General features: G+C 42.3%; 1 protein-coding gene across 3 annotated transcripts; it reads left to right on the forward strand.

Annotated features, from left to right (window-relative positions):
* Positions 1–28,679: 28,679 nt before the first annotated feature.
* On the forward strand, positions 28,680–235,827 carry LOC107976997 (reticulon-1). 3 transcript variants are annotated; one of them, XM_027418226.2, is made up of 9 exons: positions 28,680–28,926; positions 131,395–132,168; positions 139,668–140,426; positions 223,658–223,865; positions 226,943–227,081; positions 228,786–228,855; positions 229,488–229,534; positions 229,619–229,677; positions 235,785–235,827. In XM_027418226.2, exons 1-9 carry the CDS (start codon positions 28,680–28,682, stop codon positions 235,825–235,827), a joined length of 2,346 nt encoding a protein of 781 aa, XP_027274027.1. The 3 variants fall into 3 exon arrangements, with proteins under 3 accessions (XP_027274027.1, XP_035301663.1, XP_027274028.1); XM_035445772.1 differs by lacking the exons at positions 131,395–132,168; positions 139,668–140,426; XM_027418227.2 differs by lacking the exons at positions 28,680–28,926; positions 131,395–132,168; positions 139,668–140,426 and adding an exon at positions 207,312–207,372.
* The last annotated feature ends 12,886 nt before the right edge of the window (positions 235,828–248,713 follow it).

Below are 248,713 nucleotides of genomic sequence, written 5' to 3' on the forward strand. Positions count from 1 at the left end.
TGTTCGATAATGACTAGCCTTGGGGTTTAAGCTGGGAAGGTGCACAACTTCACAGGGAAGGTAAGGGGATTGATCCATGGATTGCAATCCTGTGGGTGTACAGAGAACAAATTCCCTATTTCAGCATTTCATGAAGACTAAAGGCCAAGGTATGTCTTTTGTTTATTCTCTACACACCATTATGCAGGAAATTTTCAAGTCGCACAAAATTTATAATTTCCAGAATATTCTGAGGCTTTATAAACACTGTCTTTTCGTAGCCACTTGTCTCTAGGTCCAATGTTCTTTTCCTTCTCTGGCTGTCTACCCCAGAAACTCCTCTCCCATGACCCCTTCCTTTTTAAGTTCTCCAGTATTCCAGCAGAGCAAGTCCTTCTCCTTTCTTGACTTGCCCATCAAAACAGAAGTTGATGCTTCCTCAGAGTTCACAGGGTCAGACGTCTACGGTGAGTCAGAACTATTTGTGTCCTTCATGGTTACACAACAGGGAACTAAAACTATCCCCTGGTGAATAAATAGTGACCAGATGCCACCACAGAGAATGACAACCCCAGTCTGGACCAATATTTTATAACTATTAAAATCAATTGCAAGTGGCAGGTTATCCTTTTTAAATCTAACATATTTTATAGAATACCATTTAGTAAATTAAAGTGAACTGATAAATCTGTGTCTCTAAAAGGCCCCTCCAGTTTCTTTAATAACCAATGCTGTCAGAAGCATCCTGATGAAGTACCAAGCTATATACAGAAGCTGATTCAATCTTTACGTTTCCCTTAGAGATATACAAATATTCTTGTTAAAATGTCCACTTCCCCACTGTCCTTTCCCTCAAAGGCTAATAAGTTAGCAGTAATATTTTCTAATGGACAATATGGTACTTCTAGGGGAAAATTCCTCCAATGGTATAATTGTAGGCTATGTGGCAAATGTTTGATATTTGGGGTTTTTTTGTTTTTGCTTTTGCTTTTTTGGTATGTGTGTCAGAGAGGTGATAGTTAAGGAATCACTTTGATATTAAAGAAATAAAGTTATTCAAAAGACTTTAAAGAAAAATTTAAAAGGATCTATTGATTTCATAAGCTCCAGGTAGATGCCCAGGCCTGTGGCTGACACTAAGCCAAGCTGTACACACAGCATTAATTCAAGCAAAGCACAAAGCATGCAGAATGTCTCCATGACACTGATCTGTTTTTGTGGCTTTTACGTCTGAAGAACCATCTCCAGGGAGTTGAGCCTGGCATTTTGTCAGCTGACAGACCCCAAGAGCAGAAAATCTTTTTCTCCAGTACTTTTTGTTGTTGTTGTTTGTTTGTACTGGCTTCTATTTTCTTCTTCTTCTTCTTCTTCTTCTTCTTCTTCTTCTTCTTCTTCTTCTTCTTCTTCTTCTTCTTCTTCTTCTTCTTCTTCTTCTTATTTTTTATATTAGTTCAAATTAGGAACAACTTTCCGCTGACTGATCACGAGAGCCCTCATCCAGTGGCTGATGGAAGCAGAGACAGACATCCACAGATATACACTGAGCTGAAATCGGGAATTTAGTTGAAGAGAGGGAGGAATGAAGAGTGAAGGGGTCTGTACCAGATTGGAAAAACCCACAGGAACAATTGTCCTGAACAAGGGAGAGCACATCAACCCTAGATGCTGTCCGGGAGGCCAGTGCAGACCCCTGAACATGGACGTCAATGGGGAGGCCTCTGCATTCCAGGGAGCCTCTGGTGGTGGATTGGTGTTTTTCCCTGGTGCAGGGGGGGACTTTGAGAGCCCATCCCACGGGTGGGATGAACGGTTACGCTCTGGCCCTGGACACATGGGGAAGGGCCCAGGACCAGCACAGGAGGATTTGGTGGACTTTGCACAGCCCCCGTTGGGGGCCCTGTCCTGCCTGGGGAGTGGTGGGTGGATGGGGTGGTGGGTGAGCTGGGGGTGGGGGAGGAGGGATGGGGTGGGGGAGGGATAGGGAAATGGGCTTACATGTGAAACAAGCTTGTTCCCTAACTAGAACTAATAATAAAATAAGATAAAATAAAAACAAAAAAAGAAAACCAAATTAGGAACAAGCTTGCTTCACATGTCAATCCCTTCTCCCTCTCCCTCCCTTCCCCCCAACCCCCATTAGCCCTCTCCCCCCTCTGCTCCCCATGGAGGATAGGGCCCTCCATGGGGGCTCCCCAAATTCCACAATATCATCCTGGGCAGGGCCGAGGCCCTCCCCCATGTGTCCAGGCCCAGAGAGCATCCCTTCACGTGGGATGGGCTCTCAAAGTCCCTTTGTACACCAGGGAAAAATACTACCAGAGGCCCCATAGAGTGCTGAGGCCTGCTCATTGGCATCCAGGTTCAGGGGTCTGGCACAGTTCCTTGATGGCCTCCCAGACAGCAATCTGGGGTCCATGTGCTCCTCCTTGTTCAGATTAGCTATTTTTGTGGGATTCACCAGCCTGGTCCTAACGCTTTGATATTCATTCCTCCCTCTCGGCAGCTGGGTTCCCGAGTTCAGTTAAGTGTTTATCTGTGAGTGTTTGCCTCTGCTTCTATCAGCCACTGGATGAGGGCTCTAGGATGGCATATAAAGTAGTCATCAGTCTCATTATAGTGGAAGAGCATTTAGGGTATCCTCTCCATCATTGCCTAGATTGTCAGTTGGTGTTATCCTTGTAGATCTCTGGAAATCTCCCTAGTGACAGATCTCTCCTTGGACCTATAATGGTTCGCTCTGTTATGATATCTCTTATCCTACTCTCCTCTATTCTTCCCCCAACTCAACCTTTCTGCTCCTCCATTTCCTCTTCTCCCCTCCTCTTCTCCTCTCATTCTGTCAGCTCCCTCTCCCCTACCCTCATGCTCCCAATTAGCTCAGGGGATCCTGTTGCTTCCCATTCTCTGGGGTCCATGCATTTTTCTCTTAGAGCCCTTCTTGTTTCCTAGTTCCTTTGGTGAAGAGGATTGTAGGCTGGCAATCCTTTGTTCTATGTCTGAAATTCATATATGAGTGAGTACATACCATGTTTGTCTTTTTGTGACTGGGTTACCTCACTCAGGATGTTCTAGTCCCATCCATTTGCCTGCGAATTTCAAGATTCCATTGCTTTTTTTCCCACTGAGTAGTACTCCATTGTATAAATGTACCACATTTTCTCTATCCATTCTTCAGTTGAGGGGCATCTAGGTTGCTTCCAGGTTCTGCTATTACAATACTTCTATGAACATGGTTGAACATATGTCCTTGTTGTATGAACATGCATTATTTGGGTATATGCCCAAGAGAGGAATTGCTGGATCTTGAGGTAGACTGATTCCCATTTTCCTGAGCAACCGCCATACTGATTTCCAAAGTGGTCTTAAAGTTTGCACTCCCACCAGCAATGGAGGAGTGTTCCTTTTTCTCCACATCCTCTCCAGCATAGATTGTCATTGGTGTTTTGATTTTAGCCATTCTGGCCGGTGTAAGATGGTATCTCAGAGTTGTTTTGAGTTGAATTTCTCTAATGGCTAAGGATTTTGAGCACTTTCTTAAGTGTCTTTCAGCCATTTTAGATTCCTCTGTTGAGAATTCTCTATTTAGATCTGCACCCCACTTTTTAATTTCATTGATTGGTGTTTGGATGGCTAGCTTCTTGAGTTCATTGTATATTTTGCAAATCAACCCTTTGTCGGATGTGGGGTTGGTGAAGATCTTTTCCCATTCTGTGGGCTGTCGTTTTGTCTTGGTGACTGTGTCCTTTGCCTTACAGAAGCTTCTCAGTTTCAAGAGGTCCCATTTATTAATTGTCTGTGCTACTGGTGTTACATTCAGGAAGTGAGTCTCCTGTGCCAATATATTCAAGGGTATCTCCCACTTTCTAGAAGATTCAGTGTGGCTGGATTTATGGTGAGATCTTTGATCCATTTGGACTTAAGTTTTGTGCATGGTGACAGGTATGGATCTATCTGCAATCCTCTGCATGTCTGAATCCAGTTGTGCCAGCACCATTTGTTGAAGATGCTATCTTTTTTCCATTGTATAGATTTAGCATCTATGTCAAAAATCAGGTGTTCATAGATGTGTGGGTTAATATCAGGGTTTTCAAAAATTCCATTGGTCTGTCTATTTTTGTGCCAATACCAAGCTGTTTTCAGGACTATGGCTCTATAATAGAGCTTGAAGTCAGGGATGGTGATGCCTCCAGAGGTTCCTATGTACAGAGTTGTTTTGGCTATCCTGTTTTTTGTTTGTTTGTTTGTTTTTCCATATAAAGTTGAATATTGTTCTTTCAAGAGCTGTGAAGAACTGTGTTGGGATTTTGATGGGGATTGTGTTGAATCTATAGATTGCTTTTGGCAAGATTGTCATTTTTACTGTGTTGATCCTGCATATCCAAGAACATGGGAGATCTTTCCATTTTCTGGTATCTTCTTTAGTTTCTTTCTTTAAAGACTCAAAGTTTTTTATGGTTAATTTTTAAAAAAAATTTATTTATTTATTATGTATACAACATTCTGCTTCCATGTATATCTGCACACCAGAAGAGGGCACCAGGTTTCATAACGGATGGTTGTGAGCCACATGTAGGAATTGAACTCAGGACCTCTGGAAGAGCAGTCAGTGCTCTTAACCTCTGATCCATCTCTCCAGCCCAAGACTCAAAGTTTTTACTGTACAGGTCTTTCACTTTTTTGGTTAGTGTTATCCAAAGATATTTTATGTTGTTTGTGGATATTGAGAAGGGTGATGTTTCTCTGATTTCTTTCTCATTGTGTTTATCATCTGTATATTATAGGGCTACTGATTTTTTTTTTTAGTTAATTTTGCATCCTGCCACTTTGCTGAAGGTGTTGATCAGCTGTAGGAGTTCCCTGGCAGAATTTTTTTGGGTCACTTATGTAGACTATTATATCATCTGCAAATAGTGAAAGTTTGACTTCTTCCTTTCCAATTTGTATCTCCTTGATCTCCTTTTGTTGTCTTATTGCTCTAGCTAGAACTTCAAGTACAATGTTGAAGAGATATGGAGAGAGTGGACAGCCTTGTCTTGTTCCTGATTTTAGAGGAATCACTTTGAATTTCTCTCATTTTGTTTGATGTTGGCTGTTGGTTTGCTGTGTATTGCTTTTATCATATTTAGATATGTTGCTGTTATTCCTGTTCTCTCCAAGATCTTTATCATGAAGTGATGCTGGATTTTGTCAAAGGCCTTTTCAGCATCTAGTGAGATGATCATGTGGTTTTTCTTTTTCAGTTTGTTTATATGGTGGATTACATTGATATATTTTCATATGTTGAACCATCCTTGCATCCCTGGGATGAAGCCTACTTGATCATGGTGGATGATTTTTCTGATGTGTTCTTGGATTCTATTAGCCAATATTTTGTTGAGTATTTTTGCATCGATGTTCATGAGGGATATTGGTCTGTAGTTCTCTTTTTTAATTGCGTCTTTTTGTGACTTGTGCATCAAAGTAATTGTAGCCTTGTAAAAAAGAGTTTGGCGATGTTCCTTCGGCTTCTATTGTGTAGAACAATTTGAGGAGTACTGGTGTTAGCTCTTGTTTGAATTTCTGGTAGAATTCTGCAGTGAAGCCTTTCTGACTTTCAAAGTTTCCATGAGAAATCAGGTGTGACTCTGCCTTTATATGTTACTTGACCCTTTTACTTTGCTTCTCTTAATATTTTCTCTTTCTTCTGTAAGTTTGGTGTTTTGATTATTATGTGGTGAGGGGAGTTCATTTTGTGGTCCAGTCTATTTTGGTGTTCTGTAAGCTTCTTGTACTTTCATAGGCATATCCTTCTGTAAGTAAGTTTTCTTCTATGATTTTGTTTAGTATGTTTTTTGTATCTTTGAGCTGTATTTCTTCACTTTCTTCTAAACCTATTATTCTTAGGTTCAGCCTATTTTGTGTTAGGGATTTGTTGGACTTGAGATTTTCTTTGGTCGAGTCAACAACAACATTCTCTCTTCCATGTCTTGTGTTCTATTGGTTAAACTCACATCCTTTGATCCTGATCATTTCTCCAGTCTTTCTGTTTCCAGCATTCCCTCATTCTGTGTGTTCTTTATTGTTTCTATTTCAGCTTTTATGCCTTGAACTGTTTCAAGTGCTTCCTTCACTTGTTTGGTTGTTTTTTCTTTAGATTCTTTAGGAGAATTACTTATTTCTTGAATTTTTTTTTGTTTTTTCTTCTATTTCTTTAAGACATCTTGTTTCCTTTTTAAGGGTCTCAAACATCTTCACAAAGTAGATATTTAGGTCTGTCTCTTCTTCCTCTGTGTTGTGCTTTTCAGATCGTGCTGGTGTGGAGTCCCTAGATTCTGGTGGTGTCATATTGGTCTTTCTGTTGTTGAGTGTGCTCTCATTCTGCATTCTTCCCTTCTCTTCTTCCAGTGGGTGCAGTTGGGGTCTCTCTATCTCAGCTTCTCACCCGGTGGTGTGTGTGGACAAGACTTCAATATCCGCAGCTCTGGATGGTCTTGCCTCTCCTGGTAGTCTCTTCACTCAGGAGAAGTCGGGCCGGCCAAGGGGGAAGGAAGAGTGAGGTATTTCCAGACTCGGGGAGGTCCTCCCTCAGGAGAGGTCGGGCCAGTGGGGTGGGGGGAGGAAGAGTGAGCTCTCCAGTACTTTTAATGTAAGTTCCAGAACTTGGGCCTGGTGGTGTAATGTGAGTCCAGGCTCAGCAGGCTAGTGATGTACTGTGGATACAGGCTCAGCAGGCTGGTCATGTAATGTGGTTGCAGGCTCAGCAGGCTAGTGATGTACTGTGGATACAGGCTCAGCAGGCTGGTCATGTAATGTGGATACAGGCTCAGCAGGCTGGTGATGCAATGTGGATACAGGCTCAGCAGAATTCTCTGACTGGCCTGAGTGGGGCTCAGATCCCAGGATCCCACGTACCATATGAGGAGGTTCCTAAGGGAAAATTGAGGTGTTCTTAATGGAAACATTGAATACTGGGAAAGCAAACAGGCAGGTACCCCTACATTGACATTTGTATCACACGTGTGTCATACTAGCCCTAAGACCCTCTAAGACCTTCTGCTCTATGTTGCCAGATCCATTGTCATTTATTCCTCATCCTAGCACCACACAATAAATAACTGAAACACCAAAATACTAAACTGGAGCCCATTTCTTCAGTTGGAATGTGATTTAATACAGGACTCCACACACTATGGATTTGCTTTTGTCAGTGTACCAGCCCTGTGGGAGGCAGTGATTCTGGGTAAATGTCTGATGTGGACACAGATGTTACCTCTTGTGTGATGCTGCCACAAGACCCAGCAGAAATGATGTATATTGGAATCCCTTTCTTCACAGATTTACTCTCATCTTTTCCCAATGGGGCTTTTACATTAGCACTGATAGCTAATATTCTTTATAAAAATTTCTGTGCCTTAGCTCCGGTTGGCTCCAAAAGTGGACGTCAAGAAAAGGTGTATTGTTTGCTTTTGAAAACCTGATGCTATAGTTTGGGTTAAGTGTAATTTTATATAATTCAGATGTTGAAATGTAAAAATCATATTGGCAATCAAAAGTCCACAATATTCAATTAAGCAGCATGAAGAACTCTCTGTTTTGGGGAAAGTAAAAATTTCTGGACTGCTAATGCATTCCTACCTCTTAGGCACACAAATATAATTTAGAGCCAGCCTACATAGAATCGCATGATTTACACACCATGGCTAATGGGAATATCTGTGCACTTGACAAGACGTCTTGGGAAACATATTTAGAATTGATACGAAATACAGAAATCTCTGAGACAAGTGTCCAGATCACCAACATGTGTTAGCTAATGCAGCAAGAGAGAAGCAGCAGAGATAAACTGTGCAAATAAAAGACAAAATCCACTAAGGCCAGCACTAAACTGTAACTTTAGACTAAAATAAAAAAGCCACTTATGTCTCTGAAAACATTAGCAATGTGCAATAAATATGTACTATGAGTATGCAATGTAAAGGGAAAGCTTCATGTATGTTTGCATTTGTGCATGTGCTTACAGAGGTCTTTATTTAAAATAGTGTGTTTTGTTTCAGAGGGATGCTTTGAAATTAGCATGTTTAGTAAGGAAAGCACAACATTCTGGGTTCTATCCAAATTTAGAATTGACTGGTTTTGTAAATATGGGGAAATTACTTCACTCCTCTGAGCTCTTCCCCACCCCCACCTCTGGTGTGTGTGTGTGTGTGTCTGTGTGTGTGTGTGTGTGTGTGTGTGTGTGTGTGTGTGTGTGCTCATTCATGTACTAATAGCTATGATTAGGTATTGAACCCTCTCACATCCAGCTCCAATATTGAAGGCTAGTAAATTCCACCTGGGAACAGGTGGGGGCAGTGGTGAACTGCATGAGCAGGGAAGCTGGGCCAAATGTCTGCTGCAGGTGTCTGCACTGAAGGAAACTGCAGGCCAGATCCAAGCATGATGGGGCCTGGAAGACTGGAGCAAACAAAGGATTAAGAGACAAAAAACGCAGAGCCCAATGTGAACATGGGAATAAAAGCCAAACAGCCAGTGGCAGATCACAGATAGGAGTCAGACTAAGGCCTGGATGGTATACAGAAGGTCCTTCAGAGAAACCCAGGCTCTCTGGTTGAACTCAGTGAGGATGAAACACTCAGAAGTGATGCCATGGGCTGGTGACATCGGCTTAGCCTTAAAACACAATCTGCACAGCAGGATGAGGACTTCATTAATATTGTGTGCATCCAGCCAGGTTAAGAGTTCCCCCTCCGAAAAATAGAGGAGAGCAAGAAAAGGGATACCATCATAGATGGATCCATTACAGGTTTAAAGAAAATTCTGGCACTAGGGAAATGTCCAGAGATCCACAAGGTTGACCCCAACTAACATTCTAAGCAACAGCAGAGAGGCTACCTTAAATGCCCTTCTCCAGGGCTATCTTATATGCTATCCTAGAGCCTTCATCCAGTAGCTGATGGAAGCAGACACAGACACCCACAGCTAAACACTGAGCTGAACTGGAATCCAGTTGCAGAGAGGAGGAGTGATGAGCAAAGGGGTCAAGACCAGGTTGGAGAAACCCACAGAAACAGCTGACCTGAACAAAGGGTTGCTCATGGACCCCAGACTGATAGCTGGGAAACCAGCATAGGACTGTTCCAGACCCCCTGAAGGAGGAAGTCAGTTTGGAGGTCTGGACAATCTATGGGGCCACTGATAGTGGCTCAGTATTTACCTCTAGTACACAAATGAACTTTGGGAGCCCTCTCTACATAGAGGGATACCCTCTCAGCCTAGACACACTGGGGAGGGCCTAGGTCCTGCTCCAAGTGATGTGACAGACTTTGAAGGGCCTCACCCTTCCTGGGGAACAGAAAGGGGTTGGGATAGGGGTTTGGTGGGAGGCAGGGGAGGAGGAGAGGGACAGAGAACTGAGATTGACATGTAAAAGAACTTGTTTCTAATTTAAATAAAAAATCAAAAAGTATTTATGCTGAAAACTAAAAAAGATAAAAAAATAAAAATAAAAGCCACCAATACTAAAGACCATAGATGACTGGAGAACAATGACAACTGGATGCAGTTTCTATTTTAGGTCCCTTTCTGCAGGGAAGGATAGGACAAATGAACACTGGTGGTGTGTCCTGGTAAAATTTTAATATGCATTTATGAATTTGATAAATGTACTTTTACGGGTGAGCCTTCCAGAGACCTCCACAAGACGCTCTTAAAGCCAAAAAGACTTTGTTGCCAGCCAGCTGCTGCACTGGGATCTTGCCCAAGTCATATAGCCCTGAGCCTTACAGCACTTTGTCTTTTATGTACAAAACCCCCATTCTCTTTGTTACACTTCAGTTAGCAAAAGAGGAACTATAAAGCTGCATCTGAGACACTTTATAGGAAAAAATATGATTCTAACCAGGACCAAGGTTATCACAAAACTCAGAGGTTTCTGGAGAACCCCTGATGTGGTGTTTCAGAGCATTCTTTGGAGAAGGTAGGCTGAAAATTGCAATTGACTGCTTAGTCTAAAGTATCTTCTTCTGGGGGGAGGCGCCTCATCATACTTCATTCATTAATTCAGTTTTCATATGTTAAGTATCTGCTATATACCGGTCACATCTGTAAAATATATATGCAAATTAATGAGACAAAAATGTGATTTGAACTTCAGTTTGAATCCCCAGAACGCACTCGTTGTGTCCCCTATAAGCTCTTGTGTTTGAACACACAGTTCCAGCTATGGTCCTGTTCTGGAAGGTTGTGAGACCTTTAGGAGGTTGAACCTTGATGGGAGAAGTGGGTCACTGGGTGTGAGATTTTATGTCTTTCCCAGCCTCTCCTGTTTCCTTTATTTCCAGACTTCAGTTACAATGTGACCAGCCAGCTCCATGCCTTCCAAGCCATAATGGAATGCATCCCTCTTCAGTAAGCCAGAGCAAATCCTTTCTTCCTGGAATTGTTTCATGACTGGTGTTTTGTCAGGGTAGTGAAAGAAGCAGCCAACACAAAAGACAGGTCAACAGCTAACGTGTATCAGTCCTCATGATATTCTTTGCATAGCGGCGCTGTTAACATCAGGTCCTGCTCATCTCCCTAGTGCTGCATTCTTAGCGTGTAGTTGACAACTTAGGGTATTCACTCTCTGTGGACACATGTGCATTGATTAGTTTGGTGTTTTCCAACTGGCAATTAATTTGCATTTTTGTTCATGTCAGAGTTCCTCTTGAAATCTCACAGCTATTCATTTCTGCGTGTCCTGCTCAGCTGCACTCACTTCGAAGTGATTTAGCTCAAGGTGGCTCAGCTTTCTACAACTGAATGAAAATGCCTTCCATGAATAGTAATTGGAATTGCCAGTTCAGCTTTAGGTAAACCAATAATTAAATTTTGTGCGTGTAGGCATGCCTGCGTACACCTGCACACATTTGTTTATCGTGTGCACATGTTTGTGTGTGGGAGCTCATGATGTGTGCGTATGATGTGTATATGTGTTCATGTGTGTCCATGTGTGTGAGTATGGCTGTCCATATGCCACAGTAGAGAAATGGAGGTCAAGGGTCATTTAGGTGAAGTCCTCACCTTCCACCCTTTTGGAGGCAGGATCTCTTTGTCATTTGCCAGTGTGAGCAATGACTACCCAGTCTCCCTTCCAATTTTGCCCTAGGATTCCTGGGACTGCAGATTCATGCTGCACATATGGCTTCACATGGGTTCTGGGGATCCAAACTCAGATCCTCATGCTTGTGTGGCAAGAGGTTTATCCATGTGACATCGTCCCAACTCCAAACCAATATTTAATGCTGGATTGAAGTAATTGTGAAGAGATACTGATAATTTTACCCTTAGACTGATTTAGAGTCATCAATCAAGAATGTAGACTGTGCATCAGGCATTGGGTTGATAATTCACATAATGTTAGTAATATTGACTAAACATTAATGTCAGGCACTGTGCCAGAGCCTTTGCCTTTTTACTTCGTTAACTTCTTGCAAAAGCCCAGTGAAGAGCATATTATTCTGATTTTTAAATGAGACATTGAGGCACAAGCATAGCTAGTGTCCAAATTCAGAGCTAGTATCTAAATCCAAGCATCCCCATGACTCATCTTGTGTGACCATCATATTAGTCCTAAGAGGTCTACATTATAAATCGTTTTAACAGGATATTATTGTGAATAGCATTAGAATCTAAGGCTTTGAAAGAGTTGTCACTGACTTTTATCTGTAACCAAATATCACCACTCCAAGATAGATGTTTATCCTAGTTTGCTTTCTATCATTATAATAAACAGAATGATGAAAAGCAACTTGGGGAATGAAAGGTTTATCTCATTTTATAGCTACCGTCCATGAAGGGAAGTCAGTGTAGGGACTCAGAGCAGAAATTTGGAGGCAGGAACTGAAGTAGAGGTCATGGAGGAAAACAAGATTCTGGCTTGCTTCTCATGGGTCACTTATGAAGATTGTAGAAGCTTGTTTTTTTTCTACAATCCAGGTTTACCTGCCAAGGTGTGACACCATGTACAGTGGGCAGGGTCCTACCATATCAATCAGCAACAAAGAAAATGCCCCACAAATTTGCCTATGGGCCAATCTGATGGAGGCATTTTCTCAACTAAGGTTCCCTCTTCCCAGTAACTTTAGCCTATGTCAAGATAGTAAAACCAACAACAAAATAAAAACTAACTAGCTGACTAACTAACTAACCAACCAGCACAACAGATAACCTCTTATTGAAGCCTGTGATGCTTACAGTTCACAGATTTTTGTGTAGTCCTATGTGGTCTCTTATACCAGTCATCAAATTTGATACATTCCAGTTTTATTAAGAAGCATATGGGATTATAAATACAACCTAGCTCTGAGCCTTTTATTAATATGCTCACCAACTCCCATTGGTGTTGTGCTCTTAGGCTTCTGCTCCCTTCCACTTAAGTATCTTTCAGTCCCTGGCTTACAGTCAGGTTGTGCCTACTGGCTGAATTTGGATGGAAAGAAGAGAAAGGAAGAAATTCCTCTTTGGATTAGCCTACTTCCAAAAAGCTCCAGGGACACAGGATTTCCTAATGTACTTGTCGGGTCTGACAATTAAGCCCTATAACTTAAAAAATAATACGGGCTCTGGGAAGGTGATATGATGTTTTCCCAGTGAAAGTTGGGTCCACATGAAAAACAAACAAACAAACAAAAACCACGTCAGTCCTCTTGATGGAGATTAATCCTATAAAGTCCAAGCTTTCAACCAGTCATCTGGGGCTTCAGTAATCGCTGTTTGAAGTTAGAGGGAAAGGAGTCCTGGGGCTCTGTGAGCTGTCCAGGGTTCTGATCTCTACACAACACGGCGGCATCTTTCCACTCCTTGGTCTTCAGGGTAACATATCACACTAGATGCTGAATTCTTTGGATATAGTTTATGATCACTGATACTGGAAGACATTTGTAGTTAACTGTCATGTTTATTGAGCTAGTTCCTGTCAATGGAATATGGTATTTTACCAGAAAATTAATTCTACAGAGTCAAGACTTGCATTGGGGATCACAAAGCATAGAATCAGGTAGATGACTTATTTAGAACTTAGTAACATCTGCCTTAGGCAAAAAAAAAATAAAAAATAAAAAAAATCTGTCTTAGGCAAGTGACTTTGAGAAAGTCTTTGAATTTTTCAGAACTTTGGTTCCATGCTTGGGTAATCAGATGTGAAAAATGATGAAAACAAAACACAAAGAAAAATTTTAAATATAAGAAGGAAAATACCCAGTTTAAGAAGTAAGCACAAAACTCAAAGGCAACCATAAAACATGAAAGAAAAATTAAACACATCACATAGACTAAAATTTGGTAAAATACCTAAATGTGAGATCTTAAACTATAAAAAAACCTTATAAAGAAACATAAGTGGCCTAGAATTATGTGAAAATTGGTTAGATGCAGCCCCAAACAATTTAAGCAAAAAGAAAAGGAAATCAAACATTTATCTCAAAAACACTAAACACTTCTATGCTGTAATGAACACTGTTAAGAAAGTTTTTAAAAAAATCCAGAAAATGGGAGACAAAATGGCAAATCATGGGCTTTACAAGGGACTTATCTCAAAAATACATAAAATCTCTTATAATTCATTAACAAAAAAGACAACCCAGCATAAGAACGGGCAGAGAATCTTCACAGATATTTTGCCAAAGAAAATATGCAAATGGCTAATGAACACATGAAAAGACGCTCAACATCAGCTACCAGGGAAAGGCAAGTCAGCATCATAACATGATAATTCTGTATTCATTATTTGTCTCCTCACTGTGTCAGGACACCCAATGCAAGCAACATAAGACAGGAGGTTTTGTTTTGACTTATGGTTTTAGGGGTTACTGTCCATCATGGCAGGGAAGGCATGGCAGCACAGGCAGGGGGTGACTGGTCATATTGTGACCATAATCAGGAGGCAGAGAGAGGTGCATGCATGCCTGGCTTTCTTCCTCCTCTTCACACAGTCCAAGATCTCAGCCCATGGAATGCACCACCCACAGATGTGCCCAGAGATTTGTTTCCATGATAATTCTAAATACCACGATGTTGACAATCAAGATGAACTGTAATGACTTCATACCCATTGAAATGGTTGCAATTTTAAAATGAAATTTTTCTATAGTGGCTGTGACAATTTTGCACTCTCTCCAGAGTGTTTTCCTTACTCCACATCCTCCACAGCATGAGATGTCACTTGTATTATTGATCTTAGCCATTCTAATGGGCATATGATGAAATCTAAAAGTAGTTTTGATTTGCATTTCCCTGATGGCTAAAGATATCAAACATTTCTTTAGTGTTTCTCAGTCATTTGAGTTTCCTCTTCAGAGAATTCTCTGCTTAGGTTTGAACTCCATTTTTCAGCTAGTTTTTTTGTTTGTTTGTTTGTTTTCTTGATGTCTATTTTCTTGAGTTCTTTACATAATTTGGATATTAGCCCCCTGTCAGATGTATAATTGGTGAAAATCTTTTCCCTTTCTGTAGGCTACTATGCTGTCTGAGGGATGATATCCTTTGCCTTATAGAAGTTTTTCAGTTTCATTATGTGCCATATATTAAAGGTCATTCATTCATTAAATGTCAATCTTAGTGCCTGTGATAATACTGTTCTCTTCAGAAAGTCTTTTCCTGTGCCAAAAAGTTCAGAGTATTCCCCTATTTCTCTTGTATCAGGCTCAATGTATCTGGCTTTATGTTGAAGTCTTTGATCAATTTAGAGTTGAATTTTGTGCAGGGTGATAAGTATGAATATATTTGGATTCTTCTACATGTAGCCATCCAATTTGGCCAATGCCATTTGTTGAAGATGCTGTCTTTGTTCAGTGTGTATTTCTGGCTTCTTTATAAAAAAATCATGGGTCTTCAGTTTGATTCCATTGATCTGATCAATGTGTCTGTTTTTGTGCTAATACCATGCTGTTTTTCTTTCTATAGCTCTATAGTATAATTTGAAGTTAGGGATGATGATACCTCCAGAAGTTGTTTTATTATTCAGAGTGTTTTAAATATCCTGTTTGTGTGTGTATGTGTGTTTCTATATGAAACCAAAAATCGCCCTTTCAGGATCTGTCAAGAATTGTGTTGGAATTTTGATGGGGATTGTATTGAATCTATAGATTGCTTTTAGTAGAATGACTTTTTTACTATATTAATCCTACCAATCCATGAGCATGAGAGATCTTTCCATCTTCTGATATCTTCTTCAATTTCTTTCTACAATGACTTTGGAGGTTTTTTTTTTTATCATAAAAGTCTTTCACTTGCTTGGTTAGAATTATCCAAGGTATTTTATATTATTTGAGGCTATTGTGAAAGGTGTTGATTCCATGATTTTTTTCTTAGTCCATTTGACATTTGTATATAAGTGGGCTACTCATTTTTATGAGTCAATTTTTTCCCAGCCATTTTGCTGGAAGTATTTATCAGCTGTAGGAGTTTCTTGGTGGGATTTTTAGGGCCACTTACGTATATTATTTATTATATCATCTGCAAATAAATACTTTGACTTCTTCCTTTCTAATTTGTATCCTCTTGATCTCCTTCAGTTTTCTTATTGCTTTAGCTAAGACTTCAAATACTATATTGAATAGGTATGTAGAGAGTGGACAGCTTTATCTTGTTCCTGATTTTAGTGGAATTGCTTTTGGTTTCTCTCCATTTAAGTTGTTGTTGGCTATGGGCTTGTTTTACACTGCTTTTATTATGTTGTGGTACGTCCCTTTATCTTTAGTCTTTTCAGGACTTTTTTAAAATCATAAATGATGCTGGATTACATGTATCAATTTACATATGTTGTTGAACCATCCTTGCATCTCTGGGATGCAGCCTGCTTAATCCTGGTGGATGATCTTTTTGATGTGTTCTTAGATTTGGTATACAAGTATTTTATTATAGGGAATTGTTGCATCTATGTTCATAAGGGAAATTGGTCTGTAATTCTCTTCCTTTGTTGGGTCTTTGGTTGTTTATCAGGATAACTGTTGCCTTATGAGAAGGAACTGATCAATATTCCTTCTGTTTCTATTTTGTGGAATAATTTGACAAGTATTGATGTTAATTCTTCTTTGAAAGTTTGGTAAAATTCTGTGCACTTAAACGATATGGCCCTGCAGGGTTTTTTTTTTTTTGTTTGTTTGTTTGTTTTTGTTTGTTTGTTGGTTTTTTTTGTTTTTTTTGTGTGTGTTTGTTTGTTTTTGGTTGTGAGACTTTTTAATAACTGTTTCTATTTCACTAAGGGTTACAGGTCTGTTTATATTTATTATCTGATTATGGGCTAACTTTGTATTGAGAAAATCGTCCATTTCTTTTAGATTTTCCAGTTGATGGAGTACAGGTTTTCAAAGTATGTCCTTATTTTCTCTGTGTCTTTTATTTTTCCCCTTTGGTTTCTAATTTGTTAATCCGGATATTCTTTCTGACTTTTAGTTAATTTGAATAAGGGCTTATCAATCTTACTGATTTTTATCAAAGAATCAAATCCTTATTTCATTGATTCTTTGTATTGTTCTCTTTGTTTATGTTTTATTGATTTCAGCCCAGAGTTTGATTATTTCTTACTGTATACTCATTTTGGGTATGATTTCTTTGTTAAGTTATTAGTATGAGCTCTTTCTACTTTTCTTCTCCTTCTTCCTCTTTCTCCTCCTCTTATTTTTAAATGTAGAAACTTAGTGCTATGGTGTTGTCTCTTAGGACCACCTTCATTGTGTCCCATAAGTTTGGGTATGTTGTGTCTTCATTTTCATTCAATGCTAAAAAGTTTTTAATTTCCTTCTTGTCTTGACCCATTTTTCATTCAGTAGTGAGCTGTTCAGTTTACATGAATTTGAAAGATGTCTGTTGTTGTTGATATCCAGTTTTAATCTGTGGTGGCCAGATAGGATGCAGGGTGTTATTTAAATTTTCTTGGCATCCTTTGAGATTTACTTTGCTTCCAAGTAAGTAAGTGGTCAGTTTGGGAGAGCATTTTGTGAAGTGCTGAGAAGAAGGTACATTCTTTTGTATTTGAGAGAAACGTTTTGTAAATATCTGTTAGGTCCATTGAGTTATAATGTTTGTTAGCTCCAGCATTTTTCTGTTTAGTTTTTGTCTGGATGACCTGTCTATTGGTAAGAGTGGGATATTGAAGTCTCCCACTATCAGCATGTGAGGGTTAATATGTGATTTAAGTGGTATATGAACTTGGGTGACCTTATGTTTGATGTATAGATGGTGGATTTTTTCTTTGATGAGTAAGCAGTTTCCTTCTCTATCTCTTCTGATTAGTTTTGATTTGAAGTCTATTTTATCAGATATTAAAATTCGTTTCTAGGTATTGAGAGCTGACTTAGGAACGGGGATGGACTAGGAGGGGACTCTGAGGGGGTCCACAGGAAGGAGGAAAGCAGGGTGCTCTACTAGGATCTGTTTAATACCCTGGGAATGGGGGCAGAGAGTGAGGAGACACCATGGCAGGCAGTCTGCTCTAGAGCTGAGGATGGGGGTGGTGGTGGGTGGGGGATGGGAGGATGGGGGTGGGTGGGTGGAGATTAGATTTGGAGGAGAGGAGGGAAAGTGAAGAGAATGAGGATCTCAAGCTTGATTACCTGTTTGCTGGCTAACTTGCTTCTCTGGCAGGCTTGGCTGGTGGGTTCCCAGAGAAAGCCCGCTGGTGCTGGGGGCTGGGCTGACAGGATGAATTGGGAGGATAAGATCTGTGTGAATTGCTGGAGGTGGGGGCAGAAGGGACAGGTGGCCTAAGCAGGTGGTCTGCTACAGAGGTGAAGATGAGACTGGGAGATTAGGTTTGGAGGAGTGGAGAAGTAAAGATAAGCATTAGCCCACCTGCTTCCCTGGCTGGAGTGGCCTCCAGCAAGGACATTTTAAAATGGTGCTGTTGGCTAAGAAAATAGTTGCAGTTTTCCCATGAGATTAAACACAGAGTCACTTTCTGTCTCAACTATTCTAATCATTGTTCTGCACCCATATGAAATTAAAACATAAAGACAAACCTTTGCATAGAAACTTTTTTTTAAAGAAATGTTATTTGTAATAACTCCAAAGTGAAATTAATGTAAGTTCTCTGACCAATGGGTAAGAAAATGGAGGTATATCCACACCTCAGTATTTCACTCGTCAATAAAAAGGTAATGAAATATAGACATGCTACAACATGAGTGAATGCTGGAAATTTTATGAAAAGCAGATAAAAAATCAGATACAAAAGTCCGTATGTTGTTTGATTCTATTTATGTGAAATGCTCAGAATGAATGAACCTATGAAACAAAGAACATAACTGACAATTTCCTGGGATGGTTCTTGGTGTCAGGTGGAGTGGGGAATGACTTCTAATGCATATGGAGTTTCTATATGGCCTGATGAAATGTTTTCAATTGCTTGTCGTGATGACTGTAATTCTATGAAGATTCTAAAAAATCACCGAATTATAAAGTGTTTGTTTTAGTGAGTTAAATCTCCATAAAACTAAAACATGAAAAATAGTTATCAAGAGGTTCATAAAAACCTAATACACATCAAATAAGGTAAAAAGTAATCAAATAGGTAAAAAGTAAAATCAGTATGAGGAACTATATATATATTCACTAAATTGGAAAAGAGATGTATGTGTAAGTATTGAATGAGATCTATATGAGTATATACATTATAAAGAGCAAAGAATCAGTCAAAGGCAACTTACCTCTGCCAGGAGTACTCTGACTGCTTCTCAAGCACAGCATGTCTTAAAAATCCTTTTATTCTCTTCAGAGCATAGAAAATTTAGGTTATAGAGATCTCATTTCACATTCTTGCTCAGGAGACTGTTTTACAACTAAGATAGATTTAAAAAAAAAAAAAAGACCAAAAATGTGTACATAAACTTTCTTAGAAGCATTATTTGTAATAACTCAAAACTGGTAATTCCCTGGATCTAGCATCTGATGAGTGGCTGGGTAAGTTAAGGCATGTCCACGCGATGGACTAATAGTAACCAATGAAAAAGAAATGGAATATGGATGCAGTACTTTGAAAATGGCCCCCAAAACAGTTATAAGTGAAAGAGACTTTATGTTTTGCTTAAGTGAAAATTAGGAGAGAAGCTAGATTTGATGGAAAGTGATAATATTTGCTCCTTCCAATTCTTCTGAGGCCACTAGAAGCATCCATGTTGCATCCCTTTGGGTGTCAGATGAAATCCTAGCAGTCACACTCCACTGACAGAAGAGCCTGCTGTTTTTGTTCCAAAAGTGCTATTAGCTAGGGTATCTCTTGGGCACCTTTAGAGTGTCAACCTGAATATTGTTTCACTGAGGTAACAAGTGGAGGATATTTTCCATATCAAATCCAGTAGCTTCCACACATTATTCAAAAGTCAAAAGCATGCTGAAAAACAATCTGGGAGTTACTTAGACAAATTAAGTCCAAATCGACACAATACATAATGATTTTGGAGATCTGAGGCGCTAGACTGTCTTATTGTGAGACCTATACGTCCTTAAGCCAGTATCTTTCTCTAAGAAGGTTTTAAAGAAGGTCTGTGGTTTGGGTGATTGATTGGGGATGTCTTTCTGTATATATGTTTCTCTTATTGGTTGATGAATAAAACATTGTTTGACCAATAGAGGCAGGAAGATGGGCAGGACAAGGAGGCGAGGAGAATTCTGGGAAAAGTAAGCATATATATATATATATATATATATATATATATATATATATATAGAGAGAGAGAGAGAGAGAGAGAGAGAGAGACCACTAGGAGACACCATGTAGAAACCAGGAAGACAGGATGTGCCAGGCATTCTCCGGTAAGATAAGACCATGTAGAAATATATAGATTAGTAGTTATGGGTTAAAAATTAAGACAGAACTAGCCAATAAGAAGCCCTAGCCACCATCCAACAGTTTAATGATTAATACAGTGTCTGTGTAATTATTTCTCTGGGGCTAAACAGCTGCATAAACATGCTGGAAAGAGAAACCTTGGTAACAGGTAATGCTGAGCTTAAGCAGAGAAGGAATTACATGGCTCACATTGCCTTCCCTCTTGCCCTTGCCTATTGGCTGCTATGGTACATTCTTGTATAACCTCTCTCCTATGGAATACGATTATGGCCCATAATACTTTCTCTATACAGAATTCCAAACATTCATCACATATCACCAGTGGATCCTGTTGTTCACATCTGAAACAATCTGTTCCATGTTGAAGTGCACAAGGTGTGTGTGTGTGTGTGTGTGTGTGTGTGTGTGTGTGTGTGTGTGGTGTGTTTAACCTAGTTCTTAAAACTTTTATTTCTTTTTTCTTATAGAATTAATTTCCCCTCAACAAAATATTTATATTAATTATTTAGGAATTCCATGCAGTGAACCCCAATCGAGTCTGCCTCCCATTCTTTCCAGGTCCACCTTCCCACCCTTACCCCCCAAAAAGAAAAATACACTAAGTCCAATTTGTAGTGCTCATATACTCATTGGAGCATGTTGACCTAACTCCTTAAAGAAACTTTGAGACTTATTTTTGAATTAAACTTATTTTTTAGAATACAAGAATTCTTGCTAGGATGACGTCTCAATGGAATGCTGGTGTAGCATGTGGAAAGTTGTAGATTCAATCCCATGAAACAAATCAGAACAAAAAACCACCAGCCAAACAAGCTAGAAGTTCAAAAACAAAGCAAAAACAGAATACGTGTGGTCCTTCATTATCTTGGGTCCAACAATCACTGAACAGGCTTTACCTGATTTGCTGAAAATACCTGAAATTATGACCAGCTTTAGTCTTGGAGTAAGTTCTCAGAAATAATTTAGTATGTGCTATTATCACCATGAAAATATACAGTTGTTACCTTGACCCTAAACTCTACACAGAGGCATTATGGGATATTTGATCACATTGTGAATCCTGAGATTGAGTTATTTACTAGAAAGACGAGTTTCTAGCTGTGGTGTGGCTCAGTCCTAGCACACACCTTTAATCCAATTGTAAACAGGATTAAATAAATTCAACCATAGGTTCAGAGGCAGAACAAGCAACCAGTTGACAGGAAAAAAACCATGGAGAGTAAAAGAGAGTCAGGAGAATGGGAAGACAGATGAACAGAAAGTTGAAGAGAGCGACATTCAGTTTGAAGAATTTTGTTTGAGATGGCACAGGAGAAAGCTCTCTTTCTTGGATGTTGGCAGAGAAGGAAGGTCAGCTGGGTGCTTTCTCTGCCTCTTTGAGCTAGTAGGCTTTCACCCCAGCATCTGGCTCCCAAGTCTTTACTGGTAAAATAGAATGGCTGAGACTTAATCAAAAACAACACAGAGATTCTTCTAAAATCTCTAGTCTATGGTCAAGGAAACTGGAATTCAGGGATACTAGGTGTAGAAAAGGTTTATATTGGTTGAGGTTGTAACATTTTCTCCATATGCCATCATATCCTCCACAGTATAAGGTTTGGCTGAAGTTCAGAAGTAAAGCTAAATGTTCCTCACCTGATTCCCTTTTTGGGGGATCCAAACAAACTACACAACAACAACAAGAACGAAAGACGCCACTCTTCCAAGTTGTCCTAAATGCTAAGAATGTCTTAAAAGTTCCAGCCCTATTTTCTTTGTCTCCAAAGCATTTTAGAGCAATTCATAACTTGTGGTGCCTATGTGAGTCCCGGAACTCTATCACTCACTCCGTATTACGTCCACAAATCTTCAAATCAGTGAAGTTTCATCAACTCAAAGGGATGCACAGGTGACATGATAGCAATATAAATCTTCTTAAATCAACGTAAACCTGAAATTTTTTTCCATAGATAACTTGTATCAATTCATGTTGAGCCTAGTAAGACATTCTCAGCATTTCAAGACAACTTATACAGTTTCAGAGGTTTATTCTAGTATCTTCATGGTGGGACATGGTGGTGTGTAGGCAGACATGGTACTGGTGAAGGAGATGAGAGCTCTAAATCTTGCAGGCAACAGAAAGGAAACTGTCATACTAGGCGTGGCTTAAGCATGAGACCTCAAAGCCCACTTACACAGTGACATACTTCCTCCCATAAGGCCACATCTACTTCACCAAAGCCATACCTCTTAATAGTGCCATTCCCTTTGGTGTCCCCTGTCCTTTAAACCACCGCATTCCATTCTCTGGTCCCCAAACACATGTAGCCATAAAATAATGAAAAAAATGCATTCAGTACAACTTTGAAAGTCCCATAGTCTGTAACAGTCTTAACAATGTTTAAAAGTCCAATGTTCAAAGTCTCTTCCAAGTTTTGTGCAATCTCTTAACAGTTATCTCCTATAAAATCAAAATTTAAAAAACACATCATGTAGTTCCAACAGGATATACATCACCATTCCAAAACGTAGGGAAGGGAGTATAGTGAGGAACTACTGGACCAAAACAGGACTGAAAATCAGCTGGGCAAACTCCAAACTTTGCATCTCCATGTCTGATGTTAAGACAACTTTTAAATACTCTGTTTCTCTTTGTCTGTGTCTCCCCACCACCACCTTGCTGGGGACCAGTCTCAGAGTCTCACACATCCTAGACAAGTACCATGGTACTGAAATACACCATCAATACACCAGGTTTTTTTTTTTCAGAATAATCTATGGAAATGAAATTATCTGTTTTCTATAATGAGTAAAACATAAATAGACTTAACTGTCTATTTTTCTTCATATATCCTGCTTGGTGGCTGATGAAATGTGGAAAATAATTAGAATCATATACTTGTATCTATTTAATTATAAGGATACAAAGAAGTTTTTGAGTGATACCTTTCTTCAGTGTTTCTCAGAGAAACAAAGCATCTGTCTCCCTCACCATATTCAGTTCAATATTCCTTAATAGCCATGTAAACATACCATTTGAGCTTTCCATATTCTTGGCATAGCAATAATGAATCTGTGAGGAAATTCCCACCTGACATTTTTGATACTTTAAGACAATCTAAACAAGAGATTGGAATGATACAGTCAAGAGCCTCCCCAGATGCATGACTACATTAAATTCCCTGGAAAAATAGTGATGAAATAAGCCTTGTCAACTTAAAATCTCAAGTAGGTGCTTATTTCATCTTAGATTTAAAAAAAACTATGATTCAGGATAACCAAGAATTTGTTATAGTAGGAGGAGATAAATTTCATGGCTTTATTAGGATAACTGACTGATATACACTGAGTCACACATACACACATGACAACTGGATTTTTTAAATTATTTTTTATTTTAGAAATAATCTTATTTTACATATCAATCTCACCATTCCCTCTCCCTCCCATCCTTCCATGCCCCCCACCGACCCCAATCCACCTCCACCCACTCCCCAAGGATAGTGAGGCCTTCTATAGGGGATCATCAAAGTCTGTCACATCATTTTGGGGAGGTCCTAGGCCCTCTTTCATGTATATGGGCTGCAATGGTATCCCTCCATAGGGAATGGGCCCCCAAAATCCATTTGTGCTCTAGGGATAAACACTGGCTCCACTGTTAGAGGTCCCATAAACTGCCCAGGCCTCCTAGCTGCCACCCACATTCAGAGGGCTTCATTTGCTCCAATGCTGGTTCCCCAACTTTATGACTGGGATCTCTGTGCTCTCACTAGGTCAGGTCAACTGTTTCTGTAGGTTTTTCCAGAATGGTCTTGTCTCTTTTGCTCATATCTCCTCCCTCTCTACAACTGGATTCCAGGAGTATGGTTCAGAGCTTAGCTGTGGGTGCCTGTTTCTGCTTCGAACAGCTACTGGATGAAGGTTCTAGGATGGCAACCAAGGTAGTCATTAGTCTCATTATAGGATAAGGGCATCAAAGGCAGCTCCTCCAATACTGCCTAGATTCTTAGTGGGGGTCATCCCTGTGGATCCTTGGACATTTCTCTAGTGCCAGACCTCTCTCCAAACCTATAGTGGCTCTCGCTACCAAGGCATCTCCTTTCTTGCCCTCCTCTATTCCTCCCCTGTCTCAGTGTTCCTGATCCCTCTTGTACTTATCCCCTCTACTCTTCTCCCCTTTTCTTTTTCCTACCACCCCCCTGCTCCCAATTTGAGCAGAGGTTCTTGTCTCTTTCCCCTTCTTTGGGGGACCATATGTTTTTTCTCCTGGGGTCCTCTTTGTTTCCTAGTTTCTCTGGTGGTGTGGATTGTAGGCTGGTAGTCCTTTGCTCTATATCTAGTATCAAATATATGAGTGAGTTCATACCATGCTTGTCTTTCTGTAATTGGCTTACCTCACTCAGGATGTTTTCTTCCACTTCTATCCATTTGCCTGCAAATTTCAAGATTTCATTGGTTTTTTTTTTCTGCTGAATAATACTCCATTGTGTAAATGTACCACTTTTTTCTCCATCCATTCTTTGGTTGAGGGGCATCTAGGTTGCTTCCAGGTTCTGGCTATTACAAACAATGCTTCTATGAACATAGTTGGACATATGTCCTTGTTGTATGAATGTGCATTCTTTGGGTATATGCCTAAGAGTGGAATTGCTGGATCTTGAGGTAGATTGATTCCCATTTTCCTGAGAAACCACCATACTGACTTCCAAAGTAGCCATACAAGTTTCACTCCCACCGGCAATGGAGGAGTGTTCCTCTTTCTCCACATCCTCTCCAGCATAGACTGTCATTGGTATTTTTGATTTTAGCCATTCTGGCCTGTGTAAGATGGTATCTCAGAGTTGTTTGGAGTAAGGATGTTGAGCACTTTCTTAAGTGTCTTTCAGCCATTTTAGATTTCTATATTGAGAGTTCTCTATTTAGTTCTGTACCCCACTTTTTAATTGGATTGTTTGGTGTTTTGGTGACTAGCTTCTTGAGTTCATTGTATATTTTGGAAATCAGCCTTTGTCAAATGTGGGGTTGATGAAGATCTTTTCCCATTTTGTCTTGTTGGTTGTGTCCTTTGCCTTACAGAAGCTTCTCAGTTTCAGGAGGTCCCATTTATTATTTGTCAATCTCAGTGTCTATGCTACTGGTGTAATGTTCAGGAAGCAGTCCCCTATACCAATTTGTTAAAGGGTACCTCCCACTTTCTCTTCTAAGAGGTTCAGTGTGGCTGAATATTTGTTGAGGTCTTTGATCCACTTGGACTTAAGTTTTGTGCATGGTGATTGATATGGCTCTATCTGCAATCTTCTATATGTCAGCACCCAGTTATTCCAGCACCATTTGTTGAAGATGTTTTCTTTTTTCCATTGTATAACTTTAGCTTCTTTGACAAAAATCAGGTGTTCATAGATGTGTGGGTTAATATCAGGGTTTTCAATTAGATTCCATTGGTCTACCTGTCTCTTTTTGTACCAATACCAATATCAGAACTATAGCTCTATAATAGATCTTGAAGTCAGGGATGGTGATGCCTCCGGAAGTTCCTTTATTGTACAGGGTTGTTTTAGCTATCCTGGGTTTTTATTTTTTCATATAAAATTGAGTATTGTTCTTTCAAGATCTGTGAAGAATTGTGTTGGGATTTTGATGGGGATTGCATTGAATCTGTAGATTGCTTTCGGCAAGATTGCCATTTTTACTATGTTGATCCTACCTATCCAAGAGCATGGGAGATCTTTCCATTTTCTGGTATCTTCTTTAATTTCTATCTTTAAAGACTCAAAATTCTTGCTATACAGGTCTTTCACTTGTTTGGTTAGTGTTACCCCAAGGTATTTTATGTTGTTTGTGGCAATTGTAAAGGGTGATGTTTCTCTGATTTCTTTCTCAGCCCATTTAAGGTCTATATATAGTAGGGCTACTAATTTGAGTTAGTCTTGCATCCTGACACTTTGTAGAAGGTGTTGACCAGCTGTAGGAGTTCCCTGGTAGAGAGTTTACTTATGTAAACTATCATAGCATCTGCAAATAGTGAAACTTCCATCTCTTCCTTTCCAATTTGTAACCCCTAGATCTCCTTTTGTTGTCTTATTGCTCTAGCTAGAACTTCAAGGACAATATTGAAGATGTATGGAGAGAGTGGACAGCCTTGTATTGTTCCTGATTTTAGAGGAATTGCGTTGAGTTTCTCTCCATTTGATTTGATGTTGGTTGTTGGCTTGCTGTATACTGCTTTTATTATGTTTAGGTATGTTCTTGTTATTCCTGGAAGGGGTGTTGAATTTTGTCAAAGGCTTTTTCAGCATTTAGTGAGATGATCATGTGGTTTTTCTTTTGCAGTTTGTTTATATGGTAGATTACATTGATGGATTTTCATATGATGAACCATCCTTGCATCCCTGGGATGAAGCCTACTTGATCATGGTGGATGATTTTTCTGATGTGTTCTTAGATTAGATTCGCCAGTATTTTATTGAATATTTTTGCACCAGTGTTCATGAGGGATATTGGTCTGTAGTTCTTTTTACTTAGTTGTGTCTTTATGTGGCTTGGGTACAAAGGCAATTGTAGCCTTGTAAAAAGAGTTTGGCAATATCCCTTCTGCTTCTATTGTGTGTAACAGTTTAAGGAGGACTGGTATTAGCTCTTCTTTGAATTTCTGATAGAATTCTGTACTGAAACCATTTGGCCCTGGGCTTTGTTTTGGTTGGAAGACTTTTGATGATAAATTGCTTCTATTTCATTAGGGGTTATAGGTCTATTTAAATTGCTTATCTGTTCTGGATTTAATTTTGGTAAGTGATATCTATCCAGAAAATTGTCCATTTCCTTTAATTTTTTTATTTTTTTAGAGTACAGGTTTTCAAATTATGACCTGATGATTCTCTGAATTTCCTCAGTGTCCATTTTTTGTTATGTCCCCCTTCTCATTTCTGATTTTGTTAATTAGCATGCTCTGTCTCTGTTTTGGTTAGTTTGGATAAAGGTTTGTCTACGTTATTGATTTTCTCAAAGAACTAACTCTTTGATTCATCGATTCTTTGCATTGTTTTCTTTGTTTCTACTTTATTTATTTCATCCCTCAATTTGATTATTTCCTGGCATCTGCTTCTCTGGGGTGAGTTTGCTGTTTTTTGTTCTAGAGCTTTCAGTTGTGCTGTTAATTCTCTAGTGTGACTATTCTCCAGTTTCTTCATGTGGGGACAACTGGATTTTTGGCAGATGCATACACTGTGAAACCATTATCACAGTGAAGATAATGGACATATTCCATAGAAACTGTTGTTTCAAATGTGTGTGTGTGTGTGTGTGTGTGTGTGTGTGAGAGAGAGAGAGAGAGAGAGAGAGAGAGAGAGAGAGAGAGAGAGAGAGAGAGAGAACTGGAGTCATAGGTGATTGTGAGCTGTCAGATGTGAGTGCTGGAAACCAAACTCAGGTCCTTTGGAAAAGCAGCAAGAACCCTTAACCACGGAGCCATCTCTCTAGCCTCAGGAATTAATCTTCAATATAGCAATAATGTAAAATTTTGGTGACTTTCAGATTCCCCACCACATTTTCTCTAACTTGTTGCTACCTAGTACAACGAAAGATTAGTATGAATTGGGAATTTTTATTATCATCATTTTTGGAGCACCCAAATGGTGCCGACACTGTCCTTTAAACCGACAGACAGATGGGAAGCTAATGGTAGCTGAGAACTCTCCACACCCTCTCTGCACCCTGCCCACCTTTTAAAAGAGTCGGGCCAACAGATAACTGTGATTTACTGTACTCTTCTACTCTGATGTTGAACATAACCTAAGACTTCAAAGGACCCATCATGTTACAGTTTAGGAACCAGTGAAACATGGCTTGTTTGAAAAGATAGGTCTGAAAATGGGAACAACACATGCAGACGAGTCCCCTCCTCTTTCATTAAGTGTCTTCCATTGTATCAGAGAGTACAGTAAAGGGGGAAGAGCAGCGGCGGCGGAAGTTTCTAGGGAAGCCCACTTCTCCAGTAAAGCCGACTGCCAAGACAGCCCGTCGTGTGGATACCTTTCGCTAGGGCCGAATGCTTCCAAAAGGAGATACAGCTGCTTCTGTATGCCTAGAAGGGTCCCTGTTTGCTTTCGATGCTCCTTGGCACAGGTCTGGGAAGCTTTTTATTCATTTATTTTTAGTGGAGTTTCTCCTGATGATCCATTTCTGTACTCTTATTTTGTTATTGTTTTCTTGTTTGAACCTGTTCTGGAAACTGTTAAGGATGAAGGCTTTAATCTCCAGGTTGCAGATGTCTGTCTTCATTTGCCACCAACACCTGTCTCCACCAGGTAACCGTTCAGACTAGTGTCCTTTCTGCATCAGACTCTGGTCACTCTCAGAACGGTGGTTCTGAGATTTCCTAGCCTCCCTTGCTCTCCTAGAGTCCCAAGACTCCAGTCTGGCTTTAACTTCTTGCCTAATCAGTGAAGCTGCAGTCAATACCTGCTGCTCCTCTCCTTGTATTTTTCCCCAGATGAAGGGCAGAGATATGGGTTTGGCAGATCTCTTAATCAGAGCCTGCCATTAGCAGGCCCGGGGCTGACGTGCACTGGGGAGGACTCGGACCAAGCAGGCCATTTTCACCTGCGTAATAACAGGCTTGGGAGTAGCGAAGCGGCGCTGGCACAGCAAGCAGCCTCTGGAGCAGGGGAGGAGCGCAGGCGGCGGCCGCCCAGGGGCCACAGAGGAAGAGGAGGGGGAAAAGGAGGAGCCGAAGCGCCCAGAGCAGCAGCCGCCGCTCGGCCTGAGTTGCAGCAGAGGCAGCGACGGCGGCGCAGAGACTCTGCAGCCTCCTGGATCCCGAAGTCCCTGTGGGGCCAGCAGCAGAGAGCGCCCGCGCACCTAGCCACCGCACCCGGGCCTTGCCAAGCCGCCATCGCCCAACCGGGGGGCACCGCCAGCCATGGCTGCACCGCCGGATCTGCAAGATGAGCCTAGCCCCGGGTCCCAGTGGTTCGCGGGCCAGGGGGAGGGGGAGGACGAAGCAGCACCGCCGAAAGGGGCCAGGCCAGCGCGGCAGGATGGGGAGCCCGCCTGGGGGTCGGGAGCCGGAGCCGGAGCCGGAGCCGGAGCCGGGGTAGTGTCGCCGCGGGAACTGTACTCCGGCCCCGCCCGGTCGCCTCCCGTCGCCATGGAAACTGCATCCACAGGTAAACCCCGCGGGCACCACGACCCCGCAAATAGAGGCCGTGACCCTGGTTTCTTGTAGCTCCTCTAGTCCACTGATCTTCTCTGCATAATCCTGGTTTCTCGGCTGGGGCATTAACCCCAGCAGGGTTTCGTCTCGTGCGACTGTAAATGTTAGCGGACTGGTGGAAAACAGCAGTGTGCTGCTAGCGGGTAGGAGGAAGGAGGCTGTTAGTCCTGTTATTTCATTATTACTCTTGTTATGGCCTTAGACGTTGTTCCTGTTTGCAAGCCTGGCTACTGCTGCTACAAGTTTCTCCCTCTTGTCAAAGGCCTCGGGGCAGCAGGGCGGGCGTGACAGGTTGTGATGGTTTTCTGGGGCGTGTTTGCGCTCAGCGTGCTCAGCCGGCGGCGACCACAGTGGTTGACAACCAAGCAGCAGGCGGGCCCACTGCCTCAGGACCCTCCCGCTGGGTTTGGTGCTACGGAGTACAACAGGGGTTTTAATTTTCCCGTTTCTTCCCTCAAGGAATCACCACACCCTACCTACTCCTTTCCTTTCCAGCTCCCCTTCTCTCGCGCTGAAAACAAACCCCAAAGAGTCCTGCGCTTAATTCCAGAGGGACATTGTGTGAGGGTTGGGAGTTGTAGCCTTCTCTCTTTATTTCCTGGCTGCTCTGCTCTATCAGGGAGCACCAAAACTTGGAACCCACAGATGTGAAGGTCCTGGCTGCGAATTAGAGTGTTGGGGTTGTGGTCAGAGGGCCAGACACAGTTTACCAATCAGTCTGAACTCTGTACCTCCGCGTTTGCAAAAACTGCCAGGGCTTTGACCTCTCTCCCCCTGACTCGCCCTTCACAACCAAAACAAATCCTTGCCTGGTGGGACCAACCCGAAGGCCAGGGACGTGTGGCTTGTCCTTGGAGGCTAGAGAAGCGTGCTGAGGGAGGGGTAGCTGCCTGGTTAGCGCTGTTTCCAGGAGAAATACTGTAGGGGGGTGGTGTGTTGTGCTGTTGTCTGCAAGGCTCTGCTGAGCTGGAGTGGGAGTTGTGTAGTTTTGGTGATGTAGTGTGAGGCCTGGGTAGTGGGTGTTCCTGGAGGAGGGACGTGGGTAGGACTGGCATATGTGCTCCTGGCAGCTGATTTAGGGAAACCCCTTTCTTAAGCCACCCCCTCTTGAGGGTTATGTGGAGTGCCTCAGGTTGTCTTAACTCTAGAACTAGCAAGATCTGAGCCAGGAACGGAGATTTGGAGACTGTGTTGAATAATGGAAAGAAAAAAGTAGGGCCAAGCAAGAAAAAGAGAAGTGAAAGGAGGTGAGGGAAAGCAGAACGAGAAGGGGAGACGGGGAGGGAGTGGGAATGATGGCGGGGGTGGGGAGGAACAAAGCGTGAAAAACCCCAACAGCTGACAACCTCATTTGTCATATATTAATTACTGTAGGGTGGGATTTAAATCTAAGAACAGTTTCCTGGTCTCTTGCAACTCCTTGTGTCCAAATGAAGAGAAATGAAAACGTATAACTAACTGCCAGAACAAAAGGCAAATAATAGCAACCTTTGTGCCAGTAGACTTCTTTAGGGTGGCTTACAGTTCAGAAACTGTATCTGCTATACCCCAGGTAAATTCTTTGTTTCTAAGCTTTCCCTACCTCCCATCAGTGTCACTAAGGGCAAGTAAGAAAGAAAAGCAAATCTTGTTAGGTTACATGCAACAAAGTGCTCCGAATGGACGTAGGTATATAGATACACGTGTATATAATACAGTATAATGTTTTGATATAGTGTAGATCATGGAATGTTTAAAACAAGCTGATTAACACAACTGTGATCAGTTTTAATGGTGAAAACATTTAAAATCTACTCTGTGAATAACACATATGCAATATACTGTTACAGAGCAGTGACTGGATGGAGCAGTCACCGTTGTCTACACTTTAATCTTTATTATGAAGGTATTTTGTTTTGTCAGGTGAATTAGAGGTTTCCTTTTCTGAGCATCAAATTAACTAATAAAATCAAGCAAGGGTCTAAGTTTGGTAGGAGGAAGTTGAAAGGATCTAGATGGACATGTTTATACAGAAATGCTATATATTGAAAACTCCAAATAAAATCAGGGCTTGCCTCCGTATGTGTGATTTCTGCAGGTTTTTTTTCAGTGTAAGCAAAATCAGCATATCAGTGACAAGACCATGGCACACGTTGCTTGACTTTGCAGTTTTATAGCTTGCTTTATAAATAGCACCCCCCTTTCCTGAGGTTCCGAAGGCAGGAAGCCCAAGCTCGAGGTGTCCAGGAGTCTGTGTCTACTGTGGCTCTGCCTTCTGGCCCCCAGCTGTTTTGTTACTGTGTCCTCCAAAGGGAAGAAGGCAACTTTATTCTTTATTTTCTTTTTTTCTTTTGAAAGAATGCTTTAGGCTTCAGTGTTGATGGAGATGGAACTTAGACTTTAAGTGCGAAGCACTGTAAACAGACAGCTCCAATTTCACACGTACTATTCCCATGCAAGACAGATACGGGTGTTTTAAAAACTGTTTTTATGTAAAAGAACCACCAATCATGCCATCTGGCCAGAAATTCTGTTATTTATTTTTATACTTTGATGGTAATTAAAGCCCCCCAAGAAATAGTTAAAAAAATACTTCTCCGTAAAACTTCCAGAATAAGTATACATAGCTGAACATCATTAAAGCAAGCTATAAAGGCCCATTACACTGAATGAATTTTCAGATATTCTCAGTGCTTCTGTCACTGTTGTAGCATGGAAAAATTCCCAACAATAACAAGAAATAACACATTCTTCTTGAGCTATAATCTTTCACATCTAAAATTGCTAGTGGGACTGTGCAATGATGTCTTTGGCCAAGGAACATTCAAAGTGCCATGTGGAAGCTACAGTGTCAGGCTCACTAACTGTGGAACATTGCCAGCCTCTTAGAGTTTTATACAAAGGATGCTAAGAGCAACTGTTCTGTATTTTTTCATATGATCAGTTATTTTATTCCTGGGAACTAGTCAAAAGGAGCACACAAAAACAAAATGAGGGATGAATGGCCTTTTGTTTAAACAAGGAGAATTTGAACAAATTGGAATGGTAAGACGTTAACGTATCGACTGCTTTGGGAATTAATTCATTGACCACATGAAAAGCAATGGATGGGGAGAACAGGGATAGAGAACACCCAGAAGAAGCCAGTTCAATGTGGCTGTCTCAGCTGTCCCATCCTATGGATAAATTCGACATAATTTTGTGGATAATTTCAAAAAAAGAGAAGCAAGAGTTCTTTTTTTCAATGCATATTACGGAGGCCATGAAGTCTGTAGGTATATTTTTAAAAAACCATTTTCCATCTATAATGATTTAAGTTATGTTGAGCATATTTTATACATCCCATCTAGAAAACTACAATGTTTTACAGTCATTCATTCTGGAAACCGGGTAGACTGTATTCACCATCATGTGTGTTTTATAGACATGTGGATTATTTTAAAGTTTGAAATACTGTCTGGCAATCCCCTTTAGAAGTTATAAATTCTCATCTTCTCTCTTTCATGTTTTAAGAAAGCCACAGTGATGTTGAAGCTAGAAGCAACACTCCATCTTGCTTTTACAGTCTCTAGAAGGAGTAAAATAGTCTGTAAACCTAATGCAATTTCTCTCTCCAGATGCAGCCTTTGGACACAGTCTAACTTTTCTGGCAGTCAAGTACGGTACACATCCCAGAATGCAGAGATGCTAGGATTAACATTTTGAAGTACTTCTGCTCTTTCAAAATACATTGAAATGGGTATCATCAGGACTTGAAGCCTAATTTGACATTTTTGAAGTCAATATTCTGTAAAGTCACTCTGCTCACCCCTCCACGAAGGCCTGTTTCTGTTCTTTTTCTAGGTTGCTATGAACCTCTAACACTGAGGTTTGGGGGCGGGGCGAGTTCTGGACTATTGCCCATTTGCTGTCAATCCTAGGAAGCGCGGATTACAGAAAGTTTTATCTGTACAGTGAGAAGCTGCTGTAACCAGAGAGTTATGAATGTCTCTGCTGAACACAGGTCAAGGGCTCCTAGACCGTGTGCCACTTTCTGTTTCACGTCCATGTTTGGTTTAGCCAAGCACTTCCTTTGTGTCAGTTTTCATTTTCTTCATTCTCAAATCTTTGCTGGAAGCTTGACTGGAAGGCCATCGCCATTATCCCACGTCACAGGAACACGAGCATGAGCTAGTTTTCTGAGGTCAACACAAGATACACAAATGTGAGTACAGCTTGCTCTGACAATATAGACGTGGAAAATAAATCCACTTCTCTTTCCTCCTCTTTGTCTCATCTTGCCCTTCTTCAAAGAAATCACTATGTTAAGTATCACTCCAAGGTCTTCAACTTTGTTCATTATGATTTAGCCATTATATATATATATATATATATATATATATATATATATATATTTTTGATATTATAATTTAATTGCAACATTTATCCCTTCCCTTTCCTCCTCCCAAACCCTCTCATTTGTCCCTCCTCAGTCACCTTTACATTCAAGGCCTCTCTTTTCACTAGTTTTTATTTCAGGCATATGTACACACGTGTGTGTGTGTGTGTGTGTGTGTGTGTGTGTGTGTGTGTATGTTGTATGTGTGTGTGTGTGTGTGTGTGTGTGTGTATTATGTCTATATATTCCAAATATAACCTGTTCAGTCCATATAGTTCTACTTGCGTGCATGTTTTCAAAGCTGACCATTTGGCACTGGGCAACCAATTGATGTGCTCTTCCCTGGAGAAGGGTTCTTCGGTTCCCAGCTTTCCTTAGCTACCTGTAGTTCTTTGTTTACAGATGAAGCCATGCAGGCTTTTCTCGATCCAGTTTGGTGTGTTCATTGGGGTCATCATTGTTCAGCTCACCCTTGGGTGATCATATTGATGAGAATTTATGGGTGTAACTCCTGATGTTCCTCACGGAGGAAATTCTCTTATCCTCCAGCTCTTACAGTCTTTCCACTCCCTCTCCATGTTCCCTGAGCCTTGGGTATGGGAATGTTTTATGGATGTATGCATTGGGTCTGAGCTCCACAACTCTGCATTTTGACTGGCTGTGGTCTTCTGTAGTGGTCTCTGTCTGTTACAAAGGGAAGTGTCCTGGATGAAATGTGAAGACTACACTTATCTGTGGGTATAAGGACAATGTTTTTATAGATTCTTGTTATGCTGGTTTAATAAATTAGCGGTTGTCCATTCTCCAGTAACCATGATTTCACTAGCACTAGAAGCTAGGTGGGCTTCCAGTATGGGCTGTGGTCTCCTTCTTGTTGAGTAGGTTTTGAGTTCAGTTCAAGAGCCGTTGGTTACTGCTAAGTACGTGTGCCACTACTACACCCTTAATGTTAACACACCATGCTGCTTGATAGGTGTTAGAGCTGGGCGGGATGTTTGCTGCATCCCTTCTTTGTTAGGCTTGCACAGTGCCTTATGGTTTTATAATGAAATTATTCCCATAGCGAACTTTTAAAATGTACTGGAGAACTTAGAGGGGAAAGAAAATAAAGGGCATGTTTTCAAGAGACTAATATATCAACACACGAATGCTCTCCACTGAAGTAAACATAAAGACCTGGTTAAAAAAAGAAAAGAAACAAGCTGGGGTTTTTTGTTTGTTCCTTTAAATACTACTTGAGATCGAAGAGAGCACTGAGAAGATCATGAGCTAGAGAGCCTACTGTTTGTGGAGGATGCTGTGGTAATAGTGTGTGAAAAGAGAGGGAAGAGCTTCCCACTTCATGTTTGCCGTGTGTGATACAAATGGACAGACTGGAAAAGACCAAACATTCAGGATGCCTGGGAACTCAAAATGAGTAAAATTCCTTGTAGTTGCTATGATGAGACCAGTTCATTAGATGCACGCACTTTACATCTCATGGCACTGAATGGGCAGTTTCAATATCATTCCCAGGGTCTTTTGGGAAGACAGCTAAGGCCTGAAAGTTAAAATGGATACTTTCTCAAAGACAGAAAAACAATTGATTCTTCAAACCTGTAAGGCAAAATCTTTAATTCTGGTCACCCAGTAGAAGCTAATAATGTGCTTTATAGAAAAATATAAATCTTTTGAAAGAAGGAGTATGTTAATCTCCAGAAATTTGTGGCTCACTAAAATACAGCTCATGCAACATAGCCATTGTCTTTCTAGATTCGGAATTACCATCATATACACAGCACTGATTATGGCCAAGAACTCAACTTGTAAATGGTGTAGAAAGTATGTTCTTTAACTGCACACATATTATTAAGTTTCAAAGGATGGCTGATATGCACAGGGTAGCATTAATAGGAAAACATATTTTACTGTTTACTCAAAAGAAGCAAGATGAACTCTTCTTAAAAATATCATCTATCTTAATTTAATATTGTGTTTTGGGGGAAGGGAGTATGTGTTAGATGATCTTATAATTTAAAAGGAGGAAAGGAGTATACAAAGAAAAATTGTATTCGTAATTTATTTTTAATAAGACAGTATTTGTTTCACTCACAATTCTACCATTGTTTAGCGAGCCCCTGGTATATACCAGATGTTGTTGTAAGCACTGAGATATAGCAGAGAAAACAAAATCCATTTCCACAAAAGGTTTTTTTTTTTGGGGTTGTCACTAGGGAGAAGACAGAGAAGACAGAAAGGACATTTGAAGGGATATAAAGTTCTGTGGACAAATTCCAAGCAGAGTAATGGGAGGTAGAGGGCTAGTCAGAAAGACTTCTTTGATGAGGTGACCCTGAATCAGGGCCTTGGGAGGTGAGACGCCAGGGACACTGGCATAAGTGTACCGTGAGTGTTCCTGGAACATTCAAGAAGGAAAGAAAGGGCAATGAAATGAGCTTGGGAAGAATGGTAGATGAGCAAAGGTGGAAAGGTAAGACAGTCCTTTAGGCCCTTGCTGTCATCTTGGCTATTACACCCAATGAAAAGGTAAGAGGTCTTTATCCCTAGCACGGAGCCTATTGTAAGCGGCTCACTTAGCTCATCATGTCAAGAATCTAACACGGGAATGATGGTGGTAGATTTGGAGGAGGAATGAGCAGTTAGTAGATCATGGTGGCTTGAACCAGAATAATAACATAAGAGGAGATGGAAAGTGGCCATATTCTACATATATGTTAAATATATATTCTGAAGCTAACCCTGTATCTTAATAGACTGTGGATGGGACATGAGAGGAAAAATCTCATTCAGATTGTGTAATGGAACTTGACTTGAGTAAATATAAGAATAGGATGGCTATTAACTTGGATTAGGAAGGTTTTAAGGAGAGCAGGATTTAAAAGGCAAACAAGGTATTGGGTTTCAGAACTGCTGATTTTGAAGTATCAGATGCCTGGGTGGAGAGGTCAAGTTTTCATCGTTCAGTGGGGTTGGAACATGGTGTGGACTAGCAATCCAGATTTTGTTATTATTGATAGAAAGATGAGGTCACAAAGCAAGTCAGTTTTCACAGTGAACATGTCAAGGATTTCCGAGACCCTTGAGTATCCAGATGCCCTAGCTGAAAGTTAAGTGGCCAATTCAACAGTTGCTGGAATATTGAGAGAGGAGTGAAGATATTATGGTCTAGGGAAATGGGAGAGTAAAAGGGAATTTTTAAATATTGTATATATTTGATTGTTGTTTTGTTTATTCATTAAAGATCATCTCTTAAACAATAGGATATTGTATTTGATTATTGCAGACCTAGTTAACAGAAATAAGAAACAAAAGCCAAGGTCTGTGACCTGGACTTTTCAACTTTGAAAAGTTAATACTTCTCCAAAAGAGGTCTGCAGACTTCTTGCTCACATGTAGCAATCTATGGACCTTCGAACAGGGGAGCAAGCTCACCAAATGCAAGTTCAAGCTATAAGAAGCACCTTAGTGTTCTATCGCTGTGATGGAACATCATGACCAAGGCAGCTTACAAAAGGAAGCATTTAAATGAGGACTTGTTTGCAGTTTCCGAGAGTTAGTCAATAATCATCATAATTGGGAACACAGCAGCAGGCAGGCAGGCGTGGCTCTAGAGCAGTAGCTAAGAACTTACATCCTGATCTACAGGCCACAGGCCAAGAGTGAGTGAGTCTGGGCTTGGCATGGGTGTTTGAAGTCTCCAAGTCCTTTCCCAGTGACACATCTCCTCTAACAAGGCCACAAGTCCTCCAACAATGCCATACTCCCTAATCCTTCCTAAACAGTTCCACTAACTGGAGGCCAAGTGTTCAAACATAAGAACCATTGTCATTCGAGCCACCACACCAGTTTACAGAGTTGATTCATCATTCTTGGTATTGTGATGGAAGCAAGGAGAAGAGAGAGGCATGAGTTATGCTTTATACATAACACATAGGGTGTTAAACTCTAGTTTGGAGGAATGACTGACACATACAAAAGGAAAAGCTCAGGGCAGGGCCGAGCAGGCACTTAAATGAATGGTACAAACTCTGTGTCTGTAAAGGATTGCTTGGCTGTACAGGTTTAAAAGCACTTGGCCCATTAAAGCATGGAGTGTCACAACCAAAGGACAGACAGGACAGGAACAGACAGAGGCAGTCTCAGGGATGTGTAGGGGTTGGCTTGGAAGAGGCAGCCTGTGCAATAGGGGATGTGCAGCGAAGCCCACACTTGCTCAACCTGTGGCCTGGTGGAATCTGCAAGCTAGTCTTGGGTCTCATCAGGATAGAGTCTTATAGAGCAAACTAAGACTCTGGAGAGAGAGAGAGAGAGAGAGAGAGAGAGAGAGAGAGAGAGAGAGAGAGAGAGAGAGCACAGACTTCCCTCATCCTTACTGCTTAAAGGAAAGCTGAGAAGCCTGTGTGTTATATATAAAATAAACATAAAAAGACTGCAATATGGAGAGAAGTCAGGCTTTCTAGGAACCTTGTGATATGACGTTGGACATAGAAACAAACTCCAAAGCCAGGTTTTCCTTTCCTTAATATATCTCAGACTAGATCCTGGGGAAGCTAGCCGCAAGAAGACACCAAAGGCAGTGAACAAAAACATGCACCCAAAGTCAGCACTTCCTGTCAGGAAAGAAGTACCCTTTTAGACACTAACTGTTCTGCCTGGAGATCAGCATGAAATAAATGGAGGTCTAGTTCCAACAGAGAAGCTCAGCCTTTTGCCCCGTTAGCTGTTGAGAGCCTCCTAAGGAAACAAGCTTAGTCTGATAGCTACCAGTGCCGTATTATAGGGAGCCAAGTGCAGACTGAGGGCTTTCATCACTGCTCAGGAGCAAGAATACTAAGTAGAGAAGCTCATTCCATCTCTGTCCTTCAATCTGTAGGCGGCACCCTTCTTCATCCAGGTGTCAGAGCATTTCAATCAGACCTGTAGTCTCATTGGTCCAGATTACAACTGGAAAGCAGTTGTTACAGAGCTCGAGAGACAGCTTAGTGGTTAAGCACTGCTGCTCTTTCAGAGAACCCAGGTTTGGTTCCCAACACCCACGTGGCAGCTCACAACTCTCTATAGCTCCAGTTCCAGGGGATATAATGTCATCAACTGGCCTCCTTAAACACAAGGCACATATGTGGTGCATATATACACATACATAATGCACATAAAAATAGCCATATCTCTGAAAAACAACCCAATTGTTTGTTATTCCAAGAACCAACATGAACCTGAATGACAAATGGCATCCCAACATTAAAATTAGAAATTACCTGGCAGTGATTTTAAAGGAACTGCCACAAAAATAACTTAATAACTAGTCACAAATACACATAGAGCATTAAGAATAGAAATAGAAAAACCCAAAGAAATAAAAGTTATAAAGACCCAGACAGGAAGGCCTGTTACTGTAGCCCTGGGGATGTTAAGACAGTGGGATTAGGAGCTGGAGGCCAGCCTGGAGTACCCGAGATGACCCTGTTTCAATCAAAAATCAAATCAAATAAAATGAACACAACAATAAACAAAGCTGTAAGGAAGAACTCAGTTGGAAAAGTTTCATTTGACAAGTGCTGTATCTGAAAGAACCGAATGCTGCATCTCAGTGGGTGGGCTCATCGAGAGAGTTGAGAGACTGGGGTAAAGGTCAGTGCACATGAAGATGAATGGCCCAGCCTGGGCCAGGGAGAGAAAAGAGGCTGAAAATGAAAATGGATAAATGGAGGCATAGAAGATGGTGTTAATGCATTTCCCTGGGAAAAGATTACAAAGCTTCATCAGATTGTCAACAAGCATCTATAATCCTGAAAAAAAAAAAAAACTTTTTTTTTTTTAAGCCTTTGCTCTGCAGCACAGGACTTGCCTTCTTTCCAATGCTTGGTTCCGTCGTGTTCTTCAGGGGGAAGTAACCGGATATACCTAGGCTTGAGATGTTTCTCACAGTAGCATACTCCCATTCTGATTCTATCCTGGTATGGACACTAAATATGAGCACATGTAAACCAAGTTCATAATATAGAATTTGCACTGGAAACAGAATTTACCATGCTCTGCCAGACTCTCTGCAATTAATCCTTATCATCAAAATGCAGAAGGTATGGTTATTTGCTGTATCCAAGGAAACTGCTATAGTATGTTCAGACTAACTGCTTGAGTTAAGTCAGAGGATTCTGGGTACGGAACTGTGTCACTTATACAGAAAAGTAAAAGCAAGGATTTTTGTTAACTGCTGATTCTAAGTCAGTGGAAGAAAACGGCCATCTCTAAAAGGATGAACTGTTAGATTCAGCACACCTCAAACAGAGGAGATTTGCAGGGTCCAGCAGAGCCCTGGGTGCATTGCCAGGGCAGGAAAGGAGGAGAAGTCTTGACTGCAGTAGGAGGAGCTGAATATAAGAAGATAGACTAAGTCATAACAGCTGTCAGCACAAGCATGGCCAGATGGCTTAGGGACTTGGCAGGAAATTTGGATGACTCCAGATGATAGCCCCTCGGCCACTCAGGGGCTTCCGGTAAAGGGCTGGGGTTCTGGGTTATCAGAACTATAAAAATGTGGGAGTAGTCCACACTGTTGTACGTGGGGAGATGATATCAGTCACTGGAGGTATGGAATCGGAGTAGTGTTGGTTGGTTCTATGACAAAGGGCTTAGAAGACAAGGGAGACATTAGATTAGTAATTTTAAAAAATTTTTTTCAGCATTATAGATGCTTGTTGACAATCTGATGAAGCTTTGTAATCTTTTCCCAGGGAAATACACTAACACCATCTTCTATGCCTCCTCCCATCCCCAGGCCTTCTGTGATTATAAATGACTTTCTAACTCTTTAGAATTCAGTGAGCCCTCCCCCCCCCACTTTCAAATAGATCAATGTTTACTTAGCAGCTGTAGTTCCATAGTTCAATAAAACTTTACTGAACCATACATTTGTTTGCCCAACAAATATTTGGTTAAGCACTTACTACACACACACACACACACACACACACACACACACACACACACACACACACACAGGGTAGGTATGAAGTTGAATGGGTGATGTAAAGATAAATTCAGCAAAGCAGAAACATGGTCAGGCAATGAGGGAGAGCTGTGGGAGGGATGAGGTCTCGGCTGCGTAAATGATGTCAGATTCCTTTGAAAGCTATACTTTCACTGTAACACGAGATGCCTCCTGTGCCAATTCTGCTTGAGAATAAGTCAACTAACTTTGCCTCCAACCAGACAGTTGCTCCTAAGTACCGTATTTACAGAAATTTTAGAATTGCCACCACTTATCACACCATTCATTTGTTTAACAAAGCTTTTTTATTCTACATAATTGAAGAGTAAATGGCAACTCAGCATGTTTGAATTACCAGGATTGAACTCACATGAATTTATTATTTTTTGAATTGAATTCATGGTGCAAGAGAAGTGTTTCTATTTCATTTCACCAGAAGTGAGAGAAAGAACAAACCCCCATTATTGTACTATGTTTTGTACATGCCTGTGGCTGTTTCCATTTTGCTTTCTCTGCCCTGCTCTAATGTATCTAGGGGGTGCTCACCTGAGGATCACCTTCATCTAGGGAGTGCTCATCCAAAGAGCACCATCATCTACGGGGTGCTCACCTGAGGAGCAACATGCTGTTTGTTTGGGCTTTCCATTCACTAGGCTTGTGAGCCAAATGAGATCTTTCTTCTTTATGTCTTTCCCATCCTCAACTGTCTTACTAGAATAACATAAAACCAGAGGTTCAAAATTAAGGGTTGATTTATGTATTTCTGTAAATAATAAGAAGGAATTAAATGTGTTTTAAGGGGGGCAGATACTGTACTTTCATCCTCTCAGAAATTAGACTTCACACATTTACAACTGCTTCAGCCCTTAAGCCACCCAAGACTTTTTAAATGGGGTGATCCTAGCAGCCTCAAAGGCACCTAGGAAGAAGAATTTGGGGGTTCCAGAGAGAGCTGCCCTGAGCTTCCTCAGCTTCAGCCTCAATGAAACGAGCAGGGAGCTGAGTCAGGTCTGTGGGCTGAAGCGTTCTCTCTTCACCCTGGGGATTTTCCAAAGAATGCACATTAACTTTATCTAAATGAAGAAGAATTTAGCTCAGGGTTTTCCCTCAGATATGTGGGACTATTTATACACTTCCCCCTTCTGCACAACCAGCCCCGAGATTCAAAATGCAGTAAGAGCAAGGGCTTAATTGGATTTTCTTTTATCATATCTCATATATATATTCCTCTTTACTTTGGGGAAACAAAGAGTGGCCAGAGGAAAAAGAGGAAAAAAGAAGGAAGGGAAAGGAATGAGAATTGGTTTGGTACCTGGTAGTAGGCGGGAAGCAGTGAGGAACGCTTCATAAACCTTCATACATTAGTGTTTTGGGTTGATGGTCAATAGAGATTCTCAGAGACTTGGACTACCATCTGCTTAATCTAAGAATTACAAGTGGTTTGTATAATTCCCCTTGCTTCCAGCCAGGATCATAGACTACACTCAAAAGTGGAATCTTCTAGCAAGGTCTCTTTAGGCCTTTAGGGGGGTCTCCTAAACCAGACAGTGGGGTTCAAGTTCCAGCTGGTGAAGAGCATGCATTCTCAGGAATGTTTGTTTACACCATGATGTTCCTGGGCTAACCTGTGGTCAGGTTTGGGGTCTTACCCCTCCTTTCTTCAGGGATGGTTCGGGTTCATAGGCTTGCTCATGTCACAGCAAATGAAGCGATGCTTTCTTCTCCTCCCCTCGGCTGACAGTCTCTTGAAGCAGAGGTTCTGTCTCCACAAGTCCCAGTAATCTTCAGCAGGGGTCAAATGTGTGTGCATGCTCCCTGTGCATCAGACTTTCATAATTTGATGACTTCTTTTTTCTTTTATCTTTGGCTACATAAAATGGCTCTATTACCATATTTGGATCATAGTGCATTTTAGAAAGCTTTCAATGTCTGTAGAGTCTATGGCTCTTCATGGAGCTTGGAAGCTAAATTTCCTTCCTTTTTATAGAATTCATGTGACCAGTCTTAAGTCAAGAACAGTATAAGTTCATGCTACCATTTATACATATAGTAATAATCAGCAGGCTATTTCCACGTATCATACTGCTGTGCATTTCTTTGAAAATGACAGACTGCCAAGCAACACAGTCTTGACAGAAACAATGAAAGCCATTTGATAATAAATGAGTTTTTGTTAATTTTTAAAACTAACTGGACAGATACCCTTGATAGTGGCATTTAAAAAAAAAATACTAAGATTATCTTGTCCTAATAGTTGCCTTTAATAGTCCCTTCTCCACAGCACCTGCCGCTCACTTGACCCCTCTGCCCTCAGAACAGGGGTGCTGCAATGGGGTGGGGCCCATACAAGTTAGGCTGCATTTTGTATAAATTCTAAAAATGATAATGGGAATTAACTGTTTAAGTAAGAAGGATGTGGTGGGGAGTAGGGGGAGGGTGGACGAGCAACGGGAGAGGAAAAATGTATACTCAATAAAAACGGCAAAAAAAGAAGGAGGTAAATAGAGCTTCCCCCATCACTCAGAGAATACAGCGTTGCCTAGCAGGAATGTTCCAAAGGAGGCTTACTTTTAAAGTGGGATGTTGAACTTCTTATCGCTTCAAATTGGCTTTGTCTTGAGACTGCAGTTTCATGTAGCCCAGACTGGCCTTGAACTTGTTATGTGGCTGAGGGTGACTTTGAACTCTTTGTCCTCCAGCTTCTACCTCCCATCTCATGTGCTGACATTATAGGCATGAGCTACCACGCTCAGCTCCTATTCTTTGTGTTCCCCTGTTGGGTTTCATGGTTTTAAATCTTGGGATTTCTGCTCACTCTGTCACTGACTTTGAAATCCTTTTCAGTACAGGTCAAGTGTCTCTTATCCAAAACACTTGGGAACAGAAGTACTCTAGATTTGGGATTTTTTTTTTTTTTAAGACTTGGAAAATTTGCATACACATGGGATATTTTGGGGATGGCACCCCAGTGTAAATGAAAAATTGACTTGCGTTTCACAGACATCCTAGGCACAAAGCCTGAGATAATTTTGTTCAATACTGTAAAGATTTAATGTGTGAAATGAGGCCTCATGGGGTAGGACTTTCCACTTGGAGTATGTCCTGTTGGTAGCCAATGTTTCAGATTTGGGATTTTCCAGACGCTGAGCCTACACTCAGGTTTTATATCTCCAGCTGTAAAACCATAGGACCCATACAGCGCAAATAGAAACAGTCTAAATTAACACGCAATTCCAACATTTGGAAGCATTTTTTTGTTTGTTATGTTTGTGGGCATGCTACCATAAAATATGTTTGATTAATAACATGGACATGTAATCAATAATTATACATTTAAAATTAATATTTATAAACAAAATAGTTCATGAAGTAGGCTAATAGGAGGCAGTAAAGATGGGGCAAATTATTATTAACATGAAGAAAGCTAATAGATATTTACACAGGATGCTGTTCTATGTATCTAACAGAAGGAGAAGTGAGAACAGCTTTGACAGGAAGTGGCTGTTGAGCTGAGTTTCAGGGATGAGAATCAGCATGACAAGGCCTGGAGTCCATTTGAGAGAAAGCCACAGTGCAGAGAACCATGCTTCACCCCTCTTAACATCTCTTCCTGGTTTGTTTGCTTGTTGGTTTGGATTTTGTTTGATTCTCAAGCTCCCTAGGTTTCTAGACTGGTGGTGAAGGAACTCAGAGCTCTCTTTGTTCTGTTTGTCTTTAGGCCTCTAAACCGTTCCTGTGTGGGAAACAAAACCAGTCTTCTCAAAGCCGCTGCTTCTCAGAGTGCATATGGCTCTCAGAGCTGGGCAGATTGTACACCTCAGACAGGTTTGCCGACACCTGGCCAAGAGCCAAGGGCACTCAGAACCAGACTAGAAAAAGGCAATTTTCTCCAGCAGTGAGCTGTTCAAAACTCTATTTTTAGGACAAGTAGATGAATTAAGGAATGAAATCATGTGCAGTAAGATGTTAATAAACTCCCTGCTTCCTGGGCCCAGGCTACATCCCCAAAGCTCTTGAAATGCCTCTCTCTTTGTCCTTTATGCTAATTCAGTGACAAACTGCTAAGAAACCCTGGACAGAAGAGTGTCTGGGTGCTCTGGGCTAAGTTGGCAGGAACAAAGTGACTGATGAATGCATTTGTGTGGAGCACATACGTGCGTATGTACATACACCAACTCTGATCTGAGGGTATAACCACATTGACGGGAATTCTGGGATTACAAGAATGCTTAGAAAAGAGTTCTGGGGCCCATGAAGTCAAAAAAAATAACCCCAAAAGCAAAAAGCTTATAGCAGTGAGCTTGTAGCAAGGAATCAACAAGGAAAATACCTACACTGTGAGCAGTGTTCTCTTCTGATCTCATCCTTGCTTTGCAATATCTCTGACCTCATCTATCCTAATCTGGTTCAATGCCCCGCTCTTGGGTGGTTGCTTATAGACGTCAGGGGCCTTAACTCTCGAAAATTCTGTTTTTTATAGTCATTCCAAGTTTGTATATTAAATTATGGGACCTTGGCCAATTGTGTGTTCATAGTTCCTGCCACCACTAGTCACCTACTACTCTAGTGCAAGTAAGTGTGATGCTGGGATTGGAGGTGTGTCCTTTTGTCATCTAGCATGTTCTCTGTGGAACTGTTTGTAGCAGTGACCTGAAATAGTTTCCCCCTCTCCTGTGCCTTGAGTCCTCTCCCTCTCCACAATGCGCTGTTACATTGTGGTAGTAGTGAGGACTTACTTTATTTTTGTGAGAGGATCTCATGCAGCCTGGTGAGTCCTCTAACTCTGAAGATGACCTTGAACTTTCCATCTTCATGCCAGTATCTCCCCAGTGCTGGGATTATAGTGTGTCACCAGCCACTAGTTTTATGTGTTCTGGGCTTCATGCTTGCTTGACAGTCCCTCTGCCATCTGAACTATGTTCTTAGCCCCAGTGGTGGGATCTTACCGGGAGAAGTGCCTATGATTATACATGAGTAGAGCTATAAATCTGGTGTGATCTGATGTTGAGAAGGATGTCTGTCTGTGTCCAGATACTCCTAGAGAAGGGGGAATGGGATGATGGGCAACCTGTCTCAAGAACCCTGGAGTTTTTGTTTGTTTACAGTAAAGAGTCATTTGAGATGTTCTCCACTCAGGAGCCCTCTTGGAAGCCTGCTAGGAAAGCTCCCTGAAGTGTGGAGGCTGGGTGGAGCATGGTGTCATCTGGGGGTTAGTTAAGTACCTTCCCTGGCAGTCTGAATGAGAGAGTGAGGCCAAACAAGAGGGATTGAGACTGTTATGAAATACAGTAGCTAGAACATGGAGACGAAGAAGAGAAGAATTATTTAAGTTTCTGGCTCAGCCTTGTGGGCAGATGCTGCTGCTGTTAAGTGAGATGCAGATACAGGAAGAGAAAATCAATGGAAAAACACTCTCAAAGATGCTAGCACGCCACTGCAAATGCAATCTATTAATATTGAGCCTATGTCTATGTCTCACTGTACCTTAAGATAATGGCCATCAATAGTGTTGGCTTATATAGATGTAAGAGAAACTATTAGAAGCTCAAAGCCATACTTTATATAATGCCTTTGTACTAAAGATGCTGACTGCGAATCCCCTTAACTTTAAATTTTTAAATGATGCAGAGAATGAATGATGTCAAATTCACTTGCTAGATGGTGGATGCTATAACTTTAATCTTAGATTTTTTTTTAACTTTATTATCGCTTTCTGATATAGGGAAACCTTAATGAATTCTGCCAATTTATTTTAAGTAGGCTCCATCTTTAGAATCCTTTAAAGATCACAAATATTAAGTGAATTTTTTTTTTAGTAGGGCAGAAGATAAGGCTTGCCAGGGCCTGGAGGGTACATCAGAAAGATTCCTGAGTGTGTATTTACTCATCTGATAGCTTATTGAATAAAGCGACAGGGGAACTAATTACCTTTCCCAGCCAGTTATCTTCTTAAATACATTTTATATTTATGGTAAAATACACTCAATGTTTCCCATCTCGACTTTTTAGGAGGTAGTTCAGTATATTAAGTCCATTCGCAGTGTTGTGCAGATATCACCCTCACTGATCCTTAGAAACCCACCCTGCACTCTTTAACATCCACTCCCTTTTGCCTTCTCCCTGGCAAGCTAACAACATTCTATTCCTTGTCTCTCTGAACTTGACTATTTCCAGAAGAGCCCATTATTTTTCAAGCGAAAAAGAGAGCATTATAGAAAACAATGAGGAAGCCTTTATGGCTCTCCATGTTGGCCAGTGTGTAGCCCATCACATTGTCAGGACAACTGTCCAATGGTTTTAACACATTGGATCTGAGGAGAAGGCAGTACACTGGTGCCTTTGGGTTATGCATTCTGATGCTGCCCCTCCAGTTCAGAGCTAAGGATGACAGTGAGCAAGGGCGGGTTTGATACTGTAGCTCTGTCCAAATTGGAATTCTAGCCCTGCTTCCTTCCTAGTTGTGTAAACTTGGACAGGCAGTGGAGTCTGAGTTTCCACCTCTGTAAATCAGTAGAAACCAGCTGATGGTAGAGTAATAAAGGTTCCTTGGGTCCCTAAATGGAAAAGCACTTAGAACAGAGGAGCCTGGTCTGCCATTTCCGCCTGGCTGGCATTAGCCATCAGGTGTGCTGTGGGCCCTGATGTCTCATCCTGCCAGTTTGAAGTAACCAGGTGCATACCCAGATCTTGATTACAGAGGCTTTAAGACTTTTCCATGGTGCTGTTGAAAATTAGGTGGAACCAGTTGTAAAACATGCTCATGATTCTTCTCTGGGCCTAATGTGCCTTTTTAGTTTGATGGTGAAAATATGAAATGTGAGAATTTCTATGGCTTCAGCATGGTGCATCACAACCCTGAACATGCCACGCATGGTGTCAAAGAGTATGAGTCAAGCCTCATACTCATTGCTCAGTTTCTTCCTTAGAACCAGATAACTGGGGAGTGGGATAGACTGGGATTCCCTAAGTGGATCCCCTATTTTCATTAGGAAGACTTCTGTATCCCTTAACCTTTCAGAAACTGACAACACTTATTAAAAGTTCCTCCCGGTCCTGCCTGTCACACTCTGTTATAATCTCTTCTTGTTTTATGTTCACAGACTAAATTCAGAGAGTTTCTCTGTCTCTGGGGACAGGATTTTTACCTTCATTGCTTCTGGTCTTTTCTGATTGATAGAGTAAGGCAAGGAAGAATGATATAGGCAACTCTAGATTCAGAAATCTGAAGTTACCAACTCATCTATGAAGACCTGCGCCTCCGGCCCCCTTTTTATGGTTAGAGATTTCATCTGTTTCTCACTCTTGGGATTGTTAGTGCCCAGAACAACACCTGGCATAAAAGGGTGTTCAAAACACACTCTCAAGTGGGTGGGTACATGAATAATTGCCTGGTTTTCTTTGATGGGATACTGGGGAGACATCAGGAAAACAGTTAACAGAGGAAAGCTGGGGGTAGGGAGTTAGACAAGCCTGATTACCTGTGTTCAATCCCCAGAGCCCACTTAAAGAGAAGGGTGTGGTGTTCTATACCTGTGATCCCAGAATTCCTACAGAGAGATGGGGGATGGAGACGAGAGAATCACTTGGAAGCTGCCGGGATGCCTAGCAAGAGTGCACAGCATAATCAAGAGAGATGCTGCCTCAAAAAGGTGGATGGTGAGAGTGGATCCCCAAAGTTGTCACCTGACCTCCAGAGCATGTTGTACACACACACACACACACACACACACACACACACACACACACACACACACATTTTTTCAAATCTTAAAAATGCGCTTCTTCTCATTTCTTGTCCTCTTCACTTTTGTCATTTTTCATTTAAAAAATGTTCTTGCTTAATTACCGCGTGTATAGTCACTTTCTTCATGAGTCCTAAGGCAGCTGTGACAATCTTGTTTTGTTGCCTTGCACCCCAAAGTTTGTTTATAAAAGCTGTATAACTGCCTGCACCAACCCCCACCAGTTCCCCTTCTTCTGCCCAGGACTGGCTCTACTGCTCACCCGGCCTGTGTTCTCGTGTAGAGCCAGTAAGGCCCCAAGAGGGTGCTGAGATTCTCAAAGCAGCCTTCTTCTTGAAGAAAATTAAGGACAAACAAATCATTTTGGGATTTTGACCTAAATCTTAACCCATTTATTTTCTTAAAATAAGTCTTTTTTTTCCCTCCAATGCTTTTCTAAGTGTTTATACAAAAGCACCGTGGTGTAATCATTGCTTTCTAAGTGAAGTGTTGCGCTCAGAGGATCCTAGTGAGGAAGCTCCAACTCTGTGTGATCTGTGGTCAGTTGTGCGTCTGTCACGTGTGGCTCACAGACTCAGTCTGTTTCTCTAGGTCTCACATTTCCCCTTTGCTCACTTCCCAGTCAGCTGGCTTTTCCAATTACACGAAGCTCCCCTGGATCGCCATGTTTATAACAGGCATTTGATAAGCATAGCTGTGGCAGTTTTAATCTCTCAAAATTCATCTATCTATCAGGCAAATTCTGTGACTTAACTCACAGATATACAGCTTCATCCTTTTGTTGTTGTTGTTGTTGTTTATTTTTGCAATTATAATTTAATTCCAACATTTACCCCGTCTCTTTCCTCCCTCCAAACTGTCCCACATGCTTCTCTCACTCTCCTTCAAATTATCCGCCTCTTTCCTCATTAATTGTTATCGAATATATAATTGAATTTGGATATCCACATGTATTTCTAAATATCACATGCCTGGTCCATATAGTGCTACCTGTATGAGTGTTTTCAGAGCTGCCAGTTGATACTGGACAAGCAGATGTGCTCTCCCTGAGGAGGACCAAACAGCTTTCCATAGTTGCCTGCAGTTCTTTGTGTAGAGTTGAGGCCTCCTGGGCTTGCCCATGTTTGCTGTAGACACCCTTGTTCAGATCATGTTTGGGAAGTTATGTTGGTGAAATTTTACGGGCGTAGCTTCTGATATTATTGGGAGACACAGCGTTACAACAAACTCTCTGATCCTTTGGCTTACAATCTTTCCACCTTCCCTTCTTCAATTCCTTGAGCTTTAGGTAAAGGTAAGTTCTGTAGCTTTACAATGAGGACTGGATCCACAGCTCTGCATTTTGATTGGCTGTGGTTTTCTGTAGCTGCCTCTGTCTGTTGCAAAGAGAAGTTTCCTTGATGAAGGTAAAGACTACACTTCTCTGTGGGTAGAAGGGCAAGTGTTATAGATTACTGTCATATGCTGGTTTAGTAAATTAATGATTGTTCATTTTCCTCCAACAACCATGATCTCACTAGCACTCTTGTTGAGTGGGTTTAAAGTACTGTCAAGACGTGTGTGTCCCTACTCCACACTTAGGGTTATCATACCACACTGGTCATCGATGTGATTCATAGGCATCATAGCTGGGTAGGACTGTTGATTGCTTCCCTTCTTTGGCACCTTCTGGTACCATGAAAGCTAGTCTTCAGGAAGGAGGCATTCTGGTAAGCTCAGAAATCCCTGTTTCTGAAGTATGTGCTGTCTTCAGCAATAGGGACTTACGTTATACCTCTGTGGCGTAACCAAGGGAAACAACAATAGGCTGTACGTTTTGCAGCCTCTTAGGCAGCCCTGACCATCAACTCAAAAGAGGGCTTCTCATATCTGGCGTTGGGGTTTTTGTTAGTTGGTCTTTGGCTATTGGAGAGAGTTTTATATTTCAGTGTTTTTCTTTTTTCCTTTTAGACTTGTGTATACACCATTGTGATCATTCACTTCTGTAAACTTTTCGTTTCCCCTTCCCATTCCTGCTGATCCCTCTTTCTCAACTACTCCCTCCTCTTTTCATGGCTCACTCTGTGTGGTGGTCTTGTGCAGCTGCTGGGCATTCATGATGGCAGTGGCCTCTGCATACCTGGAAACCACCTTCCACAGCCTCTTCCCCATGCTCCAGTTCTCGCAGCCTCTGCTCATTGTTCTGCAGTGCTCTCTGGGCCTTGCAGGAGATGATATAGATGTCTCATTCGTGGCTGGCTACTCAACAATCACTTATTATTGGTTGTTAATAACTGTCGCCCACTGTCAAAAGAAGCTTTTCTGGCCAAGTTAACAGTGGTAGTCTATGGGTCTAAACTTAATACTTAGAAGGCAGTTTGACTACCTGTCTGTTTAACCAAACACCAGTTATAAAATTAAGAAAGTTAACAATTATGATCACACAACGGGTAACAAATGCATTTTAAATATTCCTCCATTTGATCCAAAATAACTATATGTGGGTAGGTACTTCTGTCTCCAATTTACAAATGAGGAGGCCAAGGCACGTAGAAGGTAATATTGTGCCCAAGAGCACACGACTGGAAGAAAGTGTAGTTGACGGGGCCGCCCTGAGAGCCTGTGGTCCTCACTGCTGTGAGAGTGGGAAGGAGACAGAGCATTTGGTTTTCAGTTTTCTGCTCCTCTGGGCTAAATTAGATGGAGTTGTACAACTTTTCGAGGATAACTGGGATTCTCGTTTCTACTGACGGGAGAGTGGAGGCAGGGGTTAGGTAAGTTCACTCACTTCCAGAGTTGCTGTCAGTAAATGCCTGCAGAGCTGCTGTCCCCTCCAGCGAATGGAAGAAGCCCGTCCAGGAGTGGAACAGGACCACACTAGGTGCTACAAGAAATGAGTGGGGATGGGGTGCAAAGGCTGCGCACAGTAGAGTTCCGAATGTTTCTGGAAACCTACTATTAGACATTTAGAACTAGAAAGAAAATGGGCAAAATCAGAAAACAAATTATTGTAGCACATCAAGAATGTCAATAATTTTAAAACTAAGAGGAAAGGTAAAGTCTACAAGGCAGAACAGAGACAATACAAATATCCTTAATTCTACAGGTTTATTGCCAAAACAGATTGTTAATTATTCATTATAAGAATGATAATTACACAAAGGATTTCATTGCCAAGAGTGAATTAAATATGAGCATTTCAGCTTGCTTATTTTTTATCTTAACTTTTAGAAAGATTTTCTATTTCTGATTGGAACTGGGGAGACTTTTAATCCCTTTTCGGTTACTTCTACTGAGTTTCAAAAAACGTACAGATCGATACTTTGCAAAACCATAATAAATTTTGCTAATGGACTTACCTTTTGATATTTTGTATTTATATAACCAACATTGAGTAAGTGGGCTTAGTGGGTGCCGAAGGATAACAGCCAGTTGACCTCAGCTGCTCGGGAGAGTGAGATTTGGGGCAGTAAAAGATTAGCAATCCTTTCTTTACCTGGAGCTATTTGGCAGGTGATCTAATGGGTTTTACTTTGAAATAACTGATTCACAAAGGAAACACAATCATAGTTGATTCTGAAGGTTGGATGATGTATGGCTTGGACAGGGGTGGAATAGGTTTGTGAGTGCACAAGGTATTGTTGAGGCAGTGGAAGCACAAAGCTTTGAGTTTGAAAGTGAAGTTATATTTGTGTGTCTCTGTTAGTAAACAGAAAAGGAGGACTGGGGAGAGCGATGGTTCACTCAATAAATGCTTGTCACACAAGCAGGTGGACCTGAGTTCAGATCTTGAGTACTCACACGAAAAGCCAGGTCGGGCAGCACTGTGTAATCCCAGCACTGGGGAAGTTCAGACCAGGGAATCACTGGAATGGACTGGTCACCTACCCTGGGCCAATGAGTTCCAGATTCGGGGCTGTCTCAAGAAATAGGTAGAGAACAATTAAGAAAGACTCCAAAGTGGACCTCTGACACATAGACAGACATGAGCGCATGCGTGTGCGCACACACACATAAAGCACACACAAAAACATGAAAAAGTAGAGAAAGCAAACCAACAAAAAGATTCTATATTCAAGTGAATTCACTTGATAATCCAATTCTATTGATCATTTTCAGTCTTTCTGTTTGATTCACAATGAAGAATTTCCATTTGGGAGACCTGGAAGACATTGCTAGTAACATTATCAGGGAAAAGAATTTTTCCTTTGGTTTAATACTGTTTTCTAAAATACAACTCAAAAAACAAACCAGCACTGATCTCATTATTAGAATAGCGGGTTCTTGTCTAGGCCATGCCACCTTGACTAGCCTTGGCTAGCCTGGTTATAATGAAGTCACGTTTTTTTGTGATACTTGTTGAGTTTGCATCTGCTTGTGGATTCTTCCACCCTGTTGTTGATTTGGATTTCTGTTGGATCATATTTCTCAGTGAAAGTTCTTTATATGTGTTTCGTTTGTGTTTTAAAATTTTATTTCTTTATACTTTAAACACATTAATCTTTTCCCACTACAAAAATGTATCACTATTTTTTCAATTTGCTATTTGATGTTTGGAATTGTGTTGACATATAGTGTGTGCTCAGATCCATTAACAGTTCCTGTTTCCTCTTTTGTTTCAAAAGGGTCCCCTCGCTTTGAGGTTAAAACAGCTTGTGTGTTTTTTTTTGCAATTTCTTTTGACATTTTCTCTTCTTTTTGTATCTGATCATTCACTAGTTGTACTTGTTTTGGTTAATAGTTGTAAAAGGCCACATTTGTTTCCAAGTTGATTAATCACCTCGGTTTCATTTTCTAGAAGTTTACCATTTCATTTGATTGCTGAGCCATCTCTCCAGCCCACCATTTCATTTGAATTGCTGCCTTTATATGAAACTTTCTGTTGTTGTATCAATGTATTTGTTAGTTTGTTCATTCTGTTCTAATTATTGTAGTTTGATGACACAATTCAGTATCATTTCTCCTGTATTTAACATAACTTGGGCATCCTTACCTGCTCATTCTGTTTAACTTTACATTTTAGTATGTTTGCGTGCATGCACGGTTGGGTGCATGTGTGCTACAGAGTGCATGTGTCAGAAGGCAGGTTGCAGGAGTTGGTCCTCTGATGTGTGTCCTGGGGATCAAATTTAGGTAGTCCAGCTTGGTCTACATAATGAGTGAGTTGCAGGGTAGCCAGGGCTACATAGTAAGACCCTGTTTCAAAACAACCAATCAACCTTTTCTCCCCTCCAACCCCCAACCTCCAACCAATAAAAATTAAACAAAACCAATTAACCAACCAAACAACAAATAAGGTGGAAAGGGATTTAGGAAGATAACCCAATGTAGACCTCTGGTCTGCACATACAAGCACATGTATGTGTACACACCACCTCAACATTAAAACAAACAACAAAAATCCCATAGAGCAACAGTTCTCAACCTGTGAGGGTTGAATGGTCCTTTCACAGGGGTCCCTAAGACCACACATCAAAAAACACTGATATTTCTGATATTTAGATTATGGTTCATTACAGCAGAAAAATTACAGTTATGAAGTAGCAATGAAAATAATTTTATGCTTTGGGGTCACCACAACATGCAGGACAGTATTAAAGGGTTGCAGCAGTAGAAAGGTTGAGAACCACTGCCATAGAGGATGGAAAAAAGGTCGGCTCTGTCCCTGGCACCAGAGGGAGCCTGGGATATAGGATCTCAGATGGGTGTGTTCCTGTACTCTGCTCTGCTCAGGCAATATAGTTTCTGGGGTAACTGGAAGCTCTAACTCTGAGACTACCAACTTCTGTTTCTCCTCAGTGTTTCCACGTATCTCTTTAGTGAAATCATGGTGGGCTGGCCTTGGAAATCCAGCTTCTTAGCCCCGTATGGGGGGCCTGGCAGGAAGTGTGGGCCTTGGTCTGAGGTTGGTCCCTTTCATATGTCAGGTGTTCCCTATGGGATTTCATTTCTCCTCTTGCCTTATGAGCCCTTCAATACACACAGACCTGTTTTTGACATTATCACTTCTAATTGTTTTGTTCTGTATTTAAGCAAGTGGCTTTATCTGTTAAAATGGACACGTATTTTTATTTGGAGAAAACTACTGAGCTTTGTCTGACTTGTTTGCTATTGGATCCTAGAGCCAAAATGGTGCTTGGATGGAGTACATGCTCAATAAAGTTTTGTTGAATAAATTAGTGAAATTATTTACTTATTTATTTATTTTGGTTTTTCTTTTTTATTAGAAAGAAAATTATTTTACATGTCAATCCCAGGTCCCTCTCCCTTCTCTCCTCCTCTGCCCCCCCAACTAATGCCCTACCCATCCCATACCCTTTTGGCTCCCCAGGGAGGGTGAGGCCTTCCATAGGGGGGGTCTTCAAAGTCTGTCATATTCTTTGGGATAGGGCCTAGGCCAACCCCCTTGTGTCTAGGCTCAGGGAGTATCCCCCATGTGGGATGGGCTCCTAAAGTCCATTCCTATGGTAGATAAGTACTGATCCACTACAAGATACCCCATAGATTTCCAAGGTCTCCTCCATGACACCCATATTTAGGGGGGTCAGGATCAGTCCCATGCTGGTTTCCCAGCTTTCAGTCTAGGGACCAAGAGTTTTCCCTTGTTCAGGTCAGCTGTTTCTGTGGGTTTCACCAGCCTGGTATGGACCCCTTTGCTCATCAGCCCCCCTTCTCTGCATCTGAATTTCAGTTCAAGGTTTAGCTGTGGGTGTCTGCTTCTACTTCCACCAGCTGCTGGATGAAGGCTATATGATGGCATATGAATTAGTCATCAATCCCATTATCAGGAGAGGGCATTTAAGGTAGTCTCTCCTCTGTTGCTTAGATTGTTAGTTGGAGTCATCTTTGTAGCTCTCCAGACATTTCCCTAGTGCCTGATTTCTCTGTAAACCTACAATGTCTCCCTCTATTATATTATGTCTTATCTTGCTCTCTTCTGTTCTCCTCACAACTCAACCTCCCTGTCCCATCATGTCTTCCTCACCCCTCCTCTTTTCCCCTTCTCATTCTCCTAGTTCCCTCCCCCTCCCCCCATGCTCCCAATTTGCTCAGGAGATCTTGTCCCTTTCCCCTTCTCCAGGGGACCATGTATGTCTCTCTTAGGGTCCTACTTGTTTACCAGCCTCTCCCGCAGCCTGGGCTGCAGGCTGGCAATCCTTTACTCTATGTCTAAAATCCACAAATGAGTGAGTACATACAATACCTATCTTTTTGTGACTGAGTTACCTCACTCGGAATGGTTTCTTCTAGTTCCATCCATTTGCCTGTGAATTTCAAGATTCCATTGCCTTTTTTTTCCCACTGAGAAATTGTGTAAAATGTACCATATTTTCTCTATCCATTTTTCAGTTGAGGGGCATCTAGGATGCTTCCAGGTTCTGGCTATTACAAATAATGCTGCTATGAACATCGTTGAACAGATGTCCATGTTGTAGGAATGTGCTTCTTTTGGGTATATGCCTAAGAGTGGAATTGCTGGATCTTGTGGTAGACTGATTCCCATTTTCCTGAGAAATCACCATACTGATTTCCAAAGTGGCTGTACAAGTTGGCACTCCCACCAGCAGTGGAGGAGTGTTCCCCTTTCTCCACATCCTCTCCAGCATAAACTGTCATTGGTGTTTTTGATTTTAGCCATTCTGACAGGAGTAAGATGGTATCTCAAAGTTGTTTTGATTTGCATTTCCCTGATGGCTAAGGATGTTGAACACTTTCTTATGTGGCTTTCAGCCATCTAAGATTCCTCTATTGAGAATTATCTATTTAGTTCTGTACCCCACTTTTTAATTGGATTAGTTGGTATTTTGGAGACTAGCTTCTTGAGTTCTTTGTAAAATTTGGAGATCAGCCCTCTGTCGGATGTGGGGTTAGTGAATATCTTTTCCCAATCCATGGGCTGTCGTTTTTCTTGTTGACTGTGTCCTTTGCCTTACAGAAGCTTCTCAGTTTCAGGAGGTCCCATTTATTAATTGTGGATCTCAGTGTCTGTGCTACTGGTGTTATGTTCAGGAAGTTGTCTCCTGTACCAATTCTATTTTGGTTTTTCCGAGACGGGGTTTCTCTGTGGCTTTGGAGGCTGTCCTGGAGCTAGCTCTTATAGATCAGGCTGGTCTTGAACTCACAGAGATCCACCTGCCTCTGCCTCCCAAGTGCTGGGATTAAAGGCTTGTGCCACCATCGCCCGGCTGTGAAATGATTATTTTAACAAATATTTTTGTTAAGACATATACATATTTGCAGTGCAATAACTTTTGACTTGTGTGTAGAATTGTGAGATCACTGCTGTAATTAAAGAATAAACATGCCCTTCTGTAGGCAGAGATTTTCTTCAGGACCATCATCAGCTACCAGCAGATTCCCAAATAACCACTCAGATACTTAATGTTAGTTATAAATGCTTGGCTGATAGCTCAGGCTTATTACCATATAGCTCTTATAACTTAAGTTAATCCATTTATATTAATCTCCATTCTGCCATGTGTCGACGTTACATCTCTTTCATTTTGCTCCTCCAGTTTCCTTTCCATGTCTGGCTGGGGATTTCTCTGACTCTGCCCTTCTTTTTCCCAGTGTCCTTTGTCTGGTTCTGCCACTAACCTTTTCCTGTCTGGCTACTGGACAGTCAGCTTCTTTATTAAACCAATCATAGTGGCATGTATTTACACAGTAGAAAGGAATAATATTCCACACCCATCACTCCCACAGCTTCCTTGGCCCTTCCTGGTCCTGCTCCTGTCTGTCCTGTCACTATTCATTAGTTCTTAACTTCCTCAACTTTTAAATAAATGGAGTCATAGGAAGTTGTGCTCTTTTTTTTGTTTTGTTTGTTTGTCTAGCTCCTTTTACTCAACTTATTTTCTGAGCCATTTGTGTTATTATTGTATACCAACCTATCCCTCCTGTTTATTAGTCTAGAGTACCCCATTGTGTGGCTATATCATCCCACATCTATGCCTTCATGCCACAGCTGCTATGCACATACACTTTATGGACACATGATTTCTTTTTGTTGAATTTGAACTTGAGAATTGAATGGCTGGATCATGACCTTATATTACATTTAGCTTTTAAGAAACTGCCTGTTTTCTGAAGTGATGGTGCTATTTTACATCCCCACCTGTACACTAGAGTGTAATTTCTCCACACCCTAAGAGTGGCTGCCGTCAGTCTTTGTAGCTTTGGCCTCTCTAACAGGCAGATATTGACATCTCATTGGAGAGCTTTGTTTTGTTTTGCTGCTTATTTTTCAGTGCTGGGATCAAACCCAGAGCCATTTGCTTGCTAGGCAAGTACTCTGTACCAGGGAACTATATTCTCAGCCCCACTGTGGATGTAGCTTGGATATCCTGAAGGACTCACGCTGGTGGGTTGTTTCTGTGCTTGTGCATTGGTCAGACACTTCTCTTTGTGAAGTATGTGCCCATCTGCTGCCTCTGTCATGGTCAGGTTTTCTGTGTTCTTATCATGGAGTTTTGAGAGTTCTTTATGTAATTCCCCATCAGTCGTTTGTCAGACTCATCTTTTCTAGTCTATGGCTTCTGCTTTCATTCTGCTCTAAAGAGCAATAGATTTACTTTTGATCGAGTATGATTCATCAGTCTGTTCCTTTGGTGATGCTGCTTTGGATGTCATATCTAAGGAATCTTCACCCAACCCAAGTCGACAAAAGAGTTTCTCCTTTTTCTTCTAGTGTAGGGACCAGACCGTCACACAGCTCCCTGCTTTGGCTGTCATGACAGGCTGCAGAAAAGACCCAGCAAGATGTAGGCCTCTGACTCAGCACATGTTACTGAGTTTCCAGCCTTCTGACCTTGCTGGACCTGCCCCAGTCACTAGGAGATCAGATAGCCTCCATGTGGCAAGGAACCAATCAGAAGTTAGCTGGTAGGCTCTAGATGTGCTTTAGGGTAATAGTGGCATATAGAGCATAGCAACTGCCCTGGTCAACAACCCGTTGACCAATCAGCACAGGACAGGTTGCCCAAGCCCAGAAGTGCACCAGTTCTGAGACTGTTGCAGAACCCTAGACACTTCCCTTGCTCTACCCAATAAATTCCCCAACCCTCCTCGGTCTCTCCAGGTCCTTCTAGAGCCACCCAGCATGTCAGACATACGGAGGAACAGAATTAATGCAGTTAACTCGTTAATTTATTAAAGACCCTTTGCTTTTGCATCAGAATGGGTCTCTTGGTGATCTGGGGGTTCAGAATTTGGGCACAACACTAGAACTGTATGGTTTCAGACCTTACACATGTATCTACAGTCCCATTTTCAGTTAATTTTGGTTTGTGATGTAAAATATTGGATAGAAGTTGATCTCTCATTTGCTAGCCGATCACTAGCTAAAAAATGAGAGGACATTTTTTCTCACCTGAATTATTGTGGTTGAAAATCAGTCATCCACCTGTGTGTGAGGTTAATCATGGCCTCTGCTCTGACCCATTGATCTGCCTGGATGTCTCTAGGCTGATGCTGCACTCTCCATAGCTGTAGCTTTGTACACTTTGAAATCTGATAGTGTGATTCCCCAACAGTGGTCTTCACAATGAGTGGAGTTTCACATCAAGGGGAAATTCTGAATTGCTAGTTATTTTTAAGACTCTCAAGTGTGTCAGAGAGATCACCAGTAACGCATCTGGCTCTGAGACCTTCTGTATTTGTGAGCTGAATAAATAAGAGTTTCATATTATGTACTAAAAGATGCATATTCTCCAAAATTTGCATTTAAGTCATTAACCTCTTAAGTGTCGCTTAATATTTTTCTATAATTGATTTTTTTTTACTGTAGTACTTTGGCTATTTGCCAGTTACCAGGAGACAATTGTTTATTATATTGTTTTTATTCTTTCTATCCATAGACTTATGTCGCCCACATGATTCTATATAAATGTAGCTGCCTCATTCTCAGGTAAATCTGAGCTATGCTAAATTTAGTGCTCATCTTCTTTAGGTCTTGGGAAATATTTGTTCAAGATTTTGTTGGACAGTTATTTATATGTGTTTTTTCCTGAGGCCCTTTATCACATCTCTTACACAAATATGCTGAAGACCAAAATTATAAAAATATTTCTTGGTTCATTTTGCATCATGTTTTCTCTAACTTCCTGCAGTCTAAGGGAATGAGATGTGAGGATGTGGAATTAATAACCATTTATAGGCTGGGAATTTATAAATAACATGCACAGTTACACACACACACACACACACACACACACACACACACACAAACACACACACACACACACAAGTTCCTATGCATATGGAGGGGCCAGGGATAATTGGGTATTTGTCTCATAGCTGGAGATCCAGGACAGCCAATGGTTTAGCTCCAGTAAAAAGCCTGGTAGGCTAGAGACCCAAGAGGAACTTCTGTTTCACCTGAAGTCTACAGGAAAGAAAAACCTCTAATATCTCAGACCAAAAGAAGTTGGGCAAGAGGAATTCTTTCCTCTCAGAGAGAACAGTTGGCTTTTTTGTTTTATTCAAGCCATCAATCAGAGGAGCTGTCTACGTTAAAGATGATAATCTGTTTAAATTTTGGTCTACGGGACCCCAAAACAGCTGTACAGAAATACCTAGAACAATGTTTGAGCAAACACCTGGGCACCCTGAAGTCCAGTCTAGTTACATATTATAGGCCTCTTTCAAATGTAGACAAAGGGAGTGGTTTTTGATGCCCAGAGGCTAGCAGAGAAGTAGTTCAATAATTCTGCTTTTGATTTGTAATGGATACCTTTAACATCTATCTTTAAATGTATACTTGGGAAATTGGTCTAAAACATGCCTATATCTTTTAGTGAACTGCCATAGGATTTAGGACTAAGATTCCTGACCTTGTTTCTGTGTTTCCTAATGTAATTGATAGCAGTAATAACAAGATTAATTGCCAATAGTTATTTAGGCATCAATCACCATGTGCCAGCAATGCCCTAAGGGGCTTACGTATGTTATATATGTTACCTTGTTTATTGATCATATTTACCTACATTAACTAGGCTACACTGTTCTCATCTTATAGATTAGGAATCGAGGCATGGTCATGTTGAGTGCTTCTTGCTGAAGGTCATGTTTCTGGGTATAGACCTGCTGTTCCACAGGTAATCCTAATACGACTTTTAATCAGGAAGGGGTACAGAGATAATCAAGTGGCATTCTCTGCTTCTGAAAACAGAACAACAGAGAGTTGGGAGGGGCACTGCCTGTAGAAGGCAGAGCTAGGATTTGCTCTCACGTACCTGTCACCTATCATGGCTTCTTCCCTATGCTGCTGTCCTGACTTACTGGGATCCTCAGTCCTCCTTCATTTATCATTTTCTTTTATTGCAACCTGGGATGAAAACTCCCTAAGCTTCCTACATCCCATGAAAGGATGCTAATGTTGCAGACGTGGTGAGTGATGGTGCAGATCGGCTCCACTGTGGCTCACTCAGACAATTCTCTTGTAGTGTGTGCTTGAAGAGTCAGCACAGAGTGTCTTCGGGGTTGGCACTGAAGGAATTTGGCCACTTTAAAAATTCAGACTCACAGCTGATGTAGCTGGGGTTGCCTTTCACCCAGCATTATCCACAGTGATCCCGTGTGTGGCATCCTGTGAATTACTCTCCTGAAAGCATCATAACAGCACTGCAATGTGGGTGGGCAGAGGGCTGAGTGATGACGAGAGGCCATGCAGTTACAGCTCGTTAGTCCATGTGACTGTGTTCTCGGTAAAATCTTTTCAGAGTCTGTACCGACATCACAAGAAAAATCCAACAAGACCAAAGCTATGCCAAGAGTACCTGGAACTATCTTTTTCATGGCAAAATTTTCAAAAATCACTAGTTAAGAATGTGTTTTGTGTCCTAGGGCAAAGTAGCCATTAGGGCTCTCTGAGACTTATTTTGGATTTCTTCTGGGAACATGCCCAGCCCCTGAAAGTGAGTTGTGGTGTATGATTTGGATTGGCTAGTAAAATATGAAGGAGAATTTCACAGTGGAAGATGGGCCTTCAGCAAGAGTCCCTCTTGCTTTGTTGAAGCCCAGAGGTGGGGGCTTCCTGTGTGAGGTAGGACAGAGCTCCTCAGCCGTCTGCACTGAACAAGGAGCACGTGCAAGAAATGCAGCATAGGGGGTCCCTCCTCTCCCATCTATCAACTTATTAGCTAGGCTTTTCACACTGCAGTAGCTATCAGTCACCTGCCATCGGACCATCTCCTACACTTTTTAATGTTATTGTAACTGCCGATTTATAAGAAATAGCAAATGTAACAGCAATCTTGTGTAACCCTTTTCAATATTTTCCCCATGGGTAGAACTTACAAAAAGGTAATGTTTCCTGAAGTCAGTGATATTTTGAGTTACCTTCACATTAACTATTTGATTTTGGCTAATAAGGGGAGGTTTTCTTTTTTAAATTTGCCTTAATTACAGAGACATAGAATGCATCATATTTGAATTGCCACCGCCCTTTTGGCGAACAGAATACCCTGTCCTGTATTGTGCTTGTTCATATGTGTATTTATTTTCCTTCTGCCAGGTGCCAAGCTCACTGAGAAGTTAATAATGATCTCTAACTCTCCCCCAGCACATTGTCATAGAAGACAGTCTGTAATATTCACTGAAGGAGTGAACGCTAGATAGCTGTGTTACCTGCTAGTCTCTTAGGTGGGAAAACTATGAAATGAAGCATTCACCTAGGGGTCTTGTATCTTGCAATTCATTCTTATCCAGCTGCTTCAGTGCTGAGCTCTGAAATCACTGGGGAAACAGGGAAAGCTTAGGAGACTGAAGAGTAGAATAACTGGCAGAGACAAAGCAATCAGACATCAGACACTTGTCATAGAGTTTTACTCCAAAGGGGAACGGGCATAGAATCCTGCATTGTGCCTTGTACCATAGGCTACCTTGCTTCCCTATTTTGCCACTTGGAACTATAGATGGTCAGTGTCTTAAGAAAAGTTACTGGAGAGTGAATGTCTCCAGCATCAATGTATTCATTCTGAAACCAACCATAACACACACCAGTCCCTATTAGAATCCTATAAACAGATACCTTTATGTTCTAGGGGAGAAAAAGCACACTGTAAGCTGTACTCTGCAGGGCATTTCCCCCTGTGACCTAGCACTGAGATGCAGGCTAGATGTTCTACAATGGAGACCTTTGTGTAGCTGCATCAATAGTGAGCTATTGCCCAAGAAAGAACTGGAAAGTCACTGGACCCCAGCATCTGGTTTTAAAGGCTACTTGCTTCTCCTATGGGGATGATATGCAACATTTTATACTATTCCTTCCAGCCAAAAGAACACCAGCTCCAGTCCACAGGTTTTCCAGGCCTCTGCCATTGTCCTTTGTTTATTCTCTTTCCAGTGTCTGCCACAATCCTTTTAAGGTGGTAGGTTTTGTCAGCCTAGAAGCAAGCATAGCACTCTGGGGAGAGACAGAGGAGTCGAAACACATCTCTCGGCTTCTGCCCAGGTACGATGGTCAGTCTCCTTCTCTCTCCTCCATCCATTCTAATGACATATACTTAACACAGCACTTGAACAATGAAAGGATAATTAGATTATGGGGCAAGCATGGCCATATTTATTTAATTCTCCAGCTCTCCTTTGAGACTAGAGACTAAAGACAAATATTTGAAGGCATTCAGGAAGCTATTCTAAAGATAGATAGACTCTCCATGGAGAGAGAGAGTAATGATTCTGAATCTCTGTTTAAGATGTGAGGTGGTATTTGATAAACTAAGTGAGCAAAAGTAAGCGAGCCCCCCGAACTCATTTCCTAGGAGGTAAATAGAGTGGCAACTTATTTGGGGCCCACATGGCTCACAGCACTCAAACATATCCAGTTTCTCTTGCATAGAAGAACTTAAATTAGATACAGCTTGAGCAGACACAAAACCTAGAGAGGCTGCAGCTTCTGCCAGGGCATCTTAGAGAAGTATTCTAAATCAAAGGATGTGCCTCAAGGGTAGATATGTTCATCTTGCAAACAGGACAGCTTGACTAGAGGGGTAGAGGGCACCATGAGGTCTCAGGCAGGCCTGTGATGGGTCACTCCAGTTAGTAGCCCAGTGCCTTTGGTCGAAAGCAAAGTGGGAAGGGGCTTGAGAAGGCTGTGAAGGATGGGAGGTGGGGAACCTGATGATCTCTCCTGGAGCAGGGCTGCCTAATTGATTTTCATTTATAGCTCAACGGTCCTTGGATGCTGCAGACTCCTGCAGCCTATTGTTTTCTAATGAGGTTCCCATGACTGGTTGCTAGGATTGAGTGCATGCTGAGTGTGGGCTGAGTGACTGGGTGAGCAAAATAAAATGGTCTACCCAGGTTGCTATGGCAGCCAATGGGAGGGCAAGTCCAATGAGCAGATGAAGCAGAGTATATTAGTCATGGTTCTCTGAAGGAACAGAACTTATAGGAATTATATATATATATATATATATATATATATATATATAATACATAAATAATATATTCTGTTAAGTAGTATTTATTAAGGTTGTGTGTGTGTGTGTGTGTGTGTGTGTGTGTGTGTGTGTGTGTGTGTGCCTGTGTGTGTGCCTGTGTGTGTGCCTGTGTGTGTGCTCAAGTGCGCTCGAGTGCACACATATGTATGTATGTATGTATGTATGTATGTATGTATGTATGTATGCATATAAATAAAGTGGATTTTTTAGAATGACTTACAGGCTGTGTCTAGCTAGTTCAACAAAGACTGTCTACCAAAGGCAGGTCCAGGAATCCCATAGGTTGGGTGTTTCAGCTGGTCCCAGTAAATGCCAGAATCCCTAAGAAGTAAGCTCTAATGCCAGTGAAGAAATGCACTTGCCAGCGAGAGAGGGCAAGCAGGCAAAGAGAGAAAGCTTCCTTCTTCCATACTCTTTAGATAGGCTGCCAGCAGGAGGTGTGGCCCAGATTAAAGGTGGATCTTCCCACCTCAAAAGATTGGGATTAAAAGTGGGTCTTCCCACGTCAAATGATTTAATTTAAAAAAAAAAAGAAAAGCCCTCGCAGATGTGCCCAGATATAGTCAAGATGACAAACAAGAAGAGCACATGCAGTGAACAGGGCATCCAGACAGCTGTTAGTTATAGACTCAGCTGGAGTCAGGGCACCTTCATCTGCTGGGCACGTCTTCTCATCCTCATACAAGGCTGAATGCCACCTCTTCAGAACGGCCCTCCTCAACTACCCACTCCAGATGCCACACCTCTGTTCCCTTCTCTCCCTCTCTGTCAGCCATGCCCTTTTGTCTGGTGTAGAGCTAGCATAGAATGGGTGCGCACTAAACCCTGCCTGCATGAAACCTGGGGACTGCTGGATGTGAACACCATTATGTATTCATCTTGGAATTTTGAAGTTTTGGCTCAAAAATATTTATTGAATACAAGTGTGGGGGTGGAGTGGGGCAGCAATAAAGCAGGGAGGCTGTCCCTCCCTGCAAATCGTCTTTTTTCCCAAACTATCCTTCTTTCTCACAGACTGTTCACGGAAGCACGGAATTACGGTAGGGAAGTCTGGGACAGATGCCCAAAAGGATGGTTGTAGCCAGGCTGGGATTGGAAATATGGTGGCCTGGGCAGGGAGGGGAAACAGCTGCGGGTGACCAGATATAAGGGCTGTGAAAGCTGCGAAGAGCCTTAATGACTTAATGTCTTAATGACTCTTGAGTTGAGGACTTTGGTGTCATTAACGCCCAGCAAGTTCTGTTGTAGTTCTCATTTTTCACATGATGAAAGGGAGACACGTAGCAAGGAAGACTCTCACTGGAGTTTGCTTTAGGGGTAGGGACACAGTGCCAGTGCTCTTCACAGGGGGTGTTGAGCATTGCACCAACTAACAGTGTTTGCTATGTGCCCAGTAACTCCTCTCTCTTATTTTGTCTACTATCTCCTCTCAATCTCATCTCCCAACCGGCTCCCCCCATGTTCTGGTTGATGTTTTTCTGGGGTCCTGGCATTCTTTTTCCTGTTTCCTCATGGAGTGTCCCTTTTTCAAAAAAAAAAAAAAAAGGTTATCTGTTGAGGATATATAAATATTCTATGGCATATTTAGTGATACCAAACTCAGTAGTACAAACAAACAAGAGCCAATGCTAAGGCAAGAAGCGTGCGAACTTGTGAACTAGGATCCTGCAGGTGGTAACCATAGACTGATAGGCTTAGGCTTTTCATCTTGCCTGGAACGTGTGGCCTGTGATGAGGTTGCAGGCATCTGGTCTGAGTTCAGTGTGTAAAGAGCACAGTGACTTTAGCTCTGCTGCTAGTCCTAAGTCTCTTTGCCATCTTCTCTGGAACAGAGACCAGGATGGAGTAAGGTGGCAAGTAAACACTCAACTTTCTGTTGCAATATGAGCGCTGGTAACACAGTCTGCTGGGATTGTGTGGGCTCAGTTGTCTGCAGCTACTTTGGAGAAGGGTGTTTCTGGAGAGCAGGGGTGTGGGCATGGCACTGTTGCATCTTTTCCTGATATTAGCCACATAGCAGGTGGCTTGCTTTATAGACTGACAAAATGCTAGAATCCCAGAAGATGGACCTGGAGAGAGGGCTCAGTGGTTAAGAGCACTTGCTGCTTTTGAAGAGGAGCCAGGATTAGTTCCCAGCTCTTTACAACTGTTAACACCAGTTTTGGGGGATCCAGTGACTTCTCCTGGTGCACAGGCATATATTCAGGCCGATATTCCTGCACATTAAAAATACATCTTAAAAATTCAGGCGACATATTCAACTATTTGTTATTTTTCAGCAACTTTCTCTGAGTGAGAGTGCTGTCTGTGCACTCCAGCTTTGAACAGTCACATGACATCAGGACTCCAAGCAAGGTCCATAGTCCCAGATAGCTCAGAAGTCAGATTTAAGAGTTAGCAAAGGTTCTTAACTGGGGATGTAGGGACACTTTGTCTCCTAGGGAACATTTGATAATGTCTATAGACCATTTTGGGCTTGTTTTTGTTTTTATTTTGTTTTTCGAGACAGTTTCTCTGTGTAGCTTTGGAGCCTATCCTGACACTCGCTCTGGAGACCAGGCTGGCCTCGAACTCACAGAGATCCGCCTGCCTCTGCCTCCTGAGTGCTGGGATTAAAGGCATGCGCCACCAAAGCCCAGCCCTTTGTTTTTGTTTTTTTTTTTTTTTTGACCATTTTTTGATTGATAGATGCAGATGCTAAAGCATTCGGAAGGTTGAGTCCACACACACTATAATACACTCAATGCCACTCAACAATGAAGAACTGCCTGTGCCAAGCTCCGATGATGCTAAGACTGAGACACTCTGTGGCAGAGGAAAGAAGGAGACAAAACAAGCTGGAGAGCAGATATGAGGAGCTAGGGGTGTGACTGTGCTCAGCAAGTCAAGGAGTCCCCCGGAGGAAGGGCAGACACTACCGGCCTTCAGGAAGCCAAAGCTTAGGATTTAGCTCACCCATTTGGACAAACGTCTAATGTGCCACTTGCTTTCTGAAATAGGAGTCTCTGCGTCTCTCGAGAAGCATCCTTATGTTGACTCTTTGGTTGGGTTCAACCTGGAATCAAGAAATGGGATGAGTGTTTGAGATGGCAGGCAAAAGTGCTTGCCTTGTAAGCTTTATAACCAGAGTCTGATACCCAGAACGCACGGCTGGAAGGGAGATTGACTCCTGAAAGTTGTTCTCTAACTTCCATATGTATACTGTGGAGATTTTATGTTTGCAGTCTCTCTCTCTCTCTCTCTCTCTCTCTCTCTCTCTTTCACACACACACATGCAGAGAGAGAGAGAGAGAGAGAGAGAGAGAGAGAGAGAGAGAGAGAGAGAGTCCACAACATGGTAGTTTAAAATGGTAAAATAGTTTAACAAAAATTGGCATATTTCCAGCAACTGATTCTGACTACAGATAGTTAAATTGAGCATGGCCAATATTATTATTTCCATCTTATCACTGGTACCTCTACAGGATGCTAAGTGTCTTACTTAAGGTTACTATTGCTTTGACAAAACACCATGACCAAAGCAACTTGGGGGAGGAAAGGGTTTATTTGGCTTATACGTCCACATCACTGTTCATCATCAAAAGAAGTCAGGAGAGGAACTCAAACAGGGCAGGAACCTGGAGGCAGGGAGCTGATGCAGAGGCTATGAAGGGGTGCTGCTCCCCATGCCTTGCTCAACCTGCTTTCTTATAGAACTCAGGACCACCTGCCCAGGGGTGATCCCAGCCACAATGGGCTGGGCCCTCCCACATCAATCACTAATTAAGAAAATGCCCTACAAACCTGCTTATGGCCTGATCTTATTAAGGCATTTTTTTTTCAGTTGAGAATTCCTCTTCTCTACTGACTCTAGCTTGTGTCAAGTTGACATAAAGCTACCCAGCACACCAAGGTTTAAAAAATTGCCACATATACAGAAAATAAGTATGATCTTCAGGCTCTAGGACCAGTGCTTTTGACTAAGGGAGTCAAAGTCTAACCATGTGGCCTGAGTATTATATAGGTGTAGTCGCCGGTCCCCCCCTCCCACCACTCCCCAGCAAGGTCAGAAGAATTTGTCAGACATATGGTACTGTTGATGCTTAGAGTTCCTCATGTAGGAATTTGGAAGAATTTTGACAACTTTTATTGAACAAGCCTCATCAAAAAAAAATCAGAAATTTCATGAATTTTGAGAATAACAACTCATTTTTAGTGGCACATTTTATTTCCCCACATTTATTATAGTGTAATTGGAAGATAAAATTGCATACATTTGCTGGGTAGGGTGGCATATGCCTTTAATCCCAGCACTCAGGAATCAGAGGCAGGGGGATCTCTGAGTTCAATGCCAGCCTGGTCTACAAAGTGAGTTCCAGGACAGCCAGGGATACACAGAGACCCTGTCTCAAAAAAATTCTATGTATTTAAAATGCATGCTACAATGGCATATGGCTAAATGGTCACCCAGTCAGGTTGGCGAACATATCTGCCATTTACATAGCTACCACTTGCATTTATTTGATTTTAGTGTGGTGAGAATACCTAAGATTTAGTTGTTCAGAAATTTTAAGTGTTTAATATATTATTATTAACCACAGTCACTATAAGGTATCATTATAGTATAGTCTATGTGGCATCAAATAAGTTCTATATAATATAAAGTATATACCATAATATATATTATAGTATATTAATTCTTCAGAACTTATTTATTACTGCTGAAGGTTTGTATTCTTCCATCAATATCTCCCCTACCCTCCCATCCTGGTAACCAGGTTCAGAACCCAGCTTCCAAGTCCAGCTTTTCTAGATTCTACATCTAAGTGAAATCATGCCAATGAGAGGACTCACACATGTAAAGGAACACTAACAAGAATGGATTAATGCACATGGTAGTTCCAGTCTTTAGGATGTTTGCTATATCCATGTTTAGCATTCCAAGAACATTCATTTTGTTCTTAACCAGCACTGCAGAAATGGGGTCCGCAACTATCCCCCACCATGACATATGAGGAGCCTTCAGCTTAGAGAAGGTGACTAACAGGCTCAAGGTGACATAAAGAAAGAAAACTCCATAAATCAGCTTTCCAGAAATGTCAGATTTTTTCCCAACTTTTTTTATTTGAATTAGAAACATGATTGTTTTACATGACAATCCCAGTTCCCTTCATCCACCCGTCCTCCCCTACCTGCCCCCGAGAAATGTCAGATTTTACAACAAATAAGAATTGGGAAACACTGTGTGTCTGTTCAACTAGCAAAATTACAGGAGACAATGAAGCCGGTAATGCCATGGGCAATAGGCATACTGCTGACACTGCAGTCAGGGCACTGGGCTGCCAAGAGGTTCAAGCATCACTAGGATGCCATGCTCACTCTTCGGAATTGCTCTTCAAGACAAATAAGTCAGTGGGAGAATAAGCAATTAGGTAAATTTTAGTATATTTACTGTTTTCCATTTTAAAAGGTGTGTTGGAAGGCATTGTGGCGCATTTATTAAACTGGCCTCTTGATAGTTTTCACCAACACAGAGGTTATCTTCTTTCTGATCCACTTCGTTGCATTTGTGGAATGCAGGTCTGTTTTGGCAGACATTGGAATTGAACCTAGAGTCACTTGGTGACATTTTAAAAAGCCAGTCCAATTGTGTAGACAGACATTTTTCCCCACCTGCCAGTTCCCAAGTAACCAACATGAAGACTTAATGTGAATTATAAATGCTCAGCCAATAGCTCAGACTTGTTGCTAACTAGCTTTTACAACTTAAATTAACCCCATATTTCTAATCTATGCTTTACCCAGGTGGCTTGGTACCTTTTCTTAGTATAGCATGCCCATCTTGCTTCTCTCTGTATATGCTGGCAACTCCCCAGACTCCACCCTTCTTCCTCCCAGCATTCTCAGTTAGGCTCTCCAATCTAACCTCATCCTGCTCAGCTATTGGTCAGTCAGCTTCTTTATTAAACCAATCACAGCAACATATATTCACACAGTGTAAAGGAATATTGCACACAGTTGGGTGCAATCACAAATGTGTGTAATCCCAGCATTCAGGAGGCTGAGGTAAGGGGATCGCATTCAAGGCCAGCCTGGGCTACACAGCAAGACCCTGTCTCAAAACAAACAAACCAAAATGAAACAAAAGTCAATCTAGGAGGCCAACTGTATTTTGCTATCCAGCATCATGTTGGTTATTTCCTCCTGCAGACAGCCTCCTGGTGCCACTCTTGACTCTTCTTCACAGTGATAACTGCAGTTCTAACAGCTCTCCACTCTCCTCACTAATAATTAATATCTTTTCTTCATCACTAAATGACAAAAGGTCCTGTGAGGACAGGGACCACCACTCTTCAACTTCTGCACTTAGCCTGCTGCCCTTGCATGTGGGCACTTAGTGGCAATTTCCTGAGGAAGTTGGTGTATTTATGTTAGTACTTGAGGTTTATACTTGATTGCTGCTCTCAAAGCAGACATGTCTCATTGAAGATGCCTGGTCCTGTTCTCTTAAATTCACGAGGACTCTTCCTCAGGCCAAGGGTTGCATTCAGACACATACAAAGCAGCTCATTTGGATACTGGGTGTTTTATACTTTGATCCTTTCCCCACTTTCTTAGGTCTATGTTGATATTAATTACAGTCCAGTTTATTGGATTGGATCTCCTACCTCAAAAGAAGTTTCCATGGGAAATAAATATTGATTAGGGTCTCTATGCCTGGTACCACGTGAGTTGCTGGAGACAGTGTGATTCCTTTCTTGTTTCCCAGGAGCTCCCTGGAGACTGGAGAGGCAGACAATTAAGCTGTACTGCCATGAGTCTATTGGACAAGGTGCTAGTGGCATGGATGAGAGCAGACCGTGGCTGCCCAAGAAATGGTTATTTTGTTTATTATAAAGAAAGGTCTATATTAACAGTGATTAATCCCCTGAGTGTGTGTGTGTGTGTGTGTGTGTGTGTGTGTGTGTGTGTGTGTGTGTGTGTTGGTTGGTTGTGGTGGTGGGGGGTGTCTCCATACTTGGGCATTAAGACTGAAAAGAAATCATAAAAGAAAGGAGAGACAAGAACCCTGACACTGGGATGTCAGGGAGAAATTGCATCTGTGTTCTACAGGCTGCTGAGTACCTTAAATGGAGTGTGAATTAATCAGGAAGGCTGTACGGAGGTACATCTGAGTGAGTGGACACGGTGCTAGGGACAGGAGGTGCCTCTAATGGGAGTGGTGTCCTGAGCAATGGAAGGATGGAGACAGTAAAGCACATGTGAAATAACAGGTTCCCAGAGACATTTGTGGACCCAGGTTTTCTTAAAGGACTGGGAATTGGCATTGTGGGAATGATGAAGAAAGGGGGACTCTAGGAATCGAGGAAGGCTTTTCAAAAGGCTGAGCACAGGGCTAGGTTGGAGAATGGAGCAGTGTGGACTCTGTAACGGATGAGAGAGAGGCAAAAGACAGAGAACTGCAATGAGGAAGGGTCCTTCTGTGGGCCAGCTTTGTGCATCTAGTAGGCCACAGAGAAAGCAGGTTTCCATGGAGACCATCTGCAGAGGTGCCTGCCATTGGTTGATGGGCAGGGAGCAGTTGAGGAGGTGAAGACAGTGTAAACAAACTCCCATCTAAGAATCTGGGCAAGGAGAAAGTGATGCTGAGATTGCAGCGTCCAAATGGAGAAGATGAGTGACAGGGGGCTGTCTCCAAGAAAGTGACTGAGGCAGGGCCTCTTGCGACTGGCAGGGGATTCAAATTCTGAACCGTGGGCTTCAAATACTAGATCTTCCAGGACTACCACCTCCAAAGTGTCAAATCAAAAACAGGATTTTTGTGTGTGTGTTTGAAGTTGCAGAACCAAGCTGTCCTCAGTGCCATGTGCAGGAGGGTAGAGAATAAACATGAGGGTCGCCAGTGCCCATGACAGTGGCCGTAAAGAGAAAGCTCTTAGAACAAATGGCTTTTTAGCGTAAACAAGAGCTGTCTCCTTCCAAGAGATTGCATCTTAGCAGTGATTTATTACAGGCCCTGCTCGGAGTCCATGAATAATGCACAAGGCAGAATCTTGAGCAATATAAAATAGCTTGAATGCACACACTGCTGTGAGCAGCAGTACATAATCTTAGACTCTAGTTTTGCTATTTTCACCAAGTAGCTGATTCTTATAATCACTGAGCAAAAGTCCTGAAATACCATGTCTGAGAAAATCAGACTGAGCATAAACAGGGCTATCTTTTCCTTATCAGAGTAAAATTCCCCGAGAGAGAATGTGGCAGTCTTCTGAGCAGTAATAGCATCCTCCTTCTTTGTTTGGGTTGCCCGTAGTAGCCTATAATCATTTGGGTTGCTTTATTCTCTCGGATGAATGACATCATTTGGAGATTAATTTTCAGCTTTCCTAATCAGGGTTTACCCAATGGATAGTGTGGAGTCGGCACCACAGTGAATTGTCAAAACCACAGATGGTCAGACACAGTGGCGTTTGCAAGAATGAGTAAATAGGTTGAAACACGTGAGAGCCAGTGGGGTTCATAAGAGCATTATTTAGCTTTTCCTCTTCCTTAGCTTCCCTCTGGGGAGGGTTCCCACTTCTTTAGAGCCTGTGTTCCCAGTTGTAGGGCAGTATTCAGCCACGAAATGGGATCTCAGGACTTGTCCTGGAAGCTGTGTGAGCCCTTCCTTCACTGGCAACATGTAGCTGCCTAGATCCAGGTTTCTGGGTGTTTCTCAACAGAAAACAAAAAAGACTTATTTTCATTTTATGTCTATGAGTGCTCTGTCTTCATGCACACCAGAGAGGCAGTCGTGATCCCATTATAGAGGGCTATGAGTCACCATGTGGGTGCTGGGAATTGAACTCAGGCCCTTTGGAAGAGTAGCGATGCTCTTAACTGCTGAGCCATCTCTCCAGCCCCATCACAGTAACTCTTAATGCCCACTTTGGGGCTCTGCCTTTGTTTTATGCCTTGAGATAGGCACATAAGGATCTTATTTATCTCCCTGGATTTGATTGACTGGAGGCCTAGCACTAGGGTACCTTTGCAACCCTTTAAGTAATGTGTGTGCTGGAGACGATCTCTCAGCTGCAGCAGGCATCCTGTGGGCACAAAGGTGATTTAAGGAGGAAACACGAACAGAACTGGACCATACACAAGTCCCAGCACAGCTAGGACTTTTCTTTTTGTTTGTGGATGTTCTGGCTTGCTTTTTAAAAAATTTCTTCTCTTATATAATACATCCTGACCACAACCTCTTCTCCTTCCACTCTTCCCAGGTCCTCTCAACCTTCCCTCCTGCACAGATTTGCTGTCCCTCCGTTTCCCTTCAGAAAAGAGCAGGCCTCCCAGGAATATCAACTGAACACTGCATATAACAAGATACAGTAAGACTAGGTAAAACCTTCATTGTAAGGCTGGATGAGGCAACCCAGTGAGAGGAAAAGGTTCCCAAGGGCAGGCAAAAGAGTCATAGGCATGTCCACTCCTGCTATTAGGAGTCCTACAATAACCTCAAGCTAAACAATCACAACATATATTCAGGGAACCTAGTGCAGAGCCAGGCAGGCTCCCTGACAACCGCTTCAGTCTCTGTGAGTTGAGACTGGGACACCAACCCAGCCACAAAACCTTCAGCCTACAACTGCAAGATGTGCTGGGACAGTGGTAGCTCAGAGCTTATGGGTGTGGCCAATCAATGAGTGATCTTGTTTGCTATTTATTTATTTATTTATTTATTTACTTGCTGCAATAAACACCATGACCAAAAGCAACTTGGGGTGGGAAATATTTATTTAGCTAACACCTCCAGGTCATGGTTCATCATGGAGGGACCACAGAGCAGGAACTCCAGGCAGGACCCCAGAGATAGGAACTGAAGCAGAAACTGTGGAGGAATGTGGCCTGTGGATTTCTCTCCAGGCCTTGCTCAGTTGCTTTCACATACAACCCATGGCCACCTGCCCAGGGGTGGCACTACCGCATCCATCATTAACCAAGGAAATGTCCCATAGATTTGCTACACGTCAATTTGATGGAGCTATTTTCTCAACTGGGGAACCCTCTTCCCAGATGACTCCAGCTTGTGTCAGGTTGACCAAAACAAGGAACGACCATCACCAACAAAACCCAGCCCACTTGCTTTGTTTATTGGTAACAGAGTCCCACTCTGCAGTCCATGCTGGCCTCAACTTTGGCATTCTCCTGCCTCAGTCTACTGAATGTTGGGATTGCAAGTGTATGCTACCATGTCAGGCCAGGTTTATTTTGAATGAGAAAATGAAACCCTTCGTAAGATTTTACATATAAGAAACACTAAATGAGCTTGAGTATGGAAAAACTGAGCCAGATTTAACACACACACACACACACACACACACACACACCACACAACCTTCAAACGTCTCCAGCCACTCCAGTTCATCATATTTGTGTGTCACACTTGTTCACACCTGCAGAATTTTCCATTGAATTTCAGGCAACCTCTCCTTACATTCACCCACAAACCACAACCCTCTCAGAACCCATTTCTTTAAGCCTTCAGGGTTTCTCCTTGGTACATTGCTACACCATTATATATTTGTATATGATAAATCATCTGACACATGAAGAATTGTGTTCGGTTTCATTTGGTCTATCTTAACAAAATCTGTCACTTTTTTTGAATGTTGTGCCCTTTGCCCAATTTTATTCTTTTAAGCCCCATCGTTTTACCATACTTTCAACCTAGCTCAGTGTGGAGATGTTTAGGAATGTGTATGTCACACTGTGACAGCCCAGACTGCACATGGCTGTGCTGGGATAACTGTTTGCTCTCGGGCTCTAATTTCCTTGCAGCGGGGAGTTCCCTGTGAATAATACACATGGTGCTGCTGTTGTCAAGTTCTTTCCATTTCTCCTGTCTACTGAAAGGAACTAGTCTGGGAAGGGACCTGTACAACCTTTTGCTGAATCTATTCAGTTGATCATAATGTGCAGTCAGGGTTCAGGATCACGGCTTCCATCGCTCACCAATAGCAGCTTTTTGTGTATTTATTACTGAAACAGTTGCTGGCAAATAGCACCACCTGAGACATGTTAAACTGCACCCCCCTAATGTAACTGGTTACCAAGGTCAGCCTTTGCAAAGGGTGCAGGGATGTTCCTAACTGCCAACAGTGTTGGCTGTTGCCATGTGCATGCTACTTTAAACAACACTAAAAAGCTATAATCACTGACTCGTTTCTGATGTTTGACTTTTTTTTTTAAAGAAAAGATTTTATTTTGAATTATGTGTATATGTCTATGTCTTTGTGTGGGTGTGTGCATGTGAGTACAGTACCCACAGAGGCCAGAAGAGGGCGCTGGGTCTCACTGGAACCAGAGTCACAGTCTGATGGGGGTGCTCGGAACTCCACCAACAGTAACACATGATGCTAACCACTGAGAGATGCTAACATCTCTCCAATCCTGATGGTCAGCTTTTAACTGTTTTGGCAATCATGACTACTCCACACCCAAATCAGCTAACCATTCATCTTTATCAATGGTAGATATGGATTCATGTTTTAACAGACAAAAGAAACCACCCGAATTCTTGTGCTCATATCTGATTAAGTTACTTGGCTTAAGCTTGTGTGTAGCTCATGAAGAGATCAGATGAGAAGCATCAACACATTTCCCCATAATTTGCTTGTATTTGCCCATCTGTTTATTGTCTACCTGTGGTTTCTTTCCTGTGAACTTTTAAACCACATGCCTACTGTATGAATGTTAGGTGAATAAATCTGGATAATGTGTCTACATATACCTTGCTCCCCTCTACACACACACAGCTGTGGGGGAGAGGTAGGGGAGAGGGGAGAGAGACTATCATATCATAATATATTGAAAGTTCATAGTAACTGAGGTGCTCCATTCTGCTTACTCAGATCCCCCCCGTAATCATGTGACATATAACCACCAAAGATATTGACCAAATGGAAGTTCAGGCCAACCCACATATGAGCTCTTGTGGCAGAATACTGTCCTCTGAGAATTACAGCCATCACCATCTTTATTAAGCAGCTGTGACTGAGCCTGTTAAGGCTCCCTCATAGAAGAAGGGCATGGGGAGGTTCACTAGAGTCTCACTGGAGAGTCCGGCCACTCCTTACCCATGCTCCCTAAGTAAACTCAATAAACTCACTGATGAGCCAGGTTAGACTTGGGTGGAGTCATGCTTTTTAGTCTGCCATTGCTGCCCTTCTTGGGCGAGTAGGCATTTGTTGGCATCTCCCCACAAATTAACATAACAGATGTTAATAAAGTTAATTTATATTCCAAGAAAGCCTCGCCATGCAATTCTAATGTGCTTCCTCGAGAGCTAGAGTGGATTGCCCTGTGTGTTCTTTCTGGAGGTGGCTGGGCTACAGCTAAAATCCAGGCTCCTGTTGTGAGAGAAGGGGCTTGCATCTGGGCTCCACGTGCTGTTTCAGCCATGCTTGGGGGTCAGCCTGAGTGCCTGTCACCGGCGACTTATCCACTTCCCTGCACTAGCACGGTTCTTCGCTATCATAGCTGTGCCCTTGCTTGCTTTGTTCTTCCCCTGATGGACTCCTTCAAAGACTAGAAGATTCTTCTTTTTATGTAGCACCCTCATTTGGGAGCCTTTCTCAAGTGCTCCCAGGTTATATCACTGTGTTCCCGAAAACCCTAACCCAATATTTTTACTGTTTTGGATACCACATCGTTTTGTATTTCTGTTTGTTTTGACTCTCCTAAAGGACTATGAAAACGAATGCCAGGAACTGTGCAATCTGAGATTTTCCCCGCTTGCCAACTAGCATGTTAACCTGCAGGCTGGCTGGAGACCGGAGGCCGAGATTTACAGAACTGGCAATTCCCTGTGACTGTTGTAGTCTAGCTAAGTGGAGTAAGCGCCCTGAAGCTCAGGTGGATGCTGTACTCAGGGGTAGTTTTGCATCACAGCTAGGGAACCTCATCTTCTAAAAGGATGCTAGCAGGCCTGACCAGACTTTGCTCCCGAGAGAGACATCATCATATCGAATTCAGAAAGCAACCTGCCTTTTGTCTGTTTGCTATATGAATATTCTTGCAAACAAAGGCACCACGCCTCAGAAGATGTGGGGAAATGCAGGAGGCACATGGAAAAATCTTTTCCTGATTTGGCAACCAACACAAGGAATGCAGTGGGTCTTCTGTAAATATTTGTTGAAAAGTGATTGAAAGCTGCTGGGAATCATTTTAAACTACTCTTTGAGAGGAAATTTAAAAGTGCTTATTTCACAACTTTTCAGAGTAATCAAGCTGAGACTACTTTCTTTTAATATATATATATATATATATATATATATATATATATATATATGAAACCAACCAAACAAAAAACGAAACCAAAAGAACACATCTCCCTTATGTGTGTTTACTACCTTATTGGCCCACAATTGAAGGCATCCACCCTTTCCCCAGAATCCACCCATTATCAACAGTCTGACAAAATCAGTCTGGCCCCCTGAGCCCTTTCTCCCATACATGGCTGTGATTGGCTATTGACAAGCTCAGTCTTATGCAGGCCCAGTGTAAGCAATCACAGTCACTGTGAAGTCCTGTCTGCAGTGACTGTCAGGCTCTGGAGATAGCATTCTTTCTCGCCCCTCCTACCTTACAGCTTTCACACTACCCACAGAAAGCAGATTCCTACAAGGAAGGACAATTAGCAGATTGACTAATTAGGCTTCTGTTTATCCCTACACCCCTCCAAACCCTTCATTTGTATAATTATGGCCTGTGCTTTAGTGCAGCATACAACTTTAAGACTTTTTGGGTTTTCCCCAGACCTGACTCCTTGGTATAAAATGATTAGAAATTCCAGCATACATCTAGTGATGAAAACACTTTATGCATTACAAGTAAATCTAACTAATGCCCCTTAAAATATATACCCCAACCCAGGGTTCAAGCAGAAACAGTTCATTCTCCCCTCTCCCCAAATCTGCCTCATGGGACTGGCTCTTCTTTCTCTATGGATAAATATTAGAGTGGGTGCTACAACTTGTCTTGGGAAATAACACATCCTCTTGTAACTGTAGTGATAAATGATTACAACTCACAGGTCAAATGTCTGGTGCCTTCTAAACTCTATGCAGTCTCCTCTAAAGTCAAAGCTGCCCCACAACTTAGGGCTCCTCCACATGATAGTGACGTAGAGAAAAGAGACCAGGTGGCTTTCCTGTCAGATCTTCCTAGGATGGCTTGTATCTTTCTGGAATTAAGGAGGGGATGCTAAAAGGAAGAGTCCCCAGTGGTTTTCTTAAATGAGGCACTGCTGTAAAAGGCTGTGGCTTCCCTGCATGGCAGAGGTTTAAAGCTTCGAGGGAAGTGTTAGGATGACTTGTCTGTCCTTTGCTCCAGACCTCCAGACCTGCTTCTCTAGAAGACCACACCCCACAGCATCAACTATGCCTCAATGTTTCTGAAATCCCAGGGCTGTTTCTTCAGACCTTCAGAGGTGGATCCAAGATGACCTTGGATTCACTCCTCCTTGGCTATAAGAGAAGGTACTTCCACCAAAACTTAGCTCTCCATTCTGTAGCTACAACCCACCTCACTGGCCTCCTGCCTAAGGTGCTGCCATGCACTGAAATTTATACCTAGCTTGCCCAAGCTCTCCCAGAAGGCCCTCTGGTTGCTGTAGTCATGCTGGCACCTTCTGATAATGTTCAAGCCTCTTCAGGTTGAGTGCTTCTGTCACAATGAAAGAGTTAGGGACAGAATGACAAACTTTTTTTTTTTTAGTTTAGTTTTGTTTTTACCATTTCCTTTGGAATTTGGAACTGTTCAGCATTCTTTTGTTTTCAGCCTTTTGGAACCTCAGCCAAAGCAGAAATAAAGGATCTCATTAAAAAATTAGCACCAAAAGGTAAAATGCAAAAATATATTGCACTTTGTGATTCATTCATTCATGGTTTTCCTGCAAGATTATGATCATCAAACAATGATATCTCCTCAGATCAAGGCTAAGAATAATGAAAAGAGAAAGAAATACAATTTAATGGCCCATGTTTTACAACATTATTAAATTAAATATGTAATTATCTATGTGTATAATCCATATCACCCATTGTGTACATTTCTGGCCCTGTCTTTATGAAAATCCCACAAGTAGCACTGAATTCAATAGACTAAATGAAAGCCATTGTTCACCATTCTCTTTCCTTTCTGAGTCTTCTTTGATTTAATTTGGGAAAGTACCCAATTTTGTGGAAGCCACAGTATCTCCCTCAACTGTAAAAACCGGGAGCTTTTTGTCTAGGAAATGTAGTCAGCGATGAGTAAAGACTTTTGTGGAAGAAAATTTTCTGGTGTAACCTCTGTGAAGCAACGGAGGTTCTGAGACTATGTAAGCCTCTCCGGAAAAGATGAGCTTAGGCTCACGGTTAGTGAGCTCACTGGTGATTTTAGTTCCCGAACGTTACAGTCCCTAATGTTTCTCTCTTAGGGCCTTGAGGGAGACAAGTGCCCTGCCGTGTGTCTGTGTTGAGACCCATTGGGGTGTCCATAGGAAGGACCTAGCCAGACCAAGCCAGGATCTCACATGCCCTCTGGCTGGAAAGGCTTTCACTTCCCCATTGTGCTTATTCTAACGAACCCAAATTCTCTGCTAAAATCCACTAGGGGATGGGTGTAAAGAAGAGCAGAGAAGGAAAAGGTGCCATGGTTCTGGAGGTTTCACCACAGAGATGAGGAGCGTCTTAGACAAAGAAAGCCAGTCTGAGTATCCCAAGGAAAAGTGACCCGAAGGAGGCGACAGCAGAGATGGTTTAGAAAGATCGCCCTGTAGAAGGGTCCTTGAATAGAGCCCTGAAGGAAGATACTTAACCATATCAACAGGTTGTCAAAGAACATTCCAGACACTGGAGAAAATCACGCCATGGAGCTACTTCCTGTGGCCTCCCTGTGGGAAGCTGTTGCTTAGGAACTGTGACCTGCTTGGGGCTGGTATGTCCACAGTCACCTGCAGTAGTCTGTGGAGTCCACGCGGAAAACCCAGGATTCATGTCTTCACTGCAGAAAGGAATTCCAGGATGAGGCAGTATGAGCCACTGAAGAGCACAGGCTCGGGCTCCTCTGAGAGAGGGACACTCCATTTTCGTCATAGCAGGAGATCTAGGTAAAGCACCCAGCTCCGTCTTCAAAGGATCACTGAGAAACCTAAATGAGATGACAGGGTGGTTCTGAGGGGCACCTGGAAGGATTGTAATTAATAGAAATCAATAAATCAGGGATACAGGAAGGGTTAATCCCATCGATTGATCGAGAATAAGACCACTACCAGATTAAAGCCAAATTTGAAGCAAGCTTTAATTAAATACCGCCCAGGTGAATTGGCTCTGGCCATGTCCACCCAGGTTCCCAGGAAATGGCCCAGAATCAAGTATGGCAAGGGCTTAAGAAGGATAACACATAATTCATTGCATTTCCCATCAGGTCCAATCAGGATCAAGCATACATCCTGACATATTTCCTGTCTACGACCTTTGCCCACATGTCATCAAACATTCAGGGTGGATGGGTCAAACAAACTTGTTTAGGGGAGTGAAAACATGTGGCTTGCCATCTCCCATAAACAATAGTCTCCAGCATTTCAGGACCCATCTGTCCTTGGGCAAGGGGCTTGCAGATCAGAGACATTTTTGTTTCATGGATCTCATAGGCATGGTAATTAAAACTTAAATACTTTGGCTCTCATAGAAGGAGACCTCCACTGTGAACCAGCTAACAGCTGTGTTGGAGATTCCCATTCTAGGAAATGTCCAGAAGAGGAATAGAGGCCAATTGCTACATTAGCATACTATAATACAAGAGGAATATTATCTGTGTTGGTAACCTTCATACCAAATTGTGCATAAATTCTTGCTTCTCAGCTTCTGAGAGACTTGAGCCAGACTCTATATTTATTAACTGAACTCTTGCTCTTCATGGCCTCAGGCTTTGGATCTGAATTGTAGGCAGTGCATCCCTGGGATCAGGTCTGTCTAGTAAATCTCTCACTTTACTGTTCTTGGTGAAATTAGGAGGGCACAGGGGATTCCTGTTTCCATGGTGGCAGGGACTTTTCCCCAAAGAATTATTTTATTTAAAGAGGCTACCACTGTACACATTTTTATACTTTACCAAAGCCCACACACAATTTTCCAAAGGGAGAGGTGTTAATATGGAGAATCGTTAAAAATGAAAGTAAAGACGTACTGGAGAAGTGTGGTTCTGCAATGCTGAAATGCTGGAACTCTGTTAAGCAGCAACGGCCACCATGCAATCCATACTAATTAGACTTTACATAGACTATATTGGTGGCTAGGCATATGAGTGGACCTCCATCAGCATGGTCTTCAGGTCTTTTTTGTTTGCCAGCGTTTTTGTGTTGGAAGAACCTGGCAAACCTTCCTCCAGTGATAACACATGCTAGTACCATGGCTCTGGTAAGAACGATGAGCATGGCATTGGATCCATGGTCTCCAGCCTACAACTGTAACCACAGGCCAATCAAGAGAAAGACATAAGACAGACAGTAAATGGGGGACACTGTACATTGACTGTGGCATCTCAAAGCTGTGCAACTTTTAAGCATAAAGTCTGAAAAAACTGCAATAGCCGATAATTTGGATGTCCAGCACTCCCACGAAAATGCCAAGCATGGTTTTCGTGAATCTGTACAGGAGGGGCAGGCTGAGAGGCAGGACCCCTGGAGCCCACTGGTCAAGTAGTCTAGCCATTTGGTGAGACCAGATTCAGTGGAAGACTCTTGCTCATAGAACGAGATGGGGAGTGACTAAGGAAGACACTGAACACCAACCTCTGGCCCCTACATATACAGACATACATGTGCATGCACATATCACATAAGTGCACTATGTAAACATGGAAGCTTACAGATTTTAGTTCATAAAATTGTGTCAGTACTGAGCCATTAATTGTAGAAAGTGTGGCATAATAATGCAAGCTGTTACCATTAGACAAAAACAGATATGGAGCTGTTTGATTGTAACTGTTCTGAAGAGTTTGGGTAACAAAATATAAATAAGATCCTAGATGTAAAAGAGGAGCCTTAATCACAGACAGTTAAGCATGGGACACTGGGGCCTCCGATTTCTGAATCTACAAGTACTGGGTGCAAACCCCCACTCCTCCCTGCCTCACTCTCTCAGATGATGACAAGTAGTGCACTAAGGAAGGACAGAGCTAGTCAGAATCGGAAGCAACGGGTAAGGAATCCAAGCAGAAAGGATGTAAGTAGGTCATGTTGATTCTTTTACTGCTTGGTTTGTCTGAGGTTGTCTATGATGCTGAGTTCTAAAGTTAAGAAGTGCTGGGACCTCTGCCCCACTGAAGCATACAGGGACCAGCCCCTGCAAAGAATGCTGCTTCTTAACTCCAACAATTCAGGCCTCCATGGAGTTGGGTGGCCTGAATTATCTGTATCATTGCCCTAATTCTCCTTCACTTTGTGAAGACCTGGCTTTTGAGGGAAGTAGGCCATTCATTCCCTGAGATACTAGCTCCCTTCCTAGGGGATGAAAATTTCCTTAACACTTTAGAAACCTTTTTGCACGTTGATTGGATTACTATGTAGAAAAGGCATCTTCACTGAGCACCCCCCCCCATGCATGTAGCCCACTGTCTTGTACAGGAGAGACTCCCACTGTCTCTTTAAGAGACAGCTCAGAGAGCTGGCCACAACAGCAGCTCCAGGGACTCTGGTTACAGGTGTCCTGGCTTCCAGCTGTGTTTAGTCACAGGGGAGGAAGTGACATCCTGTCTTCCTGATTTCATTTAGATAGCTGGCTATTTTCTGTTGGGCTTGTACCTTTCTCTGAGAACAAATGACATGTTTTGTTCATTGCTCTCACTAGGAGCATGGTGGATTGTTGCCTGGGCTTTTTGTTGAGCATTGAAAGCTGAGAAGAAGTAAATGTCACCTGTAAGTTACCTATCCATTTATCTGTGTGTGAACTCATTCTTTATTAAAGAGCTATTATTTATTACTTTTAGACAGGCAAAAAGTGGTACCCGACCTGCCTCTGGCTTAGTAACATTGTCACCTAATTTTGGTTAGGGAGAAACAAAAACTCACTAATGTCATCAGATCTGCTGCTGCAGCAAAACTCACATGTACATCCCCATTGCTCTGATACGTCTGTTGTGTCTTTGAAGGGTAAGAGGCCCATTCATGTTCCTGTTTTAGACAATTATCCTTTAAAACAACCTTCAAGGTCTTTCATAATTAGCCTCATTTTGGCCATTTCTAGTGATCTTAGTGATCTTTCTTGTGTATATATGAATTTGTATTCTGAATTTCCAAACTTTATGTGCCTCCTGGAAAACTCTGCATAACTCGAATTACTTATCTGCTATGACCAAGTTCTCATAGGTGTAGGTTGCCAGGGGCCAGGACTGGGAGAGGGGAGGCTTGTTTCACCTCTATTTATGCTGGATGTAGAAGTTGAGGTTTTTTTTTCCTTCTCAGACTGAAAGATGCTGTTCCCTTATCCACGATGGAGGCCACCATGCTTCTCAGTTTTGCTCTCATAATACAGTGACTCATTATCTGTTCTAAAGATGTTGACCTTAACTCTAGTTCTCAACAATTTAATTGTCATATGATTTAGACATATGATTTTGTTTGCTTGTCTTTGTTAATTTTGGACAATTTCCAGCTACTATCTTTTAAAACACCCTTCTTTATTCTTGCTCTCTATTCTGCTTCTGAGATTCTAATCACTTGTATATCAACTTTGTCACATTGTCCCATAGATTTTTGGATGTCCTATTTGTCTGTTCCGCCACTGTTTGTAAAGATGTCTTAACTTGGATAACTTCTGCTCCCCTGTTTTGCAGTTCACTGCTCCATTCTTCAATTGTGTCTAGTAAGCTGATGAACTTGTTGACGGTTTTATATTTTTAATTACATGTATATGTGTATGTATGTGTTAGGTATGTGGGTTCCCAAAGAGGGTGTATATGATGCTTGGGATCTGGAGCTACAGCTGGTTGTAAGCCACCCACTCCAGGGTGTTAGGAACCAAACTCAGGTCCTCTGTGGGGACAACACCTACTCTTAGCTGCTGAACTACCTCTTCAGCCTTTTAAGCATCTCTGATTTCTATCATTTGCATTTAAATATCTTTAACATTTTCAACACTTCTGCTTAAATTTCCCGTCCAGCCTTTTCCACTGGATTGTTTGTTACTTTAATCACAGTAAAGTTCTCTTATTCTGACATTTGTGTCCCTATTGAGTCTGTCTCTAATGTGTGCTTTATCTCGTATGCTTTATATTCAACTACTTAAAATTGTGTTTTTCTTTTCTTTAAGTTTTGAATAGAGGCCAAACATCATATGGAGAAGAAATACAGAGAAAGAAGTAAATAGGAGTTATGCTCAGAAATGAGTGTGTTTCTTCTTCCAGTGTGAAGGGTTGAGTCAATCTTGGTGTTTGGACTAAGCTTGTTTCTATGGTTACCACCACTGACTCACAGGCTTCATATTCTCAGAGTGGGTTGCTGTTGTCCTCTTGTCCTGTGGCTATCTATGAGACAAAAGGTTTTTCTATCTTAGTTTTACTTCACTGTCAGGTTCCAGCAGGCTCTACATGTCTGTCCCACACCCTCAGCCCTCTCTGCCAGCAGAATTATTTTCCTTTTACTTGGTATTAATTTGTGGGGGTGGACATGTAAGATTCTTCTGTTCCAACTTAGCTTTAGTCAAGCTCTCTGCACTTAGAAATTTTTATGAAGAAAGTTATGATTTATTAAAGGGTATGTGCAAAATGTTTACTCATAATTCAAAAGCAAAACCAAAACATAGTTAGGAAAACAATTGTAGTCACTAATTTGATATGAAGCATGCAAAGTAATTACATGATACATGTTAACTGCTTAAGATTTTAATAACTCAAGCACGTATAAACTCGATAATGATTGTTTTTACTTCATCAGAATTCTAACATATACATGTATGTATATACCATATATATCTTATAGTATCACATACTTATATATGTTCATATAAATGCAGATGTTTATACCCACACAGATAAAATATGTGCATATATTAAACACAGACGTGCATAAATCAGTAACAAATAAGCATATTTTCAAAAAATCCATAATCTGTGTTTAAGAAAGATTTCTGAAACAAAACATAATGAAAAGCAAAATTGATAAAATTAGCAACTTATATTTCTTTTTTTCATATCATTAATTTTATTGCTCTAAGAATTTGAAGGGAACTCTTTCTTGATGTCCCTGCTTTCTACCAAACTCTGCCTAGTATTTCTGGCAGCCTAGGAGAGGTTAAGGACCCTCTTCTTGGAGCTCTCAGCACTGCGCTAGAGAGCAGACCTATGTTTGGATGCATATATGGTCCCGAGTGCACCTCCTCTCCATCTAGGAGTACAAGAACCTAATTTCTGTATTCCCCACAGACACAATAGTTTTTCTCCCTTGAATCCTGACAATGGAGAAGTTGTCTTGTGCTGTCCCTTGGCACATTAAGAGATCATCTGTCCCCCAGGGGAGACAAAGTAGGAAAGTGGGCTTTATTTCACACAGGTTTCCCCTCCCCCCCACCAGGAGTTCATTACTGGGCCACCAAAAGGTTTCCTCCACTCTTCTGTCCTCTTCCGGATCTTCCATGTGAGCATCCAGTAGGAGTTCATGGGGGAAGAATGGGCTCCAGTTCTGAAATGATGTACCAGCTTGTGTTCACATTTGTTAAATCTCCAGATTTCTCCTTTTGTGGTGGCTATCTCTTCCCCCATGCTCTGTCACAGATGAGTGGCTCATGTATATCACTCCCTTTGTGGGCTTTGACATTGAAATTCAATTTCCTTGGTTGCTTTATAATCTGGACTATCTGATGATCTTGAGAAAATGTATGATTTTGTAGATGACCCAGATCTGTCTTAATGCTTAACTAGGAACCACATTCCCTTGATGCTCTCCACACCTTAAGAATTCTTCCCAGCAGGGTTATTATGTATGAGTGAAATTTGATGAGTGTGTCTCATTTCAGAAAACATGTTTTAATTCAGAATAACTATACCATTCTTGGCTTCCTTTCTAAATTCAATTTGAAAGAGTTTCATATTTTTTTCATCTGAAACCATGAAAAGATACTCTACCATCTATTAAAATTACTCATATGGTTAGGGTTGCATATGTATGCAGTCAAGATATAGTTCACTTGCTTACAGTAGAGAGAAATTAATTCATACATTTTTAGAAAATCAAATGTCCAATTGCTTGACAAATTTGAGAATTGTGAATGAGCCCAGCAGATATCTATCACTGGGGAGAGAGGAATAGTTAGTTCATCACTGGCATTTTAATAGCTTACCTTGCTTTTTCAAATCCTCGGGTTTTGAAATGTTTTATCTGTGAATTTATTAACTTCAGCATTGTGGTAGACTGGACAGTGCCATCCCCCAAAGAAATTTAAATCTTAATCCATGAAACCTACTGTATGTGACAAAAAAGACGTTGTAGTTAGCATTAAATTAAAGGCACTAAAATATGGAGATCACCTGGGAAGGTCCACCATAAACACAAGAATTCTTGAGATAGACAGGTAGGAAGATCAATAGGGAAAAGAGATGTGGGGATGGAAACAGAAACCTTAATTAGAGAGATTAGAAAAGTCTGTAGTGTTAGCTTTGAAGACAGTGTATGGGGCCATGAGAAAAGGAGTAGGCGGCCAGCTTCAGAAGGCAGAAAAGAGGGAAACCGAGTCTGTCTCCCCACTGCTAGGAAGAGCCCATTCTTGCCCACACCTTGATTTTAGGACTTCTGAGCTCCATAATTAAGCGTATATCCTTTAAGCTACTGGATTTTTGCTTTTTTTTGTAACAATGGCCATATAAAATTCATATAAACCCCAAGGAGCTAAAACCCCAGTGTGCCTGCACAGCATAAAAAAGGGGGGTTCCCAGTGAATGTGGCCATTGAAAAGACTTTCATCCATATGAGCTTTAGTTGGTGGTCCTAACATTGGTTCTTTATGGTTTGAGCTGCCTAGTGCATTTCCTGCTGTTTTTTCCCCAGCATCATATACTTTTTAATAGGAAAAACAGTCATGATTCCTGGTCTCATGCTAGGCAAATAGATACAGCAGCCTTTATTCCAGAGATATGTTACATTGCATTGTTTTATCATAAATAATAAGATAACATTCTATCCTTATGTGAGGAACATATTTCCTGTTTTTATGGCTTAGTGTTTAGTATCTTTATTATAGACTTCATGGCAAAGACATGAGTGCCTCTCTCAAACCTAAGCCTTTAGTCATAATAATAACATGAAGAGCTAGTCATTTTCCATTTACTATGAGCCATGTAAGTTAAAGGCTTATGTTTATCTTATATAAACCTCATAATTTTAGAAGCATTCTTCTTATTCCTGTTTCATAGGGAACGGAAGCTCAGAAAGCCAGCTGCCCAAATCCATGCAGCTAGTGAGTGAACAGTTCCTTTGAACTCAAGGACACATACCTCCAAGTCTTTGTTCCTTGTTGTTCTAGAACACTGCTCCTTATATCAAAGGATGGCATTGGCAAAAATATGTAAACTGGAAGAGTTTTCTTTTTAATACAGTTTTATACTTCTACTTCTCTGCAAAGAACAAATAAACACAGTGTCTCCAGCCAAATAAATAACCCGAGTCAGGAACTGGGTCAGGGCAGGTAATTAGTGGCTTTCAGACATTCTGGTATATCACCAGTGTCCCGCCACGTGGGTATCTACCTCTTGACCCATGCTGAGGCGCATCCCAGGACTGAACAGTAGGTTCTGGCTACTGGACTTTTGTATGCCTGCAGAAAAAGGACTCTCCCTAGCTTCCCAAGACAGAAGCTTCTCAGATTCAAACTGCCTTTTCTCAGTCACAATCCACAGGTTCCCCATTTGGGACTCAATGTTGATTTTCAAATGGCACAGAAGGTCATGTTGCCAATGCAATTGGGAGCCCAAGATGGTTGCTAGGGGGATTTTCTTTCTCTGTGTGCTTATAGAAGCTGCTCACAAAACAGTGGAGAGTGGCAGTGATGAAGATTTGTTTTGTGTTCTGAAGGCATTTGTTGCATGGAATAAGAAGTTCAGACAGGTTCATGGACAGTAAATCCTAAAGCTTTCAAGACACTCCTCAGCGGAAGCTAAAACTTCACATTAATTCAAACATGAGGGAAGTGGTTCACAGAATTCGACAAGTTACTCGTTGGTGATAGAATCTACACTGAGTCCATGTGTGAACTTAGGGCATCTGATCATTCATTAGTTCCACAAGCCTTTAATGAACTAATTTGTGCAAAGCACTATGGTAGATACTGTGGATAGACAGTCAGGTGGACAAAATAAAATCTTACCCTTCAGAGCTCCAAAGCTCAGTGGGCTCTAAGGGTAGAGATCAGGCAATACATGCAACCAGACAGAAACTGCTGTGGTGAAAGCCATAGGAGATATTTAATAATGTTCACAGAGATGGGGAAACCTGTCTTATAATGGAGATGAAAACTGAGCTGAATGTCGAAGCATGAATATGAGTTCATTAGACCAGGAGACAATTTCAGGCCAAGACAGGATTTTATGGACTGACATGAAGGTGTAAGACAACGTAGAAGGCTCAGGTAACAATAGTAGCATGACAGGGTATAGTGTGTTATAGGAAAATGCTGACTACCTAAGAGCTTGTATATAATTGAAGTGAACACTATATATCCTGCTAAGAGGTATGGGTATTTTCCTGTTCATAATGGGGTCACTGAATGTTTTAAGTAAACCAAGATGCTATGAACAAGGCTAGAGAGATGTCTTGGTTAAGAGTTCTTTGTATTTTTCCCGAGGTTAAGAGTTTGGTTTATAGCCCTCGTGTTAGGTGGCCACACTACCTGTAGTGCCTGCTTTAGGGGAATCTCATGCCCTCTTCTAGCCTTGTGAGAACCTGTACTAATGTCACACACACACACACACACACACACACACACACACACACACACACACGCACGCACGCACGCACGCACGCACGCACGCACGCACGCACACACACGCACAAACACACAAATAAAAATAAATCACTATAAAAGTTGCTACACAGCTTATGATGTTAGATTGACTGTCATATGGGTAGGGACCTTGTCTCATTGCTGCCCCCATACTGTTCATAGCACTTAGAATATATTTAGTGGTTAATACAACATTTGGATGCCTATAGATTATTTTAATTATATAGTGGTAACCCAATTCTCATATCTTTCTCATCCTTAAAATACATTGTATTCATGAGCAGATCTCATATTGGAAATGGGGAACTAGAACAGCTTGGTTCTTTGTTATTCATCAGCCATAGTTACTACTGTGCGATTTTAAATCTATCAACCCAGATTCCTGTATGCCACATCCACAACAAGTACCAGTGTCAAAGCTTACCCATTATTTTTTACTGAACATCATTGTTGGTTGTTCATACAGTTAATATTAGCATAGTTCTCCAAAATGGCCAAACACCAAAGCATCTTCTCTGGCCTTGGGAGAGAGGGTGCCCCATTGGTTAGAGTACTGTCTTTTTCAGCTTTGGTGTCATCAAGTGAAAGCAGCTTGGCCTAATTGCAGCCTGTCCATCAAAGCTTAAAATTAGCCAGTGTTTGAACTTAAACTGTGATACATACAAGTGTATACACAATTTAGAATTAGATGTCTGTAGAACTCAGCAGGTGAGATTGAGATTCTGCTAAGTTGAGGCAGATACTAAGTATTTTAAAAAACACACAAATGGTATGGTAGGTCATAGGAGGTGGGTTATTTATTGCCCCAGGATGGAGCATGATGAATAAAGGTTTCCCAGCATCCATTCTTCTTTTACATAGGAGGAATTTTTAAGCTGGACACATATGACCAGACAAAGACAACATGTCATAGTGAAGCAGAATAAGGTAGAAAAGACCATTCGATTAGACACTAGATTCTGATTTATTGACTTACTTAGTGATTTACAGCATGGCTTGTACTTCCTGTTTGCCAAGGATGACTTCACTTGCTACCTGGAACAGACTGACCTGGAGAGATAAATAGCTGAAACAATGGGCTGTGGCCCTTAACAACCTGCTGACTGCCACTTACTCTTCAGTAGCATCTCATTTGCTTTTCTGACTCACCTTGTGGTTTTAGAGAATAAAATGAGAATATAAACTGGGCCTGGCATTGAAGCCTTTCAGAAGTGTCCTTGCTTTGGTCCACGGGTAGCAAGCATCTCTTCTCTTCTGCTCTGATGGGTGTCAGAGTGCCTATTCCAGAAAGAACTGCAACAGTAGCCTCTGGCAGCTCAGTGTGGCCAAACAATAATCCATGGGTCAACAGAACATGACTCTACTTGACCTCTGAAAGGTGCCTTTTAAAAGGGAAATGGAATGTCCTCTTTTTTCCTTTCTTTATCCTCCAGCCAAGAACAAAGTCTTAGTCATTAGCTACCTCACACATGCTACATTAGGTGTGAGGAGATACTAGAAGAACCTGGGTCCTATCACCATGAGACTGACATTAACCCTGAAAGAAGTCATTGTTTTTTTGGGTCTTTGTTACAGGAACTAAAACATTATCCTAGTACAACTGGAAGGCAGAAGGGAGATGTGTCCATCAAATGGCTCTGTGTTGCACACAACAGAAACTCAATCCAGAATGGTCAAACCAGTAAGGAAACTTGGGGCTGTTGAAACTAGGAAGTCTAGAGTGGGCAGGCTTCAGAGGTGACTTGATCTATGGCACAGGCTACCTTTAGAATTCTGTGACTCTTGTCATACTTTTTTATTTGCCTAACCAGCAAATAAAAGAACAGAAAGAATAGTTTTTTTTTTTATTTGCCTACTCAGCAGGACACTGTTAGTAGCTCCTGAAACTACGTTTTTCTTAGCCTCAGTGGAGACAGAGAATGTGTCTGTTGATTATTGAGTAAAGAAATTGAGTTCCACTTTGACTGGAATAATTTTAGATCAGGTTAACTCATATTTGAATTAATTATCAGTTTCCAATCCACTAACTGTACTCACTGCCTTGCTATTTTAAGGAGATTGGTGCCACCCTGAGTAGCTTAAGCTAATCAACATCTGTGGGACTAGTGGGAATAACCGGGCTAGCTTAAGGTTCCTGGCTGCTCCTCAGCCGGGAAGAAGTTCTAGGAAGCATCAAAATTGTGTCTTCTACTAAAAATGAGCCATGGGAGCTTCCCAGGCACAGGGGTGTGGCACATGCTCTGAACTTTGGCGACTGTGTGCACAGACTTGAGAGGATCTATTACTTGGGTAATATTGGAAAGTCATGATTAGGACTCTGCACTTACAATTTAGGGATTTGGGCTGAGACAGCAGGGCTCTGCAAAGTGGAATTGTTGACTGGAGTAAAACAATGGGAATGTTAGCATCATGGTCTCAGAAGAATCCAAATGAACGTGTGTCTGGGTCTCTTTTTTCTTCTCATTACTCCATACCTGTGTCCTAAGACACTAATAGAATTCTACTAAGTACCCTGATAAAGAAGCTTTGGGCACAGGGGCTGAAAAACATATAAAACCATCTGCTTCCCTGAAATGCCTACCGTGGTTAGTCATTGCTAGTAGGTTTCTGTACTGGGTGCTTTGTTGCCTTTATTGCTGTTGCTTGGATTTTGCCTTGGGTTGAACCAGAGCATCAGAAAAATGCTTTGCAATGAGTCTAGTGCCACCTTTCATTGCAAGGACAGTTGAGAGCACTGTTGGAAATGGTATTTACTTATACCATGCCTGGCACAGAACAGAAAGATAATGCTGTGTAAGCAGTTTCTGATAGAAGAAATAAATACCAAGCTTCCAATGCTTGCAATCTGGGTTAGTCAGTCAAGGCTGCTGTGTTACCGCCATGGCCATTTCTCAGTGTTCCTGCAGGGTCTGTTCTTTATATCTCTCCAGTTTCAGTAATTTGTTCATTGTGTTGTTATGGTTTGACCTCAATGCCAGGATAGATCGATTGCTTAAAGTGGTATTTTCATAGCCTTAAAAAAAAGTCAGGCTAAGTTTGTTATGTAATTTCAGGAAGTTTTCATCATCTTGTTACTTTACTGTTGGCACATCCTTCAACCCAGCAACATGCAGAATGAAATAATCTGTGTTCATTCTAGAGACTTCAGAAGTGAGCCCCCTTTAACTCTTTCTTCCAGTGATAGAATAATTCTTGGAACTCCCAGGAAGTCTGGAAAGGAAGCATTTCCTGCTTCCTACTGGTATTTCTTACGAAGCTTCTGAAGAAGCATTCTGCCTCTAAAGTTTGTTTTGAAGTTTTGAGAATATGACAGTTGCAACTACTTGTGATTGTGTTAAAAATATATTGACAGCTGAGCATGGTGGCGTTCAACTCTAATGCCAGCACTCAGGAGACAGAGGCAGGGGGATCCCTGTGTTCAAGGCCGAGCTTGGTATATAGAGTGAGTTCCAGGAGAGCCAAGCCTGGTACACAGAGAAACCCTGTCTCAAAAAGTGTGTGTGTGTGTGTGTGTGTGTGTGTGTGTGTGTGTGTGTGTGTGTGTGTTGACTACACCTTGACTTTTCTGATGGAACTATTGATAGGAAATACAAAGGAAGTTCAACATGGAGGATTTTGAAGCCAGTTTTAGGACTGAACTGGATGGAGACAGGAGATACAACAAATGGACTGGGTCTGTGGGTGGTCCATATGTTAGACCTCAGTAGGGTGTTAATGAGGTCAGGCACACATCTTATTGTACCAGATTACATTGGGCCTCCTGGCAAGGAAGAGAGTGGGGCAGATCCTAGTAGACAGGAAGGTAAAATAAAAAGAAGCAACACTATGGACCTTCTTAAAGATGCTTCCTTGTCTCTGCCCAGAATTGGCATAATGAAGCTAAAGTCTCTTGGAACAGGGTGACTTAGATAGTGTATACCCCAATGCACAACCTTTGTTTTTCAGGAACCCACACGGGAATATAGGGGACAGTTCCAATGCCTGTGACTGCCCACACTGTAAACTGAGCTGTCCTGGAATAGGTCCTGAAAATCTCAACCCTCAGACTGAAAATACAAGATGAAGAAGTGCCAGGCATAGTGGTACATGCCTGTAATCCTGGCATCTAAAGACTGATGCAGGAAGAGCCCTAAGAATTGGAAGCCAGACTATGCCACATAGTGCCAGATTAATCAAAGCTATAGTGAGACTCTGCTTCAAATAAGCCAACATAACAGAGAACAAAGCAAAATAAACAAAAGATGAGAGGAACCAAAGACAATCCCTAGTCTTAGAAGATATGTTCAGGCAGAAGAAAACACATGACAACTAGGAGGGTTTTTAAAATGTAATCAAAAGAGATGCAGAAGGATGCCAAGGAGAGATGGAGACTGCATGCTTCCAAGGCAGAGAAATAGTTCTTTGGGTCTCCTTCACACACAGATCACAAAGCAGAAAGTCAAGCCAACCACAGCATATTCCAAGGCATTGATTAAGAGCAAAAGATTAGTCATGACATGGAAGGATACTACCTCAATGGTTGCTTTTAGCTAGACACAGCTTTGAAAGAACATGGGAAATGGGAAGCATATATAAAGCTATGTAGTGGGGAGAAAAGAAATTTCAGTGTGATGACTCAGGGTCTCTGATTAAGTTCTGAAGGCAAAGAAAGGGGCCTCAGGCATCTTTTACACACAGGACAATTTACCTGCACATGAGGAAAAACTCCAGCTCACCACATCAGAACTATTCGAGTCATCAGTTAAAGCCAGAGAAAAATAGGACAGAGTATAGGAAAAAACCATTTTAAAAGACTCAAAAGAAAGAAAGAAAGAAAGAAAGAAAGAAAGAAAGAAAGAAAGAAAGAAAAGAAAAAGCCAAAAAGAGCACAAATCTTCCTTGGTCTTACTGTTGGGGCTGGAGGGAATGAATGGTTGGCTTAAAATGTAAGGGAACTAGCTGTTCTTCTGGAGGACCTGAATTTGATTCCCAATACTCACATGTTGGTTCACAGCCATCTATAAATGCACTTCCAAGGGATCTGATATCCTCTTCTAGCCTCCTGGACACCAGGCAAGCAACTTGTGCACAGAAATGCAGGCAGTCAAAGAATCCAGAATCATAAAACAGCAACAACAAAAAGTACTACTAATGTCTCACCACATTTTCCATGACCCCTTTCCTAGGTATGTGCTTTGGTTTAATTCCGAAGTGTCTCACACAGATTTGTGTTTTGAATGCATGCACCCTAGCTGGTGACACTGTTTTGTAGGACCATAGAGAATTTAGAGGGCAGGCCCTGACTGGAGGAAGTAGGGCCTAAGTTTGGGCCTTTGAGGGCTATAGCCTGACTCTAGTTCCTGTCCCCTTCTGAGCTTTCTGGTTCACCACAATGTGAACAGCCACCACCTTAAACTTCTGTCCCCACATACTGACCCACTCTTCCATGGCTTCCCCAGTATGATCAGCAGCAACCTGTCAGTACCAAATTAATAAAAAAAACGAATATTTGCCAGTATAACTTGTTTCTGTTGAGTCACAATGAAACAGTAACCGATGTAGAAAATGGGTATCAGAAGCCTGGTGTTGGTGGCACACGCCTTTAATCCCAGCACTCGGGAGGCAGAGGCAGGCTGATCTCTGTGAGTTCAAGGCCAGCCAGTCTCCAGAGAGTGCCAGGATAGGCTCCAAACTACACAGAGAACCCCTTTTTTTTTGGAAAACCAAAAAAAAAAAGAAAGAAAGAAAGAAAGAAAGAAAGAAAGAAAGAAAGAAAATGGGTATCAGAGTAGAAATGTGGCCAGTGAAGATGAAGCATAACGAGGTCTCAAGAACAAGGGGTCTATTGAGAACCAGACCAGGGCTATCTACATTGTATTTTGGCAAAGAGTTTGTCTACACTGTGCCTGTTCTGGAAATCCCAGTGAGACTGAATTCAAAGTAATGGACTGATTATTCTGCACAGGAAATGAAAGTCATGACAGCGCAGTACTCACAATGTACCATGGTCATAGCTGATTGTTCTTAGGTCTACAGTGAGAATTAGGAGCAAAAATAAATTTGAAAATCATGCAGCTTGGTGAGGAAAAAGCACAAGAGACCAGTGCTATGAAGAGAAGCCACACACTTTGTACTAGAACCATGGAAAAGTTGAGCATAGGGCAAGATCCCCTTTCACTGAAAGACTCCAATATGTAAAACAAAGCTCATTTGAGTTTTATTTGAAGAAAGAAGGCCCGAGAGAGCTTCTCAGGAACGTTATCAAAACAAGTCTGCCTGGAAGAGGTTTTTTTCCCCAGGTTTCCCTATGTGGGCACTCGGAGGCTACTGCAGGCTTGGTCTAAGGGGGCCTGGCTACATCCTAAGTAGGCAACAGAAGTCAGCATCATCATTTGGTACTGGTTTTGCTGTCATACAGAATAGGGGAGTTACATGGAGGCTGAACCAAAGCTCCAGACAAAAGCCCAGGGCTGTGTAGCAGTGTCAGGTTCCTTACAAAGAGTCTCTGAGTGGGATGTGAATGAAGTTTTGAGGGTGAAGCCCAAATCTCGATGGAGACCCTAGGATGTAGGAGAGTCTAGAAACACAAGGTGTCTGCTGAGGAAAGCTGCGGACATGAAGTGAAGTCAACCCCAGGGAAAGACAGAATGTATTCAGAGGCCATAGAGCCAGGGCAGTCCAAGCCCTTTGGAGTTTGCATCACATCATCACAGTCACCAGGTGCCCAACACTGAGGTATAGGGTTTAATGTTTACTTTGGTCGGGTTTGGTCTTGCTTTGGTCCAGTGTTTCCTCCCTGTCCTCCTCTTCCTCCCTTTTGGATTGGGGGTGTTCACTCCATGTAATGCCTTTCCCTTTTATTAAGTAGCAACTTACAGTTAAGAGATTGCCTTGAATCTAAGTTCAGTGACTTTTGAGTATTGTTGGGACTGTTAAGCCTATGAGGACTCTTGATGTTATATTGAGTACATTCTGTATAATTAAATGACCAAGGGCCTTTGGGGGCCAGGAGTGAAATGATATGGTTTGAATCTGAAATGTCTCCCTCAGGCTTATGTACTTGACACTTGTTCTCTAATAGGTGGAAATATTTTTTGCAAGGCTGTAGAATATTTAAGAGGTCTGTCCAAGTGGGTGGAATCAGGTCATTAGGATAAGCGAAGTTATTAACATGGATTTTGGTTCTGGACACACTCTGCTTCTTGGTCTGCTATTACATAAGTGAGCCCCTGTTCACAAGCTCCCACCCCATGGTAGAATACTACCATGCTTTCCATCCCAATGGAAAAACAAAACTTTCTTCTTTAATTTGTTCCATCTTGTATTATGCCCACAGTGATATGACAGTATGTGTGTAGAGACCAACTGAGACTCATACATACATAAGAACAGGGGGTGAGAGGAAGAAGAAACACTTTTGTTTTATGTTGGTCTTACTGTCATCTTAAATTTGTACATGTGCAGGGATTAACAAATCATTCAGTCTACATGGAGCCCCAAGCTATACCCAGAGTGGTTATAGGCGGGACTTCTGGGCAGGGAGAGTAAGTAGGAGGAGGGATTTAGGGTTGGAGAAAGAAGAAAGAAAAGGAGACACCAGGGGCCAGACAGACAGACACAGAGGAAGCGGAAAGTAGTACATACAGAATGAAAGAAAGGTAAAAAGCCCTGAGGCAAAGCATAGATGAATAAAAACAGGTTAAATTAAGTTATAAGAGCTGGTGGGACAAGCCTAAGGCTGAGCATTCATAATTAATAATAAGTGTCCATGTCTTCATTTGGGAGATGATTGGAGGCCCAAAGAAAATTCCAACTACAGTAGTAGCTAGTGTATCTGACAAGTGCTGACTACTCCATGCCCACAGTCTTAGTTATTCCTCATGTGGACCCCTGAGACTGGTGGTGCATATATAATCATTGGAGAAAAGAGCAGACTGGGGACTATAGAGACATGGTTTCTTGGCCAGAACATTCTAGTAGGAAGAAGGGCAAAAGCTCAGACTCCCAATGCCAACAGCAAAGCCTCTGTAGTTCTGTCCCAACTTTGTAACATTCTCACAGGAAAGCTCAGCTCCCTTTGTGCTAATTCCTTTATATTACTGGGATCAAATATCCACTTATGGGAAGATGGATTTGCTATGGCTCGTGCTTTCAGAGGATATCAGTCCACCAGGCAGGCAACGCACAGTGATGGGAGTGGGTCGGTCCATGCTGGCAGGAGCTTAGGGCTGGGATGGCTTCCAACTTACTGAGATCTGTCTGCCTCTGCCTTCCAAGTGCTGGGATTAAAGGCATGTAAGGATTCAGGCATTATGTTGGCCCGCCCCTGTCACTTGGCAGAATGCACTCAGGCAGTACCTTTGTCAGCCCAGGGTTACATGACTACTGGCCTTCACACAGGTGCAAAGGACCCCTTTAAAAGAAAGACCCGGCCCACTTACGCTTTCTTTTCCCCTCTTTCCCGCTGTTCCCCTGGGACAGGATTTTTCCGGTCTCCATCTTCTCTTCTGTCCTCTCTGTGTGTCTCTTTACCTCTTCTCTCTTTCCTTCCCCTTCTCTCCCCTTTCTAATAAAATTCTCACTTAAGCTCTATCTGCCTGGCATGTTTGTCCCCTGCCTCGGTCACCCTCGCCTGCCATGGAAACCGTCAAGGTCCTCCACACAAGGCTCACCTCAAACTTTATCATAACAACTGCCCTGCCTAACTGCTTTTTCTTAATGGTTTATATATTTTGGGTTCCCAGACACTGACTTCAAATTTTTTGGGTGTGTGTGGGTGGGACATAGCTATCTTGTCAGCAGAGACAGTCACCTGTAGTTACTGTCCCCATCTTCTCAGTGATCCATGGACAGCCAAGGATTCCTTAAGTGCCACTCTGTCCCTTCCTTACCTTCCCCAAAGAATTTTTAATTGCTCACTTTTGTAGTCATTATTAGGACTATTTTTGGTACTTCAAAGGTGTGTTTTCTGTATTACTCATCTTGTTGCCATTTTTACTAAGCTCTGACATGGCAACTCTTACAGCTAAATACAGTTCCAGGCAAGCCTCTCCCCTCCTCCCCCCTTATGATGGCTGTTGTTCAGACAGCAAAGGAGAATCACGAGCCAGAACTTATGGTGATATGAATATTATACATTCAGACTCTGGGAAGAAATTAAAGGTGAATTTTCCATACATTGTTAAGTTTTTGACTATTGGTTTTTTCCCCCTCCACCCTCCCCTCCCTCTTTGGCACACTCACCTTTTCTCAGAACTATTCCTGACCCTCCAGCCCCATCCTAATCCTACAGAATACCATCCCAAAGCCAGTTGTTCTGGTCCTAAGGTGTCACAGAAGAAAGCTTTTCAAAAGATGCTCCCAAAGTTGCAGAACAGCAAGTAAAGTTTTGAGATTTAAAGCTCTGTCTTCTAGGATGCAAAACTGCTGCTCTTTCTACAGGTTTGTAGAGAGTCATTGCCTCACCTAGATCTGAAGTCCCCCAATACCTATCATTCTTATGAATGGGAGCTAGCAATATGTAATGGGAATAACAACAGCTATGGCATGAGGATGGTAAGGTCACGGGCCCTCTCTACTTTCCATGGACTTCTGCTTGGTACAGGATTCCAACTGGATCAACTTAGACAGATGGAGAGGATAATGCCTCGAAGTGCTGACTGTTTCTACCTTGTGCTGCCTGTGGTCCTCAATGAGATGGTAGATGATGACAGGCTCCTCTTTTGACCTTTTAAACCTTTTAAAAGAGACAGGATCTCATAGCTCAGGCTGACCTTGAACTTAAACATTTTCTGAAGTCTCAAAGTGCTAGAAACCTACCTTCTAAGTGGTGAGGTAGGGAGCTATGTCTATACCATCTTGCTTGTTGATTGGAGGGCGTTGGCCATCCTGACCAAAAAGATGAAGTGTTTTGTAGAAGGAAATAAGTTGTGTCTATGAATGGCCTATTGTCTCCCATGCTGAGGGAGTATTGGGACTCTCAAATTACCCTGAGATATATACCTAGTAAAGAAGAACACCGAGGGCCTTGATCCTGGGGTCACAGGGAAATGGCAGTACCATTTTGATCTTTATGGGTGAATGGAAGGTGGAAGTGGGGTGTTTTGGGAAGAGTAGGTGTAGGCAGCTAGACAGACAGCATGCCTGCCTTATCACTAGGGAATGAATATAACTCCAGCCACATCATGGAGGAGCTAATTGCATGGCTTTAAGCAAGTTACCTCCACCTTCTGTCAGTTTCTTCTTTTCTTTTTAAAACAATCCTTATTATAAAAATCCTGCAAATAAACTGTATGATACTTTATTGGCATGTGGGGAATAACAATGGTTTTGTCATAGAGGTGTGAGGAAGAGTAAGTGACAAAGAAGGCAGAGTTTCTTCAAATAAAAATATTTGCCATTTGATATGCAAGCCAGATTAATTCTGAGAGAAATGTTAATTTGCTTAAATAAGTTTCCAAACAGATGGGAAAGAAACAAATGTATTTAGGTAGAGACAGAATACCAGATGACAACATTTATCTTGGCATCCAGATCTGAAGAGTTTTGCTTTTGTTATAATTTTTCTTATGGGCGTTAGCAATGAGCTTCTATGATTAGGCACTAAAATTAACTCACATAATGCAAAAATGAAACCTAAGAATAAAGAACTGAAAGTCAGTGTTGTTGGAAGAATCCAAATGAAGCAATTTGAGTATCGATGAGCTTTATGGACTAGGTTAAGATAAAAGGATAGAAAATACATCATTTTGTAAATGACAAAACACAGACGGTGTGAGCTGCAGCACTGGGGTTACTGAACACTTGGAACATAAATCACAGACCCTGAAGTCTTGGCTGTAGGCTTCATCCAGTGGGGGAACCTCTGCAACAATGTATCCTCTGAACACTGCAACAGTGTATCCTCTGCGACAATGTAGCTGTTCTGTAAGAGCTAGGAGAACTCATCACATTGGAGATGTAAAGCTGATGACAGAAATAGATCTAAAGCAGCAGAGATTCAGGAAGCCTTCCCATCATCAAAATCTATCAATCCTAATGGAATTCTGTGGCTTGACTAGTATGCCTAAGAAATCCGCCAGTTCGTACTCTTATTCTTCCTGTGATTATCTTTGTTGTAGATGTCCTGGTGAATTCGGAAACAGAATTGTCATTAATTGCTCCTTGATCTCTAGGAATCATAGAAACAAATATAAATTCATATGAGGCATATAGTTTTCTTCCACTCAAATCTTCAAATGAAGAGAGAATAACATGTTTGTTTATAGAGTTAATCTTTAACCCAAGAAAGAAATGCTATTAAATTGCTCTCCCAAAAGGCTCTCTCCCACAGCAAAACCCTAAGCATGTTCTCACAGTATTAAGTAATACTTTCCCCACAGTGCCCCAGCTCCCCCCCCAAAAAAAACCATCAGAGATCTACTGATTTGGTCACATCAGTAAAACTTCTCAAAAAACCAAAAAACCAAAAAAAAAAAAAAAAAAAACCCACAAAAAACTAAAACTTCTGTACAGCTAAAGATACTACAATTACATTGAAAAGTTGTAATGAAGAAGACTTAAAAATACAAAAAGATAAAACTAAAAGTCTTAATGTGAAATAAGTTCCAACAGAATAGTATGAAAACAAAACTGACCTACAGAAAATGGTTAGCTGATATCATGAGTCAATGAAGAGTAAGAGTGGCAGATAGCCAGTGAGATTTGTGAGGATTTGTGATCCTGTCTTGAAAGTAGGAAAATGCACACTCAAACCATGACTCCCCTCTCCCAGCTGGGATATGATTCCATTACCCCTTTTACTTGTCTATCTCCTATGTTCTGTCTTTAGAGCATTTTGTGGGGTTGGTGAGGACTATCAACCTCCATATTTCTGTTATGTGTGCATGTGGTTTTCAAAAGTAGGAACAGTGTTCTTGATGTCCCATATCCACTGTTGTTCAGACCTTCTTGTACCCCCCACTCCTGCCCCATCCCTTTTTCTGTAGGGAAGGGGAAATGGTTTCATCTCACTGGTTCCATTCACCGCTGATGTCTGAGTCCAGAGGACATCCAAATCTCAGGTAAACCCTAGCACTTTCAACAAGAATCCCACACACAGCATGGTAAAATCAATCTCAATTGAGTCAGAGGGACCATAGGGAAGCAGTCACATCCCATATCACGGCTTTGACCACATGTTTCCTCCTTCCCACATTCCCAACCACTCCATCCTCTAACCCTTCCAAAACTTCGGTGATGGTATCCCTCATGCATTCGTCTTCCTGGGTAATATAATCCAGATCCTATTTCAACCATGTCTACGAAGTGTGGCCCCAGCAGGTAGCTTTCTTTTCCAATTTCTCCTCTGTTGCTCTCCTTAAGTCAAATTTTGCTGTGTACACACACAGTGGAAATCTATACATACATAGTGGAAATTTAGAGATGTTTATGATTGACAGAAAATCCATAGCCATAATCTTGGAGGGAGGGGGCACAGCAAGGGGTTAAGAACTATAGCTGAGCTGGAAACAATTCAGCTACTATGTATCCTTGGCCACATTCTCACCTTTTTTTTTCCTTTAGCTGTAAAATCAGATTGATGGAGCTTTCTTGAGACAGTTGTGAGGAGTGAGTAGGTGGAATGCATAATTTGTGCCCAGTGCAGCAAGGGCCTCTGAAGTCCTCCAAGGAGCAGTCACTTCACATAGGTGACATGAAGACCGTGTCCTCTCTACCCCCGAGGCTCCTGTGATACATCACTTAAAACAGTCATTGTTCTCGTGACAGAATGGACACAGCCCGGGACAGGAAAGGAAAACTTAGACCAGCATGGAACTGGTGCTGCAGTAGTCACCTGAAGGGGTGGGGCAGGTGTGCCCATTCCTTCAGGAAGTAGCAGCTGGAATTCAGAACTGAGAAAATCCAAGTATATAATGTCATAGAAAATCATCCTTGAGTATTCTACTTTGGCCTTTTGGCTATGTTCGGGATCTTTATTGGCTCTTAATAATTTAAGTAAGAGATAAAGGATAAAAAGCTGGCTTTTTCCCATCCTTGCAACTGTGTGCACTGAAGTTTTGGGGGTGGCTTTAAAATGTTTCTAGTTTTGTCAACTCAGAGAGAAAGAATACTGCCTAGATTGATAAGAATTCATTTATGGTTTTTCAAATTCTTCAAATTCTTATTTCCAGCTAACTGCTTTTTATTGTAAAGTTAAAATCCACAAAACCAAAAGATTAAAATACAGTCTATTTTCATCGTTGACAAAACTTTTGTTGGACAGTGTCACCAAGTGGTTATCTTTCACTAACAGTGCCTCCATGGCCCACTTTTACTGAGTTGATGTACTCTTTTGTCATATATCTTAGTCTTTGGAGATTTTTTAAAATGAGGAAATAGAATAAGTGGCTTATAAACAACAGGAAGTTATTCTTCCCACTCCTGAAAGTTAGGAAGTACAAGAAAGAGGCAGAGCCAGTGTCTGGCAAGATCCCACCAGGCTGTGGCTGCCTTTGCATACCTTTAAATGATGGGAATGAGTAGCTGCTTTCTGGTTTCCTTTTGTAACAGAATGGAACCAATTTGTGAAATCTTCATCCTCATAATCCCGTGGCTCACTGACATGCTCCCCACATAACTCTTAATACCACTTTCTTTGGACTTAAGATTGCATCATGAATATTTTTGAGGAACTCAAATACTCAGGCCACTGCATCATAACTTGACAAAATCTTTTGTTCCTCCAGTGCTTCAAAAATCCTTTAACTTATTTTTTTTAAATAATTCTGATCTAACCTAACAATTTCAACATCATTTCTTATGTGTTTGTGTTTAGAAGTGCGCTCATATATGGGTGGGTGTGCATGTAGGTGAATGTGCGTTCTGAGGCCGATTCTTCCTCAGTCACTCTCCACTTGACTTTCTGAGACAGGTCTCTCACTGAACCTGAAGCCCACCATTTGGGTTAGACTGGCTGGCCAGAAAGTCCCGAGGTCTTCCTGTCTCTGCTTCCACAGTACTGGGATTACAGGCATGTGCCTCCATGCCTGGCTTTTTACATGAGTGCAAGGGAATCTAAACTCAGGTGCCCTTGTTTGTGGAGCCTGCACTTTACTGACTGAGCCCTCTTCCCAGATCCTTCAAAACTATTTGTAGTTTAAACTACGTAGCTGGGGTGCTCAATTTTCAAAGTAGTAAATCTTAAATTATTGTTACTTTGTAAATTCTTAGGATTTGTAAAATCCTAAATGTCAAATGGCAATAATAATAGGGATATGGTAAAAGGGGCATAGAAAATTATCCATGATCATTTTAAAGGAAACAAAATAATAGCCATACCCAAATATTTTCTAGGCACTGAAATGACAAATGTGAATCATGCCAGAACATGAGGCTGTGTCGTGAAATGACATTGAATAGAAAAATCTGGGGCTGGAAAACAATATCCTGACTGGAATTAAGTAATACATCAGCAGGTGCAGCATCAAAACTGGAAACAATATACCAGGGTCCTGAGCAACTGGTGACAGAGCAGACATTTTAGATGTTTACTTTCATATGACAATATTGAGGTCTATGATAAAGTTATCTTTCTCTTTATTGAAAACAGATTTTTTCCTCACATAATATATATCCTGATTATGGTTTCCCTTCTACCACTCCTCCCAGTTTCTCCCATCCCATCCAGATCCAATCCCTTTTGGTCTCTCATTAGAAAACAAACAGGCTTCTAAGGGATAATAATAAAATACAAAAAATATCCCAAAACTAACACTTTGGAATTGGACAAAACAAACAGAAGAAAAAGAGCCCAAGAGAAAGCATAGGAAACAGAGACCTACTCTTTCCCATGCTCAAGAATCATATAAAAACACTAAACTGGAAGCCATAATACATATGCAAAGGTCCTGGTACACACCTGTGCAGGCTGTGTGCATGTTGCAACAGTATGAGTTCATACTAGTTTGGGTCTTGTTGATTTAGAGGACCTAGTTTCTCCTCTGCCTCTTACACTCTTTCTGCCTCCTCTTCCCCAGAATTACCTGAACCCTGAGGGATGGGATTTGAGGGAGACATCCCATTTAGAACTGAGTGTTCCATGGTCTCTCACTCTCTGTATAATGTCTGGCCAAGGGTCTCTGTATTTGTTCCCATCTGCTGGAGAAGGAAGCTTTACTCAGGACGGCTGAACAAGGCACTGATCTATGAGTATAGCAGAATGTCATTAGGAGTCTTTTTATTGCTTTTTTTTTTCTTAAAACAGTAGCATGGTGGTTTGAATAGGAATGACCTCCATAGACTTATGTGTTTGAATGCTTGACCCATAGGGAGTGGTACTGTTAGGAAGTGCGGCCTTGTTGGAGGAAGTATATGTGCTACCAAAGTGAGCACTTTGTTGGAGGAAGTTTGTCACTGTGGAGATGGGCTCTGAGATTTTATATGCTCAAGCTAGACCTAGTGACACATTCTCCTGCTGCTGCCTGCCAATCAAGATGTAGATCTCTCAGCTCCTTCTCCAGCACCATGTCTGCCTGCATGCCACCATGCTTCCTGCCATGACAATAATGGATTAAACCTCTGAAACTGTAAGCCAGCACCAGTTAAATGTTTTCCTTTTAAGAGCGGCATCGTCATGGTGTCTCTTCAGAGCAATAGAAGCTCTAACTAAAAAAGGGCTTAAACATTTGGGGGATGTAATTGGTATCCATTATTATATGCTGATAAACATACCTTCCATGAAGGTACCATGTACTCGAGGAGCAGTATCCAGTAATGGTGCCATGTGGGGAAGGAAAAGGGCATAAGAGGCTCCGTGTCCCCACCCTCTGCATCATTTCCATTATTGTTACAAAGATGCAGTAAAGAGGAAGTGCTGCTATTTCAGCACCTGTCCCCATGATAAAATTGCACTCACTGCCACTGGAGTGAATTTGTACACCAAGGCAACCTGCAGACCTTTCAGCCCTTTATTTGTGAAAAGCAACGAGAAGAACTGAAATGGAGTTGCCTTTAAGTAGAAAAGAATGAAAGAAAAGAAGAAAACCAATGACAAATTGGTAGTGGGGGCTGGCATCTGCCATCATCTGAGTCAGTTTCTATGGCTTCTTCATTCCCTTCAGCACCCCACATTTCCAGGTGTGATAATCCTCGCTTTCCAGGATGCTTGGTGCTGTTACCTAATGCTTCCCTCTGTTAGATGTGGTCTTCCCTCCTGTTTCCGCTCTAATACTTGTGCATGTAACTCCAAGATATTGTTTTGTGAATATTAGCCACATATTCTTTTGTTAATCCAAATTCCTTTGCCTTAAGGCATGTAAACTCTAAGATAAAATTAGTGTTTGGCACAAACCTTATTTCTCCTAAGCATCTTTTCTGGACTTCAGGGTAGAATTTGGCATCCCTCTACCATTTGTGGTACCCATAAGATTTCATTCTCGGCACTAATCATACATAGTGTCTCCTAGCTGACTGCCAGTCCAGCCTCCCAGCAGCTCAAGAACTAGGACCATGTCTTCCATCTTTCATCCTTAGGGCCCACACAGTGACTGTCATGGAGTAGCGACTGAAAGATCAAGGCCAGATGGACGGAAAATACCAATTAATGCAGAGTTAAAGCTGGATGTTTCTTTTAAGTCCTGAAGGAGCTTAAGAATAGGAAGGGCAACTTGATGAGTCTGCTGTGCTATTGACTCATGATATAATCCTTGCTAAGTCATTTAGTGTCTGTGCCTTAATGTTCTCCCATGGTACTGCAGAATGGAGGTAAATGGAGGAAAGAAGGCAATGGGAAGTCGTGAGCAATCGAAGACCATAGCAACCGACAGCCAATTTAAACACTTATGCATCGAGCCAAAGTCAGTTCTCTTAAGAGGTCAGGAGGATTCTCATAATCACTGGGATGCCTTCTTATGTTGTGCAAAATGCCATGACCACAAATGAAATTTACCGGGAGTGGGATGACTTTCCTTTCATGGTAGCCATTGTTTGCCGTGCCTTATTGCTTATAAGAATAATATTGGAAATCTTGTCTCCTTGACTGGATCAAGCATGTGCTTTACCTAAAATGTAGTTTGGCTCCTCGGGGACTCCTCCATCCTCTGCAGTGTTTCCTCTTGACTGGTTCATAACTGGATCCCCACCCACAAACACTTGGCTAGCTCAATGGGCAACTTCACTGGTAGGATTCTCAAGCACTCCAAACTCCATGGCTCCTCAAAGCAGCCTATCTTCTGTCTTCCCCAAACTCTTCCTGCCCTTCATGAGAATAGGCTGCATCTCCATCTTCCTAGTTGGCCACACTGGAAATCTGGAGGTCTCCCAGAGTCTTCTCTCACTGTCTAATGGCTGCGGATGCCATCTGTGTCCACTCCTCCCCAGCCCCACCACCGATGCCCTGCTTCTAGTTCTCATCATTGATCTTCTGGGGCCACTGCTGTACCTGCTGCCCTTTCTGTTGGTCTACTTTGTAGACTGTCCCTAATCTGTCTACTGCTTTCTGGTTCCAGAGTAACTGTTCTGAGATCTGGAAGACCTTTCTTGCGCAAGTCTTTTTGGTGAATCCTATAATACCTGTGTTCCTTATGTGGCACACAAGGTCCTCGGCTCTCTGACCCAGCTCACTTCCTCCTGACCTCTTTACCTCTGTGGTCATACTTCTGAGCTGTCTGTTCTATCACAGGGCCTAATCCCCCGGTCTTTGTGTCTTTCCATTGCAGGCTCCTTTAATGCCTTCATCATTGTTTGATGAATTCATGCTTATTACCAGGATCCACTGCCCTTCAGTAGAAATGGCAGCCCTCTTCCCCAAATGTCTAATGAATGCTAGACAGACATCTGAACCTGTGCAATAGCTGGCATAAGGTGTTTGTTTACACTTCTGTCCACTCGGAGGTTCCTGAAGGAACTGTGCTTTATTTGCGGTTTTATTCCCATATCTTACATAGAGCCAAGTGTGTTCTATGCTCAATAGATACAGGAGGAATGCATGATAAATATGCTCTCAGGCTCTATCACTTACTGTGTTTTAATCACTTTTCTCCTTGCTATGGGACAAATACGTGACAGAAGACACTTCAGGGTAGAAAGGCTTATTTTGGGTCTTGGTTGGAAGGTCCAGCTCATCATGACTAGGAGTAGGTAGGTACAAGACAATGGGAGTAGCTGTCAGTCGTGGGGGCAGGAACTTAGGGCTGCTGACTCACATCTGGGTACATCAAGAAGGAATGTTGGCACTTGGCTTGTATTTGCCTTCTCCACAGCTGTGCTTCATCAATGGCCTCCATGTTAATCAGTCCACTTGAATAGCTTAGACAAATCGTTTATCACACCACAACATGTACTGCCACATCTTTAAGAGACTGAGCTTTAAAAAAGACCTCTAACATGGGACTTTCTGAGAACTAAAGCATGTTATTTGTGAGTTCGGCACATGGCTTATAAATACCATGATGAGCATAACCATACATATTCCCAGATGTCAGGTAGTACGTAGTCTACTTAAAGAAAGCGTAAATACCCACAAAACAATGAAATGGCACTGTGGTTACCCTAAAGCAGAGCTTCAGGGGGCAGGGGAGTCTTTTAGAAACACTGACCTGCTCCTAGAAGTCAGAAGGGCCACTTTGGAGGAAGTGGAGGATGGGAGGTGCCCTCAGGAGGATGGGGAGGTGCCCTCAGGAGGATGGGGAGGTGCCTTTAGGAGGATGGGAGGTGTCCTTAGGAGGGTGGGGAGGTGCCTTTAGGAGGATGGGAGGTGCCTTTAGGAGGAGGGGAGGTGCCCTTAGGTGAAAGGGCTGAAGTAATATTTTTATCATAGAAAAAGGGCATACAAAAGTATATCAGAAGCTAGCTAAAGAACCTGAAAGAAAGCTACTTCCTGGGGTCAGAAAGCAAGCAAGGGACAGGAGGAAGCTGAAGACAAGTAGAGGCTTCTGCCTGTGTAGGGAAGATACATAATGCTAGTTTTCCTTGTCTTGATTGCCACTATCTTTGACTTCCAAAAAACTAGGCTAGGGGAAGGGAAATAATGGTGTTTTATTGGAAATAGTGTGTCAATCTCTTCATAATTCACTCTCTTCCCCCAAAGAAAGACATCTGTTTAGTGCTCTGAACCCTCCTAAAAGGGGGACAAAACATCTGTGAACTGGAGCCTCGTACTCAGACTTTCTTCATCTGAACTGAGACTTCAGTTGTGTCCCTCCATGAGATGGCTTCAAAGGAGTGCCACCCAGTTAAAGACCAAAGGGAAAAAATAACCAGTAGTCGGTACCAGTCACAGTAGCAATTAGACATCAAAGCCAGAGGGTGGCAGGAACTTCAAAGGAGATACTGTTAAAATAGCATGTGGTCATGGTGTCGCAGCTGTAGCAAGTACAATGTCTTCTCATTCCCATTGGTGAGTAACCCTGGCTGCCAGGACAGACAAGTGATGTGGGGGAGTCTAGATCAGTATGAAGACAGGTGTCCTAGATTGCCTTCTATTGCAGTGATAAGCATCACGACCAAAAGTAACTCAGGGAGGAAAGGAATATTTCTGTGTTCAGCTTTCAGTTTAGAGACCATAATGAGGGCAGTCAGAACTGAAGCTCAAGACAGGAACCTGGAGTCAGGAACTGAAGCAGAGGCCCTGGAGGAACACAGCTTGCTCTCCATGGGGGTTGTTTTCTTATTCAACCCAGGACCATTTTCCCAGGGATGACACCACTCACATTGATTTCCAATCATGGAAATGGCATCACAGACTTGCTCATAGCTCAATGGAAGCGATTCTGAAACTGCACCTCTCAGTTTCCAGATGACTCCATCCTATGTCACTTTGACAGACAGCAGCAGCACACAAAAGCTAGCACACTGGGTAAACAGACAGAAGCGGAGTCCCAAGAACTGAAGAGGAAATGGTGAGAATCGGGCTTGCCAGGTAGCATTTCTCCTGCTCCAATAGCGTGCATGACCTCAGAGGCTACTACCAGGAAGAGTCCACGTACTCCTGCAAATAGGACGGGATTCCATTACTGAGGCTCCCATGTCTGAAGAATCCATGTGGTGATGTTGACATGTTCAGTTTTCCTAGGTGGGGGTGGGGGCATGCCACCTCGAGATAAACATTCACTCACTAAATATAGCCTGTCAACAATGGCAGTAGTTTTGCTTTTAGTATAGGAGCTATAACCCAATAATCCGACAAATAAGTTGGCTCAGCCTCTTTCAGGCAGGAGAAAATGAGACTATAGGAAGTCTCAAATGAGACTGCAGAATGAATTCTCTCCCCAAGACCTCCGGGAGGCACGAAGGTTCTATTGTATTTATGAACCTTGACAAAACTGAGGAAGCAAGGAAATGTTTGGCTTGCAAAATCCTGACTTACCTTGCCATAGGAAGGGTATGAGTAGGGAGCCAGTTAGCCATCTCTGTTCACTCAAAGGAGTTTTTTTATTATTATTATTTATTACTGTAGCAATTTCCCTCTAAAAGTTCTAAGTAATGTAGAAGAGGTCAATTGCAATCTTTGCCCTTTCCGTGAGCAAGAAAAAGAAGATGGTACTTTAGTTATCAAGAAACATTTTCAGGGGTGGCTTCCATCCATGTGGTCTACTTGTGAAGATGGTGCTTCTCAAGTCTCAACACGGTGATAGTAAACCATGGTGACCAGAATGATCCAGCTTTGTCAGAGCATGAAAAGTAGATATATAAAGTGAGTGGAATATGATTTGAATTTCATTGTGCTACTTGTTTTGATTTGAGGCTTTTGGGGAGAAAAACCACAACAATGAAAACAAAAGAGCTAGGCAATTACAAACTGGCATGAATAGTGTAGAACAAGGCTGCCAAATGGCTTCTTTCTCAGTCGTACTTTTTGCCTTGAATTATTTTCCTAATTACTTTGGCCTCTCAATTTTGCCCATGTCGACACAGCTAAAACAGCAGGGCAACGATGAAAATTGCAGAGGTTGAAAGAAACCAGCTCTTTGGAGCCAACTATAATAATCTATCTGCCGTGTTTTATGGTCTATGTGTTACTTTATGTCATTTTTTAAATTCAGAATTCATCCCACATTCTTTAAAGAGAGACACAGACAGAATTTTGTTTTGACGTGGGGGATCCAGTGGTTTTTAAAGTCAGCTTACTAAGAAACACACTTTTAAAAAATAGCAAAATAGACCCATGCCTTCATTAACTCAGCATGGCTTTGAGGTTTAACTCTGCTGTCTAGGGCAGGCATTCACAGCTTATGTAAGTGGAACTTGCCCAGAGTGCACCTGCTTATCCCAAGAGTTGCAAATGTGGCTTGCTATCTAGCAAGCACGATGCAGGTTTCTCTTCACCCGTGCAGTCCTGGAGGGATAGCAGGAACTATTCACACAGAAAGGAGGAAGAAGCGGGGATCCGAACACAACACTCAGATAATCTCAAATGATTCCGTTACTGCATCCATCATGCAGCTGGATACCCCTTTCTGAAAATGAATACTAGAGGTGGACAGAACGTTTTTTCTATCCTTTTCTCCCAGCTCCTCTTGGGTAGGACAGTTACTGAGAGTGTCCGATGCATGAGGATGAAGAAGTGAAAATCCAGGAGGATTTAGATAACAGAGAAGCAGTAGTGTTTTCAAATGCTGTGAACATTGTCATATTAACCCTCCTTGGTAACTCGGGTGAACCACTGTCTTCCACTGCCTCTCAGTTGATGGAAAAACTACATGTGTCAGTTGTTGGGAAAATGAGATTTTTGTGACAATGGAAGGCCTAATTGCAAATGGATATTTATCACCTGGAAACTGACATTGCAACAGCTTTCAGATGAACTCTCTCTTTTCATGTGCTGGTTGATGATCAGAAATTAGCATTTAGAAGCAGGAGACACACAACAGATAGGTAATACTCTTGTACTTATAGAGCCATAACCTGGGGCTACACGACATGAGACCATCCTTAGTTTTTGCCTTTATTGGGCTTGATAAGATAGTGTTTTCACCACAAAAGAAATGGATGGGAAGTTGTTTTTTCTGCAGCCAACTAGAAATGTTCATAGTTCAGAGATTATAAGAGCACTCTGGCTGTGTCTCATGGAATTGGACTTCCTGTCTTTGGGACGCTTATATGAGAAGCTCTTACTTTAAACAGGGCACTTGAGGAACTGATAATTCAACCAAGGACTGACTTAGGGATTATTTTAAGGTAAAGAATGTTTTTCTTAGCTAAAAATTTTACCATAATATTAATTTACAGTAAGTCACCTAAAATCATCCGCTCTGTTGTTTTACAGCTGTGTTAGTCACTAGACAGATGTTATATAAAATGGGCAAATCTCATGCCTTGTCTAAGCAAATGCTATAGAAAAGCGCTGCACTTACAGCCTGGGCCATTGTGTTCACCTTGTGTTCACACAGAGGTCCCAGGAGCATGGCTTCTAGGTCTCATAAGTATTATGTCATTTCATTTCTTTATTAACTTCAACTTTTGTCATCTCTAAAACAGCAAAGCAGGGTCCTTCATTGACCGATAAGGGTGTTAATATGCTGCACCAATGTGAGAACCAGAGAAGCTAAATGACACTGTCTAGGATCTCTCTGTCCCTCTCAAATCCCTGAATGCGGCACTAAGCATATTAAAGACATTTAAATGCATATGATCAATGGAATTGGCATGTAATCCTTGCATTTGTAAAGTGACTAAATAGTCCAAAATTCCAGAGGGATGACATAACATTCAGATTTAAAAGCAGCTCAGGCTCTTCTTTCCAAAAGATTGATTCATACAGTTAATCTTTTGAAAGTTAGCTGCACGGCATAAACCGAACAGATTTTTCTACTGTGCTGTAGACAAAACACCAGTTGATGGAGGAACAATTTTGTTTTTCTACTTGTGTGTACTTTCAGCCTCTAGCTATAAAAAGTAATTTCAGGGCTATTGTCTTCAAATGTTCAATTTGTTCACCCCTTATGAATTCCGTTAGTGCAGATATCCTCACAAGTAATTATAAAATGCGGCAGCAATAAATAGTTAATAGCGTGATAGAGAGTCTAAAATGAAACAGTGTTTCAATAACCCCCGTGTCGATGTTGTTTCTAATGCCGTGACTAATTGTCTCATAATTTTCAAAAGCACAGTAAAAAATATCATGGACCTACACATGAGTGCTTCTTCTGGGAATGTCTGTCACATCCAGGGGAAGCATAGCTGGAGTTATCCATAAGCCTCTTACTTACTGATAAGGGTAACTGAACACGAAGCACTTCGGCAGAGGCTTCACCATATGGGGGATGCTACTCCGTGTCATGGCTTGCTGGGAATTTATGGTGGGTCGGTTCGCAGTGAAGACTGTCTTTATGACCTCCGGCAGCTGCTTGGTATTTTATTATGAAGTATTTTTGCAGCTGAAGACTCGGGATTCTGCTGCTACTGCACCTCACACACTGCCATGCGTATGCGGGACGTGGGTGTTTAATAAATACTACTTGATGGTAAGACTTAATTTAGGCATGACATTTTCTCAAAGCTTATGATTCACGTGTCTCTGCGGTGCTCAAAGATGCGTTTGGGTTTTGGTTTTGTAGAAGGTAAGGAGCCAGCTGGGCACCTTGCAAAGCAATGCTTGAATTCCTTCCACAAAATTCAGGCATGAGTTTATCAGAAACTCTGGCTTATTTTTAAACCTGTTCATGGCCTCAGGTGGCTCCCTGCTCTCATAAGTATGGGACCAGAATGCCAGCCATGGGATGACAACATACATAGGTGATCCACATCCATCACAACCATTAGGAAATAATTAAAAATACCCATCAGGCAGGTGATGGATAATATCTAGGAAAGGAAGTTCGATTGCTGCATACTTTTTCAAATACCCAGACTTGGAAAAATCCTCAAGGAAATAAGCCTGGTTGGAAAACGTATTTCCCTGTGTGAATACATCTACATTGAGTGCATCGGTCTGACCAATATTGATTTCAACGGGCTCCTGAGTTACAAAAACAAACAATGCAGGAATACATACTCACATGAGAGCTTACCGAACATTAAGGTTCTCCATGATATGTGCTAAATTCTGAGCCATAGAAATAAGGAGAATTCAAGAATAGTGAACTGACTTGTTGCAAATGAGATGACTTTCCAAAGCCCAAACTTCTAAACAAAATGGACCCATTCATAAATCTTGGGCTTTTGGTTTGTTGTTTTTGGGGTTCCTTCATGTATTCTGAGCAGCAGGTTCCTTCAAAGTATTCTGGTCAAATACTTTGGCCAGACTTCTCTTAAGACACTGAATTTCTGGAGGCTTCGCTGAAACTCTGCTGTCTGCATCCCACAGTCAGACACTCCCTCCTTACCTCTTGTTCCCACAGAGCTTTCGCCATCCTGTGTCTCCATGCATTGCCTTTCACAGCAGGTGGTACCAGTGTGCTGCTCAGAATGTCTGGAGGCCAGAGGACTGACTGACTGCCTTGGTAACCTTAGAATCATGGCAAGTGTTTGCTAAGCCAGTGAGTTCTCTGCGACCATGTAATGAATCTAAGCAGCTTTGTCCCTTGAACCACCTGTGCCTAGGTTGGATGTTGCATAATGAAAGGAACAAGAAAGGTGGCCCTTGTACCTTTATTCTGTTTATTCCCTGTTAATGCTAACAGAATCTTCCCAGCATCTTACAAGAATGTATGTCAGTAAAATAACTTTCAGCTTGGCCATAACCTCATGGGATGATCCTACAAAGGGCAAGGGTGCCTCTCTGAGAACTCTAGCAATTTTTTTTAATCAACTGTATATTTCTGGAGGCCAAACAATACATTGCTGAGGCTAGCATCCATTAAAAAAAGTCTTTCATTTTTAACGAGGCTTGGTAGTGAATTTCTTCATACTTATCTTCGTATTATACAGCCAGTGTCTTAAGCTCAAAAATGCTTGCTGTGCATCAGTCCTGACTTCATCCAGACAGCACAGCAAAAGCATCTTTTCAACGTGCATCCACTGATAGTGTTTTGAGAAGCACTCTAAAAGAGATTGCATGGCCTCTTGTTATAAAACTTTCTGACTGGTGCAGTTTACACTTAATGCCCATTGGTACCCAAGAGAGGGGACTTTCTTTTACTAATGAAAGTGTAGGGGGGGGAATCAAGTCACATAACATGATGTAGTTATATACATCGTAGTTGTGAACAAGTGTTTTTAAAAACCCAACAGCTCTCAAATTCTTCCTTAGCTTACAGGGTCATCCCCATGTGCCCACAAGCTCAGAAAACCCCACCTTCTGGGAATTTCTTCATCCTGGGCAATATCTCATTCGAGTCACTTTGTAGCTCACACAGTTTGAACAGAATATAAATGTATGGCTATTATCAGAGTGCTTGACACAAAAAAAAATAAAGCTAGCAACAGCCATCCAATTATTGGCTAATAAAAGTTTTTAAAACACCAGTGCACTTGTATGTTCGTGTGTGTGTGTGTGTGTGTGTGTGTGTGTGTGTGTGTGTGTGTGTGTGTGCATGTTTGTGTGTGTGTGTGTGTGTGTGTGTGTGTGTGTGTGTGCATGTGTGGACACCCATGTGGACAATTTAGACGTCGCCTTCAGGAGCACAGTCTGTTCTTTGGCACAGAATCTCTAACTGGCTTGGAGATCACCAACTAGACTGGTTGGCCAGCAATCCACAGGATTCTCTTGTCTCCACCCTTCCAGCCCGGGACTTACAAGTACACACCACCATATGTGGCTTGTTTGAATGAGAATGTCTCCCATAGGCTCATTCATTTGACACAAAGTTGGTGGTGGTTTAGGACATGTGGCTTGTTGGAGGAAGTATGTCACTGAAGTTGGATTTTGAGCGTTTTAAGGCTTACACCATTTCCAGTTTGTTCTCCCTGTTTCATGGTCATGGCTGAGTTAGGAGCTCTTAACCTTACCTGCCACTAGCTGGCATTATTCTCTGTCATGATGGATTCTTATCCCATTGGCAGTGTAAGCCCAAGTAAGCCTCTTCTTCTATAAGTTGCCTTGGTCATTGTGTTTTATCCAAGCAACAGAACAGTCATTAGTATGTCTGGAACCACCCTGAGGTTTTCATTATTGTGAGGCAAGCACTTTAATAACTGAACCATCTATCTTCAGGCCATAACTTAAAAAAAAAAAGACACATAGAATTAAATAAAAGGAAGGGAGCCACAGTTTCTTTCTGAATATCATTTAGAAGTTACATGCTAAAGATGTCCATTGTATTGTTATTTATCAGAGTAAAGCAACTAGTGTTGACATTACAAATGTCCAATATAAGTAGAGACACTTAAAAGACTTGGAGACCATCCTTTTCATGGGTAGTGACTTCTCAATATGTAAGCTAGATTTCTATACTCTTAAATGGACTGTGACTCTGGATAGCACAGGAGATATGCAGTAAAATTTATATGCAATGATCCCCTTCATGTAGAAAAATATAAAATGCCTTTAATTACCTAGATAACATCCTTGGTATTTATTAGGAACTTAGGTAGAGATGGGGACTTCACTTTTTAACTTGTATATTTCCATTTAAAAATAAATAATAGGAGCTGGGAGTTGACTCTGGATAAAGTGGCTGCCATGCAAGTGTAGGACCTGACCTAGAATCCTTACAACACACAAATCCAGGTGCAGTAACATAACCCTGCCATCTGGTGCTCCCATAGCATGATGGGAGGCAGACATGGGAGAATGAATCCATGGACACTCAAGAGCCAGCTAGCTTGGCTGTACACAGTGTCTAACAACAAAGAGATCCTGTCTCAAACAAGATAGCAAATGAGGACTGGCACTCACAGTTGAACACTGACCCCACATAGACGTGGTGGCACACATCACACAAAAGAGAAATTATGTATCATGAAAAAAATCTTAAAGCCCACAAATTTATTTGGCATGACCCCCAATCCTTACTCATCCCATCAAGGTGACTTATTTTTGGACTGCTCATTTGTACCGCCTTTCTGCTCTAAAACAGTCATGGTGTCCCCGACCTGTACTGCCCTTCTGTTCTTGGCCACAGTTCCCATCACTTCCCAGTCTCTCCTACTGGAGTGCGGTTCCTCCCTGTGCACCAATTCATCTTTGTCTCTTATCTTTGCTATTGGTTCTGCTCCTCAAATGGCTGTCACTGTTTCCCTCTTCCTTCTAGGACCATCTCTTGTAAGAGTCAGTAGAAGTCTCACTTCTATCACAATAGCAACCCTCAACCCAGACCCTCAAATCACATTGCATTTTTGTTGACTGCCAAGTAACTCACACTAGAAGGCAGCATTTTAATTGCTTATTTAAAATGTGTAGCTGATTGAGATAGGAACTTGGCGTTATTGTGAGAAAGGATTCGTGTTTTAAGGCATGCTTTTAACTCACTGTCCTAGTCGTTCTGAGGATAAAAGGAAGTAGGAGAGTCTCCTGAGTACTGAGAGCCACTTAGATCCATAGTCCTGAACTCTGGCGCATCAGTGGCTGAGTTATGGTCCTGTCTCTCACCGTTTACCATGGCCTGTATCAGATGACAGCTCAGAGGAGTAAAACGAATGAAGCTGTTGGTAGAGGCATGAATCCTTCTTGTCACTTTCCTTGATTAGTATGCCTTCATCTAGGCTAGGGCCAGTTTTCTATACACATAGTAGAATAAATTATATACTCTATGATATGTGTTTATGAGTTATAATTTAAAAATTACATATGATTTTATATAAATGAATTTATAATTTGTATAGCTATAAATTTATATACTGTATTGTTTATATGCAATGATAAAATAGACTTATCTATAATTTAATAAATAATGCATATCATATATGTAGTACATGATATGTATTATAGTTAAATGTATTCTTTTTAAAGTGCTGTGATGGAACCCAGAGCCTTGCACATTTTAGGCAAGCCCTAGGCTGCTAAGCTGCATCCCCATCCTAGCTGTATTTTTATTTTGAGTGTGTGTGAAAGAGTGTGTGTGTGTTCCTGAGAGGAAAAGGTGCCTCTTAAACAAGTGGTGAGTATCCTGAATTCCAGGCTTATGCAAATTTGTCCCAAGATGCCATTCACCCATTTCTATTTTTATAACCTGCATTACAACAGGAGGTTATGTTTGAAACGAGGAATGCTCAAAGCCCCAAATTAAAATTTCAGGCACCTCGTGACTAGCAAAGCATGTGAGCTGGAGTCTGGATAGGCTAGGAAGAAATTGTTCGCTGCACCAGGGCAGAATGCTGGAGCTGATGAGAATTGCTTTCAAAAATAAAGCAGTCTTCTTGCAGAGGTACCTCAAAAAGGTGTTCAGCCTATAAGCTTTTGAAACCCCATTAGTGTACTCTAGGGCAAACATAAATCCTGCCATACACTCTCTTGTTAAAATGGCAACAATTTTCCTAGGCCATGGACATTAATTGGCAGAGTCAGATTCCTTCTGCTCCACTGTCATCATTAGCTGGGGTGTGATTCTAAATCTAGGACCATTTAGCTTTGTTCAAGGAGCCTGACTCCAGTGATCCACTCTCCTTCAGACCTCACAGCAATTCTGAGAACAGTGCTGTTAGCCTCAGCTCTGGGGTCATGTGACCCAGAACCTGGAGTTACCATTCTTCACGTTGGTCTATGCTGGTAAAGCAAGTTCTGTAACAGCTCCAAGCTCCAATTGTTTCATGAATGGGACGGACCTCACTTTTTCACAATGCATCCTCCTGGCATGGTGGTGTAGCATGTAATCTTTGCTGATTGTTAAGGTTGGGATGAGATAATCCATTGAAGTGTCTCATTTAACATGTAGCAAGCACTGGGTGATTATTATCTTCCATTACACACGAGCAACTGAGCTTTCCTGAGGGCTGAATGGCTGGCTCGCTGAAGTTCAGTCATTTGGTGAGGACCAGTCTCCCACTAAATCTTCTGTCACCCGTGAGGTTTCAGCATCAGGTTGTCACAACCCAAAGCACACAACTCACTATGCCCTGCTGCTGCAGACTGAGTGTCCTGCATTGCCGTGCTAATATGGTTTTGGTTTTTTCAAGACAAGGTTTCTCTGTGTAACAATCCTGGCTGTCCTGGAACTCGAACTGTAGACCAGGCTGGCCTCAAACTCACAGAGATCCGTCTGCCTTGGCCTCCTCCTGAGTGCTGGGATTAAAGGTGAGTACCACCACCACATGGCTAATATGTTTTTAATTCAAATAGAGTTCCATCACTTTTCCTCCTCTCATTCCCAGCTACCTTCCTTCAAACCCCTTCCCTGTCTCCACCCATTCCCACTGATAGCCTCATTTCTCTTTAATTCTCTCTCTCTCTCTCTCTCTCTCTCTCTCTCTCTCTCTCTCTCTCTCTCTCTCTCTCTCTCTCTCTCTCTCTCTCTCTCTGTGTGTGTGGTGCATGCAAAAATCTATATAAAAACAACCTTCTGGATCTGTTATTGTCATTTGTGTGTACATGGTTCCACTGTACATTGGACAACCAATAAGAGGTGGGCTCATCCCTTTGAGAGGCTAATTCTCCTTCTCCCAGCAGTCATTAGTTGCTTGTGAACTTTGTGTCTGGGGTGGGATCCTGTGAAAATTTTCCCTTTCATGTTAACATGTCCACTGATATTGCTGTGGTCTGGTCCTGTTTATGTAGCCATTTCTAGGAGAGACTTTCACAGCAGACTTCCTGGTATTCCGGCTCTTGCAATCTTCTTGCCCCCTTTTCTGCCACGTTCCCTGAGCCAGAGATGAAGGAGCCGTGATGTAGATGTATCTGTTGGGGTAGCCTCCCCCATGATCTGTTGATTTCTGTATTGTGTCCAGTTGTGGTTCTCTGTGATGGTCTGTTTGCTATAGAGAGAGGCTTCACTGATGAGGGCTGGCAGATACACTCACCTGTGGTATAAAGATAAGATTTAGAATGTAGAAAGGAATTGTGCTGGTCTAGCAAAGTAGTGGTAGTGGATTTTTTTCTAAGATCCATGACATCACCAGCTCTGGGTAGGTTCCCCCTATCTTCTATTTAGGCGGCTGTTGATTGTCCTCGTTTTTGTCACAAAATGTGGTAGGTAGTTCTTTTTGTGGTAGAGAGAACTTAGTACTTACTCTACATTGAAAACAGAGAGAGCAGGATGCATCTACGAGAATGGGGTAAATTAGAAGGTAATGGAATGGTTGCATAACGCTGAACATATAAAACCGCTGAACTGCCTGCTGTGAAAGATGGATTTATGTTGTGTCTATTGCATTACACCAATGATGCTTTCTAAAAAATCAACGGAAGATCTACAGGGAGCTTTAGAGACCTTTTCTTATATCTTGTATCTTATGTAAGTTATCTAAATAAGTTATGTGCATTGACTTCCACCAGCACCTCCAAAATGATTAGGTTCCATTGAAAGTCACAGAAACACATTTCCATGTTGAGATAGCGGGCAAAAACTGGTGAACAAGCAGAACCCCTACAATAAATGAATGTCTTGCCCTTCCAAGCCCTCCATGACCTGTCTTACCTCTTCTCAGCTCTGTGCAGCCTTCTGCTTTTAAAGCATTGCTGAGAAGCCTGAGACACGGGTGTGGTCTGACAGTAGGTTGAGTGTTTCCTCAGACAGATTTTTTTTAAGCTAAATTGAAAACTCCTCAGCAAAGCAAACCCTGACATTTTGCAGGAATAAAGAGAAATCTTTCAAGCCAGTTTTTATTAAACATGAATTCTCCAATCCCCAGAGCTGAACCTATTATTCTAGCAGACAAGCTTTAAATAAAGCCGTGAGCTGTGGGGAGAAAGAATAGATGTTCATGATTAAACCGTGGAGAAGGTTGTCAGCCTTGGCTTAGAGTCTTAGGCAGGCTTCGTAAAAATGTTTGTTTTGCTCACTTGTCCCATAGGTAAAAAGCTGGCAAAGAAAGAGTGTTCCTGGCATTTTCAGCACCCACAATATGCTTAATTCCAGGACAACGTTGTGTAGATGATGTAAAGGCCCCTGGGTTTCCCTGGTGGAACCATCCTTCACAGAGTGCTCTGCTGACATCTGCAGCACAGCATCCTTAGCACCTGGGAAAGATGAGAGCAGTGCTCAGGCCCAGTGCCTCCGCCTAACCCCCAGAAGGCCACTGGCATCCATCACCTGGCAACCTAAGGAGCTGAGTCTGGGGGAATGAATGCATGCTCACCCCAGTCTCACATTCTGATCTTATATCCCTACGTTTTAACTTCTCTCTTACTGTTTGTTAGTTTGTGCCTGTTCATAGTGGTTCTATTCAAACAGTTCTTGGTGGAAATACATAGATTAATAGAAATGAGTTAACAAGACAGAGCTAGTCAATAAGAAGCCCTAGCCACCAGCCAACAGTTTTATAATTAATACAAGTCTCTGTGTGCTCATTTGGGGCTGAAGGGGCGGTAGGACGAACTGAGACAAAAAAACCTCCGAGACACCTTTCCTGTGCAAAGTTTTAGTATATCTCATGCTTTCATGTTCAACATAGTCATCTGTACATATGTTGGTAACAGGACCCATTGTCCCTGTCATTACTTGCCCAGGGAATCATGTAGAACAGTGTGACTTTGTCCTCTGGGGACCTCAGCATCTAAGACAGGTCCCAGAGAGCAGCAAAATGGGGGGTCATTGACATTTCAACTCCTTCTGGTACAAGCTACCCCTATAGCATGCTATTAGACATAAAGACCAGCAGGTGGTAGTCAGAAAGGACAGAGCTTCATGTCCTTCCTGAAAAACTGAGATAAGCAAATCAATGGCTCTGATTTATTGAATGTATCCTATAGGTCAGAAAGAGCTAAATGTATCCTACCTCATTTAATTCTTGTAGTAGCACAGAGAGGTGGGCACTATTACCACTCTCCCCATCTTAAAGATGGATTGATTGAAGCTCTAAGATGCTAAGTTGCCCAGTCTCACAGCTGATGGAATTCTAGCAGAGCTAGAATACAAACTGCCCAAGCAGCAGGCTGCCCATTGAAATGAGCTCCATCCTGGGACCAGGAGTCAGCCTGAAGCTGGGGGCTTAGGACCTAAGCCTTCTTTAGAAAAACACAGCCATTTTTCAGGAAGGCGTCTTTGTCCTTCCATTCCTCTGCAGTCAGAGAATTAAAAATAGAATAGTGTCACCCTTTGTGCTTGCCTGTCTGGTGACCAAATTTCACGTTAGTTGCGTGCGTACACATGTGTGTACGTGAGTAGGTGCATGCATTTGCGCGCACGTGTGTGTGTGTGTGTGTGTGTGTGTGTGTGTGTCAGTGTGTGTGTCTGTGTGTGTGTGTCAGTGTGTGTGTGTGTCAGTGTGTGTGTGTGTGTGTGTGTGTGTGTGTGTGTGTGTGTGTGTGTGTGTGTGTGTGTGTGCAATTTGATGGTTTTAGTTTCAGTTTGTTTTCATTCTTTGACTAAAAATTGTGACCCATGGGTCCTTCCGTGTTTGATATAAGCATTTTCCTAAAATTTTCTCATAGAATGAAAATTTGGAAATGTCATCTTAAATGCCTTCAAGTCACAGAATTTTCTCTGCCCTCCCTCCCTCCCTGCCTGGCTCCCATCTGCGGGGGCATCTGTGGGGTCACACACTGATTCCTGATGTGAAGTGGATTCTGCATAAACCAGACTTCTAAAATCTGCAAAAGAATTGCTGAACTCAGATGTTTTCGGAGGGATCTCTGTACACTCTGAAAAGCTTCAGTCTTAAAAACAACAGCAACAACAACAAAGAATTAAGGCGACTATTTAAAATTTTGGGGTGGGGAGCCAAGACTTTTGAACTGTTAAGGGGCAAGCAAATTTGTAATTATAATACAAAAGCCTCAAAGAACAGAAGAAAATTCAACATAGGAAAAAGTGGGTTATAGGATAGAAACAGACAGGCCCACTATTGTACACTGCCCCTCCCCCATGCCTGTTAGTGTGTGGTCCCCTCAGACAACATTTCACATTCAGTTTCTATAAGCTAGATCTTCCCCACCTGGTCCACTGAGGCTCACATACACACACACTAACCTCTCCCAGAAGCTCCCTCATAACATATGTGTATGTCTGTGTGGGTTCATATAATAGTGATTCGGGCATCTATAGTAGGCTAGATAAGAAAAGCACTTTTATTGAATGGATTTGTGTTTAATAGTGTTACAGGATAGCTCCTACCTGGGCAGCTGCTTGAGCTGGATACCTCGAGTACCCACATCTGCCAGCTCTGCAGGAAGCGCTGACAAGAATTAATTGGCTTTCTGCAGCTCGGTTCCAACAATCCCCGCAGGGCTCGGCTGTCTCATAATTTACTCTCCAGAGGGCTTTCTGCTTGTGAGAGTCCCACCTAATAGGCACTCCACAATGCTTAGAATATTTCAAACTCAAGGATCTTGAGAAATTTTTAGGGCATTTCCCTCGAAGGAAACGAGACACGGCTATATCCAAAGCATCTGTGTCACTCGGTTTTCTTCTCGTGATTCTAACCTGGTCCCTTCTAAAATGCATGCAAAAAAAATTAAAAGGCTAAACTGTGCTTTACACAAGTTTGAGCAATATTTCTAAATGACAGTTCTAAATGCCATAATCCAGAGCACTGAAAAAAATCCTTGAAGTATGAAATACTAAAAGATAGAAATCTTCCAGATATCATTCTGAAAATATAATTTAATTTTGGGGGTGGCTAGACAACTTTTTGAATCAAACTATGCAGAAGAAATTTATTTGTGTATTAGATATGATAGATTTATATTGATTTTTTTTAGTTCATTAGATTTACAAAAATTTGCTTACATACCTAGATGTGATTTGTTAGGCTTTTTGGGTGGGGAGGACATTTTCAAATAAAATTTACTTTTGTGATTCTCCTTCCTCTTCTTCTTACCCATACAACAGTTGCAAGGTTAAACACATTAGATTCTGCTAATTATAGTTATACAAAAAAGAATTATATAAATTTACATTTCACATAGAAAATATTATTATAATCTATTCTTTTCTTTACAAAAACAGTGAACTTTTTTATTTATAATTTTACTTTTTAACAAGATAGTATTTTCTCCATACAATATATTCTGATTATGGTTTTCCCTCCTCCAACTCTGCCCAGATGATGCTTTCCACCTATCTACACACGCAAATCCACACCCTTTTTTCCCTATTTCATTACAAAACTGACAACTAAGACAAACAAACAAATAGAAAAAGAAGAGCTAAAGAAAAAGCAGGAGAAACACGGACACATATAGCGAAATTCTATAAAAACATAACATTGGAAGCTCTAATAGATAAGCAAAGACCCTATATGGAAAAAAAAAACTGCCCCCAAAAAACATTGAGACAAAACCCTCCAAAAATACCATTGAGTTCTCTTTGTGTTGGCCATCTCCTGCTGGGCATGGGGCCTGCACTTAAGCGTGGTTTGTGTTCCTAATGAGACTCTGTTGGAGAAAACTAACTTCTCTTTGTGAACCGTTGTCAATTGGAGACAGCTTCTTGGTTAGGGATGGGTGCTTGTATCGACCCTCTCCACCTGGCTTAGACCCATGCAGGCCCTGTGCACGCTGCAACACTCTCTGTGAGTTCATTTGTACACCAGTCCTGCTGTGTCTGGAAAGGCTTTGTTTCCTTGGTATCTTCCATCCTTAGCTCTTACCATCTTTCTGCCTCCTCTGCCACAGAGTTCCTGTGCCCTGAGGGAAGGGTTTGATGGAGACATCCCATTCAGGACCGAGTATCCCAAGGTCTCTCACTCACTCTCTGCATATTGTTCAGTTGTGGGTCTCAGTATTTGTTCCCATCGTATACAGAAAGAAGCTCATCTTACGATGGCTGAGCAAGACAGTGATCTGTGGTTATAGAAGAATGTTGTTAGGAGTCATTTTATTGCTATGTTCATTTAGCAGAACAGAAACATTTGGTTTTCCCCTGGGTCCCTGGCCTACTGAGTCTCAAGTTCTTGGCTACCTGAGCAGTGTTAGGCAGGGGTTCCCTCTTATGTTGTGAGCCTTAAACCCAATCAGGTAATGGTTGGTTACTCCCATAACTTTTGCACCAGTGCCACTGTTACCCCAGGTCATCTTACAGGCAGGTCGCCACTGTAGATTGAAGGGTTTGTAGCTGGTTTGGTGTTAACTAGTCTCCTCTTGTAGTGTGCAGAGTACCTTACAGTACTTGTTGCACGCTAGTAGGGGTGAAGGCTCTAAGCACCAACTCTACTTCTCTGTGTTCAATGAATTGCGTATTTACTTTCAGCAATAGAGCCTTACCATCAATTTGTGGAGAGCAAACGCTAGCCTTGGCAATAGCCTGGTTTGTTTGAGGGGTTTCCATGGGCGACTTTCATCAAAAACTCAGTTGGATGTGACCCATTCCTGGCACTGGAGGTTTCATTTGGGGGTGAGAGATAGACTAGTTGGAGCTCCATCTCTCCTGTTACTTGACAATTTCTTTTAGATCACCTTCATGAATGTATACTTAGGAAGCTTCTACTGACCCTTAGTTTTATCTGTCTTTCACTCTTCTTTCCCCCTCTCCATGTAGTCCTCCCATTATAGTTCATGTTCTGTCTCTCTATAAATAACTATTCTATTTCCCCTTCCTCAAGAAATCCTTCCCTCCCTGCTAGTCCCTTACACTACACCTAATCTCTGTGGTTATATAGCTTGTACCCTGTTTATCAAAGTCTTAAAAGCTAACATTCATATATAAGAGAATACAACCTGTATTTGTCTTTTAGATCTGGGTTACCTCAGTAAGAATTCTTTTAGAGGTCCATCCATTTACCTGCAATTTTATGCTTTCATTTTTTTTTAAGCTGAGTAATATTCCACTGTGTAAATATATCACATTTCCTTTATCCATTTATTTGTTGGTGAACATTTAACATTTTAATGCGTTTTAAGTTGAAATAGAGTTAAATCACTTTTCCCTTCCCCTTTCTCCCTCCCTTGAACCCCTCCCATGTCCCCATCTACTCTCAAACTGGCAGCCTCTTTTTAAAAAAATATTATTGTTGTACAAACACACACACATGCAGAACAATATATAAATACAACCTGACAGGAGTGTTTTTACTGTTGCTATATATGGTTTCAGGGCTGATGACTGCATTGGACAACCAATAAGGAGGCTCATCCCTCGGAAAGACTAATTCTCCTTATCCCAGTGGTCATTACTTGTCTCTAGTTTTTTATCTAAGGGTGGGACCCCTGAAATTTTCTCTCTTCCACCTTAACATGTCCACTGATAGTGTCATTGTTCTAGTTTTGTTTAGGCAGTCATTTCTAGGAGAGACTGTTTCACAGCCGATATCCTGGAATTCTGGCTCTTACAATCTCTCTACTCCCTCTTTCTCAGTGTTACCTGAACCATACATCCCGGAGCTATAATGTAGATATATTTATGCTCTGTGGATCTCGGTATTGTGTTCAGTTGTGTATTCCTGTGGTGGTCTCCATTTGCTGTAAATCCAGGGTTCTTTGATGGGCAGTGAACCTCATTCATTGTTGGTGGATTGCAAATTGGTATAGCCCTTCTGGAAATCAGCACAGAGAATCATTAAAAAATTAAAAATTAAATCTACCATGTGACCCAAACTATATTACTTCTTGACATATGAGCAACAGACTTGACTACTTTCAGCAATGTTCATTGCTATCCTATTTATAATAGACAGTAATTGGAAACAACCTAAATGTCCTTCAACAGATGAATGGAAAATGTGGTATATATACAGAATGGAATTCTATTTATGTGTAAAGAAAAGTAAAATGAAAGAAAAATAAAAAGAAAGCAATCAAATGCCCTAGACTAAGGAAGCTGTCTCATTCAAACCACCACAAACTCTTTATACAATTGGGTCTGTCTGCTTTTAGCTTTTTGAAATTCTCTACACCGCTTTCCATAGTGGCTTCCCCTGTTTGTAATCTCACAGTACGGAGTCTGAGCCCCTCCCCCACCCCGCACCCCCTGTTTTCAGTTGCTTTCTCAATCTTAGCCATTCTGACTGGAGTAAGAAGAAATCCTAAAGCAGTTTTGACTTGTATTTCCCTCCCATACCACTTCCTGTCATATGCCCAAAGGACTTGACATCCTATTCTACTGATACTTGCTCAGCCAAGTTCATTGCTACTCTATTTACAACAGCTGCAAAGTGGGAACAACCGGAATGCCTTTCAGCGGATGGCTGGATAATGAGAATGTGGCCCCTACACACAATGGAATTATTTTCAGCTGTAAAGGAAAATGAAAGCATGAAATTTTCTAGTAGATGGATAGATGGAGAGAATAATACAGTAATGCCAAAGGACAAATGCTGTACGTTCTGTCTCATTTGTGATTCTTAGCTAAGAATCTTTAGGTGTTGACTATGTGGCAGAAACAAGGAGAGTAAAAAGGAAGCATGAGGTTAGGGAGCTCTAGAGAGGGCAACAGTAGGACACAGGTGTGAGGGGGGAGGCACAGGAAAACAGTTGGGGATCTTTACTGGGAAGGGGAAAGCGGGACACTATAAAGGGAGAAACCCAAAAACGATACAGGCTATTGCTTTAGGTTAGACCCCAAGGCTGAAGCCAGCATACACTTTGGACACAGGACTGGAGGAAACAAACTGGAACTGACCTGGAAGCTTCCTTCCTGAAGACTAGCTCTCATAGTTTCTTAAGATTCAGTGTAAGCTGCCCAAGGGAGGAAAAACAGTCAATAGTTCTCTCCAGCCATGAAGCCTACAACCATAATAGTGACTGGAACGGACAGATATCTCCAGGGGTGCAATAGTGCTATTTATATAATGGGGGGGGTAAAGCCGTCTAATTGAACTCAAGGTGGCCACTTTCCTGAACTAGCATAATTCCCAACTGCATTCTGAATAGTCATCTTTATACCCACGGATAAGTGTAACTCTCACCCTGAGCCAAAGAAGATTCCTTCTGTAACAGATGGGAACTATAAGAGAAATCCACAAGCAGTGAAGATGCAGAGAACAACTTACCATGGGGTGTCCAGCCCAACTGATACATCTCCACACAAACCCTTTAGGTGAGGCTCAGGGAATTTCATGGAAGAGGGGACAGAAAGACCGACCGTAATAGTCAGAGGACCAGGATATCTGCCATGAGGTAGTGTCTTCTATGTATCAGAGGCAAGCTGCGACCGTGAAATCTTAACCATATGGCTGCCTAAGCAGAACCCATACAAAAACAAGGCCAGCTGACATGTTAATATGGATGTGGTAAATCTCACAGGGTCCACCCCTAAATAAACACCTACATGCAATTAATGGCTGCTGAGAGAGAATCAATTTCTCCAGGGACAAATACTATTATAGGTTATTCTAAGCTGTCATCCCTACATGTGTATATGAGAACACTAATGGACTCAGCAGGATATACATGTATGTTACATAATGCATTGTATGTTTTTTATTTTTTATTATTTTTATTTTATTTTATTTTATTTTGGCTTTTTGAGACAGGGTTTCTCTGTGTAGCTTTGGAGCCTATCCTGGCACTCACTCTGGAGACCAGGCTGGCCTGGAACTCACAGAGATCCACCTGCCTCTGCCTCCCGAGTGCTGGGATTAAAGGCATGCGCCACCAAGCCCGGCAAAAAAGAACTCTCAATAAACAATTTATTTATGCCAGTGGTTCTGGAATTGATGTGAAGTTGAAGTATGTGGTATAACAAATTATGACATACATGCTGACAATTTGAAATAACAGAAGAAACACAAAATCTGACCCATGAACAAGTATGTTTCAGAGATAAACTATAGGCTATCACACAGTAGTATTCTCTTCAGTAGGCTCATGTGATAGCCTTTAACAATATTTTCATGTCTTACATCACAATGAATCTCTGTTGTTGGCTTTCTTGTGAGGGACATGTCTCTCCACAGAGTTGTTCACATTTATTTTCTGGGGGTTAGATCTCACACCGAGACTCACATATGCTGGAAACTCCCTAGAGGGTGGTGGCAGGTATCCATGCAGTCAAGCATCTTGTATATGGTTGAGAATACCCTACCCTCTTCCCCAGCCATTTGACTCTCAGCCCCTCATATAGAACCATTTCTGTTTGGTGAGTTGTGGTCTAGGGAATTTGTTCAGGGTTCCAGCATTTGGCTTTGTAACTCTATAGGATTCTGGATTTTTTCTTTTTTCTATTTCAGATTTTACGAGTTTTGCTTTTGGGGCATTTAAAGCCATTGGATTGTTGGTATTTGGAACTATAACCTTAAAATCCTGCTTCCCGGGCTGGCAGTGTTTGCAGTGGGGCAACGATCCTTCCAATTAAGATGAAGAGCCTTTCAGTAAGATCAAGCTGGCTGGGTCAGAGTTTTAGAGCAGAGAGTCCTCTCCAATGTGGTTCTGTTTATATGATCTCTCAAATACTGCCAATATGGCCTGGACTCTGTCCCTTCTTTCAGGGTACATCTGGGAAGCTCCTATTCTCCGAGGCATCACCTCCATGGACAATCACATTGGTTCTGTTTTATAGGAAAGGATAAAGTAAGGACACTGTGTCAGAGCCTAGTGACCAGTGACTGTCATTCAGTTCAAAAATCACAGTCACGAGAAGTCAGAGCAGCTCCCTCTGGTTGCCCCTCCAACCCTTCACAAAGTAGAGGTTCCTCTGTTTGTCACACTACCTACTGGGATCACACTTGCTCCAATGCCAGATGACTCGCATTTGTTTACTGTTTTCCAAGTGCACGGCTAAAACGTACCCTTTGCAACTGGCTTCTGTTCACTTTACTTTGTTCTTAGTAGCTTCATTCCATGTGTCTAGTCACTGATTGATGGGTCGGCCTACCCATTCATTTATTCATCGGTATAGGATGCCTACTATACAGTATAACAAGTCAGTCACGAGCCTCAAAGTCCAAGAGTTGACAGGTTATCACGAAGTATCACGGGACTTGTGTAAGGATAAGCCATACTGTGTGTGGTCACTATCAACCCCATGCTATAAGAATGAGGAGGAAGTGCAACGGGAGGGTGTGGTTTTACAGGCACCATCAGTGCTATGGTCTGAATGTCTAACCCCTCCAACATTTGTATGTTGCATCTATAACCAATGTGATGGTATTTGAAGAGGGCTAGGTCACGTGGATTAGCACCCCTCACTAGACTAGGCTGTGTGGCCCAAGAGCCCTTGAGATTCACCTATCCCCCTTCCCACCACACTGGGATTTCAGGCACAAGGTGCCCAAGTTCCTGTAAACAATTTCTTACTCATGCTCCTATAAGCAACTCTAATTAAAAATATGAAAGTAGAAAGCAGGCTTGCTGGGAAGAGGACGGGAACCCATGGGAGGGTCAAGAGAAGGTAACAGGGTGAACAGAGCTAGAATAAGTTATTTACCGGTTTGGGTAAGGATAGGATCTGGTCAAGGAGGGGACACTTGGATCTTCCTAGGAAGGGGAAATAGAATAGATTTCACTGGTGGACTGGGGGCTGGTGAGAATGGGAACAGGAGAAATCAGATAAGGATAGGGGAATGAGGAGGAGAGTACTGGAAGAGATGACTAGAAAAGGGGCATTTTGAGGTGAGGCAGAAACCTAGTGCAATGGAAATTGCCAGGAATCTACAAGAGTGACCCTAACTAAGATTCCTAGCATAGGAGATACCAGAGACCTAGGATAGAACCAAACACACCTGGCAAAAAAAGTCAGTGAAATAATTCCTAATGCTATTCTACTATACTCATAGAGAAGAGGCTAGCATGATCGTCATCAGAGAAGCTTCATCCAGCAACTGATGGGAGCAGATGCAGAGACCCACAGCCAAACAGTAGACTGAGCCCCGGGGAATTCTGCAGAATAGGGGGGAAAGGATTGTAGGAGCCAGAGGAATCAAGGGCACCACAAGAAAACCAAAGAATTATCTTAACTGGGCTCACAGTGGCTCACAGAAACTGAACCTACAACCAGAGAGCCTGCGTGAGACTGACCTAGGCCCTCTGCACATATGTTTCAGGATAGTATGTACTGAGATATTAATTACTAAGGGTAGGTTTGGAAAGAAAATAAGCAGAGTAAGACTGGGGATTAGTATTCAAGCAATAGAAAATAAAAACAGAACTGGGGAAAGTAAATTGAGGCAAAAAGGAAGGAAGAAAATGAACCCTCTCTAAAGTTATGCAGAAACTATAAAATGTTAAAAAAAACCTCAATTATACAATTTGAAATATTCCCAGCACTTAAGAGGCTGAAGCAGGAAGATCCTAAGGCAGGCAGGGAGACTGTAAGGCTAGGTCAATCTGTGGCCTTTGGGAAAGAGAGAGAGAGAGAGAGAGAGAGAGAGAGAGAGAGAGAGAGAGAGAGAGAGAGAGAACAATGAAACACCGAGTTGAAATCAGATGTTGCATACTGTGCCTCTCTTGGCAGTCACTCACCAGAGCAGAGTTGCAGAGTCTGCCTCCACACTGTCTTGCTTGACATTCTCTGTCTACCCAAGTTGGTGTCATCTGATGAGAGTGGAACCTCTGTGGTGGTGTGCTTCCTGTGCTGATCTTTGCATTGCTCAGTCTATAACCAGAGGCTTGCTGTGGGGTCTGGGAATTTGTGCGCTTTAACTAAAGGTAGCTTTCTGTATCTAGGTATTTGAAAGCAGCTGGCAAGCTTCCCATGGGCACGCTTTAGGCCTTAGCTCTGTCTAGCACTTGCTACAGCCTGCTCCATTGTTGGGGGAGTTAGCTAGTGTCAATCCAATCTATGGCTCAGGCCAGATGCTCACCATGTGAACACGGCTCGGTTCTGACTTAAGGGTTTTCATTGTAGTTAGATGTACTCTACAGGTCCACACTGATTTCTCTCACAGAAGATGGTGACTTTGTCTGGAATAATTTTGGGGTGTGTCCAGGATTTTTATATTGTGCATGGTGTGTGTGTGTGTGTGTGTGTGTGTGTGTGTGTGTGTGTGTGTGTGTGTGTGTGTGTGTGTGTTTATGCATGTGTGTATAGTTTGTATGCAGACATAGAGATTCAGAGGTTTAAAATATGAAACTCTTGTGAGAATGAATCAGGTGAACGCTCACCCCACTGCCTGGAATACAGTAAGTGACATCTGTTTGCTTCTACTTGCAGCAAGAAATAGAAGCTCTTCTCCTCTTCATAATAAAATAAAACCATTTAATTGTATTGTGTTGGGGTTACACATTGCTATGGTGTGCTTGTGAGAGGTGGTTCTCTTCTTCCACTGTCTGGGTCCTGAAGATTGAATTCGGGTCATTGAGCTTGGTGGCAAGTGCCTTTACTTTCTAAACCATCTCACTGGCCTCTTTTCCTAATACTCAATGCCTTGGAGGGGCTGGAAAGAAGACCCAATGGAAACATTCTGTAATCTCAAACTTGTCAACTTGTTTTTCCCTTTGTACCAGGGGAAGGAAGGGATTCCCAGTGTGGTGCTTTTGGGTTAGTAGAAAGTGAATGAGCTCAATGGAAGCAAATATGGAGAGAAGTAGCGGGGCGTGGGGGGGACTGGAAAAATATAGATGCATACTACTGAGACAACCACACTTGGGGTTGAGGCTCCAAACTAGGAATACCTTTACCCTTAGACAATGGATGGGCTTAATCCAAAAGCAGCAGGAGTCCTAGAGTGTAAGCACAGGCCCTAGAGCCCTTTGGGGCACACATCTGTGAGCCTTCAAGAGCAGGCCCTTCCCAGCTGTCTATACCATTGATCATTTACAAACCGGGAGTCACCTCCATTCCCAACCTGTTTCAAGGGCTATTATTAAGAATATAGACATGGGGGAAAGTTTCCTTTTTTTTTTTTTTTTTTTAACAAAACTGCGTCAATGAAGTCAGAGTATAGTATGGCACTAGATGGGGAAAGCAAGTGAACTGCTGGGGCCTACTGCCTGGAAAATACCAAGAGTTGTAGACTGTCAGGTGGACTAGGAAAATTAGCATGCCGATACTCCAAGTTCTTGAGAAAGGATGCTTTATTTTCTCAATGAGGGCTGGCTGGTAGATTAGGCAGGAGAGAAACCTCCAGCCAGAGGCCTACTCATGGTCTGCTGTTACTTTGATTGACAGGTATGGCAGCTGTTCCTGATGCCCTGGACCATTCCTCCTCCTCAACACTAAAAGATGGGGAAGGGGCGTGTTACACATCTCTGATCTCTGACATCTGTTATTCGACTCGGGAGGACCCTGCATACTTCACAGGAATTCTGCAGAAGGAAAATGGTCACATCACCACTTCAGAGAGCCCTGAGGAGCTGGGGACCCCTGGACCCTCCTTACAAGAAGTGCCTGGGATGGAGCCACATGGCTTACTGAGTTCTGATTCAGGGATAGAGATGACTCCTGCAGAGTCCACTGAAGTGAACAAGATCTTAGCTGACCCCCTGGACCAGATGAAAGCAGAAGCTTATAAATACATTGACATAACTAGGCCGCAGGAGACAAAAGGCCAGGAGCAACCTCACCCTGGCCTAGAAGATAAAGACTTGGACTTGAAAGACAAGGACATGGGAGTCTCTACAAACCTGGAAGGAGTTAGTGCACTTGACCAGCCAGTTCCTGTGGAGGGGAAGGTCATCAAGGACCACTTATTTGAAGAGTCTACCTTTGCTTCTTATATAGATGACCTCTCTGATGAGCAACACAGAGTGCCTCTGGTCTCTGCCCCTGTCAAGATTACACTGACAGAGATCGAACCTGTCATGACTGCCACACATGAGGCGGCAACCCCAGAGAAGCAAGACCTGTGTCTGAAGCCAAGTCCTGATACAGTCCCCACTGTCACCGTCTCAGAGCCTGAAGATGACAGTCCGGGATCTGTCACTCCTCCATCTTCTGGAACAGGTAAAGACATTGGTAATTCTCCACTTTGGGAAATCCCAAGCCTATGGACGGCTGAAGTCCCAGAGTATGAAGGGACAAAGACTTCCATTCAAAATGCTTGCTTTTTTGGTTCCTTTAAATCACATTTAATTTACTGGTTTAATTATCACACAGCCTTTTCAGGTCTGTGTCCACTGTACATAGGTATCAGTCTGGGGTTCCCCTTAAAGTCCTGTTGGGTTTTCTTTGTAAAGTGTTTCTGTCTTTATTTAATGGGGAGGAGGTTAAGTACGACACAATGGAAACATCATCAGTCTCCTCAGAGCAGGAAAGTGCCACTTCTGGGACATTAGCTCTTCTCCCATGAGCCACTGGGCCTCTTGGAGACACTATGGGGAGAGGACTGTGGCTGGGTGACTTTGTGTAGGACATGTAACATGCCTAATATAGGCTCTGCCTCTGTGATACAGAAAGGGTTGGAGTAGGAGGGGCTTAGGCTCCTTTAGGGGTGGTACAGGCAGGAAAAGGCAATCTCAGAGGGATGCTCCTTCCTAATGCCCTCAGTCCCGACACTGTCTCTTTACCTGCTTCCATTCCCTAGAGGTCTACTTGCAATTGCATATTTGAGAGTGAAAAATAGTTTTGATTCAAACAGGAAACCCTAGAGTCTATGAGCTCAGTAAGTAAAGATTGGCATGAGGACCCGAACCCAATCCCTAGCACCCAGATAGAAAGAGATGGATGTGATGGCAGGTTCTTGGAATCCTAGCACTGGAGAAGCTGAGGCAGGAGATCCCTGGAGCTGCTGGGTCAGTCAGTCAGTCCTACTCAACTGGGAGCCTGAGGTCTCAATGAGAATCTTAACCCAGGAAAACAAAACAAAACAAAACAAAAACAAAACAAGGGGGATTGATTGTAAACGGAGGTGGTGCTTTCATTTCCCAGCCACTCAGTACCAAAATAAACACATAGAAAGAAGCTTAGTATTAATTACAAACTGTTTGGCCTATTGCTCAGGCTTATTACTAATTAGCTCTTACAACTTAAATTAATCCATACTATTAATCTATGTTTTACCACATATCTCCTGGTGTGATCTGTTCTCTAGTACATACATCTTGCTGCTTCTGTGTCTCTCTGGCATCTGTCCCAGACTCTGCCCTTCTATCTCCCTGTATTTTCAGTTTGCCTTTCCCGCCTGGCTTTATCCTGCCTTGCTATAGGCCAAATCAACTTCTTTATTAACCAATGGGAATAAAACATATTCACAGCATAAAAAATGGTTATCTCACAGCAGGGGATGGCTTCTGAGGGATACCTGAGGTTGTCTCCTGGCCTCTACACACATGCAGAGCCTATACACAGACTTACACATACACACACACACACACACACACACACACAGAGAGAGAGAGAGAGAGAGAGAGAGAGAGAGAGAGAGAGAGGGGGGACGACAGAGAGATAGAGACAGACAGACAGACAGACAGACAGACAGACAGACAGACAGAGGAGAGACAGAGACAGTTAGAGACAGAGTTTAGCTAATGGGCCTGGCCTAGCCCCTGCTTGTCTGGCACCCCTAAGAGACCACACTGTGCCAGCTGTTTATAGCTCTTTATCTAGGGGTGGGGATTTTGAAATCCCCACCCCATCCTTGGCATGTAGACTGGTGGTGCCATTACATAGGTCTTGTTTATGCACCCATATAGCAGAGATTTCATGGGCACAACCTCCCTGTCACATCTAGAAGACAGCATCTAATAGTAGGCATCCTGGTCCTCTGGCTGTTACAATGTTTCTGCTGAATCTTCCACAATGTTCTCTAAGCCTTAACTCTAGGCTTGAATTGTAGACATACTAACTGAGGCTTGGACGCCCGTGATAATTTATTCTGTGTATTTTGGACCATTTGTGGACCATCTGCTTCTTTGATGAGGAGTGAGAGCTACACTTAAATGTGGATATAAGGATAAGTATTAAGAATACAGTTAGGAACTATATTAATTTATGAAGGTGTCAGTGGCAAACATCTAAGTAGGATTTATTCAAGAAAGAAAGGCTTGATCTCTAGGGTCTAGGACCTTTCTAGCCATGAGCAGTTAGCTGGGTTTACAGGCATATATCCCTACCTATTAAGCAGGCCTCAAGTTCAGCTGGATAGCTTTTGGTAACCTCCAAGATCTAAGTGTCACTACTGCACCTCTGGAGGCATTTTCCTGCACTTGTCATTGTTGTGGTTTGTGGTCTTAAAGCTGCAGAGAACTATTGATTGCCATTCTACCTTGTCAGTGTGCACGGAACTTTTGGAGACTATGAGAGCTGGTCTTCAGGGAGGCAGCTGTTTGGTCAGTTCCTGCTCAATGACTCTGAGTCTTGGTCAGAAGTGTGTGCTATCTCCAGCAATAGGCTCTTCCCTGTGTTTTTGTTGGCTACCAACCTATCTGGAAGAACAACCCGAGCTCTAAGAGTCACAGGCAGAGTTGCAGAATGCAGGTGTCAGAGCTCCCTCCAGACCTTCTGCTAAGTTAGGGCAACCTGAAGCTGCATGCCTCAGATGAACTATGGTTAAGAACTACAGTTCTGGGCTGGGGAGATGGCTCAATGAGTAAAGTGTTTGCCATGTAAGCATGAGGACCAAAGTTCAGAGCCCTAGCACCCACATAAATGTTGACTGGGTGGGTATGTTGGCCTACCTGTAATCACAGTGCTTGGGGAACGGAGGCAGGGAATTACCGGAATATACTATCTAGAGTAGATGAATTAGCAAGCTCTGTGTTCCAATGAGATACATAGAGATTGATGCCCAACATCAATCTCTGACCTCTGCATGCACACACGTGCACACATGTATGAACATAACACAATGGTGATGATGATGATGATGATAAACCATTGTCCTGACATTTTGAGGTAACTCTCTTGCAAATGTCCTTTCAACTTCCTGTGTACCAGGCACTGAAAAAGATGCCGGAGTAGTGACAATGAATACATAGTCCTTGACTCTCCTTTCTTTCTGTGACACGTCAGTCTATGGTCACTGAAAGTGGGATGGAGGATAGTGAAGACACAGACTCATTACACAATGCCCAAGGCCGAAAGCTCTGCAGAAGGAGTAGACACCCACCCATCTTCTGCAGGATGCAGCAGCAGGCCAGCTGGCACAATGACAAGAATGCTAGACAAGAGGAGCTGAGCCAGTCCCACCAGCTCAAGTGCTCAGGAGCCTTCACCAGAAGAAAGCAGGGGGAGATGTGCCGTAGGATGTAACATGAAAAATAAAAGACCTAGAGACAGATATTGGGGCTCAAGCTTCAAGCTGAAGATCAGAAAAGCAACACAGCCGGCCACTAGCTCTTACCTCTACCTCAGTTCAGACCATAGGGGAGATCCTCAGACTGCTCCCGACTTCACTGCTCCTCAGATTCACTCAGACTGCTATGCTCTCCTCAACATGGCTAGAAACTAACTCTCGGGCTGAATGCCAGCTCTGAGACCCTGCTCCTGTCTTAAATACCTCCCTAACGCTGTTATTAAAGCCAGGTGATCCCAGGCACTGAGACCACCTTTGTGTGAGCTGTTTCTTTTAGGACTGGGTCAATTTCATGTAGTCAGTATGGCCTTGAACTAACAGAGATCCATCTACCTCTCAATCCTGAGTCCTGGGATTAAAGGTGTGTGCCTGACTTCTATGGCTAAATAGTATGGCTTCTTGGATATTTTGATCTCCAGTGGGTTTAATAAATCATAAGCAATATATCACCACTTTAGGAAGGGAAGACATATCCCACTCATGGTCTCCACTGCCCGACACATCGTCCTTTGGACCAGCTCATTGTCTGACTTCTGTGCTTCTGTGCTGTGGAATGCTTGCTTGCCCGTGGATTCAGCCGGCCTCAAACTTCCTGTGTGACTGTTGACATCTTTCTCTCACTCAAGTAAATTAGACCCTGTGACTCTTTATTCCTCTTTCTCTTCAGTGTAGCGAGTCTTTCTGTGTCCCACCAGTCAGTTTCCAAATAATGACATGGAGACTTATTAACTTTGAAAGCTCAGCCTTAGCTTAGGCTTGTTTTTAACTAGCTCTTATGACTTAAATTAACCCATTTCTATTAATCTGCTGTGTCTCCCACAGCAGCATCTCTCAAGCACCTAGATTCATCTCCTCTTCCTCTCTCTCCCTGGAAATCCTGCCTATACCTCCTGCCTAGCTATTGGCCGTTCAGCTTTTTATTACACCAATCACAGCAAATACATCTTCACATAGTGTGCAAATATCCCACACCACCTCGGTATTAACATGCTGTGGTCCCCCAAAGTCATTAAGTAGTCCTAATTTTTACCCTTAGCTACTGCAGATCATTCTTCTTTCCCTCTTGAACTTACTCCAGCATCCACAATACCAATAAGACAATGACTCAAACCAATTTCCAGAACCAGAGATCTGCTTACCTTTTTCAGACATATCGTCCAGATCTTTCCCTGTAATACTTCAACTGCAGTTTTGATGTAACTTCTTGCTTGATGTGCATACCTTTGCTATGATTAGACTTACTCTGCTCATGGTCTAGGCCACTGTGACTAGTTCCTAGTTCCATTGGAAGAGATCAAATTCAAGCCTTCTTGTATCTCATCTTGCTTTAAAAAAAAAAAAAAAGAAAACCTATTCCTCAGCCACTGAAATCATGCATTACAGTGTTTTTGTTTGTTTGTTTGTTTGTTTGTTTTGTATATACTCAGAGTTGTGGTCAATCATCTTACTTTAGAGTATTTTCGTTAACCCCAAAGAAATCCTGGACCTTGTTTGGTTACCTTTGAATTTTCCCATTCCTTGAAATCATCAACCTACACTCCATCTCTATGGATTTGCTTATTCTAAACACTTTATATAAATGAAATATTATATTAATGCAGTTCATCATGACTTATCTCACTTAGCACACTAACCTGAGATATGTTTAATCATATATCTTTATTCCCCGCCCCCTTTTTAAGTCCAAAGAATATTCCTCTACAAGGGCATATCATATTTAATTTTTCCTTATGGATAAATTATGGATATTGGGTTGTTACTACCTCTTGTTTAGGCTGTTTCATCTGAAGTAAAGTTTTCATGTAGAATGAGGCAGGATCTAGCTTCATTCTTTTGCATGTGACTCTCCAATCATCTTTCCTCTCTTGATTTCCAAACTATGACTGGTCCCATCTTAGGCTTTATTTCCTTTGGAAACAGGAGAACACAAAATAAAGCACTTGAAACAGAAAGACACAAGTTTAGATTCAAGTCATTTCTGCCAGGACACCAGTAACACCACAGGAGTTGTACCTGAAGAGGTAGAAACAGTGATGTGTAAATGTGTGTAGAGATGTTCAAAGAGCCAACAGACAATGAAGAAACCTTAATGCTAGGGAGCCATTACTATCCCTGTGCCTAGAGGAGCAGGAAGAGAAGATTCTAGAAACCCACTAAAAACTAGAGCTTCAGAAGACATGGTGAGCTAGGAACACTGCAACACCTCCCTTCCTCCAAAAACCAGTGTGGAAGGGATCCTGGACAATGTACAGAATAGGTACAAAGTGATAGGACTGAACTAAAGTGGTCAGAGAGAGAGAGAGAGAGAGAGAGAGAGAGAGAGAGAGAGAGAGAGAGAGAAGCAGGAGTGTAGCTCTATTAGACAGTTGCTTAAGCTATTGCCACAAGGCTGTAAGCTCCATACATAAAGTGCCTTCACCCAGCCCATGCTTGAAGGTGAGGAGCTGTGCTGTTGCCACCACTGTGCTCTGAAGGCATAGACCACGTCTTCATTGACACCCTTGCCCTGCCATTCTTAGCCCACCATGAAGTAACTTGATGTAACTTTTATGCTGCTATTTTGTTTGAAATTATAGCAAAGAACTAATCGCATAGCTTAGATAGCATGCCAGTATGAGCATAGTATGAGACAATTACAATAAACATAAAAAAAAAACCTTAAGTTTTGACTTCATTTTTGAGGTGAATTTATAATTACATTTCTCCTTTCCCCTTCTTCCCCCCAAACTCTCCCGTATACCCCTTCCCATTTTTCTTTAAATTCTTGACCCTTTTCACTAATTCTCACACCATGTATGTATGTCTATCCATATATATTCTTAAGTATAACTGTTCAGACCATATAATATTAGTTGTATGTTTTCAGGAGAAGCAGTTGTTTTAAGACACTAAAACACAGAGTAATCATTTCCCTACTCTGATGATTGCTTTTTCCACCCAGGTTAAAAACCTCACAAGCTCTGACACATCCCAGCTTGCTACCTCTTCTATCATCTTGCTGTCACCTAGCATGCTATGTTACTTCACTTACCGTTACACATAACTGTTTGTATGTTGTGATTCCTTACCATTAGGTTACAAGCCAGGGCAAAAGTCCCTGCTTAATACACTGACAATGTGTAGGGTAAATCTGACCCTGCTTTATAGAACATTAAAAAACTCTAAAATATTTTATCATGGTCTCACTGAATCCTAGACTCACAGGTGATGTATCATAGTTAATTTTCTCCTCTTGCCTCCCTAGAACCCCACAATGACCCCAGTGTTTTGCAGGAAGCTTTGGATAGTTAGTTCTGCCAGGTAGGGTCTGGAGATGACTGTCTAAGATTCCCAGAAGAAAGGCCCTGCCCGCTCTATGGCAAGGCAGTAGCAAAAGCCTGAACACTGTTGTCATGGTGATCCCAGCAGCCAAGCTCAGCAGGGTTGTCAGTGTGGCCTCCAGGCCATCTGGAAGAGCATCAGGCAGAAGTCAGACACTTGCCCCAGGGACTGGGCTGATTCTAAGTTGATGCCTTCTCAAGGCCACATGCGTGGGAAGGGGCACACAGTAGTGGGTTGCCAGAGTGGCAGTCCCACGGGATGGCAGAGCTGTTAATCCAATGATCCACCAGGGGAAACGGGCGAAACCTTTGGATTTTAGGCTTTAAAAGTACAAACATTCCTATAGAAAATGTTAGGCTCAGAAGTCAAGTCTACCCAAGCTTGTCTTCTCTTATTACGGAGAAGGCATAAGCAGCCAAGGGCACATATGGTGGTGATGGGGGATAACTTTCTTATTTCTGATGTTCTTGGTGGACCGTTAGGGATATGTGTCCATTTGACTATCTGATGAAATCTGCAAATCTGAGAAACTCCCCTGAGGAATCAAAAATTAAAACTTCCAGAATCTTTGGTGCATCAAGACAAAGCAGCCAAGATTCTGTTGCTAAGAAATGACAGGGTCATTTTTTAAAGAACAGCTGATTATGATGGATAGGTATGTAAAACACTGATTAATTGGACCACAACAGTAATTAGCCTTAGTTTCGGTGGCCTGTCTTTCCAGCAAAGCCCTGGAAACAGACTATTTCTGTACTAATGAGATGTGTGTTTCTGAAGCAACGACAAAACATCTCCCCTAATGGAATTTTGTTTTATTTCTTTTCCCTCTGTCCATCTGTCTGTCCGTGTGTGTGCTTCTCTGGTTCTCCTTCGCTCTGTGGGACGACAGAACCATCTGCTGCAGAGTCCCAGGGGAAAGGCAGTGTCTCTGAGGATGAGTTGATCGCTGCCATTAAAGAAGCAAAGGGGTTGTCATATGAGACCACCGAGAGTTCAAGGCCAGTGGGCCAGGTGGCCGACAGACCCAAAGCCAAGACCAGGTCCGGGCTGCCCACCATCCCCAGCCCCCTGGACCACGAGGCCAGCAGTGCGGAGTCCGGAGACTCAGAAATTGAGCTGGTGTCAGAGGACCCCATGGCCTCCGAGGATGCGCTACCCTCCGGCTATGCGAGCTTCGGCCACGTGTCAGGCCCGCCCCCGTCTCCGGCCTCGCCATCCATCCAGTACAGCATCCTGCGGGAGGAACGGGAGGCCGAGCTGGACAGCGAGCTCATCATCGAGTCGTGCGATGCCTCCTCTGCCTCAGAGGAGAGCCCCAAGCGCGAGCAGGACTCGCCCCCGATGAAGCCAGGCGCCCTAGACGCCATCCGCGAGGAGACCAGCACTCGGGCCACCGAAGAGCGAGCGCCCAGTCTCCAGGGCCCTGCAGAGGCCAGCCCGGTGCTCAGCTTCACCCCCGCTGCCCTCCAATCCCGCCCGGAGCCGTCGTCGGGCGACGGAGCCCCGGCCCCCGAGCCGCCCACATCACAGCAGCTGAAGCCTAAGGAGGAAGCTGAGAGTTCCAGCCAAAGCCCCGCGGCCACCGAGAGTCCGGAGCCGCTTGGTCCCAGCCTCGTGCCCATTCTACCCTTCTTCAACAAGCAAAAAGGTAAAGGGGCAGCTTTTCTGGTCCAACCAGGGTTGTCCCGCCAGAGTCCTCCCAGGGTGGCCTGAGGTATCAGCAGGAAAGCTGAAGCTGTCACCGTGATGGGGACACAGCTAGCAGAATAGTGGGCATGGTTGGAGAAAAGAGGCCTGACTCACAACGGGTCCGACAGAAGTGGCAATGGGCCACTGGCCCCAAGCCCCAATCACAAATGGCTTTGTGTACTCCGGGGACCTGAATTTGGTGACTCCACTCTTCCTTCCATTGCTGGGAATCTTCCAGGCTTGTTTCCGCTTTCTACCTATTTAAAGATGGGACCTGGATAGATCCTTTCATGCCTAAACCTGCCTTTAGTTCAGTTTTTCCTAAATGGGGCATGTGGAGCTCAGCTCCCCCTTCTTTCTTAAACCCAAAGAACCAGAGATTTGTTTTTCTGAGTTGTAGATAATCAGAAAAGATAGGGACCAAAATTGCTTCCACGGTTTGTCTGTCCCCTGGCAGCACCTAACATGACCCAGTAATCATTAAAGTCGTTTATAATTTAGAATTCTTTTATGCTAGTCATTAGGATCTCCCTCTGAGAAAGTCTTCAAACGAAAGAAGTCAGTATTTTGTCGTCCAGACCCCGTGGACATTCTTCCACTGTCTGGAGTTGCCCACCGAACCTGACTGCAGATTCATCAGGCATTTCAGGGCTAAGTGCATCATGCTGGAGAGATGGCTCAGCGATTAAGACTTTTGCCTGCCCTGTCAGAGGTCTTGAGTTCAATTCCTAGCGGCCTCATCATGGCTCACAACCACATCTAGTGAGATCTGGTGCCCTCTTCTGGCCCGCAGGGATACATGCAGGCAGAACACTGTATACATATAAATAAATAAAAATATATGTAAACATTTTTTTAAAAACAGATGAATATATGAGGTCTACTCCTGGCCATCTCCACTCTTTGTTTCTTTACAGATATTTTGCCCGGTTTCAATGGTATACCTTCTCAGCTATGCCTTTGCTAACCTGAAGTGTTTCATATAAAAAGAGAGAACAAAATCTTTCTTACTATAGATTGGAAGCCAACCTATGAAACAAAATTATCACATTAGGAGGGGAGGACCTGGAGGGATGGAATAAAAAAGGTAGCTTTATTATATGGTTGGGGGGGCAAGCTAAGTGGATTGTTGTTGTTGCACTTGGGGGGGATCAACCCAGTCCCAGCCTGTTTGACTCTTGATTATCCAAATAACTACCTCCAGAATTTTAAGTGTATTTTATGCGTGCAATAGGAGGATATTTGAAGTCAAATGTAAGTGTAAGACTGTGTATTTGCTTGATGACTGCTGAAATTAATTTAGATTATTTTACCACCACTCTGATTGGGATGGAGAAGAGCCCTGTGCCTTTCAGGAGTGTGGGCAACAGCACTGACACGAACAACTTCAGTGTCCTGGGACCTGGAGTCATGCTGCCTGTGTTCATGTCACGTAACATATAACAGGCATAGCTCCTCTTTAGTCCCCAATGTTCCTTAAGCAGTCACTATGCGCACAATGCTATTCAAGCATGTTTATCTTGAAAAATAAGTGAGTCTGAGGACTGAAGAGAGAGGCTAAATTTGCAGGCCCATTGCTTTCCCTGGGAAATCCGAGAGAGAAGCACAACAGCTGGGGCTGGCTTCACAGACATCTGCCGCAGACCTGTAAAGCCTGGGTTCTGAGTGCAGGGCCTTCGGTGTCATCCAGATCTCTGCACAAGTTCCCCACACAGCTTAGACCTTCTGTTGCCAAATTGACACACTAAATAGAAGAGAGTGGCAGTCTTTTCAAAGATCCAGGGGTACCAGGGTGAATAACCTCCGCCCTCTTCTGCACTGAGGAGCCCTTTGAAATCTAGTCCCCCACTGAAGTCCACTGCTCAGCTGCACTGTATGAAAAGGCCACTCTGGAGAAGCCGAACCAGAGGCCTGGGGGAATGAGTCAGCATCATGGGCTGATTTGTGCTTTGAGGCTCCCTCCTGGCTTAGCAGCTCCATTTCAGCAGGTGAAAAGCATAGAGCTGCCAAGCTTGCCCTAGGCTGTTCTTAATCACTGTCGACAGCCAGGAGGTTGGTGCTTAGGCCAAGCATGAGTGCCCTGAACTGTGGGGTCACCTGTGGTTTCCTGCTCATGTCCAAGGAAGCATCAGTGGCAGAAGTGTTCCGGTTTATGCGTCGCAGGAAGGCTTCCTCCTCTCTCCAGCTTTGGAGCTGTCTGACTGACACTGCTCTGCATTCCAGGACTTGGAAGCTTTTAAAGCAAGACTCAGCTATCTGATGGCGTCATGGTGTGTGAGACAGAGGCACCAAGCTTAGTGGTCCCCCGCCTGTGATTTGAACGGTTCTCACCTTCCAGAGTCCTCTGCAGCTATGGAACTGGAGATAAAATATTGTTCTTTGTTTGTCTTATTATTCCTCCTGAGCAGGCCTGCCCTCCAGTGCTCTGTGTGCTCCCCCTCCACACTTCCAGAACACTCTGACACAGTGTTAGTGTCCTCACACTGGAAAGGGGGGGAAACCATTTCCATTTCTGCAAGGTTACCTCAACTCTCAGGAACGTGCAAACGAAAGGCTAACTTTTAAAATCCTCAATAAAACATTTAACACCCAAAGTGACTCATCAGGATAGGTGTATTCTGGGCTATGGCAGTTAGCTGTCACAGTTCCACCTAAGGCCGTTCTGAAAATCAAAGGACTCCCTTACTTGCTAAACCCATGGCCTCTTCTCTGTCTAATTTTTCTTGTCCTCTCTGGTACAGTCCTGATCAAACTTTAAAATATCATATATAAGGAAACCTACTTTCAATTTTAAAAAAAAGGAAATAAATCATAAAACAAAACAAAACACCAAAACCTAGGTAAGGGCTAGAGAGATGGCTCAGCAGTTAAAAGCACTTACTACTCAGTTCCCAGCCAGCACCTAGGCTGGATGGCTTACAAGGCCCTGTAACTCCAGCTTCAGGGCTTCCAATGCCCTCTTCTGGTCTCCAAGGGCATCATAGTCACATGCACACACCCACAATATATATATAATTTAAAAAATAAAGTTATAAAAAGTAAGTATTGGCTAAGAAAGCAATGAGTAATTTTAATATGAATTTTTATTATATGAATGATGCGATATTGTACGTTTTAAGTTTAACTCATTACTTTTATTTTTGCTCAGGTAGGGTGTCACCAAGTTGCCCAGACTGGGCTCAAACTGACTCTGTGATGCAAGCAGATTTTGAACTTGCAATTCTCCTGCCTCACGCTCCCAAGCCTCTGAGAGTCCAGGTCTGTGCTAGCAGGCCCAGCTTCATAAAGTTTCCTGGAACAGTAAAGAAAGGGACACTATCAGCTCATCTTGAGATCCTTCACTCCCTCAGAGCTTCTTCTCTGACTGCACTCAAGTTTCTCCTTCCTGGTTCACATCTTACTAGCCAGCCTCTTTCCAATCTCTTGTTGCTGATATATTCCAGAGTCCTTGCCTCTTTTCAGGCCCTCAATCCCAGGCTAACCTCCTGCACTGGACTTTGAGCTAGCTGATGGGTTTTCTCCACTAACTGCCCAGCCTCTCACTTTGGAGACATCAACTCTTTTGAGCTCCAAGTGCATTTTCTCACTGTGCTTGGGCAACTCGTAGACTTCCCGAATTCAATGCGCCCATGTTATTTGTCAGTCTTCTCTTTCCTTCTTCCCTCCCTTCCGGGGCAAATGAACTGATATTATTTGATTTCCACTCATGCCCCATGATTATAACTTTCATATTCCAAACTTGCTTAGGGCCGGGTTACAGCACAGTGGTAGCTTGTCAAACACACATAAGGCCCTGGGTTCTATTCAGTCCTGCCAAAACCAAGACTTTACGAGGACACTCTGACAATAGCTATTACAGTCTTAAATAGCCATGCCCTTTGGTATGGTAAAGACTTCATCCTCTGAAATCCTACAACTGGCAGATAGGTGTGTGTGTGTGTGTGTGTGTGTGTGTGTGTGTGTGTGTGTGTGTTATAAGATACATATTAGATATATGTGAAAGTATATTTTATTTATCAAGCTACACATGTGAGTATCCTTCACATAGCATTCTTTATAATAATAAAAGTCTTGAGAGGAACATTCCACAGACAGGGGGCTGAGCATGCAGTGGGTTTCAAGTAAAGGCACTGAGTCTGGATCTGAGTAGTGATTGGTCCTTCGGTGAATCTGAAAGCACTCGGCGCCGACCCAATTATAAACACTTTGGTGTCTGCAGCAGTGTTTGTCTATAAGACTATCTCTGAAATGATTCAGAATGCCCTTAATACCTGAAAACACCACTATAATAAGCATATACAAGGTAACCACCATCGTAGACCCTCAAGAGTGCAACCGCTCACCTGGTTCGATAAACACTGCTTTCTGTCAGCTGTTCCTTCACTGTTGCCTGAACAACTGCAGTATTGTTAAAAGTTCATGTCCCTACCCTGCCTCTACCTTGAAATTAGAGAGTGGGAATGAGCCAAGACTTAAATATGAACTTAAAACCAGTACACTGAGGGGCTAGAGAGATGGCTCCGTGGTTAAGAGCACTGGCTGCTCTTCCAGATGTTCTGAGTTCAATTCCCAGCAACCACATGGTGGCTCACAACCATCTACAATAGGATCTGATGTCCTCTTCTGGCCTGCAGGCATACATGAAGAGCACTCATACATAAAATAAAAATAAATAAACTAAAAAACAGTACACCGAAGCTTGAGAATTGCTTCAATAGTCGGGTGAGCTAAGCAGCGGGCAGCACATCTCAAAAAGGATGCCTCGGCGTTTGTTTTTAGACTACTGATTGTTACACTACTGATATCACCTCCCCTGGCTCCTGTCCCCTGACAGCAAGCCTCTGCAGCCCCTTCCTCTCCTGAGACCAGCCACACAGCCCGAGTTTGGAAGCAAACTGTGTCAGGAAAAGGCTTGTCTCATCCTTGGGGCAGTGTTTACAAGAAGGCTACTAGATGGCGGGTCTTGTCACATAGACTAGATTTTCACCTGCCAGATGTTGACGGGACTTTTGTTGTCACTTTTCAGCATTGCAGGTTGTTTCTGTCTCTTGGCAGAGAACCCAAATCAGTATGACCTGTTTGCTTTTCTTCGTGCAGTTCTAAAACTAACAAAGCCATTATATGTATTTGCTTCTGTGTGATTGCATTGGTAAGTCAGGCCCTAAAGATTCTTGGGAAGTCTCTTCCTTTCACAGCAGAAATTTCAGCATCACCCTGAGGCCCTGACACGAATCCACTACAGCGCCTGCTCCATGTCAGTGTCAGTTTTCATCAAGATGGACTAGTAATGGCCTAATGCAGTCTGGCTCTTGTGTCAGTGTGGGTCATTGTATCAGTCATGGATCTCCAGAGGGAAGAACAATACAATGGATATGAATTCCATAAGGGGGTTTATTAGAGTGACTTACACATGAGATGCTGAGTTGTCCAACAATGGCTGTCTGCACACTAAGGAGGCTGAGACCTGGAGCTGTTCAGGTCAAGAGCCTGCATGCCTCAGCAGTCCTGACCTGGCACTGGAGGTGGGGAGGGTTCCTAGAGAGCTGCCAGTCCTCGGTCCACATGGGAAGGCTGAAGAAGCTGGGTTCTGATGCTAGTAACGTCAACAGGATAGACACACTAAACTGCAGGAAACAAAAGCAGGCAAGCAAGAAATCCTGCTTTTCCTTGGACTTCATCATATCAAGGCTTCCACTGGAAGACACATTCTCTGATAAAGGGTCTTCCTATCTCAGTTCATCTTTCCTGGGGATGTCTTCACAGACAAAGAAGTGCCTCTTGGTTTATTCCAGAGACAATCAAGTTTGACAAGCATGATGCCCATCACAACCATACAGATCCTTTGGGACATCAAATTTCTCACCATAGACCATTCTGAGCACCTAAGCTAATTTCACAAGGCTTTTCCCACTGACAGAAGATGCTCTTCTCTGAGCATCCCTGGGATGAGGTTGCCAGTGGCCAGCTCCATCAGTTGGCTTTCATTTGTTGGCTTTTCCTTTTGAAGCATACACAAGGTTAGCATTGTTTAAATTGTATGTGGATCGATACTTTTAAAACATTGGCTTCAGGGGACTGGGAGAGATATCCTTCTCAGCCATGGATAAAATTGCTCCAAATTGTTGTAGGCTCTGACATTTATTATTTATAGGACCGTCTTGAAACTTCTCTGGGGCATGATTCTTGTGCTGTTGTAATATTTCACTGTCAAATCTTGAGATATAATAAGCTCCAACTGATTAGTAAATTTGGCCTGTGCATGGAAGGGGTGTGGACTAGTTTCTAAGATGGATGCAAGTCAGTCTGTAACTTGTCCATGGAAAGGGTTGACAGATAGCAAAAATTTCCATTCTTCTAATAAATAATGACTCCATCCAGGCTCTTTGTAACTCATACAAACCATCTCCGATTACATAAGTCACACACTTCTAATTTTCAGAGCCAAAAAGAGGCTCCAGGGGATTCCCCACCCCTTTAGAATGCTTGCCCCAACCCCTTTTCACTAATGTTGAGATAACCATAGGCACCATCTATATTTGTAGAGCTTGTCTTGTGACCACACAAAACACTCTTGAAATTCTGGCAGCATAAATTTCACTCAAAGATATGCCAGCCATTCCAAAGCAAGACCTTGGTCCGTTCATGCCTTGAGTCAGCCAATATGGCAAATGTGTAACACAAACAATCTAGTTACAACCAAGGCAGATGAAAGTACATCCTTTATGCTTTTAGGCAGCCAATATGACACATAGGTGCAACACAAACAATGTAGTTACAACCAAGGCAGATGTGAGTACCTCCTTTTTAGGAGTTGGAATAGGTCTGAGAAGGATAGATTTTGAAAAGGAAACCCCTAGAGGTTGGCATTTATTGACAGGTATGAAAGTCAGAGATGATCTTAGAAATGACAGAAGTCAATTACGGCAAGAGCTGATTAAAGAGAGTTCTGGGTAGCAGAAAATGCAAACACCAAAGGCAGGCAAGTCCTAGGCATGTTCTAGAAAGGGGGAAGAAATGATGGCAAAGGCAGGTGTGCAGGCAGAGGCAGTGTCCAGAAAGGAGTTGGTAGGCTGGGGATGCCCTTTCTTTCTCTCACACTGCGTGCTGAGTTATCCAGCGCATTCTGAGCAGACATGGAAGAGTTTCAAATTAGGGGAAGATACAGCTTTCTTGGCATTTTACATCTTGATGAAATAGGGAGGAAGGTCTGGGGAGAGATGAGTGGGAAGATGGAAGTAACTGGGACGTTATTGCAGGAGTGAGATGGTGGTGGACGAATAGCAATGAAGAAGGAGAGCAATGGATGGGTTGGAGCTATTTGGGAGGTTGATATATAGGACTTAACTTTGCATCAAAGGGAGATAGTGATCTCCAAAACCTTCTAAATGATATTTCAGTCTTTGTTAACATGATAATTACAAACAGATGCAAACATATTTACATGGGAAAGGCAATGCATCTGAAGGTAGAGGTAGATGTTACTTCTTTAGCTATCAGACCCCCCCCCGTGTGTGTGTGTGTGTGTGTGTGTGTGTGTGTGTGTGTGTGTGTGTGTGTGTGTGTTTGCTATTGAAAAACTAACTACCCATGGTGCTACTAACATTTTTTATGGCAAAGATCTGGGGGGATTATTGCATTTAGATGACTGTGATAGTTAGGTGGCTGACCCTGGATCTAGAATAAGGGTCAGATTTGGCCCTTTGCAGTTTAAATGTGGCACATCATGAAGAGACAGGGGTCATGGACAGCCAAGTTGTCTCTTTAAATAGAGTTGTATAAAAGCTTGGGTAGGACCAGGAAATGACAAGACTCCAGAATACCTAAAGAACAGTTCAGATATAAATAAAAACTATACTAACCACTGTTAGTATAGTGTCTCAAGGTGTCTATGTTGGACCCAAAAATGAAGTCCAACTCCGGGAAATGTACCCCACAGAATCACTCACAGAACACAAGTTCAATGCAAAAGCAAAAGGATTTTATTTCAACTCATTGGGATCTTTCCCTGGGAAGAGAACAACCCGGAGTTTCCAAAGCAAACAGTTTTTATGTCTTTTTGGTCACTAGGCAGAAGTATGACAACATATTGATCGCCTATAACATACATGAGTCATTTACTGATTTGTTGGGAACTGAACTTACAATTTTGCCCACGGGGGGGGGGGGTTGGAATGTTATTCTGGTTTTTACACCTGCAAGGCCATGGGATAGCTAGTGGTTTTTTCCAGGAACAGAGTGACTTATACTTATTTTCAAAACTCGGGTGCTCTGGAGCAGAGTAACCCATAACAATTTTTAGAAACCAGACAGTTGTTGAATATAATAACATTCCTTGAAAACTAGTAATAATAACAATTTCCAGAGACTGGTCATCATGACCGACCATTTCATGTGTTCTTTTTCCCAGAGCTGTGTGTGTGTGGCCAGAGTGATTTTCAAATACATGCTGGTGGGTATCAGGCTGGGTTGAGTTGGGGTCTTTCATCTATTGCTGTGATAAAACACTATGACCAAAAGCAACTTGGGGAGAAAAGGGTTTATTTCAGCTTACAATTCTCAGGTAATACTTCATTTCTGAGGGAAGTTTCAGGCCATGTCTCAGGACAGCAACCTGAAGGCAAGACCTGAAGCACAAGCCATGGAGAAATGCTGCTTACTGGCTTGCTCTTCATGGCTTGTTCAGTCTGCTTTCTTATGCCATCCAGGACAATCTGACCAGGGTTGGCACTACCCACAATGCATTGGTTCCTCCTACATCAATCATTAATCAAAATTCCCCCTTGGAATTGCCTACAGCCTAATCTTACACTGGCATTTCTCAATGAAGATTCCTTCTTTCCAGATAGATTTGCCTAGGTTTGTATCAAGTTGACAGAATGCAACCAGCACAATTGACCCCTTGTTGACTTGACACACAAACACATCACTTATTAACATTTAACCTTTTCTTTCTTGCTCAATCATAAAAGCTCATATTAATATCAGTATTTCAATTCAAAACATTTCAACATTTAAAAGTCCCATGGTCTTTAGAAGTTCAAACACTTCATAAGTTCAGCCTCTCTAAAACATCTAAAACCCCTTTCAAAGTTAAAGCCTCTAAAATAGCTATATTCTAAAACTCCAAAGTCTCCAAGTTCAAAAATCTCTGAACTGTGGGCTCCTGTAAAATCAAAACTAAGTTAAATATTTTCTTACTCCAAGAAGGATGAGCCAGAGTCCAGTTACATTCAAATCAAAGTAAAACAAATGTCTAACAATGTGTCAGACTCTGGTCCTCAAGGTTGTCCTGGCTTCAAAGGGCTTGCCACAGAACACAGTTTGACTCATAGGCTCAGGCCAGTTCCACCCCATAGCTGCGACTGCCCTTGGTGGCCTTCCTATGGTACTGGCATTTCCAAAATGCTAGGGGCTCTGTTGCAACTGAGCTACACTTTCATCAGTAGCCTCTCCTGGGCTCTCTTCAGGGACTCTGACCCTGCTACATGGTAACAAGCTTTGATTCCTCTCCATGGCTCTTTCAATCCTGGTTCTTTACTTCAACTGAGGTAGCATATGCACCAAATGGCCTCTCCTGACCTCTCATGGCACTAATCCTTGGTTGCTCTCCATGACCCCTTCATGCCTTCAAACCAGTACCACTTCAGAGACTCTTAGACATTATACCTTCAACTTCCAGCCTTGGCTCCCTCTGGACCACAGCTACTGTGTGCTGACCCCAACGAAATATTTCCAGGAGATTTTGCCTCCATAATGTTGGTCTCTTCTTGATGCTTGAGGGCAGGGTTTTGCTGAGGGCTTAAATGGTAAATAGAAGAGAATTTATTATCAAGTAAAGATTGAACTACCACGGATAAATAATTCAGTTCTGAACTGCATATTCTGGTTGTAAAGATTCAGGCATTACGCTGGCCTGCCCCTGTCACCTGGCAGAATGCACTCAGGCATACTCTGGTCATTCCAGGTGCAAAGGACCCCTTTAAAAGAAAGACCTCTGCCCACTTAGGCTCTCTTTCCTGCTGTGCCCTTGGGACAGACTGGACTTTTCCTGTCTCCCTTTTCTCTTCTGTTCTCTTCTCTGTCTCTGTGTCTCTTTACCTCTTTTCTCTTTCCTTCTCCCCTTTCCCTTTCTAATAAAACTCACTAAGCTCTGTCTGCCTGGCATGCTTGTCCCTCCACCTAGGTCACCCTCACCTGCCATGGAGTCTGCCAAGTTCCCCTAAATGCATTATTCCTAACACTACTAAACACAACTTTCCGGCTTAATGCTTCCTTTCCAGTAGGCTCTTCAGGCTCTTTTTTTTTTTTTTTCTCTTGAGACACGTTTTTTTCTGTATGGCCCTAGCTGTCTTGGGAACTATCGCTGTAGACCAGGCTGGCTTCGAACTCACGGAGTTCTGCCTGTCTTTGCCTCCTGAATGCTGGGATTAAAGGCATGTGCCACTACCACCCAGAGGTTTTTATAACTCTTGACTGAGTACTGAAGTCTTAAAGGATTTCCTTGAATGCAAAACATTTGCAAATATATATATATATATATATATATATATATATATATATATATTCAAAAACAAATTCTTTGACATTCAAACTGTTATTTACCTGTCCCTAGCTGCTCTAGGAGATTTGGCTCTTTGTCAAAATTTCCAGAGGAAATCAGGTAAAGCAGAAATGGTTAGCAGATTGCTAATGTCTGATGCCATCCAGTGGTTGCAACAAAAATATCCAGCTTCTAACTTTTAACCTGATCAAAACCTTCCACATATGAACTTCATATTTCATTCTCTTGGGTTGTGATGTAAAAGAAGGTCTTCAAATGGTTTTGCAGTGTCCCTGTGGCAGGGCTGTTTCTGTGGTAATCGGCCACCCAATTCACCATCATATATTCTTCGGAATTCACGCAAGGACAGAGTTTCCAGAATATTTCTAAGTCAGTAACAGCTTTCCAGCAGAATTAATGTTGAGCCACACCATTTGGCTTCTACCCAAACCACATATTACCCTGTGGGCTTTGTGAAGTTGATCTCCCACTCATTCGAGGTTTTGGACTAAGGCTCTCATATCAGGTTCAAGGCAAGAGTTGAGGTTCAGTCAGTGTTCTGGGTGACATTGTAAGAGTAGAAAGCCCTAGATTCAAAATAAGATCTCTCAATTGTTGTTGGGTTCCCTTTTTCCTAACTAACTTCCTGATAGTTGACCTGTCTTTAAGTGAAATTAAATTCCTTTGTAAGACAAATGGCTTTAGAGTTTGGAGGTTGGGGATTTAAGATCACAGAAGAGCATTGATGTCAGTGGAAGTTCACAATGCCATGCATGATGGTATGTATTACGTGCAGCTAATTCTAGTGTCCTCCGTGCTCAGTCAGCTGGAAGCTTAGTCTAACCACCTGGAGAGTATTTAATCAGAGTGTAAAGTTACCAGGCTCATGGCAGGAAAGCCAGAGTGACAGAATCCTCTGGCGGCTGGTCACACGGCATCCACAACCAAAAGCAGAGCTCAAACGCTGCTGCTGGGCTCGCTTTCTCCCTTCAGTCCAGAACCCCAGCTGGTGGGGTGGGAAGGTGTTGCCCACATCAGCAGGTTACTAATTGGAGCAATTTTACAAAGGCATGGTTTTCTCAAGTATCAGTAGCCAGACCACAGACAAACTGATTCTAGATAACTTTGATATGAATAAAATGATCTTACTGTCAATTTATAACCTTTTCTTGGCTGACATCCACATTTCATGACCCTCTTCTTCCTGTGGAAATAAGATTTTTGAAATGAGTTCCATCTCTCTATATCCCTCACTAAGATGTGCTATAATTACAAAGCCAAAAATCTTAGTTTGACATTGATTAAGAAAGTCTCTTGTGATTTATATGAAGAGCACATCTTTCCCCAGAGCCCACTGGTGTGGCTAAAAATGAGGAAAACTGATGGGGAAGATTGGGACCCAAACCCTACATATGAGTAAAAGTCCTCTGTGAGAGAGTCACCTTCATGTTCCAGCCTTATGTTTCATCTGTCACATCCGGGCTGACTCTCCTAAGAAGAGATACAGCCTCTTTCCTGAACTATAAATTTTAGCCCTTTTTATGTACACTGTTTGCACCCATCATCAATATGATGCACATTCTGTAGCTGGCAAAGGGGAGTTTTTTCCAGCATATTAATGCTTGCTCTTCCCTGTGTTGATATCTATACATCCTATGTCTGGCAAGTGGCTTCTCAATCAAGGTCTTGAGTTCCTAGCCCCCCCTACATCCTTGGAAGACTGAGTTTATAGAATTTCTTGCCCACAGAAAGTGAGTGGTACAGGTATAGGTCATATCTAGAACAAGGACATATCTGAGATGCAAGCATATATTTTCCTCCTTCAAGGTCTAGGTAAAATGGTAAATAGGAAGCCCCCAAAGGACTACCAGGTTGAAAATTGCCTGCTAGTGAAAACTCACACTAACACTAAAACCCTCCTGTTGTAAGCCACTGTGAGTTAATAATGTCAACTTGACAGGATCTAGAATCACCCAGAGGACAAGTCTTCAGGCAGGCTGGTGATGATTATCTAGATTAGGTTACTCAAGGTAGAAAGACTCAGTCTGCACCATTCCACAAGCTGGGGTCCTAGACTGAAGACAAAGGAGACAGGGAGCTAAGCATCATATTCTCTCTCTCTGTGTGTGTGTGGTTGTGGAGGCCATGTGACCAGCTGCTTCAGGCTACTACCACTGTGAATTTCCTGCATTGATGATTGTACCCTCAAACTGTGAGTCATAATCCTTAAATTGCTTTTGTTGGGTAATTTTGTTTTGGCATAAAGCAAGTAACACACAGCCACTGCCGTTGGAGGGTTTCTGTAGCCAGCGTCTTCCCAGGAATCCTACACTATCCTATGGCAGTCTGTAACTCATAGGGCAACTTGTGATGCAGTAGAAGGTTGAGAAAGAAAATAGGTTGAGATGTGTATTCTGTAGTTGCATGATTTTGGTTTTTAATTCTTTATACATTTCTCCTTTGTACTCTTGTTTGATAGTGGAACTGGCTACATGCCAGAATTGTTGTAGTAATTGTTCTAAGCATATTCTAAGGAGAAAAATATGTGGGTGCTGGAGAGATGGCCCAGCAGTTTAAGAGCACAAACTGCTCTTGCAGAGAACCTGAACTCAGTTCCCAGCACCCACTTTTGGCAGCTCACCACTACCTGTGGCTCTAGGTCTAGGGAGTCTGGTGGCTTCTTGTGGCCTTCAGAAGCACCTGTACTCGTATGCACACATCCACATGGGTGTACACACACACACACACACACACACACACACACACACACACACACACACACACGATTTTAAAAAAAGGAAAACGTGTCTTTAAGTCATTTTATTGCTACTTCCTGAGATGTTGTTATAGAAACACATCCATCATCTTTCTTAACCACAGGTGAGAAGCTAGTGCTTTCTGGACAGCAGAAACACAAAGCTTTGGAGAGAGGTCTGAGGAGGACTGGAAAGTCCACCTGTCTAAAGCTAGCCCCCCAAGAGACTGAGGAATGCACACAGTGTCTTAAGTTCCATGCCTCCCACCATTTGAGTATTCACAGCCTACCCAGTACCACAACTGCTCAAAGCCCACAATTTGGAGTAGAACATCCCTGAGCTCTGCCTGTTTTCCTTTCAAATAACACATTTCACATATGCTGTTTCCTTGGGACCTTTCTTGCACTCCATTTTTCAGTGGGCACTCTGCAGGTTGCACTTGATGATAAACCAATTCATTGTTTTTGTGCCTCGGTTGCTAGTGTGTGGTCCATCCTATATAACAGGCTTTCAACTCAGGCCAAGTGCCTGGATCTTCAGAAGGTTCCCAAGGAGTGAGCCACCAGGGAGTAAGGCTGACCTGCTGCTCTCCATAGTGTGTCTTCACCCTAACACCTCCTGGAGTAAGTGCTCCGACACTCAACCAGACCTGTGCTGGCTCCAAATGCCTAGATATAAGTTTACACCGGAGAAGGAGCAGTGGCCTCTATCTCAGTGGGGGGATGAGTCCACTGTTGTCTGGTGAGCATGGAACTCTTCTCAGTGGAAAATTCCATCATTCTTTGGTAGCCTTTAAAGTGTTCTGTTCGCAAAGGCATGGGATCCATGGGTAATGTTGGAAAAACTGCCCCCCCCCCGGCAGCTGGAATCAAGAGCTTTCCCCGGCCATTGCTGCCTTATCAAATCCCCTTGTATACTCTAACCATGTGGTTGTTCAGCCCACTGGTCACCTAGACTTAGCTCTTGCTTTACCAACTGATTACCAGTTCTGTGACTTTGGACCAGGAAGCCTGTCTGCACTTTTTTGTCTGTTCAAAGGGAAATAGTGCCTATATTGCTGGTATCTTGTGAGGATTAATTAGATAATTTGGGTTATGCATTTACTATCTCATTTTATTGCTATTCAAATATTCATGTTATTCATAATATAATAAAGTAGAGAATCTACTTCAGTTACTCATTTAATGCAGTTTCTGCCACAAGGTTCATGGGTGCTCTAAAGTGAATGCAGCAAAGAGTTAGCCAGACACATATTCTCTGACAGTGTATATTGCTGAATGGAGCTCAGTTATTCCTGGTTTCAATGGAAATTTATGGATTCTAATGAGAGGGTTTGTTTCCTATCTGTGTGGTATTCCTGGATGATGCTGAAATACAGTTACATAGCTCACAATGAGATATGTCTATATCTACCAAGAACCTCAAGACAGACTTGTTGGACAATGTGTCTGTTGTTTCCCTAAACAATTTTTACATGTTGGTGACTGAGTTGAAAGCCTGTTATATAGGATGGACCACACACTAGCAACCGAGGCACAAAAACAATGAATTGGTTTATCATCAAGTGCAACCTGCAGAGTGCCCACTGAAAAATGGAGTGCAAGAAAGGTCCCAAGGAAACAGCATATGTGAAATGTGTTATTTGAAAGGAAAACAGGCAGAGCTCAGGGATGTTCTACTCCAAATTGTGGGCTTTGAGCAGTTGTGGTACTGGGTAGGCTGTGAATACTCAAATGGTGGGAGGCATGGAACTTAAGACACTGTGTGCATTCCTCAGTCTCTTGGGGGGCTAGCTTTAGACAGGTGGACTTTCCAGTCCTCCTCAGACCTCTCTCCAAAGCTTTGTGTTTCTGCTGTCCAGAAAGCACTAGCTTCTCACCTGTGGTTAAGAAAGATGATGGATGTGTTTCTATAACAACATCTCAGGAAGTAGCAATAAAATGACTTAAAAACACGTTTTCCTTTTTTTAAAATCGTGTGTGTGTGTGTGTGTGTGTGTGTGTGTGTGTGTGTGTGTGTGTACACCCATGTGGATGTGTGCATACGAGTACAGGTGCTTCTGAAGGCCACAAGAAGCCACCAGACTCCCTAGACCTGGTAGACAGCAGCTACTCAACAAATATTTGACAAGCAAATGAATCTCAATATATGACTCCAGACATATAGGTTCAGTTACTGATGTATACCAGAGTCTTTTATTGGATGCCAGTGTGTTTTGTAGCTTATGTTCTTTCCACAAAGTCCATTTAAATGTTATTGCATCTAGTGAAAGGTGAAAGAGTAATGGACCAATTAAGAAGAGAACACTGTGTGTGGGTCACCTACTGTTACTCATGAAGAACTTTGTCTCTTGGCTGTACTCCTTGGAGTGATCAACTCTGGAAAGGACAACATAGTCAGCAGGGAAAGATGCTTTCTAGGGTCAACTGATGTAGTCAGTAACAGGTTTGAGCTAACAAGGCATAAAGTGGCATCACTGTGGGCCAACATGTAACCTTTTCTTTGCTGAACTGAACCTATAGAACATTTGTGTACAAGGCCAACCTACTGAAATTTTATAACCTCTATACAGTGGAAAACTTTCACTCTGAATACAGAAGAACCCTACTAAAAATCAACTTTGTTATTGAAAAGATTAAAGAGATTAGATGTATGATATAGTGACCCCAGAATAACAAGAATGTGAGTTTGAATCCACATCTACCACTTACTTCCCAAGCCTTATCTAAATATAAAAGAACGTTGTTGTGCCCTCGGCAACTGCAGTGAGATTTAAATTAAGTGACGCTTTTGAAGTAGTCTGGTTGATAGAATGGCAACGTGATAAAGCACAGCAATTACACTCACATTTTTTAACTGGGTTGTGTTTTCTGTGCTCGCTAAAAAAACGCTCCATGCTCAGGTCACAGTCAGCAACAGGGTTGATTAATGACACTGGAAACTGTGAGGCTGCTGGGGAGCTGTCCTTGGTAGACAAGCCCTCTGGCGGGATATTCCTGATGCTGTCTGGAAGATAGGCCTATGGAACACTGCTGTGGTAGCTTTGCCCGACACCTGCCAGTCAGCAGACTTTTGTTTGATATCCTCAGCATCCATATTCCCCCAGATGGGGAGGGGGTGTGAACTAGCCACTTTGTCAGGATCCGGTGAAGCTCACCTGCCACAGCTACCTTCTTGGGCTCAACCTTTAGCTCAAGCCCCAAGTCTGGTTTTACCAGGTGTGGCCAGGCCTGCAGGATAAATTTTTCTCAAGCTAGAAAGCACTAGAAACTTTACAGTAAAGACATCTCAATTTAGTTGAATCCATTGTGATATGTGGTAAATTGCCTCCTGCCCCACCTCCCCCTCAAATAAGCAGCTTCACTAAGGTTTCTCTAGGTTGTTTTTCAGGAATGCTGAAAAGCAGGTTTTTCAGGTAACAGCTTCTTCAGGTACATTTGAAGTAATATTACGGCAGGATTTAACGTTCTCGTAATAATAAATATGGAATGATCCCTCTAGACTAGAGAAGCAAAGGTTTGAGAGTTTGTCACATCAAAAAACAAAAACAAAGACTTTCAGCTAGCTTAAATAGAAAGTGAGCTTTGCTGCACCTCCAACTGGGGGCAACCAATATTTGGATGGTGCAGTGTAACAGACAGGAAACAGGCTTCATACAAAACTCCTGTCTCCGTGGGGGTGGCCATTGCAAGAACTTGTTCAGCTGATGTTTCTTCTTTGCCCATTTCCGCCTTTTCAAAAATCCACATAGGACTTCACAGTGCCTCATAGAATCACTGGCAAGGAGTTACCACCCATAAGTAGTACATACTTTGCTAGCAGGCAAAGACTTCAAATATTTGACTCTAACTTATGATTTGGAATGAGTCTCCACTATCTACAAGATACTTAAAATAGATCATTAAGCAAAATTTCATCCACAGATTAGAATGAGAAAGTGAATTTCCATTTGTAGGTCAACAAAATTTAACAGTAGGATTCTGTTGTGTTGATTGTATTTATTTTGGTGGAATTATTTTAGAATTAAGCTACTGTCATCAAGATATTTCACCTCCAAATGTTTCAGTATGCATATCCCAAACAGAAGCTTTTCTTACATAAACTCAGGACTACTGACACTTTGAATAAATGTTATGTTTCTCCAATATTCTTCCAATTTCCCCCTTTAGCCATCCATTTTAATTAGCCTGTGAACAAATGTCTCTTAATTTCTGTTTTCTGCTATATTAACTATAATAACAGAAAGCAGGACAACACTCTGCTTGTTACTCAATTATTAAATAGGTTTTCTTTATTCATGGTAAATATTTTTTATCAGGAAACTTGTCTGCATGGCTCTCTTGTTATTTCTCTTCTAGACTTCTTGGTGACCAAGATTTTATAGTCTCTACACTTCTGACTTAATGAGAAAGTAAAAGAATGTTCTATGACTCCTTTTGGGGGGAAGAAACCTTAAATAATATATGCAAAGTAGATGGCTGATGACTTTGCCCTGTTGATGATGAATCTTGAGAGCATCCTTTTTGACTAGATAGTGCCTGAAGTTTATGAATATTATCGAGTCTAACTTTTGAGTAACAATAGTTTCTGGGGCATCCCACAGAGAGAAACAGGTACTTCAAGGGTTACCCACAGAGTCACCATCATGGCTTAAGTGAGACAATGACGAACACCCTATCTAAAACTGAAGCTTTTGGAACAGGCCGTGTGTTTACACCTTACGAAATGTCGGTTGTATTTCAACATTATCCAAAAATGTCATGCAAAGGTATTTAGGAGGGAGAAAAACAAATCTGGGTTGTAAAGTGTTTGTCTGAGGACTGCTGCTGTTGCTATGGCATTCTCAGAAGCAGCTTTTCACGGCTTTGTCAGACTGAGCCTGTTTCTGAACAGATTCTGGAGAGAGTGGGCTCCCCCTGCCCTGTTCTTGGCGGTTTCATTAGACTTAATCTAGCCTGAATAATAACATTTCCTTAGTATGGAAATGCACTGGGTGATAATGCTTAGGTTTGTTTTTAGCAGAAAACTTTAGCAGTACTTGATTTATTTTTTAGCTGTGTGTTTCTAAATAGACACCATGTAACCAGCCTTCACACAGCTTAGCTTGGAGCATAGGCAAATGTTAGCTTAATATTTGAGAGCCATCTGCTGTACATTTCATGGCATTCAAGCCCATCTGGCTTCCTTGCAGCAATTCCCTTTCTTTTTTTGAATCTTAGTAGAATGCTGCATGTCTCCTTCCAAACCTTTCATACCGACGATGCTGTTTCTTCTTGCTGATCACCGCATGGGGCTGTTGTCCAAGGAGTATGTTCTCTTGGCTCTCAGTATACACTTCCTGGAGACTTCTGCTTCAACTGCAGGAAGGGTGTGTGTGTGTGCTGTGACTAAGCAGTCAATTCATTCCTAAGTATCTTTGCTCTATATGAAATAACAGCCCAACTGCCAGTGAGTGAACAGTTGCCAGTTCAGTAACATTACTGGATAAATAATTATTAAGAACTGAGTACATGCCAGACTTTTTACTAGACACGGGAATGGAGGGAATGGAAAAGAGACAGATTAAGTGCTGCCCTGATGTTCCATCAGTGAAGGAGATACCTGTATACAAATGAACACATACAACTCAGTTTAAGGTGATGCTGTGTGGTGTGAATTAGAATAAGTCTATGCATGGTGGCCCATTGCCTGTAGTCCTAGCACATGGAAGGATGAGACAGGAGAGGCCCATGCTTGAGGCCAGCTTCAATGACATAATGAGACTGTGTTTTTTAAGAAGTAAGTAAATAGGCCAAAGGGAACTGTTTAAAATAGTAAGAAAACCTGATATACAATAAAATTAAAATACTGGAATACCTGCCCCTACCTTCGGGGTACCACGTGAGCTCACACCCTGATGTGCTGCAGTCGCTAAAGAACCTAGAATGATAGGGTCAGGGAGAACAAGGAACAACAGCAAGACAGGTTGCTGATCAAGCTGCAAATTTTATTTTTCACAGGGACCTTATATAGGGGTGCCAAGCAGGGAGCTTGGCAGGCAGGAAGAGGTTGTTTGAAGCCTATGCCTGAAAACCAAACCATGGGGGCATGCCCCTGTGCGTAAGTCCTTGAGAGTGCAGGATGTTACCAAGGTCGCAGGGTGCAGGTGTTAGATAGTGGGTTAGGAGGGGGGGAAGGGTTGCTAGGTAACCTGACCATGAACTGTATCTTTCCTTCTATAAGCTACTTCATGAGCCCAGATGTTATGTATGAGGGAGGGAAGGATTAAAGGCAGCTATTCTTTTAATTATAATGGGTTATACTGGCAGCTTCTGCCCAAGTCTCCCTTACAGGTCCAAGGTTACTTTTTCCATGGCCCCCGACAGTCACCAACATGTAAAAATTGTTTAGGGAAACAACAGACACATTGTCCAACAAGTCTGTCTTGAGGTTCTTGGTAGATATAGACATATCTCATTGTGAGCTATGTAACTGTATTTCAGCATCATCCAGGAATACCACACAGATAGGAAACAAACCCTCTCATTAGAATCCATAAATTTCCATTGAAACCAGGAATAACTGAGCTCCATTCAGCAATATACACTGTCAGAGAATATGTGTCTGGCTAACTCTTTGCTGCATTCACTTTAGAGCACCCATGAACCTGTTCTGCTGCAGGAGTTGCTGTTAATGGAATATTTCACCAACAGGACATTAATATAATTATATCACATACCATTGTGATTGATTCTCTTTTTTTGAGACAGAGTTTCTTTGTGTAACAGTCCTGGCTGTCTTAGAACTCTCTCTGTAGTCCAGGCTGGCCTCAAACTCAGAGATCACTTGCCTTTGCCTCCTGAATGCTGGTATTAAAGTCATGTGCCACCACTGCCCGGCCATGATTAATTCTTATTATAGGTGTCTTCAGTCTTAGTGACTTTTGCATTTCAGAGGTAAGTATAAGCTGTCCAGTTCATTTCTCATGACCTAGTCGTTTTGAAAGGAAGTCTGAACTTAACACTGAACATCGGGAAAGACTAATATCTGTTGTGAGGTATGATAGGAGGTTCTAGAATCTGGTAATCAGAATCATAAACAAGTCATGTAGGTCCATTTGTACTTATGTGTCTGAATGTTTTTCCCTGTATGTGTACATAGCCACATGTTCATGGATTCAAGAATCAAGTATATGTGAATTTCTGGGTGGGAGCTGAGGAAGCAAAGATGAGCAAGGCATGGTCCCTTGCTAGACATTCTGCTAAACAATGATGTAACAGAACATTACAGGCACACTGAAGGCCACACTTATCCTGGCCCTGTCTGTGTCAGTGACTTACATCACGGCAGCTGCGATGTGTGCGTATCACCATCTTTCTGTACCTACTTACCCACATCTTCCAAGAGCTCTGGGGGCATGAAGGACTGGTAACGGAATGATGATTCTACCCTTCTTCCCTTTTATTTTTACTTCAAGGGAAGAGATTAGGTTGTCCTGAAGTAATGACAGTATTTGTCTGGCTTACTGGTGGTGGCGGGAGCAAATACAAAAAGAATCATTGCTTTAATAGCTTGGGTACCAATGCTGTAGTGATAACGCTGTAGTGATAACGCACCACTGGGAGGGAAGCAGATGTGTTTTCTGCCCAGTTTCTCCCCACTATGTGGTACATTTGGAGTTACTATGTAGCTTGAGAAACTCAACAGACCTTTGTACGATTGAGTTTAAACGCTTACCTCCCTAGAGGCCGACACAGGACAGGTGCAAAGTGGGGGCAGTGAAGAGGGCTGGGAATACAGGAAGCTCTCTGCTCTCGTTGGTTTGCATAGACTCTCCTGCCCTGGACCTGGGAATCTGTGGTACCCTGTATGGAAGCAAAAGTAGAATTGAGTCTGGGAATAGGGGAAGGTGTTGAATGTCCTATTTATTATCTTCTGCTCTTAGGAGTGTTTTTAATAAGGTAACTTCAGGCACAAAGGGGAGTTTTAAGCCAGGCCTATTTCTTTGACTGCAGAGAGCGTTTTCTGTCAGTTGTATACTGCTTTTTAGAATGAGAAAAATATTTGTTTGGCTAATAAGAGTTGCAAAACCTGCATCTCTCTGGGCACTTACAGTACAGACTGGGCTTTCTGATTACCCTCTTCTCTTTACTCCCAGTCCAGTATGCAGAGTTGGCATCAAATACTGTGTTTGTGCAGAGGCACAGCCTTCTGGGAGAGGTAGATTTTCCAACTGACCGACCATGGTGTTGGGGGAAAGCAGCAGATTCTAGGGCCAGCACTGCATCTCTCTGGCTGCTTCCCTGGCATGCCCACAGATTCTTTTCTCTCAGTGGCTAACAGTTAGAGTATATCTCCAGTATCCATCACATCTCTGCTGTCTGCACAGGCGACACAGAATTAAAAGCAAGAAGCCAGCTTTCAGTTCACTGCAGAGACACAGTCCATGAAGTGGGGATGCTTGATGATGTTTGGGTTCTAGTAACTCTGGGCTTCTAAAACCTCGGGAATTTACTGCTGGTGTTGACAAGTTTCAAACTCTGAGCATTTCTGTCTCTCCTTCTCCTGATGATGGAACCTATGTGCCCAATACTCATTCATTTCATCCTCACAAAGACTGAACATTGTTGAACACTGCCTTTTTGCAGTTTTTGAGTAGATCTTTTGATCTGACCATTATTTGGGGGCAGAGATCCCTAAAGTGAAGATTCATGTTCAAAGGTTCTTATGATGGGACCACACATCTCTTAAGGACTTGCAAGTATGGATTTTGTGGGATCATTTTTTTCTGGGCACTCTGGTCACCGTGCATGGAGCAGTCTATGGAGGGATAAGAGCAGAACTGGGGAGATGCTCAGTAGGTTCTTTCCAGAACCCTTGTGCGAGGGGATGGCGGGTCAGTGGCAGCAGTGCAGATGGTGAAAAACAGTCGAATATTGGAAATGTGACAAAAGTGGAATTGCTAATGTTTCTTGATGGTGGGAAAAGAACAGGTAGTGACTCCCTGTTATTTTTGCTTGAACAGTCTCAGAAAACTGTTATCTGAAACTCTGAGACTGAATAAAGTCTCACAAAAATGAGGGCCAAAGAGTTTTGTAGAATAAAATGCATTGGAGTGAACTTTACAAGTTTGACTTAAGTAATCAAACCTCAGACACTCGAGAAAATATTATTCATAGTAGATGGAAATAATTGAGTAGCTTTGAAGGGAAAACAACATCACTTTAATAGGACTTACTAACATGGGGTCCCTTCTCTTGCATAGGCTTTCAGGAACAGTGCAGTGTCCAGGGAAGGAAGGCTCTAGTTTTCTCATTATTCAGAAATACCTTTCCCCTTTCCAAAAGAATTATTGATAACTTCCTTTGTTAATGTTTTATTGTGAGGTCTCCACCAGAGAAGACCACCTGGCCATGGATTCAAGCCGATAAGAAGGCTTTATTAAAACAGCCGGTGACTGCACTGGATGTTTGGGATCCTAGTGTAGTCCCTTTCTCAGGGTGAGATTTTAGGTATAAAAACTGCATCCTGGGTTGACATACTTCAGTTAACAAGAACAGTCGGCCAGAAGCAGAACTGCAGAACCCAAAAAGCAAGGTTAGTACATTTGGAGACTTTCCCAGGACTATGAACCTTGATGGATTAGGCTTTTGTTATCGTCATGGCAGATCATGATGTACACATGCACCTACATATACATATACATATACATATACATATACATATACATATACATATACATATACGAGCACATCACATACTTATAAAGCTGAAATCTTACTGTGGCTATTAGAAACTTCTCCCCACATTTATAACAAATTCTGTAAATGTATTCACCACATGCTTTGTAATGGACTGCATTCAGGGTTGGGATTAACTGATGAACAAGCCTGGGTGGTACATCATCACTCCACAAGGGAAACAAGATGCCCATCAAGCAGTGTAAGTACCATAGCATAGTGTGGATAGGGGAGCACAGAGAGGCCAGTAATTACCTGGGGTGGCCAGTGCCACAAACCAGCTGAGGTGACACTTGAGTCAACTCTTGAAAGAGGAGAAGAATGGAAGATAAGTGTGACTGCTAGTCATTAATCATCATCATCCCTGGGAAAGCAAAGTATCATTTTCCTAGTAGTTTACCCCTTAAACAACAAGTGAACCAAAAACTCAAGGATACCATTAAAAGTAATGTTCAGACTACCAGACCTGTACTTGGCTTAGCTATAACCTCCTTTTGCTGAAAGGGATAATTTATTTGATTTTTTCTTTTTTCTTTCCTTTCCTTTATTTTTATTTTGGTTTGAGACATGGGTCTCATGTATGATAAGCTAGCCTCAAACTCACTATGAAGATGAGGATGACTCTGAACTTCTGATCTCCTTGCCTGCTTCTCCTGAGTGCCGGGGCTACAAGTATGCTCCATCAAACACAGTTGGATTCTGTGTGATACTGGGGGTCAAACCCAGGGCTTTGTGCAAACTGGACAAGTGCTCTACCCACTGAGCTATGTCCAGGCCCCATTTAAAGTAATTCCATTCAAAAAGGCATGGAAACATATGTTTTCAAGTTCTTTTCTCTGCAGGAGTAGGTAGGAAACACTCAACAGAGTTCCTTACATTTATGGGTAAAGTCAGAAAATTCTGGAAACCTCCTTCTTGGTAACGTGCCTTCATTGCTTTATAAGAAAGTCTTTTGTGTAGGGGGAAGAGCTCTTGTCCTGATTTGATCCTTCAGTCTCTGGGCCACAGAAGCTCCCAGCTTCATCAACTAATAGTGAGATCTGGCAGTAACAATGGGATTCACATCCAGCTAGAGATCATGTAACTAACAAGTGACAACTTGCGGTTTTGTCACTGGGCCAACCAGCCCTGCCCTCAGGAATCAAATCATGTAACTGTAGTGAACAGCATTTCACATTCTGTGTTTCTACACAGACCATCAATTCCACAGGACATTTTAATCCTATAGAAAATGAAAAACAAAAACACAATTAGTAATCTTTCTCCCAGAAAACATCTGAGAACACACAAACACTTGTCCATTTATTAAGTTGTAATATGAATCTTTACTGTGTTACATTAACTTAAGGATGAGTGAGTGACTTGGGCAGTAAGCCTTCTGAAGACACAAAGGTAATTCTGCCATGAAACAAGCTGTTCATTGAGTTGGGAGTAGCTATGACTTTTAGCCATGACACTGTAGCTTTGAAAAGTGGTACCCTGCTGCATGAAGATACATGACCTTGTCTACCAGCTGGTAGGTAAATGCAGGCATCGAATTGCTGTTGGCAGTAGAAGGATTTAAAGCATAGCTGAGTGGTTATAAACTTAGCTGAGTAGTTTATTCTGCTGTCTCAATCTTCAATGTTCCATATTACTGAGACACTTATACTATGGCATGGTTATGTCAGAATGACTAGTTGGAGGCTAATCTGCTCTGTTCTTGACACTAGAGACACTTGCTTATTGAAGTAATAAAGCTCGGTTACACCTGTCGAAGTTAGGGTTTTTATTGCTGTGAAGAGATACTGTGACAACTCTCTTGTAAAGGAAAGCATTTTAATGTGGGGGTGGCTCACTTACAGTTCAGAGGTTCAGTCCATTGCTGTCATGGCAGAAAGTGTAGCAGTGCACAGGCAGACATGATGCTTGAGAAGTAGCTGGGAGTTCTACATCCAGATCCTCGTGTAGTAGGAAGAGAAGATGACACTGGCCTGACTTGAACATTTGAAACTCAAAGCCCACCCCCAGTGATACACTCCCTCTAACAAGGCCACACCTTCCAATAGTGCCACTCCTTATGGACATATGGGGGTCATTTTCATTCAAACCACAACACCTATAAGTAAATAGTGGACTATTTTTTTTTTAAGAAGTGGATTTGAGTGCCTGGTGTGGTGTGGCACATGCCTGTAATCCACTTAGGGACTGGAGGAAGGATTGAAAGTCTAAAGTCGGCATGTTACATGGGAAGACCCTGCTTCAGCCAAAGGAAGTAGAGAGGCAACAGGGTATGCCTTCCATTATAAAGAAGATAAATAGCCAGGCAGAGGTGGCACACGTCTTTAATCCCAGCACTCGGAAGACAGAGACAGGTGGATCTCTGTGAGTTTGAGACCAACCTAGTCTAAGAGTGAGTTCCAAGACAGCCTCAAAAGCTACAGAGAAACCCTGACTCAAAACAAAAACAAAAACAAAACAACAAAAAAGATAAATATTTAATCTAGAAACCTCCCCTTCTGCTTGAATATATATGCACTTGGTTTACTGCAGTCCTTTGCTTGTTTGTTTTTTATTTGTTTGCTGTGTTTTGTGTGGAAGGAAGATGTCCCACATAACCAGTTAGTTGTCCTTGTGAAAATTGTGTGCAACATTATCAGCAAGTGGAAGACTTCTCCTGGTTTTATTTTACCCTTTCTTTTTTCTTTTCTTTTCTTTTCTTTTCTTTTCTTTCTTTCTTTCTTTCTTTCTTTCTTTCTTTCTTTCTTTCTTTCTTTCTTTTTTTGATGCAAACTGCAAGAGGCTTTATTGTAGTTGTTTAACGAGCTAACCCCATGTTAGCTCAGGCCTTTCATCCACCAGCCATGGAGGATGGCTAGAAAGACCCTGAGAAGCCTCTGCATAGAGATCTTGTAGGGCAGCATAAGAGAATGTCTAGGGATAAGCACAGGCTCAGGATTGGTGTGCCTCCTTACCCTCTCTTTTTTACATGCTCACCCCTCTCTATCTCAGTGGCCCACTCTACACCTTTATACACCTTCCGATGTGTCTATAAGACCCATGTCTGGTGTGTCCTTTATTTAAAAAAAAAATGACACCGTCCTTTGATTCTCATTCGTCCTTCTGTATCTTCCACTTGAGTGTCACTGACACAGCATGCATGTGCGTGGAACTCATTGTTTCTTGTCACTGTGTAAGATCTCTTCGTGTGCACCCATCAGATTTTTCCATAGATTCCCAGGTGGCTTCCAGCTGCTCAGTGCCACCCAGTGCTATAAATATCCCCCACACACCAGACAGAATCCCAGCCCTGAGATGGGGAAGGGGACACCCAGTTGCACCCCTAAGCAGGAAGGAGGCTGTTTGTAATTAATAGCTGCTGGGAAAGGGGAAATTGGCTTTTTCCAGTGGAGTAGTAGGTATATCCACCACATTCCAGGGCTGGCCTCATGCCCAGCAGGAGCTGGCCAACATAAAATGGACTCCATCCTTTTTCTGTTGTTTGACTCCATCACTTTTTGTTTTTGTTTGGATATTTTTTGTTTTGTTATTTTTGTTTGTCTGGCTTTTTTAACAATTTGTTTATTTTTGATTTGGGGGATTTTTGGTTTGTTTGCTTTTTTTCTTAAGAAAGAAAAAGAACGCATGTTGCTCGAGTTTTCTTATCCCACCAGGTCCCGCTGCTTCAACCCCAAATGAACACACAAAGACGCTATATTAAACTATTGGCCGATACCTAGGGCTTCTTATTGGCTAGCTCTGTCTTAATTATTAACTCATTTCCATTAATCTAAGAATTTCCACATGGTCTTATCTTACCGGAGAAGGGTCCAGACCTGTTACTCCTTCCTTAACTACACGGTGTCTCCTCATGGTCTCCTTCTGTCTACATTTCCCAGAATTCTCCTCGTCTCCTAGCCCTGCCTATCTTCCTGCCTCTATTGGCCAAACAGTGTTTTATTCATCAACCAAAAAGAGAAACATATATACAGAAGGATATCCCCCATCAAACATAAAGTTGGGATATGGAAGAAGTTGAAGGAAGGGAAAGAATATGACTCTAATATATAACATAAAAATTTTTAATAAAAATAAATTTCAAAAGGGTCTTACACAAACTCCATATAAACCTGGAGAAGAATTCTTGTAAGCCATTCTACACGTGATGGACTGCTACATTGGTGACTTATATACAGAATGTACCACAAAACTGCCCAGTCTCCTTATCAATTTGCCAGATTTCATTTCCATTCCCACCAGTGAAGCAAACATCCTTATCAACACTTGGTATTGAATTCCAGACTTCTGTTGGTCTAACAGAAGCAAGGGGATTTCTCCCTCCGACTTCCCGAGTACCTCCCCCTCCTTCTTCCCTTTCTCCCTGCCTCCTGAATTACTAAAGAGGCTGAACATATCTTCACAGATTGGCTCCTTCCCTGGGCTCTCTTACTCTGAATACACTTTTCCACTCGCCTTCTCTACCAGGCCCGGTTCCTGCTAATTCTCAGCGTTGATTTTTACTATTGCTACTGGTGTAGACCTGCTAGTTTGACAGCTGCTCATTAGCTCAGTTAAGCCATTTGCTGAACAGAAACTCTTACCTCATTCCATGCTTTGTTCTTTTTGGTTTGTGCTTTAGAGAAAATTTCAAAACCCCAAAGTTATTTCCATTTCTTTTTATAATTCCTTTCACCATCTAGACTTTGGGACTGTCCGAGCAGTTTAACCTTTGAGCACAGCAGAATGTAAATTCTGTGTTCTTTTGTTTATGTGCTAAATGGGTTTTCTCAACAGCATCTATTGGAGAGCACAAGTTTCCACAGAACTGCAGGGACACCCTTATCAACTCTCAAACATCTGTCCCCATGATTCCTGTTGCTTTATTTGTGGTCCCTGTGTCAGAATGACATTTATTGTTATTTGTACTGTTTGTCTTAGTTCTCACCAGAGCAAGTTACTCTCCTTTCTTCCTCCTTTCTGTCTGTTTCCTTCTGGGAACTGGCTACATTTTACATGCTTCTCTCTTTTTTATGTAAATTAGAGTGCATTTTTCAGATTGTTGCTTGAAACATTTACCAGGAGGGAACAGACATCATTGCAAAGTTAAATTTGTCATTCATACATGCCTCAGGTCCCTGCCTTTGAGTCTGGGGGAGGAACTTTGTGGAGTTGAAGTTTATTTACTTACACACTTTATGCCTTGTCAGGCTAATTCCAGTAGTCCCTGTTGTGTGTGGAAATGCAGCAAAGTTCTCACAGGATGCCTTAGTTAGGATTTTTACTGCTACGCCATGGTCAAAAAGCAAGCTGGAGAGGAAAGGGTTTATTTGACCTACACTTCCACATCACTGTTTATCACCAAAGGAAGTCAGGACAGGCACTCAAACAGGGCAGGAACCTGGAAGCAGGAGCTGATGCAGAGGCTATAGAGGGGAGCTACTTACTGACTTGCTCCCCTGTTGAAGGGACCAGCTTCCCTTTTGGCAGCCATAACGGCCGAACATGTGCTTCTATGACCTTGTCCTAGACACTAGAAAGTCAGATGCCTGTCTCATGACAAGGAGCCAATCAGAAGTTAGCTGGTGGCACTATGCTTTATGACCTTGGGTGTGCTTTACGGACAGGCGCACAGCAATGATGCACAAAGCATAGCAACCCTGGGAGGGCCTATGGACCATAACAACCAGTTGACCAATCAACACAGGGCAAACCCTCCAAGCCTGGAGGCACACCAATCCTGAGCCTGTGCATACCCCTAGACACTCCCCTTACGCTGCCCTATAAAGATCTGTGCTCAGCGGCTTCAAACTGTCTTTGTTAGCCATCCGCCATGGTGGGTGGGTCAAAGACCCGAGCTAACTTGGGGTTAGCTCATTAAACTACAATAAAGCCTCATGCAATTTGCATCAAGCTTTCGCCTCCACTCTGTGATTGGGGTGGCTGCGGTCCTGGGCTAAGATTCTGGAAGCCTGGGCTTTCCGAGGGTCTTACACTGTCTTGCTCAGCCAGCTTTTTTATAGAACTCAGGACCACCAGCCCAGGGAATAGCACTACCCACAATGGGCTGGGCAGTCAGTCCCTCATTGATCAGTAATTGAGAAAATGCCTTATAGCTTAATTTCATGGAGACATTTCCTCAACTGGAGCTCCATCCTTTCTGATGATCCTAGCTTATGTGAAGTGGACCCACAAAACCAGCCAGTACACAGGATATTGCTGGTTAAAAGAAATACTGTGTGTACATGTTTGTGTGCACATGTGCACGAACATTTCTACCTCTCATATTTGCCCAAGTAGTGTATGAATTCATCTTTTGCACCTTTGAGGGTTTCTGTACACATGAACATAACATCCACTCAATAATGTCTCTCCTTGCAATGCTATATACTTATACACCTTGTTTCTTTTTCTTGTCTGATTGTACTGAATATGACCTCCAGCATTACACTGAATCTAAGTAGTTCAACATTTGTTTTATTTCTTTCAATAAAAGAAATACATTCACACTTTCTCCATTCAATATTATATGAATAATTTGACTGATAGCCTTTATGGAAGAAATTTTCTATGTTTCTTTTTTGTCCGTTTTTAAAGAGAGGGTTTCTCTGTAGCTTCGGAGCCTGTCCTGCAACTCGCTCTGTAGACCAGGATGGCCTCCAACTCACAGAGATCTGCCTGCCTCTACCTCGAAAGTACTGGGACTAAAAGCACCCAGCAAATTTCCTATATTTCTACCTCTATAATATTTTTAGTTCTAGTTACTTATTTAGTTTTAGGCACTTTATCTGCCTCTACTAATAAAAATCACGTGATCATCTTTTAGCAAATTGTCTTAAGGTTCCTATTGTTGTGGAGAGACACCATAAACACAGCAGTTCTTATAAAGGAAAACATGTCATTGGGGTGGTTTATACTTTCAGAGGTTTAGTTCATTATCATCATGGCAGGACACTGGCGGCATGCACTCACACATGGTGCTGGAGAGATAGCTGAGAGTTCTACATCTTGATCCATAGCCAACAGGAAGTGAACTGAGTCTCACACTGAGCACAACTTAAGCAAAGGAGACCTCAAAGCCAACCCCCCACAGTGACAAACATCCTCCATCAAGGCCACACCTACCCCCACAAAGTCACACCTCTTAATAGTGGCACTCCCTATGAGTTTATGGAAGACAATTCCTTTCTAACTACCACACCCATCAATTCTGTGAATTAAACCGAAAGATTTTCTAACATCAAACCATTCTTGCCTTTTTTAAATAAAGCATTGATTGTTTGCTTCCATAGCATTTCAGTATCTACTGATTCACTAAGATTTATTGGTAACTTTGATATCCATTTCAGTATTAATTATTAATAATTATAGAACATTTGTCCACATCAGATATTAGTCAAGGATTTTATATGTGTTAAATCACTTGTGCCTTATGACAGCCATTGTAGACTGAGTTTTATCAAGTTTGTTTTAATTGTAAGGAAGCTGGGGTACTCAGAAGTTAAGTAGCTTTCATGATGTCACTTTGCTGAGGCATGGTGACAGGCAGACACTGAGCCTGGACCTAGCAGCCTTGTGCCTTACACTATGTGTCAATGAATGAAATCTATAGTTACTTTTTCTTGTTCTGGCCTCCTGGTTTGAAACCAAGACTGCACTTATGGGACAGACTGACCTGGATAGTTTTCTCTCTTTGTCTGCTTCTGGAAAAACTTGGGAAAACAGCTACCACCTGATCTTTGTAAGCTTGTGAAACTCCCCCGAATCTGTGGGAATTCTTCCTGGAGGAAGCCTTTTATTACCATTCCAACTTAATTTCTAAAGACTGTTGTTTGGTGTAACACTCTGACCCTTTTCTTTGTTCCAATTTCAATGTTTAATACATTTTATATATTTTTACCAAATGTATTTGTTTTATTCTACTTTCAAACTATTGGCATATAGTTTGCTCATAATATGACTCACGATCACTATTGTCTGCACCACTCTTTTCTTCTTTCCATGATGAATTTGTTTCTTTACTTCTTTCCCCTTTTCTTGACCAAATATTTGAACTTCAAAAAGAAAAAAAGCTCCATTCCCAATCTTCCTACTTTTCTGTTGCTGTTTTGTCTGTGCCATCAATTTCTCCTTCGACTGGCATTGCTGCTGCTTTTGTCATACTTGAGTTTGAAACACAGAGCATTCGTGACACTTTCCTGTTTCCTCACAGATGTATTTAAAACTCTCAAAAAGTTTGGCCTGTGTTTTCACCATCATTCAGACTCAAGTGTTGTTTGGCTTTTAATTTCATTACTTTGATTAGTTGAGCAGTGTTGATTCACCGTGGGTGTATAAAGTTTTAGTTATGCTCTAGCATAACTAAAGTTAGAAAGGAATTGTCTTCCATAAGCTCATAGGGAGTGCCACTATTAAGAGGTGTGATTTGGAGGAATGTAAATGAAGTGTCTGCTTTCTATTGGGTATAAAGTTCTTCATTAATTTGAACATATCATGATATTTAAACTGTACATATCTTCACTAATTTTGTGTTTGATCTATGAGTGTCAATTCAGGCTTTGTCTAACTTCCCAATCTCAATTTCTGACTAATCTTTCATCACATTTTTCATCAGTTGATACCTTTTCAGTTTTGAGAATCTAACTTGCATCCCCACATGGTAAACCTACGGGATGCTTGAAATAAAGTTCTCGCCAAAGGGAAGTTTCTGTTATTGTGGAGTTAAACTCGACCTTTCAGCCTTTGTCTGACCTCACACCCTCCCTGACACCCAGTCATGGTTCCACTGAGTGTCTCTGCCTCTTTGGAAACTTCTCTGTGTCTTCACCTTAGACAAAGAGGAAATGCTCTGGTGTTGCCCTGGGAGGCTGGTGATGATGTTTTTCTGCCCCTGGCATTCTCTCTCAAGAGAGTGAGGGGGCGGGGAGAAAGTTGCATGCCAACCTTTCCTCCACTCTTCAGCTCTAGCCCAATGTTCGCAGTCCACACTGGACTCCAACTACTCTCCTGAATGGCTTTCCCCGTTTACAGATGGGTTTTGGAGTTTGCTTTTCTGAAGCATCCCATCGGTTGGTTTGGGGGAGGGACCTAGCAGCTGGTATAAGTTTGCAGTGTTGTTAAGCTCTACTGATGTAACCAGTAATTTGTACATCCTAACTATAAACTGATCCATCATGTTGGAAGCTTAGCAGTCAACTTTAGATGGCAGAGAAGGTATAAAGAAACCATAGGTATTTTATTTTCCACCTGAATCTTTAAGGTTATTAAGACACCATATGACTTTTTCACAGGCTTTAATTGATGCTCTTTAACGTTTTCCCATCATCCAAATCTCCAAAAATATTCTCAGAAGCCTGCAATTAGTGTTTCTTGAAAAGATGTTTAATTGCCCTTTGCTGTGTGAAAAACACTGTGATGAAAGCCTGGCTTTCAAACAAGGAGTACTGTGTGTGTAAGCACATACTGTCTCTTTCTTCCTTCCATCTCTGTGGTATTTACTAATCTTCTACATCCATGGCAATAATTTGCCCTTTCCTCTTACCTGTTTTGAGTGACGAAGCACTTGTTTCCAGACAAGTCATCTTCTGATCTGTGTGTGTGTGTGTGTACTCATACGAGTGTAGGTGCACACCTGTCAGGGAGTGTGTGTACATATGTATGCATGTGGAAGCCAGAGGACAACCTTGAGTGTCATTCTTCAGTGACTATCCAACATTATTTATTATTATTATTATTATTATTATTATTATTATTATTATTATTATTGTCATCATTGAGACAGGGTCTTATTGCATGTGCTCAAGGATGATCTGTAGTCCGTAAGGCTAAGATGTCTTTATTCAGATAAACATCAGCCCAAATGCAAGCCAGAGCGTGCCCAGAGGCCGCAAGCTAGCATGGCCAGAGAGAAGGGGCATCCACATGTTCGTGACCTCTTAAGAATTCTCTCCAACTCATCTTCGACCTCCCCTGACCACGCCCTCATGGGCGTGGCCAGTCACACCTGTACGGGCTACTAGGAGGCGGGGCTACAGTGTCTCCCTACAGGGTCTCACTTTGTAACCTTAACTGGCCTAGAACTGGCTAAGTAGACCAGACTGGGTTTGAATTCAAATAGATCCATCTTGGCAGGGATTAAGGGTGTGCTCTACCACACCCAGGCCCCCAACTCTCACCCCTCCCCCCACCCCTGAGACAGAGTATTTGAATGACCTGAAACTTGCCAAGGCCAGCAAGCCCTAAACATTTACCTTTCTCTGCTCCCACTCCCAGCTCTGGGATTGTGAGCAGGTACTAGGTACTGCCAGGCCCAGAGCCTGTCTTTTTCTTTACCTTGGGCTCTGAGAATGGAAATGAGCTCCTTGTGCTTGTATAGCAAGCTTTATACTGGCTGAGTAAAAAGCTCCTTGCCCCTAATTACTTGGTTTTAATTGGCCTGCTAGAATCATTTTCACTGAGAGCTTGCTATAATAAAAACAAAGCAAAACAAAAACATCTCTATTTTTTTTTAAAAAAAAAGAAAATGGTGAATATCTAACTGAGCAATGAGAGCAGAGTCATAAAATGCCTGGCTAAGGAGGCCACAGGCAGTGGGGACTCCATACTGAAAAATGATATTTAGATAAAGTTCCAGTCTTACTGGTCTTCTGCTTATATATTACGGTTGCCAATTTTGTGTTTTTTTATGGTGGTTTGTGTGTGTGTGTGTGTGTTTCTTGTGCTTTCTCTTTGTTATTTTCTTTGATTATTATTATTATTATTATTATTATTATTATTATTATTATTATTATAGTTTGTTTCTTTTTTGTTATTGTTTGCCTGTTCCCTAATGAGAGACAGAGTCATGGGGTTGCATGGGTAGGGAGGACCTGGTAGGAGTTAAGGAAGAAAAAAAAAATTCTCATTTGAAAAAAATAGTTTCAGGACTCCAGTGGACCGTTTTCTCTTAGACACATCCTCTTTAAACCAAATAACAATGCAGACAAGCCAAAAGGGAGCTGAAAAAGTCAGTCTGTCCCTGAGCAGCTTCCAGTGGAACAAAGCCATCTTTGGCTGCATTGCCAAGGCGCATCTCACTTCCTGTTTGGCTGAACTCACTTACCTGCAGTGCCATAGACAGCTCCCTGTGGATGCCCAGGATATCTTTTGTTGTGTACAGCTTTCTGTGGCAGCAGTGTCTGGAGCATCATGGGGGAAAGTCAGTCACAGGGGGCTATCGACTTTGGATGGCAGCTCTTACACTGAATGGAACCTGGAATCCCGTCACCGCTTTACACTGAGAAGTGGAAAACCAGGGGTCAAGTCAATTAAGTGAACACAGAACTGCTCACACACACACTCCAGCTGATGCTGAAGAGGCGGATTGTGCAAGCACTTACCTTTGCTTTCGACAATACTGTCTTTGTCATATCAGACGCCTGTGACGGAGTACCTGGCTGAATGCCCTGAGCCACAAAGATTCGTTTCTCATGGATCTGGAGGCTGAGAAGGTCAAAAGCAAGGAGGTGGCAGAACTGGTGTCTAGTGAGAATTGCTCAACGGTTTGCAGTGCCATTTTGTACATCTTCATCCGTCAGAGCTGAGAAAGCACTCACATGCTGTTTATAAAGGCACTGAACCACTCATAGTCCCCTTTCCTTGGGACCCAGTTACATAATGAGGCCTCACTTTTTAATACCATCATATCAGACATTAAGACTTCAGCATATGAAATAGGGGGTACAAACCCCACTCAGCAGCCAACACCTCCTTCTTAAGGGTCACTAATATCTATCAGTGACCTCCCCGCTGCCACTCACGTGGATGGTCTCCACTCTGTATGAGTGGCATTCAGACCTCAGCAGCCAGCCAGTCTGAAACCCTTTGTTGTCCTCCCAATGCTACAGGAGCAAAACCGAAGCTCCTCACTGAGTGATGCCTCAGTTTACCTCATCTCTATTGCTTTCCACCCACACAGGCCTCGTGGGTCCCTAGCACACTGTTGTTCATACCCTAGGGGTGCTTTATGCACTGGGAGTGGGGGGGGTCTCTTCTCTGTACACTCTATCAACTTCTGCCCTTTTCTTTCTTGCCTCCCCCACTACTTCTCCATCCCCCTGCTTCTGTACCCTGAGTGCCAGAGCTACACGCCTGTGCCTGTGCCAGGCAAGTGCTCTGCAACTAGGCTACATCCCCACCCCACCTGCCATCTTTTCATGGCTTTGACTAGTTATTCCTTTTGCACATTGCGCGCCATCCAACAGAGGACTTGTGTGACCATTAAATCCAGTGTCGCCACCAGTTCACTGGGATTGTTACCTAGATATTAGCCTCTCTCAGTTATTTCTCTATAACAACTGGACTGTGTTTATTGGCTGCCTTTTCCTACCAGGGCTTTGCCTCACTTACAGTGGAGACTGCTTATTAATAAGTGTGCATCTGCTAAAAATTCTGCCTCTGCCCTCACCTTACCCATGCTTGGTCAAAAAGGCAGAGCCATCAGGCTTCTAATTGGACGATGCGTGTAGATACTGCTTTTCAGTGGTTAAGGAGATATTTGGGCACTTTATGCAGGACCCTGTATCTCCAGATAAGAATGGAATCTTATGACATTAAAGAAAATGGTAGAATCCTTAAATAGTAATACAAGAGAGTTAAAACAATTTCACTAGCATTTTTCTTCAAAACTTAAAGTCAACACAAAGATGTTAAAACGGCTTGCCCAATATTACAATTAATCTGTAGGCAAGCAGGAGCAGATATGTATTGCTAAAACTACACAGAGGCTTGTGGAGATCTTGGCTCAAGATAACAAAAATTCACACACCGCTTCATCCGTTTTCCCACTGAGGTGCTGGAAATAAGTATAGACGATAGATTGCTGTAGACACTGGAAATATGAATTAGTGAACTCAGTGGACAAGATGAACTGAACAGCAGGCAACAGGCAAGGCTGGGTAGCAGAACTGAGGTGGGAGCCAGTCCAGGGCAACATCTGTAGCTACATCATTCCAACAGGGCCCCAAGAGGTTGCCACCTTGATGAGATGTCAGTCTGTCAAGAGAGTATCCTGTCAGGGGACTCCCAGGTGAGGAGAGGAACACACAAGAATCCATTCCATAGCACCACTGTCTCCTCAGCTGGATTGCTCATGTGAAGCCGAAGCAGCGGATCCCAGATTTGTGTGGCTAAATGTCCCAAACCTTCTACACCTTCCCATGCCAGTGTTCATATAAAAAGGCAAAACCAAGGTATTGCATGGCATGCAGGCTGAGGTTTTAACTCACCTGTACCTCAGATAAAAGTAAACTCTGAAGGAAGCTATTTTGATAGGAAAAAAATCAAGGAAATTGAGAGAATAAAATATGAAGAGAAATGGTAGCTGAATTCTGGGCCTGGGGAGATGGTTTACTGGGTAAGGCACTTGCCACACAAAGGCTGGATTTCAGGTCCCCAGCACCCACCTAAAACGTGGGTGTGGCTGCCCAAGTATGTTCTCAACCTCCAGGAGGTGAAGCTAGGGGACTCCAGAGCAAGCCAACTAGCCAGATTGGGCCAAAAGTGGAAGCTCTGAGCTAAGCAAGATACATGGTAGAGAGCAATGGACACACACACACACACACACACACACACACACACACACGACTCAGAGAGCATGCATTCACACACATGCACTCCACAGCCATACATACACATGCAAAAGCCCTGAACAAAGTCTAGAATAACCCAAAGGCATGGTAACTAAGCGCTAAAGATTTTCTTCTGCTGTGGTAAGCCCAGGTTCTTCTCTTTCAGGAATCTAAACACGCTGATTTTATAAATACCATCTAAGTAGCTATAATACTATACTGGACTATACTATACCATCCTGTACTAAGTAGAGGGTATTTATTGTATACCATTACCGAGTCTTATTTGTCAGGCAGTGATATATAGATGATATAATTCCTCTGGTTAATATTTAAATTTTCTATAATTCTGTAAATATAATAAGCTCTAGTATCACTCAGATAAAATAGAAGAGTCTTATTGTGGCTCCTGAAAATAATGTGAATTTTATAAATGTAGACACTGAAAATAATTATGTAAAACCAGTGCATAGAAAGAAAATGAGTTGTGGTGGAAGTGCTTTAAATTTTTTTAACTTTATTGTATAGACTTTGGTGAGCTACAGCTCACTGACAGTTGCTTAGCTAAACACAGCTGCCAAAACATCCAACTGAACTTCAAAGCCTAAACTGTGATCTTTTTTATTAGAATTTAATTTTTTGAAAATTTCATACAGAAGTACTGTACTGTGTTCACATAACTTCTAGCCCTCCCTGTCTTCTCTCCAACTCCTCTGTTGTCCCCACCCACTCTTCTCAAGTTCATGCCTTAGTTTTACACTTTTTATATAACAGATACTAACCAAAATTAACAAATCTGGAAATAGCTGTGAAACAGATCGTTTAAATGAACACTGATGACAACCATAAGTGAGAGATAGAAAGTAAGTAGGAGGGGGAGACCATGGTGATGGTGGTGATAATGATGGTGATGATGATGATGATGATGAATGGCCTGCCTTATTCTAAGACTCATGCCGTCTTTCTCTGGTGCATGACTAGACCTTTGCAATGGGGATGTGCATTGTATATTTTGCTTGTTCCTCACAAAACATAAGATGAGGGGACTTACAAGGAGCCCTCAGAAAGTCCGCCACTCAAACTATTAGTAACTAACTCAAAACAATCCCCCAAACAAGGACGGCACAGAGACTACCAAAACACAGAGATAGTCTTCCTAATTACAGGGACAGAAAACCCAAGAAGAGGAAATCAGATAGATCATCCCTCCCCTTAAATGCCGCCAGAAGTCAAAAGAGCTTTTAATAAGAGCCACTACCTGAAACTGAGGAGGTCAGGGAATAAGAGAAGAAAGGAGGCCTTCAGAGAGGCAGTCACAGTGCTGGGCACTTAACCTGGCAGGAAGCAGGCCTGGACAAACAGATCTGTAACTGGCCTCACCTGGCTGAGGAACAAAGAACATTTTCAGCAGTCGTGGTTAAAAACCCTTGTGGCATTTAATCCCACAGCAGATGGATCTTAGGAAAGTGTACCATAGAGTGTATTAGGACGGGGCAGAAAACATATCCTAAATAAATATCTTTCTATTACATATATTTTAAAGTCAAAAAAGAAAAAGAAATCCTAGTTCTGAACACTTAAATAAAAACAACTGACATTTATGCTGACTTCATCATTTCAAATCTGTAACTTATGTTTTCCATGTCACTCAGACTACAAATGTACCATTTCTGTCCCTTATCTAAGGTTGAATTGCAAATAAATAGGCCAAAAAATAAGCTGTGGCTGTTAATTTATGAAAATTCATGTCACCTTTGTATGTATTTAAACAGATAAATGTATTTATTCAGTGGCAAAAGAGAAAGATAGATACCAGTTAGCAATTGCCCTCTGAAAGGATGCAAGATTAAATTTGAAAGACATCTCACAGTGCAAACTGAGGGATGCCTTGCGAAGGGAGTACAAATTGGCCAGCTTATATTTCAACCAGTGTATATCACAAGTACTTTATGTCATTGGACTTTTTATATTATCTACAGACACAAAGTCTACCAGACTTTGAACCAAAGGTACAGCGGGGATTACAGAGCAAATGGACTACAGCGGACCCCTATGATCTACCATTTTAACCATCCCGTCCCTCCACCACTACCACCAAATTTCAACACATTTCAGTACTTCTATCCATTTTCATTTATTTATTTATTATTTTTTGTGTATGAGTGTTTTGCTTGCTTGTATGTCCATGCATTTAGTGCTCACTCAAGGAGGCCAGAAGAGGACATTGTTTCTCCTGGAACTAGAGTTATAGATGGTTGTGAGCTACCATGTGGGTTCTGGAAACTGAACCCCGGTTCTCTTCAAGAGCAGCCAGTGCTCTTAACCACTGAGCCATCTCTCCATCGCTGTTCAACCCTATCTGTAGTTTTAACACCAAATATGAAGCACATCCTTTTTAAGGACTGCTGATCTCCGGGTTCTAGAGAAACATTGTTCCATAGAAACAAACTATTATGTTCCTCTCTTATGACAAATCAAATTCCCAAATCTTCAGGGCCAGTAAACCGTGAAGGAAAAGAAAAATCATTTAAGAAGAAAGCAGTGAGGGCCAGGCATGATGATACATGCCTATAACCCCAGCACTTGAGAGAAAGAGGCAGAGGCGGCAGGAGTTCAAGGCCTGCTTAGGTTACATGAGATCCTATCACAATTAATCAATCAATCAATCACTAATAAAAGAAAGAAGGCAGGAAAATCTGAAAAGCTAAGTAATTGATCTTTTGTTAGAGAATAAATCTTCTCATAGGTCCAGGTTAGAAGTTGGCCTAAGGTCTGATGTAACTGATGACTGTCTGCAGTTATAGGCAGAGGTACAGAGACTAACACTGACTTTACCTTTAGTTATGGTTGCTTAGGATAAAAAGAGAGGCAGGGGAAATGAAAAGGAGAGCATTAGACACACAACACATATGATGCATGCAGAAATGCACAGAATAATTGTCATCTGAGATGCAGTCACTTGGGGTAACCATCACCAACAATTCACGTGCAGCGCTGTTTCTGTCTCTACTTTTAACACTAAATATGAAGCCTATTATAAGCCCCGTGTCTGGGGTTACTGAAGATTGGAACTACCTCTGGATTTTATTGTGTGAAGAGTATACCGGTCATTTTAAATGCAAGAGCAGCCCTCCTATAAATTGTAACTACTGTCTCTGTCCATGTTTAACTGTTATGTGAAAACCCTTAAAACTGGGCTTATACAGTGACTGTGGAATTGTTCCTCTAAAGAAGAGAGGGAGCAGGTCAGTTGACACAGCAGGTGAAAGCACTTGTCATGCAAATCTGGCTACATACATTTGGTTCCTGCAACCTACATAAAGGTAGGAGAGAAACGACTTTACAAAGCTGTCCTCTGATCTCCATATACATTCAATGCAGGCACATACATTCCACACACACATATTATATATGCACATATATGTACATATTTATACACACATGCACATACACACATTTCTATATCAAGGCTTCTCTAATTGGTATTAAAATGGATTTTTTGGGGGGTTTTGCATACTATCAATTAAGCAATATTTAGCAGCTCTTATCTCCTTTGGAAGATTTTTTTATGACTTCTTCAAAACACAAACAACAGAAAATGTTCCATGTATCCAAGAGCAAAGCTGCTAGGAGGCGTAGCAAGAGCTTTCTTAGTGAGTTGATTGTTCCATCAGGAGTGCTCTCAGCTGCCATGGTGACAGGTGCCATGGTGACAGCCACACTTTGTCAGATGCATTGTAGAGGAGTTTGGGTATGCAGCAGTGGGGGAGTTCACTGTTGCTACATTGTAGACATTGTACAATATGTGGGTCTAGGGTTTGTTTTAAATATTTACTTGTTTATTGGGGCAGAAGTATTTGCATGTGTGCGCTACAGCATTCCTATAGCAGTCAGAAGACAGCTTGTAGATGTAATTTTTCTCCTTTTACCATATGCTCTCCAGGGACTGAACTCAGGTTGTCAGTTTTGGCAGCTAGTGCCTTCACCCTGTGAACAGTCTTGGCAGCCCACCAGCTCTGTTTTCTTTCTCCTTCCTTCCTTCCTTCCCTCCCCCCTCTCTCCCTCTCTCCCTCCCTCCTTCCTTCCTTCCCTCCTTCCTTCCTTATTACACACATGTAACAAACAAGCAAGCAAAACAAATCCTAACATAATAGATCCTAGATAAAAATGAGAAAACGTTACAATATTCAAAGATCTGTATGGAATCTACAGAAAGCTGTAACACATTCATGATGCCTGGAAATTTTCAGATGTCTTTGGCAATAGATAACAAGTACAGTGTGAATAATTCAAATTCCAAGGCAAGCCCCAGACTACCTAGGCAGTTCACGTCTCATCAGTCAGATCAATGTTAATTCTTACCATGTTAATGCTTACCTTGTGCCCCATTTTTTCGTTTAACCCTGAAAGTTGCATATGGCTGGTGTTTTATAAGCCTGGTTGTTTTACTACAGAGAAAATAGAGGTATAGAGCAGAAATTGTGACCTCATGATCTCAGAGGATAGGCTGAGGTTTATATGGTAACAACTGAAATCCAACTTCTAGCATTCTTTGAACATTGATACACTAGCAAAGATAAAGCCCAAATCAGAAGGCTGTGTGGTTCTCATCTGTGGCCCTGGGCAGTGAATAACACAATAGAGAGGGCTCCAACTGTCTTCCTGCTCTCATGGGGAATCCAGCATACTTCTCCCAGTAGTACCTGAGCTACCCAACAACTTCACTAAACGACAATACTCTCCACAAAACATCAAGATACAGTTCCTGTTGGCTCTATCTGCTCCATCTTTTGCAAATACTGTTCTGCCTTGCAATCTGACCTCTGCCTTTAACATAATTCAGATGCTCTCTGGTGCTTCTTAGAATCCACTGTTGGGCTCAAGTCCTGGGGGAGGTTTAGACACAGAGTCCTTGCGCCTGTCTGTGATCTTTGAAGTTAGTTACATGTGTAGAGGAGAACCCGGGGCCTGTGAATGGCAGATTATCACCCCCCACACACACACACTTCTGACTCAGTAACCTTCCAGTAATCCAGTCATTTGAACATGATCCTCTGATACTTCTGAGGTTGCTGATCTGCAGGCTGAGAAACTAAAGGAGCAGTATCCCAGCCATTCCCACACCTGGAGTCCCAAACATACCAGAGACAATGGGACGCCTGCCTCTGTGCCTGGTTGCCCAGCCCAGAGCCTTCCCCTTGGAGGCCCCAGCATGGGAAAAGCAACAGACTTCAACATTCCCGAGGAAGGATGGCAGAAAGTACTATGGGGTTACAGAAGTCTGCCCTTGAATGAATTAGCCTCTGAGGCAGGTTTGCTATGTGCAATGTTCCGAGCGCTTAAATCCACTTTTTTCCCTCACATTTATAGAACCAAGACATGCATTGGACAAAGAGCAGCCCCAATCTCTTACAGTAAGGGAAAGTTTGGGCTTTGTGTTTGCTATCAGAAGGTCAGGAAGGAGTAGCTAAAATAATTGCACCAGGAAGCTTTATCAACAGCCTTCAATCTTTAAATAAAACCTTAGAAGAAAAGACCTCTTTTCAGACTTCCCCTACACCCCCTCCACTGCTAGGCATTGGCTGAGGTCCACATCTTCCCAAGACGGACTTGCCCCCTTGGCTTGCTTTCCAGCATTTGTACGGCACCCTTGTTCTCTTCTTGGCAATGCAAAGGAAGCTATCTCTGCCCACAGCATGGCAGTCATTGTCGTAAATAGCAGTGACTAATTTATCCTTCTAAAATGCTTGGAATAGCATTTAGATGCCAAGACACTTCGAGTGGGAAAAGAGTGTTATTTTTGTAAGAAATACTATTTTAGGGACACTGAACACCAAGAGACAGAAATGGGCCATTATGTTTTGCTAGGAAATTTCCGAGCAAATGCTAAAACCAATGCTACTGCCTTTCCTGAGTCAGATAGATGGCCATTTTCCCCTTCTTCTCAAATGGGGTCATGCTTTCTGAACTTCAGTCATGTTCTGAAGATAGGTGAGCTATGAGCAGGTGTTTAGCTGACTCAAGAGAAAGACAAAATAAATGTCCCTCTCCAATCCCCGTTTTCCTGAAGCAGCCAGGGCCATAGCTTCCTTTGCCACAGTAACTATGCCTGCCTGGACCTTCTACTGTTTTCCTCCTTAGAGTAGGGTTTTTGTTGTTGTTGTTGTTGTTGTTGTTTGTCTCGTGATTAATGATCTCTTGTTATTAGGCTGGGAATGTAGCTCAGTTGAAAGAGTGCTTACCCAGCATTCATGAAGTTCTGGGATTGATCTCCAGCCCCACATAACTGGGCAAAATGTAATCGCAGCACTTAGGAAATGGACAAAGGAGGATCACAAGTTCAAGACCATCTTTGGCTATTATATAGTGAGTTCAAGGCCATCCTAGATACAGGATACTCTGTCTCAAAAAAAAATATCAATCTTTTCTTTACACTGCTTACCCTTATCTGTTTAATGCACTATTTGTCTTCTTGTACCACTGTCCTGACCTGCAGGACATCAACCTGGGGCAAGAGAGTCAGGGATAGGGAATGGGAACAAGAGATGCAGAAAGAACGACCACAAGACAGGATTCTGATCAAGTGGCAAACTTTACTTTTCTTAGGCTAGCTTATATAGTTGGCAGAGCAGGATATGGGGAGGAGCAGAATGGGTTGTTTGCACACCAGGTGTTAGTGTAGGAAGAATATTAGGAAGCCACAAAGAGGATCTTTGGTAGGGTAAAGAGTTCATGAGTAAGAGGTCCAGGAAGGGGTTGCCTAAGTGACTGAGCCTGTGGGTGGAGGTCTGGGTTAAGTTGTTTCTTTTCTTGAGCTGAGGTTCTAAGGAGCTGCTATGTAAAGGTTAATTATGTGGCCTGCCAAGCATGGCCTAGGATCTCATGCCAAGCCCTAAGATTTGGCTCTCAACATACCACATTTTCAAACCTTAAATCCCTCTCATGTCTCCTGAGAAATAAACTTGAATGTTTCATGTATCTTTATTTGTTGCTTTTTTAAAAAGATTTTATTTATTTATTATGTATACAACATTTTGCTTCCATGTATATCTGTACACCAGAAGAGGGCACCAGATCTCATAACGGATGGTTGTGAGCCACCATGTGGTTGCTGGGAATTGAACTCAGGACCTCTGAAAGAGCAATCAGTGCTCTTAACCTCTGAGCCATCTCTCCAGCCCCTTTATTTGTTGCTTTTATCTCCAAAAGACAGCCACTGTCTGGAGAAGTTGTCATGAATGACCTAAGGCACCTACAACAAAAGCCAAGCAAAGTGACCCACTGCTGGGACAAATCCAAGAAAAATCAAACTGACATTACTTGGTAAATTCAAAAGATGTAGCAACTGTGAAGGTACAGAATCCAAGTAGCTTGAGTATCAGGTCCCCAGGATAGAGGAGAAATACTCAGACACTGGGCTTCTGAAGCCCCACAGACAGCTCTGAGGCCTCCTCCTTAGGAAAAGTGGTGTGGGGCAAGACAAGAAACAAGAACTCACAAGTATGCTTAGCTCTTCCCTCCTGTAGGGCGCCACGCTGTGAAGATTCCCATCACCTGGAGTGGTCACCTCCTCACTCTTTGGGTACCATTTTACCCCATAAGAGCATTTCTGAGCAATGTCCACACTTGTGGATTTGAAAGCTAGTAATTCACTTTTTTTTTCTTTTTTTGGTTAATGTTAGAATAATCCAAGCAGATTCTTAATGTGTAGATTCCAAGGTGTCGTGCCAGCAGTTCTGATGTAGTTAAGATATATCAGAGCTATATCTTGACAGGTCCCCTTTTTAACAGTGGTCTGGATACGGATAGTGAAGAGGACAGGGCTACATTGCCCCATACCGTGAGTTCCATTCATAGGTGCTTTTCACATGGCCACCTCCTCTCTGACATTCTCCCAGTAGCACTGCATCTTTGCATGCACCCTTGGACTTTAAAGTATTTCTAAAGCTCAGTTGCATAGCTGTCACATTTTGGCTCCTCTCTTGGGGTTCCCTTAGGGACCATCTGCTTCTCTGCTTCAAACTCTGACTTGTCTCACAGGTTACAGGTTACTTACTGATAGGCCACTTAATTGACCTTGTTCCCTAGTAGCTGGGGCTGAAGTTACAGATGGGAAAGTGATGCTCTCATTTATATACCACAGAAAATAAATAGCAGCATTTGACTCATACAGAGAACCTAGCATGGGCAAGATTCCAACTTCAATCCCCACTCCTATTTTATAAGAAAACAAAATTCCAGCCACCATCAGAATTTATTCTCTTGTGATTTGCATCTAAATTATAAACTCAGAATATAAAATATCCTAAGGGACTTGGGAGATAGTTGAGCAGTTAAGCACTTGCTAGCAAGCAAGACAGCTGGAATTCAGATCCTAAGTACCCTGTGGATGATGTGTGAGTGTGAGGGCCTGCCTGTAATTTCAACCTGGGAAGGCAGACAGAGGATCCAGGAGCAGGCCAACTCTCAAGATTAATTAACTCCATAGGAGAGCCCTCCAGAGTTTGATTGGCAGACCCTATCTCAAAAGAATAAGGAGGAGCCTAGGGAGATGGGTTGCCTACCAAATGGTTGCTATGCAAGGGCAAGCATGGGGGTATTGCCATTTGCATTTTCAGGAATCTATGTAAACGTTGAGCACACTGGTATCATGCCTCTAATTTTGGCCTTGGGAGGTGGAGACAAGGTATCCCCAAAGCAAGTTGGCTAACATGATTACCCATATGCAGCTCTGGGTTTCAGAAGAGACCCTGCCTCAATGAATAGAGTGAAAGAACAATTGAGGATGATTCCTGACAACCTTGGGCCTCCAAGTGCACAGACACAAGCATGCACACATACACATATGTGCACCGACACACATGCAAAAGCATGTCTATACATACACAGAGTTAAAAAAGAAGATAGAAGAGAGATCAAGGAAGATTCTAGACATCAACCTTAGGCCTCAACACACACACACACACACACACACACACACACACACACACACACACAAGCATGCACAAATACCTGTATTCATACTGTGCACACATAAAGGAAAAGAAAAGCATGAAAGGTAATGTGATTATCTGTGGTCCTTACATGTAAGAATAGGCCTCCTCTTAGTTTAAATACAGTCCCTATTACTTGTACATGGTGTGACTTTAGGAAGTTATCTAACATCTCCAAATTGTGGCCTCCTTGTCTGTGAAGCACAGGTTATAATATCTAAATCACAAGATTGTTGTGAAAATTAATGGAAAAGCAGAAAGCATCTAGTTTACTCTCTGACATTACAGCCCCTTCTTCCAGTAGTTCTCAGAAGATCACATTTTACCTTCAAGTTCTTACCCCCAAATTAGTCTCCTGTTTCCCTGATAAGCTCACACACTGACTGTCTCCACACTGGCTTCAAAGACTTTCCATGGGCAGCTAACTTCTCCTCTGCTTCTCTTTCCTACCCACCACCATCACTATCTGTGTGGCTTAGTTTACTATCTGCCATAGCTCAGCACAGATAATACCTTCTGTAAGTAACCTTATCTAATCCTTTCCACGGTTTGCTGGTGTCCTGTGTGTGTGTGTGTGTGTGTGTGTGTGTGTGTGTGTGTGTGTGTCTGGTCTGGTCTGGTCTGTCTGTCTGTCTGTCTGTCTGTCTGTCTGTCTCTTTGTCTTTGTCTCTCTGTCTATGTATCTCTGTCTTCTGTCATCTCTGTCTCTCCCTCTTTCTGTCTCTCTCTCTCTCCCCCATCTCTCTCTGTCTCTCTGTCTCTGTCTCTGTCTCTGTCTCTCTCTCTCTCTCTCTCTCTCTCTCTCTCTCTCTCTTTCTCTCTCTCTCGGTGTAGGGGAGCGGTACTGGAAATTGAACCTATGGCCTCACACATATTAGGCAAGTGTTCTACCACCCAGTTACACTCCAACCATGTCTGTCAATTCACAATCTTTCATTTAATGATGTAGATCTCTGAACATCTTACTGAGCATTTAGGGAGGAAAGAGAGAGAGACAAGAAAGAAATGGTTTGTATTATTTGTTTAATAAATTATTCATTCATTCAATAAATGATGGATATAGTAAGCATCATTAGCTAATAAAACACATAACTTAAGAAAGCCAAGACTTTCCTTGAATTTTTTTGTTTTTGTTTTTCGAGACAGGGTTTCTCTGTGTAGCTTTGGATCCTATCCTGGCACTCGCTCTGGAGACCAGGCTGGCCTCGAACTCACAGAGATCCGCCTGCCTCTGCCTCCCAAGTGCTGGGATTAAAGGCGTGTGCCACCAACGTCCGGCCAAAACTTTCCTTGAATATTAATTGTAAAATTATTTTCCACATGGTGTGTTCATGTGGATGATATAAAGCAACAACATACAAAGTTAGTAATTCCCTCTTAGAACTGTGTGTGTGTTTGTGTATGCATGTAAGTGTTCATGTATGTGCTGGTACACAGGTGTTGATGCACTTGTGTATATGTGGAGGCCAGATAACATTATCTCAATTGTTCTTCAGATGCGACACATTTTTTTTTCCAACTAGTCTCTCTCTGGTCTGGAGTTCACTCAGTAGACTAGGCTGACCAAACAGCAAGGCCCAGAGATCTGCCTGTGTCCTGCTCTCCCCCTTTGGGATTAACAAGAACCATGCCTGGCTTTTTGCATGTGGGTTCTGAGGATCCAGTTCTGGTTCCCATAGTTCTCATAGAGTGAGCTATCTTCCCAGCTCCTCACTTGGAACTTAGCCGTCTGAAAGTCCTGGGTCCTTGCTGTGGCTTGAGGTATGGCAACTTAATGCTTTCCTGGCTGTCAGTCATCCTCTGGTAAATTTATTCTTAAATTTATAGCCTATTTATTTATGGTGACACCTCCTGTTTCCCAGTGATGAACCTAGAGAGGGTGACAGAGGGTGACAGAGGGTGTTAAACAGTGAAGTTGATAAGTAGCAGCAGACTGCATTTACCCAGACTTGATTCCAAAGACCAGAGAGACTGGAGACGGACTTGAGAGACTCCCAACATTTGGGCTTCTGGGGATCACTTTATCATTCCCGTGTGATAGGTTGTAGTTGCATAGTTTCTGTTTCAAGAAAGGGAAACAGGAATAGGATGTTAGAAGTATAGTTCATAAGGTCCTGTTCCCTCTGTAGGGAACAGCTGAAGATGGAAGGCACAAAGTATTGCCACAGATCAGCCCTCTCCGTTAAACTCTCAGCAATTGCATAACACACCAAGGAGCCTTGGTGCTGTTCACCAACCTAGACCTGGGCCTTCTCAGGTTCAAAACTGCAGACCCTTGTTGTGTGGGCCTTGGCCTCTGTGACACAGAGAGTGGGTGGTGACTAGGAATGTCAGTAGACAGCAAGGCAATCTGGAGCAATAGAATGAGCTCTGACGTCAGACAAACTTAGATCTGACATCTCCCTCTGTCAAGAGGGACTTAGGAAGTGAATCAAGTTTCCCAGCTCAAGCCTCAGTTTCCCCCATGGTAACATGGGCATATGAACACTTCTTCCTTGAGAAATGATCCATGCGATCAACTTAACACAGTGTCTGTGACTTGTATATGTTACCAACTATGCTCTACCATTGGTGCTACACCATTCATGTGGGATTTTTTTTCTCTAATCTTTGAGTGACAAATAATCGCCACTCCCAGTTATCTGGAAGTTTTAAAGCTAGAACTGAGGGAGAAATACTAAACAAACTCCTGAGGGTTGATCTTTAATTGAATTAAACTAGGAAGCAAGAAGAATCCTCCTCCACAAATAGTGAAACTGTAAAGAAGAAGGCATCGACTCTTGGCATCTTCTCCTTTTCCTTTCAGAAGTGTGGCTTTTTCATATGTTTGCAGGACAAATGCCTTTTTAAAATATTAAATAGCAACCCTTTCTCATTCCTGTGTATGCAATTCTGGATCTCTATGCACTGACCAGAATAGAGAGTCTTTTTGTAGATGCTGCAACCACTTAAAAAGTGAGAAGATGGAGCAATGGATGTTCTCAGTGGGTCAGAAAGGACACTTCCCCTAGGTATGCAAGGTGGCTTAGAAGAGAAAGTTCTTTTTTTTTTTTTTTGATGCAAACTGCATGAGGCTTTATTGTTGTTTAACAAGCTAATCCCATGTTAGCTCGGGCCTTCCATCCATCCACCATGACAGATGGCTAGAAAAGACAGTTCGAAGCCTCTGCATAGAGATCTTATAGGACAGTGTAAGGGGAGTGTCTAGGGGTACACACAGGCTCGGGATTGGTGTGGCTCCAGGCTTGGAGGGTTTGCCCTGTGTTGATTGGTCAACTGGTTGTTATGGCCTATAGGCCCTCCCAGGGTAGTTGCTATGCTCTGCACTTGTCCGAAAAGCACACCCAGAGCCATAAAGCATAGCACCACCAGCTAACTTATGATTGGTTCCTTGCCACAAGACAGGCATCTGACCTCTTAGTGACCAAGGCAAGGTCAGATAAGAGAAAGTTCTTAAAGGAATATCATGTATGCATAAGTTTCCAAACTCATCAACATTTTAATAAGAGTTGCTTCAAAAGCATTTCCAGGAAACCATTTCTTATTAAACCCATTCTGAAATGACTCACAAAACACCTGCAAAAAATTACTATGTATTACTACATTTGGATGCCTCTATCTTTGAGAAAAATACACTAGTGGAGAAGACTAAGTCAACTTCGACCAACACATGGCTGTCATCATTATACAAATGAAATGTATTCTGCAAAGGTGCTGAGCCTGTAATTGAAGAAGATTGGTCCAAAGCTGTGTCAGAGTTCTTTTTATTTCAATGCTAATATGTGAGTTTTAACTGAATAGCATCAGGTCACTGTTTTTTTTTTTTCTTTCATGACTTAAAAACCACGATTATAAGCATCTTTGACTCACTCCAGATGAGCTAGGACTTGCTATTTCCATTACCATGAAAGAAGGGATACTTTTCTTGTTCCTGATACTTCTAGAACATTCTTCCTCCTGAAAACAGCAGCCGAGGAGGAATTGTTACATGTGGAGGATGCTCATCTTCAGGAGGCAAGCCCAGTCAGTTTGCCTACAGCACTTCTGCAAATATCCACCATTCTTGTCTTCTTCACTTTTTTCCTATCATGTTGCCTCTGGTGGCAGGGTGGGGGGGTGCACTGAGGGGGGGTCGTCATTGCTACTTAGGTAGTGCCCCAAACTTTAAGATTAATACTTAAAAAACTAGAAGTTCCCCCTAGATATCTTAGGGGAGGTTTGCAAAACTGCAAGTGTTCGAAAAACTTTACTGCTGAGCTGTAAATGTTTAATGAGGTCATTATTTTCAATCTAGTTTCTGGCCTTTGTTCACTAATGCATGTTCAGCAAAAGCTACTTTTTTTGTGTGTGTGTGACTTTGTACAGTGAGACACTGCTTTGAAAGCAAGCTATCTCTCCCATCTATGATGATTTATTGAAAATGTTTATATCAGTGTACAAGGCAAATTTTTAGCATAACCATCCATTTAGATATTCTGGTTGCTGTTTCATTCTATCAAAAATGGTCAATGATAACCTTCAAAGACAATGTCTAACTCATCCATGGCCAGAATAATGGGCAGGAAATAGGTGACGTTTCTCCTCCCTGTACCAAGGAGACAAGGGAAAATGTTTAACAAAGACAACCCTGATGCTGACCTTCAGGCTTAAGTTTATTAGTTGGAATGCTTGGGGTGGCAGGTGAAAGAAAAAGCAGCCAATAATCAGTGTGAGCCATAAACTCAGCACTGAGAAAGTCCACTCATAACCCAGACACAGAATACACCACCAAAAAAACTGTCAGCATAAGAATTTTCACACCAAGCTGGGTGGTGGTGGTGCACACCTTTGATCCCAGCACTTGGGAGGCAGAGGCAGGCAGATCTAAGTGAGTTCAAGGCCAACCTGGTCTACAGAGCAAGTACCAGAACAGGCTCCAAAGCTACACAGAGAAACCCTGTCTCGAACCCCCCCCAAAAAAAATTAACAAAAATGAATTTTCACATCAAGCCTTTCTTATAAATATTAGAATTCTGTGATTTGAAAACAATCAACAATGAATCTGATAAAGGTCTTTTTCTCATCTCCACAATTGAATCTAGTTTATAGATTGTGTCTTCATTATTTTTCACTGTGACCAGATACTTGGCAAACCAACTAAGGACAAGTGATTTACTCTACCTCAACGTTTCAGATGATACTGTCTATCATGGCAGGGCAGGCAAGGTACAACCTGTGGGTGAGATCTTCTCATGGCAGCCAGACTAGCAAGCAGAGAGAACAAGCCCAAACAAGAAGTAGAGTAAGTAACTTTTCACAGCCTACCTCAATTGTTTCAATCCTGCCAGCCCAGACTCACCTCCTAAGGTCGCCACAGCTTCATCCTATACATAACCCAGGAACCAAGCATCCACAGTGTGAGCCCATGGAAGACGGACATTCCATAACATAGCGTAACAGACAGGGTTGACCAGAAAATGTTTCAATCACCCTAGTGGCCTCAGGAAACACTGAGGTGAGGTGTGACGTTCCATTTGTGAGTCAGATTTAAATTTATAGAAATGACTAACAACAGAGATCAATGTCATTAGAAGAAGAATTGCATTACTTACATGTCCCAGCAAAAGGGACAAGCCTCATCACACAGGGCCATAGTGAAAGCATTAGGTTCTTATCAAGAGGCAGAACCAACTAGGAAAAAGCATTGGCCATATTTTTTCTTGAGGTTTCCATGGGGGAGGGAAAGCAGGGCATAGTGAATGGCTTAGGACTAGTTATTCTAAAGTATGCTAGAGGGTTTTGAACAACGGTGATCTCTGACTACATCGTGCCTACATGGGGCAATTTAGGGAGAGGAAATATTGTCTGGGTGTGTGAGAACTATCTAACAAGTTAGCTTGCATGAAGGAGGTCTGTTGCAAGAAAATAGTTTACCATCTTAAGGAATTAGCCAGCCATTGGGAAGAGCGCTCTCTTCCTGGGTCTGTAATCATCTCGAGCTACTTAGCATGGCTGTTAAAAATAATCACATAAACGCTGGTGAGGAAGCTGAGCAAAAGGAGTTATATACTGGTGGTGAAAAGCAAATTGGTCCAGTCATTGTGGAGCTCAGGGTTTAAAATCAGATCTAGCATAGGATGCAACGACTCCAGTTCTGAGCAAACATCCAGTTGGAACCAAACCAACACAGCAAAGAGATTCAGGATGGCCACGTTTGCTGCAACAGTCACAATGACTAAGACTGAACTAAGCTAGACACAGAAAAATGAGTATGGCATGCTCTCCTGTGTGGAGGTTGACGATAAATACAACAATAAGATGTTGACCTGAATGTAGAATGGTGATTACCAGAGGCAGGAGGGAGAAAGAGGGCTGGGTTTAATCAGTGCCCGTTGTATGCTTGTAATCAGGAACATGAGCCACTAACGTCTTCAGTTAATATGTGTAATCAAATCTTTAAGTTTAAAAAGTATGTGGCTAACCCAAGATTATTAAAAGAAATGTGGATATCTAACAAACACACAGAGGCGGCTTATAGTAAAATTAGCAAAACATATGGTAAAGAAAACAAGAAACATGATTAATATACATATACATGAAAACGTTTTAATAGTCTGTGATATTAATTTGGTTTATCAGATTGCTACTTGTCAATTCCCCATCAACGTAATTGATGTTAGCCTCCTTGGATGCATTTTGTTTTATTGTACTATGGTTATTTTGTGAAATTTTTTGTTACTTCTGACCATCTTTCATCTTTCCAGCTACAGGTCATGAAATGTTTTATTTGTGCTTGCAAGCAAAAAACAAACAAAAAAAACCAGAAAAACAAAAACAGACTGTGCTCTTTCATGTAAGTTTCTGGCTAATGACAAGAATTTCTCCTGGGCAGAGGGCAGGGTGAGCTGTGAGCAAAGGACTGAAGAACAAAACAACCAGTAAGTTAAAACCAGAAAACTGACAAACGATTGGCTGAAACCTCAGACCTTAGAAACCAGCCCCAGTTAGGAGCTTGGGAAGCCCAGCAGGGGCTTTTCTGAAAGAAGCATCTGGAAGGAGGCCCAGGAAAGGCCCAGCTGGAAGCTCAGGTTGCCCAGGCTCTCAGTAGAGGCATCCACGCCTGTGCAAGAAACTGTGTTGTACTAGGGATAGAGATGGGAGCAAGGCTAGCCTGGGGGTGAGCTAAGTGGCAATCCAGGTTGCCCCTTGTGAGTGTGCCCTGATGACTTGGCAAACAAAGAAGATTGTAGTGGGTACTGTTCAAGACACATGACAGAAGCCTCCTAGAGAAGGACCATACTTCATTTTTTCCTCCATGTTTCTGATTTTTGTTTTTTGAGAAATAGTTCACAGACCACAAAACCATGTTTTGTTTTGTTTTGTCAGATTTCTGTTCTTTATTCATCGTGAGCAAAATCTGAACTAACAAAAACATATAGATTAGTGTCTTTAAGAAAGAACCTGGAGGTAAATTTTTCTCTTTTTTTTCAACATAATATTTTTTATTGATTATTTGGGAATTTCATATAATGAACCCAATAGCTCTTGCTTCCAGTTCCTCCTAAGTGTACCCTCCCATTGTTGTACCCTCCCCTCACACACAAAAAGAAAATATGCCAGGTCCAAGTCCAATTTGTGTTGCCCATATACTCATTGGAGCATGCTCAAACTCCAGTGGACTGCCCCTTAAAGAAAACTGGGTTCTTCTCCGTCCTCCACCCCCCCCTGCCAGAAGCCATCCACTGATAAGAGCTACACTTCAGAGTCTTCATCACATTGTTGACAGTGTGTAAATGATTTGTGTTTAGTCTAGTCACACAGTTGCACAACCCTCCAGTATCAAAACACTTCATTTTCCTCAAAAGAAACAGCACTGCTCATCAGCCATCACATTTCACTTCCCCTCCCTGGCCTCATCTACTTTATATCCTGCCTGCCTCATCTGAAGATTCCGTGTAAACAGAATCACAGCCACCAGCCTTCAAGGGGCTCCTGTGCGTGTGTTCTCAAGGCCTGTCCATCTTGTAGCTCCTATCAGTGCTTCCTTGTTATGTAGTCAAGCCTGCCATCAGGGGGGCCTTTACAAAGAACTCTCAGTCCTGATGCAGGCAGGGTAGAGTTTGGAAAGCCCAAACCCACAATTACATACACCAGGAGCAGAAATTTCAAAACATTTCAGTTCATTAAACAAAATTTGTAAAGCAAGCCCTCCCCGAAACTTCAGGTACAGTTCATGACAGTGCTCTGCTCAGCAAGGTTATGTTCAGCCCAAACTGGAGTTGGGTGAAGTTAACTAAAACTCATGACAAAACAGAGTTACTTTGGGCAGCTGCGGCTGAGAAGTGTTCCATGGTCTGCGTATGCTAATTTGCCCAGCGCTTGACTGATGGGTGCATAGTTTAGTTGCTGTTGACTGTGGTAAATAGAACCACTGTGACTAACTATGAATGCATTTCATGTATGCATATCTTCAGTGCCATTGAATATAAATATGCAAATGGAAATGCTGGGTCACACTGTAGCTGAGGACCTGCCAGACTGTTTTCCAATGTGCTGTACAACTCCCCATTCCTGCCATCAGGTGCAAGCATTCCAGTTTCTCCACATCCTTGCCAACACTGGCGCTTCCCTTCTCTTTGCTGGTACACAGTAGGATGCATGGAAAGTGCTGGCTCATAGTCTGACCTGAGTTGATGACACATCTTTTCAGGTGATGCTTCATCACCTTCCTTGGAGCAGTGTCATTGTCCATTCGTAAGTGAACTGCTTTAAGTGATAATGTAAAAGTTATCAATAAAGGTCCCTTATCACAAATATGAACTATATCACAAATAGGCACCAAGCACTTTATCTACTGAGCCATCTCCCCAGTCCAGAACATAGATTAAAAAATAATAACAATAGCTTTTTATTTAGAAACTATAGCAATATTGCTGTAGCTTCTTGATTCTGTTTTTGTTAAGTTAAATTTTTAGTAAATCATATATTTTGTCTAAATGTCCATTTTATTGCCAAATACATAATGGTACTTTTCTAAAGTTTAAAAATTATACACAGGGGCTGGAGAGATGGCTCAGAGGCAACGAGCACTGGCTGCTCTTGCAGAGGTCCTGAGTTCAATTCCTAGCAACCACATGGTGGCTCACAACCATTTACAATAATATCTGGTGCCCTCTTCTGACCTGCAGGCATGCGCAGGCAGAACACTGTATACATAATAAATAAATAAATCTTTTTTAAAGATTTACTAATTGTATGCAAATACATAATCCTTTTCATCCTAAAAATGTTTCTGTCTTTTTCCATAGTCAGTAATGACAAAGATCTACATATTTTATTCTCAGGGTCCAGCAACTGGTTTATTATAATTCTCTAATGTTATTTCTAACTTTGTGTGTGTTCACCTGTGTGTATACTCACTTGCGTGCACATGTATGCCTGTGCCAGAAAACAGTCTCAGGTGCCATTCCCCAGGTGTAGATGCCCTCCCCCACCCCCTCCCCCTTTATTTTTCTAATCAGAACAGTCTTTTACTCGGCCATCTCTCACCAAGTAAGCCAGTGAACTCCAGGAATCCACCACTTGCCAGTGCTGAACTTCTAAGCATGTTTCACCATGCCTGGCCATGTTAACGTGGTATCTGGGGCTCAAACTCCACAGTCTTCATGTTTTCAAGGCAATCGCTTTCACAACTTCATCTCCTAGAGCAATTTTAGGTTCTCTCCCAATACACACATAAAAATAAACCATGGAAAGTTCCTCTATGCCTGCTGCCTGGTGTAGACAGAACCTGCAGGTTTGCAACAGCTCCTACCAGAGTTGTTATGTTGATGAACCCATGCTAGCTTATCATTATCACCCAGAGTCCACTGTTAACACAGGGAATCTCTCTTGTCCTGTACATTGTACACCATACAGATTAATGTCCTTGTCCTAAAGCTACTGAGTGTACTATTTACTCATCTTTTCCTGCCTTGGATCTCTGGCAGCCACTGATGGCTGATTGTTGCCTTGTATTGTGATGTTAGAATGCAGGGTAGTTGGCTTCTTTCACCTAGTAATATTCAATTAACCCCTATGTCTTTTAATGACTTAAGAGGTCATTTCTTTTTAGTATTGGTTAACATTTCATTGCCTAAATGTACCAGTTTACCTACCCATCCTTCTAGTGAAAAACATAGCTCAGTTGGTTCCAAGTTTGCGCAGTTAAAAATAAAACCACTCTAAATATCCGTTTGCAGGGTTTGGAGTATGCATCATTTTCATCCCTTAGGTTAATGTCAGAGATCACAGTTGCTGACTCTATGGAAAGGTACTTTGATGGGAAACTGCCAAGCTAGCTCCCAAAGTTAATGTACTATTTTGCATTTTTCACCAGAAAATAAGATTCTCTGTTGCCACACACCTTTGCCAGCATTTGTTTGATGATGGCAGAGTTCTATTTGACCATTCTGACAGGTCTGGAATAATACTGCTTTCTATTTTTAAAATGTTCCTCCGAGAGAACACAGAGGAGTTTTTTTTTTCTTTCTTTCTTTTTTTTGTGTGATTATTTACCATCTACACATTGTCCTTGGTGAACTGTCTTAGGGATTTGAGGCTTATTTTGTAGAATTTGATTTCTTCTTTATTTTCCTTGGTTTTGGATTTTAAGATTTGCCCATCAGCCTCTCCAATCTAGAGAGCAATATTTGCTGGAGTTTGATTATAGACCTAGGAAGAATTGTTGGGTTCTCATTTTTCAACAATTTACACGCTAGGAAGGCTTGCTCTCCAAGCTTTTATCACTAATTTGTTACTTTGTATTTCATTCAGTGCCTACCCTCATCATTGTTCTGATTTTCTTCTGCATCCTTTGTGTACATTAACTTTTTCTACTTCTAATGTTTTCCATTTAGCTTATTAATTTCCTACTTGTTTTCTTGTCTGATGCATACATTTAATAACATAATCTCTAACGAAATACTCCTTTAGTTTTACCCCATATGACAGATAAGTAGTGTTTCATTGTTTTCTTTAAAAAAATTAAAACCTCCAAATAGATTTTCCTTAATCAAGGAAATGCTTCTGATTTGGTGTTTTTCAATGTGGACCTCATCTCTAGAAGAGGTAACTAGCAGTGCATGGTGTATTCCTTCTACAGCAGCTAGGGAAATTAACAAATGAAGAAGGACACAGTAACTTTTGTAAAGACACTAGGCAATTGAGGGTTAATGACTCTGAGACCAACTAAAGTTCAGTACAGAAGAGAGATGCTCCACGATGAACAGGTGTCACTGATCACTCTCTTCTGTAGGAACAGATACCAACCTCAGGCACCAACTAAATACCAGATTGTAGTGGCTTGAATGTGAAATGCCTCCCATAGATAGTCTCAGACATTTGAACATTTGGTCCACAGAGGACAGTGCTATTTGGGGAGGTTTCAGTGGTGTGACTTTGCTGAAGGAGGTATGTCACTGGGGACAGGCTTTGGCATTAAAATCCTCCAGCCACTTCCAGCTTGGTCCTCTGCTTTGTGCTTGCAGTTGAACATGTGACTGCTCAGTTCCTGCTCCAGAGGCATGCCTGCCACCTACCAATGCACTTCCCTGCCAGGATGAACTCTCATCCATCTGAAGCCAGAAGCCCAAATAAACTCTTTTATAAGAGTTGCCTTGGTCATTGCTTTATCTCAGCAACAGAAAAGTAACTAATCTTGTTGCCCATATAAAGGACTACACTGAGTGAGAGAAAACGTGTGCAGTTTTTGTATGTTGTTGACAGGAATCTTGAGGAGTTCTGAGTGGCACATGATATGTACTGGGGTAGCATATGAGACGGAGAGCTAGTGTTGACTGCAAATTGGAAATAAGGTTTTCATGTTACTGGTATGAAGACCTAAAAGAATCATATCATAAATGCCATCCACAAGGCAACTGAAACCAGAGATGGGTAGCATCCTATTAAAACTGAAACCCCAGGAGACAGGAGAATCCAAAGTTTCAAGGCATCCTCGATGTGGTGGTTTGAATGAGATCGGCCCCTATAGGTTCATATATTTGAATACTTGGCTCCCAGTTGGTGAACTGTTCAGGATGGATTAGGAGATGTGACCTCATTGGAGGAGGTGTGGCCTTGTTGTAGGAGATGTGTCACTGGGAGTGAGCTTTGAGGTTTCAAAAGCACACACCACCTCTGCCTGTACCTGTGGATCAGGATGTAGAGCTCTCAGCTACTGCCTCAGCACCATGCCTGCTTGTCTGCCTCTGCGTTTCTGGTCATGTGATAATGAAGCCTCCTCCCCCCAATTAGATGCTTTCCTTTATAAGAGGTACTTTGGTTGTGTGCTACATCACAGAAAAAGAAACCCCAACTAAGATTTTTGGATACTTAGCAACACAGACATTTCAAGGCCAGTCTGGGATACCTGAGACAGTCTCAAAAGAAACAAAAACCCTGGAACTCACAATGACTCAGTTCAGTTTCCGAACTTAATCAACAACTTATCTGATTGATTAATATAGAGGATGGATAAACTTTTTTTGAAGTCTAATAGTATCAATTGTCTTTATGACTATTGCATACATACAGCGTTCATTACAGTATCAAGTGTATGGCAACATATAAGAGACAAAAACATATGGCCGAAGATCAAGCAAAAAAGAGAGGGGGAATTATATAAGCAGACACACAGGTGAGCCACATATTAGAGACAACAACTAGAAGACGTTTAAAAACTATTATAGATTATAGATGGGTGAAAGAAAATAGATATAAAAAATGAAAATTTTCATCTGCAAAGGTTAAATTTCTGAAAGTAACAAAATTTCTGAAACCACAATTTAATTAGCATTAAATAAGATGTTGAACAACAGAAAACAGCACCAGTGAACCTGGAGACAGTAATTGCCCAAAGTAGTGACTAAGAAGAATAAAGACATGAAAACATAAACAAAGTAGATGATATGTTTGAAATAATTTCAGCAGGTCTAAAATCAACCATTGGATTTATAGAAGAGAAGAAAGAAAATGGGTGAGAAGGAATGAAGGAAGACATGGACATGAGTTGCTTGTTCCATCGCTGACTGACTAAAGCAACTTAAGGGAGAGGGGTTCACTGTGGCTCACAGTTGGAGGACATGGTCCATTACAGAAGGGAGGAGATAGTAGCAGGAGCTCTAGTGGCAGGAGCACCAAGAAGCTGGTCATATGGTTGCCCAGTCAGGAAGCAGAGAGACTCAATACTGCTGCTCAACTCCATTTCGCTTTCTTATTCAGGTCCTGGGTCCCCACCCATGGAATTATATTGCCAACATTTAGGGCATCCCTCCACCCCCAATTCACCTAATCTAGAAAAGTCTCACAGACATGCCTAGAGATTGTTTCCATAGTAATTATCAATCCTGTTAACAACCAAGACTGCCCATCCAATATTAAGATCTTTTCCTTCAAAACTGGTCATTTCCTTAAAAAAAAAGTCATTTATCTTCAGAATTAAGGCTCAGTAGAACCCAAAGAAATCATAAAAATTCATAGTCAAACTGAAAAAAAAAAGCTGAAAATAAAATCTTCTTAAAGGTCAGAAGCAGTCCACAAGAAGCAACAAGAAAACTCCCTTGACTTTTCAGCTGCAAGTACAAAGACCAGATGCTGTCGGAATGGATTTTAAACTTTCAAAATTAGATTGATTTATTTTATTTTATTTTGCCTGTGTATATGTCTGTGTACCACATGCAGATATGTGTACATGTGTACCATGTGCATGTTTGGCAGAGATCAGATGAAGTAGTAGATCCCCTGGAACTGGAGCTATGGATGGCTGTGGACCATCATGTGGGTGCTGGGAATAAAATACAGGTCCTCCTCATCCAAGACTGAAAATTTAGAGCTGCTGCAAAAAAAAAACTGTGCTGATTAAAAAGCTCTTTGCCCAATAAAATGACAATTCATAAATGGAAGTCAAATGAAGACATCTGACAGAAATCTGAGATAACTGATTATCATGACCTAAAATAAAAGGAATTGTAAAGAAAATTCTTTGGACTGAAAGTAAAGGCTCCCAGATGGAGATCTGATAGTGTATTGAAATAAATACTGTTGAACTTTTATTCATTATTGAGGGAACAAAAATTATGTGATTTGTTGATCATTGTATACATAACAATTGAAGGACAGCAGGAGCTACATGTGGTTGCTGCTATGAGAGTTTGGTATTATACAGGAAAATGCAAAGTTACATATTCAAATTATACTGCAATAAACTAGGAATCAACATCACAGTTTCTATGATAGTCATTAAAATGTTCAAAAAGGTATAGCTATGATGGAGGGTGAAAATGGTTCAACCGATGGTTTACAGCATTTGCTGCTCTTACAGAATACCTGAATTCAATTTCCAGCACCCTCATCCAGTGTCTCACAACTGCCTGTAACTTCAGCTCCTGAAGATCCAACACACATTACTGTGAGCACTATACATACGTGTGGAGACACATATGCACATAAACAATAAAGATAAATCTTATTTTGAAAAGTATAGTCATGAAACCATTAAAGAAATGAAAGAATGGACTATATTTGAACCTATCCCCTCTATTTGAATTTATATCTTATGGTTGTTTTCCTACAGGATCAAAGACACTTAATACACAAATATGAGTTGTCAGGGTCTACAGTTAATACTTCCCACTCCTCCCTAGCAAGTCAAGACTGTGGGATGCTTTCCTCAAACACTCTTCCCTGCCTTGTAGTCTACTGTTCTCTTTGTTTTAGTTTGTCTTTCTTTTAAAAATTCCTCCAAACTAAGCATCAACAGTTTTTCAAAGATTTTGTTGATGCATATAACTGTTTATCTGCAAATATGTGTGTATACCATGTGCAAGTAATATTGTAATGCCATGCAGAAGCTAAAAGAGGACATCAGACCCCCTGGACACTTGGCTAGTCATCATGTTAGAGGCTGGGACCCTAGGACCTCTACAAGAGCTGCAAGTGCTCTTAGGCACAGAGCCATCATCTCCCCATTGCTAGGTTTTTGTTTTTAATTTATTCTTTGGGAATTTTGTACCATATTTACTTCCTCCCCAGCTTCTCCTGGGTCCACCACCTTCCCTAGATACCCATCTTGATGATGGCCATATAGTCACAGGTACATGGCCTCCCACTGGAATATGATTTGCCTACTGGTGGTAGCACTCTTAAAGAAAACCAACTCAACTCTCCCTTTCCCAGCAGCTACCAATTGCCAATAGCCTCCACTGGGGTGAAGCTTTATGTATATCTACCCTCTTCTTCTGGGATTTATTCTGGTTTGAGTTTTCATGGTGCCTGTTCATGCTGCCATAACTGCCCTGTTGTGTACTGAGGATACTGTTTCCTTGTATTTATTCACCTCTGGTTCATACAGTCTTTTCACTCCTTCTTCCACAATGACCTCTGACTCATGGTGTGTGATGTGTGTGTGTGTGTGTGTGTGTGTGTGTGTGTGTGTGTGTGTGTGTGTGTGTGTGTGTGTGTGTGTGTGTGTACCAGATGTTCCATGTAGGGCTGAGCATTCTGTAGGCTCTTATTCTCTGCATCTTGGGCTCTGTGTTATTTACCATCTACTGCAAATATAAGCTTCTTTGATGAAGACTGAGAGATGCATTCATCTATGTGCACAACAATAATTATGTCACCTAGAACTTGATGTAAGGCCCTATTGCTAAAAAACGCCATGTACTTGAGTCATGGAACATGGAGATATTGCTAATGCTCACATGACAGCTTCATCCTAATAGTGCTAGAAGGTGCTATGAATGTTACTGGAGGAGAGAAGAAATCACCAGTTCCACCCAGCTACAAATCTTGTAAGCTATAATAATGAATAGCCTGGCAAGGTATCCTCAATGGTGAAACAGTGGCATGATCATGAAGTAACCTACGACTTTCTGGTTGGATATAAGTCCTACTGCACAAGATGAAACTCATAAGTGGCACTATTGTTGGGCCAAGAACCTGAGGCTTGACAGGTCACAGGCCCTAGGGGAGAACCTACCAGTCTTGTTGTGTTAAGTCTACATAACACTGAACCAAACCCTGATGACTTATTGATATCCCCATTACCATTTTTATGATCAGTATTCTTCCATGCATCTTGTTTCTTCCTTCTAGATCTAGTTTTCTTCTTCCACAAGTAACAGCTTGTGGTTTATCTTCTGGTTCTTCGAGTGCTAGCTTCTCTCACTTCTTATGTATTTGGAACTTTCTGTATTAGCTTTGCTGGATGCAGAATTCTGAAGGACAGCTATGTCCCCTTGACAGTTGAGAACATTACTGTGGAGCTACTATTTTATCTTCTCATTCTGTTAGAGACTACCTGAAGATCTAACATTTTAGAGGATCATCTGCCTTCTCATTATGCTTAATGTTAAGCTTTTCTCCTTCTCTTGATGAGAACCATGTGTCCTGTGCCTATCTTCTTGACTCCTTCTAGCACTCCCTTTCATGTAGGGACCTCAGACTTGAGATGCTAAACCCGTTTACCCCTGCTGAATGCCCTTTCCCTCCCATCTCCTTGTCTTGATGCTTTTCAGTTTCAGTATGATATAGGTCATAATATTGATTATTTGTCCTGCTCAGGAGTTGATTGATCATTATAAGTCCTAGAATTGATGTCCATTATCTGTAAAAATCTTCAGTGTAGATCAGTCGTTCACCTTCTTCAGTGGGTCTGCTGCTTGAAATTCTTTTGTCTTTCCCTCCTTTACTGACAATACTATTCCTCAGGCTTCTCACAAAGTGACCCCTGCTTGTGCCTGTTATTAGGATTCACATTTCCTATTTGTCTGACTGGAAAACTCCCATCATTCAAAGTGGTGGTGCTATTTCTTCTTAGAACTCAGGTCTGTTGCCACCTACACTCAGATGCTTGTCCCAAAAGCTCCTCTTCACATCACTCTGTCTTGTGCATCCACTCCTCTTATTCAGACAGCTGATTGCTGCCATTATTTACAGTCCCCTGTGAATAGCTCCTAAATTTATAGTCAGAGTCACACACTTACTATGGCCTCTGTAAATATTTGCAGATCAAATGAATGAATGAATCCAGAAATCAAAGCAATGGTCTCTACTTCCCAGAAATGCTGTAGCCTAGAACACATGAAAATCCACTTCCTGAATTATAAGTGCTAATCCATTATCTCAGTTTCCACAATTAAAATCCATGCATTACCTTGTTACAGGAGTTAAGGACCAAACTGGCTATCTCTTTAAATTTTCTTATTCCATATAGCATAGAGCCAAATCCTTAGTGTTCTTTGATCACAATGAAGTCTAATTTTGCTTCTGTGTCTTTATTTCCCATTGCAATACTTTACTGAACACACACACACACACACACACACACACACACACACACACACACACACACACACACAAATCAAGATGTTCTAGGAGAATGCTTGATATGGCTTGACAGCACATCCTGGCATAAAACTTCAATGAGTCTCTGAATGTTCCTTCCCCTTCATTTCCATCATCTCTTGTGCTCTTTTTCTTCCTTTTCTTCCCCCTTCCCTCCTCCCTCTCTCCCCCATTCCTCTTCCTCCCTTCTTTTCTTTTGTTTGCCCCCCCAAAAAAAACAGGGTCTCGCTATGTAGCTCCAGCTGGCCTTACATTCCCTATCCCGCCTGAGCTTCATGAACACTGGAATGAGATGGCAGCAGGGCTTTTGCCTATTCTTTGAGGTCTGCTCTGATTTTTCTCTTATGAGATAGGCCTTCACTGACTCTCCTTATAAAATAGCAACCACCCACAATTCCCAATCTCTGTCCCTTTGTGCCTGCTTTATTTTTCTGATGTGTTTGTCTATAAGAGTATGTTGTGTATTTAACATTTTCGTTATTATCTGTTCTCATCCACGCACTAGCACAGGAACTTCTAAAGTTAGGAGCTCTGTTCCGTGTCCAGAACAGCGTTGAGTAAGTGCTCAATAAATATTGGTTGAATAAATATATCAGTGTAGGTGGTACTGTTTTACCTTTGGGAGACAGACACCACACCATCTCTGTGGGCACACCAGCCCCCCAGCCTTGATCTGAATCTGGGATGAGATAACAGAATTTGGCTATTTTGCTTTTCTTCAAAACAGCCTGAGTAATGCATGATTTCATCTTGAAAACTAAAGCGATCGCTTCCTCTCCTGGCAAGCACCTAACCTGAGAGTTCTGAGCTCACTGTGGAAAGAGCCCTTCTGTTCCCCGCTGGCTTGAAGGCTGTGGCAGTTCCTGCCGTCTCTTAGCAAGCTTTCTTTTGCTTTCCATTTCCTTTCACCTCCTAAGGAAATTTACATATCTTTTGTACCCGTTTTATCATTTGGAACTTGAACTTGGCAAGAGCTGTCAATCAATTCTATGTGGATGCAAGCAAAGAAAGTATCCGTTTGTCAGGTCTGTGGGAAGTAAAGTCTTATTTCATTGCAGCAACTTGTAAAACTAGAACTTTTTGAGTATCGTGACAGTCCAGAGACGGACAGCCAGGCAGCTGCTGCAATACATGTGGTTCTCATGAATGCATGGGTCTGAGACCCCCAGGCCAGTGATCTTCCCACTCTACTGTGCCATAATTCTATTTCTGTTTCCTTTACTTCCTGTGCATTAATCTGAAGCCTCTCAATTCTCGAGTCACTAGCAGCAAGGCAATCCTACCTTATCTTCCAGTAGTCAACTTCCCCAACCTTCCACTATCTGATGACCCCACTGGGCTTTTGTGTGTGTGTGTGTGTGTGTGTGTGTGTGTGTGTGTGTGTGTGTGTGTGTGTGCGTGTTCCATCAAACGGCATTCTTCAGATTTAGCATGATCCAGAAAAATGTGGTTGGTCAGCTAACCTGAGGTTTATGAGTCAGGTTTGTGGTCAATAAAAATGTGCAGCCAAAGGACTCTGACATGATTTATCCTCTGGTTGTGAAAGAGCTTGCTTCCAACAACTGCTCTTTGCTGGGGCTGTGCTGAGCTCAGCTTTCTTGCTGAGATTAGCGATACATGCTATTCATTCTGATTAGCAGTAGACAGAGTTGCTAGGGAGAGGTGGGAGAACACCTGGAATGTGACTATTTCTCTATTGTCCCTCTACTAAACCTGCTGGTACCTGCTGGCACCATCACCTAGAATCCCGAGGCTATTGTTGGACTGGCAGTGCCTCCTAGTGGCCCAGAATCCAAGAACTGAGAGGTTCTTGATGCAGCAAGGGACTCCAGGCAGCTCCTCCTGCCCAGCCCTCTTCTTTCTGAGTCTACACCAGACATGGAGATTTTGGTTCTGGTGAGCTCATTGGCTTTTACCAGATATTTCAGGAACCAGCAGTAACTGGTTGTGAAATGAAGAAAGAAATGGGGTGAAGGTAGGAGACACCAACAGAACGAGGCCACTACACCTCTAGAGGTGAGTTTGGAAAGTGCTTTATCATAATGTGCTACCTATCCACTTTGAAGAGACACCATACTCTTCCTGTGTAGGAGAGGTCAAATCATCCCCTGCAGCCATAATTATTTAGATTCCTCAGGCATAACTTCAGACACTGCAATCAGAGGCAGAGGGGCCCAACTAGTCCCTTTGGAACCTTGTATTCTGAAAAGAATATGCATGAGCCCAAGTTCATATTTTAAAGATCATATTCTCTTAGAAATGAAGACTTGAAATCGTGTCTACAAGCACAGCCTGCCTGAGGACTTTGCCAATACAGGATGTGTAAATGCAGACTCAAGTCTAACCAGACCACATTGGAGAACTGGGGAAGAATCCAGAAAGGTTCCACTCCTCCAGGAGGGGTTGAAAAGTATTCAGCAAGAGTGAAGACTATGTCACCGAAAATCAGAACAGGAAATGTGACTTTGGTGTTGAGAGCTCTTCCTTTGCTATCTTTCTGTGATGGCCTCTCCCCAAGGCAGAATATCTCCTGCCTTCATGTTTGTCTTGTCTCGTCGTGGACCCCATTCCAAATGATGCCCACATTCCATTCCTATCTCTTCGCTATCTTACCTTTTCCTCATCAAAGCCTATCCAGTCTGCCAAGATCTTTGTGTGTATTCTGATAAAGTATTTACTGCTGAGGCAGGCTATGTCACCAATACACTCAGCCACCGCCTGTTCTCTCCACATTTATGTGTGGATTGGGACTCCTGAACTCTCTGTCAAATTGTACACACTTGCTGTCCCCTTACCCCACTGTGCCCAATCCCAAAGGTTACATTGTTGGCAGAATGCCCTTTGCTTCTCTGAGTTCTGTTTGAATGTCCCCCAAACTGATCACCCTTGTCAATGACCAAATAACCCCATATAATGTGCCAACACTTAAGGGCTTCCAAGTCCAACATTCTTTCCTTTTTTTGTTTTTTTTTTTTTTGTTTGTTTTTCTCTGTGTAGCTTTGGAGCCTGTCCTGGTACTCTCTCTGGAGACCAGGCTGGCCTGGAACTCACAGAGATTCACCTGCCTCTGCCTCCCAAGTGCTGGAATTAAAGGCATGCGCCACCAATGCCCAAGTCCAACATTCTAATATTTATTCATTCAACGTGCACTGGAGAATATTAGTACTTTGGGACTACAGTAAGATTCTACCCAGTGATTGCTGCTTGAATAATTGCAAAATGGTAGCCACAATTTTATTCACACGGTTTTAGATAATTGTGGAATCTTCCAGACAAGGGACAGAATTTGGCAATCCTTTGGAAGATCCCGGGAAACAATCTGTGTCCAACATTTTTAGAATTGAGGACAGGAGAAGCGAGCAAACAGTGAGGACTGGGGGGCATTATGCTGTAAGCTTGGCATCTGTACTGTCACTTATCTTGGCCAACAGGTTCCTTGTTTCTAAGAAATTTCTAGAATATGCACCACGCTGGTCAGAAATAGTCCTGGTCTCCTTAGCTGCGGTCTCCACACGGGTGCTCCTTTCCTTCCTCCCTTCTCCCCCACTTCTGCACCCTTCCCCCATATCTAGCCTGCGCGCGCGCCTCATCGCCGCTCCACTGCCCGGGGCAGCTCCCCCAAGGGTGCCCAACCCAAGCCGCAATCCCGTTGAGCCTCCGCATTCGCGCGCGCGCGCGAGCTGCTCCGGGATCGCGCTGATTCGCTACCGCACTCTGCGGCGCTGGCGCGCGCGCGCGCTCCCGCCTGCCCCTTACACGCGCGCCTGGGGCCGCTTCAGTCTGCAGCCGCGCGGCCACCGGAGCCCACCACCGCCGCAGCCGGGCAGCGACACCGAGTGCAAGCTCAGCGCCTGGAGGAGAGCCACGGCGAGCCCGCCAAGCCCGCACCATGCAGGCCACTGCCGATTCCACCAAGATGGACTGTGTGTGGAGCAACTGGAAAAGTCAGGGTATTCTCTTTATTTCGGTAGTGCATGCCTGCGGCGCACGCGGAAGCGCGATCCGGACTCGGCCATTGTGCATCATTTCACCTGTGGGACCTATGCATGCTTTACACCCAGGAGCTTTCTGCGGGGGGGGGGGGGGAGTAAACCTGTTCTTGCAAAATCCACATGGATGATATTTGGAACCCCCAACCCCCGCGCGCCGCCGCCTTTGTCCCCTCCCAGTTCACCCCTTTGTTTTCCTGTGTATTGTGGTATTGTAAATAATGCATCATTTGCCCCCTCCGGGAGCTTTTTTGGCCTGATCATTCGGGACTTGTTTAATCTCTCAGCGGCCAGCGGAGTTAAAGTGCTTCCTTATTGTTCCTGCATCCCAGTGCATTTATTTCTGCCCAAAGGTTGAGATCAGAGCCATTAACTGAGAGGGCATCCTTAGGAGAGAGGGACACACCCATTTCAGGCTTGTTATTTGTGATCACACAAAGGAGACTGGAAATGCAGACCAGGTCTCCAAATTCTGAAAATATGATGGCGTAGCCACTTATTTGAGTGGTTCACTCTGAAATATTTCGGTGTTTGTGACTGTCATTGGATTAGCCTATGCTGTTTATTTATTAACAATGGGCTTCAGTGAAATAAATGGAGGGAAATAACAAAGCACTGGCGGCTGCCCTCTGGTCTGAGTTGTTTAGAACCGGTCCACATTAGCACTGGGTGTGGCCGCCCTCCAGCCTGGCTTGCTTTTCAGCCATTTTTATTCAGCCTCCTATTTCACACATCCATCTCTCCTTTGTTACAATGAGATTTTTCTCCCTCACCTTCCATGAGGAGGAGGAAGGGAGAATTTGTAAGAATGAATTGTGTGAGGTAAAGTCGGGGTGCTGGTCATATGCAGTGTCTTTTGATATTTAACAAATACGGGTCTGAAGAAGGTGCATTGGATGGAACCTGCAGGGGTTTGCAGCATCCTGGGGGACCAAGAACACTCGGAGTGGCAGCTCTTTTTATCTTTTAACCTAGTATCTTCTCGTAAATATAATACATCACAGAGGGGAAAAAAAAAACCTATTCCTTTCATTTTTAATGCTTCGGTGGGACTTTCTTCTCTTTTATTTTTAAGGAATGGCAAAACTACAGATCTCAGAATTAGAAGCACCCTTGCTTTGGTTCTTGTTTGTTGAATTGGGTGGCAATGACATAAAATACAGGAGTCTACTTCAAAACATGTGGGCCTATTAGAAATACGATTGTCAAAAGTAAATAGGTGGGCCATAAATTTGAAAGCCAATAAATAAGAAATGCTCAGTCAAGGGTATAATTTTGGAAAATGATGACAGCTACATGGAATATGTTGAATAGGGAAGGAGGCTGTGAAAATGCTTTGTAACGTTTCCTCCTGGCTCCGTGTGCTTAGATCCATCGGTTGGATGCACACACTCTACAACTGTGTCTTCATGGGAATAGCAAGTTTAGATGGACATGAGGCCCGGTGATGAGGCTTTGATTCCCAGTGTCTTCTACTTTAACAGAAGTGAATGTGGAAAGATGGCAGATTTTGTGTTTTATTTATGTAGATACTGAGTATTATAGCACCACAGCACTAAGGGTTTATTTTAAGCTTTAAAGTGGATTTTTTTATATTCAGGAATTAGCATGAAATACAATAATTTGCCTACTGAAGGCAATTGGGTCCCTTTCAACCATACACCTACTTGTGAAGATTAATTCTGGATTGCTGAAGAGCCTTTACACCCAGTGACCTTTTATTGTCGTTAGAGTCATTGATTTCTTTTTCTCAAATAGAACAAAGCCATTATCTTGAAAATTGACTAATAGCTCACTAGGTAGTTCAGTAACACTGAAGAGCCGAGGTAAGAATGAATTACTGCTTTATTGTCCTCCCCTCTCTGTGAGACCTTTGATCATAAACTAAAACTGCAGGAAATTGGAAATACAGGCTCACTTCAGTTCCCTTATCGTTTAAGGCAAATTGTTCTAATCCCTGGTTGCAACTTAGAATCCTCTGGAATGCTTTAGGGAGCACAAAGGATGCTGGGCCCCACCCCAAGAGCTGAGCATCATGGTTTTTTAAAACATTCCTTGAATGTGTTTAATATACACAGGGTCAAAGCCTCTAGCATATAGTAATTGTTAGTGTGCCCAGCTCTTAGGCCAGCAGAAGCCAGCTATACAAACGGCATGGGTGTGACCCAGGAGCGGCTCCAGTATGGTGAGAAGTCAGTAGAATGCTGCTGAAAATGTCCTCTGGAAATATTGAGCTGCTTTTCCTACAGAGGAAATATATGAAATTTGGGCTTCCCCTGCAGTTAAAATTTTCAGTTTCAAATTACATCAGAGTTTTTCCCTAAAATGTATCATAAAACTAGGGTGCATGGGTTAGGTGTGTGTGTGTGTGTGTGTGTGTGTGTGTGTGTGTGTGTTATATGATTTCAGCTAAAGACAGCAGTTAATTGCAGCTCATGCCTATAATACCAGCACTGAAGATGCAAGACAGGAAGCTAGTACAAAGCTACTCTGGATTGTAGAGCAACACTGTATTACAAACAAAAGAACCTAACCCCCTCCCCCAATAAAAGATCATAAAAAAGAGGCTAAATCTGGCATGGTGGTGCAGACCTGTAATCCCCAAGCTGGGGGATCAAGGCCTCAAGGAAACCGTGCTCATATAGTGAGTTCAAGGCCAGCCTGTAAGACCCTGTCTCAAAATGTGAAACAAAATAAATAAACAAATAAAACACTCTAAAATTTAAAGGATATAGGTTCAGTTAATAGAGCACCTATCATTTACAACAACCTTAATATTTCTGAGGCCATTTTACTGCTTTGTTCAATGCTCTCAAATCCTGTGCTTGGACGTGTGTTTCACGTTTTCATTTAGCAGGTGATAGATGCCCATACTGTCAGGTGCACAGCAAGCCACAACCCGAGCCCTGCTTCCCACTGTTCTGCCATCTGCCTCGCAGGTAGATGGTGCTTTCCCCGGTTATTTATCAAGATGAGTTATCTGAATCATGTCGAATAGCTCTCATATCTACAAGTTTTCATTTTGCCAAGTATCTTCTTCCAAATTTCCAGTTGACTCTTGCATGGCAGGAGACTCCAAGAAGTTAAGTGAGACTCACCTAAGATCTTCCTAGAAGTGGTAAATGCAGTAGTAAAAAGTGATTCCCAGTGTGACATCCACGGCTCTTCTCTCCCAACACTCACCACCTCCCTTACTAATGCTGAGTGACAGAGTGTGAACTCCCATCTACCTCTCTGAGGTATTTTCATAGAGGTCCTACTATATAGACAAAGGAAAATCTAACAGTAATGCAGGGCTCATGCCCCACTTATAATATTGTCCTCATCGACACCATCACTGATGGTTCGTTCTAAATTCTTTTTTTTTTGCAGATTTTTTTATTTGAATTAGAAACAAGATTGTTTTACATGTCAACCCCAGTTCCCTCTCCCTCCCGTCCTCCTCTCCCCCCCCCAACTAAAATCCTACCTATCACATATCCTTTCTGCTCCCCAGGGAGGGTGAGGCCTTCCATAGTGGGTCAGCAGAGTATGTCATATCCTTTGGGATAGGGCCTAGGCCCATGCCCATGTGTCTTGGCTCAGGGAGTATTCCTCTATGTGGAATGGGCTCCCAAAGTCCACACCTATGCTAGGGATAACTACTGAATTACTACAGGAGGTCCCATAGATTTCCGAGGGCTCCTCACTGAAACCCATGTTCCTGGGGTCTAGATCAGTCCCATGCTGGTTTCCCATAGACTAAATTCTTATAAATATTAGCAACTTGTCAGTAGTTGTCCTCATCTCCACTGATGTACCTGGGCCTAGGCCTCCATGACATTTCTCTGATTATAGAGGGCAGAGAATTAAGAGCTGAGGGCTAAAAGGATTGGTAATTTGCCCTATGTTAGTATTCAGCCACACAACTTAAATTCAATGATCCCCCACTGCCAGAGAAACTAGTAAACAAGGAGGACCCTAAAAGAGACAAACATTGTCCCCTGGAGAAGGGGAAAGGGTCACGATCCCCTGAGCAAATTGAGAGCATGGGAAGAGGGGGGAGGGAGCTATGAGAATGAGAAGGGAAGAAAAGGAAGGATGCAGAGGTCATGAGGGAGCAGAAAGGTTGAGTCAGGTGTAGATTAGAAGAAAGGATATGTGATAGGTAGGGTTTTAGTGCGGGGGTGGGGGGGTGGAGTGGTAGGGGAGGAAGGCAGGGAGAAGGGAACTGGGATTGTCATGTAATTCAATCTTATTTCTAATTCAAATAAAAATGATTAAAAATCAATGATCCCATGCCAGAGAGACAAAGACTAATGAGAAACACTCACTCATAGGAATATGTCTGTTCGCTAAAGACCCCACCCGTCTTATGGATTTCTCTGTGCTCAACAAATCTTATAGGCTGCATCCATCCTAGTGTGGTGGGTGGGCACAGCTGTTATATGCTTGGTGCTAAGGTTCAACTCGTGCTTTACTGCGTTATGACTCCACCAGAATGCAAACTTTTTTAAAAGATTTTTTTTATTTATTTGTGTGTACAACATTCTGCTTCCATGTATATCTGCATACCAGAAGAGGGCACCAGATCTCATAACAGATGTGAGCCACCATGTGGTTGCTGGGAATTGAACTCAAGACCTCTGGAAGAGCAGTCAGTGCTCTTAACCTCTGAGCTATCTCTCCAGCCCCGAATGTAAACTTTTAATTATTTATTGATTCGTTCAAAATGAAGTAGTTTGGAATTTGTGGCAGCCTTCAGTACTCTTTGAAAATGTTTCACAATTGTCTGAGCTGAATGACACTAGCCAAAACATTTATTAAAGACCCAGGCATTTCATGATACATGGCAAACGTGTATTTTAGCCACAGTAACTGAAAGAAATGGTCATTTTTAAATTGCATTTGAGGGCAGGAGAAATAATCCAATTGATAAAGTACTTGCTGCTGCATAAGCATGTGGTCCTGAGAGGATCCCCAGATTTTAAGTTAAAAATATCAGTGTCAGCCTGTATAATCCTGGCACTGGGGAGGTGGAGACGGGCAGGTCCCTGCGATCACAGGCCAGCCAATCTAACCTACTCCGTGAGCCTTACTTCCCAGAGAAAGACCTTGTCTCAGAAATGAGATAGCTGGCTCCTGAGGAATGAGAGCAGAGGCTGACCTTCAGCCTCCACGCTTGCACAGACATCTAAGTGAGTAAATAAAGGAATTTGGTAGAGACAGTTTCACATTTACATATAGAGGCAGACCAGTCTTGCCTTTTAGTAAAACCAGCATTTTACCTAGACTCATTATTAGTATATGCCAAATATTACAGCATAACCAGCATTTTACTTAGACTCATTATTAGTATATGCCAAATATTACAGCATAACATTATAGAGCAAACTCCTCCCCAGTGCAGATGCTAATGAGCTCCTGTGGGAACACCTGCTCTGCTGGAGAGCTGGGACTAAGGAAAACTCCCAGTACACAGATAACACTTCAAATGTGTCCTGTCCAGGCTGTCAGATCCACTGAAAAAGTATGTTTTCTTTATCTCAGTGTCTCCATCACTGTCAAGAGAAACTTTATAAGAGTATATCTCAAAGTTTGAGGTAGAAATGGCTTTTTGTTTTTGCTTTCCTCCCAGTGATACATGCACCCTATGAATTTTTACAAAGAGAAGTTCAATAAAAGACACAAATCACCCCAATTCCTACCACTCAGAGTTGATCAGTGTGAATACTTGCTGAGTATTCTCTAATAAATACTGTCTGTCTCTGTATATGCTTGCAGGTATGTACACCATAAAAATGAAGCAAAAGACAAGGCTTGCAAGGAAAAGGAATTTTTATAAAATGAGAAGTGCAGATCTCAGAAATAATTTTTGTTTTGTGTTTCAAGACAGGGTTTCTCTGTGTAGCTCTAGATGTGCTGGAACTCACTTTTAGATGAGGTTGGCCTGGAACTTACAGAGATTGTCCTGCCTCTGCCTCCCAAGTGCTGGAACACCAAGTGCTTGGAAAGGTGTGCACCATCACGCCTGGCTCAGAAACAATTTAAAATGTTTTAACATTAGAGGCTACATAGGACTGAAAGAGTTATCTTTCAGATATATCTCTCTACAGCATGAGCTATTCCTAAAATTAAGAACAATACTATATAAGTTTAGTAAGTTAGAACCATTTTAATTATGTGTTTCAATTTGAGTTAGATAAACTTTTTATAATATCTATTTTACTTTTTACAATATCTATTTTAAAAACAAACACTTTGGGTAAGAAGGACTGGCAAAGATGCTGATCTATAGCCACGTCTTTGAATCTGTTCTATCAGATTTTCATGAGTTAATACTTACTTTGTAAAGCAGCAGCCCGATTCTATGGTTGAAGCACTCTGAGAAGTATACAAACAGAGATTGTGGGTGGAATCCTCACCCCAGCTAGCTGGCCTTCTTCATTTTTAGAAAGTCTTCCTCTCTCCCTTCCCCTCCCTTTTCCTCTGCTCCGTCATCTTACTCCATCCATTTTATGTTTGAAATGATATTCTGCATCTTTGGACTAGCTAACATATTCTGGAACGTTAATATGGAGTAATGTTTTAAATTAGTTTATAATATCATTAAAATTTAAAATCCACAGAACCCAGCAGGGGAAAAAAAAAACTAAGTTAGATCTTGAGTGAATGGTTTTCAGAATATCATGTCTCTGAAGAGAAAAAGAGACCACACACACAAACACACACACACACACACACACACACACATATTCCCCATCCCTCCTGGGCGAAGACACACGCTCTTCCCACCTGTGCATTCCTTTTGTATCACCGCTCTTCCAGTTCTTTTGAAACTACAGCAGCCATGTGGAAAAATGTGGCTTCATTATAATTAAGCTTACAATTTAAAGGCTAAAAGCTTGATATTAATGATTCTGTAAAACATATATTCTGGGCCCAATCTATAATCCTAGCTAGCACTCAGAAGACTGAGGCAGGAGAATTTCCATGACTTTGGGGCTACCCGGGACTCCAGAGTGACTATCCTAGGCCAGCCCAAAGTGAAATGTGTCTCAAAATAAATAAATAAATAAATAAATAAATAAATAAATAAATAATCTGACTAGGTAGCAGTTTTTTTTAAAAAATCTTGTTTACAGCTTAATTACATTTGTACTATAATTTTTTTGAGACAGGGTTTCTCTGTTTAGTTTTTGGAGTCTGTCCTGGAACTCTCTCTCTAGACCAGGCTGGCCTTGAACTCACAAAGATCCAACTGCCTGTGTCTTCTGAGTGCTGGGATTAAAGCGTGTGCCACCACCAGCCTGGCCAATTGTGCTATAAATCTATAGCACTTATTTCAGGTAAGAAAACTGTAGTTTTGGAACTTAGCAAAAGAGAGTTCTGTTTCCCTAAAATATGCACACCCACATTAAATCAGAACAAAACTGTTTCATTGCTTCATTGAATAAGATTCTTAAATCCTTCCTCATTTCTGTATGCTACCAAATGGGACAGGGGAAGGAATTCTGTTGTCACTCACATGTTTGCCATCCCATTTTGAACAAGTGAAAAATACGAATGTACTAAGGTTTGATTGTAAAATGCGTTGCAGGGCTTCCCATTCCATAATACTATCAAATGTGGTCATATTTTACCCCTGTCCTTCAAGAATCTAGTCACCAAACTGCAGATGGGCAAACCTCAAATCTAGTGATAGCTAACGTTTGCAGGAGCACACTAATTTAACAAATGGGACCAGATATGAAAAGAAATGATTCCTCTTCCTACATCTTTTTTAGTTCAAGAAACATTTTTGCTGTTGTGTTTTGGTCAAAAGAAATCATGTACACACTCTAGAAATCAAGACAGAAACATCAACCGTCTGCCTCCACCATTCTTTTCAAGTCCCTGCCACAGCAAACTTTAAGCCAGTGTGGAACAGATTTAAGATCTTGTCGCTAATTATGGTTGATGATCAAAATACCAGATGAACGAAGCTTTGTATTTTGATCCAGTCAAAAGCCTGGTAGGAAAAGTAGATGAAGACCTTGAGTACTCACTGTCTCAAGAGTGTACCCCCACTGGGGTTCCCTTCATGTAGCCATTTCCTTCTTGCATCACAGTTTGTGGGGTGGATGGACTCTTGCCTATGAGGCCTTGACTTAACTCAAAGTTTAGAAGAAATTGATGCTGATTGACTTGTCTTATATGTGTGTGTCCTGCTGGGCTTCACTCTCTGGATAGGCCCCATTCTAGTGACCCTGGACCTAGTTGTTGCCAAGCTTCCCTCACAGGAAGAAGAGATCAGGAATGCTCTAAGCACTGCTGGTCAGAGCTTAAAGATAGGAATGAGAATCACTCCACCGGCTCAGGGAAGATGGCAAGGCTTGCCTAAGCCTCTAGTACTCTTCCCTCCAACACGAGGAACAACCAGTGGGAATTGTACACTCCAGCCATCTTCATTCATGGACAAAAGGGGTCAGACGTTGCTGCTGGCTGCAGCTTAGACATCAAATCCTTTATTTTCCTTTGTTCCAACAAACCCATTTAGAGGGTGGATTAAATGCTGGACCCTTTTGCTGTGTGTAGGAAATACCAGGCTTCCTGCACATTCCCTTTCAAAACATTGGCCATTTAGCTGGTATAAAGGAAGGACCTGCCAACAGTTTCCCAGCTGGGTGCAGGACTCCTGAACTACCATTTGAAGTCCCACTGTGTGGGTGACTCTATCTTGGTAAATGAAGTTCAGGGTTTATCCCACTAAAAGGCATTGTCTTTGAAGATCTTGGAGTTAAGAGTGTTTAAAGTAGTCTACTACACTTTCTGTTATGGTTCTCCTGTCTAATGTAAAATGCGGTTATAGCAGAACAAGTCATGTCAGTGTCTTCCTGATAGCACTCTGTGGTGATACTTTGTTGGCCTCATGAAAATCAGTCAGAAACTGGTTTCCCATCATTCCTTCGGACACTGGATTGGAGAGAATTCAGGCTTGCGTGGCCTTCTATTATTTCTCATGAAGTATCTGGCCACTGCAGTCAAAGCACTGCAGGTTGGCTAAAAAATTCATAACCATCATTATCATATTTGTCAGTGATTTTCTGTTTGAAATGCTGATATTTCTAACAACAGAATTTTTTTCTTTCATCTTCCTACTTGGCCTTATTTAAAGTAGTGTTAACTTATGATACAAAGGTGCCTATAATCTTTTCTGGACTAAGGTGGCAGATAGGTGCAGAGGTAAAAGGAACCAGCCTTATCTAAATAGTGAGTTCAAGACCAGCCTTGCCTACATAGTGAGCTAAGATCAGCCTTGGCTACAAGAGACCTTGTCTCCGGAAAAAAATGAAAGTGAAATGGATCTAGGATGCAGACAATTGTTTAATTTATTGCCATTTTATATTTCCCTGTGCCACATTTTGTTTTATAAATTAAATATGCATCGCTGCACTACCGTCTTCTTTGCTTATACATTTTTAATAAACTTTCTAGATACCACAGCCATTATTGGGTCATATAAATGAAGGCATCTAAAAGAGTTTCCAAACCAAAAGCATTCAGATCACAGTGAAGGGCTTTCTTTTTAGAGAATGGATGTAGAGTTTAGTTTTCAGTAGTTGTAAACTTGGATCCCTACTCTCAATGCCTTTTCTGATTGTAGTGAGATGCTGGAGGTGACTGCCACACTGGTTTAGTGTTTGCTGATGAGATCCTTCAGATCTCTTAGTTCATCTTTGACTGAGTTAGCCTTTCATCCCAGGCAGCTCATATCTGTGATTTGAGGACTAAGATGAGATCATCAAGCCCAGCCCATTTATCAAACTGATAGAACCCACTGATGTATCCTCTCAAATCTGATGTGTTGCCGTTTGGCTTTTTAGCAAAGTAGCCTTAGTTATTAGAATTGTCAAATTGATGCGGTCATGTACCTGTCCACGTGAGCCTGCTCAGTGCTCCACTGTTCAATTTCTCCATGGTTTTTCTGCATAAGAAGAACATTAAAGAGGAAAACTGCCTGCTTTGCTATACCCAAGGCACTTGGAGTCATTTGCTATGGTTGTAGGATTACTAAGGAAACTTTATTCAAGGGCCTAGTATTCTGGATCCACTGTGGTCTGGTTCCATTTTGTGTTGTTATTACACAGTAGCACAGTCTTGGTAACTTGTAAAGGAACACTTATTTTGGTACACAGTTTTGCAGATCCACAGTTGAGGTCTCATGCCTGGTGATGACCTTTTTGCTGGCAGAGCCTTGAGGGGCTACAGGGGATCTGGTAAAAAGAAACAGGGAGCCCACGTGTGGATGTGTGTCCAGATCTCTTTTTCTCTTCTCTGTGCTCAATCTCAGGGCTCCACTCTGCTGACTTTATTCAGTTTAATCGTAACCCCTTCTCTGTGCCTCCAATTCTAAATCCCTTAGTTGGATTAAGTTTTCCATCCTCTTAAACTTCACAATGGGGATTCAATTCTAAAGTGAATTTCAGAGGGGGAGCAAGCTATATTCAAACCATAGCAGGTACCAGAAAGCTTGCTAACAAATTCACATCATTCCCGTCAGATTCGAGTCTGAAAAGTTGGCATTCAGAATGTGGACCACATAGCTTCTCTTCTGAAATCACAGCTTCATTGCCCCTATCCATCTCACTCTATCCTTGGGGCACTGTACGGTTTGTCTACACTCTGACCACGCATGGCTATGGGCACTCTCCTAGCCCATCTGTCTCCAACTGTAAGCCTGGGTCCCTGGTACTGTCATTTTCACTGCTGACCCATTGGATCTGAGTCTCCTCTCACTGTGTACTGTGTCAATTCACAGCCCCAGGTCAGCTCAATATCTACAGACCATAGCAAACCAAAATGGAACCAGTTGCCACCATCAACCTGAGTCCTTGACTTTAATCAAAACCCCTCTGCTTTTTGGTGATCCTTTTATTTATCCTTTTTGGAATTCCCAACAGAAATACCATGTAAGCCACATGTAAATACTTAAGTAGCAACATTAAGAAGGAAAGGGGAATAGCCAATAATAATTTTGATACTATCTTAAGTTTAACCCACCATATTCAAAACCATTAGCTTTATAACATAGAGTCAACACAAAAATCATTAACAATATATTTTATATTCTTCTCTTGTAAAAACTAAGGCAGTCTAAATCCCTGTATTTTAGTTCACACTTGCAGAGCATCCGCCCTTCTTGGAATCAGCCACACTCAAGTGCTCAGTAGCTGTGTGTGGCTTGTGACAATTGTTTTGTGTTAAACAACCTTTCCTACTGCCATCCAGCCATACCCCTAACCTCCTGAGATTCAGGAGACCCACTAATCATTTTCCTTGTAGAATCTGAGTTCGTTGTCAAGGCACTTCAAGATATCTGCCTGTATCTGTTTCTTTCCCAAGAAACAGATCTTTCTTTTCTTGAGGAGAGAGGCTAGGACTGATCCAGTCTCATCTTCTATGAGTCCTTGTTCAACCATCCGTCTTGACTTTTCAAAAATCGTCAGATACTCACATACTCACTACAATTGTTTTCACTACAATCCCAGCTTTCCCCTCAACCGGTAGGTTGAGTAGTGCACATAGCTTCTGTTCCACAGGTGGCCATCTTCCTTGTTTCTCTGAACTTGTGTTTCACTAACCCCTAACTTCTCTACCCCCACTGCTGCCTGTAGGGCCCCCATTTGCAGTATCGCGTGACTCAGTGGACCCAGTGGGCTTCACCAGTCCTCACTCCCCTTGGTGTGTCTGCAACATGCTCCTGGGAATGCTGGGAAGCTTCTGTCTTCACAGACACTGAAATCTACACTGCTATGTCTACCTCTTCCAGTCCCCAGGACTCATAGCTATGCCTCTAACCATGGCTTCATCCTAAATTGTGACCCTAGCCCCCAGCTTCTCACAGATTTCCTCCACTCTCAGGGCTTCAACCATTTTGTTCTATTCCGGATGTACTCAACTGTCAACACTCTATCCAGTTTATCAGAGTTTCAGTGCTGCTTGTCTATCAAGTTTCCAACTGCCTGCTGTGCATAGACCCCTGAAGAGCTCTGCATATATGATATCAAACGCCATTTTAACTTGTACCTAAAAAAGGCACTTAACTTCCAAGCTTAAAAAATTAGCCGTGTGTATAATTGTTATACTTTTCTGCAATTCCTGTCTCACATCACGCCCTAGGCTGTGGCTCTACCTCCAGGTCGTATGTCAGAATCTAGGGCTTTGAAAATGGGAATATCATTTTCACCCCCAAATCACTCTAATATTCCTCTTTTAGTCAGTGATGCTAACTTCTCATTATCTGTAGCTCCTCCCTTCTCCCACGTAGAGTCACCACTCCTGTTAACTAATCCTGCATAATGTTTCCCTTTATCTACCCCGTGCCCTTAACAAACTGTGCCCCAAATTTACTTCTTTCTTCATCCACCCTAAGACAAGCACAACCTCAGAATCAACTTGTATCTCCCCCTGTGGTACAAGTAGACCCATATTGAGTTGGGGATTGTGCAAATGATTGTCCAGTCATCCCAGCTAGACCTTCACACCCTTAAAAACAGAGAAAGAACAAATTTTGTAGCCGCTTAATTCCGACACTTATTAGAATTAGTGATCAACAAACTATTGGTAAGGACTTGAGTTTACTGAAACAAAAACAATCCATTTAAATAACTAGTTGTGAGATGAGTTTAAAATATAATCATGTGGCCCAAACTTGATTTTGCATGAATTTAGGGGTTATTTAATAGAAAATGGGAAAAAAGCAACTATTTTGTTCAGGAGAAAGCGTTAAATTTAAGGGTTGGCTGTACTTTATTACATAGTGAAAAGACGTGTTCAACTTTTATCTTCCTCACTTAATATACTGCCTGTTTAATGGGGTTTATTGTAAGGCTCAAATGAAACTATACATGAAAACACTCTGAACAGTTTAGTATTCACAAGGATAATACTGACACAGAGTACTCAGAATTCTCTGCTGCCCTTTACCAGACTTCTGTTGATGTCCTAAGTGGAAGCTTCTCATAACCTTAAGTTAATGGGCAGAACTGCTGGCTGATGACTTCATTCAACATGTGGGCTCAGTCAATCTTTCCATGCACAGACTCTTCCAAGATTGTCCCAGACTGGGTACCAGCTGCTCACAGCTTTTTGAGCAGGTAGCCAGAGATACTGAAGGCTTATCTAGGGAGACCTGTATTGACAGGTGTTTAGTGACTTATTCAGTAGGGATTCAAGTGGAAGTGGCAAAGCCTATCTCTTTCTGGTCTGAAAACTACTTTCACAGTTGCCCATATTCCTTCACAAGTCACAGGGTTGGATGTAAACCACCTTTCTGAGGACTCATACTACTCCAGGAAAACCTAGGCTTTCTTACAAGGTGTTTGTATTCCTGTGTGCCCACGCATGAAGTGGTGCTGTCCCTAAACAGAGTATGGCTTCTCATTGTAACTGTAAAATCTCCCCCTATTTTCATACCTCATGTGTTATCATGGCCCCGTCTCCCAACACAAAGCCAGGAGTGTTCAGCTCTTCCTTGGTGGGAACTAACTCAATGACAAAAGCTGAAGGAAGCTCCCCATGCCCCAAGACCCTCAGCCTGATGGTTTAGACCCCTGCCAAACTTGGGCTTAATGCCCCTGAGCCTGCCAAGAGGAGCCAGACCATGTGGAGATCTTGTCTTCTCTCCTCTGTCACCTGCTCTCAGGGCTGCAGGAGCTCACAGATCGTTTCTTCCCAAAGCTCTTCTTCACCTAAAAATATTATACCTAGGTACTCTTCTAAAGGGAAAATTATTTGGTTGGATCATGTGTATTTCATGGTTAAGGAAAAGTAAATCTTTTCATGCAGCTCCTAGTTCTGACATCTTGACATTAAAAAAAAAAATGAAGACAATGGTGACTAGGCTTTGGAAACAAAATAGGTTATCCAAAGCAATTAATACCTAATGGTCAATCAGCTTGACAACTGATTGGAGCAGAAAGAGGCTTTAGCACAATAGTGACTTCTGGAACTGACCTGTATCTCTGACCCTCTTTTTAAAAGGGAAATAAAACCTTTGTTTCATTCCCAAGCTTGCTTATGAGCCTTTCCTTTCTCTACTTCCTGTATGAGAGAGGTGTCACAAGAGAAATGGTCTCATGGTTTTTCAAACAAATGGCTGTCTGCTGGTAAGTTTAAACTGAGGGCACAGTGATGGTGCAAGGCAATTGGTAGGGAGGATATTTTCTCCAACCTCACATGGCTGGGGGGCCCTTGAGGCCCTGTGAAAGAGCTTCTTGCCTTGCAGCCCCTCAGACAAATCTGCCTGGAGCATGATTTAGCACATTGCTGTACACTGTACCCGTGTCTCCTCATTAGCCCCCGATCATCAGAAGGAGTGGCATGCTACTCTTTCAGTACAGGTTGGCCAGCTCTAACATACACAACTCAAGATGCCGACATGCCACCACAAATGGCAATTCCATTCCATGAAACTGTAGCCCACACAGAAACACTTTAAAATATTGTCTAAAATCACCTTCATGGGTGTGTGCATATCATATGTAAAACATAAATAGGTTTTATGTTTAGGCATGAGGGTCATGGTTCCAGATAGTTAGAGTCCGTGGCCATCATGGTGGGGAGTGTGGCAGCAGGCATGGTGCTGGAGCAGTAGCTGAAAACTTAACATTTATATCTACAGGCAGGAGGTAGACAGGGAGACACTGGGAATGGCATGGACTTCTGAATCCCCAAACCTGCCCCCAGTGACACACTCCCGCCAATAAGGCCATAGCTCTTCATCCTCCCCAAACAGTTCCACCAACTGGGAACCCAGGATTCAAACATATGAACATATGATACCTTTCTCACTCAAACCACAGCAAGGAGTATACAAGAGTTTAATTCAAATGTCAGCTGGGGCTGGGGGCACAGTCCTATAATAATAATTACAATAGAATAAAAATTTAAAGAGGTTTAAGAGATAGCTCAGTGGGCTGGAGAGATGGCTCAGCTGGTAAAGGCTAGGCTCACAACCAAAAATATAAGAGTTCAGTTCCCAGCACCCACGGCTGTCTCTCCAGCCACCATGAGTGAAGAGCAAAGGGGTCCAGACTAGGCTGGTGAAACCCACAGAAACAACTGACCTGAACATCGGGGAACTCTTGCTCCCCAGACTGATAGCTGGGATACCAGCATGGGACTGATCCAGAACCCAGGAACATGGGTTTCTGTGCTGAAACCTCAGAAATATATGGGACCTCCTGTAGTAGTCAGTGCTTAGCATAGGTGTGGACTTATGGAGCCCATTCCACATAGAGGAATACTCCCTGAGCCAAGACACACGGGGGTGGGCCTAGGCCCTATCCCAAAGGATACAATAGACTCTGATGACACCCGATGGAAGGCCTCACCATCCAGGGGAAGCAGAAAGGATAGATGATAGAGTTTTAGTTGCAGGGGGGGTGGTGGTGGTAGGGGAGGGCAGGGGGGAAGAAGGGAACTGGGATTGTCATGTAAATCAATCCTGTTTCTAATTCAAATTTTTAAAAAGTTAAAAAAATACATAAGAAAATGTACCAAGGTACTTATTTTTCAAATTGTCTACTTATTTCAGCATAAACTAAATAAGCTAATGGTGATTGGACATTCTATTTTTTTAATTAAAAAAACTTTTTTTAAAGTTCTGAAAAAAAAAGAGATAGCTCAGTGGTTAGGTTAAATGCCTCACTCACATGCAAGAGGCCCTGGGTGCAATCCCTAGCACTGTGAATGCCAACTTAGGGTTTGTTGCACAACCATGCACCTCACTTTCTCCTTTTGTCCAGGGGCATGCAGCATTGGCTGAGGTCACACTGACTTTCCTTTCAAAGGCATCGCCTTCCTTCCCAAACTCCATTCCCTTGCTACCTGTTCTCATTGGCAGGGGCACTTACACCACTTATGCATCTGTAGACCAAATATTGACAACAGGGAATCATCCAGTTATCCCTGAAATCAGTGTGATGAGAAGGAAGAACAGGCTCTCCACAGAGTCCTCTGTGGTTTCTCTGTCTGTTTCAAAGTTACAGAACCCCAGCCACTGTATGGGTAGCGTAGCCCACAGAGACACACTCATAGTACTATACTTGCTCCCTAGAATCACAGCTGTGAATGTGGGGACTCCCCTTAGCATTCGGGGACTCTTCCAAATCAAAATGGAGTTATCAGTTAGTGTCCCTGGTGTCGCCCTCTCTCTACTCACTGCTCTCTTGCCTGGGCTCTGCTGGAGTTGAATGGTATGTGTCTGTGTTCCCTTCCACAGCTATTGACCTTCTGTACTGGCGGGACATCAAGCAGACGGGGATTGTGTTCGGGAGCTTCCTGCTGCTGCTCTTCTCCCTGACCCAGTTCAGCGTTGTGAGCGTCGTGGCCTACCTGGCCCTGGCCGCCCTCTCAGCCACCATCAGCTTCCGCATCTACAAGTCTGTTCTACAAGCTGTGCAGAAGACAGATGAGGGTCACCCTTTCAAGTGAGTGTCCCAGGTTGACCAGCCCCCACCCTGCCTCTTTGGACTCTCCCTCTGCCTCATTACCGCTCACAGGTGTTCTGGAACATGTTTCCCTGGAACTCCAGAAACCTTCTGGAGTTTTCCTGAACCCTTGTCCTTAGTACGTGCCTAAGGTTGCTGGTGGGTTTCTGTAACAAACTCATAATAACACTACTGGGTTACAAAAGTAATCACAACCCGTTATCTATGTGTAATGTTTTAAAACTGTTTTTTTAGATTTATTTCACTTTGTGTGTGTAGAATGTTTTGCATGCATGTGTGTGCATCACCTGGAGTGCCTGTTGGGTCCTCTGGAACTTGGGTTATGGAAGGTTGTAGCCAAGATTTGGATTCTGGGAATCAAACCCAGGTTCTCTGAAAGAACAAGTGCTCTTAACCTCTGGGTTATCTCTCTGGTCCCATATTTTTGTTTTTGTTTCTTCATTTAAAGAGAATTTCAACAATTTACTTAATCCAACAACCTCCATGAGGAAGGCAGGGAAGGCAATGACATCCCTGTTTACAGATGGAAATACTGAGATTCTTAGAAGTAAAGTGACACATGCAAGATCAGGTGGCCAGTTAGTACTGTAGAGTGAGGACGGGGTGTTGGGATTTTATTTAAAGGTGCAACCTGCTTTGTGGTGCAAGGTTCATGAGCACTCTCACTGCGTGTCCTTCCCTGCATCTGTATACAGGGAAATTGGGTTAGAATGAATATTAGAGAGGAGAAAAGTTTTAGCTTCATCTGATTAAAATATTCTATTTTTAATTGTGTATGCATGTGTGTGTGCATATATTATACACACACACACACACACACACACACACACATTGCAGGTGCCCAAAGAGGCCAGAGGCATGAATTTCATGGAGCTGGCATTACAGATGGTTATGGGTGCTGGGAACTGCACTCTGATTCCTCAGAAAGAGCAGTAAAGCACTCTGAACTGTTGAGCCATCTCTTCAGCCTCCCCCACCCTTGTTAGAGCAGTCTATGAACTGTGTAGATATACAGAGAAAGTGATAGCCCAGCCAGTGACATCCAAGCAACTCCATCAGAGTAAACTGCTCCATCCCAACCTCAGATGATGAGCCTGGTTGCCTACAGAATTCAGTGTGTGTGTCACACACACCTTCCAACCGGCCCCGGGCTCTACTGAGTGTGTCCTCATTTTGTGTAATTGAGGGACAGTGCTGGACGAGACAGGAAGATGATGATACTGCAGCGTAGCTCTGGGCCAGTCTCCAAAGTTCACCAGTGCCACCTCAGCATGTACTTACTGTGCCTCACCTGTTGGCTGGATCAAAACCTCAGTTGCAGCAGAGCCTCAGCAAAGAAAATAATACCCAGTTTGGGGGCTGGAGGACTGAAGGAACTTCCTTCTTAGCACCTTGGTCCCGACCTCAGTGCAAACGCATGGTGATATGCACATGCGTGGTACTTCGAAGCTTTCTAATGCAGAATTATTGGGCCATCCTGGCTGCAACTCTCTTTTACATGTTCCCATACCCACAGGCAAGAGAGTGGAGAAGTGGCTTGTCTTTGTTTCTAGCAGGACATACCAGACCCAGATCTCAGTGGCACTGGCATGTGGCCAAAGTCCTCATCTTTATCCTTCTCCTCGGCCCTAGCCTCTATCCTTAGCTATCCAAGATTCTTCCATATCCATTGTTTAGAACTTGATTGTTTCCAGAGCTGCCATGCCCACCCCAAGGCTGAAATATGGGGCACTTAGGTCCCATTTGGCTTCTTGTTTTTTCTTCTGATACCTAATTATAGGAACAATAGTGTAAAACTACTCATCCTTTAGGACACAAATTTAAAGTTTAAATCACCTTCAGTCTAGTAACTTATATCAGCAAAGGGAACACCTGACTTAGTGTATTTTTAAACACAGGACACTATCTGGACAAATCAGTATTTTTGTATTTTCTCTAAGGGAAGAAAAGCCATAACATTTAAATATAAATTCCCAAAGTCAGTTTAGGTTTCTATAACCATGCACCATAAACTCAAAATAAATGAGAAAAAATGCATTTCTCCCAGTTGTGTAAAATCTGTAATCAAAGTGCCCTGTGGTTGAATTTTAGTCTGGTATCTTTTTGTTGGATCCTCACAAGGCATCAAAAGGATGAAAGAGTTCTTTGTTTTAAAGGCACCAGTCTCATTCATAAGGCTTCTGCCCTCTTGAATAATAACCCCCAAAGTACCTGGCTGATAATACCAGCATTAAGAGTGGGGATTTCAACATGGCGCTCTAGAGGAGTACAGCATTTAGTCTGTAACACTCCTGACAACTGGAGACAAAGTGTGCTTGACTCTCCATCTCTGTTCATCTCATGCATTTAAGAACCCCAAGCTAGTCAGGAAGTCCACAGCTGCCTTCAGATGGGGGGAGGGGGAGATCGGGCAGGGTTCAGTGGAGGAGTGTGGCCAAGCAGAAAAAGCTTATGTATATTATAAAATATATTCTACATTTTATTTTGTTTACCATCCATGAGTTAAATCTAACTTCCTCAAAAAATGAGGGGAAAAAAATCACATTATTAAGAACACCATTCACTAGGACCAGTGAGTTTAATATGGTCCAGGCCACTGAAGCTACCATTGCTCTCTAGAGAAACCTGCAAGTCAGTTCTGGAGTTAAAACAGGAATTCTTAAGAGTTTGTCAAGGAACAATTTGGCAACTAGGGTTTTCAGATTGCTCCAAAATCTAAGAAACACAAGCATCCCTTTGTCGTCATGGATGGAGAAATCAGTAAAGGAGTTGACTGCTTTTATCGGTCTTTCTTGGTCCTTCCTGGTTTCTGTGAGTTAAGAGCTCGCTCTTTAATGCTGTGTTTTGTGTATAGAGTCACAAGTCCCCCCAGGCAGTCAGAACTCCTGCACTCCCTGTGTTTGGGAAGTGAGTGTGTACGGTGTCCCACAGCCAACACCCTTGTGGAGGTGACCCAGCCACGAGCCTCCCAGTGTGACAAGCACTTACGTGGCCTGTTATGCAGCAGCCTGTGTTCAACCCTCTAATGGCATTCCCCTGGGATGGTTTGTTGATAGGGCCTACCTGGAGCTGGAGATCACCCTGTCCCAGGAGCAGATCCAGAAGTACACTGACTGCCTGCAGCTGTATGTGAACAGCACACTCAAAGAGCTACGGAGGCTTTTCCTCGTCCAGGACCTGGTGGATTCCTTGAAAGTATGACTGCTTCTGCTTCTTGCCTTACAGTCTTAGATGTTCTCCCAAAAGGAAGAATACAACAGGCAGCTATAATTCAGAGGCTACAAAGCAATCACTAATTAATCTAGAATCTGAGAGCCTCCAATTGTGTCCAAGCTAGTCCCCTCATTTCACAGATGACAAAACTGTGACTTGGAGATATTTAGGTGCTTATCGGGGTTGCACCATTTGGAAGAATTAGGATCAGTCCCAGGTCACACAGTTCTAGACATTTTACATGGAAGGACGTAGATTCTTAAACCACGACCTCAGCCCATCTCCCTATTAACCATTTTAGGGGTGTGAAGAACATGTGTTCTCTGGAGGATGCTAGGAGGCTGGTCATAAGTCTTCAGGAACTCCTCAGGTTGAGCATCTGAAGGGAAAACCCATTCCCAGCCAGAGCATGGGAGGATCTGGGACACACAGACACACAGACATACAGACACACAGACACACACACAGACACACAGACACACACAGACACACACACACACACACACACACACACACACACACACACGAGGGTGAAGGGGGGGCTTTATTCCAGGTAGTCTCACTCCATGTAGAGCAGTGATTCTCAACTTCCTAAGTCTGCAACCCTTTAATACAGTTCCTCAGACTGTAGTGACCCCAACCATAAAATTATTTTTGTTTCTACTTCATAACTGTAATTTCACTACTGTTATGAATTATAAACATCCTTGTTTTCCAATGGTCTTTTGAGGGTCACAACCCATAGGTTGAGAACCACTGATATAGTGGGTTTCTTTGAACAGGCTGCTTGGACTGCCCTGTGACTTCCTGATAAAACCCAAATCATTGAAACAAGACTGAGCAAGCCCACCAGCAGAGTGGGGATCAGGAGGGGAGGTGGTCGTGAGTGTTCTACCCTTAATGGGTGCTTTTGCACATTGTGTCTGAGGTCTTGTGCCAGGGGTTGCCTAGTCGTTGTTCAGTGAGTTGGGGAGCAATGGGAGACAAGGGCCTGGCCGACATCCCTGGAGCAGGAGCTGGCTGCAAATACTTAGAGGCATGTCAGGTGATCACAATTGCTGACTGTAATGTAACATAATAGTGGCCCAGAACAGAGGTCAGCAGACCTTGTCCATAAAGGTCAAAAAGTATCTGGTGCTTCAGGCCATATTATCCCTACCCACCTTTGGCATTGCAGCAAAAAAGCAGTAAAAGACAATTTATCAATAAAGGGCTGTGATTGTGTACCAATAAAACTTTATTGATGAACACTGGAAATTAAATTTACTATAAATTCACAGATCGTTGAATACTTTTACCATTTAAACTGACCATTTAAAATGAAAAAAAAAAAAAAAAAAAAAACAACCAAAACCCTTCTTAATCCCTGGGCCCTTATAAATACAGGCCAAGAGCTACAGCATGCCAAATGCTTGGCTTAGCCTATGATTTCATTGGGTCCCTGGAATCTTGTGACAGCATGATCCAAGGTCCAAGGGACAAGGATAGTGAGCTTTGGACACCTTACTATACTTTCATGTCCTGTCAAAATAGTTTCCCAGGAATCCACTTCCTGTTGCCTCTCATTCTAGTCTTTGGGAGGGGGATTGAAATGCTAACTAAACTGTTAAGATCCTAACTCAGGAAAGATGGGTTTCATCTGGGAGGGATGGTGGTGGGCTCTCTGACCATCCTTTCGTTATCAAGTTTGCAGTCCTCATGTGGCTCCTGACCTACGTCGGCGCGCTCTTCAATGGCCTGACCCTGCTGCTTATGGGTGAGTGCTTCCCGTGCCCACACACTGCAGACATGGTGCTTCTGTACAGGACTGTCGGCTTTCAGCTCCCTGGTGGATGGCTAAGAATGAACATCAAATACCCCCCCAATGAAGAGTATCTCCCTTTGAACTGTACTTCATTTAACAATGGATTTTTGTTGTTTTGTTTTTTAAAACAGGGTTTCTCTGTGTAGCCCTGGCTGTTCTGGAACTCACTCTGTAGACCAGGCTGGCCTCAAACTCAGAGATTCTCCTGCCTCTGCCCCCCGAATGCTGGGATTAAAAGCATATGCCACTATCATCGGGCTAATAATGCTTTTTTTTTCCCCAGCCACATCACTAAATTGCCTTCTAGTATATATACATCTACAGTGGCAACTACGGGTGATCAATTGTCATCTTGAAAGGGCACATTGCACGCTCATTCTTGGACTAATGATATGTCTACAGAGGACTCTGCCTTCTTTTGTTTTTCCTAAGCAGAGCCCTGTCATCTTTTATCTATGCTGCTATTTCCCCCCACCCCAAATAATGCTAGCCTCATGACTATGAAAAAGGTGTTTATAGCTTGTTCCTGTTGGTAGTTCTCAGAGTTCTAATGGTGTATATGTATTTTTTTTTTTTTGCCCTAGCTGTGGTTTCGATGTTTACTCTACCTGTGGTGTATGTTAAACACCAGGTGAGTTTTATGTGGGGTCAGACATTCATGGGAAATTTTGACCTCATGGTGTTTGCATGTGCTCATGATTTCTTCTCTTCGTAGGCACAGATTGACCAATATCTGGGACTTGTGAGGACTCACATAAACACTGTCGTGGCAAAGTAAGTTCCATAGTGGAGTTCACTAAAAGGAGTCATGGTCTGAAGCAGGCATGGGAGTGGATTCGTTAGATGTAATTTAAAGGAAGCAAAATAATGGGTTGTTATAGTTTACTCCTTTGAGTCAGACATTCATCCTCATCTCAATTATATTATTTCAAAAATAAGTATAATTTTCAAACCCTAGATTAACTAAAACTGTCAGCGGTTTATTTCAGGTACCATAACGAATATATTTTTAACAAGTTAGTAATATTAAACTCTCCCCACGGGCTGGCCCATGTTCAAGAACAAGATGGAGAGGAGAAGGAAGTCTGATTCAGAAAATGCTACATGAACAGTCACACTGAAAACACTTAATGAATACTTTCAGTTTTTTGAACAGTGAATACTACTAATTTTAAACCAGTAAAAAGTATTTTTAGACCCTTAGAATGCCTGAATAATTTGTTACCTAAATATTTTTATATACTCTTTTAACACCACAAGTTTGTATTTGGGTCATACCACTGCTTTTTTAGCCTTTGGCTTCTAGCAGATCCTACTCTACAGAGCTGCCTATAAGACATTTAGAGATAAAGATATCAGGCTTATGTGTCCACAGCTAACATGATTAGTTGGCTTAGTGATTTCCCTAGTTTTCACCTTGCGTTTTTATGTTTGTTGCCACCTATAGTGATAATCGTGTTCCATTGATAGGATTTTTTTTTTTAAGTAAAAGTTGGTCTATCCTTCAGCTACAGATTTATGTCATGAAAGGAAAAGACTTTATCCATATCAACTCCATTTAGTAATCAAATAATTACGTGGCTGAATCTAGGTGACGGTTAGTCTCACACAGTTCAGATGGTCAGGCTTAAGCTGTATGGTAATGAAACCATAAGTAAGGACAGTCACTTCTCTGTTCTGCCCTGCATCTCCGGCCAGCAGCTGCTGTTTTCTCTTGATGCATAGGACAGTTTGACTTCCTCTGTGCTCTGTTACACTCTTGCCCTTGAGGTCATGCAGAGCTCTGTCGGGTTCCATGCTTAGTTTGAATATGTAACAGTTCTCAGCACATTTCATGATTCCTGACATCACCTGGAACCCACATGTAGCCATCTTAATGAAAAATCAACAGATGAAGAATGAAACAGTCATTGCTTTATGTGAAGAAATGACAGAATGGTACAGTATGGAAAGTGGTGGCACTTCAGCCTAGAATCAGTTCAAAGGCAGAGACTCAGAAACATATAGCATTAAAATTTCTGGGCTTGATAACCTATAATTTACATTTCAATGAAGTCCCTAGGCAACACTTGGAAATCTAGAACTGTGTTTAAGAACTATAGCACCAGAAAAGCAGAGTGGGAATTTGGAAACTGGAACTAGAAGTTTTGAGCCAAAATTACCCACTGTTCAGTTAAGGGACCTTGAGGAAATCACATCTATTAATTTTGTTGGTGGTGGTAGGGATGGGGGTGGGGTGGAAGAGGGGGTGGGGGTTGGATACTTAGTTCTAAAGAGAATGTTACTTGTTCTGCTTGGTGACACAGAAGGCATGAAGAAGATTGAGTCCAACTTGACAGGAATTCCCAGCCTATTGGTACAAACGAAATTATAAAGAAGTAATTATGAGAAAATATAAGCACCACGAGAGAACTGTGTGAAACTCTAGTGTCAAAACAGTGAGGAAATGTAGTTCTTTCCTCGGGTGGATAATGGAAAGCCTCTAAGGTAGGATGCCATTTGGCCTAGACTATGAAGTGTGGATAAGCATTTGTCCAGGGGATCATAGGGAAAAACACATTGCAAGAAGAACAAGTCTAAGCCCATCAGAAAGTGAGTTGGCCACTGTGCCTGCAGCGTAAGTGAGTGGCAAGATTGCCTGGAAAGAATACAAACAGAAAGACCAAAGCCAGGTGGAAATCACTTCGTGACAGTCTAGTGAGAGAATTGGACAAGGGAGACTAGATATGTGGCTGTCAATTCTGAGGCTGTCATAGTTCAAACAAATTGATTGGAAATTATAGTTGGAAATCAAAGCTATGAAAACAACATGTCACCCATTAGAATGGACAGGATGTTGTCATCTTTACTATATATCTCCATTTTTTTTTTTACATAAGGACACAATAAAACTTGACTCTATGAAATCAGAACAACCATGGTTAGAGGAATCCATAGCCTTTCTCCATTTAGTGACAACATGCTCAGTGCCTGCATTTCCTCGAAACTAGGCATTTGTTCTCATTTGAAAACTAGGACACCCTTATGTTTAATTTCAGTATTCAGGGAGCTCTAGTCATGGATTTATTTAATAATAATACCCAGAGATCTTGGACATAAAATTGCAGGCATTTGTAGCCACCTAGGCTGTAACCCACCTGACTATATAGGGAGCTGTAACCCACATGACTATATAGGGGGTATAACCCATCTGACTGTATAGGGGACTGTAACCCACCCTATAGGGATCTGTAACCCTCCTTACTCTTTGGGGGCTGTAAATGGTAGTGGCAAAGGATTTTTATTAATCTATCACACATCTGCCTGAGATAAAGTAATGTGATGCAGTATTCTATCACCTTCATCCTCGTTGCTTCTCACAACTATGTATGCCAGCACTCTAGATGGCATGAAGTTTGGAGTAAAAGCAAATTCGGAAGAGGGCTAGCCCAAGATTCAAAATGAACCCAGAGATCTTGACTAAGTTTCAGTGCTAAACTGGAGTGAGAAAAATTAAACAAGCAAGAGAAGTAAACCAGATTTTCCCAGAGCCTACTTTCCAAATAGAGAACCGTGTGGGTGTGGATGAGCTGAAACAGATGTTTCAGGTGTAGAAATGAGGTTTGGGGAGTGACCAAGTATGGGTTACTGATGTGCTGAGGCATCTTTTAAAAAATGAATGCAAGTTTAGAGGCTCCTGATGCAAGACTGAACCCCGCATCTAAAGAGACTGTGGTCACTGTTATCCCCTATGACTTATTCCATGTCTGAGTTCAACAAATTTCAGGACTGGACTCTTGTTTACATACTGAGGCTTGAACCCAGGACCTCACTCATGTAAGCGCTCTACCACTGAGCTCCAGCTCCACTCCTCTTTTCGTTTTTGATTTTTTCAGACAGACCCTGTCTAAATTGCAGGGGCTGGCCTTGAACATGCAGCCCTCTGCCTTGCTTAATCCTCTTGAGTAGCCATACCATCATGTGTGTGGTGAATTGTCCGTTTTAGAAGAAGCACCGTCACACTCCAGTAATGCCACAAAGATGAGCAGGGTAGCAAGGTGTTGGCAATCTGGCCGTAATGACCAGTGAAGACCCAATATCACTCACAACACATGATTCCCCTCGAAAGGATACAATGACCATCTTCAAGAATCTGGAGGTCCGGCTCTGTGAAGAAATTGTTGAGTTTCTTTTCTGTCTGTTTGCCTGTCTGTCTTCCTTCCTTCTGGAACAGTGAGTGGAAATTCCAGCTCTTGAATTCGTGTGAAACAGGAGGGAAAGTAGCAATAATTAAAGCTGTTTAGCAAGGACATCAGTGTCCTACGGAGCAGTGATCTCCCTGAGATCCGTGTATCCAAGCAGAAATCAGTTGGCCACTGTCATTTGTTTTCCCCAGCTCCTCCTCTTCCCACCCACATCTCATCTGGTCCTAGAGCTTCAAAAATTGTCTCCAGATTTAGGGCTCTGTCTTAGTTAGGGTTTCTATTGCCATGATAAAACACCATGGCCAACAAGCAAGTTGGGGAGGAAAGGGTTTATTAAGCTTACACTTCAGCATTGCTGTTCATCGCCAATGGAAATCAGGACAGGAACTCAAACAGGGCAGAATCTGGAGGCAGGAGCTGATAAAGAGGCCATGGAGGGGAGCTGTTTACTGCCTTCCTTTCTCTGGATTGTTCAGCCTGCCTTCTTATAGAACTCAGGACCATCAGTCTAGGGATGGTGCCACCCACAGAGGGTTGGGCCTTCCCTCATTGGTCACTAATTGAGGAAACACCTTATAGCAACTCTCACAGAGGCATTTCCTTAGCGGAGGCTCCTTCTTCTCTGATGATTCTAGCTTATGTCAAATCGACACAAAACCAGCCAGTACAGGCTCTATGCTGTGTCTTCATCCCAGACCTCTCATGCTGAGACTCACTTCTATCCACCTGCTTATTGGATTGGATGTTTCCCTCTTCCATGTCCCATAGATATTTAAGAATCACATGGCCAAATATCTTGCAGTTGGACATCAGAGTCTGGTTGCCTTCCGCCCTCACCATCTTCATAAAGGTCATTTTCATGTTCATCTTTGCTCAGACCATAAACCAAGCAGTCTACCTTATTTTCACTCTTCACCCTGCCCATACAGCATCCAGTCCTACCAACAGACCCCTGCAGCCCCATCTCCAAATTAAATCTCCGACTGTTCACCTGCCTGTTTTATGTCTACCGTGTGATCCTGGACATTACCATCTGGCACCTGTATTTCTGTAACTTTCTCTCCTGCCATTATTGCTTCTACTTTCACCCATCCCCCTTTATTTCCCACACAGTAACCACCACGATTCTTTTAAAAATATGAATCAGGTGGCAACAACCCCTGTCTGGTTTGTCAAAGGCTTCCCATTACCTAGAATAGACTCTAAACCCTTACCATAGCTCCTAAATTCTAACACTGCCATTACTGCCTGCTTTTCAGACCTGCCCCCACCCCCATCAACATCTAACCCCTTCCAGGCCTCTGTAATAGCTGCTGTCTCTGCCTGAAACTGCCAGATCTTGGCCTGTTGGCTCCTGCCTGTTTTGGGCATCTGTTTCTCAGCTCAGTACTTCTAAAGTGGGCTCCGCCCACTTCCCCACAGCTCCCCCTCGCTTCCTACCACTTTGTCTTGCATTGTTCTATAACGTTTGTCACCATCTGAGCTTTGTGTCTCCTTGTTTACTTCACTCTTCTTTAACACTGATGAGAATGGAAACGCCACAAAACTACCTTGTTCCTCGGTAGAACACTAAACTCTAGAATATTGGTTGCCTGGTGCAGAGGAAGATGGCAATTCTAGTCTTCAAGCAGAACTCATAAGACTTCAGATTAAAAACAAAAACCTTCTAGAGTGATGCCACCCGAAAATGATAACAGATACACCATGGCTGCATTACAGAGTCTTAGGAGCCTTGGCAACCTGGTGACCTACAGGTTAAAGATAATTTTCTAGGGAAATGACTCCATCATAAATTATTTGCTACTCAAGCATAAGAACCTATGTTAAAAAAAAAAATCAGGCATGGTAGTGAGAATTTATAATCCCAGTGCTAGTGAGGCAGAGGAAGCCAGGCAGACCCTGAGATTCACCACCCAGCTCAGTTTATCAGCAGGCCTCAGGCCAGTGACAGACCCTGCTTCAACAGACAAGGTGGAGCTCAACTGAAGAATGTCACCAGAAATTGGGCCCTTGTCTCCACATACATATGCATGCACCCACGTGTGTGTGTGTGTGTGTGTGTGTGTGTGTGTGTGTGTGTGTGTGTGTGTGTGTACCTGCATATGCACAAACAGGTAGATGGACGGATGGACACACACACACAGAGATGGTTCTCTACGCTCTGAAGAGGTTCATTTGATGAATGAACAGCAATCTCTAGGACAAGGACCTAGACTTGATTGTACTTTGGGTATTTTGTCACACTGTGGAAGAAGAGATTCTGTTGCCAGGAAACACCACAGTTTATTCTCTTCTTCCTGGTATAGTCATTACCTCCTCCTCTTTCAGAAGTGCCCAGGATTAAGTGACCAGTGGGGAGTTTATCCCACTTCCTTCTGTGGAGAAGTTGTGATAGAGTCATCACTGGTCACCTAAGGAAGTCTTCTATCTCCACACAAGACTTGGTCACAACTTCTAGTGAAGGAAGTCAACTTGGCCATCCCATCTACTGAAAAGTTGTGCTGAAGACTTGCAGCTCCCTTGCCTAGGCACCATCAAGTTCCTTTGTATTGCTTTATAAGTGTTTCTAGAGACCCACATATAAAACCATGTTTTCTAGAATAATCTTGCTATCTGGTGACTCAGCTGGTAGAGCCGCATGCTGAATACTTAAAATGATTTTGTTTGCAATGTAACCCTTTTGTGTTGCCTTTTTAGGATCCAGGCTAAAATCCCTGGTGCCAAGAGGCACACTGAGTAGATGGATATCCCAGGAGAAGCTGGACGTGAATGGGAGTGGTGACAGCTCTCTTCTTACTCGTTACTGCAAATTGATTGTTTCCCCTTCCCAGTACCATAATCTTAGAGGCAAACTTCGAGACAGGTGTTTTCAGACTCTTCCTGTACTCTTAGGATATTTGAGTCCCTTGTGTCAAGCACTAAAGTATAGAGAAAAGTGTGTTAGATGTGGTTTTTAATTTCGTGTTCCTAAAAAAAAAAAAAAGTGCATGATGGTGAGAGCCCACGTTCTCCTTCCTTACTTGATGTTCTCCGCCCTGCATTGCTTCTGTAGCTTCTACCGTCCCTGTGGCTAGGCCTTTCTTGCCAAGTGCACTGACACAATAGTGGCAATCGCTTATCATGTCCTTGGGTTGCTGGATGGATTCATCTTTAATAACACTATATAGAATTGTAGGCCAATGTTTTAGCATTTTTTCCAACGCACACAACATTTAAAAAAGTAAATAAAACAGTTGACCGTACATATGGTAATCAGTTTTATATAACGTGAAATGATTCAATTGAGAATAAATCCAAAACGAGCCCACAGTACTTTTATTGTATGGGATGGCCGTGCTGATTTACATGTATGGTAACTAAACGGTGCCAGCATGTTGTTTATTACAATTTGTATTACTTTCTCTGTAGTTCCTAATGGACTTAATCACGGACTCGGGATATTTGCACTTATGTACTTGACACTGAATGCATCAATAAATGTTACTAAATGTGGACATTTCTCCCTGTCTTGTGATCTTGCTGGAAAATGCAAAAGCCAGAAAAGACATAAAAAGGAAGTTACTTGAGGATGAGCCAGGAGGGCTGAAGCCATGTATTCAAATTTCTCCCATCTCCAGAACTTCAGGGTCCAGCCCCAGCTTGGGTCTCACTGTGAGACCCTGCATTGTGTCAAAGTCTACAGTTCCGTTTTCCCACCATGCTAAGTTTTCAAGGGATTGAACTCTCATTTGCACTTTGTGGGGATAGGAGACAGGATTTCATGTAGCCCAGGCTGGTCTCAATTTTTTATGTTGCCAGAGATGACCTTAAACTCCTGATCCTCTGGCCTCTAACTACCAAGTGCTCGGATTACAGTTGAATGGCACCATGTCTGCTTTATGTGGTACTGGGGTGGAACCCAGAGCCCACGCACTAGGACTAGGCAAGTGCTCTCCTGCACTTCATCGTCAGTCCCTTTTGTGCATCCTATTCCCTAGTTAGACTCTGAAGCCAAAGAAGAAGAGTATCAATGGGAGGAAGCAAGGAGACACTGTGTGTAAAAAGCTGCCCGTTAAGTATCACAGTTGGGCCCCAAAAGTATTTATTTAGCAAAGTGGCTTAAAACTGACATGGGCTATTTGTTTTCATGGAATTGGTCATGAAACCAGCATCTCGGTGCTGCGGGTAAAAGGACAGGGTCTATGTGTAAACACTAACTAGACAAAGGATGGCATGAAATCAGAGCTGCCATGCAAGCTCCAGCCCAGAGGACGATGCTCAGGGAAGCAGAACTGCATGGCTAGGTTCCGAGCTTCATCAGAATAAAGGAAGAGCATACAGGAGGAATCAAGATGAGGAAGAGCACGGCATATGCAGAAAATGGTGAGTAGTGAGCCAAGCTGGGTGGGAGGTGCTCGTGGGAATGGCGATACCAAGTAGATTCCTTCACAGAAAGTAATGAAGGATTTGGGGATTTAGGCTTTTAGTCTGAGTCAAGTGAACACAATGATGACACCAGACACTGGAGATTAGAAGAATATAGGAGATCACTGTAACACAATTCTAACACAAACGTGTACCATTGGAGCTGTGATAGCCAAGGAAAGGAGGCGCTCGGCATTCCCCTGTGTCCTGACTGACATGTCAATCATCCAATGTTAAGAGTTACAACTAAGAGATAATGCACTTAAGTCAGTGATTGACTTGATATAGAGTTTCAAGACCAAATTTCCCCTCGAGAGTGGCTGCCTGATTAAACTTCACACCCTAGGCAATTCACAGGCCTCACTCTAACTTCAGAACTTTCTTTTCCAGGTGGAGAGCCCAGAATTGGCTTGAGGAGGGAAGCTAAGCTTAAATTGGTGCCTGGGTGTTTTTTTTTTTTTTTTCTTAATGTTTAATGATACAGAAGAGGAGGCTTTCTTGGGCTAAGTTTTTATAGCTTAGTCACAGAACATGTGTTTACCTGTCTGAGGTCCTGGCATCAATCTCCAACACCCAAAGGAAAAACAAAATATACATTCATAAATAAAAGGATTTAGTCTTTCTATAAGTTTCCAATTGCCAGCCTTTGAGAACATGGTTTCTCATAGGTGTTTTTTATTGTGCAGAACTGGCCATCAGTATTGCCTGTCATGGTATTTCACTTCTCCAGTTGGTCTAGAATTCCTTTCCCACCTTACCAGGGGGATCTAAGTAGGAAACCCATTTGGTGGCAGGAGTAAAGAAGATGCTGAGGGAAAGGTCAGGCTCACAGAAATGATAGACATGGACATAATATTAGATAGGACTCTGGGCACATCACATGCTGTCATATACAGGAAACATGGTGATACCGGAGTGGGTGGAAAGAGTGTGGAGACCCAGCAGACAGGTTAGAAGAGGACAGAAATGAGAGGCACCAGGGAGCCCCGAGCAATGAGACAACTCTCCATTCTGGCTGTGAACCACAGGAAACCTTGACCTTCTCTGGAGGAACCAAGTGTGTAGATGTGGTGTGCTTCGTGGATCATCCCAACAATAAAGGTGGCGGGATATAACACATCTTTTGCTCTTTCCATGCTCATATTTCAATGGGGGGAGGACTATCCAATGACACCTACATCCCATATGTGAGCTGCAATTCACCTGAGAAACTCATCATTTCAATAAAGGTCACTTGACTGGTCTCAGCCGATGATCTTCCTTGAGCAAAGGTACAGTAAAGCTTGCTATGTTTCCTACCCGTCCATCGCCAAATGGTGCATCTCTTCAGAGAAGGGAGGCAGGGAGCCCTCGCAGGTGGTTAGGGACAAAGCCCAGTTAGGGACCGTGTACCTTTCTCCATTCTCTGAACTCTCATGAGAAATCTTTTGGGGCACTATATTCAAGAGATTACTTAGAAAATTAAAGTTGAAATGTTTCAGATGAATTTGGTGATTTTTCTTTCCTCCTTTCCTGGGTGTGCCCTTGTCAGAGCTTCTAGTTTATCGTTCTCTTGTTTTTGAAACACATCAAAGGCAAACATGGAACCTCAGCATGTGATTTTCCCTAAGGACAAATTACCATTGCACATGAAGCCTCCAGAGTGAAACCACTGTGAGATACGAAGAACGGCCATTTTCTCATGTGGCATTCATCCAAGGCTCCAGAAACTCTGCAGTGTACACAAAGTCAGTGTCTATGCCCAAGTGCCCTAAAGTTACTGGGGAATTTGCCACAAGATACTATCCCTGGGACAAATTTATCTGGTCTTCCTTTTTGTTCTTTACAATATAGCTTGTGTTTCTCTGGGTAGGAAAGAACAGCCATTGTGTGTGATGGCACAGAACATGTCCCTAACAGAATATGCAGCTCCCCAAGATGCCACCGAACACATTATGGTATATGTACATTATGGTATATGCACATTATGGTAAACTATCTAAGTTAATTAGCCCATCTGACTTCCCAACTTAAGCAGGACCTTTGCCTGTCACTGGGAAGAATGGCCTGGAACAAGTGTTGCCTTCTGGCCTTTCTTACAGTTTTTCTTGATCAAAATGTCTCTACCTTTGTTCTGTTCTCTCTCTCTCTCTCTCTCTCTCTCTCTCTCTCTCTCTCTCTCTCTCTCATATACCTACATACATACACACATGCACACACAAATGGGACATATTTTTAAATTTCATTTTTTAATCTCCAAGTTGGGTGTTCTATAGGATACATCCAAGTCATTATCCAGCTGCTTATCATTTATTAGTCAGGAAGGCTATTTTGAGGCTACTGAGATGAAAATTTTTAGGACTAATACAGCATCTTCCAGCCAGGCACCAGGTTGAATGGGCTTCTTATAAACATCTCTAACTAAAATTTAAAAATCCTGCAAGGTTAAAGGGCCTGTTTTCCTTTCCTGATATGAGGAAACTGGATCTCAATGTTCCTAAACAGAGGGTCAAAGCTACAGCAAGGACTCAGAGGAGGTCTGTCTTTCTGATTTATAAGGTGGGCTCTGTGCATGAAGCTTTTCCTCCTCTCCCCTGCAGTACAGGTGAGGAACTGTATTTTCTCAGCATGACTCTTTGTCTGCTGCAGGAGAAATCCATTGACATATATGAACACTCAGTGGGGATTTATTGGGAGAACATAAGAGAGTCTAAGGGTTTAACTGCAAGGTTTTTCCCAAGCAGTTTTCCCATTTGGCCCTTCCTAGCTAAAGAGGGCTGGATGTGGGTATTACATAACAATCCTGCTGTGAACAGAGACAGGAAAGTGCAAAGGAGTTTTATGTAATGGCTTAATTTTATATGCATGGCCCCCGATCTAGAACACACATCCACATGGCAGGAAAAGAAACCAGAGCAGGGAAATCATGGTGACATCATTAATTCCAGATGTCCACTGTCCCACAGAACTGGGAATTCATTCTTATAACCTGAAATCAGGCTGATTAAGAACTCAAGAGGTAATAATTTTGGTCTAACAAAACTCACAGACTCAAATTTTATGTACAGTTTTAGGTGATTCAAAAGATAATTGGGGCTTCTCATAAAGATCAATGGGACCATAAGAATATCAGCTTTTGCCTACTGGCTCAGTGGGGTTTTGTTTTGTTGTTTGTTTTTAATTGATGACAGTTTTGGAAACTGAGATTTTCTCTGTAGCCCAAACTGGCCTCAAATTCCCAGTCTTCCTGCCTCAGCCTCCCAAGTGCTGGGATTACTATTATGACCCATTTTTCACCCCCATATTTTTGGTGCTGCATAGTTTTATGTCAGCTTGACACAAGCTAAAGTCATCTGAGAGGAGAGATCCTCAATTGACAAAATGCCTCCATAAGATCCAGCTGAAGGGTATTTTTTAAATTAGGGATTTATGAGAGAGGGTTCAGCCCATTGAAGGTGGTGCTGGTGGTCCTGGGGTCTATAAGAAAGCAGGTTGAACAAGCTACGAAGAGCGAGCAAGCCAGTAAGTGGCACCCTTTCATGGCCTCTGCATCAGCTCCTGCCTCCAGGTTCCTGCCCTGTTTGAGTTCATCCTGACTTCTTTCAGTGATGGACTATGATGTAGAACCATAAGCCAAATAAACAGTTCCCTCTCCAAATTGTTTGGTCATGGAGTTTCATCACAGCAATAGTAGCCCTAACTAGGACATGGGCTTAGATATGAAATTAGTGTGATAGGTCCTGGAGATAGCTTTTTTGTATGTGCTTTTCCCCTTTCTAATAAAAACTGAACCGTAGATTTTGAACTCTGTGTTTTTAAAAATTGCACACACATGAGGGTTTCTATCATCTCTTCAAAAATATATTAAACATTGTGGTGACTGACTTTAACATCTACTTTCCACAAATTAAACCACCCAAGCAGGAAGTCTCCATGGGGGAGCTATAGTGATTGCCTTAAATAACTGGGGAAGGTCCACTCCAAATGTGGATAGCACCTTCTGGTTGCAGCCCAAAGAGAAAAGGACAGGGCAGAAGGAAAGTTACACACCCTTTCCTTGTTTTGACTCCCTGTCTCTGCCGCTACTGCTACTACCACTGTTACTGGTGGTGGTGGTGATGATGGTGATGAGAGTGATGGTTATGCTACTGCTGCTGCTTCCCTAGAACCAGCATTTTTGGGCTTCCATCATCAACTGAGGATGAGTGGCTCTCTTAGAAACCTCCGGGTTTTCTGCACCAGATTGGTACTATGGAGGTATCTGACCTCCTGAACTGAGCGACTGCAGGTTTCTCAGACTCTTAGTGTGATCCAGCTGTTGTTACTATTTCCACATACACTGATTTAACAAATTTTATATACACATGTATGTGCATATTCATCTTATTGGTTCTCTCCTCTCTCTCTCTCTCTCTCTCTCTCTCTCTCTCTCTCTCTCTCTCTCTCTCTCTCTAGAGAACCCTAACTATTACAAGCATCTATTATGTGAAGTTTGATCCTGAGCAACCATGTGGAAAAGCCAGGCTAGTGGCACACACTTGTAATCCCAGTGTTGGGGAGACAGACAGGAGGTTCCCTGAGGCTTGCTGGCCAACCAAGTCTAGCTGAACTGACAAGCTCCAGATTCAGTGAGAACCCCTGTTTCAAAAATTAAGGATAAAAGCAATTGGGAAGATACGTAATGTTAACCTCTGACATCCATACCTATGTGCGTGAGCGCATACACACACACACACACACACACACACACACACACACACACACACCACAAAATGAAGATGAAGAGGAGGCAATTCAGGTTTAAGGTGAAGGGATGCACCATAGCCAAGATCTAGACCACTCTGCTTGTTTGTTTTTCGTTGCTAGAATGAAATACCCAAGGCTGGGTATTCATGGCAAAAGCCATCTGTCTGTCTCGCCAATAGTTTTGGAGGCCCAGCGTCCACACAACACAGCATCAGTCATATTGAGGGCAGATGTCCTTGACTATCACAACATGGCCCATATCCCTACCATGGCAGCAGCACAAGAGGGGAAAGTCTCGTCACCAGGAAGGAGGGGACCTGTCTCGACACTTGCCAGGGCCCCACTTACTCAAAGACTCACCACTTCACACAGAGACCAAACATCTGTCTGTGAATGCCTGGAGGTTGAACTATATCCAAACCAGGCATTTGGTAAGGAAGGGAAGGTGAGGCACTAGGTGTGAGGGCAGAGGAAGGCATGGTGGACACGGGTGAACCAGCAGCTGACCGAGGACGGCTTTTGAGGGTGGGAGCCAGAACTGCAATGGCTTGTTTGTGTTTCCACTCTCCCAAGGGAGCTCCAGAAACAGTCAATTGCATTCACATATGGTGATCATCCTGTGTTTCCTGGCATTTTGTAAATTTTAAAGAGAGAGAGCTTTTTTAAAGTCAAGTGAGAAGTTTATGCTGTACTGAGTCTCCTGCATATGAGTAATCTGCTGCACATTTTAAGAATAAGAATTAAAAGAAAATAATAAAGAAAACCGAGAACGCTTTATACTTAGAGCCTGAGGGCTGGAAATGTTTGTGAGACTGGTAAGGAAGTATTGAAAATGACATTACTTACCTTTCTCAATGAGAATGTTGCCTGGTTCATGGACAGCTTCAGGTAGCTAAAAGAGGAGGCACACGCCTTTAATCCTAGCACTCGGGAGGCAGAGGCAGGGGCAGGTGGATCTCTGTGAGTTCGAGACCAGCCTGGTCTACAAGAGCTAGCTCCAGGACAACCTCCAAAGCCACAGAGAAACCCTGTCTTCATAAACAACAACAACAACAAAAGAAGAGGAAGAAGAAGAAGAAGGAGGAGGAGGAGGAGGATGAGGACGAGGACGAGGACGAGGATGAGGACAAGGAGGAGGGATCAGTGCTCACTGCAACACTGGCTGACCCATTTTAATTTCTGATGACTTGGCAAGTGTGTGTGTGACAAAGGTCCTAATCCCTGTAATTGACACTTTATCCTACCATGAGAATGTTACCTCTGCCAGAAAGCAGCTACTGGCAGGGAGCACTGCCACTTTCCCCACAGAGCAGCCACTGCAGCTCTGTCTGCAGTGTAAAACCCACCCTTGGTTTGAACTCAAGGCAGGCCCTTCCCAGTGAGTGCATAGCAAGCCTCACACAGCGTTAGCTGGGATCCCACTTGCCCTCTCATTAGCCACATGTTAATTTTAATGTAATTTTCTCTTTCAAAAACTAATTATAATAAATACCCCACAGAGCTGTGATGTTTGGGCAGAATGTAAGGTACTCTGTAGACATGAGTGGTAGGTATGGCTCCATTCTGCTTGCAGGAAGAATGGTGGGTCAAAAGCAGTGTTCCATTCCTGGCCTCAAGGTCATTTTCTCAACAGGAACCAAATGTACCCATGTGTTTACTCAAAGGGCTAGTTAGAATATTTAATGTACAGTAAAACCCAACACACTGTGGCTGGATGTGTCAGAACTGAACTAACCGGTCAGTTCTCAGTCTCTGCAATAGGGAAGGTTTTAGAGAAGAGAGACCCCAAGGACAGACAGTTGACATCTCCTGGTGCCTGCCTTTTCCTTCTCCTCTTTCTCATATTTTTTCTCTTCCTGACTCCTCTAGGGTTTGGTCTGACCTCCTTCAAGATCCCATCCCTGGTGCACCCATAGGTCTTTTTTTGGTATATACATGCTCTGTGATGGACATAACCCAGCCTGGCAGACACACAGCAAATGTCTGAATCAATGAGTCTGGTGTCATGTGTGGCCATGCCTCTGTCTGACAGCAGAGCAGCCCATTGTCTTTCTGTGCTGAGATTCACTCTCAACCATGCAGGCAGTCACCACCACCCAGGAGAAACGTCGTGGACATAAAACCAATTTCCCATTTGTGTGATTGCAGCTGTTGGCTCAGATAATAGTCACTAAAGTTTGCATAACAGATCAAGGCAGGGCAGAAAGCACAGTAGCATTTGCATTTCAGAAAGACTGTTTATTTTCCACTAACAGAAGGCAAAGGTGGGAAATCCTGAGCAAGTGTTCTGAGATTGGGACATCTTCATTGTGTTTTGTGTTCACAGTCCAGGATACAAATTCCCATTTTACACATGAGGAATGAAGACAAAGAGGCAAATCACTTAAAACCATTAACAACGATGTGGCCAATAGTTGTCCCAAATCCATTTGGTCACTGAAAAGAAACAGTCATGAGAGGAAAATGAAGGGAGTCTTCTAGCTAAGTGTTATGAACTCTGACTGACACAGCTTGTCCTTCCTTAGGGGTACTTGGCTTTCCTCCCTTGACTTCACTGTTTAGCAATCTGGTACCACCTAGGGCACATGTTTTCTCTGCCATTTTGCCACAAATAACCACATGCTAGAGTCACTGTAACTGAGAACTGAAGATAGGCACTTTTTTTCATTAACTTGTTTCAATTAACAAAGTTATGGGTTTTGTTACAGCCTTTCAGACATACATGTTGCTATACTCTGGTCTAATTTGCATCATCCCCGTGCTACCTGCCCCAACTCTTGTTGGCCTCCTTCCTCCCCAAATAGGTCTTCCTTCTGATTTCATGTGAAATCAATCAAAATGCCTTAGAAGCTACTAGAAATTGCAGGAGCAGGGATATTCTAATATGTAAACGTCGTACAGAGAGACATGCCGGGCATGAAGCCAACTGGAAGACTTAAATTTGGGAGATACACTAGATACAAACTCCCTTTCTATTCAACCTGAGAAACTTCATTAATTCCTTCTCAGACATGAGGAAAACATGAAGTCACAGCTAGTTTAGAACTGACCTTGAGTTGAACAGGAAGCCACAGCTAGTTTGGAGCTGACCTTGAGGTTGAACAGGAAGCCACAGCTAGCTTGGAGTGGACCTTAAGGTTGAACATGATTTGTTTTGTTTTGTTTTGTTTGTTTTTTGGGACAAGGTTTCTCTGTGTAGCTTTGGAGCCTATCCTGGCACTCGCTCTGGAGACCAGGCTGGCCTCGAACTAACAGAGATCTGCCTGCCTCTGCCTCCCGAGTGCTGGGATTAAAGGCATACGCATGAATTTGATTTATGTGAAGATCGTCCAGCTCCCAGCTGGCTTGAAGCCTCTTGATTCCTGCCACATCCAAAGAGATGACAGTGTAGACTCATTGTTCTAACTCCCTTCTTGGGTGGCTTTGTGATCCCATTTTGGACACCAAGATAGGAAAATGTGAGAGATGCTGGACAGATTTCCTTCCCCGAAGAAAGGAATATGGGACTTTCACACCTGAGAATTTTCTACTTTCCCTGCTTCGTACAAGTGCAGAACAGCTGGGGCTGCAGCAACCGTCGATGGCCACGGAGGGAATAGTCCTCAGGATGAGACAACATGCTGAAGGCGGTAGAGAGGGGGGCGACAGCACTGTATTGGCTAAACACTGATTGGGCACAGGGCAATGCACTAGACTTGCAGAGCTTAGAGTGAGGATGACAGAGACTCAGTTTGCTACAGTTCTTATGTCCCACAAAGACCATGTGAATGTGTGTGCATAAAGCATGTGTGTATGTGCATGCCTGCATGTGTGAGGGCTTGTGTGCTCAAGTGGTGTGTGTGTGTGTGTGTGTGTGTGTGTGTGTGTAAGCAAGAGGAGGCCAAAGAACAACCTCAGTGTCACTCCTCAAGAGCCATCTACCTTGTTTTTGGGACCTGCGGCACATTAGGCTAGGCTGGCTGACCAGCAAGTCCCAGGAATCTGCCTTCTCTGCTACACCACCAAGATGGGCTTTATTCCTGGGTTCTAGGAATTGAGCTCAAATCCTTACACTTTTACAACAAACACTGTGCTACCTGAGCTATGTCCCCAGACCCTTGCTTAGTGTGTTTTTAATTTAAGGTTCTGACTTTACTTTAGCATACATTTATTTTGTGATTATAGAAAGGCCCTTAGGTTGTTGTTGTTGTTGTTGTTTGTTTTGCTAAAGCAACTCTTAAATTATTCAGAAGCATCAATTTAGTATATTACAGAAAGATCAATAATTAAGGATATACTTGAATTGATTTGAGCATATTGACAGAAAGTGAGCTAAATATGGAATTTTCATGAAGAAACCCCAAGTATTTCTTTGCTTTACAGCTTCAGAAATACCAAGTGCCCCTTGTTCCTATCACATCATCTAAACATCTTGCTCCCTGAATTCTAGCTTATAAGGGGACAGGTGTTGAGGCACTACAACCCGGATCTGAAATGTCACATGTTTTGAAATATTGGTCCTCAGCCTGTGATGCTACCAGGGGGTGGTAGAACTCAGCAAAAGGAAGCTAGGTCACTAGGGTGTACCCTTTAAAGGGATGCTAGGACTACCCTCTCACTCTCTGTGTCCCCTGTCTTACTACAGACCAAGTGACCACAGAGCCTAGCAACCATGGGCCCTAACGTATGAGTGAAATCGGCCCTTCTTCCTTTCAAATTGATCGTCTACTGTATTTTGTTACAGCAGCAGAAAGAAGGGATATTGGGCTTTTACACTATTTTATAAGATTGTGCTGAGACTGACACAGAGTGTTATCAAGAAACACTGAAATACAGAGTCCAGAGTTTTATTCAGGGATAAGTGGATTCAGTGGATAAGTGAAGCACAATGGACTGCAGTGAACCAAGTCTCCAGTATGATAGATTCTGCCATATAAACACTGAGAAGATGATCATTACAATGAACACAGTGAATATGCCCACCTCACTCAAATGTTTCCTTCGATATGTGCATGCAAATTCATAGCCATTCTTTCTAATATTCACAGTGTTCATTTACTATATACTTTTTTGTATTTCATATGTGTTAGTATTAGTTAGGATAATATTTCCAACAATCTTACAAATTAAGAGATATTATTACTTCCACTCCTTTAGAGCTATGGGTGACATTAGTAGGGGCCACCAGTCTCAAGAAACACTCCATGCTCTAAGTGGTAGAGCTCATTTAAATCTATCAGGTACCACACTCTAAACCACTTAATGACTTTGCTTCCTTGGTTGTCCCACTACATGGATGTCACAAAGGTTACTTAAAGGCAGAATCCCAATGCACATAATTTTGGACTTTATGTAATTTTTATTATTTAAAATAGAACTTTATACCTGTATTATCCTACATAAATAATGATATATGTGTGTGAAATGTCACATTTTTGTATACTAACTAAAATTTTTTAATAAAATAAAATGACAATAAGCAAGTTCATAGTATGTTTTTGGGCACAGTCGTGTTTAGTTTCTTGAAGAACCATTATTTGGACTGAAGAGATGGCTTGGTCAATATAATGCTTGTCACTCAAGCAGAAGCCCCAAGTTTATATTCCCAGTGCTCACATCAAAGCTTGGCATAGCAGTGTGTCCTTGGAATCTCAGAACTAGGGAGACAAAGAAACTGGAGGTTCCTGTGACTTGCTGGCCAGCCAGTTGAGTCAAATGGGAAAGTTCCACTTTCAGTGAGAGACCCTGCCTCAAAGCATAAAGTGGAGAGCTACTGAGTAAAACACCCAACATTGACCTTTTGTTTCCACAGGAAAACCAGACAAGTGCATGTGCCCTTGCATACACACATGCATTTACACAAAATCATTTTATGATGTGTTATTTATTATATGTTGACTCCTCATGCAATGTTCTAAGTTGTTCTCCAGATAGATCATAGAAATTCACATTCTCAATACTGACACTTTAATTATTATTCTTTTGAACCTCAATTATACAATGTAAAAATGGGTGCACTGTTTTTAATTTGAATGCTAATGTGGGTAAAAAAATTTTTGATGTGTTTCTGAGACAGTTTTACCTTTTATGAAGTGTTTCTTTGTGTCGTTCAGATTTCTAGTTCAAAGTTTGAAAGTTCCTTTGAAAGGGTTAGAGTTAATTTTATTAAAAGACCCATGAGCTAAGGGAGATGCTGGACATGTTTCATGGAGCATGTTCAGAGAGAATAAAATATTACAGTCAAGAGGAGAAGTAAAGAGATTTTTAAAAACTAGGAAACCTATAAGAACTTTAATATGAATGATAGTTCCATAGGGATTAGCTTTCATTTGTAGACAATGAAGAACAGTAATATAAATGAGTTGATGAAAAGGAAGAATATAAAGAATGGTCCAATGTGCATGTTTCCAGAGGGGAAGCTCTGAAAGGAAATTGTGACAAGGACAATATAAGCCAAGGGGAAAATGTCAGAACTCCATGACATTGTATGGTACCTGCTGTCCATTGTGGCTAGACAG

The sequence above is a fragment of the Cricetulus griseus genome, chromosome 5 (assembly GCF_003668045.3).
Source record: "Cricetulus griseus strain 17A/GY chromosome 5, alternate assembly CriGri-PICRH-1.0, whole genome shotgun sequence".
In the NCBI taxonomy this organism is placed as follows: Eukaryota; Metazoa; Chordata; class Mammalia; order Rodentia; family Cricetidae; genus Cricetulus; species Cricetulus griseus.

Excerpts from the sequence above, each read along its gene's own strand:
- LOC107976997 (XM_027418226.2), top strand. The coding sequence starts at position 28,680 with ATGGCTGCACCGCCGGATCTGCAAGATGAGCCTAGCCCCGGGTCCCAG. Across the intron at positions 227,082-228,785 it reads ACCTGGTGGATTCCTTGAAA|TTTGCAGTCCTCATGTGGCT; the intron begins GTATGACTGCTT and ends TTCGTTATCAAG. Across the intron at positions 228,856-229,487 it reads CCTGACCCTGCTGCTTATGG|CTGTGGTTTCGATGTTTACT; the intron begins GTGAGTGCTTCC and ends TTTTTGCCCTAG.